This window comes from Lonchura striata, chromosome 8 (assembly GCF_046129695.1).
Source record: "Lonchura striata isolate bLonStr1 chromosome 8, bLonStr1.mat, whole genome shotgun sequence".
Taxonomy (NCBI): Eukaryota; Metazoa; Chordata; class Aves; order Passeriformes; family Estrildidae; genus Lonchura; species Lonchura striata.
In genome coordinates, this window is record NC_134610.1 from 14,235,950 (window position 1) to 14,524,307 (window position 288,358).

The following is a 288,358-nucleotide window of genomic DNA, read 5'->3' on the forward strand; positions in this document are numbered from 1 at the left end:
CAGCTGGGGTTAAAGGCAAAGGCAAGATAAGAAATCTATGAGAATTGGGTAGGGACAAACACAAAGACCTTGGGATAATAAAAGAGGATCTCCTGTCAGATCCACCAGGAATCACCTATATGACATTATGTAAACCTTACAGAGTAAAATTCTGAAATATTAGGTTTATCAAGGTGTGGTCAAAAGGTTGGGGGTTTTTTGGTTTTTTTGTTTGGTTGGTTGGTTGTTTTTTTTTGCCCTTTAGTGCTGTCTCTGTCACACAACAAGCTCATCAAATCATAGGCCCTATATAGGCCTGAGCAGAACCTCTAGCTGGAGTTTTACAGATTAGATTAGAAAATGTGTAAGGGAGGGGGATATCAACCTTTAGGGTTGTCTGCATTGAGCTCATGCAAGCAGACAGCTCTTGGCTGCTGGGAGCTTTATCTTCCATTGAGCTGGCTCATGCTCCTGGGGAGCTGGTCACCCTTTTCCCATTTGTCCTATTTCACAGTCTGATGGCCAGTTTGGTCATTTGGGGAATGTTTCAGCACACTTTCAGGTTCTTCCAGCTGAGATAAAAAGAGACTTCTAGGGGGAAAAAACAGCTCAACAAAAACACTGTCCTCTTTATTATTGTAAACACAAAAGCTTCCCAAACCTTTGATTTGGATTTGCTTTTAGAGGACACTTGCATGTCTGCAAAGCACTGCTGGAACACCAGAGCTGAGCAGAATGGAGCCACATACTGGGCAATTACCCAAGTGCTAATTTGCACAAACAGCCTCTGATCTGGAATGTGCTGGAAGGATGGGAGCTGCCAGCCACTTTGGGCACATGTGGGAGCTTTTTTCCTTTAACTTCAGAGGAGCCATTTTATCTGGGCACCCCAGCAGCGAGCGAGTGGGGCAGCCCTGTCAAATGCAAAATAGAAATGAGCAGTGCCTATAAAAGAGAGATATCATGAGAACGTGCACTTGGGAATAATGAAAGGCTCGGGCAGGTTGTGCTGATTGTGCAACCTACCCGGGGCCTGTCAGCTCTGATAACAATGGCAGCCATCAACCCCTGCAAAAATGGCAACAGCGTGAATTGGAAATTGTGAAGAACCATTTAGGGTCGAAATGAGATTTTCTTCAGAATGCATTTGTCGGCGTGCTCCCACTCACTTGAAAAGCTCTGGACAGAGCAGAACAAACGTGAAGTAGCCAGGGTTGGGAACTTTTTTTTGTTATTATTCCTCCTCGTCCTTACAAAGCAGTTTTAAATGCCAAGAGCTTTCACGAAACAACAGTGGTTTGAAAGCTGCCAAAGGGCAATTTGAAAGTGAAAGGTATTCTCTTCAAATTACCTTGGAAAATGATACATGTTATGAAAGGGGTTTACTTTTTGGAGTGTTAAAGAGATACCAAAAATTCAATTTTATTGTCAGATTATAGAGGCAGGCAGCAGGGGACTGTGTAAAATTGCCAGATCTTCTCTTTAGATTCCACAGATGTCTATTTGCCTTTCACTGGCACCTACAATGAGGTATCAGACAGGCCTGAAAGGGACAAAAGAGTTGTGGTTGTTTGGAAAATCTGTTTTGCTAGAATATTAACAAAAAGAGTCACAGCTTACACAATTGTTACCTATTAATAGTGAGGAAAGCACAGCTTGAGACAATGCTGGTCAAACTCCCTGGAGAGACAGGAGCTACAAGAAATTTTTGTATTGATTAAAGGAAAGTTGAGCCTGAAGAGGAAAATAAGTCTGTGACCTCTTTATCAGCTTTAGATAACAGTATTTAGAATGCAGGTTTTTAATAGGGTTTTCTCCCCACACCCTTTGGTGCATGGAAAGGGTTTTTTTTCCCTTTTCATTTTTCTGAACAGCATGACATCTATTATTCCCCAAGGGAAAGAGCAAACCAAGTCAGCCTCTAAAATGTATGTTTTCTAACTTGTAGAATGGATGGATGGAAAATAACAGCACAGGCCTTTGAAAAGGGAAAATTGAGTCTGAAATCTGAATAGGATGAACATAATCGCTGTGTTCAGTGCAGAGGAGAAGGCAAACTTCAGGATTGAATTTTGCCCCAAGATGAGCAGGGAAATGTAAACCTGAGGATGGGTTCAGTCCTGCTACACAATAGACTACTTTTGCTTGTAAATCCTAGCTCTGTTTTCCTTCTTTCTTATTCTTGAATTGCTTTTTATCCTTTAGAGAAAGACGGATAAGTAAAAAAAGCTACTTTTTGAAAAGCCTACCATACTTATTTTCCAGAGAGTAGATATTCCTTTCTCTGAAATCACAGAAGGTTTCTTTTCTCTTCTCGTCCAGACTGACCAGTGACAGCTTTGTCCCTGTGGGCAGAGATGATGCTCATCGATCCAAACCCAAACATGACAGTAATGGATGATGCCCTCTGACAGTTTCTAGAAGAAAAATTCTAACTCAACTAAGTCAGAACAGTCAAATCCAGCTCCCACTGGAGCCAGGTGTCCCACACTGTGGTTTAAATCCCTCAACAAGCACCTAGCAGTCAGGTGAAGAAGTGAAGACTGATGAGAACAGGGAAGCCTTTTCCATCTCTGTTTCTTGAAAGCAGAAAGCAACAAGATGCTTCCTCTTCCTGGAGAGTCCCTTTTCAGGTGGAACCAAATGTGGTGGACCCTTCCCAGAGGACTTTTCCCCAGCTGTGACCTTTTGCTTGTGCTAAATCACAAGCCCCATTAGGAGCTTTGTAAAGCTGGAGTCTGTGAGTGCACAGAATTTAGGATGCACTAATATTTGCTTTGCATAACAGGCAAGGAGCCACAGCCTGGCTTAGTGCTCGCTCTGAGCCCAGTGGAAGCAGGGGCTGAAAGCACACTTACCTCTAACTTTCTCCTCCAGCTGTGACCCTTGAAGGCACATCTGCAATACAGGAGCAGAGCTGGATTTGTGATTTTGAGCTCCAAGACTTGCCTTTGAGGGAGGAAGATTGCAGTGTGAGCCTGTGTGAAGCACACTGTGTTCATGCAACCCAGGGTACTACAAAGAACCATCAGGAATAGAAACAAACTTCCAACAGCAACTCACTGCATTACTTCTAGCTTGTCCTTTCATTGCCAGCTAAGCTTCTACAAATTCAAGAGTGTTCATTGGAGAATTTCTTTATGAATCAGAAAGGCCAAAAGAGAAAAAAGGGGAAAATTTGCTTCACATTTCCCATTGTTGCTTGCTTTGCTATTGAGGCTTCAAAGCAGGCTTTCAAGCAGGTGGCAGATCTGTGTTTTCTGAGGCTAAAATATACATGGGTGCACACACACTCACAAAATATCAATATCTGTCAGCTGCAATGAGCTCTTTCTGCCTGTGTTTTTCACAGAAGGCTGAAAACCATGTCCCTCAGCCCATGCTGCACTGAGCTGTTATGCAGCTGAGATAACAGAGTCAGATTAAGGGGGATTGAAAGCTTCTGGGGGAAATTTGCAACCTTAGAAAGATTTGTAAAGTTTGCAAAGCCAAACGAAAGCCAAAAATCAGGAGCTAAGTCCTTCTGGAAAACAAGCCCTAATTTGTTTGCAAATAACATCTGTGTATGTATGCATGCACATGGACATCCTCCCACCACCAGAAGCTCTGATTGCACCTGCTCTTTGAAAGCCAAAGTTTGTTGCTTCATAACTGCTTCATGAAGTTTCTAAGAAGAAACTTTTTCTAAGAATTTGCTGCAATAATTTGGCCACTAATGTAAATCATTGTATTCATGATTCACACTAGTGGCCAGATTATTGCAGCTTTAGGGGCTGGGGGCATAGAGGGGCCATTTCCTTGGGTGGAGTGTTGAAAAGCAAGGACAAATGGTTTTGCCACAAAACCATTTGTGGCAAGCATGGTTTACCAGAACCTTACCCAGCCCCAGAGGCTGAGGGCTGGTGTTCCCCCGGCTGGTTCTCAGCCTCCCTGACTCCATGCTGCTCTCCACTAGGAGCTGAAACTGGAGAAAACTTTTTCCATTCCTATTTTATCCTCAGATGCTGGCTTTTCAGTCTTACCATGTGTAGGCAACTGATGCTTTGCTTTCCAGTGAATAACATATTTTGCAGGTAGAGAAGACAGCCTTGGGGAAGAAGTTGCTTTTCCAACCAGAGTCTTTGGGGAGCATTTGTTTGGAGCTGGTTAAAGCCTTGGGTACCCACCTCACAGGAAAAGCCAAAGACACTCAAACTGAAGAGCTGGATCCTGGTGACACCCACAAGTGAGTGGCACTGGGCTGCCAGTGCAGCAGCCATGGCAGGAGCCAGGGTTCCCTGCTTGTGCCTCTCTGGTGGTGCTTGCACACAGCAGTTCCCTTCCAAGACAAGCCTGGGTGTCCTGTGCCATGCTTTGGTTGTCCCCTTCAGATCATGAGTGATGCAAATTCTGCTTCCTCTGCCAGGGCATTTCTATTCATTTTCATCAATATCATAAACCATTTTTCAGTGATTCATTCCTGCTGGGACCAAAAGCTTTAACCCTTCCTCCTGCCCTTGCTTCCCCATCTGTCACCTGTGGTGGCACAGTGATAAAGAATGCATTAGAGCCTGGGAGATGCTCACAAGCTAGCAAGATGCAGGAGAAGGCTGGCACAGCTTATTTTGGCCAGCTGGGAAAGGAAAGCTTTAAAAACAGCTTGGGGCTTAGCATGTGCTTCCAGAACAGCAAGAGCATGTGCTACACTATTCACCCATCTTTGATATTCCACTTCTATCATCATCACAAAGAAGTAATTGATTAAAAATTAATATCCCATCTCTGAGATAGCAGTATTAGTTCCTAATAAGTTTCTTGCCTGCTGCTGCATGGCAGTAAATCTGATATGGCATGGTCATAAAAGAAAACATATAATGTTTCACCTTCTTTTTAAATTTCTAATCAAAAATCATCCTCATGCCTGTAGAAGTTTCCAGGTATAGGGAACCTTGTCCTTCCTTCTTAAGCAATGTAAGGAGCAGTAGGTAACAACAGTTAATTGTAATATTTGTCTTGATGAAGCCTTTTGCAGTATTTGGCAACATCTTCATCATTAGAGACCTCTCTTTTCCCTGCAGTGTTTAAGCATCACCATCTATTCACTGTCCAACAACTATTTTTGTGTCAACTCCTGGCAGTCTTAGAAGGCTAAAGAGTGACAAAGGTCTCATACCTTGAGTTACTAGTACTAGGATCTCCATTCAACTACTTTTCTTTAAAATTTCTTGTCCAGAATATTCATAACCCATAACACAGAATTTTATCCCATTATTTATCCTCTCTAAGGTCTTATTCTTTCCACAACAAAAAGATGATGGGAGCTGATTCATGCCTGCCCCAAATCCTCATGCTGAGAGCTAGAGCAGGGCTATTATCTCCTATTAACCCAATACCTCCCCAAAACTTGCTGCTGCAGTGCTCAGACTGAGTCATATGCCCCACAGACTCAATGCTCAGCATCCTCAGGCCATTTGCTAAATACAAGCAGACTCTGTTCAAAGCAGGGTACTTCTAGGCAGAGAGGGGGTTTAACAATCAAAGGAGGAAACAGCAGCAGTCAAAAGAAAAAATATTGACTTGTCCATTGTGAGCTGAAAAGTCTAATAATAACCAATAAAGTTCCTCTTCTTTCCTCTACTCCCCAGTCTAAAATATGTCTGCTTTTCAGATTAACTCGTTGCTACTCAGACTCCCTGCCTTCATTCCTTTAATGTTTAACACAATATATTAAAGCAGAAAACAATGCCCTCAGCTCCATTTCAGGAAGCACTATGAAGCAAAATATATCATAATCTGCTTCTTTATCTTTTCTCCAAGGGAATCTTTGCTCTCCTTCTCTCATAAACCTTCCTAGTAAACTGGTACTGCCAATTATCTCCTGCTCTCTGTTGGACTGGCTCTGTCATTTGTTTCCATTTAATATGAGGTCTTTTTGCTCTGACCTTTTTGCTCTGAGGTTCAGCCCCCAGAGTCCCAACAACCAATAAAAAAGCACCAGAGCATTTGGGGTTTGGACTGGGCAAACTGTGTGAAGTCTCTGAAGACTTCACTCATCTCCAACTTCTGGACAGAGAATGAGATGTGGAGCCACACATGGGGACAGACCTGTCCCTTGCACAAGTGTGTGCATACATCTGCTGAAATCCTTCATCCAGCAGCTCAGGTTCCTTCGGGTGCTCCTGGCCTCTGCCAGTGTCCAACAGCCCCATGAGAAACTGGATTCTGTTTTACACTGGAAGTGGCAAAGCTGAAAGCAAAGATGAGCAAGGGCAGAGTGAGGATCCAGCCTCCCAAGTGACAGCCAGGCTGCAGCTGAGCAGCACACAGAGCCCAGACCCCCTGTCTCTGAGCCCTCTGCTAAACCACAGGGCTATTAAGCTAATAGGCATTAGTGTATGATTTTTCCCACAGGAGCATTTATTTCCTTGTGTGGTTAACTGCTTTGTCTTGGATTTCTCACTGTCATTGCTGTGTTGGCATTCTGCAAACCTCCTTATTTGCTGTTCTTTGCCCTTCTCTCCTGGTTTTCTGTCTGCACTGGGATAGAGGTAGACTGAGGCGTCTTTCATCTCACCTGCTAAAGTGATGATGTTTGCCATGAGAGAAAGGATTTGATCAGTGAGAAGGAAGGGGAGGATTTAGAAGGAGAAAAACAGTGAGAAGAACATGAAGGAAAACTCAGGCTGAGAGAAGAGATTGAAAATGCTGGTTGATTTGACATCTGATGCTTTAGAGAAATTCTTGGCCATATCTACTAAGCAGCAGCCTTTGTGCTCCCTTTCTAGCAGCAGCAGGAGAAACACAGCAGCAGAGATCTGTGCTGCAGACAGTCAACAGAATATTTCATCCTCCAAAAATGCCACTGCTGTCCCTGTTCTTAAGGATAAAATGCCCTGCCTGGATTTTGTGGGGTTTGTAAATCCTGGAAAAGTTTATTTGGCTCTGTTTTACATATCACTACTTCTCTTTATTTTTTGTGCTTTGCCTTTTGCTAGGTCCAGACAAAGAGTCTCTACAGCCTCAGTAAAACACCCCTGCTGTTTATGCTTAGGGGAAATGAATGCAGGACCAGAAAGCAAGTCTTCTTTCTGATGGAGCTGTTTCCCCTTAGGCAACTCGGGATTTGATTCCACGGAGCCATAGAGATACAGAAACCAGGTCTGGAAAGGAGTGGAGATGTGTCCACCCCTGTGACCTGCCGTGCCCAAGCACCACTGACACTCTGCCGTGCTGTATCAGCACGACCAGCTCATGTATGGCTCAGAGTTATTTCACTGTACAAGGAGCAGATCCAAAGCACAGCACAGGGAAAGGAGCTGGTGAGGGAAGCCTCCAGCTGGATGAGGAGAAGAAATGATGATTCAAAATCTAGCTAGCTGCCCTGGGCAATACCAAACCTCAGGGGAAGCCCTGATGCTGTCTAGAACAAGTAGAGAGGCTTTGATTCCCAAATCACCAAAGCTTCAAGGATATTTCAGGCCTTAAACCTGCCACTTCACCAGGATGGGATGTTACCTGCAAGGCTGGGATAACCATGAGTGATGTATTACAGAGAAGAAGCATGGAGATATACACATGTACTCACCTGTATGCTGTGCCACCCAGCAGGATGCCCGTGACAGGACACCTCCCTGCCAGGGCTCCTGAAACTCTCCCCTGCAAAGCTGATAGAAAGACACTGTGAATAACAGTGGGTGAATTCATGACTCATACACAGACACATAAATGTATTCCTGAGTCTCTTTATACATCATGAGGGCTGCCTTATTTCTGTCTGGGAGCTCCTGGACACATATACATGCTCTTAAGCACATGGGCCACAGTTTCATGTAAAAAGCACAGAGCATCCACACAGCAGATATGTTGTCAGGGAAAAGGTAAGAGTACAGCTTAGGTACCTTATGTCACTGGAAATCCAGGAAAAACAAGCAAAATTCTTAACATCAAACTGAACAATTATTTTTGTCAATAAAATGCCTAGGAGAAAATATAATGTTCCATTGCCTTTATATTTATTTATACAACTGTGTCTAATTAGGTAGGTACGTAAGTTATATGGGATAAATAGATTTGACAGATAATAAATTGTACAAGAAAATAAATTAAATATATCGAGCAGGCAGATTTTACAGCCATTTATCAGCTGCTTGAAGTTACTCAAACCCATGAAATTCTGTCAATCATCCCCAGGAGACAGGTCAGTGCTGAGAGCACAAATGAAACAGCAACCAGCACATCACGAGGCTGTGTCTGTTCCAGACTCATGTGCCACTGCTCCCTCTCAGCCAGATGAAGAGCTGTCACTCAAAGGCAACACTTTCCTTTGGGACTAGACAGTGCTAATGATCAATGGGGTGACATTTTACAGTGCTCCTTTCCAGTAAATTCCTACAGAGGTTACATGCTTTCTACCACTTACAGCAGAAATGTGTGTTGGGTATACGTGGTCACCTGAACTTCAAAAAATAGAGAAAATAGAAATAACCTTCTCTTTCTGCATGGCAGTGATTTAATATTGCCAGATGTGAGCCCAAACTCAGTCTTGCCATAAAGCCACTTGAATTCCAACACAGTGTGACTGAAGAGAGATGTTACAAAACAGAGACTTTTCCAGAGTGCCCTTAACTAACCCAGCATGGCAGGACAGACTTCTGCAGTTTGCATCTGTGGACTATTTTGTATGAAACCCCCGATGGTCCTTCTGGGGATACGATTCCCCGTGTGTCAGCAAGAAAATGGAATGAGCACAGGGAACTGTGCAAATCACAGAGCAACACTGCCACCCTGAGCTGCTCAGCAGCAAGGCAGCAAGTTCAGCTGCCTAAAGGATCTTTGTGTAGCCTGGGTTAGGCAGGAGCCCCCACAGCCTTGAAGAAAGCTCTCAAACTGCTTGTGGCTTCAGCCAGACAAGTTCCCAAAGTGGAATAGATGTATCTCATTCCTAAAGCCCAGTAATATGTTAACCAGGCATGGCATTCATGGCTGTGCTGTGCTGATAAAAGGAACTCAGGTGTCAGCTGTGACACCAATCCATCAGTCCAGGTTCCCTGTGACAGAGCTATAGCTGAGCCTCCCAGTCTTCATCACTGGGAGGAATGCTGCAGCTCAAAAAAACCACATGGAGGGTTTGAAGGGCAGAGACTTTGCTTGGCATCATGATATAAAGTTCCATACCTGGTCACTTATCTGCAAACTGTGGCAGTGTTTCAACCCTGACTGTAGGATCTCTCTCTCTCTCCCCACAGTGAAATTCCTCTTCTGCCAGGACCACCCTTCAAGCATCCTTTCTTGTTCACAACCTGCCTCCTGCAACCTTGCAATGGCTGAGGGGTCCTGCTGCTCCCAGGGGACCTGGCCACCTCACAGGGACTCTTTTGCTTCCTCACAGGAGCTGAGCCACCTTGAAGGAAGAAATGTGCCCTTTGCACAAGCATGTCAGTAACACACAGCAGCTCCCTGAAGTGTTCATGGAGATCCCTGTCTGCAATGCTCTGGCAGCACTCAGCACACTGACTCTTTAACATTAGCTTGAATTTAGGAGAAAAAGGTGTGCTGCTCTTTCTAATGCACAGGCCAGTGCTATAAATCTGGCTGTTATAAGTGCCTGGTGTGATCAGTGCTTTCACAACCTTTCAGTGTGGCTATAACCAGTCCTGTGGCTTTCACTCACCACAGGGTGTTGCAAATGAAGTGCTTTGGTCCAGCAGCCCAGGCACTTTTACATCACCAAAATTTGCTTTGTCGCAGAGTCCATTAAGGAGAAACGATGCTGTGCTGCAAAGCAAGTCCTCTGTACCCTGTGAAATCATATAAATCTACCAGTCTCACTGCTGGGAGTGACTGCAAACAGGCTGAGGGAGTTCTGCAGGGAGCCAGGGCTATTAAGTGCTATTGACTGGACTTTAAAAAACACAGGGAGTTGCTGGTTCTTTTAAAGTTCATGTTAATAACTTTAACATACACACCCCAGTTCCTCATCAGAGAAGTTGGCCTTGTCTTCTTATTTGCTGCTGAAAGATCTGCCCAGCTGCCATTATGCTCTGCCCTTCTCCATCTGATGGCTGGCCCACACTCCTGGTGTGATCCATCCTCAAACAAGAGAACTTTTATCCTCTGAGGAGTGAGTGATACAACTTGCTCCCAATAGTAAGAAAGCAGAAAAGAAATAGCAACTCTGGCAGCTGCAGGCTTTATCCTAATTACAAAACTCTTTTCCCCAGCTGAGATGGGGCCTGTTATCTTTCTTCCATCCCATCCCATGGACCAGTGACACCTGCAATACAATTTCCAGCCACAGCAGGAGACAGGATGCAAGAAGCATGCTAACTGCTGGGGCTCCACAACCTCCATCCCACTCAGATTTTTTCCCCCTAAACTCAGAGCCAGGCTGCAACACCACAGGGCTGAGGTCTTTGTGAGCTATTTCTGCTGAAACAGCAATGCTTTTCCTCAGCAGAAACAGCTGCATGGTGTCAGGATCATGGCAAAAGCCCCAAATGCAGCAAGTCCTACAAGAGCTGTCAAGAAATGGTTTGCAAGCAAGGACTCACCACTGCCAAAGCCAGCTCCTGAGCCAGCCAGGACCCTGGCTGTAGTGGGAAAGAAAGATCTGAATGCCATAAAGAAGAATTGAGTCTGGAAGAAGCTGTAAGAGGAGGGCATTACTTGTTCTCATACCCAACAGCTGGTAGCCCATTGCCATGTAGTATAGAATCTGAAGAAGCAAAGTCATACAGTGCTGTCCCTAGAAACACTGACAGACACTTTGTCCCTTCTGCAATGGCTGTTGTAAGAGAGACATGTTCCATCCAGGCCGTCCCAAAAGGAAAATCAACCCTTAGGAGACATATCATGCTAGCCTACCATGACACTGGACTCTTGTGACAGGTTTCCTGCTGAGAAAACATGAATAATAGTACTTCTGGAGATGAGAAGAAGTCTATCTCGTTCCATAGGAAGCCAAATATGTTAATGATTTCTGACAGAACCTGAACACAGTGGCCATCAAAACCTGTTCAGGAACTAAACAGGATGTGGGGTGAGAGACCTATAAACCAACATCAGCTACCCTGCTCTTAAGAGCCTGGAACTCCATGATCTCCTGTGATTATGTAGCAAATCTGGGGCAGGGAAAGGCCCAAAGCCAACCCTCCTGAAGCCCATTGCAGCTGAGCTTCTTTCCTGACCCACCTACCCTTATTTAGAGATGATCTTTGATGTTCCAGTGGCAATCCTTTATCAATGGCAAGAACACCAAATTGTACATTTATCTTGTTTACTCTGCCTTGGCACTGGGAATTTCTGTAGCTGCCAGCTCTCTGGGACATGTGACTGACATTCTTGAAAATAGGACTTCTCAGAAGTGTCTTGGCACCTCTGAAAGCAAAACACCCATTATTTCAATAGGATGTAGGCATGGAGGCTTCTCAATCAGTCCCCATAAGTATTTATCTGAATCTTCCAGCACCTAAACACTGTAGAAAATCCAGCCCAAACATTACGCTCTAGCCTCCCACTAGGATGTCTGAATAGTTGCATAATTGACATGAAAACCCAGCAGCTTCTGTGCAATTTCCCAGCTGACAGCTGCTTCCACTACAGTGCCTATGTTTGTGAGTATCAAAGGGGGACAGCTTTTGCACATCATCACATTTGGCCAGAAGATAACTAAGCAGCTATCAAAGCTCAGACATGTTACAACACATATAACAGAACAGGGTTTCAAAGTACAACACAAATCACCCTTTTCCCCCTCATTTTCTTTGCTTATTTTTTCCTTTTTCTCCACTCAAGCAGCTGCCTAGTGACTACCTCACTCACACCTGAAGACAGGTGAAGCAGGGGTGCCTTAGGAGTGCTGCTGCTGTGAGACATTCCATGTGTCACAAAGGCTTGGCCTGACTACCTGTCCTGCAGAGAAGGGCCACTGAAACATTGCTCTCTTTGCTCCTGTTGTGCTAATGTGTCCCTTCACCTTTAGCTATGCAAAGTCCAATTTTGTTTTCTGCAGCTCAAGTTCTTTCTGCTCAGCCAGTATGATGGTTGGCACCATCCCCCAGCACAAAACCAACCCCTCAGTTCTAAAAACCAAGCTGGGTCTGGTCCTTTCTGGAAGGCTGTCGTGGGTTGTTGTGGCATCCATGTCCCTAAGATGCAAAAACTGCTTGGGTGAACATCACCGTGCACAGGGAGGGGAGATGCAGGAATGGCTTCAGTGCTGTGCACACACACTCTGTTACACACACACACACACAGAGGCTGCAGCTCAGCTGCTATAGACTCCCCAAAGAATGGTGCAGCCACAACAGCAAACACCTTACGAGGTGAGGTCTTCTTCAAGCTACATTTAATTCCTTCACTTATAAACCTACACATTAATAAAAAGGGAGTATTGGAAGAACCATTCATCTCCCAGTGAAGTGTTTCAAGAGAACATAAATGAGGCCTTGCAGGAGTTAAAGAGCACCAGAACAGCAGAAAGTTCAAGTGGAAATGAAAAAAAAGTCATTACAGATTAAACTGGCTGTGTAAAATCCCAAGCTTAGAATTAAAAGCTTTTAAAAAGCTTTGCATGGACTCACTGACTCATCAAAATTTAAAGGCAGAATTATTCCGAAGGAGATGCTAAAAGACTTTTAACTCGATGGAGAAAGAAGTGGAGCAGGAAAGGATTTTTAAAAATAAAGAAAAAAAATTACTTTAAAGCCTGATAGACTTGAGCTGGTCAAGCTACTGATAGCAGCACTGCTGAGTGGCTGTAAATCCCATCTTCATGGTGGAGCATGAAGCAAATGCACAACTGGGAACTGCACGGGAAGTCGCTGCAGAAGGCTTGAGCCCACTGGATGCCTCACACTGCCTCTCCCAAGCAGCTCACCTCTCAAGGGCTCACAGCCACCATGCCTGAGGCACAGGTCCCAGAAGGTCTTTAATCCAAAGGTGTTCTTGCTGTATCCTGTGCTGTATCCACAGCTGCATCCAGCAGTCACAGCAGCAGGACTGCTGCTGGTGTGACTCTGAACATTGGCTTTCATCAATTGCCCCTGTCCTTTCATGCTCTTTAGCCTAATAGCTGTAAGGAGTGTTGCACTTCTGGCATGGATACATATTTCTTGAGATTCAGAAACAGAGCTCAGAGATTAACAGAGGTACAGAGAGCCCAACTTTAACACCTGAGAAACCCCCATGTCCAATTTTCTTTTAGGCATCTCGATTCCTATTGAAAAGCCTGGGATTCAGCTCATTCTTTTTCTGGATGTGTTAAGAAGATCACAGCAGTTGCACTTTCTTTCCCCTTGAGTTTCTTAACACACACTAAGATCTACAGGATTCCCTCCTGCTGCTGGAGATAAAAATAGTGCAAGCCAAGGGCTCTGCCTGGGAGTGCTCCATATCTAAGCTAAGCAAAGCTGGTCAACAGCTTACACAAAAAAAAAAAAGCTTAATTAACAAAATTGTAAAATATGTAGAATATTTGTAGTAGGAATATTATGTTCTAATGTTTTTATTTTCTACTTTTTGCTTTTGCAATAGCACTGTGTAATTAATATCAGGAAATAGATGTTTATAATAAAAATGGAAAAATTGGAACAGGAAAATACAGAAAATAGGAGTTCTGTGTTTGGCAGACTGGTATTATGAAACTCACTGAAACAGAGTTTTAACTTTTAATCTCAGTTTGCTTTTACGGCAAATTTGAAAGTCTCAGGCTAGCCCAGAAATAGAAAATCAAATTTGTTTTAATTCCAATCCACATTTATTCCTACATCATCTTCATCACCCAGAACTTTCCGTATCAGAACAATGGCAGAGGAAGACTCCATTCCTGGCTGTTGCGCAAATTTCCAGCATTAATAGGCAGTTCTTGAGAAAGCTGCAATTTCTACAATGGGACTTATAAAATACACATAGAGCTCTCCAGTCTGCTGCTATGGCACCTTTGTGTAGTCCAGGTCCTTTGAATTGCACCTAACCCTGCTGCAAAATCCCACAAGAAACCCACATAAGATTATACTGCTTATAAAGAGCTTGAGTATCAAAATTATTCACAAGCAAGCAACAGGCCACAAGAATGACACCTGGAAGGAGGAAGTCAAAAGCATAGTTTAATTTCAGGCAGAGAAGACTTTCCTGGCTGTCTCACACACTCATCAGGAAGCCATTTGTTTATTCATTATTATTGTTATTTATGATAAATGAAGTGTGCTGTAAACCCAAGGCCAGAAGAACCTGTGCAGCTGGAATAAGATGCTCCTCAGATGGCTGCTCTGGGGAGACTGAAATGTTTTTGCAGAGCTAATTGCCTCATAAATTGGTTTTATTCTCCTGGCTGAGGCTAATGTCTTCTTTTAAAGTTAATAAAAAGAATTCAATTTGCTGATTGTTCTGGACTGGTACTAGCAAAAAGAGCTGCTCAGGGACTCTGGAAGGGCCCAGACAATTCCTCAAAGCCATTGCAGCTTGGATGCTAAATGGTGACAAGCAAGGTGTTCCCTGTCTGCTATTTAATCTGCTTTCCAGTGATGCTGTCACAGTGTGTGCCTTGGGTATCCCCAAAAACGTTTGAGGGGGAGAGATTACAACTGACAGCCTCCTGTAGCAGACTCCAGGGCTTGGGGACTGAGAGAGCAGAGCAGGTGTTTGTGCCAAAGAGCGTGTTATTATCAGCAGGCATGATGTCAGCTCAGGTCCCAGCAGTGCTCCAGCGCACAGCAGCCCCGGCAGCCTCGAGCCATGTCCTGGCCTCCTCACCCCCACACCTCCCATGGGCCAGGGCCACCAGCCCACGAACTCCTCACCTCCAAGTGCAGATCCGAGTGTGAGTAGCTCTGCAGAGCTTTGCCAGAGGGTCCTGCAGAGTTCACCTCGAGCTGGTGCACACCGACAAGGCCCGTGCCATGTCCTGCCCCACCGCCCCCGAGCCCAGCGCAGGGGGAACAGCTCTGCATGAACATTTCTGCCCTGGTCAGGTAAGAAATGAGCTATTCCCAGTGCTGGTCCTTACCTACCCCAACAGCCAGAGTGAAGTGTGAGCCTCTCACAACACAGACTCCCTGCCCTCCCAGTCAGGAAGTAAAGGAAACCCCCATGCATGACCATGCCTGCATGCTGCATGCAATCACTGCAGCCATCACACCTATGGGACCTCTTTGATAACCTGAGATAACAGAGATCGTCACAAACCTACAGCTTCTTGCACCAACATGAACTTCTCAGGAGTTAAGTAGGGACTGACTCTGGAAAAATTCAGCTGAAAACTTTAGCAGATATCCAAGGAGGATGCTTAAAACTTGGTGCCCCTTGGCCCCTCACACATTGAAAGGATCAAATCCTCTGCTAGTGCTGAGCACAGGGAATTCAGTTCTGATGCTGAGCTTAATTAAATAGAAATATGAAGTAAGAAAGAAGGGCTAATTAGATAGAAATGCAGAGTTAGAGGATGTGAATGCTGATTAACCTAATAATAGACAATAATGCTGTTAAAGGGAGTTCATTGGATTGCTTAATGGAGGGAATGATCTATAGTACGTATTACAAAAAGTACTTAACAGTAAACATTTAATTACCTCTTCAGTTGCATTTTTCTTTACTGTGTGGAGAAAAAGTGCTTCATAAAAGAGTTATTGGATGGGAGTAATTTACAGTCCTGCAAAAACATCTGTATCGAATGGGAAACGGCAACAATTTGCAGAGCCACAACAGAAAGCCTGGGACACAGAGGGCAATGCTGGGAGCTGCCAAATAGGGCAGAGCAAGGCAAATTAAATACCTGTCCTCCTGGTATGGTGCCTCACTGCCTCTTGTGGGGCAGGAGGCACAGCCTTCCCTGAGGTGCCTCCCCCAGGAAGGAGGGCTTAGCCAGCAGAAGATGGATGTGACACCTCACCTGAGTTTCACTGAGGATTTAGGAAGGTGACCACTTGTCACAGAGGAGCAAAGCCAGCTTCTGCTGTGCCTTATGGGGAAAGTTCTTAGAGGGCTGGAAACATCTCTGGTTAATGTGACCATCAAGCTCAATGCCATGGCCCAGCCACTAAACACTGTGCTCCCAGCACAGGTGAGCTTTTTCAGTTTGAGTTTTTCTCAGATTTCCCCAGAGGAGCCGGCCAGAAGTCTGGCATACAGAAGGTGTTTTTCAGACCTTCAGGATGTTTTGTACTGAGACAGGGAGCTCATGGATGTAACGAGTGCCTCCGTGTGGCCAGCTCACAGCACTTTATGCAAAACCAATAGTCAGGTCTCTCCTGGAGGCCTCTAATAGAGATGTACAGAGGCAACCCTGGACATTAAGAGGGGAAGTCACTCCGGGAGGCTCTCACAGGTCTCTGAGTTGGAGACAGGAGAAATTACAGTCTGTGGCACAGACACATGCTTCACTTCTGCTGTAATAGGCATCATTGTGACTGTCACAGAATGTGCCCTAAAGGGGCACATGATCGTGTCCCTTTGGGACACAGAACAAGGCTTGCACTCCTTACTGGCAGCACAGCAGCAGTCTCAGTCCTAGCACATTCATTTCACACCTTGGGATGTATCCTGTTGCTCAAATGATGAAGATGTGTGCAATTTAATTTATATGCCTTGCACTCCTGCTAGAGCTTTTCTTTCTCCTATCTTATTGCTAAGCAGCTGGGACAATCACTTGCACTTAGTGGAGCTCAGCCGTCTCTCTGGCAGGGTCACTAGTGGAGCAGATTGCTTCCTCATCACTTGGACTTCAAAAAGCAGCCTTGCTTTCATGTCCTTGTTACAGCACGGCTCTGTCATCTCCAGTGCCTGATGCAGCATAGGTGGCACCTGAATTTCTATATATTAATTCATGAGGAAGTGCTGAGACAAGCACAGTACATGTGAAGAAGTCAGCTTCAGTAAGAGGGAGCACAAGCAGGACGTGAGGTAATACCAGTGCTAGGAAAAGGAAAGCTGATATTAGGTTAGGGCTGTGCCAAAGTTGCCTACCTGACTTTGATAACTAACAAGTTCCATTACAGATCTATTTCCCCAGCATCCAAAGAAACAATCTCACCCAAAACCTCTCAGCAGCACATCAGAACAGCCCATCACTCCTGGCAGGGGGCTACACCTCGTCCAGTGGGAATCAGTGCCAGTTCCATTACCTGCACCACAGGGCCAAGGAGAGCAGCCTGGCCATTAACTGCCTGTGATGAGCTAATTAATCATGGGCACTTGCTGAAATCCTGCTCCTACACTGTTATTAATGGCTCTGTGGATTGGGCTGTGCAGCAGAGGCTCCTCCACATGCTGAAGCAGCAGTTCTGCTCTGCAAAGGGCACCAGCTTCACCCAGCCAGGAAACAGGAGAAATTGCTGAGTGCTGCCCCAAACTCCCATCTTCTCCTCCTCACTGTTGTGGACTGACTCCTAGCTGCCCACTGGGGCTCAATCTTCCTGTCATGGGGTCTTCCCTACCGAAGGACAGCCCTGGTACCAACTTGTCCCTTCACGTGGGCATGTCATGGAGTGACTGACACCAGCCACTGCCAGTCCATTGCAGCACAGAATGCCCTGGTTTCCACCTTACCCACTCCCAGACACTCCAGCCTCACCTGGCACCACATGTGTCTCCTCCATCTTAAAGGCTTCCTTCTCCAGCTGTGTTCCCAGAGGGAAGCCCAATCTTCCCTCAGTGTGATGAGATCCACTGAGGTGGGACCATGGCCCCTTGAGCCTGATCCAGATGTGCTGCCAGGACTTATGTGGCCACAGCCTGCACATGGCCAATGACACCAACTGCTGCTTGTTTGGAGCAGCAAAACATCACTGGGAATGAATTATGCAGCTGAGCAGAGATTCTGACAATGAATTCTTCACTGCTTCCACTCGTCCATCTTCTCCCCTCCCATTTCCTTCACATTTCTGGGTGATGGGAATGAAACTGTGTGAGGCAGGACAAGCAGAAGGGCATGCACAGGGTGCCTCTGGGTCTTGCTCCTGCCCTGTGAGCTTCCATCTGCAACAGAGCTGCCCCAGCTCTGCCTCACAGGAGCCACCACAGCAAGGCAGAGCCTGAGTCACCAATTGCAGTGACACTTCCAGGGGCACAGCCTGCCTCTTTCTCTCCCTCTGCCACAAGAAGTGACTCAGGTCCATCCTAATGCCATAGAGGTGAGAGGCTAAAAGGCACTAAACCCTCCAGGTTGTCTGGGAGCAAAGGAATGGTGCAAGCACAGCCTACACAGCTCCCTGAGCTGGCTCCAGGGTTTGTGGAGCTGCATCCTAAAGCAGTGGACTCTGGCAGTCCATCCAAGTGTTAACTGGCACCAATTTACAGATGTGCCAAGCCTGTCTGGAATCAGGCATCCAAGGGAGTGGCCCCAAAACCAGTCAGCTATGAACTGTGAATCCCTCTAAACCTGTCCCTCAATCCCTGTGGCTGACAGGCACAAACACCCCCTTTCTACCTACAAAGGAAATGTCCAATTTAAAGAGCAGAACCCAAAGCCAGCCTAGGAACTGAGCTCACACAGGTGTGGCAGCAGGCCAGAGGGAGCTGAGAAGAGTTTGGCCAGGTGGCACAGAATGCCCTTGCAGTGTCATAATCCCACCCAACAGACTTGCCTTAGAGGATGAAGGTCACATCACTTTGGGGTCAGTAGCTAATAAAAAGGAAAGACCTCAAATCCTTCTTTACCTCAATTTGGCATCACAATCAACTGGAACAGAGATGGCTGCTGCAAGAGCTTATTTAACCTGGTGTAAGCACCAGCATCACCCTCTTCATCCCATGTACTTGTAAGAACTCCCAACATTAATGGTGCCTGGACACCAAACATCTATAAAGCTACTCACCTCTGTTGAGAGAAAAAGTGTGCTGAATTGTTTCAGCTTAATATAAAGGTAGGAAAAATATACAGAGAGAAACTGACACAAGATTTAGGATGACACAAATTATATTTCTGAACATCACCAAGAAACAAGATGGGACAAATTCATCTAGTACTTGTGGAACTGGGTATCACAGCTCTAAATACAATGGGAATTGTTCAGCTTCGATTAAACAAAACAAAAATTAATTAAAAAACCACTCAACCCCCAAACATGTTTCAGGTCATTGTGATTAAACTCAGAGACTGAATTAACAGAAGGAAAAGAGATTGCTAATACACTGCCAAAGTCGTTCCCACTTAATTCAGCTAAAGAGAAGCAATAAGCCCAGGACTGCATCTGGCAAGTTTCAAGTAGGGACCTTCTACATGAAATGCAGACTAGGGTCACAATAGCAGAATAAGCTGCAAAAGGAGGTGAAGGAATTATAGCAATAGGACACATCGAAGTACAAGCTTATACAGACCAGTCTTCATAGCTGTAGTTTCTCCATTTAGTTTCATAAGCAAATTTCCAGAAGAGCCATCTAATCCTTAGCCCCCACGTGCCAACTAGACTCAATGCTTTGTGAGGGCTGGTGACACAATCCAGCTCTGGGCACCACCCAGGACTCCCATCAGGAGTTATGCAAAAGGTGTGAACTAGAGCATGCAAGCAGAGAGGTGTCTGCACCAGTACCAGCTGTGACAATACCTGTGTGGCAAGGAGTAGCTTCCTTTTGGTGGCCCAGAGAAGAAAAGCTGTTGCTTGCTTTGAACAAGCATCCCAGTTCATTGAACTGGCATCCCAGTTCCAGGTAGGATTTGGAGTCCTCACTCCTGCTCCAAGTCCCCTTTGACTTGGGCTGTCTGCCTTGGCCACAGTCTTAGGATAGTAGGACAGGAAAGAGTTCTGCAACAGTGAACAAAGCTTCAAGGACTGTGGCACAATTCACACAAAGCAGTACCAGCTTCAAGTAGCTGGAAATGAACCTGCATGACCCCATTAACTGCCTCACCTCAACAGCCAAGCAAAATAAAGGTGATAAAAGCAGACAGCTGAGGAATTCCCATGGAAAACAACAGAGTATGTGGGAGTCTCACGTGGAACACCATACTCTTCTCTACCCTGGACTTTTCCTTAACTCTAACAGATATATTACCGACTCTGCTAAGATAGAAAAAGGGCTAAGAAACAATGCCTTATTTCTTTCTCATCAGTTGGGTAAATATTAATTCCCACTTCATATTAGGATTAGGCTCAAACTGGAGTATTATCATAAATCTGTAACCAAACTGAAGCCAACAGTGCAAGAATGTATTTTTAAGTTCAGCTACAAAACCAGTCAATGGCATGGGATGAGAGATGCTTTTATTTGTCACCCAGTAGAACAATCAAGTGGAAGATTATTAAATGGGGAAAACAGCAGCTTTGATGGGCCAGATACCAAGTAATCCCTGAAATGTGTCCAGTGTATATGTCAGTGGAGCAGAGCTGGGCTTCTTTGGGTTCTCTTCAGTGGATAATGTATTTGCAAAAAATACAGTTTAGAGTTAACTGAAACGAGTCATTAGATTAAGAAAAAAGGCAAAGGCAAAAGGACTATTAACATTAAAACATTTTCTTTCAGCATTTTCAAAACAGAAGTTTTCATATTTTTGCTTCAAAGCAACTTGTCACAGCCCAAGACATAACATTTGTTAAAATGCAAGCCTAAAAATTAATTTTTCTTTTTGGTATGAAAGGATTTGTTTGTTTCAATTTTTCCCTTTTTCATTCCACTGAGAAAATGGAAAAAAAAAAATTGTCTCAGGTGACCCTTATGCTTTTTCTCAGATTTTTCAGTTCAGCCTGCAAACTGAAAAACCAGATGGGCACAACCTACCTGGGAGTTTACTGTCCCTCTTTCTATTTGAATCAGCTCTAAACCAAAGAAAAGGGGAAGTTCATTTCACCAGGTAATACCAACCAGAATCAAGATATTTAGGAGATGTAAAAACACTGAAAATGGGAGGAGCCATAGCTGTTTACAAGGGGCTGAATGACCCAGGAGACAGATCCCCTGGCTCTAAAGAACACTGCCACCTACGAGTTTCCTGCTATGCCATCCTACTTTCACATAAGGCAATTTATAAACTGTGGGTCTGATCCTGCATTTTCAGAACCTGACTGAGATGTGCTGGCACCACTCATCTGTGAGCAATGCAAGATCCAGGTAACCCACCCTAACCTGATCTAAGCCGTGGGGCTTGGGGGTTTTGGGGTTGGGGGTAGCAAATGGAGATAGACACAACACTCTCCCCACCAGCAACACTGGAGCATCACTCACCTGACCTGAAAACAACATCCCTTTTTTGCAAAGTGCTACCACTTCTGCAGGGACAATACAGTACTGGATAGTTGCTCTGCAAGCTCAATAAAATGAAAAGGCCTTACAAGGATCTTTGTTGGGACAGTCATCTGGTTCAAGCACAGCAGAGGACAACAACAGCAAAAAAAACCCACAATAAATTAGGTATCAGCACAGCTTTCTAAATGGTCTAGAACAGTTACTATAAGACAAAAATCACAGCTCTGGTAACTTAGAATCTTGTCCTTTTTTAAAAAAAGAAACAAAGCTATTATCCACAGGTTTTGCATAAAAATAAACATTTTAAGCTGACAGCATTATGTTAATTGGATCAACCCACTTTTATATATATATATATTTCTATGTATATTTAAATGTATATTTTTATATGAATAATCTTTAAAGGAGTAATGGAAGTCACAAATGCATAAAAATAGATATTTTGAAAAACAAAAAAGAGTAATAATAAAGACAACCCTGATGAAAAAGGAAAAAAAAGTCAAACCAGTCAGTATTCTAAAGCAACAGCTCACCATACTATAATTTGTGGAGTCCAGTCCTTCTGTATTGTGAGCAGCTACTTCTAAATACTATTGGGGTTTCCAACAGTGATGCAAAATAAATTCCTGCACATTTTTTCTTTTAAAAAAGAGAAGAGATTTGGGTATATAGGACAGATTTAATGCCTGTTACATTGCTGTAAATAACTAGCATGGATCATCTCCCAAGCTGAAAGCAGGAGGAACTCCAACAATGTTTGCATCTATAAGAATATATTTTCCAATCAAAATCAGATCTGTTCCTCCAAACTAAGCTGTTGTGGTTTTGCCCTACAATGTTTTTCTGTTGGTCTACAAATAATCTAAACAGACTGGAAAAGGTGAGATTTTCAGTACTCTGTCAGCATTTTGTGCAGCTTTGACAAAAGCCAACTCCTACCAGTTTGGAAGATTATTTCAGAGTGATCCTGAGCATGGTGTAACCTCACTGTTAAAAATCCCTTTAGGATAAAACCATCATGGGGGAGGAGGGGAAGCTGTAAAAAATTAAAATAGCCTGACTTGCTTGCCAGCTGCATCAGTATTCAAGTAAAGTTTATAAAGTACCTTTGTGGGACTTTAGAGTCTTGGAGAGCCAGACTGGCTTATATTAACAAGTGTAATATGCACTTAGAATATGCCTTGTCATCTGCTTGTCTAAACTAAAAAAAAAAAAAAATAATTCAAAAACAAACAGAAGCAAAGGAAAGGTAAAGGAAAGGACTCAGCATCAGTATTAGACTGCAGAGTGTCTTCTTGACACTGACACGTTGATATTATTGCCTTCCTTTCTAATGCATTACAATAGCATGAAGTCACACAGCCATTTTAAACGAGCATTTCAAGAGTCCAGTTTTCATGGAGGTTAACTTGATCATCAGCACAGCACTGGAGAAAGCTGATCTAACAATATTTCACTTACAGAACTCTTCAAAGGAAAATAAGAAATACAATTCCACAAAAAACAATGCCAGTGAAAAGCACAGAAAGTAATTTGTTTCTTATCAGTGTTTTCTCTTTGATATTCTTACAGAAGAAAATAAAAATTCTTCCCTTATCTCTGTCTTTAAAAGCAAATTTTCTAACCAGTAGATTTTAGAGCTATTTTCCATCTATATGAATCTAAGCTTTTCTGAAACTGTCAATAGGTTTTGGGTTTTCCTGGGGGTGTAGGAGATGGGGATATGTGTACTAGAGGATTCCCTCTCCTAAATTTCAGAGACATCCAAATGGCATCTGTTTGTTTTGTCTTGTTTGACCTCTTGTATTTGTCCATTCCCCTTTGGATTTCAAAGGCCAACCTACTGTGAGAATTTAGGTGTCCACTTTGAAAGAACTTTGGACTGAGCACAACTTCACACATTTCACCTTCTTCATGCCCTTTCAATGTAGTTTCTTCTACCTTTACATGTATAAAATCACAGTTTATGTAACATTTTTTTAAAGTAAGAAAATAAAATACACACACACACATACATTGTAGTGGTGAACACTATACACTAATTTTTTAACAGCATAACAGAAAGTTTGGCCTACTGTAGGTTGAAGATGTAGAGAAGGCTGAATTTTTATGGTTGCCATGCAAGCCACCTTCAAGACAAAACAGATTAACCCACCCAAGAGCAAATGCAGCTTCTACTTTCAAGCCATTTGACAAATACTGCCTTTCCAGGAATCAGACTGACATCTGACAATTCAGTCAATGCAGTACTTGGAGAACCTCACTGAGTTGCTTCTGCATCAGTCCTTTGAATACAAATGCTGTTTAAACCAAAGGGGAAGAGGGTATCTGAATTGCCTTATTATTATTATTATTATGTATATATTTCAATAACATTTCAAATTTCAATTAACTTCTGAAACCTTGCCCTTTGAGAAGAACACACCCTTAAAGGTGTGTCAGCTTAAAAGTTGACCTTTTTTTCAGGCTTCTATTCCTTCATAATTCTCTCTTCATTGCCTTTTGTTGTTCTTTTTCAGTTATCTACCAGAAAACTTGCTTTCTTCCAGCAGAAACACAGCTGGTGGGCTTGGACTTTCACTGCACCCGTTCTGTGAAATTCTCAGGGAAAACCCCTCGGCACTGGTCAAGTTCCTTATGCTGGATCCAGTCAGACTCCTTCACACCCATCAGCCATCCTTCGTCCTAGAGGAGAAGACAGAGATCAGATGCTAAAGGACAGATGCGAGCAGGGCTTTTTCTTACACAGTGCAGGCCAAGGAGGTGTCAAGACATTACCAAAGCCATGCTTTTATTTGGCTTGGAGACAAATCAGGAAAAGTATGGGGGAGAAGGAAAAAATGCTTTTGTTTCCTTTTATACAGAGAAAAGGCTACATCCCACCAGAGTTCATACCAAAGCTCCCATCTGACCCATACTGTGAAGACACAGTAAAAAATAAGCAAGTGTAACAAAAACATGTCATAATTTACACCCACTGAAAAAGGAGAAATTCTGCCAAAAGAGACTCCCCAGAGCTACAGGATGGGAACCACCTATCTCACCCTTCACAATGCAAACATGATGGGTCTAGCATTCTCCATAGCCATAAAAGTTTGGCACCTCCAGCGTGTAATTCACCCCATTCATCTTGAGCACAAGTCTTTGGAAAGGATGAATCTGCCCCACGAGGTGCTCATCCCTGCCTCAGTCAGAGCACCCACATGACTGGCATTTTAGAGGTGATACAGGCAAAGTGAGTCTTATTTGCTACACTGAAATCATGATCTGAGGGAACTGAAAGCTGAGGAACCCAACCCATCTTCCCAGAACTCAGCAGTCTGTTTGGTTTGATGCAAGGTGAGGTTAGCAAAATGCCACATATGATTTAGGTCTCTCAATAAGGTCTTCCCTAGCCTCCAACCTATACATCTATCAACACAGATGAATTTTCACTCAGCAAAAGGAACCCTGCTTGTGGAACCTGCTCGTGAGCAGAACCAGACTTCCCTCTGCCTGCAGGCTGTCTGGCATTGAGATTTCTGCTCCATCCTAGGCACATGAGGGAGATATTCAATATATTCAAGGTGGGAGAGCTGCACTGAGCTTGCAGCTCAGGTGTCTAACCATTGTATTTTCTGCGTGCCTTGGAGCTGCCACCATGGAAGCTCCCCTTCCATGCACATACCCCACTCATTTGCAGTGGGGCAGCCTATGGGTTTAGAGTGCAGCATGAGGCAGAAGAGCTGCACAGCTCCCAGAGCCTGCAGGCTCACTTAGCCCTGACTGCTGCCTGAGATTGGAACATTCAGGAGATGTCATGGGAATGACACGAGATGGGAGCCCATCTGCAGCAGCCAGCTGCAGGGACTGTGGAAGGATTGACATGCCATAAATCAGGAAGACAAACAACGAGGCAGAAGACACTGGGCCCAAGTGTCTAGAAGGCAGCTTCCAGCTCACAGCACATCAGGCACAAAAGCTCATCCATTTGCACATAGTGCTGTGCCATAGAGCAGGCATGCATCACTCCCACCACATGAAAAGTCTCCTCAGCTGTAGGGATTAGACACAAGAATCCAGATAGGGCCTTAACACTTTTAAACCACATCACTTGAAGTGCCAGCTTAGAAATGTTGCTGCCTTCAACCCTTTTTTCTATCAAGAGAGATGAATCCTGGCCTGGATGTACCCACAGACTGACACCTAAGCTGCAAGGTAGGGATGGGAATCAATCTAGTATCCTAAGCTCCCTCCACTCACGTGCACAGTTCATGCACATGTTAACAGCCAGCAATTCCTGGCTGGGTATGGTTGAGGTTAGGGAAATGAGCTGTAGCACAGGATACACTGTAGAAGGGTTAGAGGGCTTCAGTGCAGCTACAGAGTCATGTTAGCAACACTCAGAGCTCACCCTCTGCAGCTTGGAGAGTCTCGAGTTCATGGCTGTTGCACCCACATCCAGCTAAAGTGCAAACACAGGGCGTTGAAAAACTGATCCAAAAACGCCATCTGCTCCACAAACGCCATCTCCTACCACAGAAACTGGGGGAGCTGGCACTCATTTCCCATCCAGAAAGCTTTCTGAGAAAGAAATGTTTACAAATGCTTGTGCAGGGCAGTCCCACCCAGTTGGGAGTCTTGTTTCCAGAAGGAATCAGTGCCTATTCTCCAAAAACCTTTCCTCCCCTAGGTGTGTGGGAACTGTTGGCATTTTATGGCTCCACTTCACAAGCATCAGCATGATCTGTCTCCATAATTCACAAAGCCAACAGCTGGGCCACAGAGGATCCACATTTTCTCAATTAGTGAACTGCATCACCTTCCCTTTACCCCTTGTGGAATCCAGATTTTATCTAAACTTGGTCACACCCAAATTGCTGATGACTGCTCAGTCAATATGGAGAATTCTTTCTTTTCCAAACAGAAACCTAGAGATGTTAGCATTAATTTTATAAACTCACCACCTCTCTCAGTCAAGGTAGTAAAACTGCTGCAGATTGTCAGCTGGGTGCCCTCAAACACAAAGTGAGAAGGACTTACTCAAGGCTTCTAGAAATAGCTCAAATTAAAGAAAAACATGACCAAGTAAATTCAGGTTGAAGATTGGCAGCAAGACTTGTTCTCTAGAGCTGAGACCTGTTCTAGTCTTTGATTCTGCTGCCATCTCCTGACCAAACACAGTCATTTGGAAACAGCCACTGCTGTGCTTAAGTGCAAGACATCATCCACCACCACCTGCTTTCTTAGAGCTCCAACATTTCTCAAAAGAGAAGTATATATAAAGTATATATAGTATGATATATAAAGTATGAGCCACTTCTTTCATAGTCTGTACTGTAGTGGTCATAGGGAATGTGCATCAAGCTTAGAGACAGTGAGAAGAAAAAGTATGGGCTCTGCTGGGATCCCTGATCAAGAGAGCCACTGCATTGGCTCAAATGTTTTGACAGGGACAAGAACCCATGGCTACTCCACATGCTTTATGCAGGATAATGTCTCCACTCTCCAGTAACAAGCAGAGTCCTCTCCTCTGTTGCAAGAAGCCAATCTCAAGCTCAAGGCCAACCAGCTCACTTGCCAGCTCCCAGCCACAAACTAAGGGCTCAGGATTCAGCCAGCCAACTGTTAGTGAAGAAGGAAGCAGCTCAGGAAAGCCACTTGGCTCCACCTGGCCCAGGCTCACACCTTGGCTCCCCCACTCACCTGCTCCTCAGGGTTCTCAAATGGAATCACAAGCACCACGTCCCCAGCCTTCAGCTGCAGCTCGTCGGTGTCAGTGGCCGTGTAATCGTGCATGGCCTGGACCTGCAGGGACAGGAGAGGAGCACTTGGAGCACTACAGCCTATAATGCCACCTGAAACCAGACTAAATGTTATGAGCCTCCTGTCATTCTTCAGGGCTTTTCTATTCTTCTTTCAGCAGAACTCACAGAAAAAAATGGGTATGACTAAAGCAGAGAAGTGTTCCTAGAGTAAGATGATGTAAATTCTCACTTTCAAGAGAAAGTGCCTTCTGGCTACCACACTCCCTTAGGCACATTAAATTTGTGGCTTACCCTCACCAAAATCACTCCTTACTCCATGTCTTTGCTGCAAGTGATATTTAGCATATTCAGAATACCCACCCAACTTCCCTGTCTTCCCTGTCTTTTCTCTGTTAATTCTGGCTTTCTAACTTTCCCAAACACAGAGTCCTCTGTTCCTGCTGGTGTTCCCAAATCTTCTCAGTTTGTTACTTGCACCAAAGTTTAACTTGTCCTGTCAGGAGAGCAACATTTTATCCAGTGTCCAGAGTCTGTGACCAACACCACCACACCACCAAGACAGAAACCACTGCAGCAGAGAGAATGGGGTTTGCTGCACAGTATAGCAAGACCTTTAGATGCAGATGCTCTTACATAATCCTTTGAAACATCTGGAACTGCAGGAAGCTGTGTTGCTGGAGAGGAAGGTTTATCTCTCCTTCAATTTCTGTTTTGACTTTCAATGTGGCCTAGCCCATGGCCATGCTGAGTGCAAGCAGTTAATGCCTTTGCAATTAACTGGGAGGGGAGAAAAAAATCCTCACCAGGAATTCAATGCCACACAAGCACACACTCACCTTGAACAGAAATCCTGGGGGCATGTCAGCTCTCTCAGATGAAGCACCTCCTTCCACAGTGCCATTGACAGTTGCAGGGAAAGTTTCCACAACAACAGCAGGCAGAGAGCTCTGATAGGCAGTGCCAGCCAAGGAAGGGAAAAAAAGACATTGAGAAAAGAGAATCCAAAACTGAAGCTCCAAGTCCATCCTGGAGGATCCAGACCCCAACCACCCCTGGCTTCAATGGGTTCTCCCAGCACACCAGTCAGCAACAAGAACACCCCAAGGGACAGCAGAGGAGCATCAAGAAGGATTGGTGACTGCTGCCTCTCTGCCTAAGGCTGCAGGAAGGCAGGGATGGGTTGTAGGTTTCCTGAGACCATAATGCCTGGCATTTCCCAGTTCCTGTGGTCACAATGCAATCTCACAGAGCCCTCCTGGAACAGACAATTCAAATGTGACAGCCTATAGGAACAAAGCTGCCATGACATGGGACCTATCCCTGTCCCCTAAAAGAGCAGTAGCATCATCAAAAAGAGAGGCAGCCTAGATATTCAGAAGACACAGCCAGAGCCCAGAGGATAGAGTAGGTAAAGTAAATGACAAGCTAGGGGGATTCCAACTGACAACACAGCTTAGGACAGCATGGGCTGTGGGCTGACTTCAAACCATGGGTGAAGGGACAATTCTTTTACTGACTTTTCCAGCAGAACTTCTCCCTAAGCATTACACAAATAAAATGCAACAGCTAAGTCTGGTCCCTGAATAAGAGCACTGTAACTCCAGTGGCAGAGATGGTTTTTTCCAAGCAGCTACACATCTCTTTTCCAGTCCAGCCTCCCACATGTGCTGTGTAACAAAGGGATGAAGAAAAGGGATTGCTGTCCCTTGAGCTGTTTACCGATCCAGAGTCAGCTTCAGTTTTAGATGCTTCAGCTCCAGCTGCTGCTTCTGATCCAGCTGCTTCAGCTCCTGCACGGGCTGCTTCTGCAGGCTGCAATACAAAAATCATCCCAATGGAAGTTACTCTCATTCCAGCTACACAAGTGTGCAGCAAAGTGCAGCCCAGCCTGTCCAAGTGCTCTGTGCCACTGCCTGAGCCATCTGCTGAAAAGGTGAGACACTGTAGGGTCTGGCTGCATTTCTGTCTCCCCCTATCTCTGCAACTCATCACAACAAAGTCAGAAACCCTCAACTCCAGCCTTGCAGTAAGCAATAATTCAGAGGAAATTGATGAAATGCCAAAAATTCTGTGTGCCTCTTTCTCTTCACAATCCAAACGGCAGAGCTACTTTACACACACACAGTATCTATTATTACATCTAGATTGCCCACTTGTATGAGAATACAACTTCTCTTGCACTCCAAAGAACAAGGATCTCTGCACAGCCTATTTCCAAGGATCAACAATCACAGAATACATAAGTGCTCACCTACTCCCATAAACAAAAGAGCATGGTAATTATGTGTCCAGATATGGCATTTAGTCCACACCCAGTATGAACATGGCATTAGGACTGAATCAAACAGTATAATTTTCTATGTGCTAACTTTCACTCCCTTCAATTTTGGACAGGCCCAAAGAGTTGTGAATTTAGATTCTGTTGTGAATATTCTATTATTAAGAATTTTCTATGAATATTCCAGATGGGGTGTGTAATGCATTTATGTTGATGGAAAGTTTCTACTGCACAAAAGCTGCCACCACCAAGGAGATTCAGTATCACCCACAAATCACTGTCTGGCAAAGACTATTCTAAAAAACCTGGGGATAGGGGTTCCTGTGCACAACAAAAGAAGAACCAAACTCCTACGACAGATTTACAGCAGTTCAATTTTTTATTCTCCTTTGTCTGGAGTCAGATAAACTCTTTTTAACACAAAATTAAAGATATTCATTTGCCCCTCCCAGAAATTGCAACAATGCAGGAAGTACATTGGCTCTGGTAGCAGCAAGGCTGCAAATCAGCCCCTTGGGAGACTGGCCAGGCAGCATCTGGGAAGATTCCCAAGATTTGTCATTTTTAATACATGGCGATACCCAGCTTCAGCATGCTCACATGCCTCATACATTTGATAAAAATGTGCTGTCCTGCTTCAGCTGGGATAGTTGATTTTCTTCCCAATAGCTGGTACAGGGCTGTTTTGGATTTAGGATGAGAATCATGTTGCCAACACTGATGTAGTTGAGCAGTGCTTACACCAAGTCAAGGACTTTTCAGGTTCTCATGCTGCCCTGCCAGCAAAGAAGCTGGGGGGCACAAGGACAGGACAGCTGTCCCCAACTGACCACAGGGATATCCCAAATGCCATCATGCTCAGTGTATAAACTATGGGAAAAGCTGATCAGATACCACTGCTCAGGAATGAGCTGAGCATGAGTCAGCTGGTGTTGAGCAACTTTTTTTCATTTGCCTCATTTAGGTTTTTTTTGGTTTCATTTATGTCTGTTATTTTCTTTTCCATTACAATTATTATTATTATTTTGTTTGAATTAAGATGAATCCACAAGTTTTATTACTTTTATCCTTCCAACTTTCTTCTCCATCCCACAAATGGGAGGGAAATGGGTGAGTGGTTGTGTGGTGTTTCACTGCCAGTTGGAGTTAAATCAAGACACATACACCCCTGCATACAATCATATTCGAAATAAGGCATTGTCCAGATTCCTTAATTTTGCAGTTCTTATAGTCCCAAACTTACAAAACCCCAGAGTAATCACCATGGAAAACCTTAAATGTACACCCATCTGACTATTAGCCATACACTAGCACAATCCTCCAAGCAGCATTCTAATAACAGCAGCAATAACAAAGAAATAAATCCTTGATTTAATACAAATCCATTACTTTACCTTCAGCTGCTCCAGTGGTGTCATCTAACACATGCTTTCCTCCCCTATCACATCCTTCCTCATGTCTCCCAGTCACCATGTCCACAGGCCTATACTGCCAGAAGATATTATAAAGAGCAGAGCTGTTCCCATCCTACAGAAGATTTCCTCAGCAGCTTTGGTAGACCCAAGGTAAATATATGCATATGAAATGCTACAAAGGATTCTCCTGTTTAATTGGATTCATTCCCAGGTTTTCATCTGGGTTCAGTGAAACTGGAACTGGAACAAATGCCAGGTCAGCTCTATCTGACCAAACATCAGTTTTATATGGACAAGTGAAAAGGAGCTCAGTGTGAGGGTTCAGGGTTTTTTTTAAAGTAGCTAATTTGCAAAAATAATATGGAATAATCAGATAAACTGGATCTAAATTAATCCCTGAATTTCAACAAAGGGCATTTTCATGTAAACTATTAATTTTTCTATTTTATATACCTGTGGGGCATCCTGAGGCCTATAAAATCATTTATAGCAATGGAAAGATAGTACAGGGAAATTAAGGATTGCTCACTGCTGTTACCGGGTTTAAAAGCTTTGCTTATTCCAACAGCAGCATCATGCACACCAATGCACATCTCCCAGTCTGCAGAACTAAGCCAGCTCTGCTGCACTCAACTTTCTACATAGTTGTACACCTCATGGCCTATAGGACTAAGGAACCCCAAAAAAAGTCTTCTCTCATCAACAGCTAAGAACATTTATAACAAAAACACTACAGAAGACTTGAAGAGGAAGATTCCCCATATTTAGGAAGCTCTGCTCTTTGTATATGGTATGCCAAGGTGAGAATTGGTACAGTGAAAACACTTTGACTAGTAGCATTTCCTGGTTGAGCAGGTTATCTTTTGGGTAAAATCAGTTTCCAGGATGAGAGAAGTGGTCCAAAACACTTTTTTTCAGCCAAGACTGTAAGCACAGCTCAATTAGATAGAGTCATACCTTACCCCTGCCCATTCACCTGAAAGGAATGAGATTTTTCCTAGCTAAACCAGTCTCTTCTTCCCTATGACAGATTGACAATACACTAACGCACATACAGGGGAATGACAGATGTTAAACACTGGTGGCTGATAAAACACACAGGGTTGAAACTTTCTTCCTTGATGTTACCCAAGCTCATGTGAAGGAGCAGTGGCCACAGTGAGTCCTTAGGCCAGGGCTAAGTTGTGTCCTTCCAAGTACACTCATTCTAGGGGGTGATCTGGCCCTCGGGAATGGAAGGTTGGCAGGACTCAATTCCTCTGCCATGAGCTTACTTGGTGAATACAGCCAGTTCCAGCAGCAGGCCTGAATACCCAGACCAAGCATTTTCTGTCCACACTGCTGGCTGCCAGACCAGAGGGACTCAAAATTAGTTGTGCTTGAAATCTCTCTCAAGGGGCTAATCTGCAGCAACCTGAGACCTGCCCAGGCCACAAATGTAGAGAGGGCATAAATGAGGGTCAGGTTTTTGTTCAGATGCAGGGCATGTGCAGGGTCTCCCTGTCAGCAAGCTCCAAAGCTGAGGCTGAGGCAGATGCCAGGCAAGTCTTGGGCCTGCAGTTAACTTCCATTGTAGACACAGGGTGAGCAAATTCACACCAGCCTTTCTGACAACGATGGCCGATGAACAGCAACCACAGACAATTCCAGATGTGCACATATCTAATGGCACAGGCAGTAATGATATATTTATGATAGCTGAGATATTTATGCACTGCACACGAGACCAACAGGATGTGGAGAGTTTAGGAAATGCTGTGTTGTGGAGAGTGAGGATGCTGCCACAGTGGTATTAAGTATGAGGTGAAGGTCACAGCTTTACGCCAAAGGAAGGATGAGTGGGTTAGCAGGGAAAGGCAATGGGCATATGCACTGTAGAATCATAAGTCATAGAGTGCCAGACTGACTTGCAAACATGTGGGTGGCCCTGGGGCTTCATACAAAGTGCATAAGTGGGTCCAGCAGCACATAGAGCAACTTTGGTCTGGGGTGTGCAGGAAGGAGAAGCAGAGAAGGAAAGGAGACAGGCATGTGAACAGAGCTGGCACTGGCATGTGAACAGTACATGATGAGAGACAAAAGACATATGAATTTCTTACCTCCCATAAATCCCAAGGTAAAGACTAAGCATGTCAAAGAGCAACAAAAATAAAACATGTTTATACGTGATTATTTCACTGAGTACAAACATTACAGACACTGATCAGACTGAAGCAGACATACACATTCAACAGCACTTATCTCTGAATGTTTTGAAAATATCTGTTAGTACATGAATTTATACATCCCTGGTTATAGAAGATCTTTAAAATCCCTTACAACCCCTTAACATTCTCCGATTCTGTGATGCCTTTGGATCAGTAGTAAAATACCTTAACCACTTTGTCATACTGCCCATCCTATAGGAAATAAATCTGACTGTTTTGATAACTAGGTAGAAATTATTGATTTTTGACTATCTTTTAATGACTTCTGAAGCTAATAATAATTAGCATACAACACTAAATATGCTATTGCTGAGCACTTTTGAAAAACCCACTTAGTGTAATATTTGTTGCTTGCTAGAAGGATAACAATTCCATTTTAAGTCAAATTTATACTTGTATCCTATGTCAGTATAACCAACTATCTGAGTTCTAACTGGTGATTCAGAAGAGAAAAGTAAATTTTTGTTTAATAAAAAGCTTATCCTGATATGGAGTTTGTCCTGAATGCAAGTAGACACAATACCCATGTACCCACATAAAGTTCCAATAAAGGATAGCTTTGCCATATTGATCTCTATCAAATTATGATAATAACTAGTATCTTGCAGATTACAGGATTTTAATTTAGAGGAATCAAATGCCAAATGTTTGATCACCCTGACAAAAGAAGTCTTATTCCTACAAAAATCTGTGCCATACAGACCAACTCACCATGGTGATACTGGAGACAACCCAATTATGTTTATTACAAACTTTAGTGGCATCCACAGGCAAAGAATAGCCAGTTCATACATATAAAATGGAAAATCTCAGTGAGGACAACAACCATATTCAGGATGCACTTCAAAGCCTCCAGTTATGTAGACATGACATGAGGTACAGTCCATCTGCCTCTGACAGAGGACAGAACCAGGTACAGGCCAGAACAGAAATTAGGCATCTTCCTTTTTGATACCACATTGTGACAGGCAGGAAGCTGCTTCTCAACTATGAATGTAGGCTGTGTCATACACAGAAAAAGAAAGGCTTCACATCATTTGAATATCCATTTACAGCCTTATTTATCTTAAGTAACTGCAGATTATCAAAGTGTCTTGTTAATTAAAAATCCACTTGAGAGCACAGAGCTCAGGCTGAATTCCCATCCACAGAGCAACAACTTAAATACATACAGCATACAGAGATGCTGCTCCAGGGAGGGACATACATTAAGTGGATCATCAGAGCAAAGCCCAAGCACCCCACAAACACCTCATGCCTGACTGTGGCCAGGCCAGCAGCCACCTGATCCTTCCTGGACTTGCACATCCAGCAGAGAAGACCAAGGTCCCCATCCTGGGCACCCACATCCAAGGCCCAGCCACCCACAGCTCAGGTCCACGTTATCGTTCAGGTGGGCACAAGTCAGTTATGAAGGGAGAAGGAACGGCGATAAGAACCAACCTGGGAGGCGGGTGTGGGGGTCTTCCCCACAGTGGCATCTGGTTTAATGGGATCAAAATCCAGATCCAACAGGCTGGCTCCCTCCTGGAAGGGCCCAGGGGCATCAAACTTGGCAGCAGTGAGGGAGAAAAGTAGTATGAGCATTAGACAGGCGCGTGTGCACTGTGGAGGGAGGGTGTGTGATATCCCAGAGCTGAGGCTGCAAGCGCAGAAGAAATGGTGGCAGCGCAAACACTGGATGTGAGTCCTGACTGCCTGGTACCCACAGTCACAGGCAGCTCACATGAGGGCCCTGCAAACCAAATCTGAGCCTTTTCCACAGCACTCATTCATCTTCCCACCTGGCCAAATGAGCTGACATGGTGTGAGCACCTGATCTGCTGTGGTCAAAGGGATCCTGGCCACTGATGAGTGAGAAGGGCTGCTCCTCTATTCCCCACAGTTGCCTTTACACTGACAGACCAACTTCCTCACCTACACATTAAAGAGCTCCCATCCATACAACCCATCTCAGGAACAAAAATCCAGGCAGAATTGAATTGATGGAAGGGAAGTCTGAGAGACCTCAGAGCTAATTCCCAAAGCTGCTAATTTCCTCCTGCCTTCTGAGTAAGAAACAAAATATGGCAGCTCATTCTAGCTAAGAGGTTTGAATCTCCCACCCCCCCCCGCTCAAAAATTGTTTTCAATAGTTTTCATTTCTAGGCATCCCATAAACTTACACACATAAGTCTTCTAAAAAGCATACATTTGAGAAGCTTTGCTACTTTATTCAAAGTCATCAGAATAACTCCCTTTGAATGAATAATGCTCTACCTAGAGACAATGACCCCACATTTGCTGATTACCATTAATAAGAAGTCACAAAGGACACAAAGCATTAGCATTTAAGACTGGACTATCACTTTGGTGGTTTAAATTAAATCTAACCACAATGTACTGCTTTCTACTCAGCTTCAGAGGAAACTGCTGTCTCCGGGAAGTTAGGAAGATTTGCCCCTGTTTCCTATGACCTCCCAGCCCCTGTTTACTATGACCTTCCCACCTCCCAGCTGAAGCAGGCCCTAGTGCTTCAACTACCTTTTCAACAGCAAAAAATTAGTTATTCATATAACTCCACAGTTATATGAAAATCCCACAATGGAAAAGCTTCCAGAAAGTAGCAAGCGACACCATTTAAAGTCAGTCCTCTGAATACCACTGACATCAACATCATTTTCACCTCTTCTAATTTTCTCTTACCCTAATTTTCTTACAGATTTTTCTCTGCCTTATGATCATGTCTTTTTGAGACCCACAAGGATGAGGACAAGGAACCAAGCTCTCTCATCTCACAATTATGAGCCCTGACCAGCATGCAAAAACCAACTAGCATTCTAGTAATTCTAGTATGCTCTTCCAGCACATCTAAGCCACCATCAGAGAGGTTACAACACCAATCTTTAGCTTTGTTTAATAGTGAGACTTCAAAGGCTGCAGCCATGGAATAGTTTTACCTATCATTCAAGACTTGAATGCAAGGGCTAACACTCCTTGCCTTTACCTAAATCTCCCACAGACAGCTCACTGGAACTAAGACATCTGACAGGAACAGCCTTGGGCAACACACTGAGTGCCAGGGGCTGCTGGGCCCTTCAGTGAAGATTGTTCTGGAAACCAGAGTCCTCCCTCAGAACTCCCATCTGGTCAAAAATCACAGCAGATCCCATCCTGGCTCAGAGCACTGATCAGGTGCAGAAGAATATGTCTAAGGGCTGGCATTCACATGGAAATACATGTTAGAAACCATGGGGCAGACAGAGCTGTCCATTACAATGAGGAGAAGGAAGCAGAGATGATGATAAAGAGCTGCTCAGCTGCCTGCAGTCCCCGCCTTCCAACACTGACGTCAAACCATCTCTCCACTCTGCAAGTTGTACCTATTGCCATGCCAAATCTAACATGGACTTCCTTCCCTCCCCACTTCATGTCTGCCCCTCAGCAGCTCGGTGGAAGGTGGCAAACCACAGGCAATGAAGCAGTGTGATGCAAGGAGAAATTAGGGAATGAGTCACAGATGAGCACTGATAGAGATATGATTTGTGCTTTAACAAGCATTTAGGGAATATATATATATATATATACATACACATATGTATATATATATTTAAATAAAGTAGATGCAGATATCTCATGATACAGCCAGAAATCTGGTCAGGCTCCTATATACATTAGGACTGCCATTCTCCTAGATCCAACAGAGAACTCCCCACCTGGACAGCTTCTCTGGTAGTGACATAAATCAAATAGAAAGTGAAGAGGAAAATCTATAATTTGAAAACTTGTTTTCCTTTTTCAGGGCTTCAGAAGGTGCCACTTGACAATACTGACAGACTGTGTCAGTAGACTTAACTACAGGCACAGTCCTGCCCATCTAACTGCATCAGCTACTCTTTGCAAAGAGAACTTTGGCAATTCCTTTTTGCCTTTCCTGTGCAGATATGAGCTTTAAACCACAAAGCCTATGGGTGAAGGCACAGAGAGCACAAAACTGTCTTCTCCAAGAACTGGCAAATATGCCAAAGTCAGCAGTTAGGGATGTACATGAGCAGAAAAAAAAAAGTGTCATCCACACTCAGGATCAGTGGGTTTGGAGAAAGCATAGCACATCACAGGATATGAAGAGAGTCATAATCCATGTGACTGCTGCTAAAGAAATGCAGAAATTACTTTCTCGTATCTTGACCAGGTGCATTTCTCCTGTTTCTTCTATGAAGGAAAGCTCTCAAAGGGCAACATGTTACTGAATTTTTGGTATTCTCCCCTTTAAATCTGCACCTAAGTAATCCTTTGGCTTCTGAGGTCCAATGCTGAGCTTGCTTTCCTCCTTCACCTGACCAGGTTTCATGGCTTGACACCCCCAAGAGAAGAATGGTCTGAAGGAAGAGTTCAGAGGCAGAGAAAAATTAGGCAGGGCATAGCAGCTAACCTGTGAAGGGGTTGTCACACTTATCTCGGGGACAAAATTGTCATCAAACAGACTGATGATGTTCTCCTGCTTGATCTCCTTGGAGGGGGTGACTTTTGGAGGCGGAGGCACCGGAGGCCCTTTCCTCAACTGCATGCAAGTGAGCACATGGTCACAGCACAGACGGCGACACCCAAAAAAACCAAAGACAGGAACCAGGTTAGTCACAAAAACTGAAGTTGAGGGAAATCACAACCACTGGCACAGAGCAGGGTCCAATCAACTCCATCTGAAGAGAGAGGGGAAGGGGTGAAGGGTTGAACTGAAACAAAACAAAAATAAATAACCACACGCCTCCAGAGAAGGTTTGGCATCATTAGTTACACTTCAACCGTGGGCAAGTTTCCCTCTGCAGAGGAGAAGCGTAACACAATTAATATGCATTGACAGGACATGCATACATAATTAAAGCATGCGCAACCTTCAAAAGGCCCACTGGGAAGGGAGCAGATCAATTACTGAGAACATGATCCAACAGAACAGGCCAGCACTGCCTCCCTCTGCCATACTTACCGTACCTAAGGGAATGAGAGAACAGACTCCACTTGTTCTACAATGGACAGGTGGCCATGAGGACAGACTGATCTGCCCAGTACTGGCTCCCTGGTGCCCTGATTTTCAGTGTGCTGTAACAAAGTTCTGCAGGAGCTCTTGATGGCATCTTGGCTTTAGGCAAGAACAACTCATACTCCTGAGAAGCCATGACTGCTGTGAGCCCAACTCTGCTCTCAGTTTCACCATTGACAGTAATGAAGACATGTTTCCCAAATGGAGATCCCAGTGAATGCATAAAAGTACCTCACTCTGTAACTCTAACCATTCTATTACCCCTCATCATACTAAAGATTCAGTCTGACACAGCATCCACAACCTCATGGTTTCATGTTTAGCTGTGTACAAGGCTTAAGGATAATTTCTAGATCCAATCTGACTTTAAGGAGCTGCTATTGAAATAAGTTAGCCATACGAGTTCCCAGCACCACAGCAATACTCAGCAATGACAATGCTTTCCATTTACAATGAAGTTTTCCAGCTACTTGATGTTCTTGCTGCATGCAAGGCAGGAGGACCCAGAGACTTGGCAATGTGCACCCAGTGTATCAATGTCAAGCCCAGATCTGAAAAACGAAAATCCATTACTCCTAGGCCTGTGTTCACACTCCTCCAGCACATAACTGAGTTCTACACAGCCTTTATTCAGATTTCTAAGGACAATCCCTGTTTTCTACTGGATTAACCTACTTTAGAGAGAATGATTGTGTATGAAAGCACACTTTTTTTCCCCCTGAATAGTTAGCTGAAGGAAAAACAGAATGGAACCAACTTTTCACTGCTTGCAAAAGGTGGTGTGTCCTTATTCCCCGAGAACAATCCCTTCCTGAAAACCTCCTGCCTGCCAGTTGCTGGCAAGATGGGGCCAGAAATTTCAGGGAAATGCTGTTCTCAGAAACAGAACCACCCTCTGCAGAAATGGAAGGCTCCAATTACTATCTCTCAAGTCAAAAATATCACAACTCTTCTACTATTTATTCCTCTAATATGGATAGTCAGTCTCCTTCACTCCAATGCAATAGTGTCTTGGAAATGGCCACTTCCACACTACCCAGTATTACTTCCAACAGCAAACTAAAACCACATTTCAAAGACAAGATGATTGCATATTGATGTTAGTTTATACCCATAAATTCATCATGCACTAACAATTTGGTTGCCTAGAATAGAACAAATCCTCTAAAATTCTTCTGCTGACTTGGATCTCACAGAGCTTTATCTTCCCAAATTCCACACAGTTGCACTGATTTCAAAAGTCTCATTACAGAGTTTCAGTGGTGTAACTGAGAGCAGAAGTCTGACCTTTTAAGTTTCCCAGATCCCCCTGAAGTCTTGTGTCATCATCAAATTATTCTGCGGAGAGCTGAGTGCATTCACTTCTTCCAAAAGACAGAAATAAACTGTTTTTAAAAATTAATGACAGTAAAAGAGTTTGAGGTTATTTTGGGTTGTATAGGGAACAGTTCAAAATTTAGTTGGCATTTATTTGATCACTCCTGGTCTTGTCTTTCTCTCCACAGCCTTGGCTTACATTCTGTACTGGTATTTGAGACACAAAGAGACCAGAGAATTGTTCTTGCTTGTTGCTTTGTGCTCCATCCTCCCAAAGAGGGTGAGGCCTCTCAGCCTCCTTTGGAGGACCACTGAACAAATCACTTACCCATAGGTCAAAAGTAATGCCACCTGTGAAGATTTCAGTGTTAAAGTCAGGCACTGTTGAGAGAGCAGACACTGTTCCCAGCTGCCTGGCAAGCTGACACACACTTGGTTTCTAGATTTTATCCCTACAGACACCAGGCTCAGCTCTGAGAGTGAAATTCCTGCCTTTGTCTTCCCTGCCTCTGGAGCCAGCTCCAACTCTTAGCAGCTACTGCAAATACGGAGTGGAGCTCTTCTCTCCACGACGCCCGGGGGATGAATTAAACACAGACTGGGAAGGAGCTGCCGGGCGGTGGCAGCATTCACTGCAAAGCTCATTTCAGTCTTGCCTGTGGCCCATCAATGCCAGGGCTCTGCTGGAGTATCCTGCTTGTTTCCCAAGGGGTGCCTCCGGCCCCATTCCTGTGGGCAGGCAGGCAGCAAGTGAAGGAGAAAGCATTTGCAGGCTGGCAAAAACAAGGGTTATGTGTGCTATTTAAAGGAAAGGGAAGAAACCAAACTCAGCAAGATGAGTCCACAGGCAGGGTGGGTGAAGACTGTTGTGAACAGCTTCATAAATCTCTATATGATTTCTCGCTCCAAATTTTAGTCAAGTTCTGGAAATCTCTGGGGGAAAAAAAGAAAAAAAAAAAAAAAAAGAAGAAAAAGAAACCTGCAACAAAAGGGCAATTCTAGATATCCTATCTTCTCTCCCCCATACACACAGTCTACTTCACAGGTCCTAACCAGGTTGGTGGTGAAGCCACAGTTAGGCTCTGCACTGCCGAGATGTTCAGAGACCCTGGAGAAGTCCTGAAAATACACTGTCAGACATCCACACATCTCACAGGGCTGGAAAAGAAATTTTGCCACACATCTCTTCCTGTCCCTCAATAATCATAAAAATCAAATAGTGGAGAGAACAATATAGTGAGAGGCTGTCTAGAAACAGGAGAAAAACTACCCCACAGACTTGGATTTGGAATCACACTGCTATGCATGGGAACACCAAGGGAGTTCTGGGTTGCACCCATCTCTTTCCAGAGGCAGTGGATTTTCTTACCAGTTTGGCCAGAACCCCTCTTAACTTTAATCCTTCCTGGAAGACTTCTCCTAGTGTCCCACTTACTGGGATAAAAGGATTGAAACACAATGTAAATTTGATCTAGTTACTGCTTTTCTCTACTAAGCTTTTTTCCCACTCAGCAACACTGGGACAAGAAGATGAAGTAAATGTTTTATCTTCCCAAAGTAAAACACTTAGATGATATGCTGAGTAGCTGTATCTACTATTTTGAACATGCTGCTGGATATTTCCTATGCCAGAAAAGGCCTAGTGAAGGCCACACAGAAGGTTCAGACTCCATGCAATGGACTATCTTCTTCCTGGAACCCACCTAATTTCTTCCTAGCATAAAAATATAATCTTTTTTTTTTTTTGCATAATATTGCATCTTGATATTAAAGTGAAACATCATCCAATGTACAGATATTCTTCTTATAATATTAAGTTTTTTATTTTAACCTTTCTCAACTACAGAAGTTCTTGAGAAGAAACTGGACCACCAAACTCCACAGGTTAAGTCAAATGTAAAGAACAAACCTCCTCGCCCAGCTACAACTCCATCCTCCCTGCATCTTCTTGGCCATTCTATCAGACAGCAAAAAGTATCACTGGCCTTCCCCCTGTGAAACCATTCAAGGACACTCAGTTCTTATAATAGAAAGATAGCAAATAAGCATCTTGCATTCTTAGGAACTTTCTCAAGAACCAGTGGAAGAGAACAACCATCATGTGATATTCTGTGTGCTCAGAAGCAGGATAAGGTCTAAAAAAACAACTGATGGATGTCTTTAACTCACAGAGCTTGTGCCATCAGCAGAAAAATGGTCAATGTCATGGGGACACTACCTGAGACGGTGACTTTGGGATGCTTGCCCCAGGTGCTTCCAAAGAGGATGGTTCCAGCTCATGGTTGACAGTCTTGGTCTCAGGGCTGCTGATGGGAGTTCCATCTGGTGGAGGCGAGGGGCTTTTATTTGCTTTCGCTGGGGTGCTGTCACTGAAGGAAGTGAAGAGAGAAAGGGGGAGACAGGGGGGGAGAGAGGGGAAGAAAAATAGAGAGAAGTCTGAGCCAGGCCTAGGAGGAGCTGTGCTAAGCAGCACAGATCAGTGGCCTCCATTATCTCTTTTGCTTCACTGCCCAGATAGGCAATGAAGACATTTGGAGCTCCAGAGAAGCATCTTTGCTGAGTCACTTGCAGTCCAACACACTGCAGCAGCATTACTTTGTAGCAGGCTACTCACTAAATGCCTACAGAATTTATATACTTGCCTCAAGCACAGAAAAACAAAAACAAAACAAGCAGGCATCCTTTATTTTGCTAGATTTTCATGAGTGCCTGACATTAAATTAGTCTTTAATACTGGGGAGGCAGATGGGGAAAGGAGTTCAGTGCTGCTCATTTAGTTTTAAACACCACAGATTAGAATTTTTCTGTGTGGTGGTCTAATCACATCTGCATGGGTTATGACTAATAGATTCACAACACCTGAACTAAGGCTGTAATCACAGAATATTTTATTCCTTGCTGTTTTATGAGCTGACTAAGCTAGTAGAGAGGCAAAGTAGCCAGAGGTTTCACAGATCATTCCAGACAGCAAAGGAACAGTGAGGCTCTGCCAACTAATAGAGATTTCTCTATTATGAAAGGTCTCCCTAGTTGGTCTTTATTCTAAGACTGTTTCTGACACACAGTCAAGATGGATTCTTAAGGAAATTAAGATGCAAGAAGTATATGCCAATGGCATTTGTTGTTTCACAGCTTGGACAGATTTGGGCAGATTTTTCAAAGGAATGGCAAGAGGCACATGCCTTTCCCTACAGGCGTGCCCTGGCTGGTTGTCAAGTCTGTGCTTCAAAATACAGAATCATGAGAGATTTAGTAAAAAATTGGTTACCTGAGAATTTCAACAGGGAAAATTCACTGCTGGAGGATACTTTAGCAGAAGTGATTACAGTTTGGCAAAATCATACAGATATGAAAATGTAATATCATAGCATATTGCAAAAGGGCTATACAACCTCATCTACAGGGAGTGATATTTGGCTCCACTTAAAGTCACATTTCCTGTGAAATTCAAGGCCTTGAGAGAAGCTGAAAGAAACAGACCCTTTCCAACAACTTGAGATACTAAATCCTGGCATAGAACCAGCACTAAAGCAAGGCAGATCCGATTCTGCAGGGAGATCAAGTAATTTATTACTTTGCTCTGTCCCAAGAGAGTCCAGAGCCTCAGACATGTACATCCACTCACACTCGGATGCCTGAGTTGTGGTGGTCACTGGCCAACATGCATGATGGTCTCATTCCTAAACATTTGTTTGCAAGTAGGGGATAGCAAGAGGAAGAAAGGATAGCAAGACATTTCAACAAACTCCTTTCACAAGCAAGCATCCTGCTCAGCATTCCAGCTTTCAAGCTCCCCATCCCATTCCCTCTTCATTCACTTTGCCCTCACCCATTCCCCCAACTTTCTCCCCCCATATCCACACCCCACAGACACATTTCCCCACAAAACACTTCTTCTCAGGTCCACATGCAGGTTGAATACTTCTGATGACACTGATGCCAACAGCACACCAACATGATGCAACAAACCCAATGACATTCTCTGCCAGCAGCTCTCAACCAGGAGCACACACACCAAGGGAGAAAGAGGCACATGAAGAAGGAAGAGGGAGGAGGAGAGACTAAAGAACATGTATGCCAACCCCTGCAGCTCTTAAGTCTGATTGAACAGTGTCCTTCCTCAGAAGTTCCAAGAAATCACTTCAATACCTGGAGTCTGTAAAGAAATTTACGAAGTTGTGCTACAGATTAAAAGTAGTAATTGTTGTAGGGTGAAGGTAAAGTCCTGATCTAAACAGGAGTTACCAGGAAACGTCAAAGAACATCCTCTAATGCCAGAGTTGAGGGAAAAACAAGTATATGTTACCTCCCTCGGAGCCGAAATCACTTTGGAGAAAATGGGGGACACAGTGATCTACATCTGGAGTGCCAGGACTTCCCAAATGCCCAGACCACACTGGGAATTCAGGGACTACTGCCTATCAGCTGGCCTACCAAGACAAGGGTTGACTTTTCCTTCTAGGGACTTGAAAAGGATAATTCTCCCAGTAAGAAAAGAGTTCAGGCTTATTTTCTAAAGGCCATGGAACAGTTTTGCAGTGACTTATTTCCAGTGCCTGGCAGTGCCTTAATTTGGAGATATATTGGTAAAAGACTCCCATGTGAGTCAGCCCCTGTAGGAAGAGGGGAAGCATCAGGCTGTGAGGGCCCAACACTAAAGCCTTCATTAAGTCACTACTATTTACAGCTTGTTTGATGTGTTGGCCAGTCCCCCTAGGAAAATGCCACTGCTAATTTTGGCTGAGCCTTTTTCAGCCCCTGAGCAGCACCTTCATTCCTGCACTTGTTGCTTTGCAGCTTTGCCAAATTTAGCCAGTGCAACCAGCATCAAGTGAGATGGTCACCAGGATCCTCTGTCCTTCACGTGTCCCCAGAGAGCACACACTCCCCACACAGAGCAAAGGCTGGTCTCCAGATAAGTGTTTGCTCCAGAAAACACAGGAAAAAGCAAGAGTGCAGGGACTCTACCTACTGACCAAATCTGAGCACCACAGTAAAAGCAAGCCAAAACAACAAGGTCACTGCTCTTTTTCCTTCCCATGAGCAAATGGGAAGTGATGCCAATTCCAGGAATATCAGGCAATAAAAGGAAAGGGGTGTCAACTTTCTTCTGCAAACAGAGCTGGAAAGAGAGCTGGGTCTAATACAGCTGATGGGAAAGCCAAAATCCCCCAGCCTCTTTTAGTGCTGCTGAGCTCCCAGACAATCCATGGTGCTGCCTCATTTGTTCTGGAAGGGCAGAGTAACATCTGCAGACAAGTTTCCCTTGCATGTGTAACAATCCTACAGAGAATAAAACCTACTTTGCTATATAGTAAAAACAGATCAGTCATGTCCTGCCAAGTTCTCAAGTTAAAAAAGAAAAAATGGTTGGCATCTCACTTAAGGCTCACACTTGGCCTTTTAGCCAAAGGTAATTAATTTTTTACCACCAGAGCATGCTGGAGAATTATTTAGAAATAAAAAAAAATAAAAATAAAAGGAGCGGGTAGGAGAAAGAAGGAAAAAAGAACCTACATACCCAAACATATGGTGGCACAAATGTACATTCTTGCTGCAGATCAAAGACTGACCAAGTTCCAGATCCTCCTCCTCTGCACTAGGGATTGCACATTTCTCTGTGACCCCAGCAGCTGCTCTGACAGCAGAAGCCCCCAGCAGAGCCCATCTCAGGTACCTTAACTGCTGGAACAGTTGGACTTTACCAAGGCAGAGCAGGAGCCCATTGTGAGTAGAACTCATCAAGGGGAGATTTACTGGTTCCCTCTGTTGTATAATCCATCCACTCTCAGTGACTGGAAATATTAGACTTCCTGCCTGGTACAGATAAAACATCAGTCCAACCAAGATCAGAGACAGACATCCAGAGAAGTACTCCAGTCAATCCTCCTTTTCCTACAGTAGAAAACCTCAGAATAGTAATAACACAATATAGTGCTTTACTACTTGCACTTGAAGATATAAACATCTAAGTTTGCCCATCAGCTTCCTTGTGAAATTACCACTCTTCACTCTCCAAATTCCCATTTTACAAAGTATGCACAGCAGACACAAAGAGAAGGGCTGCATGACTTGCCCTAGTTAGTGGGAAACCAGATCAGGAAATACAAGGATCCAAATCCACCAGCACTTTCTTTTATTGCTGGCAGGACACCATCTTGATGATTATAATTTTTTTCTCCCTGTAAGGGTCCCATGGAGGAAGCACCAACCAAAAAGTAAGAAAAATGAAAATCAGAGGAATTTTCCATGCCATTATCCAGTAGTTCCCACTTTGCTGCAGAGCATGTTCATGTCAGAGTCCTTGATCTACAGTAACTCCAGGCATTGTAGCAATCCAGCTAATCAATGCCATCACTTTTTTGAAGGCAAGATGCAGACATTAGTCTTTATACAAGCCAAGAGGCTTCCTTTTCCTCCAATCCTGCACAAAATTTGAAATGGACAGAGCAAGATAGTGAGGATCCTCAACAACAGAGCAAATAAGGAGCAAAGCTGGAAGCATCTTTCTTCCACCTCATCATTCTCTGAATTGCAACAGGTAGATAGGACAGGACTTCTGAGTGTGAAAGACCTGCCTACTGGTCCTCCCTGGCTAGGCAGGGGATGAGAATCCAGCATTTCAGACCTGTTCAAAAGGACACACCCACTAGGTAAAACTAGAAGCTGTCAAACACCAGAATTGATTATATTTCCATGGAAAACCCAGCACTGCATTTTCCATCACACAAAACCAACTGGACAGACAATCCCTGAGTTTTCACACTGCCTTCTTAGATAGGAAAAGAAGCAAGGATTCAAACCAGGCACACAAGCAGTTAATGGGATTATCCAGACACAGAGAGATCTCAGCAGGACCCAGCAGGCCACGAACACATCATATCATGCAAAGGACCCCTCTCCCACCACAGGGTTAACACGTGCCAGGCTGTTAGAGTCCAGCAACAGCCTCTCCAGTTTTAGGAACTAAATGAAACATGTATCGAAATGCTGCTCTCCATACCGGTACCTGCTCATCTTTTTCCTCAGCCTGGCGAACAGTTTAGTTTTCTTTCTGTTGAGGATGGCACGCAAATCATTTCAGTTACAGGATGGCACAGTCAAACCAGGGAGGAAAAGTTAAGCTTCCAAGTACCCATTTAGCTGGTGCCACAAAACTCACTGCAATTAAAATGACATGATCTCTTCTCCCTCTCTCTCTCTCTCACACAAACACACACATGAGTACACACATACACACTTCCCTCCTTTACTAGAAAGCTATGGCCTGGTTTGGACAAAGTAGAAGAAGGTTCTTTATGCCTGTCAAAGATATACATATATATCTATATATATATAAGCAAACTAGAAATTTCCCTGCATTTTGGAATATGGGGCCAGGGTGCAAATGGAAAAGAAGAAAAAGGAAACTGTACAGACCACCAGAGTACTGTAAATGTCCTTTCACAGCTCCTCATTCTCCCCTGTGAATATTGCTGCAAAAGAAACAAGCTCCCCATTCTTCTTTTCTTATGTAGTCTGTGCAGTCGTATACATGGAACCAACTCAGCAGCTTTTCTACATCATCTTTTTCCAGTTTGCCCAATCATACCAGGATAATCCCACAGATCTTCTTGGTCTTTTATGCATCAGAGCCCTGAACTCAGAGGCTTCTCAGAGTTCAGACTCTTTCAGAAGCAAATCCCAAACATTCGTCTGAGGTTCCCAGAAATACACCAGCTACTGTGCTACACTGCCAGCTCCAGATACATCAGCCACAGTAGTATTTCTGTAGGGCCTCACATGAATGCCATAATGATGTGCACAGATAACGTCCTCTCTTCTCACACCTCTTCAATCATTTCCTGCCATTGTATCAATCTCCAATCCCCTTCCCAGTAGAAAAGGGTCAGGGAAGCATCTGCTCCTACAGCAGACCACAATAAGCTATCAGATGAGTGAGGGCTATTTCCTCCTGCACACTCCTGCCCCAGCCCTGCACCACAACAAGAGGCCAGATGTGCAGCAGACACAGAAGTGCCTCACAGCATTTCCTGGTCACTGCAGAACTACCCTGGCAAGTCTTTGCTGTATCCTCCTACAACACCATGCTCCACTGTGCTCAGGAGGAAGAGATTCACTCTGGGACAGGTCTGGCACCTCAGCTGAGATGAAGGTGAGATGCAGGTGATGAAGCAGCACTCAGACTGCTGCCCACACAGGGACCCCTGTGCATGCACTCAGCTTTGGGTTTTAGGGCCACGTGGTCTCCTAGCCAGCCAAGGGGCACAGAACTGCAGCTGAGACAATCATTACAGCCCCAGAGGAAGCTAGCAGGTGGGGGGGGGGGGGGGGGAATTGTAAAAACAGGTGATTTGTTCATTGAGAGCTCTTTAAGGCCAGAAACTTTCTGCCACAACAGCAGGAACATCTCTGGGCCAGGTTGCCACTACTGCCTACAATCAGTTTCCCAAGGAACAGAGGAAGGAGGAAAAAGAAGCTGGGCAAAGCAAAAGCTACAGCCTTCATCTGTCCTGTTACCTCATCCTCCTCCAAGGACCCTGAAGGATGCTGCTAACAGAGACAACACAGCCTATGGCAACAAGAGGATGAGCACCACAACCTCCTCACAAGGCTTCAGTCTGGTTGGGTTGTGATACCAACAGACACCACATGGTAACTTGGGAAGAAGACATTATTTTCACAGGTAGCATTCCAACTAGCATCACTCAAATCGGCTGTCAGCAATCCAGAATTCAGGGGCTAAAATTCATCTCAAACCTCCTCTATCTTTAGATGAGTGGCAAACACCACACTGGAAGAATTGCTGGGAGAAGACATGCAAGTCATCTATGCATGACTGCAACAGGTTAAACTGGGAGGAGACACATGGGAGCACAGAGGTCTCAACAGCTGATCTACTCCTTCTAAACCAATGCACTCAGACCACAACTTGCTCTTACTTCATGCTGATTTCACCACGTCCCTCCATCAACACACCAGTTGAGGACCTGGGCTGTGCTCCTGCTCACCCAGCACATGGGATTAGCAGCAGCTGGAAGCCAGAGCCCAACACTATTTCATCACTCGTGCACTTGGATGGGAGCCAGTCAGCCTAATCCAGAGCCCAACCCCTCCCTCCCTTCTCAGTGCTAGGGAATGTGCAGACTTGCACTTACACATACAGGACAGGACCCAGCTGAGGAAAGAAAACTGAAGGCCCAGAGGACACTCACTCCTTGTACACACATGGGTTGGAAGTGCTCTGAGTTCAGGAGGCCTTGTATTAGTGATGCTTCAGCTACTTCCACAACACACAGGAAGGAAAAAACTCAGTGCAGCTGGGTAAACAGGATGGGCTTTGGCAAAATAGTGATTCCAAATTTGGAGGGCCAAAGAAGGGAAAATGGTCTCTTGGTGCTCAAACTGACAAGCTGCAGGTACATGGTGGGAGCTTTTGAGGGAAAGAACAGGACAGGTGCTGGGCAACTGGACTCAGAAAGAAGGGCAGTTCAGTAGCTGGAATTAGATTTTAAAAACAGAGCTGAGAGTCAGTTGCCCAAATATCAGGACCTAGTGAATGTTTAGGCCTCCAGATGCTATCCTAGAAAGGTAAGAGGTATTGGATTACATCATGTCCAAGTGTAATCTTGGGCATGACTCTAGGAAGTCTCAGGAAGGCACTGGCAGGTGGGCAAATCACTTGCAACTGACAGCTTGGAGGTTTCAACACCCCTGGGTAGGTAGAAATATCTCTGTCCCACCTCCCCTGCTGAGGGAAAGACACTACCCACAGTTACTGACCTTGGTTGTGCTTTAACAGGGAAGGCATTGCCTGAGTACTGCTTGTCTAGACCCAGCAGGACATCATGAAGATTTTGGTTCAACTGCAAAATACAAACACAAAAGACAGAAAAAGAATGAGAAAGAAGCTTGGATGCCAGAAGAGAGCCTGGGCTGGCCTGCACAGACTGACTAAACACAAGCTTGTGGTAGGACATGCACAGTTCCTCATCCCAAGAGAGGACAGCTCTAAACCCGTTTCCACTTCTCTGTGAGCTATGCAGTGCTACAGCACTTGAGCTGTCAAAGAGCTGCTGGCATTTCTGGGAATGCTCTGTCTTCCTTACAGATCACCCTCTTTGCTTCCCTATCACCTGGGCCCACCAGCATGCTGCCAGGTACCACTGCAGAAGCAGGCTGATTGTTTACCTAAGATCTGTGTGCTTCAGCTAGAGCTTAACTCAGGATTTGTAGCCAAAAGCTGTTCCTCAGGCCTGCTCACCAAAGCTTGAGACATGGCCATTTCCACTGTGGAGCCAAAGGTTTCAGGTGAACAACCCTTAACTTCACCAGCTGCCTGGGCCATCTAGGCTTGGGCAGGACTGGATGTCTTTGCAGAAATGCAATATTAGGGTTTAAACTCCCCCTGGCACTGAAGGCTGCAACAGACACTCCAGACACTCCTACTCTGAAACTGCAAATCCATGAGCAAGACAAGAGCCGGATTTATCACTGCTAGGAGGAGGGATCCCATGAAATCAAGGTTGGAGGCATCCTGCAGGCAACACCAGCAATTAATTGGATACTGTGGCAGTAATAAGAAACAGATGGTTCCTATGGAACAAAGCAAAAGCCCTGCCCTCATACAAAATTTCTCAAGAAGGAAAATACCCTGACAAGAAAAATCATACAAGAGAATTCCTGTCTAACAAGCATCTTTCCCATGTTTTGTTGAATGTAAATTAGCAGCAACAAACTAGTAATTGTAACAATCCTCCTATTCGTAACACTTAGTTCATCCCTCAGGGGAGAAGAGCAGGCCATTAACTGGAAAAGACCCCATAAAATGTCATCAGGGCTCAAAATTGATGTGTTACACCAAGGCAGAGGGCCCCTGACTGCTGGGAGTTGAAGGACTATAATGTTTCCTGTTGCTTAGTGGCTGTTTTGTTGGCAGGATGACATTAGGGAGCAGAGGGAATATAAGGGTTTTCCAGCTGGGCTCTCAGTCCCGCCCCAAGATTAGTGCAACATTTACATTTTCAAGCAGCATACAGACCTAAGGAATTCAGGATTTCTCTAGCTCTTAACTGAAAGAACAAGATCATATTTGTAAATGACAGTGGCAATGGGGACTTTCCCACAGACTGGTGCTGACGTCTCCTGTGGGGGCTGCCAAACAGCACCAGGATCTGGCTTGCCAACACTGCTTTCTGTTGTGATTCCCAACTCAAGGCACACTGGTAGCCCATACAAGGCCCACACTAAGTACTTAAATGCCTTCTTTTGGGTCACAGGGCAGGAGAGAAACCAGCAAAGAGGTACTGTGGGGGAGAGCCTTTTTGAGAGACTGGAGTGAGGCATGTTTCAGTTTTCAGTCGACTTGCAGGCTCCCTGCTGGTTTTAACCCCACACCTGGGTACAATGAAGGTACACAGCAACTGGCTGCCAGGCAGCAGAGGGGAAGGAAAACATGCTCAGCCTGACCAGGTTATAGGTTACAGATTCACAATGTCGATAAACTAAAAATGGCAGCAAGAGATAGGTCTAAGAGCGGCTTCCCTTTCCTCTGTGGATCTGGAAGTGAGTGCTGTCAAGTGATGTGAACTCTCCACTGCTGCCCATAGCCCTGTGGTCTCTCCCCTGTGCTCCATCCCTTTACATTACTATGTCAGACTGCCTTTGTCCCAGGTGGCTCAGAAAAAAGTGAAGGGTTTGTATTATGCTTCAGCATAGAGACATTGTCTACAGCTGTTTTTTTAGCTTGAGGTTTGGGGGTTTTTAGTGGTTGGGGTTTTTTTTGTCTGTTTTTTCTTTGGTTTTGTTTTTCTTTTATTAACAGTGAAGAGACAGTAAGTAGGATAAGCTGTTGGTTGCCTTACCTTGCTCATTTCTTTATGGAAGTTCTCTTCTAGGCCAGCTATACTCTGGAATGTGTTGACATAGAAACCAACACGACTGCCAAATGAAAAACAGGACAGAAGAACTTAATGGACACAATGCTCTCTCAAAATCTTCTAATCCTGCCCTTTCTGTTACCTCCCACCCACCATTCCCATGCAAACTCAACTCTGTCAGATATGGTACATGTGAGAAGAGAGGATGGCAAGGAAATGGATCAATGAGCAAAGGCCGACAAGTCCAGGGAAAAGAAAAGACCAAGTAAGACAGGAACTGAATTTATGCTGGGTAAAGGGAGAGAGGGGTATAGGGTGGGGAGGAAAAAAGCAATAAAAAGCACCAGCAGTAGGAAGATGAAAAAAAAGAAGGATAGAGGCTGTGATGCAGAGAGTGCTGGAAGAATTAGCAGGGGGACATATTAATTCATCCAGAAGTCCCTTACCATCAGGGAATCAAAAACAAGCATGAACTGTTTGCTTCATGGGCAGAAAGAGTAAGAAAGCAAAGGATAGCACAGAGAGCAACAGGGAAGCAGAAGGATCAGCTGGAAAGCTGGAGCCTGTGAAAAACCTGTGGCACTTGAAAATGCCAGCAGCTGCCCAGCCTGCCAGCTGCCAACAGAGAGTGCTCTACCAGCACCCAGCCGAAGGGGCAACAGCAGGAGGGAGAGGCTGTCCAGGGCCAGCAGCACCAGGGCTCTGCACAGGGAACCCCCAGATGGCTCTGTCCCCCCAGCTCCTTCCCAGCCAGGCCTGCAGGCTGCTGGGAGCAAGGAGTCCCGACTCAGGCTGGTGCAAAGGGGAGTGAAGGCAGAACTCAGCACTTTGCTTTCCCACCCTGCTGCTGCCCAGTTTCTCAATCAACCCCCACAGACCTGGACATGACCACCGCATTTAAAAATAAGAAACTGGGACACTGCTAAGAAGACTTTGCCAGTTTTCCACTGTGTTGTCCCCATAAATCAGCTTCTGCTGCCCTACAGTTCATCCTCCAAGCTAAATATTGGTCTTTGTTTCACCTCCCTTTTCATCACCACAATATCTGGGTCTCTCAAGTCTTCCAAGAAAGTTGAGCAGAGTTGGTAGGGCAAAGGGATTAAGCAGACAAAGCAGAGAAATACAGTTTCTCTTTATGGTAAAATCTTGTTTCTCAGAAAAACCATTAAGTAATGCACAAGAGTGAACCTGTGGCTGGGGGGAATCCTAGGGCAGACATAAATGGTAAAAAAAAAAAAAAAAAAGCAGACACCCAGTCTAGACTAAGATGAATTGTGATCCAATTGTGATCTAGCACTCACCTATTCCATAGTGAAGGCAGTTCCTCCTGCAGATCAACATTCATCTCTTCAAACACCTTCTGAGCCTTTACTAACTCCTCTTCAGCCTTAGCAACAGAGAAGGGAGATTGTCAGCTCCAGCACAGACAAGTACCCTGCAGGGCTGGAACAACTGTGACTCTTTTCATTGCTTTGGGAGACCAGGCAAAATTCTGGCATGGAGTAACCAGCATCCCAAATGAGTCTCCCAGGAACCAGGGTTGCACCACAGGTGATCTTTTAGGTTGAATGTGTTCCTCTCAGGTTCTCTCAATGGATTTCCCCATTTATACATTCAGCAAGTAATTCAAACAACCACTAATGTGTTTCAAGTTCTTTAAATTTCCCTGACTTCAAAAACTGAATGGAGTTGGTCAGGCAGTTCAGCCTCCAACTTGGATACAGATGAAGGTAACAGGGGCCTCGGTCCCTTGACAGATATCAGAAAGAGTTCCAATCCATCCCAGATGGCATTAGAGAAGAATCCTCCCTCTTGGGGACTTTGTGCTGAGGTAAGGTCATGCCAAAGCCCTGTCTCCTATGAGGAAGAAAGGAGTTCTGCATCCTTGGCTGTTACAGCTCTCCCACAAAGCTGACTGGAGAAGCAAGGAAGGGTATGCAAAGCATGAGCTGTGCCAGAGGGAGGCCAGGCTGCAGGGCTTCTGCAGCACATCTTGGTTTCTGTGGTCTCACACAAGCGCAATCCCTGGCTGGCTGCCAGCCTCAACTCCAGAACAGATCTCCTTCTCCCAGATGAGAGTTTAAATTTGATCTGTTCATTGGACCTAGACACTGAGAGATCCCAACACTGATGGACAATTCTGTCAGGTTTCAGTGATGAAAAGGATGCCCTTGGTTTCTGTTGCTGACAGCAGAAACCAGCAACAAGCACATGCCCTTTGCTACACATGCCCTAGGTCACCTCCTCAGTGCCCTGATTTAAAGTTTTGTAATTAAAATGTTTCTATCCTGTAATCTACAGCAGCACAGTATTCTGCCATGCAGTGGGATGTAGAATGGAAAAAAAACCTGCATGAGCAATTTGGAAGGTCAGCACAAGTGTCTGTATTTGTAACAACAGCAGGAATTTCACAATACCACAGGCCTCTGTAAAGAGACCACAAACTATGGATGCTGAATCTCCCTACCAGCCTATAGTCATATTCCTACACCTTCTATGAAATCAAAATTTATCTTCTTTGTGTCAGCTTAAAGAAATCCAGTTTATTGCTCCCTAGTGACAGTTATATAGTGACAGGAATGATGGGAGAAAAGGCTTAAAATATTTTGCAGTTCTGAATCCTGGAATCACTCTCCATTATATAGGGTAGCATCCTTTCACTCTCCATTTCTCTCCTGACTCAAGAGCAAACCACAGTAGGAGCTCCTACTTTCCAGCTAGCTTCACCTGTCAAAGGGTTGCTCATTGCTGCCAGAGGCAAGGCTAAGGCTCTGTACTCAAGACCAGGGGAAAAAGATTCCTCTGTAAAAAGACACATCTGGGAGGTATTCAGAAATTAAGAAGACCTGGTGAGGAACAGGCAAGGGGAGAAGGGGTCATGATGCTTCCACCCAGAAATCCCTGTTTCGCTGCTACACTCACTGAAAAACTCAACATTTCAAGAGGGTTTGCACAAAACAGAAAAAAAGTCTTTTAAACAGACACACAGTTTATGCTGAATAAAAGACAATGATCATAAAGACTCATTCTGCCTTAAAACACCTTTATGAATGTTTCTAATGCAACCATTTTAAAGGGAATAAAAGAAAAAAAAAAAAAAAAAACAACAATAAGTCCACCCTCTGGCTTTATCTTATTCTAACTTCCAAACTATACTGGAACCAGAAACAACCCAGGAAATGTGAAAGCTGGGAGATGATGCATCATTGAATGCTGTTAGTTTTTCAGATGTGCTGAATATCATTAACATTTTTTCCCTCTCTCATTTACTTGTTTATAAGGTCAAAGAACCTAGAAAGCAGTGCATGAATATTGTGACATCCGAAGGCAAAGGCAAAGCCAGTAACAGGCAACGTTCACTCTAAAGTAGTTGTAAGAATCAGGGATGCATCCAGCAGGGCCTGTGGCTCAGCTAGTGCTCTCATCCCCAGGTAGAGCATTGAAATATTCTTCAGTCCTTAGTCTGCCCAGGGATCTCCTCACCAGTGGGATTTATGTTGCTTGGAAGGCAACTTCTGGCACTTGATAGCCCTGACTGCTGCCAGCCAGAGCCAAAGCCAGACATCAGCCTGGTCACAAGCCCTTCTAGAGAAAAAGCCAGCTCAGAGAGTGAGGTGGGACAGGCAGAGACAGGTTCCAGGGCAGAGCCCACTGCCACATCTGTGCACTTTCTGTTTCAGCTGTCGTCCTTGCCACTCTGAGGGGAAACCAAGGCAGAAGGACTTAATGCCCACTCCCATGAAATAGGATCTCAGAAAATCTTTCTCTCCTCTCCCTGCCTGAAAGGGGGAAGGTTTGAGCAGGAGATGAACAACAAATACTTCCCTGACCTTCCACCTAGCCAAAGCTGAGAGTGCCAAGCACAACCAGTTCAGTTGTGGCAGGGGACAATTTGTTCACTCTGTTTCTGCTACTACCACACATCCCAGCCCTCCTGAGTGTCTGCTTATGTCCAGCCTGGTGCTTTCAGGCAGTCTGGTGACCATTTCACTTAAAAGACTGTGTTGTGAACTGTGGTAATTAGGCACTGCTCTGTAAATAGTTTAGATATCCAAGAGGCAGGGATAAGGAAGAGAGCAGGAAGACTCTCTCCAGGCCCAAGCCCCACCAGTCCCAATCAGACCGGACTCTCAGAAGGACTCAACTTGCTGACTTTTTCCTACAGAGATCTTGTTCTGTTATCACTGCAACACCAAGGATGTTGCTTTTTAGTCTGCATTAAACATGTCAGCAGAGCTTAGTCAAAAGGCAAGAATTTGCTGTTCTAAGCCATTTTCCTCTTTGTTTCAAAAAGCACAGCCACTGACATTTCTAACTGGGAGTATGCAATAGCAACTCCCACAGTAGACTTCACAAAAAATTCCCACTGTGTTGTATTTGTTTTTATCTGCTAAGGGCCTAAAGAGCCAGAAAGTTTGCACACTGGAGAGAAGGACTTTGCTTTACCATAGAAACACCAGATCTCACTGACCCCTTTTTTGCATGGAGGCTGTAAAAGTATCAGGAAAGAGGAAACAGCAACACAGCTACTGGTAAAAGGAGACTTTTTTTTAATCTTAACATTCCGACACCTCTCAATAAATCCAGCTTCATCAGCTCTTCCAGTTTTATCAAGAGGTTAATGAGATTTAGTGCTGTCATTAACACCTTCAGTCTTGAAATCACACAATTGTAAAAACTGAAACTTTTTTTTTGCCTACCTACTAATCTTTGTGAAGGCAAGCTGGAAAACCGACAGGTTCAGAATACAAGTAATGTTCTTTGTTAGGATTTTTTTTTTATAGTCTCCAACCAAAAGTAAAATTAAAATAAAGAAAAAAGCAAAGAAAAAAACCCCAAATAGAACTTACACAAATAGAAACAAAACCAACACAAATAGAAACAAAAAGTTAGGGTTGGCAATAGCATTACTTAGTGGAGGAATAAAAGGGAGTGTTTTGAAAATATCTGTGGTCACCGAATATATTAATGCCATGTACTGGGAGATTAACACCCCCGCACCACAGTGGGTGGAAAGATTACACAGCCCCTTGCACATGCTGCTGTAGGGCAAAGTGACCCAGTACAGTGAAATTATGGAGTGACTCTTGGTATCCTGCCCAAGATCCACAGGCAGTGAATGAGGGGGCACTCATAGGCACTGCCTCTCTGGGCAGTCTGTGCATACTGCTATTATAGCAGTCACCACGGCCAAGTCTGAGGAGAGGAAAAATGCCCAAGAGCAGATAGATTTATATATTTATTTGGGACTTGAGAAACTTCCCATACCTGTTTTCTAGTCCTCCAGAAAAAACACCAGTCAAACAGACCAGCCAAGAACCACAACTGTGCAGGTAGTTCCCAGCTGGGACAGCAGAGGTACAGGAAAAGCCCCTGGCAACCTGCCATGTGTCCTTCTCCCTTCAATCAAGACTGAATACGTATTTCCTTCCTTTGCTCTGCATCTTAAGCAGGGCTGCTAACAGCTGTTCTTTCCCCAAGCTTTACTGATGTGGTGGTAATGGAGTCTCTTCCCAGATCCAAAGTCATAAAGTGACTGGAAAAAACCCAGGGCCTTCATAAGGTGAGAGGCGTTTCTGAACTGCAATTCATTCCTTGACAAGGAATGCGAAGACATAGGAGCATTGGAATGAGAACAAATGAGCTCACCAGAAACTTGTGAGCAGGTAACTGGTGCTTTCCCAGTCTGGGTAAGGATTTATTATCCCTTGCTCATTGAAAGCATTTTCTTCTCACTGACTGTCTTCTGAAAACTCCCTCTTATCCCTTAAGGTGTAACAGAAATACTGATCAAGATTTCATCAAAAAGTCACACTTTATGCAAGTAAGATTGAAGTTTTTATTCCCTCAAGTTCCTCTGAGCTGCTCATGTCTCTCAATATGCTATAACCCATGTTCTGTCAGATGACACCACCTTGATCTCAGCCTGTTCAAATATGTCATAGAGGATACAAATTGCCTGATCTGGGCCCATCTCTTCTCCTGTGCAGATTGAAATTGTATCTAAAAATGGCTCTTTTAAACCACAACAGCCAGGACAGTGGTCATTTGGGAATACCACAGGAGAATGTTGCATTCTAACTCAGCCGCCACAGAAATCACAATGGCTTTTTTTTTTTTTTTGGCTTTACTCAATGACATGAATCCATAGGCCAATTTTTCAGCATTTCCTTTTTTTCTTTTTTTTGAAACAGCAACAATAAAAACAGACTGCTTCTCTTAGAGCAAAATGGAAGAAGTAATTGGAAGAACTGTGTACTACATCACCCTCTGCCTCCAAATTATTTCACAGCCTTTCTTCATCCCATTTCAGGAGGAGAAAACAACCATCCAGTATTAACACACCTGACTAGAAATCAATTGGGCATGCACAGATTCATTCACTGGCCAGCAACTTCCATGTGCTCACTGTGGCTAAGGAGCATCAAGGACACACTTATCAGAGAGGACTAGAGTGAACGTTGCCTAGAGATTACTTGCATGGTACAATCTAGAGCCCAAAATAGCGCATGCAGGGTTAGAGCCAGGTAGATCAGCAGTCACCTGATTTCGGAGCAGATTAGTTTGTGCAACGAGGTGAGCTTGTAGCTTCCCTTGACACCACTGAGGCGCAGCTTTCTCAAGCAGCGAAACAGGCTGGGGGAGGGAGCATGTTTGAGTGGGAAAAAAAAGAAAAAAAATAAACAGAGAACAAGAGAGACACAAACATATACCTTTTAGGATTAAAAAATTAAAATCACAACAGAGAGTGTATTTAGAGGCTGGGCCAAACCAGTATCACCAAGGCGAGAGAAAAAAACAAACATCCCAGGACTGATCAGTTATGAATCCTTTGAAGCATGCCAAGTTTAGCAGTAATTAATGTTCCCGTGTGGGCTGGATACTGCAGACCAGCCAGGCAGCTGTAAGAGCAACAGATACAGTTGTTAGTGACCTAGCACATAGACAACCTTACTCCAAGGCATGGCTGTGAAGTCGGAGCTCCTTAAAGAGAGGTCAGGATTAATTAACCACCATAATTATTTGCATGCAACAGCTGAAAGTCCTCAGTGATTTATTTTAATAGCAGGGTGTAAGTTTAGCAATAAGTGGCAGGGGTCCTGGGTGGGAAAAGAACATCCATATATTAGAGAAGAACAAAAGAGACCACACAGTGCCAAAAAGTATTTGCACTGTTGTTTCTTCTGTTACTATACCATTAAACCTTTATCGAGTCAGTTCCCACTTGTATCCTGTGTCAGAAACATGATTTCTCTTTCCTAGGGGTCTGTCATCACGTTCCAAAGTAATTTACACTGGAACAACCCTACTTCAAAGGTCACAGGAGCGAAACTCCAGGCACAGAAACAGAGAGGTGAACTACCTCCAGCAGCTGAGTGCACACTGAGCCCTGGCTGCTGCCCACAGCCCTGCGTGACTGCAAATGCCAGATGCCAGGCTGGGCAGTGAGAACTGCCCACTTGGGAAGGCCATACATACACATCCCTGGGACTTGCTGCTCCCATCTTTGCAGGATCAGGACAGTGCAATGTCACATATGTGACATATGTGTGTAAGCTTATGGCCTAAACTACAGAGGGTGGAAAGATATGACCCAGTGCACACTTTGGCTAAAAAGAACAGTTTGATCAGGCACTGAGAGACCCTTTCACAGGCTAAATCATGACTAGAGCACCAACTCATAACTTTCAATATTTCACCCTTCAAACTGCATTTTTTCCATACCTGTTGTATCATCTTAGCTGAACATTTGGGGCAACAGTGAGTGCAGCAGTGATAAAGGCAGCCAACCTCTGCTGCAGAGCATCAGGTACCAACCTGAGTAGATAAATTCCTACAAAAACCATTTCCACTGCAGCAAAGATCCCACTGGCATGCACCAATAAAATAACATGCCCCAGGGTAATTCTGCTCCTACCCCAAACACAATGAATTACTGCTTTGAACTGAAGGCACAACCAGCTGGGCCTCATGCCTTGCATACAGAATCAAGACTTGCTTTGCGCCACATAAATGATGCAATGACACTTGGCCCATCAATCTCTCTCCCCTTTTGTCTGCCAAGGTTAATCACAGTGCACACAGTGCACTGTAGATGACTGATGACTTGTAGCTTAACAACAGAAGTATGTGGTCACTAAACACACATCTTTCACTCGGGGTAGAAATGCATCTTCATTTTTTTCTATTCAGGAAAAACACCAGCATCTCTTACATAGCTCATATTCCCCCCTACCAGAAATAACCCTAAGCAAAGATTACAACTCTTATCAGCCTGCTTAAAAGATACATATCCAAGGTCTTTCTTTCCTGTACTTCTTCTACCCTGAAAAGTCACAATTTACCATGAAAAGAATAAAAGATGTCTCCCCAGCCCTGGACTATTCTGTTGTATCTAGAAGAGTCCTGTGAAGGGAAGCATATGGGTTCAAAAACACTTAGGGTACAAGAGGAATTCATAGCTCATTTTAGGGACAGTATTCATCCATGCACCTACTCTAGGACAAAATTACTATTACCTTTCTTCTGCTACATTAAAAAATGTAAACTTCATTTTTAATTAAAATAAATATCATTAAAAATAAAATCCTTCACTTGAATATTGGGCAAGCTATTCAGAGGCAGGAAAGAAACCTGACATGAAAAAACCCTTATTTTTACACTTTCAGTCATATTTATGATCCAGCAATTGCAACCAACAGATAATAGAATACATTCATCAAGTGTACATAGAGTGCATTTCCATCTGTATACTTGTAATTCACACTCCTAAGGGTCTCTGTCCTAGGATATCAGAGGTCTTCACAAACACAACCAACTTCAAGTTGGTTGAAACAAAACAACATTCTTACCACTGCTCTAGAGTGCGGACAGAGTCCCAAAGAAGCAGACAAACTGTAACATTTTTCTGAAGCACTGCAGGATTTTGCTTCCCCAAGGGGCACACAGGCTTTTCTCCCAGAGGTTACTGGTCCTGTTCATGTAATGAAACCCATGCCCAAGCATGTGGCCACCAAGACATGCAGACTGATGATGGTGGGTCTGAACCAACCTAACAGACTCATCCTGCCTTCCAGGAAAACTAAACAAATGAGCAGGAAATACCTAGCAAAACCTGACCAGTTTAAAACACCTCAATGATCTTAAAGGTCCTTTCCAATATGAATGAATTCTATGAAAACACAAGAGATACAGATGAACTTAAAGCTGCTCAGCTGGCAAATGCAGACCTCCCAAAAAGAAAGGAATGCTGCATGTCCTCCTGATTGCTTTACCTTTGCGATTTTGGTTTCATCCTTCTTCTTCGCAGTTTGCAGAGCTTCAAAGTGGTGTCTGGCACTGTCGTAATCCACAAGCTTCCTTCCTCGCTTTGCGATACGAGACTAGAGAGACAGAGAAAAGAGTCACACCAATCTTCCCCAGCAGCCAAAACTGCAAAACCTCCCAGGAAAAAAACCCTCCCAACCTCCAGAACACCCCACACTGTTCATACAGCATGCCCAGAGAGGAGGCCCTGGGAGCCACCTGTGGCAAGCACCATTTCGGAGGGAGCACCTCAGAAAGCACCTCATGTGCTTTCAGAACTTTAGCTTCACTGCTTCCTAAGCCCCACAATGTGCCTGCATCCTATATCCTTCATTATTTTCAGGGCTTCCTGAGGGCTGCAGCCAGTCTCTAACTAACCAGCTCACTAGTTTGTGTGGAAGCCTGAGAGATTTAAGTTCAACAAAAGAAGGCATTTCTGCTGCCAGCACAGCAAAATCACTCATCCACATGCTCAGGATATGCCATGGACAGCCTTTTGGACCCCGTGACAGAAGCTGCAGGCAGTAATGACTGCAGCCACAGGCAGTAGTGACTGCAGCCACAGGCAGAGGTCTGCTGTCACCAGCATTAAAGCAAGTGAAGTGCAAGGGAAAACCAGCAGCACTGGGTCACCAACACACAACTGAATCCAAAACAAATACAAGAAGGGAGCTGTGTAGCATATGCAGATTCAGGAATGGAGTCCTGACAAATCCATGGCTGAGAATCCAGGACAGTCATGCCTGTGTTAGCCTTCTTGAACTGAGGAGCCTAACACTCTCCCTTTCAGCAGAATTGCACTTCATTGAGGCTCTGGCCTACTGGGTTTCCCCATTTTAGGAACTATCCATCCCCTCAAACCCCTGCCTCCCACACTGTCTGCAAACACCTCAGACTATCTGGGTTGGAGCACACACCTTCCCAGCCTTACCATAACACTTCCCCCCTAGATCAGAGAACCTGGACCAGCATCAGTAATCAGCAGTCCAGTGACAGGCTAGATAAGAGAGAAAAGGCGTGGCAAAGAGCCAGGAGGATTTCTAATTAACCACAAAACCCAGGGACATTGTGCAGAATGAGGAATCAGTGCTGGGATTTACTCACAAAAGCAGAATCCCCTTCTCTCCTGCCTTGGCAGGGAGCTGTGGTTTCCTCTCGCCAGGCTCCTGCAGATACGCTGCAAAACCACGCTCAGGGCTGATCCCTGCCAGAGCAGCTGGAGCAGCTCACACATCTCCCACAGGCTCCTCTGCTCTTCCAGCAAATGCTGCTGCAGCTCCAGGAGAGGCACAGCAGATCTGCAGGACCTCAGCCATGTGCACACCCAAACTCTCCTCTGAATGCTCAGCTCACTCATAAAGAAGCTGAGCCACCCCACAGTCAAGGGCACTAGAAGACACCTCCCAAACACCACACTGCCTGCCAGGAGACAAGGTATTGGAGGGGGCTGCACAGCAATCTGAGATGCAAGTTAATGCATCTTACAAACACACCAGAGGAAACACGGCCCCATCTGGGATTTAAGAGATACCATTTTGCCCCCACGTCAGCCTGGGAGAGACAGCCATTTCAGGTGTTTGTGCTACCCCACCAGGGAGTTTGATTCAATGTCACCCATCTTTCAAACAAAGTCACTCCTCCATGTTTATGCAGCTCCCAAACTTCTATGTTTTCCCAGCCCCATGTTTCCACTGGAGTACACAGAAATGCTGCAAGGTACAGATACACAGGGTGTGAACCCTCCTGGAGTAACCACTGAGCACACGACTGCCCGTGATGGCACTAGTAGGATTTAGTCCAGTCCTGAAAGGCTCAGGGCTCCCTTGTATGACTCCAGAACAGCTGCAAGTACCCAATGTCACCCAAATACAACAGCTGAACTCCAGCAGACTTTACTACTTTGCAACAAATCCATCTTAATTTGAGCCTCCTTAAAATAAACAAACAAACCAACCCAAGCCATCACAAAAAACTTTTGCCCTCCACACTCTTCTTTACATATGTTTGGTGTTACAGCTAGTAGAGCACCAGTTTTAATGCAAAACAGAAAATCCCCAATTCCACAGCTATTCAGAACTTGGGCTGTACTTTATCTTCTCTGGCCTCACTGCAGAGACCTGTACTATTACTGCACATTGTGCAAAACCAACCAAAAACTCACTCATAAATATTATGCAAGAAGAGTCCTACTCCAAGAAGTACAGACACTGACCTATAAAGTTTAAAGTACTTTTTGCATTCCCATTTTTCAAGTTAGAGAAGATGGAGAGGCCTTGTTCAAGGGTGAATATCCAATTATTTTCTTTAACACACAAAAATTCCTTACTAAAGGCATGCTCTGTTTTCACATTCCTGCTGTGGATCCCTTTTCAAGTCCAAAAAATCCAATGGAATTTTTACAGCCTCTCAAGTAAAGACACACTGAGAACATGTTAGACTGTAACAAAAAAATAATGTGTGCATGATCTAACTCATCACGCATTCTAATTACTGGGCCATTAATAAAAACAGGTCTTTTTACAACAGAATTAAAATCCTCTTCTCTCCAGTAATCAATTTATTTTACCAGAGTAAGGCCAGAAGTCCAGGAGAATCTGAAAATTTCGTTTTGTGGGAAACAACAGCCAGAAAACAAATAACTCAACAACAAAAACCAACTCAAATATTCTGTAAGTGACATAAGATTGGAGCTTTTTTGGCCTGCAAATCCCAAGAACTCTATTCCTTATGTGAGGCCTAGCTATACTTCTGTACAGACATGGCAATGTTCAATAACTGGTAAAATGTGAGTTGGACCAAAGCAGTGCCAAAGTCTAAATCTACAGCAAGCCCAAAGTAAGCCATCCTGCTGAAGAAGCAGCACAGGTTGCATTTCTGACTGAGGCACATGGCATCACACCCCAGAGAGATCAGCCCTACAGCCTTCAGTGGGTGGAAAGCCACAGCCCTTCCCCAGTCCAGACTTCCAGGGGCAGAAGAGGCTGGAAAATGAAGCAAAAACAGGGAGTCCCAGGGGACAAGGTCACTGCTGTTCAGGGCTCATTTCACAAGCCTGTGACCTGCCCCCATGTGATACAGCACAATCCTCCTGAAGCAATAAATATTGACAAACATTTTAAGAGACGTTTTGGGGAAAGGGCTGCTTTCACTGGGAAGTGGCCAGGCTAATACTTCCCATATGCTGAGATCATTACCAGTGCTTCCATAAGGTGAAGACATTTCCTGAATAACCTTGAAACAAATAGAGAGGAGATAACTGTGGGGGAAGGGAAGGTCACAGGCCTGCATTCAAATCCAGGCCCCTGGATACAATCTCTTCCAAAAAGACACTAATCCAGTATTCTCCCTTCCCTGAAAAAAGCTGATTCCACACATAGCAGGACCTCAAGGATTCACAGAAATCTGCCTTCCATACCAGCTTCTATTCATAAAGTACATTTGCCACTAACTGCTTTGTCAATGTTCTCTACTTACAAGGAAGTTATAAGACAAAAGGACCAAAAAGAGAGATTGAGACCTTCTGAGCTGCTGCTGCACCCCTGCACTCTGATGCAATAGGGAATTTAATTAATCCATCCATTTCACACTTATATTTTCTCTTCAACATCTTTCCCCTGGATTCTTCACTCTTACTTTAGGCCCAAAAATAGAACAAGACATTTTCAATTAACCCAGAGCTGCAGAGATCTTGGCTGCTTTCAAATAAGACCTTGGAGAAGCACAGCACACATTCTCCTAAAGCAGATGGGGATATAAGAAATTGATCTTCAGAGCTTTTATCTGCTGTGACTCTCTAAATCAATCAGTTCAAAGAGAATCTTACTTTAATATCTGGAAATTGGCCAAGGTATGTATCCATGGTCAGAAGTGCTTGATCCACCAGCTTCTGATGGAAATCCGTCCATAGGAGATCATTGTTCTGGAAAAGCAAAGTAATGAGTTAACTATTAAGAACACAGGGCTCCACATTTCTCTTTTTCTCTGTGAGTGTTACAGCAAACAATCTTGGGCATTCAGAGCTCTTAAGAAACAGTAAATTCTTTGGAAAACTAATGATAACAGAGATGTTGGCAGAAATGAGGAAGCCTGATGCTGCTAATTCAGGTGACCTCTCTAAGGACAAAATGCCTTTTAACCCCTATCTCTCCCCTGCAATGTTAAGCTCAAGTCTGTACAATGGAATGTGATTGTCAGGCTGGTTTTGCCTCCTTCTCCCAGCAGCTACAAAAAGGAACACCTGACATCACAAGGCACCATTTTCTGTTTTTTATTACAATACAGCTTTCTGGACAATCACGAACAACAGAAAGCTACACTGGCAGTCTTCAGCCCTCATACCTCCACAGCCCAATGAAGGACAAGGCTTGCGCCCTGAGTTGTGCCCACTTTATCCTTGACCTTATCTCAGGCACCGTAATTTCCTATCAACACCTTGGATTAGGTGAAAATTACCCCTCTCCTTTTTTTCCACTTAACAAAGGGTTTTAGCTGAAACATTCAGGAAAAATTCCCACTTCATGCTTTCTATTTGGCAGGAATAACTCATCTCTCTCATCTATCTTTTCACAAGCAAAATATAAACAAGGAATTAAAGGGGAAGGTGTAAAGCTGGAAATATTCCTGCAGACCCAAAGGGTGTTACAGTTAACTCTCAGGATTCATGTCCCCTTTGATCTCTCTGGCTCAAATTCTCTGAAGGGTCAATCTCTCAGGAGGCATCACAGTGGCCCAGGAAAAAACAAGGCCAACAGAGACTATGAAGTCAAACCAACTGAAATGCAACTCCATTATTTACTGCAACAGCACTTCCTAATGCAAAGTTTCCATGTTAATGAAAAAAATTGACCTGGAAACTTCAGATTTTGTTTGAATTATCTGCTTTGAAGTCATTCTTTCCTGGGCAAGATACAGATGATATTTCAGGTGAGATTTTCTCCAGGGGAAAGAGGGAGAAGGAAAGAATCTTCCTCCTGTTCTCCTGTCTACTCCTTCACCACTTCTCCTGCAGCCTCATGGCAAATGAATCCACAGAGCTGAACTGGCACAGCTGCTGCTCAGCAGAACAGCTGAGACAGAGAGCAGAGGGTGCTGCCTCCAGCTGGACCCACCCCAGGCACAGGCCAAGGGGATCCAGGCTGCCAAAAGACAGGCTGTGCCCTGAGCTCCACAGAAAACGCCTGGGCACACTGCACAGGCATCACCTCGCCAAGGGATGAGAGCAGCAGCAGTTTGGGTGACACATGGCTCAGCCAAACAAGGGAGCAACTCAAACAAGGCAGCTGGTGGTACTGCCATTACTACACAATTGGCTGCTCTGACTGTTTTAGCCATAGTTTTATCTGCCCTTTTTTCTTGCACAGAGCATAAGCAGTACACCCAAGCTGGCCCTACTGAGTCTCTTTTGGAATCCTCTGTCCCCATTTAGCCACTCTGGGGGGAACAAACAGCTTCTGGGCATAAGTGTATGGTTCTGTGCAATGTACAAGCATCTGGCAACAATTTCCTACAAAAATACAGGCCACATCCTTTCAGCCTTCCTTTCTTCACAGTGTTGAGTTAATCTCCAATTCTTCTGCAAAGTCATATGCCTGAAGAAATGTGGTGCCCAGACATAGCTTCCAAAGCTCATCTCTGCTGACAGAGCAAGTCTGGACATCCCCACATCCAGGACAAAGTCTTACCTCTGCTATTTTATTTGTGTCATCTCTCCCAGGCCAATCTGGTTCATAAACTTCCTGCAAACACTCTGTCAGCTTCTTGGAGGCCTCGTGCATAGCTAGGAAAGAAGAGGGAACTGTTCAGACAAAGAAGAAAATATGTGTTCCTCACAGTTTAACCCTTACCCAGAGGAATGGAAGCACAGGAGCATTACAATAGATGCTGAGCTCTTCCTTACTAAATGTCTGACCCTTGATGACACAGAGATCAAAGGTAAGCAGAGGGAGAAAGGAACCAAGGGTGCAGTTGCATCAAGCCCTTTGTGTTCCTTCTTCCCTTGAAGAACATGTGAAGGTCCATCTGCTAAGATAGCACCACGTGTTTGGCATCAAAGCACAACCCCATTCCCAGCTGGTCCCAAAGGATTCTGAAAGATTTCCCCCTTGACAGAGCTGACCTGTCCTGCAACTCATGCCTGGGGAAACACCAGGGAGGGGAAGGCTGCAGAAACCCCACTGTGGAGATAAGCACTAGAGGGGAACAGACCTCTGTTCGTGCAGACCTTACCTTTGACAGAAGCCAAGTAAGTCCGGAGGTCCTTCTGCAGCCTCGTGCCTTCAGACTGTGAACGTAAGGGGATCAGCAGTTATTCTCCCAGCTAAAGAGAAGGTAAGAAGCACTCAAGCATTTCCAATTAAAGAAAATTGGTCTTGCAGACAGGCTACACACCAGTCCTATGATCACATGAAGCTTCAAGCTATCATGTTTTTTGTATTTTTTTGCTGTGCGTTTTAGGAACTTGTAGGACTTTTGCAGCAAATGTAATCATAACTCACTTCCTCTTGTACTCTCTTTGGGTCAGCTCCCAATGCTTCCCCAGACTAAGAGACTTTGTTTGTAAAACTGGCCAGCTTTTTCCAATCTCTCATTTCCTTTGCTGATAGCTGTAGGAAAAGAACAAATGTGAACTCATCCAGAACTTTCGAGGCATGGAAAACAATTTGGGCCATGCTGCTGGAAGCAGATGGATTTCTCACAAAGCTGTACTATCACTGCCACCTCAACAGCTGGGCAGATTTAGCCTCTGCTTAGAGAGAACAGCTGCACTGGGAGCACAAAGGATCTCGGCATGAGCTCAGTTGAGACAAGAGGTGCCTGAGTGGTGGGGAGAGCTGATTGGAAACATCTGCTTTTGAAGTCAGTAGCTCTTAGGCAGCTGTTGAAGATGTTCTGTAAGCTCCCTGTCTCTGGAATTGGCTTCAGCTGTCAAAATTTATTATGCTGTGGTGCCCCCTCAATGGGGCACAAACTGGGAAGGAGAAAAAATGACAGCAGGCTGTGAGGTGCACTGGTCTCTTTTCTGCATTCTTGTTTAGCAAAAGATATGCAAAGTCCCGCCAGTGGATACATTATCATCTGCAGCTCTACCATTTTTAAGAATAACTGAATCTGAACTCATAATTTGGAGGCTATCAAAAACTGTCAGCAGGGAAGGTCCTCGGCAGAATATGCCCACTACACACTTGGGCACTGCAATGTCTGGAGCAGTAACATTCAAAACTGTAGCATTAAAATCAGAAGCCACTTCTAATATTGTGTCCATGACTGCCCTAATCCTGCCACATCAGCAAATGACACAATCCAAACTCAGAACTCTTCAATTCTCAATACCCAGTTCCAAAGCCATGGAGAAAAAAGCATCCTCCAAGCAGAAAACTGGTATCACAATTGAATGTCTAACCAATACTTTTTAGATAGATCACCTGAAAAACCTGCAAGTCACGGCTGAAAACTGGAGCGTGCAATTGCAGCAATGCAGAACCAGCCTTCTGTGCTCTCCAGGCATCCCCACCAGTATGTGGTTCTGCCTCCTGCGGCTGAGTGGTCTCAGCCACCTCTTGCTGATGTTTAAACTCAGCTGATCTCTGTCATTATGGAGTTACCCAAGTCTGTTAAAAATACTGAGCCTGACAGAGAGACTGAACAGACTTTACAGCCTGTAAGATCTGCAAGCAGAAAGTTTTTCAATGAGAGACCTGTGTTCAGTCTTGTCCTGAATCCTGTTTTCCCAGGGGAGCTGGGTACCTGTGGTTCCTGTCCAGTTCCCTCTCTGGCATTTCTGTGGACGTTTTCTTTTCTACCAGTAAAGCAGCTCCCTTGCCACAAAGGCTTTTTAAAAATTATTTTAAGCATTAATGCTTTTAAAACTTTGGGGTAACTTAAAGATCATTGCTTTCTCTCTATGCATGCAGCACCTGCTTTCTTCATGTGGCCTACAGTGAGCCGTCAGGTACTGCCATAATTCTGCACAAATCAGAGAATCATTACAGCTGGAAAAGACTTCCAAGATCTCCAAGGCCAAACTTTAACTAAATATCACCATGCCCACTAAACCAGTGCCACTTCTATGTGTTTTCCCAATACTTCCAGGGATGGCTTCTCTGGGGAGCCTGTTCCATGCTCTCTCCAAAACACCTCTCACAATGCTATACAAATGCTATACTCTCACAAAGTACTATACAAAACAGAAAATTTCAACATTCTTGAGTGCATATTTAAAAGATGCTTCTTAAAACAAATGGTAAAAAAGGTAGGGAAAAGAGTCATACTTGAATTAGAAAGAGGAATCCACTTCCCAGTTATCAAAGAGTTGAAGGGTGTACAGAGGGAAGTTACAGAGGTATGGCTCAATATGAAGAAGTTTAAACACACAAGTGTCATCTTGTTTGAGCAGATACTGCCACACTTGCAACCACAGTGTAATTCAAACCCATGAGCCTATAACACAACACATGAAGGACAGATGGATATTTAAAAATAAAAGTGCTATGCTTGGAAGGCTGGAAGACCTCTCTCTCTTCCCAAAGACTTAATGAACCACCTATTACTTACAGCTCTGTAAAAAAAGAAAAAAAATAGCTTGATTCATTTCTGTGCTTTCTTATCTTAAAACCAAGCCCTAGCTAAGTATGTGATTTTCTGTAGAGATGCTTCTTGGTAGTAGATAGGTTTCTTAAAACCCTTTTCCCCCATTCTTAAAATAATTATTTCATCCTAATATTAGACTGCAATCCCTTTACATAACCTCTCTGATTTTGCAGATCTAGTGGGAAGGATTTTATTATCATCAGGGATGTTTGACATCTGAGGGGGCAGGAGGTAATGTCCTGTTTCCAGATTAAATAAGTGTAGGGCTGGAAGAGCAGACTGCATAATTACAGGGAGGGGAAACACCGAAACAACAGCTCCAGGTAAGCCCCCACTCAGCAAAACTTTAGAACTGTTAAGAGCGTGAACAACTGGTGGGAAGCTCCACCCTGGGGTACTACAGCGATGCTGTTAAGCTTGTTTTGCCACATAGGGCTGAAATGGGAACTGCTGGGTGTGAAGGGTTCTTGCCAGGAAAGAAACCCTCTCTGAGGTACTAACTGTAATGGGAACCTACTCTGCAAGAGCCAAGGTGCAGTCCCCACTGCCTGCCCTGCAGCAGGGGCTGTGCCCAGCACAGTGTGCTGCAGGCAGAGGTGGATGCAGCCTGTGCCAGCAGCAGCTTCCCTCTCACGTGCTTGGTGTGGAAGGCTGTAAACCAGCCCAGAGCTTCCACACAAGTGGCAGCTCATGAAGGGTATCAAAACCCAGCTGCTCTGCCAGGCAGAGGCACACACAGTGCCAGGTGTAAGAGCTGCCGCCAGCCTCACACTGTCCCTCCAGGGAGTACTTCAGCACAGGGCAAGAGTTGCACCTTTACAGGAGGACTCTTGCTCCCAGGTCAGCAAGGACAGTATCTGGGAAAGATCCTTGTGCCAGTGACCGAACACAAGTGACACTGGGAAAGGGAATGGCCAATTGGGAAGGTTAATAGCCAAAAATCTCCATGAGGGAGTAATGAGGGGCAGTTCTGCTGCTTGTCAAGCCTTCAGGAGACACAGGCAAGCCCTGCACCTGTACGGCTGTGTCCAGCTCTTTTGCCACAAAGCAAATCTGAGTTAGAAAGTTAATAACACTCAGGGACCTCAGAGTGGTGCTCTTATATGAACCTGATGGACAGAGAGTTAGGAAGTGTAATGCCCTCCCTTATGTACACTCAACCATTATTTGAAAGAATCATAAATACTTTGGTTGAAAATGATTGATTTTTAGACCTGCACTCCATTCCTCAACAGACCACAATGGAATCATGTCAAAGTGGTCCAACACAGTCATTAGAGTTAGAGGAGCCTCTAATCAGCCAGTGAAAAAGGTCACTGCCTGCTCACACCCTAGCCAGTTCCACAAGAGAGCAGCGCTGGTTTGTCACCAAGCCTGAAGCAAAAGGTCAGCTTTCCTCCAGACTTCAATTCCCCACTGGAGCAGACTTTATAATGAAAGGTCATAGAAATCTCAAAGATAACTATACTACACACACCTTATACATACAAAAATATAAAGAAGTGTGTATATATAATCAATTTTTTTATTCCCTTAGCCCTCAGCTCTGGATATCCTAAGAATCCAGCTAACTCACACTCATGGTTTGCCTCATAAAACAAGCATTGTCTACATTTATTTTAGTAATAGGGAAACAGAAGGCCTAAGCAAAATCAGCAGACCACAAGCAACAAATGCAGAATGGCCTCCAGCTTCTCTGATTAATTATTTGGGGAATTTAGTTCATGGTCTGCTCCACAAAACAGGAAAAAAAAATCAGATGTAAGGGATACAAGACGCAGTGCTTCTTTAACAGGCTCCTCACTGCACCACTGGAACTCATGGCTTTGGAAATAGAAAAAGCCATCCCAGAGAGTCACATCTAGAAATCTGTATTTGAGGGGTTTTGTAGTTATAATTTAAAAAGGTTAGTTCTTAATTGCTTACAAATTATACCAAAAAAAAGTCACATCTGGTAATGTCATGTTGTCAGAAAGCAGTTAAAATATATTCTGTTGTGTGCAAGAGAAGATCATTGCTGGACATGCTACAGACTTGCTGCATGAACTTCTGGAGCAATAGCTACTATTGCTGCCAAGAGAACGAGCATTAGTGTCCAGGAATCTGCAGTCAGCTCTGGTTACACATAAGTCAAAGCCAGACTGAAGGATTTTCATTACATTCAGCTGTGGCAAATCCCTATTCAGCTGGTTTTGTGACACATAACCACATCTGCTGGGTCTCAACAGACATGATGCAGCTGCCAGTAACAGCTCTAGAAAAAGGTCCTAAACATATCAGGCCACAAAAGGATAACAGATTTCTTCAGTACCACCTGAGCTATGCTGTGACACACATTTCCTGCCACAAAACAGAAGCAATGCTTCCCCTAACAAAAAGCACCAGCAAAATCCACAAGGTAAGTGGTGTTTTCCCTTCTGGGAGGCTGAAGGCTCTAGATAAAAAGTAAAACAAAACACACCCGGTTGAAGATGGAAACCTACTGCTGTGGAAGTAGGAGGGTGGGGAAAAATTGCTACACTGTTAAAATATTTCTGTGCGCTAAAATATTGGGGATGAGGCAGACACGCAGAAGAATAATAACTCAGGCCTGACACAGTGATTGTGCAAGTATGGGGAGGGAGTCAGATTTAGGTCTTAGCCATGGAAGGATGTTCCCTTTTCACCATTTGCTTCCTTTGTCTCTTCTGCCCTACACTATGCTTAGGAAACTGAAACTTCCTTGTTCCATTTTATTTTCCTATTTCTAATCTGTTTCCCAACCTATCCCTCATTCAGGGACACAACGTTGCTCTTATATCTCCACTTCCAGCAGAGCAGCAAAAATTACATTACAAAGCAGCTGCTAACTGAATAAAGTGCTCTGCTTGAGCTATTTCTTTTTCTAAAATCGGGTCTAGAACAAGAATTATTTTTACTGATCTCTTCACTCTCATGACCAGTGACAGGACTGAGGAATAAAGCTGAGGCAGGGGACATTTAGGTTGGGTATCAAAAAAAGGTTTTTCACCCTAAGAGAATCTGGGCACTGGGACAGGCTCCCCAGGGAAGTGTTCACAGCACCAAGCCTGACAGAGTTCAGGAAGCATTTGGACAATGTTCTGGGGCACATGGTGTGATTCCTGGGGTGTCCTGCACAGGGTCAGGACTTAGGATCCTGATGGGCCCCTTCCAATTCAGCATGCTCTATGACTGTCTCATTGACTCCATGAAAGGGACCCTGGAAGTCACAATGTCATTTCTTGTAAGTGAGAAGTTATGAGTTATGGGTCACTTCAATAGTCTTATGCCATTGTTTAAATTAATGGCCTTTAATTACATTGCAGCAGATGACTGGAAGCTAATACTGAAACCCAGAGTGAAATTACATGTTGACAATTATCTTACCAGCTGTTTGTTGAAGTTTTGCACACACTGTTCAAACTGCTCATCTTTTGTTTCATCTGCTTTACCAAGCTTCTGAAGGACCTGCAGAGAGAGAGAAAAAAGGAGACTTCAAACACAGATACAGCAAAGCAGAGGAAAAAAAACAGTTGCACGTTTTTGGTCCTGAAGCCTAAGTTAAAAAGTCACCCTTATTCTTGTGCTCAAGATTTTCAGAATATTTTTACACACAGTCATAGCTTGAAAACAGATTTACAGATGAGTCAGGAAGAACTCGGACCTCTTATGTTCTGCTGTACTGAAGAGCATGACTGAGGCTTCTCTTTCACTGATCTAATGTTTTTTGCAGACAAGGCAATAGCAATCCAGTTATCTCCTGAACCAGCAAGACACAAACCACATCCCTAATATGCCTTGTGTTGTGCAGTTACACTTTTCCTGATTTAATGCTGATGTCTAGTCCAGACAGGGTGGGGTTCTGCAGCCAGAACAGCTGGATGGTCCTCAGACACAGAGAGCTGTGCAGAGATTTCAAGGAGCAGGGGGTGGCTGAAGCAGTGAAAGTCCCACCTTCTTTCAATCTTTTCTCACTATGCACACGCTTGGCAAGAGCTGGCTGCTGAGAGCCACTGGGGACCTTACACCATTAATCTGTGTGACATTCAATCCAAGTGTCTCTGAGAGTGTCAGCAGCCACCTCCATGCACAGCACAGCTCCCCACAGCCTGTAAAAAATTCCTTATCAAACCACTTCTCTTATCACCCTTCTCTCTTAGTTCACTCTCCGTGCAGCTAAGTGGATTGCTCCCAGGCTCAGAAGAAAACAGCATTTCATTTCTGGGCTGGCAGGTACATTCATCACAAGAAGTCTGGGCAAACTGTGGAGGAGGGCAGCAGCTATTTGCCATACCCCAAGCAACTCCAGCTGCAGGGAGAATGAGATATACTCTGTAATTGGTTAAGGCTGATTATATCATCTCTCTGAACGCAAAATCTAACAATGCCAAAAAAAAAAAAAAAAAAAAAAAACACGCAAAAACAAGCCTTGTCTCACAGGGACAGTGAGACCAGAGAAAAGCTCATCCAGCCCTCAGCCACAAGAGGTTTTGGTGAGCCAGAGGTGAGTTAGAAAGGGTGCTGAGGAAGCACCTCAACAAGTGAGGCAGCCCTCTCTGGAAAGGGCACTCCAATTTGAAGTGACCTACAACAATAATTTAGTCCTGCTGGCCCACTCTCATGTGGTTTTTTACTGTTTTTTATATTTTACACTGTTGAGGTGGAGAACACTTGTTATGCCTATTTGGCTAATCTCAGTTTCTCTCTCCCCCATACATGAATGGATAATCCAAGCTCACCCCTGACCACAGTAACTGATTGTAGTGGAAGATGTGATAAATCACTGCAGTTATTCAGCATCCAGCTCCTAAACCTCCTTATTTCAGCTGGGATTAAATGTCTAGGAGGGAATCACTGTTTTTCATTCTCCCTCTGTTCAACAGCTTGTCTTCACCTCCAGAAATTGCTGATGTATTCCAGTGTCAGCAAAAGGAGGGAAAAGGACACACAGACAAAGAGTATCCTCTTTGTCACCAAGAGCTGAATCAAGAACCACCAGAATTTTAAGTACAGCTTTCTACAGCTCAAATACCAGCAACAAACACTGCAGCCACAAATGCCTAATGTTCTTGGTAAATCTGTCTACGCAGCAGGACACAGACAGCATGAATATTCCCTTCTTCTTCACAAACCCTTGGCACATAAGAGCTTGTTGGAGAGAGAAGAGGCAATGTTGTTTGTACTGGCAGAGTCCTGTACGCCAGACACTGGTGTTTCCTGTGCCCATCCACTCTAGCAAAGGGGAGCACATCCCATTGCAACACTGCTGCTGAGGTCACACATTCCTCTGCCATGCCAGCAGGAGACAAGCATTCAGTATGGCCTCATCTTTCTCATCAAGAGGTATCTCCTCCAGATATTGTTCAGCTGCACTCCCCTAGGCTGTCAGATCTATGGAGCAGGGTTTTCTCACATGCTGGGTGACTTTCTAGGTGTCCAAAGAGCAGGCACACCAATAGCATCCATCACTGATAACAATAAAGTATGCAAGCTGTAAATTCCAAAGAATTACATTCTCACTCAATGTGCAGATCAGTAGAATTACTGGAGATACAAAGGAGACTTTTACAGGGCTATGCATCTGTCTGGCTATTCAAAAGATGTGATGCTTTCAGGCCTGGAGGGGAGGGAAGGAGAGCATTTAACTGGGAGGAATCTGGAGTATGTCACCAGGGTCAAATATTTAGAAGAGCCTCAGTGCTTCCTGGTGTAAAACACTGAGCAGCACTCACAGACTATTCATTATGGAGCCACATGCCTGCTTTCATCATATCCAAGGAGTTAATTTCCAGTTCTACTGCCCCTTGGGAGACATGCACACTTAGTCTGAGATCATCTGGCCAGCTGGGAAAATCTTGTTCCACTGTGCTAAGGTTCTCTGCACAATTCCTGTAAAACACTGGGCACTGCAAAGGGCTCTAACTCCCAGCCTTTCTCTAAGGAAAAAGCTCCTGCTGTAACAGGAAAACTCAGGTGAGGAACAGCTCTGAAAGAGGAGGGAGGAAGTAAGAAGAAACCCTGTGTGATTCAGCTGTGGTGACAAGGGATGAGTGAAACAGATGACTTGGGGATGCCTGCAGAAATTAAGCAAGGAAAACAAGGTACAAGAGAGAGCCTGGCTACACAAAAAAAAAAAAAAAAAACCGAAACCAACCCTGCTCTTGCTTCCTACACTACTCCCCGTGTGGTAGATGAAGGCTTGTGCCCAGTGTCTGCTGGCACTATGGGCAAGCCCCAACTCTCAAATGATCCCTTTTTTTACCTGCTATGATGCAGCAGAGAAACAACAGCCCTGGGCTGCAGCAGGACAGTGCTTATCTCCTCATAATGCTCTCCCTCATTGCAGATCTGCTCCACATGAACAGCCCAGAGGTCAAAGCCCAAGTCATCTGAGCAGCACAGAGGATGGCGCCTCAATGCTGGCCCTCAAGCCTTCTCCCAGCTCCCCCATCAAAGAGCTGTGCTGGCAAGTCGCACTAACAAATCCCTCTGGACTCCCTGAACCAGGGAGGATGGAGCAGCTGGCCCCGGGTGTGCTGCTGACTGCAGCCATGTCTGTGCTCACTGCCAATAACCCGTGAGCTCACAGGACAGCTCCCCTCCCCAGGCTGGCAGTGCCGTCATAGGTCAGGCTATTCCGGGCGAGCCCGGCTGCTCCCTCCCTCCCCTGCGGCCGGTTTTAATCCTCCAGCTCACTGCAAAGCCAGATAAAGTTCGGATGGAAACTTCAGGCTCTTTGATAGCTATTAATGGAGCAGATTTCCCAGGGCAGGAGACAGGACTCCACCGCAGCTCCCAGATCTCGGGGTGGATCAGAGCTGGTGTGATGTGTCAGCTGCCGTCTGGCGGCAAACCACACCAGAAGCGGGCATGGATCTGGCATTTAAAAGATTAATCAGCAGCCATGGCTAGGCTCCTTGGTCTGCCCCTGACCTCAGGAGTCCTGGCCCCGCAGAAGGATAGGGACCATTTCAAGATGGTGTAAGATAGGGTGAAGGAGGGAATGCTTTGTATGAATCCCACAGAACACCTTGTGAAAGATTTCAAAGGAGGCTCTAGTGTTGCTGTGGGTTTCACTCTTGATTTACCATGGCAGTAGTAAATTGGTTTACTATGATTTATTGACTTGCAGTCTTGATTTACTATGATGGGGTGGGGCTGTCATCGCAGCCAGTGTTTTTGGCCTCAGGCACCAGCTATCTTTCCCACTGTTTCTCAGAAACCAGGTCTCTTCTAATAATTATAGCTAGACCAGCAAATGCCCTGCATACGTTAAGACCAACAGTCACACACCAGCTACTGTAGCATCTCCAAAGAGAGCCAAATTCCACCCATGGTGCTTTAGTATTTCCTGCATTTGAATAAAAGCAACAAACAAACAAAACAAGGAGACACGGAGCTCAACTGAAGTCTCAAAAGCATTTTAAGAACCTAAAAGGCAAGATGCTATTAAGAAATCAGTAAATAATCACATTCCTTTCATATCACAGATGTGTTTGTAATCTGTTGTTGTGGGCAGAACCATCTGCATTAAACTTGGAATTGCTACACTTCAAGAAGGAACACAGAAGAAGTAAAAGGGAAATATGAAAACCCTCATACCAGAGATGTGACATTTGCTAGCAATGGTCAGAGAAGTCAAGGCATAAAACAAGCCTTTAAAAACAGCAGCTATTCCTAGCAAATTTGAAAATTTGCTTTGAGCTATCCAAGTTGCAGGTTCTCCCCAAAGACCATTAGATTCACACAATGTCTGATCATTACCTAAATATCACAACTTTGTAAAACTTCAGAGAAATCATCTTATCTGGCTGCAGTTTACCCTTTTTTTCCCAGGTTTGTATAGGTGGAAACACTGCTGAAGGGCAAGCCCCGAACAGTGATTAGCACAGGGTCTCCAGTGCTCTGCTTCAAGCACTGGGCAGGAAGGGAATGGAGATCTGGGCATCAGCCCTACGACCACCAAATTCTGATACAGAGCAGCAATCCCCAATAAGGACAGACACGTGCAGGCAGTGCAGCAGCTGTCAGCATCAAGCAGCAGTATCAGACCAACTGAAATGCAGTTTTGCCTTGTTCACAAAAGCAACTGCAACCACATTTATGCTTTCTAATAAAGAAATATATTCCAGCTGCTCAATGCAGCCACAGTTCTCAGTCAGCACCTTCCCTTGCTCACTTTTGAAATATCAATGCCACAACACAACAAAAGCCTTGAAACCCCAAATATTCTCCACAAACCCCATGTAGACTCATTATGTGAGCCAATAACCAAGTAAAAGTCTACTTTCCATGGCATATGGGTCACCCAGGCCAAATACTAGTTTAGGGAATGCAAGTGATGAGCAGGAAGGCAATAAAATAAATGCATTTATCTTGTGGCTCTCAAACAAAGCTAAATCTGGCTCTGAAACATCTGAATTTAGAGTGGTCCAGCCCTGATGAAGGGGAAGTCATTAAGCCCACAGACAAGGAACTTCAGCCCTACAAGTCCACATCTCACCCCCCCCACAGCATCAGAGAGGGGCTGCACTTAGATCTTACTGACATGGGCCCACTGCCCCTAAATCACTCCATCCCCTGACCTCTCCACCCCTTACCAACAACACCTCTGACTGCTCCTGTGTCTGCCAACTCCAGTGCATAACCTCCAAGTACCAAATGGGCACTGAGCCAGTAACTACTGTGACTAATTTTGAATTGCAATAAATTGGCATGTATCAATGGGTCAATTAGCAACACAACAAACAGACCTTTGATCTCAGGCTGCTGCCTGTTATTCCATGGAAGACATTCTACTCAGAAGAGGAAGGGAAGAAAATAGTGCCCAAGTCAGATGGAAAGTACAAAGCCACGTAACTGAATTAGGTACAAACAACGGAAGTTTCATAAGCTTTTTTAAGCCTCATTTCTTCTGTGCCCAGATGCAATGTGACTTGTTCACTTAAGTAGATTTGTGCTCATGGAATACTTTGGTTATTGCATTCAGATTTGGGGAGAAAAGCATGAGCAGCATTGGGAATCTACTCCCGCTCCAGCCCTCTCCAGGAGAAGGGCATGTCCTCCTGCCCTCCATGCCTGGTTTAGGCTGGTTTTGGGGACAGCCTGGCTTTCCTCAAGCAAGCCTGACACAATTAAGTCTTTCTTTCAAATAACTGGACAAAGGAAGATGGGGGTGGAGAGGAAGAAACTCCAAACATATTAATGCTTAATTTTAAATTGAGGAAATTATTCCCATAGCTGAGCAATCACCAAGGCCCTTGGATCACCGGAAGATAGGAAAGGGCAATGTCAAACTTGGCACAGACAGAGCAGTTCTTGTTTGCTTCTTACTTGCTAACAAGGTCCAATAGATCCCGCAAAGACAGGACATTGCCTCTGGTACAGAGCTAAGTGTTGGGAAATGAGGGTCTAATACTGCATTTTGTTAGCAATTTCCTGAATGACCTGGAAAAGCCATGTCTAATGTCACATCCATCCAGCTCTAAGGAGGATAGTTTGGTCAGCATGTAAGACTCACCAAATTTATCTCTAGCATTTCCAGCTGGCAAATGGGAAAAAGAACAGAGAGATGAGATGACCAGTTTTCAATGTCCAGTGCAAGTTTGATTTTCACAGGTGTCCCTATAGTTTAACTATGTGAGAATTTGCATGCTTAGAGCCATATTCTAAAACACAAATTACTAAAAAGACAATTTTCTGTACACATCCCCTAAAAATATGTTACCAGTGAGGAATTTTAATCATTAGGATAGATTGCATTAATGTCCTTTGCTAATGAAAGACTTTAAGACAAGCATCTCAATTGTGATTTAAGCCAGATTCATCTCATTATAAAAAGGGATCAGACCTTGTAAGGCCCTTCCAAAGCAACTCTTTCCCAAAAACAGAAGATGACAACTTCAATGAAGGTAAATCACTTCATCTCCAAACAAATATCCTAGTCAAAAGGATCTCATTCCTTCTTTCATACAACATGAAGTGTAACATAAACCCAAGTGTGACTAGATACGAACAACATAACATGTGACTAGATACTAACAGCATGCACGTATGTGTCAAAGAGCCATCATCTCCCCTAAACAGCACTATATTAAAAAATTTCTGTAGGAGCCAGTCATGCTGCATTGCCTTGAAGGCTTATCTCAAGCATTTGCCTCTAACAGCTGTTAAACAGCAGCCACACCATGACCTGCACTTTCAGGACACACCTCTCAAGTTTAACATGACTCAGTGTGGTCATATTGCAGTGTCTTTCATGCTTTATCCTCCTCTCTCACACTGTAGTCAATATAGGAAAAAATCAAGTTCCAGTTTTCTCACTCAGAATTGTTTCCTGGAAAACCTGCTTCCTCATAACAGGCTCAAGAGAAAGTTCATGGCAACAAGTTTCACCAGGCTGAAGTCAGAATCTTAAAATACACAGGACATCAAGTGTGCTAAGACCATAGATGACCACAATGAGAAGAACCAGGCCTTACCCCAGTTTTTGGGCATTCCTCCCACAACTACCTCCATGGGTTTAGTGGATCTCAGGCTGTTCCTGCACCTGCAGCTCAAGACACCACCCTCCATGCTCTTGCTGGAGAACTTCTGACCAGCCTGGCTGGTCAAAATTGCTATACCCATAGGTAGAACCCTGTGCCCAAGATAAAAAGCCCTCTTGAGGCCAGAAGCCCAGTTACTCTTCTACCCTAGGAAAAAGTCCAGGATGATTTTCATTTCCCTGGTTACCTCTTCTCCTCTTTCTACTGCTCTCAGAACCAGTTTCTCCCCAGGCCATTCCCACTCTACTGACAATACTCAGTTTTTCCCAAAGCAGGTTCCAAACAGTTTCAACCTCCATGCTGTGATCAAATCACTTACCTAAAATGGGCTTTGACATTTCCCTGCCTTAATGCCGCCCCCACACTGGGAAGCCTTCACTATCTGCTAACACTATCTCTAACTGTGCAACACTTTAGAAAAATGTTCGTGGTCCTTTACATTATTGCAAGGCTCACTGCTACTTCCCACAGAACTGGCTACAGTATCTAAGTGGGATGGGCTGATCCTTGGCTTCCCAGAACACAGCCGTGGGACTTGTGCAGGTCAAACCTCTAAACCAAAAGGCACAGTAAGTTCTGTACAGCTTATCTGTGCTGATTCTAGTCTCATACCGACTCATTAAGGAAAAATATAAAGATGACATTCAAGTGTACACAAAGCTCAGGGGCTCAGTCAATTTTTTGCAGCATCAGCTTTGGCAAAAAGCCTATAAATAACCAGCCCTTTGTTCAAGAGCCTTGTTTCTTTGAAGAAATGGGCAAGCTCTATATGCACTCCCTTGCTTTTACTTCAGACGAGCACTTTCAGTGGGGGAAAAAAATGTTCATATTTCTTTTGAATGGCTCCAGTTCAGTTCTAAAGGAAAAAAAAAAACCTTAAAACCAAATGCTCAAACTCAAGAGCTCCCCAATATCACCGAGATATATTTAAAAGCTCCACCCCAAGCTCGTTATTCCATCTAAAGTGTTAATTGAAGTAATTTTTTAAAAAAGAAAATTAAAAAGCCACAAATGGAACTGCTCCCTTAATAGTAGTATGTCCTGCATTTGTTATTTGGCTGTCCTAGGAAAAGCTTAAAATTTGCTTGCAAGGATTTTTAGAGCTGATAGTGTGGGAGCCTTCTTTTATTCAAGACCCTAAAGTAACACTGTCTCAGTGGTCAATAATGAAAAGACATTTCTGAACAAATTAGCAAGTTTTTTAAGTCATATGACCAGTCCCCAGATGTTCTTCCATCTAAGAAAAGGTTGCCAAGCACAAGCTCTCTCCTTCCAGCAACAGCTCCTGTGAACACATCTGCAACAAGCAGATTAGCTCTGTTAGATACCAACAAGATGGACACTGAAATTGGAGCTCTTTAGAAGGAAGATACCCTGAAGAGACTAAGTCAAGACCACCTGGTTGGCCTGGCAGCAAATGCTTTCATCTTGGCAAAGAGCAGACCCAGAATGCTTCACTGTTTTCTCCCAAACACACAAATCAAGGTGAAGGACATTCACCACACCTGTATCAAGTACAATACAAATGACATTTCTTGCTTGCACCGTTTGGGGAGAAGAGGGCCCTTCCACATTTCACTGCCTACATCAGGTATGGATTTCCCAGCAGCGTGAAAGGAGATGCTGTCACCATGCTACCAGTCACGTATGTTCCCACAGCAGGAATGACATGAGTTCAGCTGGCCCCTCTTCCTAAAGGATCACAACTATGTCCTCAACACAGAGCTGTGCAGACTTCTCAAGTGTCTTTCTTTCATGGAAGAAGATACCATGAGCTGATGAGAGATCCCAGCTCAGCTGACATTAACACAGGGCAGGCAAGGGTGCTGTGCTGAGGTTCCGTCACACCTGCACCAGACAGTGGGGACTGCCGAGTGTCTGCATCTTGTGAGTTTGGCAAATGAAGCCAGAATGGGAGAGGCACCTCAGGGTGCTTTTGCTTTTTTTGTTTTGCTGTTTTTTAAAGAGTGGGCTCCTTCATATGCTAAAGCAGCAGCAATTGTTTGCTAAAGCCTTAAACGTGGCTTGGTACATGGCAAAGCACACTGTGCCCCAAGTTATCAACTCAGTCACTTCTGTCCTTCACAGTTTCCAGTTCTCAGATATCCAGATATGGTTCAAGCTCAGCAGCTTTTATTTTTGACAGCAGTTTCAGAGCTCAGTTACCAGCCTTGGACAAGATGGCTCTGCTCAGCTTCATGCTGGAAGGGTGTCGACAGATGCTGAATATATTATGAACAAGTGGACGTGAGCTGTCACTCCCTAAGAAGAAAAAGGCACACTGAGGAAATTTGGTCACTATAAATCAGTTGGAGGGGGGTTGGTTAAAAGATCCTCAGATTGTTTGTATTCCTGTTGTGCACCATACATTCATCAACATTAAAACAGGTTCATGAAACAACATGGGAACAACAAGTTAAAGCTGCTGCAAAGTACTTCAAGGAGAGCATTGCACAGCTAGAAATGGCTCAAAACACCTCTTTATTTGATGAAATGTGGTGGAAAGAAAAGGTAATTCCTCTTTTTTTTTTTTTGTCCAAGAAAGGCAATATCCATCATAAATATCTTTATAGATAGATAGATAGATATTGTAGATATCTGTATCTATAGATGTAGATATCTTTTCACTCGTATCTTTATTGATGTCACATAGAATGCCTAGGAATTTTGGTACTATCCCATACACAGCTACTGAAATAAAATTCATTAACCAGCAGAACTCAGTATCTTTCAGTCACAGGAGTGTTGATGAACCAACTCTTCTCTCTCACCCTGGTACTCCATGCCCCCAAAAATCCCAAATCCAGGCAAACAGGATTGCCGATTACAGCATCAGCACAGCTGCAAAAGCTTGGTCTGCTTAGTATCATCATTCATCGTACACAACCTCAAGGCAGAAGTCCTTTCTTGTTCCAGATTTGTTTATAGCGGGATCCTGACCCTAGAGCTTTACTCTTCAGGAGTGCTGCAGTACTAAGGCACTAGCACACTAACAAGAATGAAACTGGACCATGTGTCCAGCTTAGCAAAGGGCAGAAGGGCTGCAAAGTATACATAACTAAAAATCCTCAAGTCTCCTACAGACAAAAGATGCAGTTCACTCTACAAATATCAAGTGACAATGGATAACACTGCTAGCACTGCTTACATGTTGTTTTGCAAACTTGAAGAACAAAGACTGAAAGAAGTGGAAACAGAGGGGGAAAGGAACTATAACAAATCCTTTCCAGCAAGTTTTTCGCACATGTCATAAGCATCCAATTGTTTCTGACCATGAACACAGAAGTGAGGTAAGGTAGATACAAAAACATATGGACTGCTAACATGACAGGGCAGTTCTGAGGCAGTTGATGCAACCCAGTCCCTCTACCCTGATTGTACATTTGCACCTTCATTTTAGACAAAAAGGAGCCAAACCCAGGAGCTTTCCTGTCTTATAAAGAATGGACAAAATCACTTCTCTAAATGCTGGTGTTCTCAGTTTGTGTGGTTTATGCATATGGCTTGTCTGGACACCACTCAAAACCACACCCTTCTGCCCAAGTAACTGCCAGCACTATCTGAAGTGACAGGTCAACTCTCCAGAAACACAAGGCCAGTAAGTTTTTCATGATGTTCACAAAGGGTTAAGGAGTTCCACCAGCTTTTATAATACATTTTTCACCATAATGTCAGGGGAACATTGGTGCAAATCCTTCATGCCTCTAGTGGAGGTTATGGAGTATCAGGGCCTAGTTGAAGAGACAGATATTTTTTATTTGGGTTAAACATCTGCTGCCAGACCAGGCCTTGGAGAAGACAGCATCAGAACAAAGTCATGTTCCTGAAAGAATGAAAGCTTACCAAAGGTAAGGAAGGAAGACAAAACCTTTCCTCTTTGGGTTATTCACCTGAAACAGCCTTCTAAGCAATAGTGACCAAAAGCTGCTCTCACCCAAGCATCATTTAATGATGTCAAGCTATGCATTAGCTCAGGACAATTCTGGCTCAGCCATCACTGGACAAGGATCTGCTCCTCTCTCCCTGTGCTACACTTGAAGATTCAAGCAGACCAGGCTTCCCCTAAATAGTCCTCATCCTTCAAGGCCACCTCTGTTCTGTGGGAGGCAGGAGAATTTTTGTCTGGCAGTAAGGTTCCTTAACAGGAGACTCTTCTGAAAGAGTAACAGGGATGCAGCAAGGCAAGAAATGAAATCTCAGCAGTCAGCTAAGACCACATGCTATTTCCAGATGGCTTATGAACATACACCCACAAAACACATCATTAGCTGTGCACAGGTGGGGCCACGGCTACCAGCCAACTCTAAGTTCAGCTTACCCAGAAAACCCAAAACCACACAGTCATACAGACAGCGTCAGAGTTATGAATATGGACTACACACTTCAGGAGAGCAAACTCCAAGTGCCAAAATAGGTAATAATCTTTCAACACTTCAATATCTTAAATGAGAATCTACAGCAACTAGTCTATGAAAATCCATGAAGGTTTAACACCTCCCTCTTTCACATTCACCCATGGTTTGAAATTCCTGTTACATTTGCATTTGCAGAAGGCCTCGCCTGTTTTTGTATCTTATTAAGCACACACACACAGACAAACACAAAATCACCACCTAAACTTAGACCAGAAAAGTTAACTCTGCTGTAAATGTCACTGAGTTTAAGCCATGGCTGGGAGGAGAACAAGTTTGTGTTACTGTCAATCAAAAGCCAGGCAGAGACATATTGCTGTATCAAACACCATTGTCAGCTGTCTACCCCAACGCAAACACAGGGTCTATTCTCAGACTCTGAGAGCCCTTGCTGTGGCCATTAATAACCAGGGAACTGTCAACAACCCACAGCTCTCCCAAAGCCCAGCCTCACATGCCTCACTTGATGTTACAACCTCACTTGGAAAGGCCTGAAATTTCAAGTGGATTCACAGAAAACAAGAACATTTCATATATGAACCAGTGCAGCTGCTCCTGGTTTACAGAGCAGCACACCTGAGTGGACTGAGCCAAGCACAGGCTCAGTTCACCTGCATCATCACTCAGGGGTGTCACAAAGAACCAGCATTTGCTTTGCACCACCCCAGTCACGTCCTATTACAGAGAGACACCAAGGCAGCCCAGAACTCCAGTCTCTCACCTCTCCAAAAGGGCTCACTGAGAATCCAAGATTTTCTAGGAAACTGGTGGATCCTCAGAAACCTGGGAGCAAACCACCTTGCTTTTATTTGATTCTAGCTTTATGACAGTGCTTGTGGACAAAACGAGGCCCACTCATTTTGTTTTGCATCTAGGATGAGCGCAAAGAAGGGGATGTCTTGTTATACACGATAGATTTTAAATTTCCAATACAGACCTTTTAAAGCAGAGCAGACACAGTACCTATAGAAAAAGTAGAGTAACCAGAAGGAAGATATGATTTGTGGCATTTTGCATGGAGCAAAGCTGGGCAATATATAAAGGAGGGGAGTAACATCTCTCACCTTGGACCCAGGGCATGTATACAGCCTGGGACTGCAGCCACCAGTGCCTGAGCACCCCCTGCCCACCACATTACTTATCTTCCTGTTTATCCACTAAAAAGAACCTCCATGTCTACAAACATGATCACCATTCCTTCAATCCTCTGTCATAATTAAAGTGATAAATATCAGTCAGAATCATAATGGTTCCAAGACACCCACATGCCCAGTGATGCCCCACTGCTACGCGGCCCTGGCCTCCCTCTTGCTTGTGTTCTTCTGTTCAGCATCTTCACATGCTTTTTGTATACATCTGGCACCACAGCTCTAAGTTGTACTAACTCCCGCAAGAGGAGTCAAGCACACAGTCCTCAGCCCTCCTGCACAGCTGACTTTGCCCTCAGCACACTTTCAAAAGGTGTTTAAGGGGCATCTTGAAAATTCAGGGGTCAGTCTGGGGTTCTTTGTTTACTCCCACAAAAAAGGTGCAAATGAAAGCCCTCTGCAAACCTCTTGGGCTGTTACAATGAAAAGCCATGAAGTTACTGTGCCCAGATAATAAGCAAAAGGGGAAAGATGTAAAGTCACAAGGAGGGCAAGTTACTTTGCCAGAAATTATTAACTCCAATTGCATTTTCATTATCAACCCAGGATCTCAGCTCTTAAAATACAACTCACACCACAGTATCTGACAAGCAAAAGGCACCCAGTATTTACAGAGGTGTTTCTCATTTTAAAAAGATGGGATTAGCTTCATTTCAACATAAGGAAAACTCCAGAACAGTTTCAACATGACATATAAACTGATATTTTCAGGGTGGTTCTGATTTATTCCTTTGACTTTGTCAATTCTGTTGTTGATGGGAAGCTTGAAATGGAGACAAAATAAAGATATTCTAGTCTGGATCCAAGCTCACTCCTGCATGGAACAAACTGCTGTGCCCTGTGATCTTGCAGCATAAAGGTCAGCCACAATCACAGGAACAGCTAATACAAAAGGGAATATCTTGGTTGTTAAAGCATAAACTTTAGTTAGCATAGACTTCATTTATTATGAAGATTCACCTAATTTTTAATTCTACGAACATTACATCATGCTAGAGCAATCACTAGGAGCTTGCAATCTATGGGTACACAAGTGAAAGCATCCCAGCAATCAGAAAGGAACCTGCACTCCAGAAGGAAATCTCATCACTTGTAGCTTCAGCTGTGATATCCACTGCCCTCTCAGTCAGCAAGTTCAGCACCACCCCTGGATTCACCACAGAGATTCCTCTTCCACCAAAAATTTTAAGAACTTCATGGGCCCCCTGTGGGAATTTTCATCTTTCAAAAAAAAAAAAAAAAAAAAAACCATACCCACAACAAAACAAAGACAATCACAGAAATAGAAATAAAAAAAAATAAACCAAAAAAACACTTGTCACTGAAGACCTGATTTTGTCAAAGTTTTCAGCCACAACATTTGTCATGGCAATGAAAATGTCTTTATACCAACCTAGATACAGAAGATTAAAGACCACCTGGCTTTTTCTGTGAGTCATTTGGTGCTAATCTTGTTATACTGGCTAACAATAAAATCATAATGTCTGTCTGGAGCCCGAAGGCCTTGCTGACCTTCTGTGGTTAAAGCACACTTATTCCATTGCTAGCAGCACTCACAAAAGGAAAGCTGGAAGTGCATCTAGTTGCTTTTATCTCCTCTTGCCCAAGTGTTTACCCCCTGGTAAAGGATTACCAGGAGCCAGAAAGCGCAGATACAACTCAAGTTGTCTCTGGATCACAGCAAGCCTATTTACCCACACCACTCCTGTTCAGATCTCATGCACATTTATAGCTGCTCACCTTTGGTTATGCCACCAACTGCACAGCTTTGTAAAGTCCCCTCTAACAGTCAACATGGCCTGCAAGAACACCATCAGACTTTAGACATCTTTATGTCTAAAGTCACTAAATCTTCTATGCCTTTCTGTATTTTCTTTCTTTATTTATTTATTTTCTTTCTGTATTTCACAAACTTTTTCTGGATTGTCTTTGAAGCACCAAGAGTCAGTCCCTTGAAACCCCACCTTACACACTTTAAGCCACACATACTGAACAAAGAAGCCCCTGCCAGTATCTAAGAGCATTTACACTCTCTTACATTACATTTCATATTCAACTTGTTGAACTGATGTGCAGTAGACACCCTTGCACTATGCTGGATGACCAGGAAGGATCTGAGTGCACAATCTACTTAGAAGTTGGACCAAAGAACCTCCTAACACATCTCCAGTCCTGAACTCTGCAGCAGTACAGACACTGAGCATGTCCCAGCCTTGCAGCAACTCTGCCCTCAAAGTGACCAGACTCCTTTTCTGTTCAGTGCTGGCTGTGCAACACTGCTGCAAGACTCGATGGCACTGTAAAAAAGGCAAAAAGCTGGCTGCACACACTGGAACAAGAGCAAACTCGTTATAGTATACTTTATAGCTCATACATTGATTCATTACAGCCTGGCCAGTAACCAGTCAGGCTGTGACCTGAGTTACTGTCAGTACAGGTCACCACCACAGTGACAAAAGCACCAAGCTGTGACCTTCAGGTAGATTCATCACTGTAGGAACACTTGGGTGACAGCATTCCATTCCACTCATTCTGCTGCACAAAAATTACCATGAAAGCCAAATAAAAGGAAGGGACCAAACAAGATTTTGTGCTTCTCTCCCACGGGATACATTTAAATGCTTTGTTACAACAATCAGGACAAGTTATCTGTTCTAAACCTGCCTCATTTAAACATTAACTGTCTCCAGACAGTCATGTACAACTTTGTATAATGATCAGTCTCTCAAACGAAAAGCTTGTCTCTGGAACACAGCCAAGTTTAAATCTTTACTATAAAGTCAACATCTAAAACATTTTTATTCCAGATAATTACATGCAAGTGATTTTGCCCTTCTTAATCCCACACACAAAATACAACAGAAGCCTTTTCTATTTGCCTAGTCCTTTGCAGTAGATTTTTTCCATAGGTAACATAAGATAAACTTTTGTTTTGACACAGACCCCCTTTATCCAGGTGGTTCCCAAGCCTGTTTCTGTTCTTGCTGCTGCTGAAGTCAGGGAAGAGCAAGAACCAGCAAAAGGGAACTCAAGATTTCAGTGACTAAAGTGATTCAAGGTTTTGTTCACCTACCCAGAAAATGAAATTCTCAGAGAACAAACCCTGCAGAGGAGAGTCTAGACCTTGCTCAAGTGGAATAGGAAGGGCAAGAGCTCAATACATGAAGTAAGGCAGAAACCACAACAGATGACCTGGCACTGTAGGAAGCATCAGAAAGCAGCCACACAGGAGTTGCTGCAGAAGTTACTCCTTCTCCGATTATCCATGAAAGCAACTGTCAGTCAGGACATGAGATGAAAAGCCAGGCAAACACAGGCATCAGCCAAACAACCTCTACCATCTATTACCAAAAATCATCTTTCTCAGAAGAGACAAGGGGATAAACGAAGGAGGCACTCAGTGAAAAGCCATCTCACCACTCTGGGAGTCAGATCTCAGCAGGCAGTTTTGCTTTGCTCATGTTTGGATGGGAGTGTCCACATATATCACCAACATACTGTGCTTCCAGTGGTTCAACACAGCATGGGTAAGGGTTGTCAGGGTTTATTTAAGAAGCTCCCCAAGAATACAAAGGACACATGAAAGGTCCACTGTCATTCATCCAGCTTCTCCAGAACAGCGAGAAAACCCCACTGAGATTTCAGACCATTGCCACAAACAAATCTGTTACATCAGCACAGGATTCCAGATACAGGAGACCATGTTAGGAATAAAATATCTGAGCTCACTCTGCAGCAGTCATGCTAGATTGTGGGATGGTGGTTCTTTTTTTTTTTCCCAAGTGTAAACAGCACAGGGAGTTAGACAGCAAGGCCAGAAGATACTGGATTGAAATTACAGATCTGGCAATAAACACAAAAGAATGTCGCGTGCTTTTCAGCATGTGGTCTGCAGACTTCAAGGCCAATGAAGAACAACTATGGAAAGCAAGCTGTATATTTGGCATTTGCAGAGAAGGCCAAATCCCTGGAAAAGAAAATTAAGGCCCCATGACTCAAGAAAAGGCTTGAGGCCCTGCTCTATTTCATCTAGAACATGGATGAGACTTTCTTCATGAGGTATATTCCTGTTCATGGTATTAAGGGAACCTCCTTCAATATCACTGACACATTCACATACAACTCAGCAATGGGAATGGAAAAAACCTCCTCCACCTTAGAGACAATTCACAGTCTTCCAGGTCTAACCCCTCCAACAGGAGCCAGTACCTGCTGTGTCTGAGAAAAGAACAAACGCCTCATTAAGACTAACACAACACAATCTGCTCCAATTACCAATAAAGACTTAAACCTGAGTGAGTGCAGTATGAAACAAAATAACCATAGTGATAAGATTTCTTGCTAAAAACCTTATAAAGGCTTCTCAGTTTTCTGTAATTCCCAAGCAGAAGAATAAGGGGAACTAAGTAATGTCTCTGTTGGTCTTTAAAAACAGAGCCATACCAGGTCTGCCAGTACAGCTGTCCTAAGACAGGAATCCAGTAAGGCTCCTGCTTCAGCCACATCCAGCCACACCAGTGTCACAGCTGTGGTCACGGCACCTCAGCCCTGGGTGCTGCAGGCACCAGCATGAGCTGGCTCACATGGGTGTCCTTCCAGCACAGTCACACCAGCCTCCTGGGCAGCTCCTACATACTAATTTTGGCTCAGCGTGGTTTTAATAAAAATGAGTCATGACAGCAATCAGCAAGCATCCCATGGCTGCAGCTATCCACACTGGTAGCTCAGGAAAACAAAAATGGGATGTGCACACATCTCTGTGCCTTCCTTCCCACAAGGCAAGTGCCATCACCTAAATACTTCTGCTGCCACCTGCAAGAATGAGGGTAGGCATTGAGGCTGCTGGAGCAGCTGCTCCATTCCCCACCACACTGGACGATGCTCCAGATATCTGATGGGCACGGGACATTGTTACAAAACCTCCCTGCTGGATCCTATCCTGCCACAGGTTTCACTTCCCGCTCCTTAAACAGCTCTGTGTGACAACCGCCAAGCACGGACAGGAACTGGATGGCTTCCATGAGGGGAAGAGAAACCTGAGAAGGGAGGAGAATTTCTCTTAACAGGTGGGTGTTCCCCAGCTCGTTCTAAGTCCCAACCTGATCCTCCAACACCTCTCCCCACCAACCACCGCACTTTGGTTTCAATGATGTGCAGCCTGCAGCGTGTCAATGGTGTTAAATGCTACTACTGAACAAAGAGTTTAGGAGAAAAAAAATCCCAAAACAAACACACAACTGAGATTAGCAGCATAAAGTACATTTAAGAGTGAAGGTAGAAGAGAACAGGGAATGTCTGTTTGTCACTGTCCCTTCACTGTTTGTTACCTGCCCATGGCCACAAAGGGTCACATTCACCCAATATTTAGCTTCCTCCTGTGTAAACCTCAACCTCACTCATGCTTTTCTCTTCTCCCAGAATATGATAATAGGAAACATCTCTGGTCAGTGTGGTGACTCCAAGCCAAGACACACATGCATCCCAGGAGGCTCCAAGATCCCACTGGAATCACTGCAAGATGCCCCTGTGAGAGGCAAGTGCTGAGAAGCACGTCCATGCCCCGGGCTGCAGCTCCCAACAAAAGGAGCCTTTGTCCCCTGGTGGCTTCGACTGTGCCAGAATCAACAGGGATCGATTTCAGCAGCACTAGGAAACAGGATAGAGCAGGAAAAAATAGTCTGGGCTGTTCCTACCTTCTGCTCACCTCTGACTTGCACTGGTGGGGGGAGCTGCATATCAAAAGGTACTTGGCTTTTAAGAAGAGTACCATCCTAAAAGCCTTCAGGCACTTGATATGAGACAGAGGCTCCATCTTCTGTGGACAGCTTAAATACACAAATCGTTCAAAAGTACTGCTCCTAATCACTTCCAAGCAAGACACCTGATGGTAAGTTTCCACAGTCAAAGTCCTGCTTTAATTCATCTCCTGCAAGAAACAATAGGACCTTCTTTTGAAGCACATTCTCCAGCACAGATGGATACAGCATCCCCTCCACCCTCATTTCCAGAATGGAACTATCCTGTTCAGGGGATAGAGAGAAAATTTGCTTTGGACTGGGGAAATTCCCAAAACACAGAGGAGTATTTAGGCCATAGTTTCATGAATACTTAAAAGCTTTCCTGAGAAGGCCACTGAAAAAGCCTCATTTCCCACTCTCTCTCCTGCCTCTGTATCACCATCCCTCCTTGTGCTTCCCCAAGAATGCAAGGGCTAAATGCTGAAACAGGGTTGACAAGCAAACCTCAACTCAAAAGAGCAATATAGGTTGGGTTGAAAGTAACCAGTGGCTTCTGATGCCTCAGCCTGGCTCACAAGGGCTGGACTTGATTTTCCACATAGCACTGCAGCACTTATGCCCTCTTGTATATTTTTGGGCCATTGTTTTGTTTAAGTCACACCAGTGAGGGTGGATTTTGGGCTAAAGGACTATAAAGGCTCTTTTAGTAGAATGTCCCCTGTTTCTATAATTCTGGAAAACACCAAGCTTTAGACTTGCTAAACTTGTATTTCAACACTAAAAATTTCCCACCCATTCCTAAAGAGGGAGAATCACTGCCAAGCCTTTTTCTTTTTCAAGATAAGATGTTCAATTCCGGTCTCAGCACTTCAAATTTTTTTAAACTCTTAATTATACAAGGGAGATGCAGATAAGTCAGCCACAATTTGAGACAAACCCATTCAAATTCAGTGGTTTAGGAACTAGTTTATTGACTGAAAACTTGGGCTTTGCTCACCCAGAGTAATTTCCAAACCTCAATATTTACATACCTTCTATAACACTTGAAGTTCTCACTGAGATTCAAGTGTTTAAAAGAAAAAAATAGTGTGAATCTACTGTTCTAAGCAATACAGATATGACCCAACAGGAGATAAAACCATAATGATAAAGCTCCAAACCAACTTTACCACATATTTTCACAGTTCATGTAACTTCTGGGGTAGGTTTTGCTGTCCAGTTAGGACAAATCTCCCAAGAAACTGAGTGCTGGGTTTCTGAGACTTCATTACTATTAGATCTTTAAAGAGATACCATGCAAACTACTACAAAATTATTTTTATAACTAAACTGATTTTAAAATCATGTAGCTTTATGAGACATTTTTCTCTGGCTGATGAGGTCGCTCTGTAATTGTGGTAGCTACTCTCAGGATGAACTTTGGAAAGCAGTTAAGAGGTTAAAATGACTGTATATTACCCAAATCACTAATTAAACTTCTGAATGAAAGAAGAGCCAATGCACCCTGTAATGTTATTTCTTCAGTAAGAACCAGAGCCCTGTTATTAAATGCAGGTTAGGATCAAAGAGGCAGCCCCATCTAGATTCTGGTCAGATTGCACAGCTGCCACAGGCAAAGGTTAAAGATGACGGGAAGAGAGAAAAAAACAGAACAAGGAGCATCCAGATCAACAAGTAAATAGATGTTACTGTGGAACACCACAGCTCCCGAGACAGAAGGGTTAATTTGGAAGAAGAAGGGACACCTGTGTTTTGGCTGGGCTATGATTAGAGGACAGAAAGCTCCAAGGAGTTGTTTGCTATGAGAGCCTCAGGTCTGCCAAGAGCAGGAAACACAGTCAAAGCAGAAGCACTCCTTCTGACACCAAAAAGGAGCTGGGAGCACAGACAGGCTCCCAGGCTTCCCTTGGAGCTCTCTGGGGAAAGCCCTTCTCAGGAGCTGAGGAGGGTATCCCAGCCCTAAGCACTTGGCTGTCTGCCACCTATGGAGATGGCTGGGGATTACCTTGTGGGATTGAAAGGAGGGTGGGATTGGAAGTAGGAACTTTAACCATGCACAGCTGATGCTGCCATCTAGGCTTTAGGTGCTTTGCTAAGCAGATGAAAAGAAGAAATAAATGCAGAATCAGAGCTGATCACCAGTTTCTTGTGAAGGGAAGATCCAGCTGCAGCTATTTTTTCCACATGCACCTGCAGGCGAGTGTAAAATGCTTGGACATCTTCCTCTGAAGCAAACACAGAATCTTCTTCTGTATCAAAAGAAGAAAGCACATCCCACAACAGCACTGGTACTGCCCCAGAGCAAGCACAAAATACCTTCTTTCTCATCTCTGACTTCAGAGCAGGGACACAAATAAACCAAAGATGCTCGCTGAAAGCAGGCAGTCTGTCTCTGCCAATCTTCACCAGCACAGACAACACAAACCCAGCACAGACAACACAAATCCATAACCCTTCTGCTGCAGAGAGCAGGGCAGTCTCACCCCCACCACAGCAGCACTGCCAGGAGGAGAGCAGGCTACGTGCAGAGGCTTAGTACACACGTGTGCTCAGAGACGCTTTTTTCACCCCAACACAGAACCACTTCCTCCCCATTATTTGAAGATGTCAGAATGAGACCCCTAGAGAACAAGTAACTTGGCCATAGCTGTACAAGGAGTACACAACAGTGCTACTAAATAAACCTGAATTACATGTAGGTCAATAACAGTAACATTTACTACAGAAGGAATGGAGAAACTGTCACGGTTCCCTTCAAACCCAAGAAAATCTGCACTGAAAAACTACCTCTGTCACAGATGCATTGTTTAGTTTTGTACAAACCATGATGCCCTTCCACATAATTACTTTTTCTTTCTGTCACAGGCAGGCCAGTATTCTCACACAGCCTCTGAGAAAGCATGACATACAAAAAAACAAACAAAACAGGTGCTTAATTTAAGAATTCCAAGCATTTTCCCTTACCACTGGTAGAGCCATTGTGTATGGTAGCACTAAGCTCATGCAAGATAAGATTTCTATCAGGTAGACAAGTCCAGCTGGCTTCTTCAGCTATTGCTGAAGAAGATAAAGATATTGATTGTTCCTGGCTCTCTTCAGCCTTCCGGGTTTTAAACACTGGGTAATGGTGAGAGCAGAACAAAAAGATGTTTACTTCTGCAACCCTGAGTCAGCTTTGCATAGGCTACACCTCAGCCACACAGGGGTTTTTCCTTCTAAAAAGCAAGGATATCCAGTAAAAAAAAAAAAAAAAAAGTGAAAACTGGTCTAAAGGATTCAAAAGAACATTCCCAAGTGGTCATTCTCAAAGTGAGATTTCCTGCTTGGGCAAGACAGGATTGAAGCATCCAGGATGTATAGATATTAGTCCCAAGATATACTAACACAGGTAAATAAACACAGCTATACGAACCCTTCTCTTTTTTACCTGCACCCACATGTTACTAGCAAGAACTAGTTCTGGAGCCCAAAGAAATGAGTTGCACTGGTGCAACATGCCCCAGGGACAAAGCACAGGGACAGGGGAACTGAGTGACCTCACATCATCTCCTCCTCTTCTCACCCCTGCAAGACCCTCCCAGAGAAGTCACAGTTGATTGAACAAAGGGTATCCTGACTTGTACCTTTCTTTTCTTTACAAAAGTGGCAAAATCAATCCAAGCATGACTGATGACTAGAAGGAACACTAGAGAGAATGACAGCAATGAACAGAAAGCAGATCAATGGGTTTTAGTAAGGAAGCTGTAGAGCCAGGCAGCAAAGGCTGCAGAAAGCACTACACATGAATTTTCATCTCTCAGCCTGTCACCACGAAGCAGATTCTGTTTTCATACATTTTCTTCATGTTTCCAACCACTTGTTAACATCCCTGCTTATCCTGGCCACAGTTTCAGGATAACACACAAAAAATCTGTCTGGGTTGGTACAGGCACATGGGGTTAGAGTAGCAGGGCTATCATCACTACTGGAGACAAGATCCTGTGAATAAAAATATCATCAGAAGGTTACTATAGTCAGAAAACTAAGGAAGGCAGCAGCAGAAGGAGCAAATTAAAGAAGAGTTTGTTGTCTCAACACACAGCCTCTTTTCCACATTTTAATCTCCCATCATCCAGAGACTCCTTACAGGTGAGTGCTTCAAGCATTGCACAGGAGTCCGCACATCTTTCAGACCCCAGGTTTCTTCTTTTTGCATCTTCCCCAATAGCTTCATCACAGAAAAAATATTAGGGATGGGAGGAAGGAACAGGGTGAGGGGGGGAACAGGAAGGACTTAAGACTTATGAACAACCCAACACCAACAACAAACCCTACAGTAACAGAGCAGAGCAAATTAACAATGCCCTTTGCTTGAACAGCCTTCCCTCCAACTCCAACCCTACTGTTTTTAAAAAAGAAAGGGACATTACTCAAGTCTTGTGATTTTCCATGTGGGAGAGAGCTGATTTTTACATTACAAAGTCATGTCTTAGTGCCACAGATCCACCAACAGCTCAAGGAAAAGCAAAAGAGGAAGCTCTGAAGGCAGCAGGTTCCAAACATGACAACTTCACCTCCAAAAATAAGTACCTGTTGCACCTGATGAAAAAGGCTTTTTTTTCCTGTTCTCCATTCCATGAAACAAGGAATTAGTCATCCCTTAAAAGAAGCACCTGGTTCCTCAGCACCATGAGAAAAAAACCACAGGAATAACTCTTATTTTTTCTGGACCCTTCAACCCTTTCCACTACTCATTCTGGCTAAAAATATCCATCAAGGCTTTTGATACCCTTCCATACCTAGAGCATGACTGGCTTCGGGCCCACGCCATCCCCGGCTCAAGAATGTGCTGCAGGGTTCCTCCCTCAGCACAGCTCAGCTGTCCCTTTCCTTCCCATCACTGAGCCTGGCAGGCAGACACTGCAGGCTCTCAAGGAGGGCTTTATTTCCAAGGTCTGCCACTCCACTGTCCCATCCTGGTTTTCATTAACAGCTCCATTCATGATGGTGAAACCTTAACTCACCCAGGACACCAAGCTGTGCTGCTGCTCCTTGCTGCCTGGGGCCCAGGATCGGTGGCTGCAGGGCTCTGAGGGCAGGCACGGGGCACAGGCAGCCTCTGCTAAGGGCAGCAGTGGGGTCAAGAACCTGTTCAAGAGCAGGACTCAGCCCCCACCAGCACCTGCTGCAGAAAAGCAAGGCAGATCATCACACTCGAGGGGATTTCTTTGGCAATCCTTTTCTTGCCTGTCCTTCTGAAAGTAGCGCTTTTTTATAAAAGAGCTGGCACTAGTGCCATTTCCCCTAAAGCAAAAAGCCTCATTCCCTCCCCTGGAAGCCCCATTCCAGCCCTCACTCTCTCCTGGTCTTCCTTACCCCTGGTGTAGCTGGACCACTGTTTTTTATTCAGCTCCCTAAAACACATTTGTTCCTTTTACACAATCAGATCTCCTGTGACAAGGGGAACATTTCCATTCCCTACCCCAGCAGCCTGTGCAACTTCCAAGCCAGTGTGCTGCTCTCAGACACTGAGCACAAAAGGTTTCTGATGGCCAGGCCACTCCTTCACCCCCTCCTGCCCACCACAGACACGGCAGCTCCTCACCCAGCCTGCCCACCCCTGGATGGCAGAGCAACCAGCTCCTCCCATTGGAGATCCTGGTGTCCCACCAGGTGGGACTCTGCTCCTGACACCATGGGAAAGGGCTGGAGCTAGGAAACAGAGGTGTTAGAGCAATTCCAGTATAGTTTCCAAGATTTGGCAGGGCAGAAGGAGCTTTTCTTTTTCTCCTGTTTTATTCCAGAAGACTTCACTGGGTGCCTCAAACACAACCACAACTCACTGGTGACAGTTTTCATGACACAACTTCCCACACATGCACCTTCCTATCTGTCTGCTCAAGTTCTTCAGGGCAGAGCAGTTCCCCAGAGCTGCTTCTTTGGTTGACTTTTTCCCAAGCAGAACTGCACTGTTTTGCTAACAAGTCTGCCAGCTCAAATTCACCTCCTGAGCCCTTCTTTCCTTCCTCAAGTATCCATTAACTCCCATTAATCCACCCTCCTGGATAATCAGAGTAATGCTCTTTAAACACGTAACACAGGGCAAAGCCACTCTCTGTCTGCAAGTTGTGTTAGAGGGCATGGTGACCCTGCAGGTAATGTGATTGGGAATATGCTCCAGAGCCTCCCAAAAATCCATTTATGGAGAGGGGCCCCCAGAACAGGACATGACTACTGCAGAAAAAGCACTTTTGCTGAGTCTCCTGGCATACTCAATACACCTGGCTAAACAGCAACTTACTGCAGTCTTAAAACAAAGTGTTCCCTCCCCTCCTCTAACCACCCTGGACAACATCTCGCCTAATTTAAGAGTGACATTGGATGAATCATTTCTGTCTGTGTGAAAGAAAATCATTTTGAGAAGAGCTGGCAGCACGATTTCCCCCCCTTCCCTGGTAAATTGTCCAGGCCATTAGCAGCCACACTATACAGCAGTTGTCAAAAAGTCAGTGCATTGGAACACCAAAGGAGAAGACACTGGGATTCTTCACCATCACAACAATCTGCTTTTCTGACTCTCTGACCTTGCAGCAGGAGCTGAAAGGAGGCGGCTTTGGCGCCCATTGCAGGAGAAGCCAAACTGGTGCACCATGAACCAGCAGAAATGGAAAGCTGCTGTTAGCACCTATCAAATACCTTGGAACTGTAACTTCATTTAATTCACTCTTTTGTTCCAGGAAGAGAGCCAGTCAGATTTCCTCGGTCAGGGCAGTTGTATCCTCAGCCCTCATTCCCCACTCTGTGCAGTAAGTCACAGTCAGCTCACCACACTCAGGAACCTTGAAGAGGGGCTGGTTTCTCACCCATTCCTGCCAGCCTGAGAAGCTCAGACTCAGTGAATTCAACAATCAAGGATAAAGACAAAGCTCTTCATCCAACAGTAAAAATTGATTTTTTGCTGTCACTTAACATCAAAAACAAACCAAAACAAATTAGGTTATGACATTAACATTAAGGATGTGGCTTCTTATATAAAAAACCCTCAAGTGACTTTCAGAAATGACTGAGCACTAACCTCTGAAACTGCTCCACCAGCAACAAAAAGGCCAGTGCAAGTGGGAGACTGGCCCAACAGCACTGCAACAAAAAGCCAGCCTTGGAAATAGGTGAACAGTAGTTATTTGACCTAAACTGAAATCTGAGTAGAAGCAAAGATCTATCTTAAAAGCCTGTCATAATAGAAAATTAATGCATCTTCTATATGTCTAATATCAGCCTTTATAAGGATACTTTTTTTCTAGAAAACAGCCATACTGACAGTTTAGGAAAACACAAGAACAGATCTCCAGGATGCAAGAGTTATTTTCCTCAAAGCAATCTACATCATGTTTACAGAAAGATACAAATAAACCCCGGTTCTCCGGATGTTTTGCAAGCACTCTTTGCACATGGCCAAACAGTTAAGATGAAAGGTTCTTTTACCTCCATAACCACAGGCTCAAACCAAGCATCTCCTCTCCCACAGACGACACAGAAACAAGACAAGCAAGAGATGGTGAACTAGCTGGTGTGCATCTAGTACTGACAAATCCTGACATTCCAGGACTTTTCTTACATGAAGTTTTTTGTCCTTTCACTATGTTCAACATTTTAGGTTGTTTCTCTCTCCCTCTTCATCCACAGTTTTTGCATTTTAGCTCCTACCATCGGTCAAGTCTAAATTAAGTGATGCTACAACAGGAGTGGGGCTGTGACAGACAGCATGGAAAAGCAATTCTCTGTCTCCCTGGAAGGATGCTGGGGCTCTGCAGTCACTGTGCCACACTCACACACTTGCAATGCAGTTCAGTGTCTGCCTACCCCGAGGCCTCTCAAGCACCTTCAAAAGCAGGTTCCTTTTCAAGGCTCCTCCTACATTAGTTGATTTATCTTGTTACTCCTCTCTCTCATTTCTTTAGGTCATTTTGCATTATGCCTGCCCTGCAGCTACAGCCCAAGGACTGTGTTTGTACTCTAGCAGGAATTCAAGGGCTGGTTCTCAGTCATAACCAACATTATATAACAAAATGAAACTATTATTTATTCTTTTTTTTCTTTCTTAAATATACCTATGTTCCCAGCCCCACATCCATCCCCAAATATTCAACTGATAGGTCATGTTCCCTCCAGGTCTAAATGACTGTGTTATTTAGTGGACTTTTTTCTCCCTTCTATAAATACATGAGCTTGCCTTGCTAAATAAAAGCTTATTATGAAAACCTCTTCTATCCTTTAGTCTTCACACTCCCCTGCCCCCCATTTATCTTTAAGGACATGAAAATAGCCTGCTTTTTCACCACCCAGGCTTTTGAGAATAAAAACTAAATCCTGGTAAATGCGATTTAAACTTCACTTCCAATTTTTTCTTCATCTATTTTATAGCCTTCAGTCAGGTGTTTCAGAGAGTCAAAAATAAGCTAAAGAAAACATAAAATTAAGAAGTTGGGTGCTAGCTACAGGCCTGGTTGAGCTGAACTGGGACAGCTTGGGCACTATCCCACTGCCCTGTGGACTTTCAGTCTTTTCCCTGTCCCAACACTTTTTGCTCTAGTCCCCATCCAGAACTTGCAATCAAATTTACCCCATGAGAGGAGAGATTTAAAAGAAAAACAGGTAAAGCAGCACAGCCAGAGGGTTGACAATGGAGCAGCAGAATGCAGAGTAGAGGAGGAAAAGGTGCAGCTAGAAAGGACACATCTCAGTGGCAGAGGTGGTTTGAGTGATGTGAAACAGCTGCCCCAGCAGGAGTAGCTGACTCGGTTTAAGCTTCACTCTGTAAAGGCAAGACTTTAAGGCAGACAGATGGAGACACAAAGAAAGTGCTCCAGCAACAGAAGACAGGGCAGCAATATAACTTTCAGAAGTGTTCACTTCTCCCACCAGAACACACCCACTGCCAGAAGCAAGGACCTGCCTCAAGAAGTGTGGAAGATTAAGAATCTTAAGAGCTTACACCAGAGTTTTCAGGCTTTGAATGTTTTAATCCTGACACCTTAAGCAGATGGCCCAGTTCCTGAGGTGCTGAAAACACAGCTCCACCAGGAGCCACAGACTCTGTGAGGGTCAGCCTCAGTCTGTCAAGTCTGTGTGCACAAACTGCCCACAGGTACCACTCTACCATCACTGCTACATCACTGCCCCAGAGACAGACCCCTGACCCCTCAGCTCTCAGGTGTGCTGGTGACACCTGGCCAGCTGAACCATATGCAGTTGTATGCCTAATTCATAACTTTGGGGGCATTTTTTTCTACTTGGTTTGCCCTTATTCAAAGCAAAACCACTGCATTCCTGAGTTCATGCTATTCAACAAAGCAAAAACTGGACAGAATATCTATCAACACCCTGAAAATAAATAAGGAAATTTCAGTCTCAACAAAGCAAGTAAATTTCCACCCTCCCTTCAGTCTGCCCCAGCCTTAAGCAGACACCAAACAGACCAAAAAAATTGTCACAACTGTGGAGCTAAAGAGTCACTACATCATAGCTCTGTAGTTAATAAAGTCAAATGGCATCATTTAATTCAGCTGGCATCAGTGTGACATTCCAGGCAACAGAACTTCAACAACATCAATGTCTATTATTTGGGTAGGCATTTAACATAGCTTAATTAAACCCTATCTATAGCCAACAGTAACATTAGCAAGAGGAGTAGATAGTATAAATAGTGTTGTTTGCACAAATTCCCCTTCTCAATTCCTCTGCCTCCTCCTCTGCAGCACTCACTTTAAATGCTGATACTTTTGCAAGAAGTATTTTTATTTTTACACAGGCCCTGATGCAAAATGAAGCAACCAAATCAGGAAAAAACATAAAAGGCATTTGAGGCCATGACTGAGCTGGAGAAAGAGATAAAGCAGCAGGTGCAGGCTAGGAGGGAGGGGGCCAAAGAGCTCTCACAAGGCAAAACAAGGTTAGAGGGGGACTCCGGAAGAGTCAGGCTGGCTGCAGAGCCCTTAAGAGGCCAGTAAAGTTCCTTCACATGTTCACAACCACCTTGCTGAACAACAACGAGTTTCTCAAGTGAGGACAGATTTGGAACATGTGGCATGCACAGTGGGGCACAGGAAAGACACAGGCATCTGGATCAGCTTTTGCAATTCTCTGAGCTGGAAGGTGATAGCTGCAAGGGATCAGCCATGGGGGATTCAGGAACAGTGCCCTCCAGGGCCAGGCTGAGTGACAGAATGTGGTTTGTCCCATCAAAGCGTGATCAGCTCTTGGCTCTTTCCTAGCAGCTTTTGCACAGCTCTTCTCCTTTTCACCCAACAGGATTGTTTTTCCTTCAGCAGAGCTGAATGGCAAGGAACAGCAAATGAGAGAACCACACTTGATAGGGCAGGTCCTCTGGCTGTGAATGAGTGTTAAGTCCATCAGCTACTTTGCCAGAGCACTTGTTGAGAATCTGGACCACCACACTGGTTTTGGAGAGGAAAATCACCACAAAGTACTCACCAAAGAGCCTCCTCAAAAATGAAGGCCTCAGCTGGAGACCTGGGACTGTCAGCTCAGGAGACATTCCAGCTGAAACACCCCAGCTCCAAGCCACCTTCATCCAGCATGACAAAGCAGCTCTTTTAACCTACTACATCCACAGCCTCACAGTAAGGGCATCCAGCCCTGATAACGCACACTTCCTCCCTGAATTATTTATGGCCACCAAAGGTCATGGAATAAGGAGAGCAAAAGCCTCCAGCTTGGCAAAAAGTTCTGGTCTGGCAAGTGACTCTGATATCCATTCACAGAGAAGTCCCAGACCATGAGCAATTGGGTGCAGCACACCATTCCAGAGCTCAGTGACTGATGGATCACGTCACCCCTCTGACTTTCTGACTCCCACCACAGTCAGGTGTCAAAACCCTGCTGTCCCAGCCCTGCTCATCAACTGCTCTTCCTCTCCAAAGAAAGACAAGCTCTTTCTCCACTTTCTTCCGCTATTTTCACAAGAATTTTACTGCTCAAAAGCAGTCTGAACCTTTGCCTACAAGACAATTCATATCAAACTTCTGCAAAAATATTTGAAAACCCTTTTAAGTCTTTTGGAATACACTTATACTGAAACAAACCAGAATCATCTTTATTAACTGTGACTGTCCAATATTTATATTGGAATTGTTTCATAATAGGGAATGGCCTTTTTTGGCCAAACATAATGCAGTCACACTGCAGATACTAACAAATAATCATGCTGACTGCATGCATGATGTAGGAAACACTATCAGAGTGAGTACATCCTTTTAATAGCTCAAGTTTATTAACACACAATTAAGCTTGGCCTTTTACAATGGTTGTCCAGTCTAAACAGACTTTCTTTTTTTTAAAGAAAATCACTAGTATTCTTCTACTGCAGAGGTCAGTTCAATACCCTGAAGAATGGCTATTTCACTGCTCTGCTGAGGAAACTGCACCTTAAGGAGTGTTTCAGTCAGAATCCAAGTGCATTTCCTGTCTGAATGATTTTACACTCTCCTTGAGCACTTTTCCTCTTATGGAAGCTGCCATCTTTCTCAACAGAAGTTTTCCAAAAACATATTTTCAAGCAACTTTTGAAATATGCTGTCCCTCAGTCCAATACTCAAACCCCTTTTGTGCCTCATGACACAGACTCAACACTTGGACCAAGGGGTCATGTTGCACCCACTGTGGGGACAGACAGCAGCTCTCCAAGACAACACTTTACTGCCTGAGAATTGAAAATTAATAAGCTGAATGTTCAAATTCCAAGACAGGAATTTCCTGCGTTTTTTAAAGCATACTCTTTTTTTTTTCCCCCTCAAGGTTTTCCCCATTTTTTCCCCACAATGACTGTAGAAGCAGGAATAAGGAAATAAGGTTGGTCCTTCCACACTCAAGACTCACAGAGCTGGCAGTATCAAGACTTAAGTAGTTGTAACAACTTACAGGAATTGTTTACTTCACTTACAAGGGTACTGGAGAGCTATAAGACCAGCATATCTGTTAAATAAAGAGATGCAGAGATCTACATTTTCTTTAAATGTCTGTCTTTATACCTCCTTAGTATAAGTTTGCATCTGTTGTTGGCACCATTCCAAGTAAATCCAATGGGAAGAATTGCTATTTCACTCTGCAAATACCATCCAGCTCAGTTCTGAGTTGGTTAAGTCACACATTATTGTTCCTGGCCTGATAAAATGTGCAATCAAGCCAAGTAGTACAAAGAAGGAAAAAAAAAAAGTGTAAACACTTTTAGCTGTGTTTTCAAATACAGTAGTTTCTGTACCAGTGAAGTTCCTTTTCCACCCCTGCTGGCAAACAAGCATTCAGCTCTGTCTAATACAGTTCCAAAGCAGAGTATTAGCAATTGCCAAGTGAAAAATGTTTGCACTTCAGCTGTATCAACTCCTAATCTCCCTCCTGAAGAGCTAACTTTGAAAAGGACTGAGAAACTAATGTGGCTCTTAAACCAAGTTTAACAAAAACTTCTAAACTTATTGAAAGTAAACAAACCAAATACGATGATTGCAGAATTACCAAAAAATAAAGAATTTCAGAACAGGTTAGCAGCTTTCTGAATATGCCCATCAAATCCTTACAGAGAGGGCAGCACTTCCACATATCAAGAGATTAAATACAGCCCATGGTTTTCACAGAGGGATTAGTTGCTGTTAAGCACTGCTTTCTCTTTATTGATGAAGTTTACACTCTCCATCCTGCCTGGCAGCCTATATTAAGAACACAGAGCCACCCAGACTTCTTCTTTCTTGTAAAGAATGGGACAGAAAGAAAGGCAACACTGTCTGGCTTTCAAGACTCTCCAACAGCACTTCTGTGGAAATGCTGACTTTCAGAAACTTCAACCTCCCAGACACAGGTCTGAGTAAAGCTCACTCCAACCCAGCCTAAACAGTAGAAAATTCTATGCTGCACATATGTGCTAGCAGAGATCTGAGCAAACACAGTACCTATTTCTCATTTCATAAAGCTGCTTCACAGTGATTCTGTGAGACCTCTGTCCAGGTCTGTGAATGCCCCAAGTTCTGGGTTCCAAGTTTGACACAAAATTCAACTCCCTGCTCTGGCAAACCCTTCCTGAATGCAAGCTCCCAACATAATAAAGGGGAAACCCAGAGGAAGAAAAAAAAAAAAAAAAAAAAAAAGAGAGAGAGAAAATAAATTAAACAACTGGTACAAGTTCAGCAGGTTGAAGAATTTCTATTCCCTTCTGCTTCTTCAGATCACAAATCTAAAGAGAACTACAAATCTACAGAGAGGTACTTTCTGAGTAGCAGCTAAGAAACAAAATTATGTAAGCAAGTTGGCATGATGAAAATATAATAAAAAAAAAATAAAACAAAACAACAAAACAAAAAAAAACCACCTCATCAATCTTATTTCTGCTAACAAATACACTAAAAGTTTTTCTCCAGGAATGCAGGGCAGAACCTACCCTGCAGTACTTGCCAGCTTTGTGAAGATTAAACAGCTTCAGAGGCTAGAAAAGTGCCCAGGAGAACCTGAAAAGTCTGAGGTCCACCAGCACCTGCTGAAAAGGCACCTGACAAGATTTATTCATCCCTTGTACCACTGCCAATAGCTCAGGCAAATTTGCAGAGGTTCCTCTCTCCTGTTCTGACAGTATTAAGTACCCAACTATTACCATATTTAAAATTGATTTAGACTAGCGAGAAAATGGAAATTACTTTCTTCTCTCCCCCAACCCCTTCCTGTGAGAGATGTCCCCTTTTAGCTCAGCAGTAGGGACGCCAGCATGGTACAGGTTTGCTGGCACTCATGCATTCAATATTGCAGTTGCTGGAGAAACCCAAATATAGCCCTCAAGAGAAGGCTAAAACACAGCCTGAAGTCAGAATGGACCTTTTTGAACAATTCTACTTGCCAGCAGTGCTCCAAGGAAGCTTTATTCACATTTATATGTTCGTTCCCATCTATTGCTCTGGGGTAGAGAATGCACAGTCTCCTGGTCAACATTAATACAGTCTTACCCCTGTAATAAGCTGCTGGTTGGCACACCCTGAATGTGTCACTTAGGGGGCTGAGGTGTGGCCAGTTCAGGGTGACAGACCTGCCTGCTCTGCTTGGCAAATTGAGTCTGGCTTTGTGATCATGTCAGGTTGCCAGCACAGAACTTCTGGGAAGACAGGCTGACCCCTCTGTGTGCAGGTAGGCAGCCAGGACTGCAAGATGATCCTTGCAAAGTTGCAGAACTTGCACCACAGGCAGCTCAGGTGTCTGGTCACCATCGTAACAGCAGAAAAAAACAGCCACTCTAATACCTGTTAACCTAAGGGACCCTCTTGTCATTCCATTCTGGTTTCTAGAAGCAGAGCTTTATTATACATTTGATCCCAAGCAATAGGGTCTTGTGTCTCTGTCTCAAGAGTCACGAACCAAGGAAAACTTGTTATTCCCAAAGGCTCCAGTCCAGTTAGATGCTGAACATCTCAGGCTGCGCCCAGCCTTCCCCAATGGCTTGGCTACATTTGCTAACCACATGTGAAGAGCAATCATGATGCTGGAAAAAAACCAAACATCTGTGCCTAGAAATACAAACCTTGCCTAAGAGCATGCAGGATGGAGGGAGAGGCCAGACAAGCTTTGATGTCACCCCCTGAGAGATGAGGCCGTAATACCCTGCATGGCCTAGAGCGTCTTTAAAAGTCCACAGAGAGAAGAGATCTTCCAGATCCTGCTTTATAGACCTGATCTCACAAGAACTGCACTCAAGAGGACTGCTTGCAAGACAAGAACTTCCAGGGAATATAAAGTGACAAGGAATAGGGTTGGGCCTTTTCCAATCAGAAAATTCATCCATCCAGCCATGAGATTCTGCTTCATATAAGAAATCTGTTGCCAATAGCCAGACAGAAGGGCACCTTCAGCACAGCACTGTAAGTGCCCTGCCAATCAAACCATTCCATGGGCACAGAGACATGTGGAGCCTGGTTTCCTATTTCACCTCCTCCCTGTACCATGCAGATTATCTGATACCAGTAATACACTCTGAGCTCATACTGGAATCATCTGAACATCAGGGGCATTAATTCAGCTCTTCCTGCTGTATCCAGTGCCTGTTTTCCAGTAACCTTTAGTCATGAAGAACCTTTGAGACTCTAGCCATTCCCTAAACCCTGCATTCTTAAACCAAGCTAACAGACAAAGTAAAATGCCCTGTCTTTGTCATCTGAGGAGTACTCCAGGGAAAAAAAAAAAAAGTAAATTTTCCTGCCAGATCAGTAGGCAAACAATACTCGTAGCTCTTCAGGCTGTTTATTCTTCACTGGTACAACAAGGCAGAATGCCACCACACCATCCTACCCTATGCAAAGGCATGAAAAACCATGGAAGCTTTGCAGAGACAGAAGGATCCTGAAGGAAAACCAATAAGGAACTTCTCTCAAGTAGGTAGATGTGTTACTTCTCAATAAGAGAGTTTTCTGCATCTACCATTTTTATAAAAGGACTCCCTCCCTACTGGCAGAGTTTCTACAGAACTGGGAGCCTCTGCCAGGTGAATCCTGATAACAGCTGTATTTAAATTTGCTTTAAGGTCTTTGGGTACTGCTCATTAATATGGACTCTCACCTGCTTCAACAAGGCTGAAATTTTATTCTTGGTCTTTTCTCCTGCAATGCTCCACCTATTGGAGCTTGACTTAGAAGGAGGAAAATTGTTTTATCAGGGCAAACTCAAAATGCAAACCATGCCTCCTGCAAACCCAGTTCCACCCAAACCCCCATCTGTGAGACCAAGACTACAGCCCAGCCTCCTTGGACTGTGCAGCCAGAGGAGAGCAGAACTTTGCTCTGACAGATGGTTTAACCAGGAAAACTGCAAATACATGTGGGTAAACATCGGTGGAATTAACAAAGCCACAAACAGAAAACAGAAGTGACATTTCATGGCAACAAGGCAAGCCAGAGTCTATGACTACAGACAGCAGTCTATGCCCTAAATGTGACCCCCTAACACAAGGGAGCTTGGATTCCCAAACTAAACTTTGCCAGGTCCCACGTGGAAAACAAAGCCTTCCCCTTTGGTTAGGGGGTGCCTTGGTTTGTTGGTACATCAGAAGAAAGCCATGACAAAATACAACAGTGTTCACATCACAGAACACAGACTCCTCATTCTGCCCAGCTTTGTAACAAAAAGAGAGTGAGAGACCACCACTACTATAGGATAAGAACTTCCTACACTCAAAGTAAAAATAAGTTCATTTTTACACCTCTCAACACAAAAATGTTCCCAAGGGAAAAAAAAAAACTTTCTTTCTGATGTCAACTTTACAGTTCATCTCCTCAGACAAAGTTATCAATCTGTATGCAACTTAAATGAACAGTTGGTGCCCATGCAGCCAATAACATCTTTACATGCTGAACCTCTGCCCAACAGGCAGAAAGAAAGTAAAGAGCCCGATCCTGTGACAAGGACCCTCACTGCCAGCCAAGCTGCTAAACCTCAAGTCATTTGCTCCCCAAGCTCAGCTCCCTGCTGGAACCTCACAGAGGAGTCACCCTCACCCCAGGACAGCACCAAGTCACCAAGATGCTGTTGGAATTTGTTCAAAGCAGAAACATGCAGGTAGACACATGCAGAAACAGGACACTATTAGAAGAAAACAGAAGATTTTTAAAATTTTAAATGGTGTTAAGATAAAACACAAACTTTAACCAAAATAATGGATTACAGACAAAGAAAAAAATTTCATAGCCTCACTGGAAAAGTTTAAAAGAGCTGCAAACACTAGGTTCCCTCTAAGACACCATGACATAGGGGGAATTATATTTTTACTCATATTTAAGAGGTTTAGAATTATGAAAAGTCCAGACCTCAACATTTCAGTCTGAAAATCCTTCAGCTAAATTTAGGAGGAATAGATCAGGATTTCCAATCAAAACATCCTTATTAGTTGAAAAAGATGATATGGGTTAGAAACAGTTGCACGAGTTCCTTCTGCAAGGCGTGTGTTCCTCTGGATAGCAGCATCAACTTATTTGATACATTACTGTACAACTGGCAAGTTATTGACAAGTATTGTAATTAAGGCTACCTCTGAGTAGAGATGGAGGTTAAATGGGTGTAAAAAGCATCCCACTTGTAAAAAGCACAGACAACATCGTTTATTTCCTGTGGAATTGCTCAAGTGTCTTCCAAAAATAGCCAACAGTTTTGCTGAAAGGCTCAAACCAAATAGTACTTCTGAAGGAATATCTTACATAGTTTACATAATAGGCATCTCAGAAAGCGGGGAAAAAAGGATGTGTACAGTATTTCAGTGTGAATTCTGCACTGAACAAAAAGACATCGTTCTTTGCTTAGCACAAGGCTGAAATTCACCACGAAGAAAACTGCTGAGGTCAAAGCCTCAGGGCTCGAGCCGAGAGGGAGATATTCTCAAGGGAAGAACTTTTTTATCCTTGATCCGGATCAAAATACGACATGGAAAAGGAACATTCAGCTTGTTTAAGCCTCAAAAAGGAGAAGCTCAACCCTAGCCAAAATATATTCACAAAAATCTAACCCATTTTTAAGTTGTTATCAGATCCACCTCTGCACACTTTTGCTTACCTTTTATTATTTAACACCTCATCCTTATCTCCTGACCCTTCCTGCTAAACAGTGTCTCAGTTTATAACTAAATTCCACAAGTGTAGAGTGCCATAACCACTGGTGCTTCAACATCACTTCATATTCAGCTGTATCTCCTCACAACCTGAAAGTTAACACTAACTTATATTCCTCAGTGAAAGTCTCTCCTTTATGGGTAAAATACTGAATGCTTCACAAAAGAAGAATTGTTGCAAACAATCGTGTAGCTGTATGAAGAGGTATGTCAGATGACAAAGCAAGCAATGCCTTTTTTTTTCTTTTTCTGAGAGCCCAGAGATTTTTTGCATCAGGGTAACAACAGCTGAAGGGTCTAAAATTTGCATTAGCAAGTGCTTTGGGGTTGTTTTCCTTTCCTCCTTAGAGGAACCAAGCTGTGCTTTTCTCTTCCCAAAGAGACAACCGTTTTCAGATCGTGCAAATTTCTTTTTCCCAAAAAAATCTTTTTTTCCCAAAAAAACAACTGTTTTCAGACCGTGCAAAACTCCTGCCATACACAGCTAACTCTCGATTATTATTGTCATTCCCATGTTCCTGAGCACCACCAGGGCGTGAGCAAGGAAGTGAACTAGATCAACAGTTGACAGAAATTTGTGGAAAATCCTTCCTAGGAAAAGAACCTGTGTATATTCGATAAGAGATAGGGCAGGGCTTGGCAGGACACACTTGGTTCCAAGCTGCTAAATACAATAACTCCATCAGCAGCCCCAGGAGCTCAGGCTCTACTACCTGCCCCAATATTAACTACAAATATGGTTGCCATCTGGTGGCTAACACAGAATGAAGTTTAGCATCTGTGATGAGTTCAAGTGGACCAGACTCCCTGGCCTGTCCCCTCTGGAAGAACAGTGGGATAAAGAAAACCACAGATGTGGCCATGCTCACTCTTGTGTACAGAGTGAAGCCAGGACCTTGCTGCTGAGCTCCATACTGGATCTGGTATGATCCATACTGGATCACTGGGGTTTTTTACAAGCAGTCGGACGTGTTCAAGGGATGCTCCTAGTCTCAGCAAATGAGCTAAAAGTAGTGGATGCAGCATAGGCAACATCAAATCCAAGTGGTTTGTGCTGCCATTCTGACCCAGCAGCGTTTTTGAGCAGTGTCAGAGATCGGTACAAGGCTCAGGCTAGCACCGCATTTAATCCCAACTCTCCTAGATTAAATCTAGCTGCTAAAGATAACTCGCAGGGAACACGAGCAGCAGTGGGCAGATCTGCTCGTCCGCCCTCCCTCAAAGATGCACCAGTCCTTATTCAGTCAATGTCATCTCACAGCAAACCGCTGAAAACCAAGACGAGCGTGCCTGCATTAAAAGCAGCTGATCAATGTCCCTGCGTAAAACGCCCGATAATCCCTACACAGAGCTGGCATCTGGCATCAGATGCAGCATGCCAGAGAGATGAACAGGAAAAGTATCCATTGCATGTTCCTGGCACCTTCTGCTGGCACACGGGTGGGCGGAGAGCAGCGAAAGGGCTCCCGGGATTCAAAAATCCCCCCCTCTCAGCGGATCGGCACAATCTTTAAAGGCCGTATGGCTTCGGCGGAGCCACCATTCCAAAATGAGGAGTTCAAGGTCAGTACAGCAAGTAGCGACTATCGCGCGATGCTGCTGGAAGATAAGGGGCAAGGATCCATCTCCTTTCCCTCACCATCTTTGAGGTTACGCATTTAGCGCTATGGCAAAAATACAGAACCGCTCTCGAAAACGCTGCATAAAGCACAACCTAAAAGCCACAAGGAAAGGTCTCCTCCTGTTGAAACAATAAGCATCCGCGGATCCAACAGGAGCGTGCGGCGCTCCGCGCTCCCCGGCGCTCCCGGCCAGCCGATGCCATGTTTCCGCAGGCGGACGGGGAACCCGCGCCGCTCCGACAGGGATCCTCGGCATGCTCAGGATGCAGAGGGGCCCCAGTTCCGCAGGCAGGGAAGGCGGCTGCCACCCCCCGCAAGCGCCCACTGCCAGACGCATCCCTGCTCCGGGCAGGGCTGTCATCCCCGGTACCCGCGTCCCCCGCTCCCAGCCCCGCATCCCGGGGATGCCCCCCTTCTCCCCTACCTTCTCCTGCGCCCGGGTCAGCTTCTTCTGGACGTTGCTGGCGATTTTCCCGGCTGTGACCCCCTTGCTGCCCAGCTCGGCCATCTTGCCTCCTCTTTTTAACGGGCTGCGAGCGACGGAGCGGCAGGAAGGGGGGGAAAACCCGGCGGGCAGGCGATGGCCCCGGCCGTCACCGCCGCCGCCGCCCGCCGCCTTTTAAAGGGATAGCGCTGCCTTAAAGGGACAGGGATGGGGGCCGGTTCTGGACGGATCTCCCCCACCCTGCCTCCTGCAGGTCCCGGCCGCCGCCTGTCCCAGAGGAGGCCAACAGGGTGGGAAAGTCTGGGAAGCATCGCAAGGGATTAAGCTAAGGTGTTGGAATGAGTTTGCTGCCGCCTTTCATCCCGCAGCAAAGAGACGCTCTTGTTTTAAGAGATACGTACCACTAGTTGTTATCGCTGATTGTTCAAATCCATAGGACAAAGGTACCTCTCAAATTACTCCTGGATCTTCACAAGCGCAACATTACTCCTAGATCTTCACAAGTTTAATTCCTTAAGGAAGGGCATCTAGAAGTGAATAAACCCCTGATTGTAAAAGGTGAAATGAAAATTCAGAGTCCAAACTTTAATCATGGAATTATTAAGGTTGGAAAAGCCCTCTCATATAATTAAGTCCAACCATTACCTCAGCATCATTGTGTTCACCACTAAACCATAGCCCCAAATGTCACATTCCCCCACTGAACACTTCTAGAGATGGTGATTTCACCATATCCCTGGGAAGCATATTCTAATGCCTGACCACCCTTTCAGTGAAGAAATTTTCCCCAATATCCAATCTAAACCTCCTACAGCACATCCTGAAGCCATTTTTGCTAGTTCTGTCAATTGTTACCTGGGAAAAGAGAACGACCTCCACCTTGCTACAATCTTTTTTCAGGTGAATACAGAGAATGACAACCTTGCAGTTGTGACAACCACAATACACAGAGTATCACCATACCATTTCAGAAGGCTTGAACCCATACAGAGTAATACCTTACCTCATCAAAAGACTTCAAGTATCTTCCCTTCTTGTTCTTTAGTCCAACGTTTTATATTCTTCATCTTACATGCAGTGCCCCTGTGTGCCCTCTGCTCCCGTTGGTGGTTGCTCAGTGCTCCTGGGCACTCCCTGGCTCATTGCTGTCAGTGCTGCTCACCTGCTGCTCACAGCTGAGCCCACTGGGGATGAGGCTGGGCCACAGCCCCACCCCGATTACCACAAACCGTGTGCCTACATTATGAGGTCTCCCCTGACACTCCTTTCCTCCAGGCTGAATCCTTCCGGCTCTCTCAGCTGTTCCTCATGGAACTTGTACTCCAGACCTTTCACTAACTTTATTCCTCTTCTGTGGACCCACTTCAGCACTTCAATGTCTTTCCTGAATTGTGTGCCCACAAAACTGAACACAGGATTTGGGGTGTGGCCTCCCCAGTGCCAGGTACAGGGAGATGATCACTGCCTGGGTGCTGGTGGCCACACTGATTCCATTTGTGATGCCATTGGCCTTCTGGGCCACCTGGCTTTGGTTTTGCTTTGCTAAATCTACTGGGCAAATACCTTTTGTGAAACTTTATTCCTTTACACGTCAGGACAGAGTTCTGTTTCCTGGAATACAGGAAGCCACCTCAGTGCTGTTATTCACATCCTAATACTCAGCGCCCAGCCCTCCCTCAGTACCACACACCAGCGCCTGGGAGAGTGGTGGGGAAGCTTCCTTCCTTCCTTCCTTCCTATCCTGCTTCTGCACACTCATCCCAGTTCTTTGTGGGAGCTTGGGACTCTGTGCCCTCAATACCCAGTGCAGTACCAACCAATCCAGTGCTCTGCAGGATATTCAGACATATAACAGTGACCAATACATTTACCTGTATTTAAGATGGAAACATCTATTTTAATTCAATGATGGGACCGAAACCTCCATGTGCCCCCAGACCATTTTACACAGTCATTATTTTTCCAGATGAAGATTGTTATCTTCAGTTTCACACACACAGGAACAGTGTAGCACACACTACTGCAATGCAAAGCAACAGATAAATGTTGAAGGTGATAACTTAAGAGAGCTAGGCCAGGTCTTCCAACATATATGTCATTTATTGTTTCCCATTTCTGCTTCAGTACTATTTCTGTTCATTCAGAACAGAAAATAAAAATAAAAACAATTGTCTTGCCAGACCCCTTAGAAACTGTGAACAGAGAAGCTAACACCTCTTTGTAAGGCTTCATGAAACAGTGCCTCTGTGTTTCTTGCCTGTTTTGACAATGGCTTTTTTTAATGACAAAACCTTCATTCAGAATCTAGTTTAAATCCCTAGTATACTTCAATTATGTTAGTAGACATCCTATTCCCATTTAATAAAATACTAGGGCACATGTTCCAGTTGTGTGTAAGAAAACTGCAGTGATACTAGATGTACTCAGTGTTTGACTGCCCATGATGCTAATCTGTACTGCAAACTGCAAATTTATTCAATTCCTTCCTGGTTTTACATTTAGTATTCATCTATCGGTATGATTAGAATTTACTATTAATTTAGTATTCAATTACTGTAGTATTTATCCTAAATGCATCTATTTTTTTTCCATAATTTCAGCCTTACTAGTTCTTTTCATATTAATTTTCTTCTTGGGTATCATCTGTAATTTTTCTCTCACCCCCACCTCCTCCGCCTTAGCTGAGCTTTTAAGGTTGAAGGATGCACATGTGGTTAAGCATTTGTAAGATCACGTTTAAAAGAGCAGATGTTTCAGGGTCAGAACACATTCCTCTCCACCCTACCTCATATATTTTCTTCTCCTTCTTAGGTCTTTTCTTCAGTGGAACTGGTTTTGAGGGGATTTTTGTCTGATTACGTCCTCTCAAGTGAAAAGCAAATTAGCTGAGAAGAGATTCCACGGCAAACATCAGACAACTGTGAAACAAAAGCAGCCAGGCATGAATGTTCACCACAATGAAAAATGATGACAAACTGTGTACACTTTAAAAGCTGGGATTAACAGCAAGTATCCACCTCTCAGCATGAGTCATTTCCCAGTTATTTCTGTACTTGATTGGATCAGCACCAAAGCTGCAAAGCATTTGCTGGGCTCCAGGTGTGTTGCAAAAGGTACTCCCCCACATATTATGAGTGGCCATGCAACTGAATGACCAGGTAAGCCATTTCAGCCAGGTAATACATGCAGGAGGTTGTTGCTTTGTGAACAAGAAAGGCTTCAGTCTCATATCTATCCACCATTGTTCTGCTCTCAAGCTTACTGTGCTTTACAAGCTTATAAATGTAAGCAATTTCAGTTGGATTACAGTGCAATTATGTAGTAAGAAACATACAGGCTAGTAACTTTATGTTTTTATATTTGTTTATGTTTTGTGTCATCACATGACAGAGATGTCAAGGCTTTTGGAAGCTATTAGTGACAGATTCTGCACAACTGGAGTTAAAAGAAATCAAACAATGCTTACAAGTATTGCCTGCAATGACATTAAGTCCAATATGTTCATAGCTGTCTAATCTATTCTAACAATGGACCCCAGAGCACTTCATTTTGCCAGACTGTAACCAGCTAAACATATTTAATTTCAGCTGAGTCACCTTGGCTGCTTTTATAGCCAAAAGATAGAAATCCATATCTCCAAAGGTGAGGAAAGGTAAACCAGAAAGAAAAAACCTTCTCCCTGAGCTCCAGAGGGAGATTAGCTGGATAGCTTAAATAGCTGAAGTTAAGAAAACCAGATGGGCTATGAAACCCACCTGTAGTCCATCTCCCTGGTGACAGGATGATTCATTGCCACAGTTCAGAGGGAAGAAGCAAAAATCTGTCAAGCACTCCAGCACAAACAGGCATATTTAACAGGCATATACCCACCAATGCTTTTTTATGGCTCTCTTAATTGATTAATGCTCTAGTCAATAATAACTATGTTAGGCCTCAGCCCCATAAGTGCATTTCACTTCTCAATTGTCTCATTAAAGGGAGATGAACTGTTCACCTGCTTACAATTAAACATATGTTTAAATGCCCACTGGCTTGGAGTCTCTTGTTTTGTAGCTTAGGTACAATTTATTCCCTTCATTGCACAAATTGTTGTTCCAGCTCTTTTTTTCATTATTATTAGTATTCCTGTTTTGCCAGTTTTGTCCATCTGGGAGCAGGATGTTTTCTTCATGATTAGAGGAGTGATTGCAAAGAGTGATTTCAGCAAGGTATCCATTCACTTTTTTTTTTTTTTTTTTTCTGTCTTTAACCTTTTAATTTTAGTTTGTGTGTTTAAAACTACAAGCAGTGATAATCAAAATCTTCCCTGCTACTGATGGCAAAATCATTCATAATACAATTAGTTTAAATAAAACTATTGTAAAATTACTGCAGTAGTGGTTTCTACTATTCATGGAACTAGAAGTATGTATTCTCTGTACCAGTTACAAAGAAGATTAAAAGCAGTTAAATTGATTTTTGTTTCTTTTCCACAAGGACTTCTGATTTTAAGTGTATAATTACAGTTTTTAGAAAATATTTAGTAGAGTTCAGCTAATTAAATGTTTATGGAAAATAGAAAAATATCATTATTGAATTCTTCAAATTATTATATTTATACTAAATAATATTTGCAGTAAACTATTTTAAGAACTCTAAAGCCCTTTACCCCAATACTCATATGATGCAAAATGGGTCTATTTCAATCACCGTTTCTTGTAGCTTTCCAAGCTGAAGTTCAGATATTGAACAGCCTGGTTGTTTGGATCTGTAGTTTTGTTCTAACTCTGGCTGTAGCACTGCAGGTCAGTTGGCCTCACTCCCTGCCAGCTCCACTCTCTGCCTTTAGTGATGTCAGTGGAAGGACTGACTTGAGGCAGTAAATCCAACATCTTGAAAACAACAAAATGCACTAAATATATTATGTAACAAAATCTAATCAAGTTCTAACTCTAACCTTGCCCACCTTTTTCTTTCCATTGCAGATCATGCATTCTTCTGGGACAGCATTCCAGAAGAGCTTGCAAAGGTGACTCCTGTCTTTTCTTTTAACCTGATAACATTGTCAGGGATAATTTGGTTATCAATTTCACCATTATCTAGTTTGCCTTAGGATTCATTTCTGACTGACTATATTCTCTTGCAAACTCTCCTTTTGTTCTCCAACAGAAAGGTGCAGGAAGTTTCTGCCATAAAAATAATAGATAAGAACTTGCTGATTACATGTTCTATCCTTTAAAACAAGAGCAACATGAAAGCTCTTTGATTTTAAAATAGTGTCAGAAGGTGTTCTCTCCCACACCTCTCAGACATTCAATTCCTGTTGAATCTTTTTATGAGAAACAGAAGATGATGCCAAACTTACTCTTCTCATGCTCTAAAGCACACAAAAAAAACCCACCAAAAAAAACTAATACTATAGCACTGAGAAGGTGCCAAAACTGAGAGCTTTGCCTGTCTAGTCCAGACTCACCTGTTCAGAAATAGATGGAGGCAGGAAATAAAATGGCATTAAAACTTTGTCTCATGTCTCACTGAAGACTGTCCTGTGATTGCAAGCTTGCTTGAATTCTAGGGAATTATGTGGTGCTTATGATGTGCCTTAATGGGACCTCCAAACTTTGGCAGATTTTTCACAATTTCAAAATTCAGTGTATTTCTTTTCCATCCACATACCTGTTTGGTTACTTCATACACATGCATGAAGCCATTTTTTTTCTCTGCCTGAGTGGATTTAGCTATTACAAAGTGATCTTTGGCCCTCAATTTGTGACAGATTAGCTACCCTTCACTATTAAATGAAGTGAGTAAAGAATGGCAATGGTCTGTAAGCTTTGTACAAATATATTTCCAAGAAGCTTATCAAAATTTCCTATAGTGCAGGAAAAGAAGGGATTTAGCAAATATGAAATAATTTTAATTTTACTTTTTCATTATCATCAGTCAGCAAGGAACAGGCAAATGTATCATGTGCTTCCTATGGAAAATATTCTGCAAATTCTGGAAGCCTTCAACTATTTATTAAATTATCTAAAAATCAGAAATAATTACATACTCAAATGGACAGGCCAGTTTATACCCATCTGTAGCTACAGTAGGACACATGGGCCAGCTGGTGGAATCACACAAAGGATATTATATCACCAGGATACCACATCAACAGTACAAACTGTCATGAAATGCAGGAGGTATTTGATATTTTCTATCAAACACACATCCACAAGGTTCCACACTTGTGATAACCATGCCAGGTGGATTATGTAATGGTAACAGTTGTCCCAGTTGCAATGTGTTCCTCCTCGCTTCCCTTTATCAAGAGCCTCATTTTATTTCCTTGGCAACGAAATAGAATGACTTATTCACTGCACATTACTTACAAGAGCCATCTCTCCTTCAATTACTGCAAGCTTGCTATCAATTCAAATCTTTGCAGTTTTTAGAATTATTCAACTCTTTACTTTTGAGGTTTGGGATTTGATTTTTCAGAAAATAAGGATGGTAACTTTCCAGCCTGGGCAAATCCTGTTTTCTGCACATATCTAATAAAACAGTGGATACTATTTATTAATGCAATCTATTCTATTTAATAATTACTGACATTTATAATAATGTTTTTCTAGACCTCAATCAGAAGAAAATACAACACAAAAAAAAGTAAAAAAAAAATTATTCTTACCTGTAACAATTCAGCCATTTCCAGAGCTCTATCAACTCTGTAAAATGGCTTTCATAAAAATTCAGCAAAAAAACAGTGAAGGCCTCAGATAGTTAGAATTAGTTAAAATTGGTTTATTTCTCTTCCCAAATTATGTGATATTTTAATGTATCATTCAATGTTCTGACATCTTCAAGTTTACCTGCCAAATTTAACAGAGAACATTCACAGTCTTCTCTACAGTTTAATGAGTCAAAGCCATGTGTATACAGATACCAGGGTCATCAGCATATAGAAGAATAAACATAAATTTCAAGCTAAATTTCTGCTTTGTTTCCAAACTATATTTTGAAATAAGGCAACACTGCCAGATAAATGAACCAAATGTAGTAAATCGTGAAGAATTTTCTTAACATGTCACTCACTGCACAAGTGATGGAAATACATGTTATTTCTACTACTGTACTCTGAAAGCCAAAGCACAAGTCTGGAAATGTTGCAGCCTTTGAGCATCTTTACTAGGAATTTTTCAATACAGGATATTCCCTCAAAACCCCAACTTTTAGAGTCACATGAATAAGTGTCCAGACAGGAAAAAAAAGTCAAGATCTGAATCATAAAACCTGAAAACCAAAGAAGGGCGGGGGGGATAAAGCTATCACTTCTACATTTTCAATTATTTTAAGGAATTCACAGCCTTGAGTCACAAGCAAAGGAAAGATAAAATGTGACACTTGGACATGGAGGTAAAGATAAATTTATTATATATATATATTAGAAATGTGCTGCTTGTAAAACAAGCTTCCAGAAACTGGTAGCAAAAAAAAACTCAAAAGACAACTATTAACAGAGAGCAGCATTTTTGGTCTTTGTAACAGCAGTGAGTTACATCACAGCAAAACAAAGCAAACTGCCTGGATAGGAATAATCTTGCACAGCATTATCCTCTGGCTGTATGTGTGCTGTCAGATCTTCTGAGATCCTAGATTTAAAACAACCAACCAAACAAACAAAAATATCCCTTCCTCGCATGCCAACATCATCCAGATTTACCAAGACTTATACAGTAAGCATTCAGAAAGGCAAGCAACCCTACATTCCCTAGACAGAGCAACAAATAGGTACATCCCACTTGCAGATCCTACCAACACTACACCAACTCACAGCCTCATAAGGGTGTGGTAATCCTAGAAACCACACAGTTCTTTCCTGCTGAAATTACACATTTCCATTATTTTCAGAAAGCTTTTCTCTATGGGGAAGAACAAGAAGATTGCCATTAACGAAATGATTCCTTGATAATTTAATTAATTATCCTATCCTATCCTATCCATTATCACAGCAAATAAGTCTTCATCTTCTTACATAAATATCAGAATATATAAATGAAAATACATACAATTTGTACTTTATACTGTATAGGATGGGAACGTGCCACATACAGGTTTAGATAAAGCTAATCAGATCAGTTATGATCTTTTTATAAAAAATATTTTACAGATTACTCTTTGTTTATATGTAATATTAGAGGCAGTTCTTCAATACTAGTCCTACATTATCTTGCAATTAGAGGTTGCTGTTCATCCCACAGGAACGTCCAGCTGATCGCAAAGACTTTATTGACTCACTGCTGTCTTTGATGTATTTCTCTTGGCCCCTTGCTTACAATCAGTAGCATTAAAAACACCAATCACAATCACAAAAAACAACCAAAGAATGTATCTGCTAGCTAGCAGTTCTTAACCTTTTATGAGTTGCCATCCCTTTAAAAAATACTTCAAAAAAACATTAAAGCATGACAAGCCTTCTTTGTTTTAGTGCTTCTTTACAGATCCTGGAGAAATAATGGATTCTCATTGCTCCCTGGTGCTAACACTAAACATCCCTCTTACCAGTCAAATTGTTCAACATTAAACTTCCAAACTTTAGATGTCAAGTGCATGATGATAACCAATAAACAGAATGTTTCCATTTGTTGCCTAAAGTCATCTAAAAATAATGAGCTCTTCTCTCGTTTTTCTTATCACTGTGCAGATACATAATAGTCATAGAAGTAAAGCAAAGGCCTAGGAAGATTTTTCTCCTCTGAGAAGTAGCCAATTCAGTGGAAAAGCCTGAGGACTTTGATCTAACCCAGCATCTGGGAAATGTAAGGTTATTCCCCATCCACTATATGTTTTTCTGTAATTCAATTAATTTTACTTTACATGAATTGCACAATTGATATTTCATCACTTCTCATGGCAGACTCGTTAGTAGCCCACTCTTTTCTGTTCCAGTAGTAAAAGGACAATGTGCTATTTGTAATTATTTCCTAACCAAACAATAACATAAATTTTGTTTGGTCTTGCCTATAGTATTGTGTGGTGAAATGCCAACATCAAAAATAATAATGAAAGCATTTAATACAAATTATGCATCAACACAATTGCTGTAATTACAAGCAGTACTCCTGCATTCCAATGTGACCCAGAATCATGACAGATTAAAACATTAAACAGACCTACATTTGCCAAAGAAGCTTTGTCACTCAAGATGACCCAGTCCCAGAAGATGCAGAAAGAGGAATTCAACACAATGAAACTGTTCAGTGTGGGCCTAAAATTTACAGCCTTGAAAATATACAAACATTATAGAAATCTGTTCTGATGGAGCAGCATGGCTGTATTAGATCTTTCCTGCCCTCGATTTAACCTGACATAACCAGTGGATGGATAACCCTGCAGAGGTGATGATTGATCTCTGAATCACAGGGTGAGTTAGAAAGCTTTGCCAGCTGAGATTTGTCTCAGAAATCTGCAAAGTTGGGATGTTTTGCAACCATTTAAAAAATACAATGTAGGATAGAGGTGAGACAAATGGCTGCCCGCACTTTCTGGAGCTGATATCTGTTTATATTGCAAAACTATGCAGACTAGCAACCAGTGAATGATTGTTCCTTGGATGAATTTGGTGCCTTCATTCTTTGTGAAAAGAAATGCATGTTATTTCATACAACTTCATCTGAAAATAACAGGTGTTTGATAAAGTTATCACTATTACTATGTATTTATTATTTATGAATTTGTGACCATAAAAGAAGCATCTATAAATGTGATAGGGAAATACTGATTGCCTTTTCAGTGGTATCTTCTTAGATGAAGATTTTTTTGCCAAGTCTCTCCAGATATGTGTCACTGATTCCCTGCATACCTTTCTGATTCTCTAATCCACTACTTAATGCTTCTTTTTTGCATCTGGGATGAGACTGTCGCTGCATTATTTAATCTTCAAGCAAATTCAAGTGTTCACCCCTGTCTGCATAAAGGAGACAAAGAGCTTCATGAGTTGAGCTGCTGAAACTAAGAAAGGCTTGTCTAAATGTTTCTTATCCCATACTTAACTGTAGTGGCAAACATCCTCTTGCAGTCATTTATCCCTTAGACATTTCTTTCCAAATCCCTGACTTCGGCCTTCCTTTTGTCTGAGTAAAGTGGGCTGCTTCAGTGAGTTTACAATTCAATGGAGTTGTTTCCCAACTAGATAAACATTTGACAGCAAACACTGTTTCAAACATTGCCAAGATGGGTACAACACTCTCTAAATGGTGTCAGATGATCTCCTGTTTATGCAATGTTTACTGCAATAGTGTCTGAAACACACAAATATCCCACTCAATTATTTTCTGTCTCCTTTACTCTTATCTCACCTAGACTGTGATCTCTTCAGAGTAAGAACTGGCTTTATTTTGAATTTTGCATGATAACAGGTAGGCTGCCAAAGCTCAATGATTAACAAACTGTTAAAGACAAATCTCAGCAGGAGCCATACAGGACTGCAAAGGCTGGATTTTCTCTAACAAAACTTTTCCCATACATATGAAACTTTGGACATACTCTACTTTTTTCCACATGCAAATTCCCATTTTGAGCAAGGATATGCAAAAGATGAACAGAAATTGAGAATGTTTTCATGTACAGGGGCTAAGAGACTTTGTCAAACAAGTGAAACTAAACTTCTCTATCTTTAAGAAGCCATAATAAGTGCATTGCTCTTAGCTATATATTTTTTTCCCATAGGTACATAATCCCAGACTTTCACTAAGGAATACTATAAAGGCAGCACCACCTAGTGGTACCAAAACCATAGTGTAGTATTTTCAGTGGTTTCCTGAAAATCCTTTTGGAAGCACAGGGGAAACTCAGCTGAAATTATTTTTTAAATACCCGCATGACATTTACATGTTTTGGTCTTTTTTTTTTTTTTCCAGCAAGAACATGAATAAATATTTTCAAGCTCTTAGCATATATATATATATATACATATATATATATATATATATGTATGTATGTATATATGTATGTATATATGTATGTATATATGTATGTATATATATGTATGTATATATGAATGTATATGTATATACTTGTTTTGTGGTTTAAGTACCTTTGAAAAGGAAAAAGGGAAGTGAACACATGCATTAATCACAGCGGACAAAATATTTTTCTTTTTATTTTACATATAGATATGTATGTATATATATATATATACGCATACATATATATATATACATACATATATACATATATACATATGTATATATATGTGTATATATATATATATATAATGATTTTAAAAGATCAGGTACCAAAATAATTACTACTCACAGCTTTCCATCCAATTTTATTGTGTAAGGTTTAGATGAAAACCTTACACAGGAATAAGAAATACCTGGCAACTTTGGACCGCTTCCCAAATATTTTCCAGCACACATTTCAGGGAACTGTAGTTTATCTTGCTTCAATAAACAGAGTCCATGACAGAGGTGCTCACTTCTAAAAATCAGAAGGGTCCAATGTGTAAGACCAGGTGTCCTCCCCAAAGATGGTATTGGCACAAGTATTTCCATCTGTGCTCAGTAGCTGTACAGTGCTGGGACTACCACTTGGTAGCACTTTAGATCATCCTACCATCAGCTTTTCACTTGCCCCTGTAAATCCTCTATTGACACTTCTATGACATTTCAGGAGGTGAGAAACCTTCAGATGCATCTGCATCCATGCGAGCCTGCCAGCATAAACAACCATTGTCCTGAACACTGAGAATCCGTGGTTTGTTGCAGCCCTTCCGAGTCTTTCTCTGGGCATGCACTGGCAAAGTTTGGCATTACCAAAGATATAAATCTCTAGTAATTCTGTGAAATTATATGGTACCATGTTTTAAAGTTACAAACATTCTGTGACAACACAGCAGAGGAAGGAAAAACCTCAGTGATCAAAACCAGTAGTGGCCTTTTTGTTTTATACAGTACAAACAGTACACATCAGGCACCCAAATGACTCCTGCCTCATCCCTTTTCTCTCAGCCTGCCCCATCCTCCCTGCAGTCCACACCCCTCCACTCCCTGAAGAGGCACCCAGGGTGGTATTTGGTACAGCCACAAAGCCTCCACTCAGTGTGGCTTCCCCACTCCTCCCTTCCCAGTGCCGAGTACCAGCACAGCTCTTCCGTTCCTAGCTCCAAACACACCCCAGTGCTTCTCTCCTCTTCACAGCTGCCAGGCATCCTACTCTCCCTCTTCACAGCCACCTCGCAGCTGGGGTATTTAAGCTCCTAAATTTCATTCACCACTGGCATACAATGTTGCTGGTGTTGTGACTATTTCACCACTGACCTCATAGATTCCTTCCTTGCCTACAAGAGAGCATGGAAAAACAGAAAACAAACTGACTGAATAGAGTAATTCTAGTTAAACACTTCTAAAAATTATTTTTATCATGGTTGGGGATATTTTTTCCAGTCTTCCCCATGTCTCACAATGACTTTATGCTAAACTCTTATTATCCCTGATAGTTTGAAACCTTCCACACCAGTTTATTTATTCATTGTTACTGGTGATACTTGTTTTGAACAGGCATTGTCCTTAACTTTGAGGAGTAAAGAGGTTAACCTGAAAGTACGTGAAGAGAAGAGTTATGTCCTCTTAAAATATTCACTTTTCTAGACTAATTACTTGAACTTTTTGAGGATAAGTTTAGTCTCTTGCAGACACCCATGTTTCCACTACCTGTTATCTAATCCATGTGGAAAGAGCAAAATCAATTCAGCATTTTTGTGTCCAACAAAACAAGTTCTCCTAAGCCCATGGTTACACAGCTTCCAGATGTGCCAGTGCTTGATCTGCCAGCAAACCACAGGGAGGCAGAGCAAAAACCTACTACTAACCTCATATTCTTAGTGTATCCTCATCTGTCCAAATCAAACTCCACCTCTCTTGAACACTTAAGCACACTTGTCATACTTGACAAGATGTCTGATAGAAGTTGGGGAAGAATAGGTCAGATTGCACCTCATATATTGTAGGCTGTATTTCTCATTATTCCCACATACTTGCACTTTGTAGTCACCTGTGATTATCTAGGCCTTCCTCCACATATTACATTTTCAAGTGGTGAGCGCCTCAAATAAATTATTTTTATTTCCTACATACATATATTTTATTATTAAATTCCAGCCCATTTCTATTACATTCTGGATTGTTTTTGTTGTTGGTTTGGTTTGATTTTCACACTTTATGTCTTTTTTCTTTGTATCTTTAATACTCTTCTGTGTATTAAGCAATTAATCAAAACATTAACATTAGAGTCAATCCTTGGGTATTTCTTGGATAACTTTGCCAGTACCTTTCCTCTACAATGACAGTACTCTTAACATAATGTTATCTCCCCTTTTGCCAAATCATTATACACCTTAAATTCTTGTATGAATCCCCCTCTTTTCTAGTTGAACGATTAATTTTCCACAGAGTAGTGAATCTTTCAGATCAATGCAACAAGTTAAAGACTTTAGGCTGCTAAAGAAAAATGCAAATATAAATAATAATTAAAATAAGAACAAAGACTTGTAAATTCTATATAAATATTTTATTATGTATAAAAGACAACTTACATGGATAGGTGCTCTATTAGAACAAATACTGGCTGTTTTCATTAAAAGATTCAAATGCTATAAAAAGCATTTTAGAATGTCTCTTCCATCTTCTGCACTGACATTTTACTTAAGGACCCATACCAAGCAGCAAATGTACTGCAACATAGCAGTGACTGGTGTTTCTAATGATGCTATGACAGAGCAAAAGGAAGGCATCATATGGCATCCAAATTTGGATTCAAGGCAGGAGCTCCTTGTCTCCAAGTCAACAAAACCAGGCAGAGATATGGAGTAAAATAGTCAATAGACTTTTAAACAGATTTTGCAAAACATCTCCTTTGGGATGTCAGCTGGTTCTGGAAAATACAAATTTCTTCATTGAAAATAACAATGGGAAAGAAAAAAAACCAACAAAAACAAGAAAGATGGAATAATTGAAAGCCCTGGAAAAATCAGAAGGCAGGCTTGTTCAAGGAAAATACTCCCAATAGAATACCTGGTTTTCTTACAGTACACATATATGGTCAACACAAGAATAACATTTTAAAGTCCTTATGTAAGCATTTAATCCTCCCGTAGGTCAGATTCATTTTGTTTAGTGTTATTATTTTGTATAGGAGATCCATGCAAAGGAGATTTTGGTTCTCTTTGGTCTAAACCTTGAAAAGGCACCACAAAAAGGAATCAAAATACTATAACAGTTTGACTGTAGTAGCTAGGTAGCAATGTGAAATTTCATGTACACCATTAAAACTACAATGTTATTTAATTTCTAACCTGTCTTTGTCTTCCAAAGGCTAGACAATCAAAGAAAAATTTTGTCATTTTAAAAAACAAATTGCAAAAGTTTCACTAAGTTTATTTAGCTGAAACATTTATGATTGTCAGTATGTAAACTACCTCCCAAAAAACAGTCAGAGCCTGACATGTAAACAGTTAACTATATATAATATGTATCATATTAGGATAGCAGGTTTGAACATTGTTCAAGACATAACGTGGACACACGTTTCTCTCAAAAATGGGAATGTAAGGTTAGTGCAGTAATACTAAAATTATCCAAAGTATCGTGCAAGGGAGAGTTTTCTGTTGGCTGTCATAGGAAAAGTAATAATAATTAAAAAAAACAACCAAACAAACAAAACAACCCCCAAAAGACCAAACCCAAACTCCAGGGTGTCCACTTTTTCTGTTAGGCACTAGACAGCAAAATAACTTCTCTGAATACTTCAGTAGTCACATTTCCATCCTACAGAACTCTGTATTTGCCTATGGGTTCAGCAAGTTAAAATGGGAAGTTTCCAGTTCTTACTGCTGAAGAACAATAAAACTTACTGTTTCCAGTTCTTACTGTTGAAGAACAGAGTAAAGATAAAAGTAGTATTTTAATTAAATGATAAAAATGTAACAACGACTTTCTTTTAATATTTACATTTGGGTTTGGCATATTAGCTAGAACAATGAAAGTGGCTTGTGCTTTGGTGATGAGAACAATGCCTGGCTTCAAGCTTTCCAATGTGACATTTAAACTTTCATTTTTAAGACTTTCCATTTTTTAAACTATATAGAAATATTTTATGGGGATTATGTTTAGCTAAATTTGTATATGTTCTGTATTTCAAGTTTAAACAACGTGATTTAAGTTGTATTTTTTCTATGCTTACTTTTCATATTACTGGATTTTTTTTTTTTTAATACATGCAGAGTAAATGTTTTCACATATTAAAAAAATTATCTCACGATTTCATTGTTACATGGAAACTTTTAAAAAACACTGGAGGACAAGAAACAGGAAAATACAAACTTACACATGCAGCCAATTTTGACATATTACATAATAATCCCCTTGCTCTTAAATACACTCACTTAGTAGCAGCGTAACAAAACAATTGAATGATACTGACATGTCTGAATTGACTTTTGGTTGGCTTTTTTCAATGCATGTGTTGTTGCTACAAGGAATTCTCCCAGATAAAAGGAGATTCCCAGTGCAAGAAGGAATCTTTTTGGTACATATTTTCATATGTGTAATTAACTGTTACAGGAGAGGTAATTACTCTTATGTACTGCTAGAACTAAGGCAGCACATAATACTTTGTGATATTGTTAAATACCTGCAAACCAGAGAACAAGCATATTTTAAACTTCCACAAAATCCAAACCTGTTTCCATGAAAATTGTATAAGGACTTCCAAAACATTTGAGTTTCACTTCCTGTCAGAAAATCTGACATTGATAGAATTTCCAGGAGTCAAAAGTCCATGAGTTTTGGCATGAACTGGTTCAGTTTTGGGAGAAATTTTGATTTCAAAATTCTGAAGTAGCTGTGAACATAAACAGGACAAGTATTAGAAAAACTTCAAAATTATCAAGAGTATGTATTATCAAGAGTATTATGAAGAGTAGCCTTTAAACCAGAGAACATAACAGAGTGTCACAAGCAAAATTTCTGTTGCCAGCTTGGCAGAGTTTAAGTGCTATGATTCCCATCCAGGAAAAAAAAAAAAAAAAAAGGTGTTAGAAGATAAAAATCATAGTTCAAAATCTTCCTCCTCTGATGGAGGGAGGATTGAGCAAGTCCTTTCTGAAGAAATTCCACAGAACTAGATTAAACAGTCTGAACTATCAAAGAAACTAAGGTCTCTTCCAAACTCTGTGAGGTTCCCCTTTATGTGTTTTGTATTTCACTTCAATATCAATCAATATGTGAAATTATTGAGAAAGCTATAGGAATCCAAATCCCATCAGACTCATATTTCTGAATGAAGAATAACTCAGCGATCTACTTTTACACTTTCAAGAGGCAAATACTGCAACATCCTAAACTTTTCCTAATAATAAATCTCAAACAGTTTTTTTCTATAAATTAAGTAATTTTCTCTTATTCTTTCTCTAGTATGACTGATAACCAATGCATTATTTTCTATACATAACTACATTTTTCAGTGTCAGATGTCTGCTAAGCTTTTATGTAATTTTTCTCTTTGTAAAATCCCTCTTGTTATTATCTTTGTCTTCCAAATTTCCTTGAATTTGGCTATGTTGTTCTTAAAATGCAATGCATGGGCACGGCTGTTTACTGTTGCTTAGTGAGGATTCATCAGTGTTTAGCAAGACTGAGTAATTTAGCTCCTCTTTCTGACATACAAAATGCTTGCTAATGCTGCTAATATTATCTAGAATTACATTGCCTTTTCAGAATTGACTGATTTTTTACTATATCATTCCAGTCTGTTCCTATGGTACTAATACTACCCAGACAGTTGTTCATAAATTTGTATTTATGCATTTATTTCTTCTCAAGAGCACTAACTTGCAACTGTCATCAGTGAATAATTTTGTGTTGCCTTTGGAACATTTCTCCTTTTTTTTCAAAATTTTGTATTCAGATCCCCTGATTTTAAATTAACTCATATCAGCTTGGTATCCCATGCAAACTGTAAAAGTATTCTCTAATCCATCCCTTACACTGTTAATGAAAATAACAGCCTAAATCAAATGCAGGACAGACTTCTACAGAATTTTAATTTAATGCTTTCCCAGTTCAACAACAATTATTCAATAGCTACTGCCTCCAGCTATTTCCTTTTTCCAACCAGCTGTGAATGCATTTTATGGGCACTTCCATATGGAACAAATTTTATTCATTTAATTGAGAGAAAAACATACAGAACATGTGAAACTACTTCCTGAAATCAGACTACATGACTTACTTTATACCCCTACATGAAGTAAGTGATCAAGTCAAAGAAAGAAATCAGACTGGTCTGAAACAATTTCTCTTTGATGAGCTCCATGTGTTTCTAATTTTAACTCACTCTGTGTTTGTAAATAGGTTGTGTGCTGTTTTGCTCTAGTTTCGTTCCAGAAAACAAAGCAGGTTCTCCATTGCTTCCTTGAGCCTCCTTTCAAAAAAGATTGTGTTTGTATTACCAAGCTCCCTGGGAGCTCTCTCACTCCAAAAGACAGGCACTAATTGTTCAGAGATTGCTCTCAAAGTTCACTCAAGGAAATTCAAAGACAAATTCAATCAAGTTTTCCTTTGAATACATAAAATGGATCTAAATATTTTTATAGTTAAGTAACTATAAATAGTTACCAAATCTTCACTATTTGATTGCACGATCTGTACTCACTGAGCTATAGGCTGTCTTGTAAATTACAAAAAATGTAGCAGCTGTTGGGAACATTTCATTTATTATATGAACCAATCAAAAACAATATATCTCAATATATACTATTCATATAACTATAAATTATCTATATCTAAACTGATAATGAGTAAGAAGAAAGAACAAGAAGAGACAGAAAAGCCCAGAACATAGAAAAATTCTACTGTTTGTCATCACACTGTGATTAGTATAAGGATATAAAATCCATTTTCCATCTTTGTAAGTTCTGAATTCTTCTAACTAAAACACAGAAATTGAGCACATAACCATTCTAATATACATTAACAAAGATTTCTGATTTGCTTACAAAAGCCTCCTGTACCAAATCTATGTATTTCCTTACCAAACTTACCTTTAGTTTTACATCATGTGTACCATACCATCTGCAATGTAGTTTAGGTACTATGCTACATTTCAAGCATGACTATTTTCAATTTTTTAAGTCTTTGCATCTTGAGTACATTAGAAAACACTCCAAAACAAAGGTTTTGAGCACTGTAGGATACCCAGAAATGGCATACATTAAAAAAAAATAAAAAATTCACTTTCTTCTTGTAATTCTGTCACATAGTTCTAACCTGAATCAGTGCAAGATGGATTTCCAGCTCTGCAATTCTTTTTCCTATACAACTTCTAATGCCATAACCAAAGGGGATGGAGCCAAAGTTGTCTACTCTGTCCAAATTATCTTTCCTCAGCCAGCGCTCTGGTCGGAACTCATTTGCTGCTGAGAAATTTTCTTCACTGTATGAAGTAGCATAATGACAAAGTGCCAGCTGGGTCTGAGGAGATAAATGGTATTTATATTTAGCTAGCTCCAACACCCATAACAAAATTTAAAAGCATTTGCAATTACTGTAATTTCTGCAATAAGAGGTGATAAAAATTAAGCAACTGCAACTCTGAGTAATTCTAAAGACAAAAGGATACTCAAATATCAAATCCCTTTCTCAATTGATCAAAGGAAATATTCTTCAAATTGTTTTCAATTTTGCTGCATATATTAGAGAAGATGCAATGGGGAAGGAGGTGGGAACAAGTCACAAGTATTGGGAATTTTTTCATGAAGTTGCTATGACAAAAAGGGAGAAACTTTCCACAAAGGGAATTAACAGACATAGAATTAGAAAACTGGGAGAGTAATGAAATTCATACTTTTTAAATTTAATTGTACCATTACACAGATATGTTATTAATAGACTCCACCATCAAGAATATTAAGAAGAAGTCATGATGATAAATTTCATTTGCACGTGTGGACCCAAATAAAAAAATATCAAAACAGCAGCAACGAGTCAATCATAAAATCTATGTGTGGCATATAAATGGGTATTACTAAAATACTTTCCTCTTAATGTTCTAGCTTGGTGAAATCTTTTAAAATCAATGAAGTGTATATGTGTTGGAGCAGATCATATTTCATTTGCAAAAATTCAACTGTTCTCTGCAGAGGACTGCAACAGAACCTACCCCTTTAGGTATCAAGTATCCTCCAATGATCAAGTCTTTTTGGGTCACTCTTCCATTTCCTGGCAATACTGGATATAACCTAGTGAGAAATATTTATCTGAAGTTCAACAGTAGTAACTAAAACCATTAAAAAAATGTTTAGATTCCAATTTGCATTCACAAATATGCAGGATGAATGCCATATTCATTCACACTAAAAATGTTTTTCAGGAGTACAGAACACCGTGGAGCTTCAAAGACCTGGAATCATCTGTGAGAGAATCATCATCTGAGAAAAGTTATTTATTTGTAATGAAGGTTGAGCTATTTGGTCTATGCATTTATTTGCTTTATACATGTACAAGCATGAAGGTAGGTGGTCAAGCTGGAGACATTTCAGCACTACTGCTAAAGCTGAAAAAGCCTTATTGATGCCTTCTCTAAAATCCTCTTACTCCCTTCACCTCATGGTTATCATTTAGTATAAACACATTTTAAAAAAGTATGTCACATGCCTTTAATTTAAATCAAAGAGCTTAAAATTATTGAAGTGGGTCTGCAAAGTACCAGTGTGGGGGAGGAGGTTGTTACATTTTGTCATACAGACTAAAGGGAAAAATCAAGCTTTCAATTCCTTACCTTAACAGACAAGTCCTACATATGTAATACCACTTCTACCAAACTAAGAAACACTAAACATTATATAATCTATCTTATTCATTGCTTGAGCATCCTTGGACACAATACTACTGAAATAAATAAAAGTAGAAGTAGCAAACTGCAGTAGCAACAAATGCTAAAATTGACTCAAAAAATTCATTAGAATAACATGGAATTAAATCTTTTAGTTGTCTGCTACTTACCTCAAGGTTTCTTTCAGAACAGCTCTAATCAAAGGCAATTTTGGGACATCATGAGCCACTGGAACTTGATCTTTTCTCAGCTTATTGACTATTTCCTCATAAACACGTTGCTGCACCTCTGGGTGCTTTGCCAACAAGTATATGGCCCAGGACAAAGTGAAAGAAGTCTAAAGAAAAACCACAATCATCAAGCCCAACAGGATTACATGAATAATAATTTCAAACCAAGGAAAAACAATCAGCTTTCAACTGTGTTTTATATGTTTAAAGTTATGAAACAGGCTGGCAGTGATTCACATCTGGATTCAATGGGAGGTTGCCAGATGTTGCCATCCCCTCCTTCATCCCTTTTCCATCTAGAAGTCCACCACATATCAAAACAATCCCTGCTGATATTTTCCCAGTGAAATATAAAAAGCAGCAGACAAACCAAATGCAAACCCAACTATGTAAACCATATTGAAACATAAATACTCTGAAGAGCAATGAATTAAATTAGCCCTTAGTTTTCAATATGCATTTTACCTTTCCTTCCAACAAAAATACTTCACAGGAAACAAGGTAAGAAAATTCTTCTCAGAACACATCCAACCCCTTTTAGGCATATGGTGGTCCCATCATGGCATCCACATGACAGAATTGATATCATCACTGCTAAGATTATACTTTATCCTTTTGGTAAGCAATGCTACACCACTATAATTTAAAAATGTTTTGTGTGAAGAAACAGAACATGAGGCAGGACACAGTTCAACTTGGAGCACAAGGGGATTTAAAGAAACCCATCATCTAATCTTTTTTCACCACAGCTGGAAAAAAAATAAGCTTTTGGAAATGTCTTATTTTGGCCTTAAGTTTAAGATCAATTTAGAATGCAAATGTATCATGATGGTGACCTTTTATGTCTTGTCTTCAAACTGGGGTAGGATGCTTGAAGTACCTTTCTCATAAGCTTTTCTTGATTTTCTTGCAATATTGAATGGCTGTGCCTTCTACAATGCAATCCAGTTCTATTCCACTCAGAGGAGCTGGCAATTGTGCCAGCTGTGTACAAATCTTCTCTGATATAAACAATGTTCCTCCCTAGGTTCCCAGTTTCTTCATAACTTCTTAAAAATTAGGACTGTTCCAGCAACAGACAAAATGCTTGTAGCCAACAACTGCCTCACAATTCTGTTGAAAGCTTTTATAATCCTCTAAATCCCTTTCAGTTTCTATGATAAAATGAGATCTGAATTGACAGCAGTAGGAAAAAAAAGATTCCTTCAATTTTTCTTTTGTACTTGAAAATGAGGAAGTCAGAAGTATAGTGCTCTCAGAAAAAGACTGTTGCTAGCTGAGAAAGCTGAGTCAAATGGAAAGGGAAATTCTTGTTGGCATGAACATTGTCCTTTTATTTTAATGAAAAATGTCACACACTAAAAATGGAAAATTAATGGTCTGAAAGATTAGAAAATGAAGGGGATTAATAACTGTGTTTTACTTAAGAACCAACATCAAAAAGCTCTGCAACCTCATAAGCCCTTGGGACATTTAACCAATGGAGTAATATTCAGCACATAAAGAAGTTTTACATATGCTCCTTATTTTGGAATACAAAAGTGATTGCTGTTGGGGTTTCTTTTGTTTTCTTTAGAAACCTTACAAACTTTCTTAAGCCAAAAAAAATCTGAATTCAATTATCCAGAGAATTTTCCTTTTCTTTAAGACCATTTTACTTTTTTACTTATTTTAAACTTTTCTACTAGGTAAGACTATTTAAGTCCTACCTAGCACTTCTTTATCAAATTAGTATCATTTATTTTAAAAATTTGTTCAGTAACAATCATTTATAGTAGCAGTGTTTATTGATATTCTAAACAACTCTGTATACATTGTACATACAATAACTCATCTTTTTTTTTCCTTATTCTTCCAATGATCATGCTGCAATCAGTACTGAGCTACACTGATTCCATATGCTGGGAATGAGAGGGGAAGATATACACACAACAATAATGTTTCTTCAAAGGCATGGCAAATCAGAAGAATAAAGAATGAGAGACACTTGAAAGACTTGAATATGTTCCTAGGTGTAAACATATTGGATACAGCAGCCCCATTAATCCTGAGTCTTTAGCACAGCTCTCTGCCTCAGCCTGACCCTAGGTTGCCAGCACAAGCATGGGTAGAATGAACTTATACCTTATCCCCATCATTGCTGGCCTAACATCCCCCCTCAATGGATTCCAGCAGAAAGCAGGTATCTGATCCATAATGTATGTCCCACTTGATTTAATTAGCCATACATGAAAATCCTTTATCAAACTCTACACATAAGTTTAATGGTCAATTTTTTTCACACTAACTTTCAGCTAACCTTTCTATTGTGGTCTAACTAAAGCAGCACAAACACCAACCTGAAAAGCCAACTAGTAAAAGAAAATGTATGCAATACAAGCTGAATGTAAAGACAATTGCTATTTTATCTGTTTAATAAACTGTGGAACAGACTCCCAAGTGATGGATTCCTATAAACCACAGCTAGATCAGAACACTAATTTCATTCCAGTACAGGAAGTATTTTGTATCACTTTAAAGGTCTCATGGCTTAAATGTGTTAAAATTACATCCTTATGAGCAACATAACCCCCCTGAAGAGAGCTGCCAGTGACACTGGTGTCCAAAAACAAATAAGCACAAGAAAAATGGTAACAAGCTTACTGTGTCCACTCCTGCCAGAAGCATTTCAGTCATGTTGGCATAGATCTCTTCCAAAGTAAGTTCCTTACTCACTAGGAGGTGTGTAAGTAGCCCACCATTCACTACTTCTCCTTGGTCCAGCTGAGACTGAATAGCCTTCAATTTGTTGTCAACATGGATTTGACCTTTGGGATTCAAAAAAATTGTTAAGCCTCCATTTTTATTTTTCTGCTGGTTCCATTCAGTAACCAAATTTCTTATTTACACTACACTGCACATCCAGGAGAAAAAAAAATCTGTTTTCTTAAGGAAAAGTCCTCGTAGAGTGATGGTGGAGGTCCTTGGGTACTCATGGCACAGAAAGATTGAGCTGGCAGGAACCGTGGTAGCTCAAACATGAGAATGCTGAGCACAAAGAGACTTCAGTTCCCTTCCCTGAGGGAAACCCGAGCTAAAGTTTTTATGTCCACCTGGCTCGTCACCTGGTGACTCTGCAAGAAGTGCAGCTGCAACTCAGCACAGAGAGGCTGCTACAAGATGCTAGCAGCAACCAGAAGGTCAAAGCCACAGAACTCAACTGCTTTGAAGAGAAAGATGAGGACCATCAAGTAATAACAAAAATACAAATGACATGCTGAGCAATTTCACCTACAGCTTCATGTATGCTCTAGTGACTGTAAACAGCATCTCTGGTCAAGCAAGGGATTCAAGAAGAGAAAAATCTCATCCAAAAGTTAATGGCTCACAGAATGAGCTTATAAAAAATGAAAATACATGCAGCTTTCTAATATTTGAGAAAGAAAAAGGGTTTAAGTTTTTTTAACACTCAAGAACATTAAAAAAATAAAACTGCAAAGACAACTCCATCTTCCTACTTACATGAAAATTGGTTCATAAAGTAGTCTGGAATGTTTCATTTACCAAAAAAAATCCATATTGTAGTACATCACTGTACTCCAATGTCAACTTATACACTTCTGTATATATATATAAAAATAAATTTTACAAAGTTTTTAATTAATTGCCAGAGTCTAGTTTATTAACTTTCTAGTCAGTTTTAGTGGTGAATATGTCAGGATGCTTAATTAAAATTTTGCTGAAGTCAACAAAACTACCCTCATTAAAATTGAAGTGGCTTAAGATAAACCTTGGCAAAATCACTTGGACCTGGAATGACAAGTGGGTGCTGAAACAGATGAAGGTAAAGAAAGAGCATTATAAAATATGGGAGTTTTGAAATGTTCTGGTAAAGTTTGTTTTAAGTAGACTATTTTTTAAAACAGTTCCCCTGGCCTGTCTGCATTTAACATGAAACTTACTTCTGCCACAATGTCTTCTTATAATTTTAGAAGAGAAATGCAGCTTGTCCCGTTCAAACACACACAGAACCTGCAGAAATAGAGCTGAACTTTTCTATTACTAAATCTTACTAAATTTGAAGAGTCCATCCCAGGATCTGCAGAACTCTCTCCAGGGTTTTGGAATAAGTGGACGAAGCCATTTGGGAATAGCACCTGCATACATAGTAGTCTTAAACATGCTAAACATCAATTCCAGAGCCTCAATATATTCAACAGTCTGCTGTGGGATGTTGTCTTCCAGGCAGCCCAGCCGGCATTCGTACAGAACAGTCGCCACCCCTACACATAAAAAAATGAAATAATTGTCTATACACATGCATGAACACATATAAATAATTTAAGGAATTAAATAACATAAAATGGAACTACTTTACAAGAAATTTATTATTATTACTATTACTACTTCAGTTGGGGAACAGATAAAACAGAAATTCAAAACACAGTAAAATAGCCCAGCTAAACATTGCAGCAAGAGAGTAGTTGCTATGTCAGTAATGCTCAGATGAGAAGACAGCCAGGAATTCCACCAGAAGTAGAGCAGCCTCCAGCCTGTTTACTGTGTTTTGCACTGCACTGTTAACCCTGAGCCTGCCCTGTTGGCCTCTGAGCACCTAGGGGAGTCCAAAGACATTTCTGATAACTGGTGACAATGGAGGAGTTTCTACCACTGGCTGTGTCTGTCATCAGCTGGTAACAAATTAATTCTGAGTCTGTATAAATGGATAAAAAGCTTGCACTCCAGTCAGTGCTTTTACTGCACACACCATTCTCCACCCGGCCCTAAAAACCAGCAAGTGTGACACTGTTGCAAGTGACAATGTTGACTGTCTCTTGTTCTGACTTGCTGTAATTTTCATAGATCTTTTTCTGCAGTTCTTCAGGCATCCCCACTAGACATTATCTTTACTGACAAAAATAATTTTAAAAGTTGGTTATTTTTAACTCACTCTTCCTTTCCTAATTTTCCTCCCTGGGAATAAATTTTTCTTGTCTTTCTTTTGTGCCTCTTTCAGAAACTGCTAGTTCTTATGCATCCTCTTGCTGCTTACATGGTCCCTTCAAAGAAATCTTATGTATTGGTTCTCTAAACAGTTACAGTGCAAGTTAAATAAACAGCAAGTAATATAGAAAATAATTGTGTGCCAGGCACAAGTTATAAATTAAAAACAAAAATAATGTGAAGAATTTAAACTAACCATCAGTTACAGTGAATCTGTAAGCTCACAGTTTGAAATTCTGTAAACTGGTAGTAAAATGCCATTTTTAGACACTATAAATGTGAAACAGACCAAGCAGGCAGCCAGCAATTTGACACAAAGTGAGCAATCTGGATATTCTTCAAATCCCAAACTACTCAGCTGCCTGTCAGCAAAGAGTACCAATGTTTTTAAAAGGCATTACATATAACAAGATGGGGTTGTTTGCAGTTAGTTAAAGAAATACATGAAAAATGTAGCACCATGAGATTTCTGTAAGAACATAGGAAATGCCATACAGGCTTAGGCCAGGGTTTCATTCAGCATTCCCTCACTAATGGTAGCCAGTGGCAGATGATCTTAAGGCAATCATAGCAATCCCATACTTGGTATGTGTAGGCAGGGAAAAGCAGTATTTTTTCCCACATTAAGCTATCAACTGAATTAAGATACATCACATGGGGATTCAATTGGAATTTGGCTGGTATATTATGAAATTAACATGTCTTAGAAGTCCCTTATTAGAAGGTCAGCACCCTTATTCTTGAGAAAATAATACAAAAAAACAGAGCACTGAGACTATTCAACACCTTGATTGAACATTTTACCTGTACACCAGCATTTCCATGGGAATTGCTCCTTAATACAAGGACTCTACAAAGGAATTCTACTGATACTCACTGCACTAACTAGGAAGACACATAAATGCAGAATATCAAACTTCTTTTTTCAGATTAATCACATCAGGGTACAGTCATTTCACAACCACACTGCTTTGCATCCATTTTATTTACAGATCCAGCCTGGGCTTACCTTCCATTGAATACTTGAAGAAAAGGTTGTTAACATTGGTCACTGTTTCCCCATCTTCCTCTTGACTTCTGAGGGTATGGATTCTTTTAATCAAGTCTGTGATAACTTCATTGACTCCTTCAGAGTAAACAGCCACATCTTTGGGTTTCAGAATTTTTTGCCTCAGAACACTTCTCATTTTTAGCCACTGCTCCCCCTCCCTAGAAGAAATTATGAATAATGTCAATGTATGGTTTTCCTTAACAATCATCAGCTGGGTAAGAGCTCTGCATCCAAACTGCAATTTTTATGTCAAATGGTAAAATGAAAATTATGATAATGTATATTTTGTATTATGCTCCTACAATTTTATTCTGTATTTATTGCATGTCCTCATTAAATTTCAGTCCTGCAACACGTATCCTAAGGTGTAAGTCAACCTCTGGGTTGAGTGACAAAACTTGCACATTCAGTGATCTGAATTTGATGAGTGTCCCTATGTGAGTTTGTTAGTAGTAGATAATGCAAGAAATTAGTAAAATATTCTATTAAAATTACTTTTATTTAAAGTAATAAATTAAAGTAATTTATTTAAACATTCAAATGGGTAGTCTGCAAAACTGCTTTTCCAGAGAACCAGTACTTAATTACCAAATAAAGGCCTCACATTCACATCTGACAAACTAACAATTTGAGCTGGTACCATACATAACTTTCAGCTATCCCAGTTCTAAACTTACAAAGCAATAAAAGAGCAGAGCTATCTGTAAAGAAATAACTTACAGCTACACATTCTGCTTTAGCTGAGCTATGCATGGAAACCTCAATGCTGAAGACTAAAAATCTGAATTGTCTCATCTACATGCTCTGTATGAGCAGAGAATATGGGAACAGTGCTTCCAGGGATGCCTTTCAATTCCTTATGAACATGAGCAATTATAAATACGTGTTTATTTTATAAATAGATAAATGAAACAAACATTAATGAATTAAACAAGATGTGTTTATTTAAATAAATTAAATAAAAACATTTTATATTTTATGTGTTACTTTTTTTACCTGGAGCAATGCCATTGCAAGGCACAGAAATTTATCATCCAGCAGAAGAATTTGATCTCTTTAACAGGTATTTCCTGAGTCTCCTGAGTTAAGATCTCTTCTCACTAAATATCAAGGAATTGTTAGTTTGAATCTCAACTGCAGCTTAAGATTTAAGTCTGAAGTGCAGTACATGGAGCCTTTTGCTACCATGAAAAAACAGACTGTCCATGACTCAGGAAATTAATTTCCCTCTAAATAAACATCCTATGTCAGTGGGGACCGTGAGTAGTTCCCAGTGGCAATTAACCACACCCACATGCGCTGCCAGGTTATGCAAGCTGTACAGACAGACAGCTCCTCTGGAATCAGCCAGATTCAAAAATATCTGTGTGAGGATGCACTGCAGTGTGAACTGACCATTCCTTACATTAGTCTACTGAGGGGGCACTTCAGTGAACAATAACGCTAAAACCAATCTGAGCCAACAATTCCACACAGCACACTGCCTGCTAGAGAGAACAGTCTAGAACGGATGCAATAAACCCTCATTCATGCAGTGCAGTGCCAAAGCTAGTGAGCTCTGTTCTGTAAAACTGCTTGCAGGTAAGTGAGCCAGCTCAGACAGCTCCTGTTGATCCACACTCCCAAAAAATGTCTTCATGCAAAGTAGCTCACTGCACATTCAACTCCACATCATTACCATCCCTTTGAAACTTCACAGCAGAACAAATTCACAGCATTCACCACAAATACCTACTCCCTTTTCCCACTAGACACACAAATTTCCGCACACAGAAAAGCCTGATTTCCCAGATGACCTGTACAGTCCTTCAGAAAATCACTAAATTTACACGAGAAAAGCAGGAAAGTGAAGGACTGACAACACTTACGCAGAAATGAGCCCCGTGGCTCTGCCCCGTAAATCTCTGTACTCCTGCCAGGAGTCCATGTTGGCTCTTTGTGGTGCTCTGCCTTCTGCTCGGAGCACTTGAGCAACCATGTCTCGATCTGCAATGGATACAACAAACTGGGGACCAAAGTGAGACTTGAAGATCTTTCCGTATTCCTGAGTGTGTTTTTGCTACAGCATCACCAACAAAGAGAAACAGAAGTCAAGTATTACTAAGGAAAACGATCACAAAAGGAAACTGACAATTTGTCATACACAAACTCTCACATCAAGAATTTGATCCCCAGCCTTCCAGTCAAGGAACAGTTTGAAATGTCGGGAGAAGCATCTAAGCATTACTGTGAAATATTCACAAGGAAAACAGAGAGGTCACACAGTTCAGGACCCTGACTGAAAAGACCCAAAGCTCTAAGGCACAGAGTGTGAGTGAAACCAAACACTGAGAAGATGAAAGGACTTCAAAACATGTCCCTTCAGATCAAACAGGTTAGAATGTCTGCAAAAATGAAAAACATGGAAGCATATAGGGTTAAATTACCAGCATAATACAAAGACATAATTTAATATCATTGTGAATAACTGCTTACTTTACCATTTAATTGCTTATAAAGAAGCTGTGTATAAGTTTCTCACACCTAACCAAGAATAATGACAGCACAACAGCCTAGTGAAAAACTGCATTTTGGAACAGATTTGTCAGCAGTGAACTTGAGAGAGACATAAGCTAATTCTGCAAAAGAAAGGAAAAGGTGGGATCTTATCCTTGCAGTGGGGTTTATTGAGTAGTTGATCCACAAATCATGTGATTCAGGCTGGAGGCAAATGAGAGGATTGGAAAAAATTAAGCTGTGTATAAAAACAAACAAAAGCAACCCAAAACGTTTTCCAGTAAGGTTGCACTATCACTGTCCCATGAAATCTTACTGATTATTTCAAATAAATTTCACTCTGACATGGTCATGAAGTGAAACTCTCAACTCTTACAAATTCACTTGGAGTTGAGGTACGTCCTCATTTCAGAGGGGGAAAATCCCACCAGAACTGCAAAGCAGTTATTAAAAAGATATTATTAAGACTTTGAAAATCAATTTTAAAGCCTTTATTTCTGGTTCAAGTGTTAAGACAAGTTAAACTGACCAAAGTTTAACTTTGACACATTACCTACATTCTAATCCAAAGACATCTGCACACAGAGTTATGCTGATTATAAACCAAAGATGCTTGACACCAATTGCACTTGTGAAAGTCTAGTATTGACCCAAAATTAACTTAGGTGAAATACATTTTATTCAATCTTAGTTACAGAAATGAATTGTTTAATTGCCAACAATAAGTTTAAGACACATGAATCACTCTTCAGAATATGATACCAAGTACACTTAAAAAAATGTAATTCTTTCTGTCTAGTGTCCAAATAAAACATGACTTGTGCAATTGTGGTCTCTGCCAGTCACCTCTTAACTACTTTTGGAACACAATGGCCAACTTCAGTCAAAGTTCTATAGGTCTCCCACAGCAATATTCTTACCACTTTCAAAAATCAGCATCTGGATTCATATGAGACACATGTATTAGTCATCCTGATGAGGGAAATGCTACAGCAGGAACTCAGTTGTCATTTCTGCATGGTCTGCTCCTAACCAACACCACAGACAGAGCAGTGTATGAACAAGCACTCCCCAAACCCAAAGGATCTCTTGCCTTTGAAATACTTTAGGGATACTGAATTTGGAGATAATGACTTTGAGAGTGTCTTGAAAGGAAAGCATGAACTGGGAAAGAAGTATGGCAAGAAAAAATCAGTGGAGTGAGGGGAATACACACACCAGTCACAGAAAAACAGGTTCAACAGATTTTGGTATTTATGGGGCAGTTTATTTTATCAATGATGGTGAGACTTACATGGGACAACAAACTTCAACAGAAAGTAAATCAAGTGACAAGCTATCCAATCAAATAAATTGAATACTAGTTTTAAACCAGAAATGGACAGGGACAAAGTATTTGGACATCCCTTTCTTTCAATAGACTGAACACCATTCTATCAACTTCATGCATTAAAAAAATGCCCAGGATTTCTATTTCCATATTTTCTATCACAACATGTTTTTTTTCTTTCCCTTATTCCAAACCTTGAAAATGTTCCACTCTAATGCCTCACATACCACCCTCACACCATTCTTTCACACATCATAAATTCAAAATGCCAGCATCCAAATCCCTCCTTCTTCACCTTTATTTTCTTTATCCTTGCATAGCACTGATGAGACAAAAGAGATCCAACCCCATCAAATTACAAATACTTTCCCTTTGTCATGATTGCTGTAGGCATTACTACTTTGGCCAGGACTAACTGGAATCGTGTTACTGAGAACAGAACTTCCTTTGTGAAAAAGCGCTCAGCTTCCCCACCCCTTCTGCATATAGCACACAAATATTTGTGTGCACCAAAGGACATCGTTTAAGTAGCTGTGCTGGTTACCAAAGGGTTTGGGATTAATTCATTCCTGGTGTTCACTGTATTGTTAAATTTATCAGACTGTTAAATTTAATGCCTACTTGCATTTGACGTGTAGGCAAACAGGGCATCCTGTGATTCTTGAGACTCTAAGCAGAATAAAAACTAGTATTATATTGCAACTTCTCCTTATCCTTCCTCACACTTTTCTTTCTAGGAATAGTATTCACTAAAGAAGAAAATACCCATATCAGCTAGTGGTAGCAAGAAGAATATACTATTTAGGATGTAATATATTCTTTTTAATATTTTGTTTAATAATTTCTTTTGACAGCAAAATAACTTGAAACCAATGGTAGCATCTTTTTTAGTGTTATGAAACTAAGAGGAAAAAAAGAAACAGAATGAAACAAAGAGCTTCAGTTGTCTTCAACTTTCATGTGCATGTCTTAGTTAGCAAGCAATCAAGCTGAGCAATTCATCATTAGCAATCTAGTTTGGCTGACATGGAATACAGCATACATCCTAACATTTCTTCTTAAAAATCTAAACGGCAAATATATAAGAAAGCTGGACAAAAATAAGAAACTTATGTGATTCTTTTTTTTTTTTTTTATGTCTTCTGCCTCTTTCTGCTGTTTTTAGGCCCTTTGTAAACCTTAGCTTTCAAGTTTTTATTCTAATACTATTTAAAGTTCGATTTTCTTTAGCTTCCCTTTTCTATTTTTATTTCCCTTTCTCTGTCTTATTTTTTCCTGAAATTTCGGTAATTTTCAGGCAGAAAACCTCTTGGGGCTGACTGTGAATTTCTTCTTAGAGATTTGGGAGAGGTCACTAAGAAAAGCAAAATAATAAATGCCCCATTTGAGGTATTCCCAGTGAGATACGTACTGTGGAAATCTTATGGATGCACAGCTGCAAAAGAGTGAAAGACGCAGCTTTACTCCCTTATGTACAAAGCGCTTCCTTCAGAATCGCTTGGACTACACGGGGAAAGGGCCTCAGGAGATGCGCTGTGACTTTTTAGGAATGAAACCCACATGTTTGGCCAAGCAACCAAAACAATTCATCTCTGGATAGCGACAGCCTTACGGTAAGAGTGCTGCCCGTGCCAGCATCCCCGAGGCGCTGCAGAGCTCCCCGCTGCCCCGCTCCCGCAGGGATAACGCGCCTCACACCCTCACCAGGTGCGCCCGACGGAGCGGCCCCGCCGCTGGGGAGAGGGGCCCAGGCCCCACCCGGGCTCTGGTTCGCCTGACCGCCAGGTGACAGGAGCCGCTCTCGGCCCGTCCTCGCTCCTTCCCTTCGCTCCCCTCACGCCGCCATCCGGCCCCGCTTCCCGCCACCCGCTCCCCTCCCCCGCGCCCATGTGGCGGCCGGGCCGGCAGCGCCATGGCCGCAGGCGGGGCCGGGCCGAGCCCCCGGCGCGTTCGCACCGCCCGCCTCCCGCCGAGGGGACGGGGGCGGGCATCGCCGCTCCCGCAGGGCACCGGGATAGGCAGGCTGTATTTATGTAAGGGGAGGCCGGCGTAGCAGACAAAATGGTCTCTGAGCGCGGGGAGCAGCGCCGGGCCGGGCTGAGGGAAGGGCAGCGGCGGAGGTGCCTCGGCCGCCGGCACAGCCTCACCGCACGGGTGGGCGCTGCGGGCTAAGAGTCGAAGCCCACGTTTGCCCGCCCTGCCCGCCAAAAATGAGGCTTGTGAAACAGCTCAGTTTGAAAAGAAAAAATCAAAAGAAAAGGTGTTCTTTTCCTTCTTTCAGCTTGAGGCACCTCCCCAGCGGCTCAAAACGCGCACAAAGATGCGCGGGGAGCGCTCGCGGGCGCCGGGGCACGGGGAGCCGGGATCGTGGGATCCCCCGCGAAACAAAACTGCCGGAGCCTCCGGTGCTGCGGGAGCTGGAGCGGGGATCCCCTGAAACCCGGCTCTCCCCAGCGGGAAGGCGGCGCGGCGATGCCCAGCTGCGGTGCTGCTAGCCCGGCGATTCACCAGCGCTTTAGCAGGGGAGGAAAGGAAAGGTTTAAGTAATGCTGGCGTGATTAAAGCATTAAGTACCCGAGGGAACTGTACCTGGATTTCATGAATGCGGCCGAAGCCGTCCTTCCAAAAGAACTCGTAGAGGTTGTAGAGGGTGTTGGGGCCGGGCATTTCGTGCAGGCTCTTCACCCTGCCCAGGCGGCGCGGGGGGGGCCGCAGCAGCTCCGCTCCGCGCCCCTCGCCTTTGTTCCCCGCCGCTGCCCGCGGGCTGCTCCGCACCTCCAGCGACTGGCTGCTGCACGGCCGCGGCTGCCCGGGAAACCTGCTGCTGGCCAGAAGCGCCTGGTAAAAGTAAGTCCTCTCACATTCAAGTGTCTGCTTGCATTTCATCGTCAAAACTCTGGTGAAGAAAGACATGCCTTTTAATTTCAGAAGGGTCCACTTTGCTCCTGCAGCTGCTTTTTATTTGGTTGCGCTTTCTTCAGTGCCTGCTTTAACTTGTACAAGCAGCACTTCTCCAAACTCTTACTGCATGAGCATCAGTTTACACAGACCATTATTTAACGCTCCCTCCCCTAGGGCTGGAAAAGGGGGGTGGGTCTGGGATGAGACTTGAATAGAACGAACCTATTATTTTGTATAATTCAAATCAGATATTTACCCATTATACGTGCAAAGTCCAGTTTTTGCCTCTTTCACCCATTAGTTTAGTGAAAAGCTCACCCCATCTTTCTCCTGTTTAAAAAAAACCCAACAAAAACAGGATTGAGCCTATTTTTTGGTGTGTGGCATTAATTCATTCCCCTGTGTTAGAAAATAGTGTATTTTCTGCAAGAAGTTATCTCAGAATCGTTGATTATCCTGTAAGGTATATGAAAAACATTTGTGCATCCATATATAAGTAGCACTGGTCTTACATAGTAACCTTACCTTACACAAAAATTAATGTAAATTACAATATTCAGAGATGTTATTTGTATTGCAGAATGATTTATCTTTTGGACAGGATATACTGCATAAGCAGTTTGTGTCAACTTTTGTAGAAATCTGCACAGTATAAAAAGTATTTGTGTTATTTTCGTATGTATTTCTATGTAATTCCAAAAGTGTTAGTGATTATCTGTAAAAAGTTGATTCATTTCTGAAATGACGTGGAAGACACTATCTTTTAAGTGAGTCAGACAGATAAAAGTTGAGGACAGAGGAAAGTCTCAAGGAAGATCAACATTTCTAGAACAGAATTATAAATAAACTGCTGGAAAAGCAAATCTAGTAAGTGTGAAAATTATTAGCTTTTGTTTTCCTTATTTATCTTCACTAAGATTTTTTGAGGCTCTATTCTGATTAAGCTCAGTGTGCATGCTTACTTTGGGCACTGATAACTCCACTGAAACAAATAACTGAAGTTAGACAGGCACATCAGTCTTTATAGATACAGCAGTAAATATTATAGGAATAAAATTTGTTAGAGTACATGCTGGTTTAAGCTAAAATCATGTCTTTGAAATGGACTTTGTCATACTTGAATGGGTCCAGAGAAGACCAACAGGAAAAAGAAATGAGAAGATTTTTAAAAACTATGTTAGAAGGCTGAGACTTATTTCATCTGGGAAAGATGACTATTACAACCATGACAGCAGCCTACAGATGTGTACATCTTTTGTTTAAAAAAAGGTGCATGTCAGAGAAGAAAGAAAATGATAGGCTTAGTTTGCAGCTACAGATTTCTTGATTACTTTTTCAGGTAGCCTCGGTACCTCACAAGGCAGGACATTACATCCTTGCTACCACTGAGCTTTGCAAGAACAGGTTTGAGAACCTCATCAGGGAACATCTGAAGTTCTCCTTCCTACACTTCTGTGTAGTGTAGCTACATTATTTCTTTCATATATATCTAAGGATGCTTGGAGAGAGACAGTTACACAGATTTTTAAATTATATTAACATTGTAATTTCTAGATTGCTGGAGGGGAATTTGTGCACCCTTCCTAGAAACTTCTGCTCACAGCTATCAGTATGGTTGATTTTTTTTTTTTTTTTAAGTTTGAAATCATACATGATTAAGGTAAAGCATCTACTGTTATTAATATGCTAGTGAGATAAACTTAGATATATTATGCTGTAAAGATTACAGTTTTGCAACTGGTAGTAGCTTTCTCTGAGTGTACCTTTTTCCAGTTTCCATATATGGAATTCTCCATTATTTTCCCCTGTTACCCTTTTTCCATGAAAATCATTGTAGGACATATTTTTTCTAGCCACTTGAAAAAGCTTCAGAAGCTTTATCCTTTAAATACTTCACCAGAAGAGTACCTGCTTTCCTTCTCAGGAGTTTTTGGAGGTGGCAGTAGTCCCAACATAGCAACTAAGTGCTGTATAACCCCACCTACACTCAGTTTCTTCTCAGAAAATTTCTTCTTGAAGAAGAAACTTTCTTCTTCAAACAGAGTTCTGCTTGTTTGCAATAAAATGGTCTAAAACACAGACACTATTTTAAAAACATGTAAACACTCAGAGAAATTTCAGTGAAACAGGGAGCTCACCTGGTGCAGCCCATAAAATAGCTGCAGACCTTCAGATCTCATTACTGGCAAACCTCAGCAAAATTTTTAATACCAGTCAAACATTCTGTGATTACTGGCTATCAAGTTTATATGTGCAGCTTATACAATTAAATAAGAGCCAAATTCATTAAAAGATGCTAGCAATCCATTGTGTTACAGCTCCTGATGAACTGGATGGATTCTCTGCTGTCTGTACAGACTGTTGTTGAGTTTTAATATGACACTCAGCAGTGTGAGGTCTGAACACTTTATTTCATAAGTTATGTACAGATGTTTATTTTTAAAAAATCACCAAATATTACAGAAAACCTAAAATAAAAATCCCAAACTCCCACCAAAAAACAACCCCAACATATAAAATTAATTTTGAATAGGATTTTATATTTGCTCTAGTTTTAAAGAAAGAGTGGAACATGCCATTTGAGAAGAGTCCTGACCCAGGAGTATCTGAGACACCTCCATTACTGCTTTCCATCTTGTAATTTTACTACAAGGAGACATCAGTGTTCAATAAGCAAAGCCAAAACCACACCATCCTGAACAATTTCCAGAGTAGATTATAGGCAATGGCAGAGTGTAACAAAGAAATAAATTAAGAAAACATGAAGTGGCAATGCATTAATGATGAAAATTGCAGAATTTCTTTGATATAACAGAAGGATTTAAAGGGGTATAAAGATGCCATTATGCAAACCTGAATAGAGCACCTTCTTTGCACAAAAGGAGATTAATAGATTCACATCCACAGAAATTGATTTTTTGTAGTGCAGGTGGTGCTCAGAGGTAAGTCTGATGACCAGTGGGCCAAAAATATTTACAAGTAATAGATATTTCTAGGCAGTTTGCCAGAGGAAGTAAAAATTCAGAGCCACTGACAGAGGCAGTTCTGGTGCACTATTAAAACCTTGCTCTACAATAATCATCAGTAATACCATAGCAACCCATCAGTGCAGCTACTAGTGTCTTTTTCTATGTAAACTGTAAAAAATGAATACTCCAGACAACAAAAGCCAAATTGTAAGGTGGTTCAATAGCTGAATACAGGAAGGGAATGTTTATGAATGTGAGAGAATACATGTGGGCTACCACAACATGGAATGTGTAATTAAACCATTCACTTCTCTTTGCTGTGCCAGATCATAATTTTGTGGTTCTGTTTGACTTTCAAATTAAGAGTTTTAATGTACATATGTGCCACTAATGTTCCTGCTTTACTGACACACTTCACATCCTTACTACTGCAGAATCCGAGCTGGAGGTCAAACTTGCAAACTGCAGGATGTTCAGTAGCCAACATTATGAGGAAACACCAAAATTCATGTGACAAGAGACAAATGAAACAGAAATAAGTTTCCTGGAATATACTTGAAAAAGAGAAAGGAAGAGTAAAGGAAAGGAACCAACAAACACTTCAAAAAGCAGCAGAGGGTTAAAGGTTTAGAGGGCAACTTAAAGTGATGGGGGGTTGGCATTGTGTGGTCCCATTTTCCTCCCAAATATGAACACAGACTTGTTTCAGGTAACAGAAAGAGTAGTGCCACAATTCCCAGGAATAATGGTGAGTATAGTAGCCATTATACAAAACCTCCTTCCAATTCCACATAAGCCACCAAACCATAAAGGGAGGAGTTATACCATCAACATAAACCAACCAAAACACATTTATGTGACTTAAAAGATAAGTATTTTCTCCTACTTGTACAACCTACCATTATATATATTTATCAGACATCTTAACACTGACTCAGAAACACACTCAGAGTTCTTTAAATTTAAACAATGACGTTTGTCCTAGCCTGTTGGTCCTCGGAGCCTGAAAATGTGTTTTATGTAACAAGTCAGTTGGGACTTTTGTTATTTCAAACAAGTTGGAGCACATGCCCCCTCACAGCAGACATGTTTCAGTTTTAGTTAACTTTTGCTATGTAACAGGATCACAGTATAAACTAAACTTGGCTTATTGATAATTTAGATTATGTATTATTTTTGGATAATTTGTCTTCAAACCCACAGTCCTGCTGTTCTCTCTGTCTAGACCCCCCAATGGTCTAATTAATTGTACTTTGTTACCGTCATTTAGTTATTCCTAAATCCAATTTAAACTTGCCCTCTCTTTGCACAAACTCTGACCAAGTTCAGTCAAAGCTCTTTGTGTCAATAGCACTGGTATTCAGAGTCAGTGGTTACATTATCATCTTACCAGGAATTCTGTTTTCTTAGAATTATTCTCACCTTTTAACAGTCTTGGCTATATCTGGTTTGTAATTATTTGAACATAATTTTATGATAGCCAGTATAATAAATACTGTGTATTTTACATAATTGTTGAAATAGCTACAAATATAAATAATTTATAAGTATAATTTATGGACATAAAAGGAAGCATTTAACTTTGCTCAAATAACACTTTCAGCTAAGACTGCACAGATAGGCTCTTCTGTACATTTGCAAAGAAAAGCTGAAAAAGGGCTGCAATGTCAGAAATGTAAGCAAAAAATTTCAGTGTCGTTTAAAACCTTTTAACTGAAAAAAACATACAGTTAACCATAATTTTTTGCCTTTTCTGACTGTCCTCAAACCCATCATCTGAAAGATTCTTTCAAGTTGTGAAGTATAAATACTTTCTCAAGCATGTTTGAATTTTAAATGCTTTCTAAATTCCTGTTTTTTCCTGAAAATGGGATAAATTTGAACTTCAGCAGGCTAAATAATAATAGAAGATTGTTCAAAAAGAAGGTATTTAAATCAGAACAAGAAGCCAATGCTGCTGTGACTTACTATTCAGCCCTTGATAAAAAAACCCCGGAATCAACTGTAAAGAATCCAGTTCTACAGACTTCTTACAGATTTAGATCCTTGCCCTGTGCCTCCTAGGGCATATGGTGCTAAGTTATACTGAGAACCACTTGCCTTGAAGTCCAGTGCTTTCAAACACATAAAGGAAAGTATGGTATTACAAAAAATGACCATCAGGAGGGCATAAGGAGACATAGAAACTGGCTGCAGCTTGGTGCTCTGGTGAGCTGTAAAGCTGTGAAATTGCCACCCCATCAGCACTGCACTTTTAGTCTAGAATGCCATTTTAATGAGTAACAGCAGCACCCTTTGAGCATTAACAGCTTCATATGGACATTTGCTGGTTTGCCACAAGAAGGAAGGGCACATAAACACAAGCTTCAGTATTGAAGCCTATCAGAAACACAAATATTAAAAAAAGACAATTTGGAATTCAAACCAAGGTGGGGGCCAGGGAGCAGGGGCCAGCAAAGAAACCTGAATGACAGCCAAGAAAATCACACCTCCTCTATCCAGAGACTTCCAAGAAATAATTTACTTACCCCTGAGTTCACCTGCTTCTGGCATCAGTCATAATCTGAATCACACTTCTGCCACACTGTCTGTTCTTTAGTGGACAATTTAGTTTCCTAGAGGGCTGGGATTACAGATCTGGAGCTGTCTACTGTGAACCTCGGGTGCATTGCCAAAGTGCAGGGGTAGTGAGGGGCCAGCAGGACAGATGCCCCAGGAGCCAGCAGCTCCTCAGTGACTGACCTGCCCAGCCCCATTCTGGTCCAGGTGCTGCCACGTGCAGCAGCAGCTCAGCTGAAGTGAGTAAATGCACCAGTCTGCCACTTGCTGCCACAGCCTGGAGTAACAGCAGGCAGTAATTACTGCACTTAATCTTATCAACATAATGAATTCTAAAGTTTGAATACCAAGATGCTATCACTGATGCATGGAGTCATTCATGCCTTGTAAACTCATTCTGCTTTACTTGATGCTGAATGTATTGCATCCCACACAGACATTACTTAAAGGAGTGAGATCATTAGTCATGATTTACTACACATGAACTACAGCAATTCTAAACCCAGCTACTACTAGTGATTCCACAATTACAGGAACCAGTATTGAGCCATTTGCATTTAGTAGGTTGTTGTGAGTTTTTTCAAGTTTATGAAGGGTGGAGAGTAGTTTTAAAGCAATTCATAAGCTTTTAAAAAGAGAATTATGCAGAGGAACACTGCCTGACTTGCTCAACTAAACCTCTGTCACAGGCCCCTCCCATTATACTAAATTACCATTTTGCTACTAACTGTAGCAATTAGAGCTGTTCCAAACTACTATCAGAAGTAAACAGTGCTTTAAACTGGGGAGGGAAATCACCACCAGAATCCCTTGCACAACTATCTCTTCTGTATATGCCACTCCAGCACTGCCACGGCTGGTTCCAGGTTGTACAGCAGAAGACTCAGCACAAGAGAAAGAATCAAGTGTTACAGGGTAGGGCTCAGAGCCTAAACAAAGTTTAAACTGAGGCAGATCAGTTCCCTTTTTAAAAATTACCTGATTCTGATACAGAGACAAAAACCAAGCACCATCTGTTCTCAATTATTAGATTTTTAAATGCTTCCAATATTTCTACATTCTCAATTTGTGAATTCATGCTAACAAGAAACAGAATTCAATATTCTTCTGAAGCGTATTTGTCATACAACCAGAATAGCTGTACCATGTATGCTCCTTCCAGTATGGTAAACCTTTATATCAACCTATTTTCAACCAACAGAGGCTGTTCCTAAAGCTCTACAAACAACCAGCAAAATAACACCTCTAAATAGAACACCAAGTAGTGTTATCAAGTAGGTGCTACTTAAAAAACATTCTTCTGCCACAAACCACCGGCATTTCCCTATTGTTTTCTAGAATTATAACAGTCTTAATTAAAAAAAGGAAACTCGATAATCTTTCTTTCACACATTCTTCCAACTCACCTTGTGAGAAGTCGAAATGCTTTTTGATTCAATAATAACCTCTGTGGTGACAGTGCACTGTTTAGCAGTTACGAAGGTTTTATTGCATGGTTAATAAATAGAATATAAATAAAAGAGAAACAGCTTTTATTTGAGCAACTTCTCAACAGTAGCAAGAAAAATTAGGAAAACAAGCACAGAATTCATTTGTATTAACTTCTAATGCTTTCCTTGAATTTACTTTGGAGACAGAGTCCCTTTTTCTTCTTGTCTTCAAACTCTGAAGTATTTCTGACCTATCTGCTAGAATTTTAATACAGGTAAAGTCACAAGTATAAATTAGCTCTTAGTTTAAAAATATAATGTAAAGTGCTCCTCTCAGGATTTGTTCAGCTCACTAAATGATTTTATTTAAGCATTTTGAAAAACAGTATATTGTTGAGCAGACACAAGAATCAGATAAATAATATCTCGAACATCAGTACAAACTTCATTTACAAAACCTTTTCAGGACTCTTCCGAAAAAGGATCTTCAGCTGATAAAAATAAAATCTATTAATTACCCTGAAAACCAGACAAGTACTTCCCTTGAATGAAGTGGCCCACATGCTTCTGCCCTCTGGCCATGAGGAAATGAGGGCATAAGACAAGGAGCACAGTGCCACACAAAAAAAAAATATATGCCATGACATATTTGTATCTTAAAGTTTCTAAAAATATATTCATGGTAAGATTTAGTTCCTTCTTTGCTTTCCCATTCACCTATGAGAGCACATACATTGGTAAGTAAACACGTGGCTGTACAGATGCATATAAAAGAGTCTTTTAAAGGACCTGCCATAAATTTCAACTCCACCTTTCCAGTAACAGGAACAAGTAGAGGGGTGACGTTTCAAGGAGGCGCCGGTGTGAAGGACGTCACTTGCGGAAGCGTTTGAACAGGGGGTGGATGTGCTTGTTTGCGGACGCCTTGCTCCGTGAGGAGTGGTACTCCATGTAAACAGTGTCATCTGCTCCCGACATGGAGCTCATGGTGCCTGCGCGGCGCGACACCTGCAAGGACAAGGAGCACAGGCACCTGCTCAGTGTGGGATCAGAGGCTTCAAATATTTTCACTGCATGTGACCTAAAAGATTTACTTCAAAATCTGTAACAATAGATCTGTTACCTTCTCCTTCAAATATGATGGAGAAGGACATGAATTCCATGCTGAATTTTTTCTCAGTGCCCAATTACTGCAATAACTTAAGGCTAATACAGATTAAAAAGCCAAATCTGTTCTCTAATGTTTCACAAAGATACCAGGCCATCAATGACAACATCACATTTAGAATTGGATGGAAATAAATTGGACCAGTTCTGTCCCACCTGTGTTCATTCTTTTCAAAGAATTCTTCGTTACCTGAGCTGACTTTGAACCATATTCCCCAGCAACTACTTCCTCCTCAGCATCCAGGTCAGATGCTTGCAGGACTTTCTGGAGAAGCTGCTGCTGCTCTTCTTTGGTTGAAAATGAAAGCTCTTCTTCTTCCATGCCTGCCAATTTTGTGATTACCTAAGAAACAAAGCACACTACAAGGTGAGGGCTCTTCCTCCTCACTGATAGCTATTCAAAACCAGGACAAGAATTTCTGATTCCATATCCTGTTGGAACTGCCTTCAACTTTTATTAATGGTTGGAACAACCTCACACTACAGATAGCACAAATACATATAAAATCTTTCTAAGTGATTCACAGCTCTTATTATATTCTGGCTGGAAATGCAAAAGACGAATCTTTGGAGGGAAAAAAAAGGAAAAGAAGAAAGAAAAGCTCTGGGCAGAGCATGTCAGCTAAACATCGTTTATACCAGCTTGATCAAGAGCCTGACCAAAGCACATATAACTCAGACATGTATTCAACTTACTACAGGGTTGGTGTCATGATGTAGGCTCTAGATTTATCTAGTTTAAGAACCAGTATTTTATATTTAATAAAAATAATCCACAAGCTCCGCAGACACTTAGAATTTTAGCAAGAAGCATTCAGGACAATGGGAAAAAACCCCTAACAAATTGAGATATACAGCTGTTGTGAGACAGTGCAGCAACCTGCAACAGAGCATTAGTCACAGAGCAAACTCTTCCAGCCTTTGAGTACTTAAAACACTGGGTAACTTCAGTTAAGTTTGTTCTCCTTGGAATTTTCAGTAACTCAACTAGTAACTGAGGGTGCAGGGCACTTGTGACCTACTGGCAATGCAGTGCCATGGGCTCCATCAGCTGACAAACCTCCTCTTCTGAATAACTGACAGATCTCAAGGTTCTATTATATTCTGTTATAAAGATTTGCAACAGGCAGCTTACTTTCTTAACCAGAAGTATTTTGAAAATTTCACAAGAATTCTCCCTGTAGTTAAATGCTTTTTGTAAGTATATGTTTATACATAACAATCAGTTTTCCCACTGCTCCCAATTTGACATGGTTTTGAGAAAGACATTCTAATTCAACCACTGATTATGTAGAGTTTTCTGTTGTCTTTTCTGCTTACCTTTTGAGTCAATACAATTAGAACTAATTACCTCAGCAGCCTGAGTTGGAGCAGATCACAAAAACACTGTAAATAAAGTTTAAGGTAGAAGATATCCATATTAGCTGCCAAGTACTGCTGTTTAAAAATTGAGTAGGGAAACACTGGAATGAATAATAAGTGCTGTGGGCTGTTATTTGTGGGAATGTCTAGTCTGAAAAAGGATGTTTTCATGAGAAAACATCCGAGCCTGAAGAATCCATTCATGGAAGGAATCAGTCCTACACGGCTAAAGGAACGCTACCGTACTCCTTGTTTATTTAGGAGGATATGTGCTATGGTCATCTCAAAAGTAAAGAGAAAGGAGTCATAAAAATCCATTTTAAATAGTTTTTGCCCATTTCCAGCTCTGGTTGCAAGACAGTGGTAGCATGATTCATAGAATGGAAAGAATTCCCACTGCATCATATTTTAAGCTGTCCAACTGATGCTCTGTTTAAAAGTTATCTCCAATTATTTAATATACAGAGTTCTTCTGCTACTAGTTTAAAATTTAGTATATCCTACATTTGATCTCTAAATAAAAATAAAATACAGTAGCAAAGGCAACTGGTTAGCTGACAAGAAAAAAACCAGCTAGCAGTACACCCCAAGCAGTAAACTGTAATAAGGTTGATATTTAAGAAGCAAAGACAAGATATGTGGATTTAGCAAAAACATCCAGTTCTCTTTTTGATGAAAGGCAGAGAATGAAGCAATTGAGAGATGGCAAGAAAAAACTAAATCCTCAACAAAAAGTGAAAACTGTTACCCTTTTAAACTAGTAATGAATTTTTAGTTATTTAGGAACACAAATTCTGAAGGACAGGACATTAGCAGTGAAACAATTATCTAAAGAAGAGGCAGAGTCTCCATATTTGGAATACTAAGAAGGCAGACATCTATTGGGAATGGCACACTCATCCTTGCTTGGAATTAAGAAACACAAGAGATGTTTTTTGGATGTTTCTTTCAGCCCTATTATTCTTTGGTGCCAGCATGGCAAAGTTTGGCAAACAGAAGAAAATAGATATTCTAATGTTTTGTTTCTAATCTGCAAATATAGAACATTCCAGTACTGGTCAGCAAAACTGTTGCTCCAGATACTCAGCTGGCCACTTGTGCTGCTTTTTTTACACTACACCAAAGCTCCTAGGACTAAGAGCTCCTTCCTTGCAAAATTAAATCCCTCTATTTTAACCTCCTTAGTTCTAGAATCCAGGGCATTCAAATATAAGTAAAGGGATTGCTCTAATCTTCATGGGTATAGCCACACAGATGCATTTGCTGTAATTAGTTGCAGCTTAGTACTGATCTGCAACTTTGTTGGAATGTATTCACTACAAATGGAAACAAAGTTTTCACTTATAAAGACCATGACAGGTCTGTCTCTAAAGAGCTCTTTAATGGACTGCTCTTTCCAGAGCAGTGATTTGCTCCAGCCCAGCAGTTCAGGGGGATGTCCCGTACTGGTGCCTCACCCAGACAAGCTCTTGAGCAGCCAGATGTGGGAGTCTTATTTCTCATTCTCCTCAGCACTGCTTCTCATTGGCAAAGCTTCTAATCAGAGCAGTAAGCTTCAGTTTTTCAAAGGAATAACCTACCTAAACCCAAGCGCTATCATGACACTCTGCTGCCTTCACAGCCTAACAGATGAGCATACAGGGCAATCCATGCAGTAAAAGAAAAATAAGTGAGATACACCATGAAATCTATATTATAGAGGAGTTTTAGCTATGTTTGGAAGATGACATAGTGAAATACTGGTCTGAGACTTGAACTCTTTGGAAATTGTCACTTCCTAAGTTTTGCAAGTTGTCTAAATTGGTGCTGCCCTCTCTGACAACACCCAATACTGGTTTATACAGCATCAGTGTGATAGTGGATAATGGGAGACCTGCACAGATAAACAAGTGAACAGCACAAACAAACCAACCACCAAGGAACATGCACTGCACTCTGCAGGGTGCCTGCTTTCCAGCTACGACATTCACCTTTCTAGAAGCTGTACAAAGCTACTTCTGCCTGCCCTCACATTAATATAGATAATTAAACAATACCAGAGCAGTTCTCGCTTGCAAGAAAAACATTCATTAATGCATTCCACAACCAGAATTCTCAAGTACTGGACATAATACTAACACTAAGCAATATGAAAATTACATTCTTAGGCCTCAAGCATAATAAATAGAAGGAACGAGTTACCTTGAAGCTATAACCTTGATCTACGAGAAACCGTTGTCGTTTTGTTGAGTATGCCATTTCCTGAGTGTCTTGGGATACAAGGGAATAAAAAAAGGCATTGTATTCCTCTGCAACCATGCCTAGAAGACAAAATCAACTCAGTGATTAGTTTCATTTGGAACACTGCAATAAAGAACAACCAAGGAATAAATACTGAAAACAGGTACTTAAGTAATTTGTCCCAAAAAAAACTATTTGCCTTGTCTAGCTGCACCCAGACCTTGCATAAACTGATTGACACAGCATGGAAACTACTACTTTTGGTCTTAATAACTTGAGGATAGGTGAATAGACAAAAACAGAAAAGGAAATGTAGTCTAACACAATCACACAAGTGCTCTAAGAAGAATCTGCTGCTTTATTCTGCTAGGCAAGGTGAAAGATAAAATTGTTTTTAAGCCTATCATGTCAAGAAGTGAAAAGTCAAGAGCAAGGACTGCAGCACATGTCAAAAAAAGTCTAACAGAAAAAGACGAAGGAAAGGTTTTATCCATGGGAACTAGAGTTTGCAGTGTTTTTGAATTTAAAAAGTGAAGCAAAGATATTTAGCTAAGAATTCATAGCACTATCTGGAAGACCAGCATATACCAGGCTGTGTATAAACTTTTTTTTACATTTACAGTACTTAAGGTCTGTTACCTTGGTGATAGGGTTCTCTTTTAAAACCCAGGGTTTCACTAAGACTTTGTCAATTCACTAACATGGGTTTTATTAACATTTTCAAACAAAGCCTTACCTGTAACAAGCAGAAACTGCACATAAAATCAGTGTGTGCAGAGCTTAAGTCTGAGTACAAATTATTTTAAGTATTTAATTGTTTTAATAAAAAAAAAATTCCTTTGGCCATATTTTACAAAAACACACTAGTCAAAAACCAAATCCAATTTTTAAAAGTAATCTACAGTGTCAAGAATGTGATTTCTAAAGGCTTGCTTCTCAGACTAATACTATGATCTTACACAAACAATTTCATGTTGAAGAAAATATCAAGGAGAGAGAATTACCATAGAAAGTCAGTCTTCTTTCAGCTTTTTTTTAGAAGTTTTCTCATCACTAAGTTTACTGACCGAGAAGTTGCTTCATTTTCATTCACTGGTATATAAGTATACTCTCTTTGACTAAAACATAAGGACAGTATAAAGAAACCTCATGAAAATTCAGTTTTTCCTGCTCTAGGTTGCTATGATCCAAGGCCCAGAGCCCAAGCACCACCTCCTTTACCTTTTTTGGCTCTCAGCACTCGTCCCAGCCTTTGAGCCTCCTGCCTTCGTGACCCACCATGGGATGAAATCTGAATGAGAACATTGGCTTCTGGCAGATCGAAGGATGTGTCCCCTACCTGCAACAGAGCAGCACCCTCTGAGCAGTCTCTTATTTCCACATCTCCCCAGCCAACACTAAATAAAAAGCACAGCTTTCTTTGTGAGCTGTGATATAAAGATGTCAAATGCACACCATGCATGTGCAGCTGTCTCTTAAAGCTGACTCCAAAGACAGGTACAAGGACAGTGAATGTACTCCCTCACCTTGGAAATGAAAATAGTGTTGATTTTTGGATTGTGCTTGAAGTTTTGTAGAATTTGCATTCTTTCCCCTTGTGCAGTAGGACCATAGATATAAGGTCTGAAAAGAACACAACATATACAAATGAAATAAATACAAGATTTCTCAGTAATTTCTTATGAGGCACCATGGCAAGGAGTGCAGGACACCTTTGAGCAGATATGAAAACAAACCAGATTTTGGTACAGATATCAGTTTACTTTTAGCTTGTTTTACTCTTCATGGCAGCTGCCCAGGGGTTTGTGGAACCCTCTGCAGCAACACAGTCAGCCAGAAAGAAATTCTGACAGTTACAAATGTTTTGCAATTACATGCACCAATGAAGCTGTATATCAACAGACTGAATACATTTGTTAAGCCTACATGAAAGACTGAAGGCAGCTGTTAAAGACATTTTTTTCCTCAAATGTACTGAGTTAGCACATTTACAGCTGCAAGCTTTGCTTCCTATTTAAACACTTGAAAATACAGGCTTCTCTATCAAGGATATGCTGGGTGTCACAAACGGGCTGCTGGGTGTTGTTCTGGGAAAATTATTTTTGCTTTTCAAGCTAACCTCTTGCCCCTGCTAATACCTTCTGGGCTTACTGAAATCATGCAAAGGCCTCAAACATTTCATTAGCAGGTCACAGTGGCATTTCACCCATGGTTTCTAATGTCTGACAATGAATTACATGGAACATTTAATGTCTCAATCCCAAAGGCTCACACAAACTCTCAGTCACTCACAGACTTCATGAGTAACTTGGATTGCTATGAATTTTCCAGTGCCTGGCTGTTTTATTTCTGCCTAAGCAAAGTTAAAAAACCAAAAAACTAAAAAAAGCAAAGCCCATACAAAAACAGTGAGCTGCATGCAGGATAGCACTGCACTGCTTGTCATCTGTTGCACTACTTTTCCAAATGAAGGCTACCAAGCATCTCCAAACAATAGGAGTCAAATTTTCCAACTACCATTTTGCTCAGAGTTCCATAAATTATTTCTAACACAAGGAACCAAGCTCAAATTTTCCATTTAGTATTGCACATACATGATGGCTGAACATAAACATGGCAGTGCATAGGACTAAGGTTTTCTATTCTTATCAACTAATCCCTGTGCCCTGGCTCCTCTTGCTTTCTTTACTAAAAACTTTATTCTAGGGTTTTTTACCAAATAAGCCTAGTAATCTCTAATCTAATTCTTCTATTTAGTGAATTTAAGCAGACTTCTAGAAAAAAACAGCTAAAAAAATGAGCTAACACTGAAAAAATACCTTCATTATTCATTTTGTAGCATTCAGTAATATATTAAGCCTTATTTTAAATTTCACATAGTGTTTAAATTGTGAAGTTAAATGGCAGATTTAAGCTGAAACTAAAGTATTTTTGAGCCTTCCTTTTCTTTAGGCAACCAAGAAGGCACTCAAACACATTTTGTATTAAGAACAGAATAATCCTGAACTGCTGGCTATCAATCTTTCATTTTAACTTGCCCAGATCCTACTTGACAGTGATTCACTGGCATTCCTGAGTACTTTTCTGAATCTAGAACAGTAAGTGCTAAATGGATTATTTTTTAAATTACTCATTTTCCTCACTGTGAAAAGACATTTGAGGGATTTGCAAAGATCGACCCCTCTCCCATTAACTGACATAACTGACAAAACCACAGAGGCACAGTCCATCAGAAACAGTGATTTAAACATATTCCTAACACCAGTGAAATCAGTCAGTACATGAGCTATGCTATACTGGATGACAGAATCATGACAGAGGGAAAGCTGGCCAAGCAAATTTGCATTCTCAGGCCCCAAAATTTGCAGTAATTCCTGTCATGTGCATGGTCTTTCCCTGATGGTCCCCCACTACCAAGAGCAAGCGGGTTAAGGGAGGAGTCAGCAGAGGCAGTCAGACTTTGGCCACCTCTCCCCCCATGGGGGAGCCCACCCAGCCCCATCAGGCCATGAGAAGGGCAGTGGGAGCTGTGCTCCTGCTGGGCACACAGCCACAGCACTCCCGCTGTACCCACTGGGCTGCTCTCTCCTCCACACACGGAATTCCTGCCCTGCATAAACTAACAGTTCCCTTTGGTTTAGCTCGCTCACAGCAAAAAACCTCTGGTTAAAACAAAGCTCACCGTTGTCCAGCACAGCAAGCCTCCTTTCTTTCTGAGATAACCTGGAGCTCCATAACTCATGTGAGAAACATTAAATTAACTCCAGAATATAAAAAGGGGCCACCTTTTTCTTCAGCTGGTTTTCCTGCCACACTTCCACAGCATCTACCCCACTTACAACTGCTGTGCTCTGTAGCATCCCCCACCTCCCAGCATTGGCTGTGCTAAAGGCTTTGTCTGTGGTACACTGAACACTGCTAGAGACATTCCAGAGGCATCATTACAGCTAATCTCTGTCCAGACAGATTAAAAAAATGATGAAAGAGACCACGGGTGTTGGAATTCATCCAGCACCATTAGCTCTGCTTGCTATTTGATGTCACAGCATGTCAGCACCACACGGCCCCTTAAACTGCAATCAGAAATGATCACGAATTTCGGAAAGCGTAAGGCTTGTCTGTGGTTTTGCTAAGGAGCACTGCTGAAATTCCTATACATGAAATCATGCACCATCAAAATATCCCACAGCTTCCAACAAGCAAGGCATTATTTGGGCTTGTCAAAGAAAGGATGAGGACATCTTATAACATTATGTTTCCCAATAATCGCTCTATGCTCAATCCTGACAAACCCTCCCTGATTATCCCTCCTCAAACCCTACCAACAGACTGATGCTGACCCCTCATTAAACCCTGTCGGCACCATCTCCAGTAACTGCACTCATGTTATAGTCATTTAAGGTAATCAAGGAGCTCTAGGGAGAAATGTCCTTTAGTTTATTAAACAATTACTGCACTTCTAGGCAGTGCACTAGCACAGCACAGATACCAAAAAACCTTGTCTTACAAGGGTAAGACCTTTTGAGAACCTGAAGAAAGCCCTGGGTCTCAAAACATCCTGAAAGATCCAGAGTATATATTTGAAAACCTTTGTCTCAAAGAGACAGGGGAAGCTACCATCCATTAAAGAAACAGTCCTAGTGATATTTCCAAAAGCCCCTCATTTTTCCATTGGCTTTAACTAATTAAAATAAACTTTTCTGAAACAAATGCTAAACAGAGACTCTTCAAACACTGAAGTCATGTTGCAGTGCCAGTGAGGTCCATCCAAAAATACCCTCCTGAACTTTTTATGCAGGAGGACTGGAGTTACAGCATTACAAAAAATATTAAAGAATACTGAAAGCTGTGAGATTGCAATGAAATTGTCATGGAAGGAAGAAAACAACAGTGCCATCACTGGTTGTGAACACTTACTTCCCAAGTCTGACTGCATATTCCTTCAGTGCAAACACATTATCAGCAAAGACGATGATTTTATCATTCCGTCGCTCATGAAACTTAATCAGGAACTGACAGGCTCTGAATTTATTTGGGTTCATGGTGTAGAGCAGTATCCTTTTTTTTGTTTTAATAGCTACATATTCTCTGTAAAATTCAGGTGACATCGGGCACCAGACCTACAATTAGAAAACACACACACACACAAAGTAGCATTTAATTATTTACTTATTTAATCACTGTGGGAATTGAAAAAGTACTGGGAGATGGTAATGCATTAGGACTTTCTGCATAGGGCAGGTCACTTTTTTAACACAGTCATTTCTGTACCAAAATGAAAGTTACCAGTCAGTATGTTTTTCCAAAATGCTTTGGCATTGAGATCCATGACAGAAATGGGCAGTGAGACTGGAATAAATTACTTCATGTTGACACTTAAATAATTTACTCAATGCCACTACTTCTTATAAAACAGTAGTTAAGGGAATGAACTGTGTAGTCTCCCCCTCACAGCAGTCAAAGCTTTTTCCCATAAAGATTAATTTTCATCCATATGATGAAAGCTGAGACACATTTTGTCTTCATTACAGAACAAATTCACCCATCTTTCTTCAAATAAAGGAGTGACCTTTATTTTAACAGCTATTGAGTCTAAAACTTCCAAAATACTAGGACTGATTAGAAGTTTTCAACAGACAATAACATCATCCCAGCATATCTAAGCAAATCTTCTATTATGTAAATAACAACCATAGTACTTCAGTAAGTCTAGGATTATTTTTTTCTACTGCAGCATGAGAAAAGAAGAAATTATCAAGTTTAAGCCAATGAATTGACACTATTGATAACATTTGACACTATCAATAGGGCATATAATTTAGGAAACATTCACTCTGCTGTACATGAGTTATTCCCTCATACCCACTGGACAATAGAAATTAACAAACTACCACAGAGAAAAGCCTCTTTCATCACCACCATTCAGCTAAGGAAGTTAACGAAAATTTACAGTTTATTTAAACAACGTGATTTGTTCTGTACTGATAAGAACTAATTTTTTGTTTCAAAATATTTTTCCAGTGACTTAAATGCCAGATGATGCTTTTACTATCCTTTGACTACACTAAAAATAAATTAATGCACTGAACAGGCTCTGTTGTTATTGTGTGCTGTCTACATGAAAGGCTTAAAACTCTTGAACCAGAAGAGAATTACATCAAAGTGACAATATGATGCAAATACTGAATAGTTGACTGTGGTAAAAGCATTTCATCTATTGATCAATGCCTCTGACTACAGGGCAAACATATGTATTTTGTATTTGCATTCTTTTCTGGATTAGGAAATGGGTAAGATCTACTTCTTTCCTGAATCATATTTTCATTTTACATTTTGCAAGACAGTCAAAGACTTAGTATAGCTGCCCAGAAACAGATTATTTGTAAATCACAAAACTCTGAAAAAACAGGTAAAGAACAGGTTTATTGTCTTTTTTTAAATTTTGTGTAACTTTTAAAACTGTGCTGCTCATTCTCTTTTAGAGCAGTGAAAGAGCAACACCTGCAACAACCACGACTGCCCATCAGCACTGCCCTCTCCGGCCACCTGGGAAGAACTGCACTTAAAAGAGTGAGCCAAACGCCTTTCCTGGCTGAGGGGAATAAACCAAGTTGATTAACGTGGTTTACTCCTCAAGGAAATCCAAACAAATATGCAAAGCAGCTGTGCACATATTGGAGGCAACACTGTGCTTTTTTATTCTTTGCTTTTGGCAGAGTCATCAAATGTTAGTTCGAAACACTGGCCTAAGGAATATAAACTTGCAGAATTTTCTCATCATTCAGAACAAAAGGTAGCCCATGCTTCATTTTTCAATGACTAAAGGGCAGTTCAGGTACTCAGAATTTTGCTTGCACAGCAAAACTAACCAAAGTGCCTAAATGCAAACCTGAATTTGAGGACTGGTTACTCTCCCTTCAACAGTTATTTTCTAGGTGCTTATCACTTGCATTCTATGAGTTCAAAACAGTGGGTTTTTTTCCTTCTACAACTTCCAGTTTGTATAGTATTCAAAAGGAGAACAGCTGACCTGCATTTTTATCTTTTATTCCAGTACCAGAGCTAGGGAGAATTACATGAAATTAGCAAGACAGGCTTAAAATAAACCACCACAACACTTAACAACAACAAAAAGACACAAAAACCCACCTAAACTCTACCATAACACATTGCAGCTCCTAAAGCTTTACTTCCATTCAACAGGAGACCAGAAAAGTTAATGAAAAAGCAATCCCCTAATGCTTACATGGAAACCCTGTAAATAACAGAGAGCTTTGAGAAAGTAATACTCTTCCCTAAGTATCTTTCATGGCAATTATCAGAGATAATACATTGAATTAGGCTTTCCAGAAAGATTACTTTAACATTCTAATGTGCCTGTGTGAAAGATTTTCACTTCTTCTGATACCAGATTTATGCTGGAAAGAACAGAGGTCACACCTTTATACTGGAAAGAATGGTGAGATCCAGGGCTATGTTTTCAAGTTTCACTCTCATATGTTCAGACTTGAAACAAGCAGGTATTTTCTTATGTTTTAAAATTTCTACTATTGTTCTTTTTTGTAAAGAGCTGCAAATTTTTTTCTCAACTTTGTAAGCATACTAAATAAACACTAATTATTAGTACTGAAAAGCAGAACATCACCTCAGCACACTGGACTTTAGCAATGTAGCCACTGTTCTGCAGCTCCATCCAGTTGGCTTCATAGAGCTTTGGTCCAATCAGGAAGTTCAGGTCAACAATTTTATCATCTTCTCTGACCAGGGTAGCAGTCAGCCCCAGCTTACAGTGAGCTTGGACGATAGTGAGCACACGTCTGAACATTTTTGCTAAGAAATCCAAGACAAATCTTTTGTTAACTTTCCTGAATGGTTTTAGAAGCTAAATACTACAACTTTTAAAAGACATTTTCATCAACTCCTGAGCATAAGGCAAGCACAGCATTGGGAAATTGTACCCCACTGCACACATGCTCCTAACAAATCTGTGTTACAGCAAAACTTCACAGTGATTGCAGCTTTACTTTGCATTGTCAAGTGTACTCGGAAAATGCCAGTAAACCTTCTGGCATCTTTATTATTTCCCATTCCCCAAGACAAAGTGAATATATTCAAAGGTTACATGGCTTGGCTTGGGTCTCTACTATTTCCTAGCAAGAACTATGACACAAGGACTCCTGGCTGACTGCCACATTCAGAACTTACAGGATAGGGCAGAATTACTCATGTTTAGTATTGCTAGAAATCACAGAGCAGTTGCTATACCTTCATTTCTATGAAACCAAGCAAGAACAAAAGTGACAGAACAGTGCCAGCACTGTGCTATTTTGATAAAATGGCAATTAATTACCAAGGTCTGCTTCTGAAATCCTCTCTGTAGACACCAAAATATATTCAAGTAAGAATAAGGAAGAACAGCTAACAAAATCTTGGGTGGTTTTTTAGCCAGGATTATTTCACAGATACTTTAATAGTACATTATTGCTTTCCAGTAGTACAGATCTCAATTACACGGCAATTTCAAAGACAAGTTATTTCTGGATGCTAATCACTATGATTACTCATAGATATTAAAAGCTGGCCTGCAGTGCCACTGCATCTAAGAGAAGAAGGCAGATGAATTTCTCTCATGCTCAAATATGTTTACAGCAAAATCATGCAAAGGTAACTTGGGCATTTTAAGAGCACTTCATCAACGTACATGGAAGAACTTGTACTTTACACTGCTACTATAGAAAACACTGTGTCTAATTTGAAGGGTCCAGAAAACTAGTGGTCAGTTAAACTATGTAGTATCAGGGGAAAAAAAGAAAAAAAAAAGTACAACAAGGCAGTTTACTTATTCCAAAACCCTAAGCCATGGGTTTACTCACTACATTAATCATGAGAAGAACAGCAAAAAAACACCACTTCTACAAGAACGAAAGGACATTAACAATGTGTGCAACATGGAAGGTTTGCACACCTTTTCCTTACCAGGAATGGTATGGACTTCATCCAGTATCATAAGGCCCCATTCTTGACTTTTAAGCCACTCCATTACTCTTTCTGCTTCCCAAGACCTTTTTGTTGTGTGCCCCAACATGGAGTATGTGCTGATGGCAACAGAACAGCCAATGGGCTTGTCTTTGGCATCAGACGTGAAGCGACAGATCTGGCTGTCATCGATGGTGGACCACATCTTGAACTGGGCCTTCCACTGCTCCACAGACACGGCAGAGTTGCCGAGCACCAGGCACCGCTTGCGCACAGTGCACGCGGCTGTCACTCCCACCAGGGACTTGCCAGCACCTGAGGGGAAGGAGGAGTGACACTCATTAGCCATCTCTCAGACACCACTGGAGCAGGAGGAAAACAAAAGAGCCAAGGAAAACCATGAGAGGATATGAAATCATGCAAAGGGAAATTTATTTGTTGTTTCTTTGCTACAATAGTCGTAAAGAGATCAAGTATTCACTTCTTAAAAATACAGCTGTATTTCCTCAAGAAAAAAAATGTAAACAATGGCTTTGATAATTAGAAGCAATCATTTTAATGCTTTTTAAAATTTCAAAAGAATGTTAAATTACAGGTGGCTACAGAAAGCTTCCCTAAGAGTGCTCTATTCCTCTGTCTCCGCCAGTTATACACCCCCCCACAAAGCAAGTCCTTAAATCTTCCCATCCTTCACACTTCTTCCAGCATCCCTTACACGCTCTCAGGCCATCATCACAGTTCCCATGTGCCTCCTTTTCCCCCAATACTGAGAGCACTGGCACACAGCTTCCAGCTTCCTCCATTTACCCCCTGTTTTCTGTAGTCTGTCTCAGTCAGTATGTCTCTCATTTCTTATTCAAACTCCCCTGGCCCAGCAGGTGTGCACACAAGCGCTTTCCTTCCTTGGACCCCCCTTTATACCGCCTTTGTATTCCCAGCTCCCCTCAGTTTCCCTATTCCCAACCAAGGAATTAATTCCAGTGCCAACAGCTTTACATTCCATGGAGATGAGCAGAGGTGGCAGAGGGCACAGAGGAAGCAGTACTGGCACTGTGAAGGTACCAGAGCTGCTCCCCAGCCCCTGCCAGGACACCAACAATTCTGTGACCCAGCTCTCCCTCAGCACAGCTTCACCACCAGCTCAGTAAAAACCAGGATTCTGCACACTGGAACCAGAACAGTCCCTGATGCTGTCTGAAATTCAGGCAGTTGTCATCTTTGGAATTTTCTTTACTACAGGCAAATAAAGAACAAATTGTCTAAGTACCAACACAGAAACTTACCACATGGCAAGACAATAACACCAGACCTGGCTCGTCCATTCCCAAACATCTTCCTCAGGCTTTTCTCTTGATAGGGCCTGAGGACTGCAGTAGGTTTCAGATCTATATTGATATCAGGATTCACAGAATCATTTCTGAAGTCATATTCTGCCAGCAAGGGGTACTCCAAATGGATACAACGCTTCTGAAGTTCTTCAATCATCTCCTAAAGAGGAAACAAAGCTTTAGTTGATAAATTCTCCACATTTGAATTAATTTCTTTTTCCCTAAAAACAACTAGGTTACATAGTACCAAGTGAAGTTACATTTATTTTTTATGCTTATGAAGTCTGCAAGAGCCAAGGCTTATTCTGAAAACTTTACTTGTGATTACCCTACCCCCCTGCAAATTTTGAAAAAGTTAATGTTAGAGAGGTGGGCTCTTTAGGCAGATGGAAGAACATGACACATTCAGCTCAGATTGCTGCTTACCTGGCAATGACTAAACTACACCCTGAGGTCCTGCAACGAAGAGTTTAGCAACAGACATTAAAGGTTCTCTATGTTACAGAAATCTGTTATGCTGAAAGCCTCCATACCTGTATGGAACTTATTCCAAGACAATGACAGGTTGAATCAGCCACCAAGAGCTGGTTGGTTTGGGTTGGCTTTTTTCAAATAAATAAAACAGCTACTAAGTTTTACTTTTAAAAATTCCTTTTCCCCCCACTAAGGCATCATTAGAATCACCACATCCAAAAATAACTTGAGAAGTTCTATAGAAGCTCAAGCAAAGACTGTGCTCCAACCTTCAGCTCCCCTTCTCAAGTGATGAAATTGGAACCATCAAGAAAGAGTTCCTTCTGCAACCATGAAAAGGGAAAAAAAAATCTCACTGAAAACATCCCTCAACTGAATTCTCATCTTGAACTAAGTAATCTGAACGAATGTGACAGGAACCTCCCTGAGTCCCTGGAGCCTCTCTGGCCTGTAAGCACTGCACTCTGCAGGCAGGGGAGGAACAACACCCACACTGCCACCCTCTAAGAGTCTAAGCTTTGGAAGGTAAAAGGAAAGAAATGTTAATGATTTCCAGTGATCTCCTCTACCAAAGAGCCACAGTACTTGCTAGTAAATTCTCATGCTTATGTGCTTCTGTGCAATATTCATACCTGCTTGACTTCAAAAGACACTGTCTGCGTTTCCTCCTCCTCCTCCTCATCTTTGTCCATCTGTTCATAAAACTCAAATAAGTCAGCAGGGACATCTGGCTTATTCTGAGCATCTGTTCCCTGTGAAGTTGATGGACCACCTTCACTAGATTTGGAAATCTGAAATAGAGGAACATGAATTTCACCAAAAGTTTCACCAAAGACACACACTGGCTCCCCTCTTCCCCTCAACTTTGGGCTCATTAAAGAGGCAGTCTCTTACTGGCAGAACGAAGCTGATAAAACACAAAACAAGAGCAACTCCAAAGTACTCAAGAGTTTACCTGCAGTCACTGCAGTAATTTTAGAATATGGCTGGACATACCGCTGATTTACTTGTGAATGTCTCTGTAATCAGCTCTGTCTCTTCACCTTCAGCATTTCTCAGGCGACATTCTTTAATTACATGGTCTTGCAGAAGCTGCTGAATGACATCAGGGTGGGTACTTTCCACAAAATACCTAAAATGAAAGAATAAAAGAAAGTATTTTTATGAACTCATCAACTGAATAACTCACAGGAAATGTGGCATAGATGCATAGCTAGATGCACTCTCAAGCATAAAACCTTGGGGTGCTAATTTAAAAATAAAGACATTATGGCAACCAAAACTTTTAAAAGATGCCTCACACCAAAAGCATAATATACTGTGCAGTCATCCCTCCATCTTACTCACATGCTCTCTAACCTAAGTGTCAAACTCCAGCAGAAATGCCAACACAGATCTCTCACATGCATGTCTTATTTGTGACACACATATGAAGTAAATTGTTTAGACTGAACTGAGGTGAGTTCGTGAAAATGCCAGATGTGGTGTTTTCAAGTTCCTGTCCACAGCACCAGAAAAGCCCCAGACTTCCAAAACACAGACCACCTAAAAATTTAAAACTAATGCATCTTGGAGATGCCTTAATGACGATGCTGGTTGGAGATCACAGTTACAATATGCGCTTACTTCTCCAGGCCACTTCTAGCATTATCCTCTAGCTTTAAAACAAACCAGATTCAATACACACACAAGCACCCACCTCTTCCCACTGGATCTGGATATCTTTCCCCAAGTCCAAGCAATAAAGAAACAAGCTACAATATCAAATTTGTAACCTACTTTTAAAAACGTGATGACAACCAGTGCTAGCTCAGGACAGCCAAACAGAATACATCAGCTAACGTACTGAATACTTCCAAAAGCTGTAAAAATAATACCTGAGAGCTGTTACACTCAGCTGGCAGCTGTGAGACTCCAGAGCTCCTCAGAGCACTCACACACAGCTGGGCATGGGAGGGTTTCCTGCCACAAGAGCTGAAGAAGAAGCCATTTACCTGTTATGTTTCAGAACCAGCTTCACCTTCCCATAGCTGACCGTGCACAGCTACAAAGAGAGCAATCATTAGGAACATACAAAAGACAGATTCCACGTTTAGGACCAAACACTGCAAAGGTTTTAAGTCTTTGTGGGGAAGCACCTTACCACAAAACATTTACTTGTTATGCTCATAGAGCAAACCTGAAAAGGTATTTTCAGAAGATGCTCACATCATCTGATGAGGGACAACAGGCACAGATACTCAATTTTTTATATCTAACGTCAAAGTGTTTCCAAGACTGTGAGGACACACTTGCAGGATAAGGCAGGCTGTCTCACAGTGCCCCACTGTTACAGGCTGCTTCCCACATTCTGTTTTCTTTCAAAGCAAATCTGAGGAAACTTTCCCCATGTACGATTGTACTGGCTGAAATTATCTACACAGACACTTACATGTACTTTTTATAAATCCCACAAAGGCTATATTATGAAAATAGTATGTGTGCAGCAATATTATATGCAAAAAGACAGAAAAAGAATAATGCTCTCTTGAAACAATGACAGAAAAATAAAACATTTAAAATGATTATTAAAAAATAATAAATCAATTAGGCAGAGGCAGCAGGAAAGGAATTCCTTAGTAGAAAGAGATATATTTCCAATGCAATGTCAGTAAAATAGCCTTACCTTGATAAACTGAATGATTCCATCTGGGACACCAGTCTTGCTCAGTTTCTGCAAATACTCAGTGATATCACTTGTCTGCAAGCCCACACTCACAGCAGCATACAGGGAGTAAGCAGTCAGCTTGTACTCATGAATGTGGGTGGGTCTGCACACAGGCTCAGCAATAGCAACCAGAAAGTCCTGTGCATATTTGTAAACTGGAGAAAAGGCTTCCAAAAATATATGGCCATCAGGAGCCTACAGAAATAAACAAATGCTGAAGGCACAACAGTGTTAGCTGAACTGAATCTCATAATGAATTTACAAGAAAATGAATAAACATGTAACTTTTGTCTTCTGAAAATGGTCCAGGAATTGATTTGTCCATGTTCCTTCCATGGGACTATGAATAAACCACACCCAAATCAATAAAGTTTTTCCAGACTGACATGCTGGAGTATTCCTTCTTTTTTAATGCTGAAGAAATTGCTTGAGTAGAGGCAAGCTTCCAGCCCCATTTCCCTGGAACAACAAAACTCCTAGTTCATTCTATGTGGAAGGAATGAATGAATGAATGAATGAATGAATGAATGAATGAATGAATGAATGAATGAATGAATGAATGAATGAAAGGCAGCACTTGGGTGTCCCAGCCCTAGGTGCTGTACAGCACTTGGTGACAGGCACCGTTCAGACACTGGCTGGGAAACCACCTCTTCACACCATGCTGCACCACTTGCTAGACCTCGGGCAAGTTTACTGACGTCCCTTTCAAAGGGCAGAGAAAACAAATGGCACCAGTTACAGAAACTGAGGCCAGCCTGTCTTAAAGCCGTTTCACCCAACATACAAACACTGTGTCACTGCAGTGATAGATCCCTCTCGTGTCATCAGCCAGCGCGCTGTTTTACAGCCCACCCCGACAATCCGGCCGAGCTGCTGCCTGCCCTGCCCGGTCCGCAGCACGCCCGGGACAGCGGGGACCCGCCTGGAGGCTGCTGAGGCTGGAGCAACTCCCTGGGCACCGCCGTGGCTCCCGTCCGGCTGTCCCCGCACGGCCCCGAACCGCATCAAACGCCGCTCCCAGGCGCGCCCGAGGCTCTCCACCCGCCCTGCGCCCCCCCCGCAGCAGGCCCGGCCTCCCCCCGGGAGAACGGCCCCGGCCTCCCCCGGGAGAACGGCCCCGGCTTCCCCCCGGGAGAACGGCCCCGGCCTCCCCCGGGAGAACGGCCCCGGCCCCTCCCCGGGAGAACGGCCCCGGCTTCCCCCCGGGAGAACGGCCCCGGCTTCCCCCGGGAGAACGGCCCCGGCTTCCCCCCGGGAGAACGGCCCCGGCCCCTCCCCGGGAGAACGGCCCCGGCTTCCCCCCGGGAGAACGGCCCCGGCTTCCCCACGGGAGAACGGCCCCGGCTTCCCCCCGGGAGAACGGCCCCGGCCCCTCCCCGGGAGAACGGCCCCGGCTTCCCCCGGGAGAACGGCCCCGGCCCCTCCCCGGGAGAACGGCCCCGGCTTCCCCCCGGGAGAACGGCCCCGGCCCCTCCCCGGGAGAACGGCCCCGGCTTCCCCACGGGAGAACGGCCCCGGCCCGGCCCCGGCCCCTCCCCGGGAGAACGGCCCCGGCCCCTCCCCGGGAGAACGGCCCCGGCTTCCCCCCGGGAGAACGGCCCCGGCTTCCCCACGGGAGAACGGCCCCGGCCCCTCCCCGGGAGAACGGCCCCGGCTTCCCACCCGGGAGAACGGCCCCGGCCCCTCCCCGGGAGAACGGCCCCCCGGGCCGGCCGTGCCCCGCACGCACCACCCAGAGCGGCCGCGAGCTGTGGTCGGCCTTCAGGGGCATCTGCAGCCGGTAGTCCTTGGCGCCGTACTCGTCCACCTTGGTGCCGCTCTCCTCCACCTGCTTCCCCGCCGCCGACGGCACCGCCTCCTGCGGCTCCTTCCCGGCACCTTCGTCCTCATCGTCTTCGTCGTCATCGTAATGGCGCTTCTTGGACTTCTTCTTATCTGGGAGCAGAGCGGGAGCTGTGACGAGCGCCCCAGGTGCCCCCGCCCGGCCCGGCCCGCGCCGCTCCCCGGCCCCGCGCACCGCGCTCCTTCCTGCCCATGGCCGCCGCGCCGCGCCGCGCCCGCCCGCGCGTCACTTCCGCGGGGCGGCGCCGCCAGGGGAGGAGACACCACCGTCCCTCCGTTCGGGCCGCCCCCGCCGCGGGGAGGCGTGCGGGCGGGCGCGGGGCGGGGCCTCGGACACGGGGGGCAGCCACACCCCGGGGCAGAGGGAAATGAGGAAAAAGAATTTAAAATTAACAAAATAAATTGAACTTCCGGAAAGCGCACCGTAAATAACAATAAAAAAGCCAACTCGGAATTGAAATACGAGAGTGACATTGCGCAGCGTTCTGAAGTACAGAATTCTTAAAAGAGAAATCACACTGTTGTCCCTACAGAGTGTTTTAATATATTTCTAAGTACAATTCGTGTCTGATTTTGGAAATACAAATACATTTCGAATGGTTAAAAACAAAAATTAAAAAAATATTTTGAACATCAGCCAGCTGAAAATATATTTATCTAGTAAATCATCTCTCAAAGCTTTTATATATTTAATTATTCTAACTAAACATAGTACCCTTAAAAAACAAGTTCATAAAAATGTAGAAATGAAATTGTGGAATAAGATTACTGGGATATATACACACACATTCAATGCATACACAGAATTACAAGGTGGGGTTGGTTGGTTGTTTTTAAGTTTGGAAGGCTGTTAGACAGTGGAACCAGCAAGCAATGCCCAACTCCTGAGTTCCTCAACCATCAGCTAATTTTTAAATTGTTTTTATCTTTTTTTATACATAAGATATTCCATGTAAAGCAGCAACAGCAGTGCAGTTACTGGCAGCAACATCTCAAAAGTAATAAAAAACCCCATACATCCAGACAGTAGTACATTGCACACACACGTGATTCTCATACATCCATCGACAATTGGTCAGAGTATTAAATCAGTGTACAAATTAAATATTTCCAAAAATGTGCAAAAAAGTCAATGTTGATAGAAAAAAACACCTTTGTGTACATACATTACAAACAGTGCCCAGCATTCAACTGAGAGTAAAAACATTTACAGTGAGAAACTGATAGATTAAATAGAGAATTTAATGGCTACATAAAAATGTACATTAGATAAAGAGTAAATTTACAAATTTTTATTCATAGCCTCATGAAAACTAAAATCCTACGTTCCAATTAATCTAAGTCTCCTCCACATATTTACATTATACAACTCCTGTGAGGTCTGAGATGACAGACACTATGCTTTAACAAACCATTCCAATTTTAGGGTGACACCACCTTTTTTTACTGGTATTAACAAGAAACAAGCACTAGGGAACTGACAATCTAATGGCTGTTCAGAAAAGAAAATGCAATCCTTGTTTTTATATCCACATTATATAAACCTCTGGGGAAAAAAGATAATCTATTTTTGAATAAAAAGCACAAAAAAACTCTGATGTATTTCCTATGACTATCCACTCACAAGCTGGAATATCCTTTTTCTTATTTCTCAGCAGAAGACCCTGACCTCCTGACCTGTGGACTCAGCATGAGGGCTGAACTATGAGATACAATTTTTATGCCATTTAATCCAGGTCCTCTCCCTTTAAAATAAGTTTCTGACATCTAAGTCCTAGCCAAGGTGTGACTGCTCTGAAACATGAGAAATATAATTTCCTCCATCCTATTTACCTCTCAACTCCGTACACATATATATTGCTAGAGGAAACCCAAATATTGAACCAGCAAAATGGGAGCTGCAGCATCCTGGGTTCAAGTGATGGGCTCCCTGGTCTAAAGCTGGACACACACCTTACTCAGGAGCTATCATGGGCCACCACCTATGCAGGACTTAAGCTTTGCCAACTAGAAGGAAAAAGAAATGGTGCGGGCCACGTGGGGGGATATAAAATGAGAAAAGAGCTCCTTTGTTCATTATCACAGATTTTGATTCAAAAACCTTGGCTTGATAGCAAACCTGTCTGACCCCTCAGTGCACATTAGTGGCTCCTCCTGAAGGCAGCACTCACACCCAAGTAACTGTGGGTGACATCTTGCTGTCACATGAAGAGGACTGGCCGCTTCCCACACCTTTGGAACATTGTCACTATGGTGGCACAAAACAGATCAGGTCACAATTTTATCTTCATGGTGCTCCTGAAATGTCCCAAGGCTCAAACCCAGCTACAAAAGCTACCAGGTTTTAGTCATCAAGCTTATGCAGTAATTTTAGAATGACAACAGTAAGATTAAATTAGAAAGAGCTTTTAAAAAGAAGACTCTTCATTTTAATACAAGCATGAGTTTTGCATTTCAAACAGCAACTATAAACACCCACATGTCTGAAATATGGGCAGTGTCTATCACTTTTTACTAGTACCTGCTTTACTCAGTCAGCAACAGCTTACTGGTAGATACACACTATAAGAGACATGAAACATCACTTTTGGCTATATGTATATGGAATAGAAAAGCTTTGGTAATTGTATGTGATTCTACACTGCAGACTTGTCATTGCCACAAGACAGCAAATTACCAGCAAGAAGAAATTACACTGGCGGCAATACTTTTGCTTTTCCAGAAACACCATAGGGATTTACATTCAAGCACATACATTATACTTTTCTATATGTGTGACACAGTCTTTCAAGATTAAAAAAGTAAGAAATTGGTTATAAATAACTGTAGATCTGACCAATTTGCTCAAGTCTCTGAAGCTGCAGTTAGACATTGTTCTATGCTGTCCAAAAGAATGGCTTGCTGTACTGCACTGTACCTATAGGTGCTCCAAGGCTTTCAGTCAAGACAACAGCAGGATTAGGATTATCCAAAAGGCACAGGAAAGAAATCTGTTGGTTTGCTTGACAGATCATATTCCTGTGCACTGAAAGTAAACAGCTTTTAATACAGTACCACACTTACAAAAGTACCAACTTTGCTTTCAAGCCCAGTAAGAAACTCTGCTGCAGAGTCTGATACCCAGAGCCAGGAAGCCAAATTCTGACAATCCAGTTACTTAGGTGCATGCAGACAAATCATCTTTCTGGCATGTACGTTGGTGTACAATATCCAGAATGCAAATACAAAACGTGGATTAGCACAGGAAGCCAAAACTCACTTTTAAATTCTGAATTTGAATGACTGCTACAGATTATAACTCCTGCACACTTTTCAATGCAGTTAGGCAAGCTCTGCTTTGAGCACTTTGAAAAAACCCATTCTCTAAGGCAGCTTTGCTGACATGAAATTGTATGACATATTTCAATATGGTGTTCCAACATGAACAAAATTAAGGCATACAGAGAAAAAGGCACTAGCTAAAAAAACCCCAAACTTTTCATTTTATTTTACTGAAACGACTATTTAGCTACAAATTGAATTGGGAATCAAGTTAGAAGGTTTAATACTATATTTAAACTGTCAAGAAAAGAAGTCTGTAGATTTAACCATGCAATTATTACATCCATACCCTTTTGGGTTCTTCAATGGATATTTCTATCACCCAAGTAAAAAATAAGCAACTTTCACCAACACAACACAAGTCAAACCTTGAGTCATGCTCTAACAGGGTGGTTAGTTACACCATTAAAACCGTACCACAGAAGTAGCTTTTGTCACTTATTATGTGCAACAGACAGAATACTAAAAATCATTAGATAAGTAAGACTTTTGAAAATATACATACTCACCGTGAATTTGAACCCTTATTTCTTGAGAGTACAGCTTCATTGTGGCATTTACAGAAAAGCAAACCAGCCCTGCAGCAGTAGTGCTTTCACTGGCATTTTTTAATAACTGGATTCAACAATTAAGACCAATTTTTGGTCTAAAATGCTGGTGGCTTTTTAAGTGAGATACAATAAGTTGTGAGTAGGGATCTTGGCTCTGCAATCCTCCTCCAATGGAGTTTAAAGCATGAAGTTCCATGCAACCTCACAAATTCTAGAATGAGGGGTCATTCACCATCACTCCAGGAATCCCTGTAAGTGTTTAACAAACCCTGTATACAGCTTGTTTTACTACATTACCCCACTGGGGGTAATAGCCAACCTCTTCGTAAAAGTCTGATTTAGCTACATAATTATTTCTAGCTCAAATTATTTCTAGCTCAAAAAATTTATTCTAAGTTATTTAAGTCAGTAGAGAAATTCTCCTTAGGATGAAAAACTAGCTCAAGCCTAGCCTTGGTTATATTTGTAAAATTTTACTAGAATCACTCAAACTGGAAAATGTCAACTTCATTTAAGAAGTACAGTCTTTACATTGGCAGCTTTCTGACATGTCAAAGACATGATGAAAAATGTATTCTGAAAGTCACTTTCTTCCTGGCTCCAAAATGCTGACCGTTGTCATGACTGAATGCCATTGTTTTTTAGAAAAGGCACAAAAGCAGCAAACTTGATTGTTCAGTAATTAAAAATCACAACTAGGAAGTGATATTGCAATATACATGATCCAGCACTGTCTCACAGAAAGATCACATTATAAGAAAACTAGATTCTAAAAATTTTCAAGCTTCAGAGAGTGCAGTTTCTCTTTAGAATAGTATATTTAAATGTTATGAATGCTACAGATAAACCTGGTTACATTTTCCCTTTAATGTCCTTTTTTGGTAATGTTAAATTTCCTTACCTTTTCAGTAATCACTGACCACTACAGGGTTTTATATACATTTTCACCTTGGTTTTGGTACCTTCTTAGTCTGAAATCATAATTTCATTACATGATCTTGAAAATTGCCTACATAAACTATTAGGTTCTACATGAAACTTCCCATTCCTACTGTCACTATATTTTTCTTATAAAGCAAACGTCTCTTACAGCAGAGTAGATACCAATTCTTTTTAAAGGCCGCTTCGTAGCTTTTATCTAGTGACAGAGAAACAAAAAAAAGTCAGCACAAGCTGCCTTTCCTTTCAGCCTTTTACACTTTTCCTGGTCTGACTAGTTCTTCCTGTGCTAAGAAAACCTTGCACAGTTGTGGACCCTGACTGAGAAAATTATAAGATGGGTAAAATGCTCACAGAAGCTGAAGAAGTCACAACTCTCAGTCTCTGGAGAGATGGCCAAAAAAAAGTCATTCTTACTCCATTACAGGTAAAGTGATTAGGATAGATCCATACTCCTGCTTATGCTCTGGTAAAACAAATGGAATTCAGCAGAATAAATTCAGAAATCTCATATGTGAGTGACTGTGGGAATGGGAAAGCTTATTGTTCTGTCTCCATGATTTTCATAGTCCTGATACTCCTCTAAAGATGCAGAACAGGTAGAGCCTTGTCAGACTAGACAGGGGTCACAGTACCAGCCTGCTCTGTCTTTAACAAACAATAAAAGCAAGCAATGAATTACCCAAAACAGTAAACATAATTTCAATTCTGTCATCCAATAGTTTATTTCCAAATGCCCCTTTAAATTATCTAAGTTCTGTTCTTCTACAAAAATATGAGAGTCTGATTTTTCTGTTGTGAAAGGACAGTTATTCACTACACCTGATCAGTACCTGGGCTTCTCAACTGAGAAGCAATATTTCAGATTTTTACTTCTTTTATTATGCTCTTTCAGAAATATAAAAAGTAATTAATGTACACTTTATGACAGTTGGAAATCTGACAAACACCACTCTGGATTATCAGGCTGGAATAATCACACTCCTGTTATTTAATTGCTGGCTCTCTCTGCACTTTTGGCCTGTTCTTTGTACAGTTTTCTGTGCTGTGCCTCCTTCTTCATAGGATACATCAGTGCAACTTTATTAAAAATATAACTGGAATCTTAGCTTTCTCAGTTACTCATTCCTGATTTTACGAGATGTCTGACTTTATTTCAGGAATTCGCAACACATCCTAGATGACTGACCTGCATTACTAAACTAAGTTTTTTTAGTGCAGAATGGGAAGAATTCTATTATTCAGGCACTTGATGTTGACATACATTCCATCCTAGCGCCTCTCAACAGCTTTGCAAATATTTCTTATAGCTCATTCTGAATCCAGTAACTCATATACTGCACAAGGATTAGTCATTCCCTTTCCCCTGCAGCCATTCATGAGACTGTGGAGGAGAACTGACCCTCAACATCAGTATTTTTTTATCAGCTAAGATAACTGTCTCCCTCGAAGCTTATGCAACAGAGGTTCTCTTTGGCAGGTAGAGCAGGAGTCATTCTCCTAACTATTTACATCCAATAGCTGACTTTTGTCTAGCATGGGAAATTTCTCCTTTGCAGTATAGTAGTTTCTAGGAGTCTGGGCCCATAATCTGTTTACCTGTAATTATTTTCATATTAAGATAATACAGTAATTCTACACCAAAACCTCTAACTAGTACATCAGTTCTGAGTCATTTTTGTTATTTTCTTTTGGTCACATAGAAGTACCAGCTAGACATGCTGCTATACAAAGAGTTCCAAGTTCTTCCAGCTTCATCAATTAACTCTCAGAACCACATGTTCCTGCTTAAACTGTACATTCCAGAAACTGATTAAATGCTAAAATATAGTAAGAACTTAGAACTCTCTGCTGCAAGTACCTACAATATATATAAGAATCACATAGAAGTAACCTTCATGTCCTTTAGCTGCATGTCTATTTTTCCCTGCACCCTGAGTCAGTCAGCGGTGGCAGAAAAAGTCACACAGTTCCTGACTGTCCAAGCATTTGTAATTTTTTTCCTCTTTAAATAAGGAACAAATATGTACTAAAGTGCTTTATCTACATCAACCACATCAGTACATTATAGAAACAAAAAGTTCTAGTCCTGGTGGGAGCAGGGGAGAGAAGATTCTCATTTTAGATACAAATTTTAGATTGTTTACATAAGTGAAACAAAGATTCAAGAGAATATTCTCTCTCTTGTCTTTTTTCTCCTTTTTCTTTGTAAAAAATAAAAAATAAAAGTGCAGTCAAATAGAAAATAAATGCAGTAGATGCAAGCTGAGTTGAGGCAGGTGTTAGTGATAGTGTGCAAATGTGTGTCTTAGCAGTTCATCTGCAAACGGTCGCAGCTTGGCCTCGATAAAAATCCGTTTCAAGAAATCCCGAGCGTGGTCGGAGATGTGAGGAGGGAGCTGGGGGTTGGTTGGCTGAGTGGCAATTTTAAAGATGGCAGCCATGGCTTCAAACTCTGCCCATGGGGGCTTCTCAGTGAGCATTTCTACCACTGTGCAACCTACACTCCTGAAACAGAGGCAGAAGTGAAACAGCAGGTTACAACAGAGTCATGCCCTTCCAGGAAAACAAGAAATAGCAGAGAGAGACCAAAATATCACAAACAAGCAGGATCCACGTAACACTAGAGAGTAACTTCAGCATGAAACAAGCATTGGAAAAAAACAGCACGTACTGCTGTACCTTTATCTCAGAGTTACACAAATCACTACCTATGTCTCTACTTCACTACTTCCCTGGGCTGAAAGCCACTACCTCAGTGAGGGGATAATTACTTATTTATCCAGGCAATACCAACTCTGGTAGAGCACTGCCAGCATTAGTGGTCAGCAGGCCACGCACTCAGCACTGCACTTGGAAGCTTTCCTGTTCCTTGAGGCTGAACAGAAATGCAAAGCATCAGGAAAGCTCTGTGCATGCCATGTGTGTTGCCAGCTCATTAGAAATGCACAAGTGAATGCACAATTCACCAGTGAATCGTATGCAAACATAATATGGTAGCTGAACAAAAGAACAAAAGCCCTACTTCAAGGTACCTTCTCTCTTAGTAAAGGATACTAAAAATATACTTAGATTGACAAACAAAATTTTAAGATCCTAAACAAAGATTGTTTAAAGAATTTAGGAAGGCAGCAGGGCATACATATGGCCAGAAAAACTTTGTTCTGGAAGTCCTTAAAGATCAGCATCTTCCAATAACAAGTGAACAATACTGCAAAATGGATAGGGCTAGATTAATTTCCCAATTCTTAGAAAGTTTCAGTGTTTTTCAAGATACTTGCAAGAAGTTTTGTGCTTAAACAGATATACATTGCTTTACACAATAAGGATTTACTGACTGACAGCTGTCTAACTTCAGTATTTTTTCTTAAGTTTCCACCAAAAAACACACCTTTTTTTCTTCAAATTTGAACAAGTCAGCTTCTTGATATAAAGTTGACCTATTTTTCATGTATTACTAAATAATCTGAAGTAGCCAAATTAATTTCCCAGAGGGTAAAAGTATTGCCACTGCTTGGATACAACGTAGTTCCTTTTTAAACACACGGTGTTACTACTCCAGCCCATCTGCTGCTGCCTGCCCATTACTGCAGATTCACAGGTCAGCTGCAGTGCAAAGAATCTCATTGCCAAAGTCATCTGTCCACTGGGCTGGAGCCATGTCAGACTGTTGCATATATGATTCACTAAACTTCATGTTTGCAAATTACCTTTCCCTCCTAGTTCTATGTATTTAATAACAACTTAAATCAAATTGTTTTTTGATACTCCCTTTTAAATGTAGCAAATTCACTCTTAAGTGTTCAACTTTTAGAGGAGCAGCATTTTATTTTCTGCCTTGCATCAACGGTATTTTGGTGTTGAAGTTTCATTACAACACACTGACTGAACTGAGGTTTCAAAGCTTCACATATTGCTTTCAGTCAGTACCTCTTCAGAACTTACAAAGAGTTTGATAATCTTAACTTCATGCAAGGTCAGTTGAAAGGATTCTCTCATGATCTCTAAAATGATGGGCTGAGAAATTGCCATGTGAAAAATTAAATTTCAGTGTAAAGGCTCTCCAAATATGACTGTCAGTGTTAACATTTGTCACCTTTTCCAGCTTAAATCCCAGGATGAAACACAGCAGCTTCAGATAACAAACACCTATTCTCTGTTGAAAATGAAATGACACTTTTCAGTAGAGAAGGGGTTTTTAACATACCAGATGTCTGCTTTTCTGCCGTACCCTTCTCCACTAATAACTTCGGGACTCATCCAGTAGGGAGTTCCTGTGACAGACTTCATTCCCGTACCAGACAGACAGATAGTCTGCAGTCTTTTGCTGGCACCAAAGTCACCAAGCTTCACATTGCCTGCTGAATCCCTCAGGATATTTGCTCCTGGAAGGAAGGGAACACAGCATTACCTTCATGAAAGACTCAAGGCTTTGGCATGGGAAACAGTAACAGAAGTTTGGATTCAGTGATATAATTCAACATCAACCTAGGATTTCAAGCCAGAGAATTTACTTTCTCTGCTCATTCCTACTAGTCTATTCTGGAGTTCAGAAAATAATGAATTGCACACATTGGTTTGCATCCTAGGCCTCTTCCATGAAGGGGCAGTCCCTTTGTAAAGCCCTCCTGACAAAACCAGGAATGTGCCATACCTGGGAAATTAAAATAAATGGGAAAGGAATTTCCACACAACTGAAAATGTCTCCATGCTATTTTAAAGCAACACCTCAAACTGTGTTACAGACTTATTCAAAACTTATCTGCACAACATATACAAATTGACTGTGGTATCTCAACCTGCTTTGGAACAAAACACTTTTGATACAAAGTAACAGAAAAATATTAGGGACTACAACAGCATTGTGTTCAACGCACCTATTCTGCACATTGCCATCTTCCTACATATTCACACCTTGCTTATGCAACACTTGCAAATCACCTGCACCTATCTACAGAAAGGAAATGTTGCACCAGGCTTCCAAGCAGTAAAATGGAAGAAGTCTGATCAGGCAAGTCACTTCTGCCAGTCACTTCTTGTACCAGTGAAGTGCTGGGTAATTTCTACATAAACAGTGAAACAAAAGTCGGTGAATCTAAACTTTAGTCACAGTGCTTTGTTCTGCACATTCTATTTCTAAAGCTATTAATAGTGAAGTAAAATCAAAGGAATTTATCCTGCTTGTTTTACAGATGAAGACTAAACAAATATTGCCAGAACTCTGCTAGAACATCACAAAGTTGCTTATTTTTCCCTCCCCCACTTACAACAGTGACAAGACTAAAAAATGGAAAGCAATCACACTGATTTTAAGTCAGTATTTTGGTATTTCAAACTTAATTGCATTTCAGTGCTTCACATAAGATTAGAAAAGGATCAGTAACAAAGAGCACTATGCACAGAACTCTCATTACCTTTAATATCTCGATGGACAATCATATTACTGTGCAAATAGTGAACTCCTTCCAAAATCTGCCGTGTGTATTTACGAGTCACATTCTCTGTGAGTGCTCCATATGATTTCAATTGATCTTTGATGGAACCCTATGACAAAGAAGCATAAAACACTAACACTTCTAGAATTCAACTGAAATTCAATTAAATTTGTGCCTGAAACATAGACATTTAAAATTACAATTCTTTTTGATTTAACCTTAAAACTTGCAAGCAGCTGAATAGTTCCAGTCCAGTGTAAAGAAACACAGCACCCCCAAACTTTTTAATGGGTAAGTGGTGACATTCAGGATGGACATAACACATGCTCTTTGTGTTAGCTTGTACTCAGAAATAAACATTGTCAAGTAAAAAACCACCATGTACTACAGGATGGTGCTTTAGGTAAAAATTAGAGGTAAGAAAATTTTAGCTTAAAATAAGATTAAATCAAAACTTCTTCAAAAATAGTTTTGCAACTATTTTTGTATGACTTGTCTTTGTCACATGGAGTTACAAACTGCTAAGATTACTTCTGTCACTTCTCCAAATCTCAGAAGAATTCAAGATGTCCCACAAAACAAGACCCAGAACTCAAAAAAAAAGGAAGCAAACAAAAAACACACCACCACCAAGAAAACAATGCCCAGACACTGCTTTTCCCCTCTGGAGTCCCATAGTAAGTAGACTGCTGTAACTACTCAGAAATACAGAGCCTCTGTTTTTACAGGAGCACATTTTGTTTAGCTCTGCTGACCCCACTAGGTGAGAAAATGAAAACCTACAGTTTTCTGACCTTATAATATTTCCTAGCAAAGACGAAGAACAGCAGTTCAGCATGTCCTAGGCGCCACACAAGAAGTAAACACCAAGATTATTTTCTGTATGCTCTTACTCCCATCCCTATATTTCAGCTACTTTTTATTTTCCAGAAATACTTGAAGCATGGCAAAACAAAACAGTAAGAGTCAGGGAGATTTAAGAGTTTACTAATATACTAATATTATCTTTTCAAAGACATTGCCAAGCACCACTTAAGCCAAAACCAAACACAAAGAGCTTTCATATGAACCACTGTAATTCTGAAAACTCAAGCAACCAATGGAAAAGACAGGAGGTTGCAAGCAGTTGTCAGTACCCATCTTTGATTGTTTTAATTTGGACAGTTTAAAATATCTTTTATGCAAAGCTGAATGCTTGGGTGCTCATAACCCTGCACACAATCAATGGCTAAAGTGGATGAGCTCTCTTGCTTACCCCAGGCATGTACTCCATGAATATTGAGAGTGTCCTTTCAGGTGGGTCTCTCAAGAAGCCATAATACTGAACAATTCGTTCATGCAGCAGATTTTTCAGCAACTGAATCTCACACTCAAGTGCATTTACTTCCTGAAAGGACAAAACAGGACAGATTTACATGCTTGATGTAGTAAAACTAAGATTTTGGATTTGAATGTTTTCAAGCAGAGCAGTGCATACATATTAAAGTATTATGCAAACTAAGTAACAAAATACTCCTACAGTTAAATGTAAAGTTTTTGCATTTTATAGCAAAAAAATATCAATGTTAAATTGAGGTAATTAAAACCAACCAAAACTATGTCTTTTCTATACATTATCTTTAGGATGATTTTGCTGCTTTTCCATTGTTTCTCTTTTCTTGAAGTTACGTTTATTTCAGAGCACAGCAGATATCAATATGTTCATGAGGTCAGTGATCCTTATGCAACATGTCATAAGCCTCCAGTTGGGTAAAAAAACAACTAACAAAACACAGAAAACCACCCCACATTTTAATCTTTGTGGTGGAATAATTAGCAAAGGTTAATTCTTAACTTTTCCAGGATGATAGACTATACTTTAAAAATGCCTTTGTGTACCACTTAATATTGTAATAATGAAATGCAACAAAGGACAACAGTAACAGCTGGTGTTTTCTCTAGAGCCATCTAAAATACTACAAATTTTGCAAACGTGAAGTAAGATATTTTGAAATGAACTGTACAATTAGATGTTGGAAAAATACTAATCCACAAATTGAAACTTGACTAGATTCCAAATTTCACCTACAAGTTTTTTATCAAGACCTGAATTTTTATCTGTCGTAGCCTTGTTATGGATACCCTCCTACTTCCAAGATTAGAAAGAAAAATAGATTTTTTTTTTACACACAGAGGCACATAGTACTACAAAATGCTATGATAAATGAGTTCACAAAACTGTTGCTTCTGGAGAGATACCACCATATTTTAACATTTCCAAAACATAGTGAGTTGTTCTGTTACACATTTTAAAGAAGTAGCAACAACTATACTAGGAATCTACAGCACAAATGATTATTGACTTTTTCTTTGATCCTATACCACTAATAGCAGCAACTATAACTGGCAGCCACTCAATTCTGCAATCACGCTTACACCCATTGTTTCCCTGACCTTGCTCCCCACAGTGCAGAATGCAGTCATAATGTAAGGAAAGTAACAATTCTCTTCCTGTCCCGTAAAAAGTAGCAAGTAGGGTTTGGGAAAAAAGAAATAACATATTGGTGCTACATTTAAATTGTTTATCTCCTTCAGCATTTAAAGACAGACAAGTTTAATTTTACAGAGAGAATAAACTAACAAGGAAACTTGTGCTCTTTAGGGAGAAACACAGTGTATAACAGCAGCTAGTCTTGATGCACAACGTCTAAAAGAAACAAACCCCCTGCCCCCCACACACACATAGAAATACCTCCAAAAAAAGATGAAAAAATACTTAAGAATCTCAAACTGTCTTAATAGCCAAAACAAATTTCTTTACGACAATTTATTTTCAGGAACACTTATATTAATACAGCTATTTCTGCCTAAAAATGTAATTTCTTCCAATTTCTGTTAGCATAACTAATTATCTATTTCAGAGCACACACTTTGTAATAGATTGTTTGATTTTAGAGACTGAGACAGCACCAAATCAAATTATGCATCTTCACAGCATAAGGATCTGTCTGAAAATTAAAAAATGTGATGTAATATTAAAATCAGGTAAGCAGACTAATTATCTATGGTACAAACAAAATGGAATTCCTAACAAGGACATGGTTTCCTAACACCACATGGTTTAAAACATGTTCATCCTGTTCAAGGAAAGGAACGTGAATCTGGTCTAGAACACACCAGCAGAAGCCTTTTCCAAGGTCTCTCTTTGGTATCTCTTACCTTGCTGGTTTCTGGACTATCGGGATCAAACTGAACTTGTTTAACAGCCAGCTCTCTTCCAGTGTCAGCATCGTAACACAGATATACTCTGCCAAATGCACCTTGACCCAGTAGTTTACCAAGTCTCCAGTTAGTTGGAGCTCGTGGTGCTGAAAATATAAGTATGTTTTGGTTTTCAAATGAGCTTGTTATTCAGCTGATCGAGAAAAACTGGAATACACAGAAAATAATTTTTTAAAATTCTACTTTTTCAACAATAGAGACTGTGCGTCCTAAATCTCACCATATAAATTACAGAGATCAATAAAACTCCCTGTAAGATGGAAAACATTAGCTACTTAAATTTATTAATGAAATAACTTGTGGTAGAACTAGATATACTTAAAACAACTAGCAATAGTTAATCTGAAAAATAGAAAAATAATGTTAAGCAAACAACTTTCTTTTTAAAAAAAATAGAGGCATAATTACAAGGTATGATCTACTGAAGTCAACACAAAGTATATTTGCTCCTGAAACTGTAACACAAGTATGAAGCAGTACCACTAAAAATGTACAGTTTAACTGAAAACATGACCAACATCTGCAAAAGTAAATAGTAAATGCAACCTACAAAATCCATCTCAGGTCCTAAAGAGTCTAAGAAATCACTTTTACAGCGTTTTGTTACCACAGATGTAAATTCCAATTGAAAGTCTACGTGAAGCTTGGCAATGTAAGCAATGTAAATACTGATGAGCATAGTCCTGACCTTTGCCTATTAGAGATAAAAACATGTTATTTAATGCCACATGTTTGGATGGCATGCTAGGTTTTGACATGATATACTTGAAAAGTAAGAGTTTCACAGTGGGGTTCACAAAATGCCAGAACTTACAGCGGCTGGGTGGGCTGATGTCCATGACTGACAAGGTAGGATTGTCTATGTCACTGCCCCTCCTCCTCATTCGGTTATCTTCGTATTCCGGCGTAAAGACGCTGCTCCCACTGCTGGTGCTCAGCGAGTGATCAGTGGGACTGAAGCTAACCGGAGATCGGAAGTTGTTGCCCTGAGTCCTTCTGGCTCTTGGAAAAGTTTTACGACCTTCAATGATATACACAGAACACAAAAGTTACAGTACAAAAAGATGCTGCAATACAACATGTGCATGCAAATACTCTATGAGTTCTGTATCCTCTCATTCAGATCTGCCACAGCAGAGGATAGGATACAATCATCATGAAGTTTACTGGTTTAACTTTCCACCTAGAAGTAAACAAACATTCATCAAAGATGTATATAAGGACTAGAGAGAATCAAAATCTATTGTTTAAAAAATAAAAACTGGGACCAGATTCTGGATTTTTTCTGAAATGTAGGCTTGAAAAACATGGAGACCTGTAAGAGGAGAAAAATAATGCCGTGCCTCTGCTTTTATTGCTCTATTAAATGTGCAAATACCGTATTTCTGATATTTAGGAGAACAAAACACATGTTTACAATCTTGTAGTGCCCAAGCCAGCCTCTTCCTTCTGTAAACTAGAAAGAATTTAATTCAGAGAAAGACTGACACATGGAATCAACAGGAAGGCCACAAAAGTACTTTAAAAATCAAAACATAAGTAATACAAAATTTGGAGAATCAGAATAGAAAAAACAGAGCACTGATCTTCCACACGTTAATTACAACCAGATAGGACTAATACTCTTTATGTTAATCTATCTAGATAACACAACTATTTTTAGGATAGCATCTCTTGATTAATTTTCATCCTACAGAACTCAACAATAACTGAAGGAGTCTCTGATTCATTAGGTACTATACTGGAGGAGAAGTTCCCAGACAACTAAAGAAAGCAGATAAAATACTTTTGAAATAGTAGACTCAGACTTATATACTAGCCTGGACAATTTAAATTCCAAGAAAGAGATGCAAACAAGCTAGTAAGCAGTTTTATTGACATTGAAAAAATAAAAATGTAATAAACCACTCATAATTGGTTTGTCTCATGTAGCTAATCCAATTTTCCCTTTTCAATGGGACATTCTCACAAGCCAACTCATAAAGTGTTGCAGACCATCTTACTATGTAGATTATACTCAAGAAAGATTCAGAGCAGTTACCAGTAATTTCTCATCAAAGGGGAAGTGGACATCCCCAGCAATTTATGTTCAGTCAACTTCCATGCACTATTTTAATTTATAATGTACATATGATGGAATATGATGGAACTTAACACACTGAAATATTGCAGATGACATCATCTTAAGTGTAGCTGAAAGTCCATTTAAAGATAAAAATAAAAAATGAAAAAAATTATATAGGAAAATGTAACCAAAGACTGAAGAGAAAGTCAGAATGGTGACCAGAAGGTAGGGTCATTTTGCAATATATTAATGTATTGCTACATACCAAGTTCTGCTTATATCCTGTGTTATACATAAAACGGCCATGAGAAAAGCCTCAGCTGGGGCAGAAGAAGAAAACTAAGGCAAGAAACCAGGTATGTGTGTGATGCTATATAAGGGCAATGACCAATTCTTCACTGTGTTAAAACAGAGTAACTTGTTAATATTTTCATTTGGAGGAAAAATGTCTTGGGAGAGAGAAAGTTAAGTTATAAGATAAGCTATCCTAGAAGCTGGTAGCATAAAGGAATTGAGTATGTCTTCTGTTGAAGTCAATTTAGAGTTTACTTGAAATTCAGTGCAACAAATCACTGCCTCTTTAAATCTTGCCTTAGAGCAAGGGACTAGACTTTGCAGCGCCTCAGGTTGATATTTCTGTGAGTCCTGTAACATAATTCCATTTATTGCTCTTTACATTCCACACTGCAAGTAAAGCCATCTCGTCTTGGGACACATTTCTTTGTAACTCTTCTTAACTAGTGTTTGACACACCCTGAAGTATGAAAATTATTCAGCTGCTCCTCTCTACTTCCTTTAGAAATTTAACACATTTTAAATTGATATCAATTACTGTCCAAACCAGTTTTGTGGACACATTAGCAGGTGCTGCCTTGCATTCCAAAAATTTATTTCACCAACTAATTCTCAGTTTACATCACTTCTCTTAAATTTTATTTACTCTTTTAATCCAAGAAACTGTCTTAAAGTAAAGCAAGACATTACAAACAGACATACCTACTTCAGCTAGAAAAGGGTTACAAAGGTCAGAAACTTATACTGTATGGCTTGTGTGTGGCCAAAGATAGCAAATATTTCCACAGTTGTACATATGAGTCAGGAATTCAGTAATCTGTAACTTTACCAGAGATAAAACTGCTTAGAGGTTTTATCAATCATTAGAAGCTTAGCAAGTGAGTTTGGGGAAAGAATTTAAGCTTTCAATTTTGTCAATGTTTTCACTTAATTTCATTAAGGTCTTACAACTTTATTCATGTTTCCTGATGAGAAAAATAGATTAATAAAACTGTTGCAGTTCTTACCATCATTGTAGTCTTGTTGATGAAATGAAATATGATATCTTCTGGGATAAGTCCCCCCCTTTCCAAATTTCTCAAATATTGGGATATCATACTCTACTAGAAAATAAAATGATTCATTTCAAAATTTAAAATATGACAAAAGCATGCTGAACTAAACACTTTGGTAATATAAACTTACAATGGACAAACGTATATGAAGGGTTGAAGCAACAGAGGAAAAAGATTTATAGAACAAAATCACACAACTCACAAGAACTAAAAGGACTTCAGTCAAAAGTCCCAAAGAATCAAGAATTCAACAGCTTGAGTGGTTTGTAACCTCTTGCTTAAAAGAATGTTGGAGAATGGCCGAATGCCTGATTAATCCAGTTTTAAAAATACTTTATAGAGGAGAAACTATTCCAAAGAATATAATTTAAAGTTGTATAAATATGAAAAACAGGTGAATGAGTCAACACAGCTTGAATTACTAAAACACATTCAAAAGATCCTCTTTTAAAAGTTATGAGAGAAAAGTGTAAGATAAGGGATCAAATCCCTCATGCATATGTAATTGGTTAGAAGATAAGTACATAAGGGAGGAAACAGTCAACAGTCCACAGGAATCTGGGCTAAAACTCATGCAGTTTAATTATCCATGAATTCTCTGTACAGAACAGGGAACAGGGAGGTGACAAAAATCACTTTTGAGAAATAAAACCAAGAGAATCATTAGAGAAAGCCCTTAAGAGGCAACGTGACTGGACAATAAAGTTGTAGGTTAAATTCAGTGTAGGCTTCTGTAAAGGTTTGTGATAGAGACTTCTAAAAAAGCAGCAGCTGAACTCTGCATTAGCTGAGAAGAAAATTAAATGCTGTAAGATACACTGAACAAAGTTTTGGTGTACTCAATTTCAAAGAATTCAGAAAAACTGGAAATTATTCAGAAGCACAGAGATGATCAAAGATCCCAATTGCTCCTCCTTAAGGAATGTAGGCCTCTATATACAAAAAAAGCAACAGCTCAAAGGGAGCAAAGAGGTCCATAAAAAAACCAAACCAAACAAAAAAATCCACTGGAAAAACAGGAACAGAAAAAAAAAAAAAGCCTTAAAAAAGTTACAAAGCACATACTTCTTCATAAAACACAGTAAATTGCACAACCTTCTGTTGCAACCTACAGCTCATGCTGAGAGTTTATACAAGTTGAAATAGGGACAAGAAAAATTTGTGGAAGGAAAAAATTCTATCAAATCACAAAGAACATCTTGCACTTACAGAACCCTTGAGCAATACAGGACTAGGAATATATTTTGAGACAGGAACATTGCACACCCCTCTGTATAAGCCCAGTACTGGTGGTGGCAGAAGGAAAGACTAGGTCAGATGGACATTTTTTTATGCTTCTGTTACTTTTCAAATCATGAAAATAAATATTGAATATGGAATTAATGATTGCTGCCAATCCCACTGTTAACATACCAGAACACGGAATGGGAAAAAAACCCAACAAATCCCAATAAAAAATACTGCAAGATGATCTTACTAGAAAAGTAACTTTTATGAACACACATAAACTAGATTAGGATTATACAAAAGGCAAAGTAATTTCTGACATTTCCAACTCTTTTGGTACTTGTCTCTGCCACCTAAATGCTACTTACATACAGTTTTAGTTTAATTTTATTTAAAAGTGGTGCAATCTATTGAGCACTCTAGAATTCTAAAAAGAAAAAACTCACCATCACAGACTTACCTGGATAAAGCTTCAAAATCAAAATAAAAAGAAGCTTCAAAATATGTAACAGACTGAAGAAACACAAGGCCCTTTTGATTTATTGGAAACTAATTATCATTCAACAGCAAAGTTTTGTAGTGAGCCATGACTGTGAGAAGACACTTCAGAACACTTTCAAGGTTACCCACTGCACTTTGCATCCTGAGCCCTGCACAACAACTTAGATTCGAGCCAGAGTATTGTATGAAGAAACATTAGTGGTGATGATTAACTTAGAGGCACAGCTCTCCATCCTTTTGCTCTGCAGTGCTTTCAAATACAGAAGTCATGAGCACTTCAAAGTGATACTTATTTCACTTATTTCTCCAATGTGAACATGCCTTCTAAGCCCTATTATTTGCAAGAGGAGCAGTTCTGGAAAGCTAGTGTGTCTTCAGAGATTTTTGCCTACCTGAGAATTCTTGATGATTATCTGGATAGCTCTGTGCTCTTGGCATCCGAGACTTGGGATAGTTGTCCCTGGAAGAGTAAAAATACACAGAATCTAAAAACTGCTGTTAATCCAGACTTAAGCTTACTGTCATCTTATTGATGAAAAGCCACTGCTATACAGATTGCTGCACCAGTTTACAAACATGGAACTCAATTCTGAAACTCAATTCTAGTAGGTAACTGTAACAATTAAGGATCAGCAACAATGGAAAAGCTTGCTTATTGAGCTGAATGTAGGTAAGAAAGCAACAGACTCTGTTAATGAGCAATGATATTAGTAAAAACACAAATTATCACAAGTACAGCCACAAAGGAACATTGTTATGCTTAACACCTTTATGGCTGAACACAAAGGTTTATAGACTGGCAAAATCAGTTATACAGACTACAAAAACTCTTGAGGAAATTTAACCAAAGAAATGGAGAACCTTTTAATGAGGAAAAACATTTCCTCTTCTCTCCATGAAAGTCATAGGATTAAGAGAGTGATTTTATTGAGTTACAGAATGATGAAGAATTTTTTGGTTCTTACATGATCACATTGTTTCTTACCTACAGTTGGTATGTAACTCCCAGCCACCAAAAGGAATGGATGGGATTGCCAGTCAGAGCAATCGATAACAGTTTATTTCCATAAACATACCAAAACAGTGTCCTCCTTTTTCTGGTAAGAATTTCTCTAATGGGTAACAGAAGCTAAATGGAGACAGAAAACCTACATCTTTGTAGGAAATATTTAAATGGAAAAAAAAAAAAAAAAAAAAGGAAAACAAACTAAGTAGAAGTGACAAATTAAGTAAATAAAAACAACCAAAAAAAAGTTTTGAAGAAGAAATATGAATTGCATTAAGTTTGCTTTGTTTCCCCTTCTTCCACTCACTCCTACCCCACAAAAACCCTAAATTTGGCAAATAGATAAAATTTATTTTCAATGGAGCTACATTAAATACTGTGTACGTATAACTTACTACACTAAAACCACAAAGTACTTTTCATGTTTATTGTCTTCTTGCTTGTGAAATGCAGACTTATTAAACTCAAAACTGTATTTGTTAGACCAAATCTATTTGTATCCTCAAACCACATCTTCTCAAATGAAATAGTACTACCGAATAGTACAGCTCTGATTAATTGCCACAGGCAGTGACCTCCAACTCTTCACCTTTCTACCAGTTAAATATTTTATTAGCAGTTTTATTAGTTTCACAGTTTGAAATAAACAAAGAGGAATCTGCACATTAAACCCAAGGTTATTTGCCTGACCATCATAAACCAAACAGGAGTATGTTCTACTTGACTTGGCTGGCGGACAGTGACCCCCTCAAAACACAGGGGCCTCCTCAGAGGTCAAACCAAAAGACCCCCCACAGCACATACTGTCTCTCTTGCTGACTGGCGGGCTTGAACAAAAAAAAATCAGTTGAAAGTTTGCAACAGGAACAAGGGGAGGTAATTGCAAAATAAAGAAAGGGATTGCCTGTTGAAGCCACTAAATTATTCTACCCTCCTTCTTGAATTTGGTACCCCATACTCTGGCAAAGGAAAGCCTACTTCATATGGCAGTGCCTAAGAACTCTAAATTTAATGGAGTGGCTCACTGCCAGGGTATATACAACACCCATGTGAAAGACCTAGCAACATATAGTAAAAACCTTCAGTACATTTTTCTAGGACCTTAAATCTAAATTCTTGTGGTTTAAATACAAATTACTGGAAAAAAAAAAGCGCTAGAGTATTTTCCATGTATTAGTAAGCAATTAAGTTTCAATAAGCTTTTATAAACATTCTATAACTTACAAAGGAATTTCTGGAAGAAGTACTGCCACTTGAGAGGAGTTGCATTTTACAACTGAGACATTATGCAATCTAATAAAGATAAATAATTAAATAATGAATGTAAATAATTTTTACCCATCTAATGGGCTGTCAAGCGAGGGACAGCTTCCCGAGCCAGAGTTTTCAGGACTGCTCAAAGACAATGGATCCAGCATCTAATAAATAATAAACAGAGGAACATCAACAACTTCAAGGTTTTTTTTTTTTTTCATTTTTTTTTTCTAAATAGTTAAGGGATTTGCTATGAAACAGCTAATAATAAACAAATCCAAATCAGATATAAACTGGTAAAAAATAGAGTGGAAAGCTCATATGTTACCTTAAAATGAGCTCCTTGAGGAGGAGAGGAGAACTTACCCCTCCAATTTTTATGGTCTATGTTGTATCTTAAAGGTCCTGAGCCCCTACTTGGCCATACATCCATCAAAGACTTACTAAAGAAACAGTGTCCTGAAAGTGAGTTTGCACTCCACAAACTCAAACACTTAAATGAACTCTGTATTGGGGAGGACAACATCTACCACAGGTTCAGCATTTTTATTCCTCTTGTCTCGTGCTGAACAATATTGATTACCTTTCTAAGCCAGTGCTCTATGGACCAGCTGGCACCCCATGGGTTTTATCCAACCCCTCATCTCTTACAGAAAGTGTGGGGTCTGCAGTCAGAGTGCCAATAGCTGTGGTCAGGCAGATCAACAGCAGAGCAGAGCAAAACCCTGCACTCCCAAATTCCCTTCTTGTCTTTGTTGTGCAGGCTGTGACAGATAAAGGCAGCATGGCCAACATTTGCCAAGGTGATGTGGCAAGGTGAGGAGCAAACAGAATTTATGAGCCCACCACCCCAAACTGGCCCTTGAGGTTGCTTAGACTGAACAAACATGGCTTCTTAAGAAAGTAAAATTCATTAATTTAAACCTGCTGACAGCTCACACAGCAATGCATACATGACAGGTTATATATTTCTGGAATACTTAAGAGTGAATGGAGATCCCATGCTTCAGGGATCATCTGTCTGTCTGACCAGTCAGAGACCAGAAATTACTTTGCCCAAAAGTAACTATTTCACTGGAATGAATCCAGACCTGGCCTGGATCTGACCACATGGCTATGATAATGAATAGCCCTGCTCTGCAAAGTAGGATATTCAGTCCCTATTCTCAGCTCAGTCATTAAAATTGTGCAACAAATTGCACTATCCCCTTGCCTTTATTTTATCATCTGTCTCTCATTTAGTCAGCTCATAAAAACTGTTGCCTCTTGCCATTTGTACATACACTGCCAATGTCAACAACATTGAACTGATTTGTGTATGCAGCATTATTTTTCTTTCCTCCTTGAAACATCTCTTTCTCCATTGCCAATTCTGCAAGTAGTTACATTTCTGCTCCTTTTCCTGCTGTTTTGAAGGGCAATTTTTATATTCAGAGAGCAGGATTTTTATCTTGCTAAGTGTGCTGACATCCTACATTAATGCAGGTGAGTAAGAAGAAATAACATACATACATTTCACATCACAAAATAACATCACATTTATGACCTTTACCCACCAAAAAAGTGAATTTGAGAAGTCTTTCAGAGCTTATTTATACCAAGCCTACTGTCATCCCCTTGCCTCTACTTCAACACAGTACCTACCACCCAGAATCACAGAATATTCTGAGTTGGAAAGAACCCACAAGGATCATTGAATCCAACTCTCAAGTATCAACTGAGTCCAAATAATTCTGACAGATCCAAACTCTTTCTTAAAATCTCCTTTTAATTACCTGGAAAAGTTGTAAAGCTTGTCCTGCTTATATATCACTCTCAGTAAAATAAAGGGGCTTGTGTTTTCTAATGCTTTCCCATGGCATCTCTGCTGTTATTTGTATCTATCACTATCTCACTCAACTATCATGGCAATTAAGAATATTATCTTTCTCCTTGTAACACATATTTTAAAACTTGAAGAGAGAGTAAAAAAAAAATAACCAGATTCTGCAAGATTGAGCAGCACAATTATTTCAACCTTTATCAAGGTTGAAACCAATCAAGTTTTATAGAGTTATCATAATTTTTTTTGTTGTTCTTTCTAATAATTCCATATCCTTCTTGAACAGCAGTATTTAATAAATAAACTTAACAAAAACTTTAATTTCAATAATCACAGACGTACCTGATCCATACTTTCTGGAATGAATTCACCCTCACTGTTGATACTGGTGAAGGATCCATTTCGAGCCACCTGATGCAGCTCATCTGGAATGTACCCAGGGGGAGGTGAACTCCTATCACGAGTATTAGAACCTTAGGAAAAAAAAGGGCAGGTCAGAGTTTCTCCACTAACCCAGAATTCAAGGCTTTCTTCAAGTGCTTCACAGGCACTGAGCCTGCCTGGATCACTTCTTGCTTTGGGAATCCCCTAAATGCCTGTGCAATACAAGACTTAAGTATAGCATTTAAAATCTACAATCCAGAAATTAGGAAAAATCTGGGGCAGAGTTGCCTCAATGACATTAAAGAGAATTTTCATTATACAGGAATAGAAATATTATTTGTTCACACATCTAGCTGAGTAAATTCCTTCTATTGAACAAGATCAAAATTTGATCTACCTATGTCAACTAATCTTTTTCATCCCTTGAGAATTTCAGTTTTTCTTTGTTGAATATTAAGTCTGTAAGAACACAAATACATATATTCATAATAAATGCATAATAATTTATTAAATTGTCTGGAAAATTATTCATTAAGCTCTCTAGCTTCATAATTAAATTTGGAAGTTAACATCACCCAACTTTAAAACATGATTAAGGTTACAAAAATCCCAAAATCAGTATGTTAAGCAAATGATCACACAGCAAAAAAATATGGGGGTCCTAAACTGAGCAAGGAAACACATTGTCATATAAGCAGATTTTTCAGTAGCTCATTCCTGTATTGGAAAATAAAGGGGAGTACTAACATCAATTTTTTAGGTTACCTCAAAATAACTCTACATACAACTATTTATTTGTGGGGGGGTTTTGATAATTTTCTGTATTATATATATTTAAAACATTAAAACTTTTGTCTTAACATTCAAAATCCACTCCCCCAAATGCAAATTCTATAGCAGTCATTGATGAGTAGAAGAGACAGTCTGTGCTGACAGCAAAATTGTTATGAAGAGAAAATGACAAAAGACACTTCTACAATTAAAGCTATTGAAATGTGTGGCTTACCTATTACTGACAGTCGCCTTTTTCTCTCTGTCACAGCAAACACTGTATTATCTAAATCTTCCAGTGAGGGCACGGGTTCCACGTTATTTACACTTGGTGACTGAAAATTCGTAAGTATTACAACATGCAGTTACTACTTTACATTCCTGACAATGAAAATACTTTGTCAGCTTTATAGGCTTTGTGCAGTACATTCTGTTTTTTAAGCAGTCGAAAAGTAGCTTGGCAATTTACATCACAATTCATCTATTTTAGCAGCTCATTTGTAGTCTTTAAAATTAATTTTCAATATGCACAAATTCTATGAATATCAATGGCATGATTTGTTAGATAATACCAAAATATCTCAGCATTTCTGTAGACCACTAGTCTTTGCTACAACAAATATTGACCTTCCTACATATGACTTAAAGATCAGTTTCAAATAACTACCATTACATAAATTCTGCATTCTTTTTTTGTATCATTCTACTAAGGTTCACTTTTCTACCACTGTAGGGTAGGCAAACAAAAAGACAGGAACAGGATCTAGGAAAGACTTAAAAATGAATCACTACAAAATGCTAATGGATGCTTAAAGTGAAATGTAGAAGCAATCAGTATTATATTCAAAAGGGAAAATGCTATCTTTAAGAAAAGATACAAATTATATTTCATTTTGAAAACTGAGGAAAAAGGCATTCAGCATGTCTGCTCATACCTGTGTATTTCCATGTATTACAAGCAGTATCTTGAGACTCTTCATATGTACACTGCGATCAAGTAGTTCAACAGCTTTGTCCAGGTCATCCTGTGTGGTTAATGGAATTACAAGCTACAAAAAAAGGGGCAGAGTCTTAAAAGTCTTAAACAGGACAGAAGAAAGAAATGAGGAATTCAAGTGCAGAGAAACAAGAACAATCTTTCCTTTCATAGCAAACAGCTTGAAAATAAACCTTATTAAATGATGCCTTAGGTATCAAAAAGTCTGAAGTTCAACCTTAACTCTTCCTTTAGATTTCTCTACTAAGCAGAACAAGTCTTCACAAGAAGCAACCATTGTGTATATATAGAACTTAAATATCCAAAAGTTTTGTCAAAATGGGTACAATTGGGTCAATGCCTAAATTAACACAAATCTGTAAGACAAACAAAAGTCCAATTTTATAGAGTATAAAGCAGATTTTTGTATATCAAATGTTACAAATACACTTGTTTCAAGTTAATCACAAAAGTTAACAGAATTTCTCCACTGAAAACCAGTATTTGTTAAGGAAGATGTGATCCACGTGTAACAACTCAAGTCCTCACTAGAATCTTACTTGGATCTAATTAACTAGAATTAACTTGGCATACGTGTGTATCTTTAGAACTGAAAATTATGCCACTAACGGGCAGTTGAAATCTGAATTCCATAACAATGAAAATGGGGCACCTGTTTCAGGAGTGTAAATTACAGCTTCTGCTTGTAATAAAGGAAGAACAGAAATACATATTTTAAAATTTATTCTACTTGTAAACAGCCTCAGTCAATGATGCTTAAATACAGTGTTTTTATAAAAAAAGAGGTAGCATTGAGGAGGAAGATCTTGATAAAATGAAGAGTATGCTTATTTGTTACACTGAACTTTTAATACTAGTGACACATTATTACCATTGCATTTCTGAAGGGTGATGGATGATTTGCCAACTAGTGCAGAAGGTAAGAAGCAGAAAACCTTTCAAATGCCTAAAAATCTACCAGTGGAAAGAGCTGAGGCTAATGCATTATGAAGGGTCATTTCACCTGACCTTCCTAACATCTAAAAGCTTTCTGTTGAAATTCTTAATTTTGAGGATCAGTTTCACAGAAGTGTCTGACAATGTAATGAGTAACCAACAAACAGCCATCACTGGCATATTCTTCTGCAAAAATCCAGGGTAGATGCAGCAGTTACATTGTGCTTAACCAAGCACATGAATAAACCTTCATGCACTTTGCTGACTCAAGGTAAAAGCCAGATGTAATCTCTAAGAATGAATCCTGCATCTGTAAATACATTTGCTATTAATAATTCTATCCCTACTTCTAAAGGAAGTCAGAAGTAATATTGATCAGGCATAAGTGGCTTGACAGTGCTGGCCCTCTTACCAAGAAATCTTTGGCAACCAAACACTTTAGAGGAGCAACAGTTAAGCCTGGTTCTAGAATCTACACATTTTCTAAATACAGCATTGTAGCAATTACCTAACAAGATTAATCCTTAAAAGAAAATTACCTACAAGAAAGGATAAAAACTATTTCAAATTTAAAAAAATGACAAATCTCAAAGAGGTAAAGAATTTCCCAAGGTCATTATGGAAGCATCATTATGACATAACACTACTCATTAAACATTTCATGCACTTCCTGCCTATCCTAATTCAGACAAGATATACATGTTTGAGAAAACACACATACAGACATTAGAAATCTAGGGTTTTTGTCACAGGAGCAAATTGGGTCACAGAAGTGGCTCCCACTTCTTACAAGAGCAAATTTTAGCCTTAAAATGATCAATGGCCAAGGCAAGAATTTTGAGGACACAGAATATTACCTCATTATTGCTGTAATGTAAATCCATAGTCTGTCCAAAAGCAACTTTAGCTTTAGCTGCAAGATCTTCAAGTTTAACAGGCCTCGGTAATTGCAGGATCCTGAAACACAATTTAAGTTATAAAGAATTTATGTCCATTACTTACAAAAATCTGGCAACTCATTACTTAAGAACTATCTCAGAAGTAAATTTACTACTAAACAGACTAAGTGGCTATACTATATTCCCTGTCCTCCTTATTTTGAGACTTCCAAAAAAGAAAGGCAGTAAAAAATCTAAAAGGGATAATCATACAGAATTACATGCCATTGTAGCTATTTTACTTGCTTAATGCTTTGCAAACCTCCATTTCTGATGGAAATTCTTAGAAACATCTACATTTTTCCACTTTAGAAAACTAACACAATGGAGTACCATAGGCTGACAAGCATAAGATTCAGAAGGGAATTACTCCTGCAGTCCCCATATTTTGGAAATCTGAAAGACTATCTTACCTGAGGAAGTTAACTAAATGTCACCATCTTTACCATAATAAACTACACATTCAAACTGCCCAGCCCATCACTAATTGTACTTCAAGTGTGCTCCTGTAAGAATGGTGCAGTTGTAGGCCAACAACTTAGATTTTCTTTTAACTCAATGTCCCATCAAACCAATTAGCTCAAACTGTGTATAACTAACCTTTTACTATAGAAAACCATTTCATTTTTGAGATACAACACCATTAAACAAAAAAGAGGTTTTAATAGGGACTAAGCTATCAAGGTACATTCAATTCGCATTCAAAAAGAAAGAGCACTCAAATTCTGTGAAGTAGAAGAGTTAGCAAAGGGTACCTGCTCCTGTCATCAGTAGCTCAGTTAGTAGTATAGCAGTTTGGGGGACATTTTTTCTCACTGAAATGAGGCTAAAAACCAGGCCACTTCCACTTAAAAATTATTTTTTTAAAATAAAATCTTTTAAAAAATACCCTAAAAAACCAAACAAACCAACCCCCTCCGAATCCAACAAACACCAATTCTCACTTGTAGTTAAAAATTGGGGCAGCAAGCCTGCAACTCTACTATCACACTACATGCTCCTTGGAACAAATTGCCATATTCACCACTGAAAGCAAGTCTGAAATCACTTCTCTTTTTCACTTCCCTTCTTAAAAATTAGCAAGAAAGCCATTGCATAATTTTTTTTCCTGCATGATTTCTTCCCTTAATCACTAGAGCTACACGCTCAGGCAAACCAAAATACTGTAACTCATGCTGAGCAATGAGCCTAGGCTGCTCAGTACCCTTGGGCAAGCAGGCTGAAGTCACTTGGGACAGTTCATCACAGGCCTAAGCTCATGAGTATGAAAACTTGGCAAAGGTATCTTTCCATGCACTTACTTTATGCTTGTATTAATATTGAACTGGCTAACTTAGTCCACTGTGAAAGTAAAATATGATGAACTGCAAAATGCACCATCTGTGCAGACTGGCAGCACGTAAACATTCCTCCATTTTTAAATTCATGCTTCCTCTTACTTCACTAGAAATTGTTAGGTAGATGAGACCATAATTCTCAAAACCATCAAAAAAAACATATTCCCTCTAAATTATATAGAGAACTCAACCATTACTGATGCACTTTTTAATGTGGTGTTCAGAGAGCAATACTAAGGGCTGCCCAGAACTAGTATAGATTTTATTGAAGATAATTTTTTAAAAAGAATTTAATATTTCTCTTGAGAAATAGCATGCCCAGGATATTACTTTGGGTTTTTTTTAAAGTATTTTCAAAGATCATATTCTATCATAATTTCTCTGTAAGTAGAATGAAATTTGATACTTCCAGAAAGAGGCAGGCAAAATGAATATAAACAAACCAGTTCTGCATGGAATTATACATCCAATTCTGTAAAAGCTTTTGAGCAGCCACCAGAGAAGAGATTATACAGAGACAGATGTTTGTATACTTTAAACAGGTGCATCATTCACCTCTCATAAACAAAATTTAAATAAATTTTAACTGATTAAATGAAAACAACCTGAGTCTAATAAATTTTCCAGTTACAGTTGTCAGACTGTAAGTACAATCCAAACTCCTCCTCTAGGTATTACAGTAACAATAAATTATCACACATTTATTACACACACAATGAAGGACAAAAATGTATTTTCTGGTCTATTCAAACTTGAGATCTATTTTAATGACTTAAGTAATTATTCAAAGCTACAAACATCTATCTGAAGAATAACCAAATGAAGGATACTACATTGGACAGTATGATATTTAGGTGTTTATGCATCCTTAGACCCACATTTTAAACAGTTAATTCTCTTAAAATTGTGTTCATAAAAAATTAAATTTAAGCTCAAACAAAAAAAACTTAGAGATCTGAAACACTTCAAACTGTATGACAGGAGCGTAACAAAACTATAAACAAGAATACTGTTTCTTTACCTTTTTTCACCTCGATGTTCAAATTTGACTCTAACATCATTCTGTAAGAAGACAGATAAAGGAAACACTATTAGTAGGTTATTACCTCTTTTGATGAAGTCCATGGACTCCTATTCAATACTCCTGCACTAGAACTAAATTCCATATTAATCTTCTGCCCTTTCCGATAGATCAAGTATTTTAATAAGCTACTTCTGCTGAGGTATGTGATAGAGGCTTAAAGAGTTCAAGACCAAAAAGTGTTAAAAATAACTTGAAGTGTTAGAATACAAAAATATATTCTGAAGTGCAATGAATGCTTCTGTAAATAAACACATTGTTTTCCATCAATACATGTTAATATTATAACAGATTTATGACTTCAAATTTAATGTGGGGCTGGTTACCACATAATTCTCTATCCTGAACAGGCAGATGGATTTCGTTACCAATAACGTGTTTGTAAGTACACTCTGCAGCTGAGCATTCCAGGCCTAAGAAACATCTCCTGTTTCATAAGCATTACCATAGAAACCCACGCATACAATTAAGCCAGCAGTCATGCAATACACCTCCAATAACCATCTCTGTATATACTTGTAGTTACTTGGAAATAATATTGCTTTGCAAAATCATAATTTTAAGAATCAAATTGCATTAACAACTATTGCAGGAAAAACAACAATACATTCATCTTCCAAAAGAACTGATTTTCAAATGATTACTTTCAAAATCCACAAACTGAAACAGTGATAAACATGTATTCTAACTTTCTAAACATGGATTATACTCAAATCATTTTGGATCATATGTGCATGTCACCACAATATCTAAAGTCACAACTCAGACATGAGTTTCATGACAGTAGCAAAGCACCACTGTGTTGCACACTGAATTCTTACAACTTTTGAAGCAGATTGAAAATTATGTAGACATTTGGTTTTGACAGCTTAAGAGCCAAATATATCTGAATATTTTGATTTTTAAAAGGTTAAAATAAGCACAAAGTGAAGTTTATTGAACTGTAAATTAAGAATCACATCAAATAAACATACAGTTAATTTAGGTAGAAGTTTACATCCTCTCCAAATCTCTCCATATAGTAGTTCAAACCGATCAACTAAGCATTTACTAATTTTCTATTTGTGTTCAGTATCTACTGAACTAAAAAGTTACTAAATATCCAATATGAAAGATGCAGCTGGAAAGAACTCTTATTTCTGGCTGCATGAACAAGAAATTGAGGCGAAAGATGCAGTGAAAGAGTTTAAGCATATTTCAGCTGCTGTAAGACATTCTTTCTTGGTATGATATAGGTGACAATTGAGTAATCTACTAAATCTATAAAATTATTCCTTAGTATTTTAAAATAGTATAGTTCCAATATAATAATAACAACAAATATAAAATCATTTTACATATGGTGTAAATACCACTATAATCTTCAATTTATTTATTTAAGCACACACTATGATCACTCTGAAATGCCACCATTTCATTTTGCTGTTAATATAAGAATATGAACAAAGAAAATGTCAGTACACGTGGGAGACTAATAGCTCATTCTGGTATTCGCACTGGTCTGGCAAGAAAAATAATTACAGAAGTCAGAGCAGGACGTTCCATGTTCAATACATTAGTGAGGATATTGAAGATTACCTGTTTTTTAGGGGAAGATGACTTTGGTTTTCCTGTTTCTTGCTGGGGCAATACAGGACGACTGGCCTTATGAAGCACAGCCAAATCCTGCATGATTGAATTCAAAGCTTGCTGCTCATCTGCTCAGAGAAAAAGACCAGAGAGGAGTAAAAAACTGGTACTTTTCAAGGGCATTACTGTCTCATTTCACAGTTAGGCAGGCATTAGTCTAAAATCCAAGAGTCTGTATTACATTTCAGTACATAACTGCCAAATTTTAAAAAATTGTTTCCACATTGTAAATATTTTTATTTTATTTATCATTAACAGTGCTTAAGGAAATAAGACAGCTTAATCAGTAATCCCAATTCAATAACAGGTTTAAAAAAGCTGAAGTCATAGCAAAGATTAAACTTTACACAACTGCAGGCTGTATTAATAAGAGAAAGAGGATGCAGGGGAAAGCCTTGTCTACTCCGATTCAAACACTATCGATAGATGAGACGTTTACTTCCTGCTCCCTTCCCTAAAATAATAAAAAGCAAGTTATTTTGAACTATTTCTCCTTTGTCCTGAACAGGTATGATCATGCCCATGAGAGGCATACAGAAACTCCCACATGAACACCTCAACTGCCTGAGCATCTCCTGATAGCCCATGGAGCATTATAAAAACCCAAAACAAAAAACCAATAAACAAATCAAAAATAAAACACCACAGAACTTTTCCAGGACTGAAAATACAGAGGACTTTAGGGCTTAAAGGAAGAATTCACATGGAGAATCAGAAGCTTTGAACCCAGGGGACAATTTAGGGGCAGGAATGCTACATAAATTAGGTTTCAAGTTGACAAAAATTCCCAAATCTTGGCAATCTACTACTTATGTCATGATAGACAAAATCTGCCTAGAACTGGGATGCTCCTTTAGACAGGAAAGCATTTAGGGGGTCAAAAGCCTGTACATCCATCACTAAGAGTAATTTATTTCTAACATTTTATATCAATTCCTTGCTACATCAATAGTACTGCACACAGCAGTATCTAGAACACTGGATAACAAAATTTATCTCCAAAGGTGTTGACTGCGTGCCTTCATGCTCCTTCACACTGGATATGCTTTTGAAGAATTCATTGCTAAGTGCAGTGATTTAGAAAGAACCATATTTCTCAAATATGGACCTAAGAAAAGCTCAGCATTAAAAGCAGCAAACATCCCATGTATTCTACAACAATGAGAATTCCTCATTCTACTAAAATGTAACAAAACATATTTATCATATAAGGAAATTTAGGTGTTCTAATTTAATAGATTGCTTATAGAACAGAAAGCTGGTCTGAAAATGAGTAACTTCAATCATCACTCATGCTGTCATTATTCATAACTCTACTAAGATATGCAAATCTAGAAAAGAAAGTTTTATCAGCAATATTTAATAGCAGAACTAAAGGCGTTCTTGCAGCTCAGTTATTAATTTGTCACACTAAAACACACTTCTAAATTTGTCATAATTAAAACAGTTGAACTATTTTATTGTGTTATGGCCTATTCTAGTGCATTGCTCTAGCAATGCAATAAATAAAATAATGCTTTAGTAGTTGCTTGGCGTTTCCAGTGGTTACTAGCTTGAATAGTTTATACAAAAGAAACCAAAATACTGTGGCATAGCATCTAAAGCTACTAAATATCCAATATGACTCAACAATAATTTCTCTTGCACACAATGTCGGAGAATATCAGAAATCTGAAGAGTGCTGTATTACTAGATTGAGCAACTTGAATATTAAGCATAAGGTTAGAAAAATTAGCAAAACAAAATATAAACAAAATCAATACAAAAATTTGTGTGGTGTGGTTGGTCAGTTGGGATTTTTTGGAGAGGGAACACTGAGAAACCATTACAATAACAACACAGCGAACTCACTAAAAACATACAACTTGAAAAATTGGCATACAATTTAAAGTAATACAAATGTGCCACATAAGTAAAACAAGTCTAACCATCTGCACAGAAGAGGCTTTGCACTGTAATGACACAAGGCAGTAAGATAAAACTCTTATATGTAGATTTTGTGTTTTGAGTTTGATTCTAACACTCATCACCACTCAGAGCCCAGTATTACTCAGTACCCTAATACCATGAATCTCAATTTCACAAATTTAATCTGTAAGTATAGCTGAAGACAAACACCTTGTTTCACATACAAGAACTGTGAACATGGAGCTGCATCTGATGTCATGTTTATGTCTTTTTGTTTTGTTTGCCCTCAGCAATGCAGTTTTATAATAAAAAAATAATGAGGGAAAAGTACTACATTATAAGGAAGGGGAAAAAACAACCAAGCAACCAAAAAAAAAAAACAAACCCAAAAGGAATATTTTCAATACTAATGAAGCTGCTGAACGCTACCTTTCATATATAGATGTTACATTTGTATTAAACAACCAAAGCACGTTTCCCAGGAATTGTAGTAAAATTTAAGTTACACAGAAGACTTACCCATTATGGCAGCGAGTCTGAAAACTCAAGCTTCAGGGAAATGGTTGCTTCATTAGTATTATTTTATTTCCTAAAACACAAAACCAAAAACCTCATAATTACTAAAGTTGTCAAAGCCATGTAAAACAGTCAACTTTTCATTGTTTATGGGCAGTTTTTCAAAGATTCTACATAGCAAACACACATATAAACTACAAATAAGCTTGCAGAAGACACACATATGATATGTGGAGAAAACAGGTATTGCCCCCAAAGCCTCTGAGTAACATATAATCTCTGAAGACACCAAGCGTGAACTAAATATTCTTCTAGACCAAAGCTGATTTTTATCTTTACCTATACCCCCAAATGATGATTAGTAGTTTAACAGTAACACTGTACTACATGGGCTGCCCACAACTCCAGATTATTAAGAACCAATTCTTTTTCTACAGGTCCCTGTATCTGGTGTTCAAAGTTCTGTGTTCAGAACTACATACATATAGTTCATATCTATAAATATGTATGAAACAGCACAAATCAAGAGTCATCAATACCTACTGATTGCATAAATTATAAAACTTCTACGTTTTACCTATATATCAGTCACCTACTACCATCTATTACAAGCTCCAGAATAACCAAGAAGAGCTTAACAAGACCAAGAGTTCCCACTACATAATCAGAAACCAGTTCAGCTAAAGAACACACAAAAAGCACATGAGAACTAAAAGAAAGATATAAACATAACCGACGGTGTATTCTGAGTTACATACTCCCAAGTCTATGGACAGCCTCCCAGCAGTACCCAAAACAGCTTCCAAGTGTTGGGGGAAAGAAACTCCAACTTAATGCTTTGTAAAGTATAAAACTTGTAAAAGTACAAAAAGTAAACCTGGCCTGCCTGGGCTGCTGACAGCCTCAAGGCACAACCCCAACTTTTACTACTAATGGAGTCTTCAGCCTCCTGATATCAACCACAGCAGGAAACAGGAAAATCTTTTTCCAAAAATCCCACCCAAAATAAAACCAACCAACCAAATGAAATGGTTCTGCTGCTCTGTAACAGGAAAGGAAACCCATGAGGACAAACAAGCAGGGGATTTACATTGATCCTCAGAGAGGAAAATGGGCTGAATTTTCACTTATTTGCTGAATGATAGTGGCCAATTGCACTCAAAATAAGGACTGTATCTTTGAACCTTGCTCTCATACAAGATGCCAGGAAATCTGATTTACTTATTGAACAGGGATTACCTTTATGGCCTAAAATATGGGAACTAACATTGCTTCCCCATGAGCAATTTTTGCAGCTTTTGCATCCCTGAGAGTCCAAAAAACCAGAACATATATTAAATGATTTCCTATGCTATGTTTTTTGTATCAGCAGTTGCCTTGGAGAATCTTCCAAAAAATTATTCACTAAAGTGCTTATTAAACATTTTTAACTCTGTATTTGAGCCAACTGTCTTAAAATGAGAGCTAATATAATTTTCAGAAAAATGTCTGTTTTAATTAGCTGTCTTAATACATTAAACATAATGTATTTCATTATTTTAGATTAAGTACTTCTGTAATATTTCTTGTAAGCATTTCAAAGAAATGAAGTAGCTCTGTGAGGCATTTTAAATCTTCTACCACACCTGAAGAAAACAAAACCAATTTATATCTCCAAACAAAAACACTCCAGATGTTCTTCCTCAACCTAGCTGGAAAAAACCAAACTTGGAAGCTGAAGATATTTGTGCTTAAGGGCTCACATAGGGCTGCAGAAAAAAACATCTCCTCCAAGTTCCTCCAGCTACAACAACTAATTCTTTAGTATTAATCTGTGATATGTCTTACTAGAACATAAGCTAATAAGTGAGCTTATTTCCCCTCTACTTCCTTCTTATTCATTAAAAGAAAAAAAAACCCAACTTAAGAAAATTAAATTTCTCTGAATAACTTATGTTTCTTATTTTATTGCCCCTTTTAACCAAAATTCTCTGTTCAAATATGAAGTATAATTAATCACCTTAACAACCTTTGTGTTACTTTAAAAATAAGCTAACAACATTAAAATTTCAATTAAAAATAAGACTCAGACCCAATTTTATTAAGACCTTTATGAATTCGCCTTGTGAAATGAAAAAAAGACTTCTGTGTTTAACTGATCATTTTAACAATGGGTTATAACAACAGGGTGGTTGTGGAGAGTGAGTAAAAATAAGATAACAAAAATCAACATGTTTCAAACAATTATATATAAATTCAGTAAAAAGATAAAAAAGCATACCCTAATCCCTGGCCACAAAGTAGCATTAGTATGACACACACACAAGAGTAGATTACAATCCAAGATAAAAAAAAATGGAAGCAAAACAAAAAACTGAAACTCAGAGAGAGAAGCAAAGGCTGAAAACACAAAGAACAGAAGCAAAGGTAGAATAAAATTATGTCAAGGTCTTGCAGAGAGACACAAGCAGCCTGAATTTGAATGTAATTAAAGAAGGGATGACAGAGTGAATTTCAAAAAGGTTTGCTACACTCTTATCACATCATCAAAGAAGAATATCCTAGCAACAGCATTTTGTATATAAGGGTGGAGAGATGCCGATTCATATTCATGATTCACTTCCCACCAGCCACCTTCCAGAGTCTGGAAGTCTTTCAGAATCTGAGAAAGCTAAAAACAGTTTCCAATAATCATCTGGATATTTTCTTTCTCCAGTGGCTTTGTCAATGCAAATGTAACAAAGCCTGAGGACAAGTAAGCTATGCAGATGATGCAGCTGTTTCAGACACCCTGAGCTAATTGCCCACTCTCACACATTTCTATAATAACCAGGGTGCCTCTCAGTTACTAAATCAAGAACAAAAAACACCCCAGTGAAGCAAGCAATCTAGCTTAGCCTGATTTAGTGAGGAATTCAGACTTGCATAGGAAGACTTTACCTACATAGAAAGGTGACAAATCCATAGAAAAGTCCAAACCTGTTGCAATAGTGGGGGCAAGAATCTCAAGGATACCAATTACCCCCACTAAATTTTCACTAAAATACATGAGTACAAAGATAAATGGTTTCCAACTCTTACAGCAAAGCAAAACAACATAATGTGAACTCAAGGCAGATGCAGTGTAATTATTTCAATCATGGGTAAAGATTAAATCTGACTTACAGTGTATTAGACATGAGCAAGTTAAACCAAGACAATACAAAACTACTATCTGCTTGCATTGCTATTCAGAGACACTCTTGTCTATAATACGTGAAGCAAAAAGAGCCAAGTAAAAATGAAGAGTGAGCATTCACAGGCGATTTTTCAGACTGTAGAATGGACAATCAGAATATCAAGTAAGACTACAAAATTTTATTTCATAGCAAGAAGAATGAGCGAGATAAAACCGTTTTACTCTAAAAATGTTATTCTTAAACAATCAAATGCTTGCTCTCACACAACCAACATCATATAAATCACAGCAAGCAAGGCTGACAAAATCTCAAGCGATCCCCTAGTCAACTATACCTACTTAACCTTTCACCAAAATAATGTGCAGCACTGCCCATTAAGGTTTTTATTAAAAAAAAAATAAGCACAGTATCTGTGAACAAGACAAAGAGTAATACCTAAATCTGAACTTCTGTAGCATTTTTCATAACTCAAAGTGACTGTTGGCAAAAATAACGATGACACTACATAGTGTGATGAGCATAGAAGCCAGTATTGTTAGAAGACATTAGAAGATACCTAAAAGAAGGTAACTCCATAGAAATGAACATAAAGAAGAGGATTGTATATGGACATACACACAAATGAACACTGGACAAAAAGCCAGCCTTTTCAAAGAATATGAAAGCAGCAGCAGTAGGACAAAATCATGAATTACAGAAAAAAAGGGCACTGAAGAACAGTAATGAGAAAAAGCTGAACAGTAACACATCAGATGTGAGACCAGCTTTAGAAAAACTTGGATCTTTAACATATTGTAATAATACATTAAAAAGGTATTCACAGGGAAAGCAGATAATGGAGAAAAAGATTCAACTAATCCAAACCAAAAGCCAATGATACATTGCTAAATTAAGGTAACATTTGGAAAACAAAACCATAGCAATAAATGCAAAACATAGTAAATGCCTCGATTTCAAGGTCTATTGCCAAGCAGAATATATCTTCTTGAAACAATTACAGATTAGTTAACAGAACTAACTGCAGCAATCACCCTATTTAGTTTTTTTCAATATATTTGACTAAATATCACATGATATTCAAGTTATTTCCTTTAAAACCTCAATTACATGAAACCCAGCTGATGGACTAAAATAAAAGAAATCTATAACTCTACTTAGCAGAAAACACCAATGAACATGATTCTTACTGAAGGCCCCTGGAGACCAACAGTGATGAGGCAGGCACAATAAGATAGAAAAGTTATGGCCTAAGGAAACTACCTGAATCATGTCTGAAAATAGTTGCAGTCCAGCAAAATGTATTTTAATACCATTAAGTGCTTTAAATACATATAATAATTTACTGTGGTCACTCTCTATTTATTATTAATTAAAAATAATACTAAACACTTTAAAACTGAGATGAACTGCATTTATGGTACTAAATAGGACTGCTTTCAGAACTCCTATACTCCCTGCAACCAGGAGGGCGTCACCCACAATTAGAAGCTGTATTTCATGCAAGTCTAAATACTGTGGTTTATTACATTTGCTCAGTAATGTTTCTGCATTGAATGCATTTTGACATACAATCATTCAGACAATTGGAAAAAAAGTTGCAGCCACAAGACTGGACAGTATTAAGAAATAATTGAGAATTGTTAAATCACAGTGTAATTATCTAACATAGGTGCAATACACATTAAAGAGGCATAGTGAAATCCTTGTGTGTATAAAAATGCAGTGAATGCAGAAGCCATCTTGCTTCTGTACACAACCTGCAGGCACAGTGCTCTATGCAGACTGCACGTGTGGGATGGCTGAAGCATCAGAATCTTTGTGGCTGGTACAGAGTTATCAGGTATCTCTACAATAGGCAGACTTGTGATTTCTTACACTGAAGACGTTTAAAATCTTCCTGGCAAGCAAAAAAAAAAAAAGAAAAAAAAAATGAATTTATGGCTCACTGAGCCCACAGGAACATGCAGACTTACCTCGTCTATACAGCTACAGATATGATTTGGTATTTGTTTATTTTATGAAAAGAATGGTTACTAGCTGTACTTCTTTTCAAGTTCTCTTTAATGCACAGACAAACAAAAAAAGTAACAAAAATCTCCAAACCAATAAAACAGACCAGACTTGCATAAAAATCAGTATCTATGGATGGTGCCCTCCCAGTTCCAGGAAGAATAAAACCTCCAAAATCAGTGCTGTCAGTTCTAGCACCTAACATGCTGCTCTCACTCTAATTACCTCAGGAACCAGATTGCAGAATTAACTGAAGCATCCAACATGCCCAGTGACAATAGCAAAATTTCATTCAGATTAAATCTTTAGTTTCTGCTGTTTAATAAACTGTAATTTGACAGAGTCATGTAACATCAGCTTGATGAACTATGATCTATCTTGAAAAACTTACAATGTGCTGGAAGGTATGAGAATATAAGGACAGTTTTTAAAGACTTCCCATAAAAATGGAAAGCAGCAGTTCAAGATCAGTTTATACCAAAATTAGGCTTTTCAGACAAATATCTTAACACTTACAGCAATATTCACAAAGAATAACCATAGTCTACAAAAGCTAATCTCTCTACACTTCCTTTACAGCTGACAGGGAGAGATAAGCATATTTAGAGTTTCAAGACACTTAAATGCAAGTTTCCTGCTTTGAATGAACCTCTTCTTTCCAAGTAGTATCAAGAGTCTCTATTAGCTAACCCTTGGTAGGCCTACTCCATTTCAAGTACACCAAAAAGATAAGACTGTAATTGGCCTCAAATAGAAAAACATCTACTTTCCTCAACAAAATCTCTTTCCTCACCTAATTTGAGTTTTACAGAAGTTCTATATTTCCTGTATCTGTCATTGCCTCGGCAGCAGCCAAAGCACTTGACAGCTTACTTCTCAACCTAACTGAGAAATTACTTTGCTGATACATCAAGCAAATCTTTCTTTCAAGTCATGATGCTTTCTTAAGATCTGTTCATGATTTTTAAATTTAAAAATGTTAAATTGAGGAAGGGTCACAGCAGCTGAAACTTGCAGACAGGCACCACAGTGACACCTTGCAAAATATGTTAGTGCTGCCAATTTTGCAACAGAACATAATGGCTGCAAATTGGCTGCTCATCCTCCTCTCTTATCCAGGACCAGATTTTCTCACAAACATATGTCAAAAAGCAACAGACACGATTCACTGGGCTACACATAACTGCATCACTGCCTCTAGAACATTCTGGCATCTTGGAAAGTTATCACTACCATCATGGCAGAAAGTCCCAGCACCACAGCACAAACGTTCCTTACCATTAGCTGGGCTAGATGCTAAACAAACTGCTTAGTGCTACTCACATCATCAAAATGTTTAAGGCTAACTCAATATATGAAGATAACATTGGAGTGTTAACAAACACACACACAATAAAACACTTCTGTGATGTTTGTAACTTTACCTAGTTTACTATCTTACATTAACTGAGTAGCTGCCTGCATAGAAGGTGTCTCCAGCAAAATAGATGTATGAAATTTTCAGACTCTAGAATCCCATGAAACATGCACTACAGTGAGTATCATAATGAGATTTAGGCGCTTCTGTGTCTCCTTCCAAAAATCTCAAGTGATGCTCTTGGCTCAGAACTTGTTGCTGCCATTTGGAGCCCTTATGCTGAAGCTGTTATGAGGGGCACCAATTTTTCTCCAAACTTAAGACTAACAAGTCAAAATACTTGTGAAGAAGGGCTAAAGGTGTTACAAGAAAACCATTCCTCACTCCAAATGTAACTGCTTGTGCTCTATCCAAGGTCCTACAGGATGATAACTTGTTTGGAGGGGGTTTTGTTCAACAGATAGTTCACAGCACACACCCTAAAAGAATGAAGTTTAGCTCTCATCCGTGTGACAGGATTCAAGATCACCAGTTCAGCCAAAGAACTAACTGTACACAGTACAAACTTAATCCTACCAGTACTGATTCCTGCAACCATTACTACTCTAAGAATGGAAGACCATGTTACAACCAGCAACAAATATATGGATTTTAAGACTAACCACTCACTAGAAGAGTAAACCTAGCACAAACCACTTGCATCAGCAGTATTCTATGAACATAAAGAAAGTTATGTTAGAAAAAAATGCAGTCTTCCAGCAGTTACTGAATAGTGCAAACAACTGCAGCATTTCAATTAACGTACCAGAGTGATTATACAAATCATCAGTCCAGTACAGCTTTTGAGGACATAAAGAAGAAAGCACCTCCTTAAACTTCAGTAACTAGTTCTAGACTTTTCATTTAACCTTCCAGTTTTGTGACTGTGATGGGTTGAAATACAAGCATTTTGGGAAATAAGCCAGACAAATAAACCCACTCTCAATTTCTATACCTAGTCTTAATATCTACCTTCAGGTACTGAAACTGCAAAGCTTTTTCTTCAGTCTAACAGTCATATTTGACAGAATCTTCCATTCAGAGCAAAAACTATTTCAAATTTGCAGCAGTGAAGAGTTTAAATTATGGCTGCAAATCACATCACCATTTCAAATCAAGTACCAAAAAAGATTAACACAAGGATACATATCAGCCTTTTTGATTAATATGATCAACCTGGCACTTTGCTGTGACGCCAGTAAGAGCAGAGTCTAAGTCTCCAAGGACATTTCTGTATCTCCATAATGAAGACAGCCAAGTCTCAATTATTCTCCATCTTCCAAATTTTTCAAGACACAAAGGAGACATTGTCCTCGGTGAAGTCTCTGTTATATACTATCTTACTCATTCTTCAAAGCACAGTTGTTCCTCAAAGCACAGTTCTTCCTGCATAATACTCAAGACAGCGATACACTGAAGAAATCCAGAGTATAGTAATACAACTATCATTTTTCTCATCTTCTGCTGCCTTGCTGTAATGTTTTCCCACTCCGATGACACACCAGCACCTGGAGCTTCTGCCTAAAATGCATTTCCTGGCTCATACTCAATTCTTCCTCATTAAGTAACCCACGTGCTCTTCTCATCATAATTCAAATTAGCTTAGTACATTCAGACAGTTCCTTCATTTTTTCTATCCTCAAAACAAATACAAAATGCAAAAAAAACCCCCTCCTAATGCGCTAACATGGAATATTTAAGTAGATAAGACATTGATGAGCCATACAGATTTCTAACACAGAATAGAAAAAACACCCCTGAATCCATCTCAAATTCAAGAATAAAACATGCAACAACAAATAGCAATGTACTGAACCCGGGTGCCCCAAGTATGGACAGACTCAGACCTCTCACACTTGGAACTGTACAGTGAGCTCAATACCAACAAGAAGACAGGTAAATGTGTAATTAATATACACTGATGGAAACTGAGAAAACCATGTGTACATGCAGAGGTAACACACAGTATGTAAAATCCAAATATTTACATATTTACACAATTGTGCAGCATTTTTGTACCAAGCAGGTCTCACTGCACAGGTCTAAATGGAGAAATTTGTAAGTTTTTACCCATATGCAGAAAGCACTGTGTTTTAAACTGGATGAATCACAGAGGCTAAAACACTAAGACATTGCTAAGCTATCAAGTGCACAAACTCTTCATCACTCTATACTTTGGTAATAATCTTTAGCTCCCTGTGAATCAAAAAAAAAAAAAAAAAATCATAATTCAACCCAAACCCTCATAATAACATTTCAACCAAAATGTAAAAATAGAAACCTAGGTTTGTCAGAACAGTCCAGAATTAAATGCAAAGACACAAAGACAACATATTGTCATAATATTTCCTTCTCACACCTGCACTAGCACAGCCCTTAGCAGTAGGTACCAAATTATGAGGACATCTATGATGCTTCATTATTGTACTTTTCCCTCAAGTGTTGAAAATGTAAGAACCCTCATAAATACAGCTAATAAGGAAAACTAACTACAGTTCCAGAGAAAGGACTGCTGTCTGTGTCCACTTCTATCAACTTTAAGAAAACTGTTCCACTGCTAAGACTGCATTTGTGTCTGCTTGTCTTCACTAACTGCTGCTGTCCAGCTGAACCTTAATGACAGGCAGGAGATCTGGATCCAACAGATGATACAGCTGAAAAGATTTTACATTCTAATTAATAATCAGCCTATCAGTTTCACATTCTACGGTATCAATGCCAATACAAGAAAAGAGCAAGAACTCGTGCTGGAATCAACCCTCTTGGCCACCACACAGACCTGGATCTTTTGAAAAAGACAACATGGATAATGCAGGGATTTCAGGAAATTACACAATATAAAGTGTGACATATAACAAACTGTAAATAATGGATATGTGCATAATTGTGATAGACAGGGAAGAGAAGATCCAAAAAGAGAACCTCACTTGCAAATCTTGGTGCACTCTGTGTATGTGTATAAAGAACTGACCTCCCTCAGTATCACGGTCTACTTGGATTTATGGTGCTGGAGAAGTCTTGTCAAAGGCCTTCCTGCAGTCACAGCATAAGAAAGAAGATCTACCCTTGCATGAATAAATTAGTTAAAATATAGAGGACATAGGACAGACATAGTTGTTTTCAAAAGGAAGGATAACAGTGGGCCTCCACAACAGTGCGTGTTGTTCAATATATTCTAGATTACCCAAGAACCAGGAGCTTTCTGAAACTCCTATTATTTGGGAGAGCAAGGAGAGGACTGACGACAGTAGAGGTGGTCATCATTATCAGAGAGAGGACTGAGCAATAAGCAGGTAATTAATTAGCAGCACTGATGAATAAAAGTGCAAGTTGAGGAAGGGAGGAAGGAGAGCAATAGTTCCAACTTTGCACATAGGAACCAATGGGCTTTGCACTGAATACTGACAGAACTCAGAAATAAAGCCAATGTTATGAACAAGAAGTGTGAAACAGACCACTGCCTTCACATCTTGAACTCCATTAGCATTCCTGGGACCTTCAGATCCAGAAGAGGATGCAGCAAAAAGGTACAGAATGTAGGAAAAGGTACAATCAAAGGCATAGAAGGGGTTCTACAGGGGAAAAAAAAAAGGCAAACTAGGATTCTCGTTTCAGTAACATTTGGGTGTGGAGAGAAAATTATAAAGGGCTACCAAATTGTACAAGGAACAGAGAGATGTATTGTTATAACACACAGAGAATGTCCACTCTCCTCCAAAAAAAAGATGGCACCAAAGGAATTCAGTAAAAATTTTTAAGAAGTTAAAAAAAGAGTAGCTTTTACTAGAACCATTCACATACCTATAGAATTTCTTGCAAAAGGATATTTGGATGCCAGACATTTATTTAGCTGCATGCAAAAAAAGTCTGAGAAAAAAATCCAAACATTACTACCTACCCAAAAGCTATTCCAGATTTAGAATCAACCTTTACTAAAAATAATTTGGGATTGAAAGAATATTCAAGCTAAGAATGATTACACTGTTCCCACTCTTCCATAAGCATTCATTCATGCTCATCACTGAGGGATGGATACTGGATTTTCTTTTGTTTGATTCTATCACGGGTTAAGATTTTACCTAAAACTTGCCAGACAGTTCACCAATAACACATAAATTTGCTTTTGAAAGTCTCATTCAGTATTCATAATAGTGCCAGTATCACAAACACAGAAGCATAACAGATATTCCATGAAGGAACTTGCTAGAGCAAGGCATTCATTAAGTCATTAAGAAGTCATTATATTATCCACCTCATCCCTGCCTGAAGTTACTGTGCTCACTGCTACCAGCAGCGCAAAAAATGCTTTTCTCAACCCAACTTTACACCAAGACAATTATCATCGAGCCATTATGGGAGAAAACCCCACAATTCCCATGGAGATTTGCCATTCAATTTGATTTTTATTTTTAAAACAAAGTCTTACACTGGAGTTACAAAACTTGTGGCATTGCTAAAATCACACATAGTGTGACAAAACAACAATTATATACAAGTTGAACTTTACCAGTTTTCAGTTGCTGCATTAATAAAATATTTAGGGTGACAAATCTCATGCTCTTCAATAGAATGTTGTAATTTTTTTTAGATTTTATTTTGAGGTTTAATATCTGCTTGTGTCAGTATTTTAGCTCTCTGTTCTCTTTTTATTATTATGAATTCAAACAGCTTGATCCAGATTTTTCCAGTTTTCAAATGTTTGTTCGAAGATGAGACTATAGTTACTTTTAGTAATATGGCATTTAAACTAGCATTTACAGACCTCTTATCTACATTATTTTAAAATAATTTTAGGGACAGCTGTGATGTAATCTACACTGACTGCTTGAATACTTCTTCCTGCAAGAAACTAAAAAGGGACTTCACAAGTAATCATTACTGGTCTCCCAAATTAATTTTTTATGAAGAACATACTGTTGAAAGAATTGCAAAATTTGATCCATCTGTGATCTAGCCTCAAAAATTATGGATAAAATCATTTACATAAGTCTGATAAAATGGAGTAAAACCAGGGAACATGCTAAACACATCTGTTCCATAGCTGACTCTGCAATTCTTCCAATCAAGCACGCCTACAGGATTAAAATTTCTTCTGCTACGTCAGTGGACCATGTGACATCTCAAAATGGCAAAAGGCTCGTTCAGGTACAGTTACACTAACAGATGTTACCTCAGCAATATAATTTACTTCAAAAGACAGCACATGTATAAAATAGACCAGTAAGGACACACTTGTGCCAACAGAAACTGCATCTAACCGTAGGAGAACTTGTCCTCAATCAAATTTCCTGTTGTAGATCAGGCTTTTGTTCAAAAGCCACAGGGACTGCATGTGCTGGCAAAGAGATGTGGAAGAGCAGCAAGTGCATATTCTAGTAATCTAAAAAAGCTTAATAGAAGAAAACGAACCCAAAATAAAGATTGAATTCAATACAGTATAAGGTTATATTCCTTGGAAAGGTAACTCCAATTCATATGTATGAAGGGATACAACAAACACGAGTATGAGCTCCTGTGCTAGCAAATGCAGGAGACAGGAACCTGATGCTGCTGGCAAGAAAAGAAAAAAGCCCCAACAACAAAACAAAAACAAAACCCAGCCATACCTGCATGCACACACCCTAGAATGGTATTTTAATAAGGCCATCATGTTACTTCTGCTACTTGCAGAGTAACTTAATTACTCTGTTGCTCAAAAACTGTCTGTAGAACTTTGAAAAAGATACAGACAAATCAGTGCCCAGTGAGACTGAACAACAAAAATCCTGTTCGGACAGTTTAGTAAAGCAAAGTCTAAAATAAAAGGAGACAGTGGAAGAGTCTTCACGTATGAGGACTTGGTGAAAAGAGCACGGCAACCATTATCCTGCATGAGCAGTAAGAGTTGGATGAGACTTAAATGGCTTAACTAGCACCAAGACAGAGTTAAATGTTAAGAAAAGCCTCCTAACAACAGTAATAGTCATATGTACCAGCTATAAATAGATCAGTGAAGAGGTGTGGTATTCCCCTCTTCTGAGCTTTTTAAAAGAAGACCAGACAAATGTCTGTCACACATGATTTCAGCGTATTTCCTTCTGCCTCTGGTGGGGATGACCTCATGAAATCCCTTCCCTTCTTACACAGCCATAATTTCTTTCTCCATCCAAATGAAAAATATTAATCAGTGTTATCATATCTCAGCTTCAAAAGTACAGTCTTCCCAATACAAACATCAGAAGGATATGAATTTTATTGCATTGCTGTTTTCAGATTGTTCCTGTGCTTGGCACAAATCATCTCAGGAAAACAAAAAGCAGCATGCTTTACTGCTGATGATAACCCAAAGAAATGGACAAATGATGATTTGAAATACAGGAAGAGAAGCAAATGAAAAAAATATTGTGAAGGATTAAAAGAAAAAAATGGCTGAAAACAAAGTCACAGCAAAGAAAAAATACTTCAGCCTAAAGAAAACTATCTTCCTCTCACATGAAAAACTGAGCTACAGTTTGCTGGTATATCTTTAAAAATATGCAATAATTTGAGATACAGGAGTACACATAAAACTTCACAAACAGATGAGAAAAAGCTAATTCCCAACTGCCAGTTTTTAAAGGAAAATGGAGATACCTCTGCTTTGGTCCTGCTCAAGTAAGTCCAACTTCAAATAATCTCATCAATATGGGCTCTAAACTATGCCACATGTGTATTTGTGGGTCAAGTATCTCTAGAGCAGTGGTTCCCATTTCCCAGGGGAATCCCTGCAACATCACAATACAGAATTTCATCTTTCCTGTTCTCATCATCACCAATCTTCCTCCTGCTTCTAAAAAATTACATTTAAGTTGAATATACTAAACATTCCAGAAAACTCTGCAAATAAGCATGCTTAATCTAAGAAACTGGGTTTACACAGAGCCATAAACTTCATTTGTCATATTATTAAATCAAGATGTCATGTCAAGATCCAGAATTGAGAAGTGAATCACAAATAACATGCTCAATTCTGAACACATTCCCATGTTTCCAATGTTATTCTACAAGCTATGTGCAATTATAGCATGCATGATCTATTTTGACCTTAGCACTACAAAATACAAAACATTAAAATAGCAAAAGAAGCTTTTCTTCTTAAAAAGATTTTTCTTTCTTTTCACAAAAAAATCTTTAACTGATTTTTTTCTTTTTTTTTAGTTTAATACTGTGTCAGTTTTACTTGAGAATTTTAAAAGCTTGCATTTAGAAATTAATCTTTCAGGACAGCAAATCTAATAGTTTGCCTAATTAGACAAACCTAGAGTCACTAGGCAATACACATATTTACATTAGCTTGTCACGCATATGAAAACACATTACATTTTCTGCAAATGTATTTAAGATGTACTTAACTACATCAGTCACATTTTCATCATTCATTTATTTTTCTCCAAGTCTAAACAAAAGATACTGTTAGTAGTACAGAATATCTAAGAAGATATTATTATAAAATATGTTCATTACTCCAAACTAAATGGGGATCTATGGATACTTCTCCACAGATCAGAACACCATTGGCTGTGTGTTGTGGAAGAGGGGGAACAAATGAAGGAAATCAATCTAAGTTCAGAGGATGACCAGTTAGACAGCCACCAAACAACTTGTCACGAAAACAGATTACTCATGACTTTTGACTTAGTTTGCTGAGGCAAAAAGTTAGCCTACAGTTATAATATGAAAGAAAAAAATATAAAACTGCAGATTGCCAAGATTTCAAAGCCTTTTTCTTCATAGTCCTTCACAAATACTTCTCATTAATGACAAGGTTTTAAAAACCAGTAATTCTGATTTGTATCTAAATATTAATAACTTATAGGAAATGATCAGGAAAAAATGTGATGTAAAAACTGTAACTGTGGACTAAAACTTCTGCTTCACCAACTTGCTTGCTTCCTCCAGAGAAAACTATAATAAAACAATCTCTCCTGCATTTAGAGTCACTAGGCTTTAAATTCCACAAGCATGTGGACTGACTGGCTTTCCCAATATTCATAGCAAATAACCCCTGATACATCTATGACCAAAATTGAAAGGTTATTCATTTTTTACCATAAATTAGTATTATCAACATAAAAACAAAACAAAAAAGCTTGCTTACTGATATTAAACAATAACATAATGCTCATTTCACTACATGAATAAATTCTGTCACAGCTCTCTATTTAATAACATTTACTATAAAACTCCTAAGATTACCAAGCTATTTTGGAAAAAAAGATTCCTCTGACAGTTTAGAAATCTCAGCAAGCCAAGGCAAGCAATGCAAAAATTTCTATTTTCTTCATCTTGCTCTTCTATTAGTGCCAGGTAAACCACCTGTTCAAATACCAACACAGAGTTCATCAAGGCAAACTCTACACAGATTTTTCTTCTCAAGCAATGAGTCAATCTGACAAATGTTATCTTCCTGTTCTGCTTTATCAACACACACTAAAACCTCGGGGTGGGGGGGGGGAGGATCAAATTAATTATACACAGCTTTGCTACCTGAATCAAATCTGGGGTCAATACGTATTGGTGGCAGTCATTACAGAAAACAGTGTAAAGGAAACAGGAATTATAGCAAGTTCTGACTTTTAAATAGATTTCTGAGGAAATCAGTTATTTACAAAGTCACGGTAAGGAAAGGTATGGGTGAAAGCAGGAAAAGATAGTGACGAAAAAGAATTATTCTAAGGTTTTTCAGTGTGGTACAAATACTAGCTCATCAATGTCCTTTCCCTTAGAATTATCCCTAGGGAATTCCACAGGAAAGAATACTTTCTCGGGTATCTCCTTAGTAAGTGCTTCGCCACAAGAGAACCCAAGGTATTGTGCAAGACAAGCCTGTGGCCATTCACTCTGGTAATACGTCTCTGCCATACACACAGCAATACAATTCTGGAGGCCTCCAACGCTCTGCAACGTGCTGCATTGTTTAAAGAAAAGAAACGCTGTAGTTGAGAGACGTTTTCTGCGCGGACTAGAAATCCCCCTTGTTTTAAGGCAGGCTTCTATTATCTTTTACCACCCTCTTAAAGGACAGTGCATGATACAATACAGCTTAGAAGCTCCCAGCTAATTTAGCGCTTTGATCTTCAGTAATGCCACAGCCAAAAACTAAGAAGAGATTTACGAAGCAAGAGAAACCAAGGGGGGAAAAAAAAGGCAGAAAAACCTCCCAACCTCGTGGGTGCTGCAATGCACTTCAAAAGCAACACGGGAATAAATAATCAAACATTCACTTTTTCCCCTGACAAAAACATCTCGCAGAATCTGACCTACATACCCAATTCACAGCACTACCACTGCAGAGCAATTCCAAGACGAGAAACCACAGCATCAGCGAGCAAACACAGGAAGGTTCAGGGTGACACAGAAATACTCGGCAGGCACGTAAAAACACTTCAGGTAATGCAGCGGTAATGTAAGGGAGCAACATTAGCGCGTGTCTCCCGGCACCGCAAACAACTACGGTGCCGCGCAGCTCCACCCGCACCGGGCCGGGTTCGTGCTGCCCCCGGCCCCGGCACCTCCGGGACCGGCCCGGGGCCCGCAAGGCGCCGGGGCAAAGCCGCCCCGCGGTTCGCACGCGCTCGGGCCGCCGCGCCCGCCCCTCCCCGCACACCCACCTATGTCACGGCGGAGGCCGGGCGGCCGCCGGGGACCCCCCGCGCTTCCCGGCGGCGGCGGGAGCAGCCCCGGCTGGGCGGGCGGCGCGGAGGGAGCGGCCAGGATTCCGGAGCGGAGCCCACCCCCCCGGGGGAGGGGGGGAAAGGGCCCGGGGCCTGCCCGCGCCGGAGCACGGCGGGGACGGTGACAGGCGGCGCCGCGGCCGGCGCGGAAGGAGCGGTGCGGCTCGGCGGGCGGAGAGGAGCGGGCAGGTGCCCGGGGGCGCTGCGGCCGCGGCGGGGCCGGGCCGGGCCGGGCCGGGGGTCCCGTCGGGCGTGAAGCGCCGCGGCCGCCGCTGCTGCCGCCCGCGAGCTCCGCCCCGCGCGCGCCGGGCCCCGTGACGGGAGGAGCGCGAGGCGTCACCGCGCGGCGGCGTCACGGACGGGGGGCGGCGCGCGCCCGGCGGCTGCGGGGGCGCGTGCGCGCCGGGACGCGCCCGGGGTTCGAGTCCCGCCGGGGACGCCCCGCGGCACCCCCGGGCCGAGGGCACCGGGGCCGTGTGGCTCCGCCGCAGCGCCGCCGGACAGGCCGGTGGGTCAGCTCACCGCTCCCGGACAGCCGAGTGTAAGAGAAGCCCGGGCTGGTGCCGTTCCGCGGGATCGGCGCCGTGCGAGGGCAGGATGGGAAGGGGCAGCGCGGTCCCACCACTGCCATCGCTCACTGTATAAATCCCGGCCCCGCCGCAGCCCGGCGCAGGACGCGCCGCCCTGACCTGCCTCTTATGGGGGCTGTGCGCGCTTTTAGGACGATTTGTTTAGAACGGCGCTCTGCCGCCTTCGGGACGCCCATTTCTGCCGGCACAGACTGACCGCTCCGCAGGAGGCACCTGCTTCCCGCAGGAAGTCAATGCATGCAAGGAAGAAGGATGCTACCCTCAGTTAATCAGCGAGGAAGCAGTCCCTGGTACGTAGCAGGCCAGCTATTACAGCTACCCTTGCGGTCTTAAGTAGCCGATGACGGTGAATAATAGCATGGCACTGTAATTAGTTTTGTACAGATTTACCAGTAACCTTACAGGCATGACTACTGTGTGCGAGATGCACAAATGACCTGTGCATGTTTAGTGGATGCCCTTTGAGACACTGCCAGGCCCGGTGTGTTCACACAGAGCTGTACAGAGACAGCAGCGACCTTTGCTGGGGCACCTGACTCCACTGCTGCTCACATGCTGCTTTCTGGGCATGTGCTAAGAGGTATTTAACATGTAAGACAGCAAGAGGTTTGCAAATCCTGAACAAGCACTCAAAATCTACCCAAAACAAGGGTTGGGGGCTACATTGGTCACCCTTAACAAACATGTGAAATAATACTTGAACAGAAGTTTAAGATTTACATATCAATTTGCAGTGGGAACCACATATAAAACTAAGTAATTGCCCGCAAAGTCCATAACCTGATTGAGATCTTCTACCAAAATAGACTTCAAAGAATTATAAAAGAAAATACCATCATAGTCTTTAAAAGGCACTGAAGAAGCCAGTGCTAAAGAGCATCTGATGCAGCACATCCAAGGCACAAGGCACCAACTCACTGATCCCAGAGCCATCATGCAGGGGACATTGTCATCTCAAAGCTAAGACACTGCTTCAGACTTGCGAAAATTGTGTCAGTGGTGTTCACAAGACATTTGTCATGATTAAGGGTCTTTAATTGGGAAGTTAAAAAGGTGACCTTTACTGCCAAACAATAGGGAAACAGCCAAGAAAATGCTGATGTGTGATGCTCCTGCACCATCAAGCAAAATCAATGAGCCACAGCTGCTTACACAGCTTTGAATACACATCCAGTGTTTCCCTTGCCTTAATGTTCCATTTCATTGCCATTTGTCAGCTTTAGTGTTTTGTATCTGGATTTAACTGATGCAGGAGGGCTTAGCAAATGGAAGGTTTTGAAGTCAAAGTTCTTTCACTACAGAAGAAGCCAGGAAGGATTGTGGAAGATCATCCCACAGTTCTCTGCCCATGTGAGCTCTGTATTGCTGCACAAAGCCTGCCCAGCACAGAGCAGCATCCCGAGACTGCCATGCAGAGGTGATGTACATCCTGACAGGCATCAGTGTGATCATGACATAATCCTGAAAGCAGAGCATCTTCAGTATCAGGAACAGGATAAACAACTAAATATTGACTTTGAGATAGAAAATACCTATCAACATCAAGGATCAGCACCTATGATACTGTCTCACACTGAGCTCAGCCCAAACCCAGGGGCATGGCTCTGGGATCATCTATCATCCTACCAGAGTAAAATAAATCTTACAGGCACAGTGTAATTGCTGATTTGGAAAATAACAGTAAAAAATAGCTGACAGGAGTTGAAATAAAGTATATCAGTTATTTATCCATTCAGTTCAAACCCTGTACAGGTGACAGAAGCTGGGAGGTGTGGGGGTGGAAATTACAGAGTAAGCACATCTCAGGATAGTGTACTCAAGCAATTGACTGAAATCTGGCAGAATGGCTCTCCCTGAATTCCAGAATCAATACCTCATTGCAATGAGAGGTTCTTACCTCCTACATGTATTGCTTGAGGCTATACATGTGCCTGTGTTAGTTGACACTAGATCCACAGCTTCTAAACTCTAAAAAGGAACAAACCAGCCCCTCTTCAGAGCCATGCCATCATTCTCCTTTTTCTCCCAAGTTTCTTTGCCTCCCCACCACTCCTTCCTATAGATGGCACCGTATTACCACGTTTTGAATGATATCCAGAAAAGGGTAAGTTAGTGATTAATTTAATAAATATTTAATCAAAGGAGGGGTTAACTGACAGAGGAACAAGCTGCTGGAGACAGAGCAGATAACAGAAGTCAAAATGCCTTCTTCTGGGAACTGCAGTAGGGTAAAGCTTGAGATGCCAGCATGTTATAACATAATCCAGTCTTTCTTCACCAGAAGGAGGGCCAACAGTCTGTTTATAAACTTAAATCCAGCTCCCATGCATTGAGGAAACAGCAGTATTAGTTCAAACCTTCACTAGTCACGTGTGCTATGCTCCTCTGCCTTCCCATGAGAGAAGGAAACAAGTGCCTTCATCTCAGTACTTTCACCCAATCCAAATGCACCATCACTGTAAGGCTAATGGGGAAAAAAAAAAAAAAAAAAAAAAAAAAAAAAAAAAAAGAAGAGCAAACATCTTGGGGAGGACAGTCCTAAACCACTGCTGGAAGATTTATAAAAATGTAATATCACTAAGTGATCTCGAGCAACAGTATTTATGAAGCAACTCATTTACCTTTAGGACTCAGCCATTTTCAGTAACCCAGAATAGAGACACTGTTGACTTTACTAATAAGGCAATTCCCCTAACATCTGCAGCACTCAGCCATTTAACACAAGGCTGCTATTTGAGATGGCAAGGGGAAACTGGGAGATACTGATTAGAAGTATATTAAATTACACTATTTTGCAAAGAGCACACTTTCTTAAAGATTATAGGGGATATTCTGTGTGCCTGTTCAGAAGACTAAACACAGACATAAAAAGCTTGTAACAAGCAATGGTTGCCTCATATTTGTTCATTTACATCTTAAAGCAGACAAGGGACCTTACTGCAGAATGACATTGCACAGGCTATTCTCCCTTCAGCAAACACAATTGTTAGTCTTTAAAGAATGAAGATTTTTTACAACCTAGACTTCATTTTACACTAAGCAAGCCCAGAGAATAATCAGACTTCACTTTATCCTAAATAAATACCCTGAATGAGCAATATTCTGCTTAAGAGTACAGATACAAAGAGTTTCTGTATCTTATGTAAAACATAAGGCAAGTGCAGTTGACAGAAATTGACAGAAGTTCCCCTTCAGTGAATTACATTGCTGTCACAAATGTAAAGTTCTATGACACATATTCAGATATAACACCAGATAGTGGTGTATTGTAGCAGTTGGTAAGCACCTATTCATCCATCAAATGAATATCTGATAAGAGATAGGCAGAATACGCAGAGGTTTGGCCAGAGGTAAATACTAAAGCCACCAAAAAGAGATTTCTAACAGAATGGTAAATGTAACTGTCATTCCAACATTCTTCTCTTTGCTTATTAGAATTATACAGTGCAGTAAATGTTTACATTTCAGTGCTTGGTCAGTTAATCTTGATTCTTCCTGAGGTTCCTTAGCCCTTTTCTCAGTTGCTTTCACCTCCCTTGTACAATAAATTCAATAAAGTCCTGTTCTCTGAACTCCAGATACCCCAATCTTAAGGTCAAGGATGTTTTTGCTACCACACCCATTTCTTTTAACCTCTCAATGCCCTTTGATCAAGGGCTGTTGGCATAGGAAGAGCGTTGCTACAGTTGATATTATCTGCAGCACTACAGCAGAAACATGAAACATTCTTGCTGCCAGCTGACACAATTGTGGGTTTATGCAAGGTGCTGTAAAACTTTTAAAATAATTTTAATCTACATAAAAATGGACCAAAGAGGCAAAACCAAAATAAAACCTCTGTTCTGAGAATTAAACACTTCATGTAATCCATGATGCAAGACAAAAACCACAAAAACAAAGTAAAACCCCCCAAAAATACAAATAAAAACAAAAACAAAAAAAAAACCCAAAGGAAATAAAGGAAAGGCTGTGATTACTGCAAAACTATTACAGCAAGGGAGTTACTATCCTAATATCTAAACAATTGTGATAAAAATGTTAGTATTATGCACAGTAAGCCTCAGCTTATGAGGGAACCTTGATATTATTACTGGGGAAAAAAAGAAAAAGCAGAGAAAAGCAGACAACACTGATGTGTCCCCTTCTCCTTCTGAGGATGTATTTTCTGTATTTTTAAAACAGATTTATCTGTAGAGTATTCTGAGTATATTATCCTATTGCACTAAGCTGAGCATATTACGGCTCCACAAATGCTGCCTATTTCAACTTCCTGCCAGTTAAAAAGAAAAAGCACACACAGCCTCTTCTAAAGAATTAACTGACATCTTCTTTATACAGCCATTGCTTTGCTGGAAGTTGAAGAAGGCAAGGTCAAATTGTATTCAGCACAAGCAAGGTTTGTTATAGTTTTACTTGTGAAGGAATTTATTAACTGCAGACTGAAACTATCTCCCACACAGAAGAATGCTCACCTTTCTGATGGTCTCATGATTTCCTGGGGTGAATGATTAATTTCACCATCATTACATATAAACTTCCCCTCTTTATAAATATACACACTATAGCATAGTTAAAGAGGAAATTTGCAAGATTAAAAATTGATGATTTCCAAGTTTGTACTCAAATATTTCAGTGAACATTTCTGGGATATAATAAAAGTAATCAATTCACTTCATTTCACTTTAAAGCCAAAGTACCTGGCTCAGAAATGTACCATAGAAACTCACAGTCAAACATAAAGAGAAAGTAAGTTCCACAAGTCTCAAGCTCATTCATGTTTAACCTTCTTTCCCAGAAAGATGTCAAGGATGTCAAAACAATGTGTTAATAAACTAAATAATTTCATTTGAATGCAATGGGCTAGACTTCTAGAGTTATTTATCTAACAAATGCATTTGCTTCCAGGAATCCTCTTGCTGAGTACCCTGAACTAATATTTGCAATAAACAAAATATACCTTGCACAAGAGGTTTGAAAAAAGTTGGCTTTATCTCTGTACCAATTTCTCACAGTCACATAAATGACTGTTCAGTTACTACAGAAAGAGGATAAAGCAGAAAGAACACACATGATGGCTCAAACTACCCTCCCCCCAAAAAACTGTCATTCATTTCATTTTCATGATAAAGCAATCTACATGTACCTATATAAGAACACATTTTACTGAAAGACACAAAAGTCAAACATCTTTGCAGAGAAAAAACAACCATCAAACTTTTACATTCAGTCCAAAATGAAGTACTAAAAGTTCCCTTCTATAGCAGCAACTTGAATCCAGGAATTTCAGTTTTTACAGCAAACAAACACAGTCATTAAGTATTTTTTATATTTTCACTAACGTGAGCAGACATGGGAACATTTGCCTTAAAGTGAACAAAAAATTTACAAATATAGCCTCTTCAAGTGATGTATTACAACACTTATATTTTTAAATGGCATCTCTGCATTGTTCACAAAAACCACACCTAAAGAAAGTGATGAAAAAAATTCTGCTAACATTGTAAGACAACAAGTATGGATAAAAGGTGTTTCAGCTGGCAAATGAAGAATTCCAAATTTCTCTTTTACAGTGTAGCATACTGCAGAGAGCACTGCAATATACACCATGGATATGGCATGTTAAATTGTTGAATATATATTGTTTTCCATCACTGTATTTATTATCAGTTTATTCTGTTATCAAAATTAAGTTGCAGCCACCTTAAATCCATTATGTCATTATATCTGCAAACAATTAAAAACATTCAAAATATGATATGCCATATTAGTTTGAAACATTAATAACAGTATTCCATCTTATTTTTATTTATTTTCAGAGATACACATACCCTACTTGGTCTTTAAAACCATTGTTGAACAATCAGTATGTGGCTGAACAGAAATAGTGTAGAGCTAATACTGACCCAAGGGTTACTAAAGCAACTAATAGTAAAAGATTTAAATTACCTTCTGCATAAATTCATCGAGGACAGTAGGATTCCTAAACATTCCCTCTTGGTTACCTTCACTGCAAAACAAGTATTCTTTGTGTTCCCTTCTTGCTGGGATTCTTCATTACTTAATGTCTGTGCAAATGGATAGTCTTTTATATCTTTTCCCTCCCCAAAAGACTGAAAGTTTTCAGAGTGAGATTTTCAAAGAAGACACATACAATGTAAAGCATTTCAAAAGTTTTAAATATAAATCAACAAAAATCAAGGCACTTAATGTAGTTACATATGAGCAAAAAGACATTATTACTAAGAATAATATGGTCAAATCACAAAGTGAGATTATCAGCAAGGGTAAAATCTCTTTCTTTTACAGTTTTGGTTTGAACTTGCCAGAAACAAGCTCTTTCAGCATTTCAGAATTTTTTCCTTCTGGTAGTGAGGGCCATTTGTCATGATCTGAGGAAAACAAATAAAAGAATTTACTTAGCTGATTGAGAAATTAGACATTTTACTTTGGTCTCCTCCCACTGTACAACTTCATGCCTTGAAAGGCATTGTTTTGGAGCCCATTTCTTACCGGGTATTTCTAGGCTATGGCCATACAAACTCTGGCCACCATCCACGACCATGGTTATCCCAGTTATGAATGATGCAGCTGGAGACAGCAGGAAACATACAGCAGGAGAGATCTAGCAAAAGAATGACATTTTAAAATCTTAAATTTAAAATCTCAAATTTTAATATTTCTTAAACAGCTGGGAATTGTTCATGTCAAAGAAGCTTGTGAAAACTTTGACAGGCAAGATCTAGTAAGATTTTCTACTTAGTAATGAAAACTGTAACAGCCTTAAAGCCATCCTTCCAGCCACAAGCATTTAACAGAGGAAAAACAGAAAACTGTCACAGAGCAGCATCAGATACCAAAAAAAACCAAAAAAAGGTTGATCAGTTTATCAAAGATGCACATTCTTGGTGGAAGAGAGCTAAGTGCATTTAAGATACACTTTTTTTCCTTAATATTCATTCTTTCAGTCCTTTCTGCTGAAATCAACTTCTTCAAGAAATAATGTCTACTAATCAAACACTTCAGCTGTAAGAAGCAGCTGAATGAAATTTTCTGTGTAACAATGACTACTGGTTAAGTCTCGCACTTGGCACAACCACACATTGCTACAAGCTTTCTTCTTCTTAAATATTCCATCACAATGCAAAAGTAAATCTTTTTTGTTCTCCATATAATGAAGTGGCTTCAAAATAGAGAGACAGAAGTAGGCATATCAGAAGCATTCTGAAATACATTACCTCCTCAGGGACAGCTGACCTCTTGGCAGGAACCTTTGGTATGCTCTTTAACCACATCATTACACCTTGTTCTCCATAGTTTGCAACAGCAGTTTCCGAAAATACCAGTCCCTATTTAAAAACAGCACAGTGAGACTTAGTTCTCTTGCATACATTTAAACTAATCATTCTAAAATTGTGAAGTTGTCAGTACTGATTTTCTGTGGGACTGAACTATCTAAAGAGCACTTGAATACCAGTTTCTGAATGTAATGGCATAGTATAATTTATACAAGAAGGTAATTTGGCTGCTAGCCACATCTCTGTTCAAGCACAATAATTCTGATTATTCCAATTCTCTGCTGTCACTTCAATAACACAAAAGTGGAGTATAAAAAAGCTCAGATGCTGCTTTGAAATTTCAAGCATTTAATGTTAAATTACAGTAGGAAACTACAAAGCCTCAAGAATAAATTCTCAAAAGTTTCTTGTCATCTGTAGAAGCACTAGACCGATTTATTGTGAATTACAGAAGTGGACAGATTTCAGTCAGAATTCTGACTCTCCCTACTTAGCTGATTCAGAAGCAGAAAAAGATGACTGTGTTTGCTCTGGTGACCACACAGTCACCAGAGTGACTAGTGAGAAGGAAGTTTTGAGAAGGAAGATGGCAAAGTGAACACAGAATTACATCCACCAGTTAGGACAGAACTTTTGGGACTCAAGTATAAGTAAAATAGCAAAATTTGAATTCACCCATGGCACATATACTAAGATTTTTAAGATACCTCTATAATGTATGTGAAACTCCTTCTTTCAGAATGCTCACTTCCCTCTCTATGTATCCATTTCCTACAGGTTCCTCTCCTCCCATAAAGCAGTAACAATTTTGTATTGTTTGTATTGTTACCTGATAAGTCCACAAAGGTGACAGAAGTCTTATTGTAACTACAACATGGACTTTTGTTACCAGCACAGTAACAAAGCTAGCAAATACTTCTGAAAGAGCCAAAGCCCTGAAGTGTTTGCATGTCAAAAACGTCTTCTGACATGTGCTATAATATCTAATCAGCATGAGTCATTAGGTAATTAGCATGCCTGAAAAGTATATTCACATAATAATGCTGTCTTAATTACTTACTTCCCCAAGACTTGATAAATCAGAAAAAACAGATAAACAGGAAATACAAGTCAGTACATCTTAATATTTAACATGTCTCCAGATGAACTGGGTCTCACAAAGGTTACATAAAAGCCTTTACCTGAATGATTAACACACATCTGCCATTAAGCATTCTATGCTATGCCAAACAAAGCAAGCCAGATGTTTTAGGACAAGAGGCATAACAGAATACACAGACATTCTACAAAAATAGTAGCAAGATCTTCCTAGGGATCACTTAAACAAACATGACACTTATGACACTCACTGTGAGATAAGCTAAATTCTGACTGTAGAAGTAGCTGGACAAAATTTATGTTTCCTCTTTAATTTCAAGGGAGTAAATGTGCAAAATAAATTGTGGATAAGAGAAAATTACAACAGATCACACATTCTCAAATGTCAAGGCTAGAGCTTCTATACAACTTTTGTATCTGCAGCACTACAAAATCTGCTTTCTATACAGTTATTTAAAACAACTCTACCTGCTGTCTACTTCCTCAGAAATGTGGCAGGCATATTTTAGCTGACTTGTATAGTGGCTTCCTGTCTGCATGAATTTTTTATGAAAAAAAATCAAACCACACATTTTTATACATGATTTCTCTGAGAGAAAGCTACACTCCAACTACAATCTCTTTATATGCCTAAAGCTAAACTAACTTAACATGTAGGAGACAAAGTAAAAGGCATTATACGAAACATTCAGAGATTTTCAAAATAAGTTTGTACACATAGGTAGAAACCATCAGCATACCTGAACCTCAAACAGAAAAGGTTTCCTGAATTCAGAAGTAAAGTATCCATTACTGAAACACAGAGCAATCAGTAATTTTATATCAAGGCTTTGTAAGACAGGTCACCAACTCCTACCAGTATTATTTCATTTAGCTATAAATAAACTAAAAACCAAGCGTGCCAAGTCAAGGCAGAAAGCAGAAGCAATTTTATCCCACATCCTCTGACTCATCATCCAAAAGTACGAAACACTGTCAAATGGTCCAAAGAACACAGTAAGGGAATTATAAATAAACAAATATATAAATAATCCACAAACAGTTACTGGTAATAAATTTAAAAACCTGTTTTGGTCCAAAAGCTCTAACTATGTGTAATAGCTGATTTTAATCAGATCATTTGCCATTACTTACGGGAGCAACGCTGTTGATTCTCACTCCATTGTGAGCCCATTCTAAAGCTAAAGTCTTGGTTAGGTTATCCACTGCAGCTCTTGCAGCTCCTGTGTGCCTATGGAGAAAAGAAAGCCAAGGAAGCATCTGTTCCCTTAGCTAGGTGTGTCCAGTGTTAATTCTACTGCAGCCTCATTAGGGTATTCAGAGTGGTTTTCTGTCGCTGGACCAAGCATCTGCAAGAGAGAGACTCTCTAGTTGCCAAGTTTGACCATAGCTTCACTGTTTAAACAAGCCATGCTGTGATTTCCTGTCATTGCTAGAAATACTTAAAATCTCTCTTCCAATGCAACATGGAGTCAGCTACACTCTACTGCAGGAGGAGGCTTATAAAAAGAGAAACAACTGAAGTTCAAACTGTGTAAAACTACCTGTAGCTTGCACAGGTAAAGCAAAACTTGGAAGAACAGTGGTCTGGAAGATAGTTTGAATCATCTGACAAACATGATTAAAGTAAATCACTATTCAGAAAATATTGTAGGTAGATGGAGATAGAGACATGAGACTCAGAGTGAACTCCTACGCCTTGCTGCTGTAGTAACCAGTCTGAAATTATTACAAGCTTGAACAAATGCAAACAAAATTACTGCAGTAATGAATTGTAGACAGTTGCAGTCAGAGAAAATGAATAAATTTAGCTGCTTTAGCCTAGCAAAATAGACTAAGAGGAGACAGATACAATAGCTTTTCAAATACAGGGAAAGAATACGAAAAACTTAAGAAAAACTTAAGATAAGTTATTAATATGTTTAGGCCAGAAATAGATAACTTCCAGACACACTCTGAGGAGACATGACAACTTCTATGTTCAAAATTAATACTTATAAAAACTCCTATCAGGTGACTTTTGGCATGAGTGGTAGCTGGACTTGTAAAGGCATATCTTTTTCAACAGTACATTTCTGCAAGAATTTCCAACTCAATTTAATTTGGAAGTAGTTTCGACTAGCCGTCTACATACAGTGGTTACTTAGGAGAATTTTTCCACCATTATTCAGAATGAGCTTGTTTTTCCTCTTAATTCACTCAAATTGAAACATCTTCAGCCTATTTGCCATGACAGTTGAAACAGATACCACAATGGAGATACTCAAATAACTGTAGCTTCAGCACCACCATGTGGATCTCTGTATTTATTCTCTACTGTGAAGAACAAGCTAGTGAGAAAAAAGTGTTTCCTTAAAAGTGTTGGTTTTGAAGCCATTCAACCCTGAATGAGGATGAAGAGAGATAATGCAACACTTGTTAAAAATATATTTTTATATTTCTTCAACAGAAATTCAATTTCCAAGTTAAAAAAAACAAACACACAAACAAGAAAAACAGAAAAAGGAGCCAATTCCAATTAAAGCTTCACTGGCAAGTCTTGCTTCATAGTTTCTTACAAACAAATGGAGAGAGACCAGAGATGCCATCTACTGGAGGCATTAAGAGATCCCCACATACAGCCAAGTGATACTCCTGCTCTCTCTTGACCTAACCTCTGTATTTCTACACTCTCCTGCTGCCCAGTACACACCTTTCTGAGGTGTTTAGGAACAATTAGTACTTCTGGGGTGAAAATATAGGAAAGTATAAAAAGAAAATATATATTACGACATTCCAGGAAAGCCATTTCTCACGGCAGCAGTAATGTTGACAATGGCTCCTCCATGTTCTTGCATCCAGGCATTGTACACTGTATGAAGGAGGAAGATAACCTATAAATATCAGAAGAAATGCATACAAATGAACTCACCAACTGAAAACCAAATTTGGAGTCTTAACTGCAATCACACTACACATTTGTCATACTGGTTTGGAGAAACAATTGCTGTTTGTACCACAGCCCTGACAGCCCTGCCAATCCAGAGGTGAGGCCATGAGGAAACAGGCACAGTCCAGGTAAGGCTTAAGGATTGTAAAAAAGCACTTGGTGGAAATCAAGATTTCATGTTTCCATGTAACTTACTTTAATTTCCACATTCCAAATGCTATCTGAGAATGACATACCATACTTAAATTTAAGACTAAATTTATATCCCTGAAGAAACTATTTTCCTATGTTACACAGAGAATACAGGCCATGAAAGTTAAGTGGTTTTCTTATAGTCTTTTAAATGAGTATCCAAGTCAACTGACTTCCCAAACCTGGCCTTAACCAGAAGATCATGCTTGCCTAAATACATTTCTGTATTTATGAACAAATGTAATATACCATTTAATGCAAAGCTTTGGATGAGATTCAGGAAAACAAATATCCAGTCAGATAAGTGCATGAAAAGAATTCAACTCACAGAATCACTAGGTTGGAAGAGACCATCAAGATCATCAAGTCAAACCCATGCCTTAACACATCAACTAAACCACGGCAATGAGTGCCATACCCAGTCTTTTTTTAAACACATCCAGGGATGGTGACTCCACCATGCCATTCCAGAACTTTATCACTCTTTCTGTGAAAAACTTTTTCCTAATAACCAACCTGTATTTCCCTTGACACTGCTTGAGACTAGGGAGACTTGACATTTCTTATCTTCTGGTATTTCTGTAAAACACAAAACCAAATAAACACAAAAAGCTCAATGCTCAGACCTTACCTGCTTTGCAGCAATAGAAGGTCCCTGTCAGATTTGTGTCTATCACAGCATTCCAGCCTTTTGCACGGATGGCTTCAGAAGGACTTGCAAACTGGCCCCCTCCATTATTCACCAGGAAGTCAATCTTCCCATGCAGACTCAGTGTAGACTTCACCAAAGCTTCTACCTGAAACAGTATTTGTTAGTGTGGTATGCTGATCAAGGACTACACCCAATTTTGTTCTCAGACAGTATTTTCTCCCTCATGCCCTTTTCACGCCGTGAAAAAGAGGAGGTCTAGCCTTCAGAGAGGCTGTAAATTGGTATGACAGGTTTAGGCAGTCAAGAAGGACTGGGCTGTATCCATGTTTACTCAGGAAATTTTGCTGGTATAATGCAGGTACTGCATAGAATACCAGCACCCAGAGAAGAGGGGATTTAAGCTGCCAAAGATTTGTAAAATCAGACACAAAAGCCCACTACATATGACCTACTAAGAATCTCCTGATGCTTCTCAGAAGAGTGGGGTTGTTCACATGAGATCTGCAAAAAGTTCCATATAATAGCTACTGTTATTTTTATCTGACCATATACTTGACCATTTTAAATAGAAATCCTAACTCATCTTGTCGAGTTTTATCATCCTTACCTAGAAGTTTAGTATATTCACTACAGCTCTGACATATGAGTTAGCAATAGCTGGTCTTCTTACACAGAGTAAGAAGGTTAATTGCCCTAAAAAACATGAAGTCTAAAAAATGCGGGAAATATAAGTTGTTTTGTTCAGCAAAAATATTATTGCAAGATAGTAGTAAGAACTCCATAGCAACAACTTAATAATTTAATATTTATCTCAAGAAACAGGAAATGGGACAACATGACTGTTTCCTGCTTACATCATCAATCATAACTAGATACCATGCATCAGTTATTCCTACTCAAGCATATATAAAAAGATAACCTAGCATCTGTGGTCAAAGAAAAACACAATAAAAAGCCAACAGGTGGAACAATGCTGCCACTCAAACAGATTGGGCTAGGGGAAGATATCAATCAGCCTTTCTCTGTATTGAGTTAGCAATAGAACACCAGAAATAAAAAAACGTGCAAGCAATGCATTATCTGTATATCACAATGAGTGTCACCAACCCAGTCTCACAAAGGCTGCCTTACTATTTACTTACTAATCTTTTATTTCTAACAGCACAGAATGCTTTAACAGGACAATATGTATCCTGTAAGGATGCACCTCTTGAAAGAAAAAAAACCCTAAACAAACACATAATGACATAAAAACTAGTGCCTGCTGAGAAAAAAAAAAATAAACTCCCATCTTCAAATTCTGAATGTCATCTTATTCCTCACTTATTAGTCACTGCAGGTAGTGGGATGTGAGGAAAAAACACAGAAAACTAAAACATCTGTGGCAGCAGTCCCAAACTCACAGCTTGTGAGAACAGCCACACCACAAGGACATTCCAGCATTTACTTTTCTCTTTTTGTGAGCAAAGGAAAGTTATGTCTGGCTAGGCAGCAAAAGTTATGCTTTGCTCAGCAATATCAAACTCTTCTCCCTGTCAGTCTGAGAATGTTGCTTTGAATATTATTCTCTGTAAGTCACTGAAATATGGGCTCATTTATAGAACAGAAATAGTTTCAGTACAAAGAAGATTTGAACAAATAAAGGCTATTCAGACTGTGGAAAGATGAGAGAGAAGGAAAAACACTAAGAATGATAAAGAAAAGACTGAAAACAAATTAACAAGAACAATCCACTGAGAAGAGACATTAAAGCAACTTTTCAACAGCTGGACAAAATGTATGTTTTTTATGCTATAGCATATCAATTCAAAATGGTTCATATGTTGCACTTAAGGAACTGTTGTTGTTCCTACGTGTGGCACCATATTCTCATGAAAAACAAATTAAAAACCCAACAACAACAAATGCATATCAGTTCTGCTTTCTGAAAGTCAGGAAAGGCCAAAAGGCTCTCCAGTGACACCTCAGAAGGCTCCAACTGTAGCAATCTTCACAAAGTCTTCTGTGCTGTAGAAAAGCATCACTGCAGTGCTTCTCTCAGTTAAAGTAAGCATGGTGACAGCAGCCAGCAGCACAGGGAGAAGGAGGGTCTGGTAGAACATATTTAAATCACAGTCACTACTAAAGAAGATTCTTTTCTATTGCTATAATTAAAATATCCACTTGGAAAGAACTTCTAAGAAAAACTATTAAAGACTCTCTTTGGAAGCAAAGGAAAGCTGCATGAAGTAGAGCTACTAGTTTAGGACGTTTTCTTCTGAAAAAGAAAAAAGAACAAAATCAGGCACTTCAGACATAAGCAGAAGACTGGAACTCTGAAATAAGGAACTTTTGTGTGTTACTGCAACTTAGATGTATTATGCAGCAGCACTTTCAGACAACTGAGATGACAGCAGTCACTGACTCAGGGAAAAGGGACTAATGTCCACATGCATTCACAGGTCACCTTGTGTGAGCAAAACACACAGGCAAACACTGCAGAGTGTTAGAGATTTGTGATTTGGTGGCTAGAGCTAATAGGCATTCTGGCACAGTGGTAACAGGTATTTTTACTGTGTTACTGCTGTGTTATTTAAAAGTACAACAACAGGAATCTCTTATCCACAGCTCCCCACCAAGCCAGTCTTTCACTACACGCTTCACACAGATAGACATTAAGTATTTATAAACCAACTGAGCCTATGCTAAGCTATAAAGTTTATTGGAAAAGCTACTAGTGAGCTCAGACACAAGGTATGTGCTAAGCAGCACCGTATTGAGTCTGTCTGAAGTTGTCTTGATGCCCAGCTGACAGATTTTACCCTCGGGGTCTGATCCAGCAGCAGGTTCTGTTGCTGGAGTTCAAGTATGAAAAGGAGACACCATGAATAGAATTCTGAATTTCTGACTTCAAGAACACCTGTGGCCTACCAGAAGTACAAGGATTTATCTTCCACTTACCTAGATATGTAAGCTTCTACTTATCTAGGTGCCAGTTAAAGAAATGTTTGTCTACAGAGTATTGCAAAAAGGCTTTAAAAGTGTAAGGATTTAAAGAGTACTGCTGCCTGTCTCAAAACACTGTCAAGGCCACAGAAGGAACTTAACCCTAAGATAAGCCACCAAAGCAGGAACTTGAGAAAAGCATAGAATGGAGGAATTTGCAACAGGAAAGCATTAATTCCAGGCCTAGCAGAGGTAAGATCAGGTTAGAACATCTTGGTTAATGCATCCAGACAAAAATGCCCACTGTGGCAAACTGTGGGAAAGGAAGCAACTGCTCATACACATCACCCCAAGTTAGGGGAATGGCACCTGTGACCACCCCATGGGTAATTGAAACTTGGCCAGTGTGAAGGTGGTGCCTCCAGAAGACTGACATTACACTGCTGCATCCACAGCTTGTGACTATCATCTGGTTGGTTTCTGTCTCTCTCAGTCTCTCTCCCTCCCTTCCTCCCCTTAATTCAGGCATTAATTCTTCATGTCTTGTCCCTGTCAACAGATTTTGCTGTAGCTCAAAATTTAAGACACAAAAAGAGACAAATAAAGATACACATGCACACAGAACTGGCCAGTTTGCATCTCAGCAAAAGAGAAAAAAAAAAAAAAAAACAAGACTGATCTGCTCTCAACACATTATGAGGCCAGGAAATATGCAAACAATGAAAATCACTTCAGCTTTCTAATCACTAAGAAGCAACATCTATCACTATATACATGCCAAACCACAGGAAAAGGGAACAGGTGAACAGTTGCTGCTCCAGGATAAGGGCCTATGACAGAATATAGAAATACATTCTGATGACAACATAGAGAAATCTTAGGTTCTCTTATCCTCTACTCTGCCATTTTTAAAAGTAAACCAGACTTTTTATCCTTTACAGAACACTCAATGCAAAACTAGTCAAAAGCAGCAGCAAACTCATGACAAAAATAAGCCTGACAGCTTATGCAGTGGTTGAAAATCCTCCATCAAGCAGGATTATTTCTTGCACATTAAACAAAAAGTAAGCTTTGCTAGAAAGCAGAAGGACTTCTGAGAATGAAGATTTAGAGACTTAAAAATATGAATTCATTAAGCTATTCCCATGCTATTTGCCATCAAGTTTCTGCAGTAATTAATTCACTGCACCTTCTTTGCCTCTTCCTAGGCTAGAAAGAGCTCCAACAAACATCCTGGACTACATGATGAGGGATGAACCTTCTAATGTTTGAATTTCACAGATCCAAACTAGAGGCATGAACCGTGTCATCTTCAAAGCAGGTCAGTTACTTTAAGATTTGCAATAGGAGGCAAAAAATAATCTTCTGGCAATTTGAAAGCACCTTCATCTTCTTAAATTTTCCCTATTCGATGTCCCTCCCTCCAGTTTATAAAATTCAAACCAGGACAAAATTTATAGAGGCCTTTAGAGAAATGCAGAACAACTAATGGAGAAAGAGGGCTTAAAAAAATGGCATTCTGTAATATGAAGAAATGGCTTGTTCCTACAGGTGATCAGGGTGGATTCCTTTGAAACAAAGATTTACTCTTAGAAAGACTTCTGAGGTGTCAGAGTAAATTATATATTAAATTAATTATGTAGTTCTTCAGGAAACTTCCTGGGCTTTGAAGCTTGTGATAAATCACTTCTGACATCTAAGGGAGTTTGAACTCCTATTTTTTTTTTTCCTGTTGAAACATTTATAATGTTTTTCTCCTGCACATGTTCTTTGGTACCTAGTATAAGAACTAATAAGGATATAGTGACTCACATAGAATTCTTGCAGAGGCTGTTCTTCTCTACCCAACAATGTGCTCCTGTGATTTCTGAGGTAAATACTCTTCACTCATACTAAGCTGAAAGCAAACAATGAGTTGTAATGTTACTAAAGAGTACCACAGAGCTAACACAGTTGTAACTAGTCTCATTTCTTTCATGATGGAAACCAGAAGTTGACATGCCCTCCCGTCCCCTCTTCCACTGTAAGAAGTTGTTCCTGTATTTATGAAAAAGTGAAGCGAGTTATATTACTGTGTTACTTCTACTCACTATTTGCCTCCTAGGCTAGAAAAATCCTTACCATCTTTTACTGATTCCTGTTCCTATAACTCCAAGTCCCAGGCACTAAATTTTAAGTTAAGAATGGAGTAGGTTTTGAAAGTGGATGTATAATACTCTTTGAATCAAAGTAAAAGCCCAAAGGTACTTTTCCTCCAGTTTCCACAAGGCAAGCAAGTGCAAATTAGGAAAAAAGTAGTTTTCACCATTGTTGCTCTAGGAAACATAATAAATAAGCAATAGTAAACAGTGGGATGTGGAAAACCTGCCATATACTTCAGTTTTGACAGTTCTTAGCAGTGTAAGTTAACAATTGTTAATTTGAGTTTATCTAGTTTACACTTACAAACCAAAGTACCTTAGTGTAAGAAAGCACTATCCTCACTTCAAATTTGAGAGCTGAAAACACAAATTTCTGGTCAAACAGTAAATGTAGAAATTAAGTAACACATGGTCAGGATTTAGCAATCTTTGAGAATCTCAGCATTAAGAAGAGAACAGAGCTAGAGAGGCACAAGCTAAAGAACAAAAATTACAGGATGTCTCTAACCAACAAAATACATGGTCTTGGAGATGGGCATCTGGAATGGAGAAATATCTACCAGGTACACAAGTTCTTATGTTAATATGCAACAGAAATTGCATTTGCTATTCAGATTGTCAGCAAAAGGCCCATGAAATTTTCATACTAATTTTTTTTATAAGTAGGACTTTAACAGAAATAAATAACAGCAGTTGCAGAATTGATGTGAGTCAAACTATAAGACTAAATCAATAACGGAAAAGTTCAAGACTAGAGTTTCATTTGCCTTTTCCCTCTGAAGTCTCTCTACTGATAGGAGACATCCAATAGAAGCTTCACTAATATCATATGAAAAGTTCTAGGAAAGTTCTGGTGTGCCTGTAAATGGGTAGAGTTTAAATTTGAAACATGACAATTCTAGCAAAGACAGAAGTTTCTTCAAGTATCAGTATGGCTACCCATTACACAGAATAATGCCTAAACTCTTTACACAGCATTATAAAGAAGGCTTGAAAATCACCTTCGAAAATTTCCAAAGCCACTTAAGCCTGTTTTGTCAAATAGGTGTTTAGCCACAATTAAGAAGGAAACAAAGAAGGAACAGCAGTTTAGTGGAGATTATCCCATTTCACCACTCAAGCAAATCCCAAACCTCCCAGAAGGCTGTAGTTCCTACTAATCAATTTCCCACTGATACAGAAATAAGATTCACCTGCAGAAGATTATTAAGCATGCCAGAGTACTTTCTACAAGAAACAGACCTGAAAAAAGGCCTAAACCTTTTTCCTCTTTACTGCTCCTCTTTCCTGTAGCTTTAATCATGCAAGTTGCCCTCTGACATCTGCCATAACCTATTATGTTGCACTGCTGATGCCAGTAAATACACACCTAAAATTCAATTGCTAGGTGAAGTGACATACTGCAGAGCCCCAGGGTTCATCTCCTTCAGGAGAGAAAGTCTGAGTAGATCATTATAAATATTTTATGGTACGAACTGCTCCACAAGGGAAGAATTTTAATTTTTATTTGTTTTATGTCTATATCTTAGGATATTTCCAGAATCCTTATAACTACTGAAGGTCATTAATGTCTAGGTTAAGGGAGACCTTGAATGGTTTAGAAAAATGAAGCAGTGATTATTGGAAAATTTTCTAGCTGTCTTCAAAAAATCAAAAATCCAACCTGAAGTTGGACTTTTAAATATTTAACTACAGAGATAAAAAGAATTAGGAGGTGCATGCAGACTTCTGAAGAACCTGGATTACGTACTTTTGTTCTTGATCTTCCATTTTCTGTAATATGAAGAAAAAATTTAAAAATCAACTTGAACAGTAACAGAGCTTGCAATGAGGCACACCTCAAACTGTAACCAAAATTTCTGACACAGCCAAAATATTATATACCTGTGGGGTTTTTTGGCTCTACTACAAACCAAACTGACAATGCAGGGCAATTGTGTCAAGTCACAAGCATTCGGATTCCATGTTATGCCTTCTTGTTTGAAGGAACTATTCTGAGGTCTCCATCTTCACAAGTTTACACCCCCTCACTTCTGTCACAGCAATGTGACAAAGAATCATACTAAGTGGGCTCTGTCTTGCTGTAGAACATGCCAGTTCCAAGGCCTGCATCTCCCAGAAATACCTGAAATATGTAAGCATGGTCAGAAAAATATTTGCAAATATTTACAAATACTTTTTTGCTTAGGTGGCTAACAAATGTCTTCCCTTGGGAAGTACACCTAACCAGATCAATTTAACTGATCTTTGTTCCACCTTTCTCCTGATCTAAGCTACTTTTGAGAAGGCCAGAAATCTTTAGAGATCTGACAATTTATATACAATATGCTTTCAATATGTTAAGCCCCAGAACAAGGTCACTCATCTTTACCTCTTCTTCTTTGCGGATATTGCACTCTATGGGGGTCACTTGGGCAGGACTCATGGAAGCAAATCTGGCATTCAGCTCTTCTGCAGCAGCTTTTAATCGGTCAAATTTACGAGAGGCAATAACAACACTGCAACCTGTAAAGATAAAATGAAACATCATTCAGCTATCAAAATTATGCCATTTTTTAGTAACATCATGGCGATATCTTGTAGGATGTGCATTTATTAGTCACTGACTAGAAAATACAGTCTTGAAGTTCTTGCAAAAGAGAGAAATGACTGATGTCAGATGCTTCTTAGCAACAAGATCCCTCTGTGGCAGGAAAAGAGCAATTAAAAAAAAAATGTCCACAAGATTTCCTCTCCTTCCTGCAGAAGAGAAGATAGCCTGTGAGTTGCAGAGTCAGCAAAGCAGATTTCAGACATCACTTCTGCTGCTTCTGCTCACAGCTGCCTCATTTATCAATTAAGTGATTTAAAGATGCTTCAGCAGATCTTGATTATAAAAAATGCTTGCTCTTAGAACCACAAAAATAGTCTTCTTGTACAACTGGCAGTAATTTTGACTAGCAGTGAGTAAACGCAATGGTCTGGTTTTTAACTCTACAATGACTGAAGGAAAGGATAATAGCCTCACAAGATTAATCCCTATCTGCAGTCTACAGACAGTGAGAACAGAGCCCTCACTGTGGCACTGCAGAATCCTAGCTGAAGAAAGGATAGAAAAAAAAATAAGGCAGGAGCTCAAGTACTTTTTTTCCCAGCATTTGGAGGCAGAAGAATTCATTCTACAGAGAAAAAACAAAGTAGGTGCCAACTTTAAGTCAAGCACTCACACTAAAACCAGTCTAATTTCTTCTGTCACACCAGTGGATTCAGGACAGCTTTAAGGCTTCAGTAATTGTTACTACACAGACTAAACCAAAGGACACCAAATTAATTCCTAGTGCAAATACAGCAGGCATGCAATATCATGCAATGGATTAGCAAATTATTAGCCAAGCAGACAAGGAGGTCTTGCTCCTTCCATCATTTTAGCAATTCAGCAGAAGTAATCTCTCCTTCATATCATGTCTGCTTCTCATCTGCTTTAATATAAATCATTCTCAACCAGCCAAAAAAACCAAAGGGAAAAGTTAATATCTTGCCAGGTGTGGGGGTTCCCCCCACTCTGTTGCAGAGTGGAATTTGGCCTCTCATATGATCAAGCAAACACCAGAATCAACTCAAAATAACTAGGGGGAGGAAAGAGCAGCAAGCTGTTCATTTGACTCAGGCTGTTTTGTGAAACTATATGTTAAAAAAATATTAAAATTAGAGGAGTTTAATTCTTCCAGGGGAAGCTTTACAACTACATATCCATAGGAATAGAAGCTTCACCTTTAATTAGTGGCCATCTTAAAACAACACATATAAAGACAGTAGTCTCTGAGGTCTGATTTTTTTTTTAATTAAGAATTCCAGTCACTTGTACAACCACCTAACTAAAGCAAAGTTCATAACATGTCACACACAATTACCAATTAACACAAAATACTGAATCACAGTAGCCCAGTTGTATTTACCAACTTAAGTGCTTATAAATACACACATTGATATAGAATAAGGTCCAGTAAGAAACTATATTTTTGCTAAGTGCACTGACTGGGAGAGGGAGAGATTCTAATCACTGAAGAACATTTGGTACATACTGTGCAAGCTGATAATGTCACTTAATTTTCTTCACAAAGAATGAGCAGACCATTTACTGATAGTGTCAGGGATAAGGGCACAAGTTTCCAGATAAGAGGTTTAAATTTGCCCAGAAGGCCTCAAAGGAGACTGATTACATAAACAATGAATATCATGACCAACATTATGAAAGGAGACAAGTTATATAAACAGTGTATATAATGACTAGCCTTATGTGTCTGCTCCTATGCCTGTAAGTGCCAGTCTCCTTAGCTGAAGTGCAGGACATGTATGGAAATAATTGCTAATCATCATCTTGTCAGTAGTAACCAGCAAGCCTACAGATAAGGAAGGTTACTCAGTCAGTTTTAGGCCCTGTATAGCCCTTTCTTAATTTTTCATTTTCTTTCTTAATTTCTTCATGTGCTTTGTATAGATTTGTTTTCTATTCTGTTCTATTTAAGCTGTTACGGACACACTTTTGTTATTGTATTTTGCTTGAGGAAAACAGCAAAGATCAAATTAAGCACAGTTTTAAGATAACTGGGTAACATCAGCAACCAACAGTGTGATGATGCTTAAAAAGTACCTCTTTAAAGCAGCATGTAAGGACATCTGAAAAAAAAAAAATACTCAGTTCCCCAGTAATACAAAGGTAGCAGAACTAATCCTCCATTCAGCTCTACAAAGCAAGCGTAAAGCTGCGGCACAAAGGCCAGGAGAGACAGAGATGTCTCCCAGCACAGCCTTAACAAAGAAAGCCCTTTACAATGCAGTGCAGTGGTGCACATTCCAGCAATGCAAACCACGGGAGTGTGACAACTAGAGCTGTAACACTAGCGGTGGTATTCTGAAGACGCTGAATCTAATCATGACAATAAACTATCCAAACCCAGTCTGATGCTGATGATCCCTAGCACTGATGTTGAAATCTCCAGGAAAGGTGTTGCAAAGTGGATGTAGGAGTCATTTCTACCTCTCCTGGTCTCATACCAGAAAGTCAGGAGACTGCCTTTCAGTCTAGGTTTTACTACTTCTCTATATTCAGCGTAGAAAGAAAAGCTACGCCGTGCCTCATGAAGATGTTCTTCAATTTCAGGACGTTCCTGAAATCGCAGACACTGTGAGAAGCACCACGTCTCTAAGATGTAACTGTGCGGGAGCAGTTTAAGGAAACTGCTGTCTAAGAGTCAAGGTTCAAGAACCTCGTAAATCCTCCAGTTGAAACAAGACGAGACCTCACTGAAGGGAGAGTCTGAGAGAAAGGGTCCTGGTTTAACATAACCTCACTGACCTCTGTGTTTAGAACAGCGAGCGTTTTGCGGGCCAAAAGGCACAGTCGCACATCAGCCTCACCTCGCACCCCTTGCTGCCCCTGTCACAATGTCCCACCCACGGGCTCCTTGCACCGACAGCCCCCAGCAGGCAGCACAGCCCGCGGGCACTTCCAGCCGGCCCCTCAAACTCCACCCGCCCGCCCCGCGGCCCCACCGCGGCTTCCTGCGGAGCCCGCCCCGCTCCCACCTAGCGCCAGCAGGTCGGCGGCGATGGCCTTGCCGATGCCGGTGCCGCCGCCGGTGACAATGGCGACCCGCCCGCGGAACAGCCCCGCCGCCAGCAGCCCGCGCCCCGCCGCCGCCATCTTCTCTCCCTCCCTCGCTCGCTCCCGCCGCCCGGGCCGCGCCCGCCCCGCCTGTGACGCGCGGCCCCGCCCGCCCGGGGCTCGGCGCCGGGCACGGCGGAGCGGCGCGGCCGTGGCGGCGGTGCCGGGCTCCTGTGGCGCGGCACGGCGCGGCACCGCGGGCGGCAGGTAAGGCAAGGGGGGCGGCTGTCCGCTGTCGGTGTCGCCCGGGTCACGCCTCGCGGGGCAGACGCCGCTCGGCGCCCGGGAGGGGTCGGTGCCGCCGGCGGTGCCGCGGAGTCGGTGCTGCAGCCCCGCAGTGAGCGCCCACCTGCCCGCAGCCGCGGGCTCTGCTGGCGAGGGACGGGTCGCCTTGGTTTTCTGTTCCAATTCGGGTCGCTGTCCCCGTGGGCGCGGGCAGGCAGGCGGAGGAGCAGCGGGAGCGGAGCCCCGGTGGGAAGCCCGGGGGCTGCCACGGACAGAAGGTGCTGGTGTGCGCCTGCCACGGACCCGCGGGCGGGCGGTCCTCTCTCCGGGCATGGGCTTTGTAGGAAAGAGGCCGTGAAGGCTGAGGTGACAGCGTTTACCGTGTCCCCAGTAGAGTCATTTTGGGCTCAAATGCCTCTGCCGGTGCTGGTGGTGTCCGTTTCCCCTCTCCCGGCCCCCTTAAAATGGCCCTAACTAAACTCAGTATTAACTGCTCAGCTGACTCAGAGGACCGGCAGCTTTATTTTCTTTTCTATCCCACAGTGAAGTGACAGAGCATCTTTGTCCGTTTCAGGTGATTTTAACCGGCGCCGATGTGCCTAGCAGCCTGTGTATGCATGTTCAGTGTCTGTCCAGGCATCTCCTCTGTCCTTTTCAATAGAAGAGATGTTTGAAAGTATGTCTCAATTTTGTCTTGTTACTTTTACCTTAGGAGACTTGGCTAATGTGAGAAGAGAGTGTTTTGTTTTTTTGGGTTTTTTTTAAGACGTATAAGTAAAGTGGGAGAATCATAGAGTCTGTTTTGGGATACTTACTTGTGAAACAAATTTATTTACTTTTCCAAAAGTATGTTTTAAGGTTTAATAGTTTAAATCGGGGACAATTTTAAGGTAATGTCTTTATCCTGTAGTTCAGTGTGTTTCAATGGAAGCTGTATACCCTCCTTTTAAGTGTATGGGAGGGGAGGCATGGAGAAGCTAAGAGTGTGCCCAGATTCATTCACCAAAGGGTGACAAGATAGGTGCATTTCTGCATGATGACTTAGGCCAGTAAGGCAACTGTTAGACAAAATTCCCCTTTTGGGGTGGGTCAATGTTTGCAGAATACATCGCTTTTGCAATGTTGAAAGCATTCTATTTTCTGGGGGCAAAATGTGAAGCACTGTGAAGTGACACTGCAAAAATTTTTTTCTTCCTCCCTTTAATTATCTTTCACAATCTGAGACTTCATAGATTCCCATTAACTGTCTCTGGCTGCCCCACATATCTGAGGCAGGCTTATCAGAGCAATCATTAATTAATCCCAGGGAGAAGTACTCATCTGTGCTGGTGAATTAGATCTACATATTCCAGCCTGCCTGCTATCCCAACTGAGCTGCATGGCTCCAAGGAAAATCCAGTGGGCCTTTCTACTCATGTGACCTCCTTGACTTTAGTGTTTTTCCTGGAGAGCACTATCAAAGATTTTTTTCTTCCCTATCAGGATATATTGCTTGGTTTCTGGAATTTCCCAGTAGCCACAGAAATGCCATTAATAAGGGGCTGAACACATGAGTTAGGGTTCTGTGAATGGTGGGTGGGAAGAGAAAGGGGAAAGACATCAAGACTGTAGAGGAAGGAGGAGGGGAAAGAAGACATCCATTCTTTGGTGTTCAGTGGAGGGTAGCCCCTTCTGGTACAAAATGTGTTCACAAAAAATACAGCTGGGATAACTGATGCTCACAGACATTTTCAGCAAAGCAGTGGCTTCTATTCACTATTGTGTGCCTTTGAACCAAGGATTCAAACTATACCCATGTGTGAATTGATTTTACCCCAGTCGTTGAAATTCAAAATTATTTAAGCTGAAATGAAGAAAATCTTATTAACTAAAATAAATTTTAATCTCCTCATATGTTTTACTTTCTAAATCACAAAGGAATGTTACTTTTCTTTTATTGATAACATTAAAACACATTGATCTGTCACTCAACGCAAACAGTGGTAAATTCAGTAAGCCTAAGGCTTTTACATATTGATGTTACTCTATAAAGTTAATGCTAAGATTCTGACTTTTTATGTGTTAGAAAATAGTGTCTGATTAGACAACTTATTTTTTATTTATTTTTTCAGTATATGTCAGATTGAATTTGGAAGAAAATAAATCTGCATTTAAAACCTTGGAGTGTTGATTTTTGGTTTTTGAAGTTAATCATCTGACTTTTTTTACCTTGGTATAACTATCACTTAAAACATCAAGCTTTCAAAAGTCAAAATGACAAAAAAATAATTCAGTAGGTTTTTTTTTCAGTTGTCAGCTTATTTGGAGTTGTAGGATTAGCATATGTCATTCTTGAACATCTACTTTTTTATTTACATATTGAAGAAAAAAAAATAGATTTCCTGTTTTTACGGCTCCCAGATTGTGTCTTGGCTTTGAATGAAGCAGTTCAATTTATTGAGATAAATGGGAAACTGCGTTTTCAGAAAAGGCTACTTTTGTCCAAAGCTGTGCTATGCCAGCCTATGGCTCAGTTATTCAGCTGGTGACACCTGCCACTCCATTATGCTGCTATGCTTTAAAAATCCTGGCACTGACATGGACTGCCTTGAGAATTCCTTATGGCATGCTATTCTTCAGGGTGTCTATGCCCACCTATAGCTCAGAATCCATATTGGCAAGGGGAAAGGTCTCAAGAGTAGTTAAGTACCACCGTGATGTGAGAGAAGAGGTGGCTCCAGACAGGAGAGAAACCTCTGCAGGATCCATACCCTGTGAGATGTATGCCTGGGGTCAGCAGTCTCACAAGGAGGTGAGGGCAGAGGAGGTTTAATGAAAAGCATCTTAGTGCCAGAAATAAAATTTTAAGGCCAGAGACAGCTTCTCATAGAGCATTTCTGCTAGTTAGCCTTCAGAAAAGTGCAGGCTTGCACTCCAGTAGCCTTTGCTTTCCCAGACCCCTTATGGGTATTCCAGGCTCATATTTTTCTTCTCCTGGGACAACAAAAACCACACAAAGTGTAACAATAATTTCTTCTCTCCCATTACAACAAACGCTTGGATTGAGCCTAAACCAAATGAAAGCTGGTGTGAGTTTGTGCCCTTACTTCTCTAGACCTTTCCATGGGATTATGGAATAGGCTTCTTTGAAATCCCTGCTACTTTCTCCTCCTGTCTGTCCATTCTTTCCTGAGGCTGCTTTTCCTTTCATCATCTCTTAACAGCAGGTGAGAGCCTTTCTGTTTTGTGGCTTCTGGTTTCCATGTCAGAAGAGCCTCCTGATCAGCCCCAGCTGATGTTCAGGCTTTCTGGTCGATTCGTCTTTTTAGGGACTTCCTCTCTGGAAAGAGACTTTACTCTCAGCTATGTCTTGGGGGATTTCAGTCTAATTAGAAGATAATCAGAATTTTACAATCTTTTATCATTATTCCTAGCAATTTCATTCCAGTGATTAAAAAAAAAAAAAAAAAAAAAAAGGAAATACCAAGACAGACATCCCACTCAAAGCAGAATTTGCAGTGGTGCAAGATATTGAATATCAGCATCAAACAATTTGAAACAGGTTGGTAGAAATATTTTCTAAACAATTACACACCCTACTAATACCATACTAATGATACTGAACCATTTGCTTGTCTGCAATTCAAAGTGCTGCATTTTTAATATCCTGGCATCACAGGTCTCTATCTGCACTTATATCCAATCACAACTCCCCTGAGCCAAGTAATTCCTGCTGCTGGAGATACTGTCTAAATATCCTAGATTGTATTTACTGTGCAATGCATTAAACAATCCTGAATCACTCCCAGGGGAATATTCTAGTTCACTCCCTGTGCAGTTGTGCTCTCCAGCAACTCTTGGGCTGCAGCCAGGTGTTACTCAGAAAAAGTTCTGATGTGAAGCCCCCAAATATCTTGCCTAAAGAAGAACCACAGGATGTATGTAGCTTGTTGGTATTTTTCAGATAATGCTTTCCAGGCTGGATTTACAGCTGACTGTATTTTCCATTAGGCTGTATGGCTGCAACTGCTTCTTCTCTTATTGCAGGTATTTCAGTGTGTGGTTTCTCCTCATTTTGTCAGAGTGGGGTGCACTAACTGGAGTGCTTGATCTTGCACAGAGCAGGGCAGGAAAGGGGGCTGAGAATGAGATGATCAGGGATCTTCTGAGTAGGAAGGAGGGAAAAAGAACCTGAGTTGTTAACCAGGGTCCTTGCATCTAGTTATTGTAAAGGTCAGAAAAGAGTCCAGCATGCATTAAAACATTTTCTTGAGAGCACTGTGTGATGGAGGTCTCGTAGCTCTTCATTGGCATCCCCTGCAGTCAGGTCTGTAGCAGAATTCCTGAGTTAGCACAGGTGCTTCACACCCACCACCCACCAGTGTTTCATGGCTTTGGAGCAACTCCCAGTGCTTCTTACTTCCACATGTGTGTGTATATGCTGTGTAGGTGTTTTCTCTGCCCTCTGGTGTGGGAGGTGAGGAGCTCAAAGCTCTGTTTTCATGTACTACTTACTTGCTTTTTACTGTTTTCTAGGCATCTACTTGGATGCCTGGAGGGGAAGAGACACAACTCTGGTTTGTGTATGCAGCATGTTCCCCCTGCATCTTCCAATCCCAACCAAGGACAAGTTGGGTCCTATACCAATAAAAATAGATGCTACACTTGATCTCAGCCTAAAGGCACTGCTCTGGAGGCAGGATGTTTGACTAAAGTTGGTGGGATTGACTTTGTTCAGATGTTCCTATGGTACAGTGCAATCCAGCAGTGACCTGGGGGATGGCGTAGGGATTGCAATGAGCACCTGCTGTTTTGAGGTGCCTGTTTTGGCAAATCCAGAAGTGAGGGGTAGAGCAGGGGAACAGAGAAAGCATGCCTCTACAGTTGAAATCTAATTTTTCTTACAAAATTTAGAGACTTTGGTTGAGTTTATTCAAGACTCCTATCTAAATGCTTGGTTTGCTTGGAATATTTCAAACCTTCCATTTCCAAATCAGACTCCTTTTAAAACCTTGGTTCTCTTGAAAGGCTAATGTGCCCATGCCATTCCTTGACATTTTTAGCGTAGTATAATAAACATAAAGAAATAGATATCATCCATGTGGAGGCAGTGGAAAACTTTGTGTCTTTTATCTCAATTTCTCTTTCTTCTAGCAGTCTGTTCAAATAAGTGGGAAGAAAGGGCAAGATAGCATTTCAGGCTTTTGCTCCAAAAAAGGTAGACTAGTACAGTTGGGGGATTTTTTTAAAGTTGGTATGCAAGAAAATTGATTGGGCATTCGTTAAATATAAAATAAAAAAGCTCAGCTATTCCTGTATGCTGTCTTCCAGTCTTCAGTAATAAATGATCTGCACAGCAGTTATTGTTCTGTGACATTTGGAAAAGTTATGGAACAGCAAAGGAAAATAAAAATAACTGATTCATAAAGCAGATACTCTGCAAAATATCCTTGACTTTTAAAAATACCCTTGGAAAATGTCATTCAGAAACAATATAATTCAGAAACAATAGTGAAACTATGGAATGTATCTCTCCACTACTTTTTTTGGGTGCTTTGTCTGTATCTTTAGAATGCCATCAGCGAGCATTTGGTGTCTCGTGGAAGAATGGAAGGGAGAGCAAAGGTCCTGAGGCATCCAGCATGGCCCTGGGAGCCAGGATGCCCTTAATCCACACCCAAGCAAGTCCAGTCTTGCTGCAGCTCCTGTGATGGTCAACAGCTGAGCCGAGCACTGCAGCTTTGGCTCATGGTGTGGTACAGGACTGGCACTGATGGCACCTGCCAACAGGCAGGAACTGTGTGCCTGTGATAAACTGGAGGGACTGGGCAAACTTGAATCTGCCAATGCTTGCCCATGCCTCCCTTTGCTTTTAGCTTGAGCTTTTAGCACCCTCTGCTCCTGAGGGGAAGGGATGGAACGTGGGGGGCTCCACTAGCAAACACCTGTAAAGTTTCTGGTGACTTGGGTCATCTTACTGTGTTACCCTCTGCTCAGGTGCTCAGTGCCATCCTCTGCTTGTGGCAGTCCAGCTTAAAGTCTGCTCCTGCTTGGAAGCATGCCCACAGTATGGTCATTTTTCTTGTTTCTCTTTCCAAGAAATGAAAGTGTTTGGAAGTCTGTGGATTAAGCAGGGAGAGAGAGATGGGTGTGATCTTTGAACTTTGGTGTTTGCTTTCTTTTACCTTGCTGGGGTGGCAGAGGTAGATGTCTTCATTTGTATTTCTTGCTGTTGTTATACAGACACTTAATACAGTCTGAAATCAGCCACTGCCAGGATGGGTAGTTTTTTCCTCCTTCCTTAGAATTTCCTTCCTGTAGAAGGAGCTGTTTGGTGAAGAATATGGCTAAAAATAACACTTTATTATTTTCAGTGAGATAAATCCCCCTGTCAAGCTCACCACAAGGTGCACAGACCCTGGTACTGATATGGAGGAACTGTTCTTGCCTCACTGTCTAATATGTCATTCATCAAAGCCTTGAGTATTTGCTAGTTTCAAGTAACTGTGCTATCTAGTTTGATCTATTTCACTATAAAAATAAAAAGGAAACACACATGCTGTGTTTTAGCAGGTGAGGATGCATATGTAAAAGATACTGTGGAGTAATTTAGGTATTTAAAACATGTGGAGGGAGCCCTACGATTTGGCCCTTTTCCTACATAATGTATTAATTAAATGTGCTTTCTTATATAGGTCTTGTCACATGTTTTTCTAGGGCCTGGGGGCTGCATGTTCTGCATTAGACCAATGCATTTCATCATAACACAATTTGTTGGTGGCAGACAGATCTGTCCTGAACAGCAGGATACATCTAATATCACCTAATTTCATGTATACAGTTTGCCCCTGCAGTTACAGCAGATAACACCTTTAAAAATAGTAGGAATTGGAAAAGATCCCTTGAGTAACGTGTGCTCAAGTGGAGATGGGATTGGGGATGCAGAAGTTAGGGAGTAAAAGCAGTAAGCAAAGGAAGATCTGTGGCTGGGAAGCTCTCTCAGGGTGTGTATCTGGGGTAAATTTCCCTTCATCTCTTCCCCATCCTGCATAAATCACAGTCTTCTAAAGCACAGGTTGTTTTTTTGTTTCTGCAGACAACCTCTGCATGATGTGAGTGAAGATGCTGTGCCAGTTCTTCTTATGTGTTGTACATTTTATGTGACTATAAATATAAAAATTTATGCTCCTTGCTGCTTACCATCTACATTTTTTCCTCTCATGTCTGCTCTGAGCAGTCATAAAAAGGTTACTTGTGCTGTAGCTGGGATTTAAGATCAAGGATTTTATTAGCTTGCAGGAAGGCTCTTCCTCCTCTTCTGCATTCAAACCAGATAATTTCTCTTCTGTTAGAAGCAGGATCAAACCCTGAAAACCAATGGAAGAAGCTTCCTTTGACCTAAATGGTGCAAGGCCAAGCTTTTAGGCTCCTGTTTTGTGTGTCAAAGACTATTACTGTCACAGGAAGCATAAGCAGCCGTAGCTTTCCTGCATAGTAACAGAAGACTGTGCTTCTAAAAATTACTCTACAAAGTCCTTTTGCAGAGCAGCCTCCCCAGGGTTCTCCATCTGTTTTCATATGGAGATTAATAACAAATTGTTTGGCTAATAAACTGCTCCTTGCTATCTCTGAAATATGACCATTTCTTTTCCTTCCCTCCCATGGACATTATTAGATTCCCGTCTGCCCCTGTGCACCCACGTGGGAAGCATCACTAGTATGAGATACACAGCAGTTGTTAATGTTTCAGCTCCATAGCAAGGCTTTTAAAGGGTGAAGATTTTGGTGTGTGGCTGAAGGAAATGGTGCTGTGGACAGCTGTGTAGTGCTGAGGGCTGGCCTTATTCTTAGAAATAGTAAAGAAAAGGAAGAGAGGAAAATTAAGCTCTTTGTACACTACTGTCATTTCTGCAGGAGCTCATTTCTTGTTTGCAATTACAGAGAAAATATTTCCAGGAAAAATGTGGCTGAGGCTTGAACCTGTTCAACTCAGCAGCACTGCTGTGGGATGTAGGGCTGACGGTGGTAATTTGAAGTGCTGTGTTCAAAAGTTCTGGACCAGCTGGCAGGGGATATTCTAGCTGCTTCATCGGGAAACTGATGAGAGAAAAATAAACATGTACTGTGAGAATACATATAAGATCAGGAGGGATCTTTGTGATCTTCAGTCTGGCTGCTCCCTAATGCAAACCAGAGGACTTTCCCTCTTCTGGTCAAGTACATGTGACCAAAATTCTGCCAAGACAGCCAGTCCAGATTTGGAAGTTTCCTGACAGTTAATCACCCAGTGATATATACCAAGGGACACCTACCCACTTTGTTAAAACACCTACTTAACGTCTGCCCTGTATTTGCATCTTTCGGCTTTTTATCGTGCTGCATCCTCCTCTGCTGTGTCATAAGGATCTCCTACATGCTTTTGGTTTTGATGTAGGCAGACTGACATCAGATTTTACCTTCTTGTGCCTTAAACAGAATAATCTGAGCTCCTTTGCTTCCTTATCCAAGGGCTTTGACTCAGCCACAGCAGCAGTGCTTCTCCCCATTGCTCTCCTTTTAAATCAGCAGGAGGAGAAACGGAGCTGCCACTCTGAGATTACCCTGCTGTGGAGGTGTTTCTAGTCCTGGTGGTAACTCACAGAGGCGGTGGCTGCTATAGTGGGGTAGGAACATCAGACATAGCAAAATAACTTGGGGATGACAGACATCTTCTGGTCATTAATCAGCATTCTGCCTGCATGGTGAGCACAAGAGCAGGACACAGATTGCCAGTGCCTGTCTATGAGAGATTCAGAAGGGACAAGGGATCAAGGCTGACATAGTTCTTTGGGCTTTGGCATCACACTGAGAACTGACATTAGCTTATCATCCAGTCTGAGTTTAAGCAAGGCCACAGCTGGATCAACTTTAAGAAAAAGGCCCAACTTCAAATATTTGCCTGTAGCTTTGTGTTATTTTCATATGTTACTTGTAAGTCATCCCCTTCTCAAGTCAGTAGGGCCTGAACATGGAACTACAGCCAGGAATTTTGGGAATCTAATCAACTTCTGTGTCTCCAGACTTCTAGTAGATTATTCCAAAAGTGATGCTTTTGGTTTTCTGTTTCCAGGCCTGTTTTTCTGAATTTGGAAGCAGAATCTCACTGTTGTCTCAGGGGCTCATTAGGCTCAATCATGTAATTTCAAGGTTTTATAGATGCAATACATTAAGTTTTACAGCTGATTTTCAGAGAAAAATGTTGGAGTCTATTGTACTTCTTGAATGAATTTACTACAAAGAGTGAGTTTATTCCATTGCATAAATTAATTCCATTTACCCTTGAAGGCATTAAAACAAACAAACAAACAAACAAAAATCCAACAAACGAAAGCTTACGTGAATTTCTGTTTTCCAGTGTGTCTGCTAATTTAGACATACATATTTTATGGCAGGTGTGATGGCAATCTAAACAGACTCTTTCCAGCCATGCTGCAGAGCTAAAAATATTGCCTGCCCAGTAATTTAGAAGTGGGCTGGCTTCTGAGGTATACTGAATCTTGAGGGGTTTTTAAGTCCATTTTATGTGTCTTCTGATCACCAGAAAAGATTTATTTTCTATAATGCACAAAAATAATCTGAAATGTTGAATTCTTCAAGGATCCATAGAGCCAAATGGGCACAGTCTTAGGTGTTAAAGTGATACAATTACAAGTTTTATGTGGGTGTGCTGTGTTTACGTGTGAGCATACCAGGCATAAATAGTTGATCTAAAGTTCTGCACAAAATTTCAAAACAGGCCAGCAAAATCTTAGATCTGTGGGAAGACCAGGACTGTATTGCCAAATTTAAAAATGCTTAACTTTTTTCTGTCATCCATTCAAGTAAAACTATTTCCCCAGCATACATAATGCTAAAAACTATGATACTTGTGTTTCTTAGGTTCCTGTTACAGGAAAGACTCAGTTACTAGGTAGAAGCTTGATTATTGGTCAGTTGCATTCTTTTAAATACAAATGTTCATGTAAATGTTCAACAGAGCTCTTCAGGGTTGTTAAAATGTTATTCATTGTATTCAGATTTGTACCTAAATGCTTCATGAATACTTGGCAGAGGCAGTTTCCTTAAATGTTATGAAATCTGAGAACCATTAATCCTTTTGCCATATTCATGGAGCAGGATTTGTCTGCCTGTTTAATTATGGGGTTTTGACTTAGGCAGCTTCCCGTGGATTACAGTTTCACTTGATATTGCTGTTAACTTTGCTTGAATGAGGAGCAAAAATTGATTTTTGCTAAAAAGATTTGTGAACACTTGTGTTGTTTTCTCTGCACAATCAGGAGAATTTGCTGTGGTTCTCAATTCCCTCTCCAGCAAAGTCATCTTAATAATAATTTTTCTTTAAATCCACTGTATATTCTGTATTTTTAAAGTATGGCAACACTACATATAGCTAAATTGTTAAAGTTTGAAATATCAATCATTTTGACAAAATTTTAATTAATTTTGGTAATGCCCTTGCAGAGTGGATTAAATCATTAGATGCTCAAAATGAGAAAGGCTGGTACCAGAATAGCTGTTGTAATGCTGGACAAGCACAGTGTTCCTGATGCAGTTGTCTCTAGGCCAGTCCCTTAAATCAGTCAACTTCTTTTTCATCTGTGGTTTCAATCCTTTATTCTGATGCCCTTGGGCCAAAATTATTGCCTTCTGTTTGTTTCCAGCATTGCAGAGGAATGTTAAATTCATCCATGGCTATGTTTAATCCCTCCTTATGAATGTTAATACTCTTTCCCGGAGCTTTAGTTTGTTATAGTGAAAACTGCACCCTAAGAATCAAGATAGATCAGATACCACAAAACATGTAGCCATGTAAGAGAACTGATTTTCAGGACAGCAACAGAGATCTTCAGATGACATTTAAACCAATTTGAAGTAACTCTTCTGAGGAAAATTCTGCAAATCTTTTCTATTTGGTAAGACAAAGACACTTTTTCAGCCTTCTCTCTCATTTTAGGCTGGAATGGAGTTCATAGTTTGGATACCAGCAGTGGGACATCTTACCAGAACAAAGCATCCATGGAACCATTGTTAATCAATGACTTCTAAGTGCAGGCTTGGTACTGTTGGATTGCAAACAGGTGCTTCAAGATGCCAGGTGAGATGACTGAAAGCAGCAGTGGGATGGAGGAGACTGTGCAAAAAGACAGCAAATCTGGAGGCCAGAGCCCTCGCTGTGGCACAATGAGAAGGGCTGTGGCAACCACTGTCACCTTTGATGGGGAAGCCACTATGGACCGCAGGAAAAGGAAGAAGAAAGAGTCCCGCCCTGAGTCAATAATAGTGTATCGGTCCGAGAGCGACAATAAGGTGGAAGAAGAACAGGCAGATGAAGAAGGAGGAGAGAGGAGCTCTGAGGAAGGCTCCAAGTTCCTGGGTCAGTCTATGACAGATGGTATGTAGTTCTGAGAACTCTCATTTCACATAAGCTTTTTTGATGCCATCATGCTCTAAGGTCAAATGGAAATGGAGGTGGGACCAACCCTCTCCAAGACTGCAGGCAAGGAGAGCTTGAGTTCATACACAAAAATGCTCTGAAAAGGAAAGCATTACAAGCTGATTTGGGTTGTCTCCTGCAGTTCTTTGCAAAGTTTGGTTATTGCTACAGTCTTAGTTTTAAATGTATGCTAGTTGTGGTTGATGTGCTGGTTGCAATGCTATGCCTGCATTAAGCCAATTATGTCATTCTAAGCTGTGATCAAGCCACTGTCCATGCCCAAACAAATGCCTGCTAAGTGAAAGGATGGAAGCAGATGGAGTTAGTGCTCTACCTTTGACAGGGAATTTAAATCATTATCTAGGATTTGCTGTGGCCTTCTGTTTGCATACACTCAGCATGGCTCCCTCATGAAGGGTGATTATTTGGCAATGTCATCATGGGGCATCTTCAAGTCACTTTCACTCTGCTATCAGTCCTTGGTACCCTTGCAGGGAAGAAGTGTGGAAGGCAGGTCCTGTGGCTAAATACTCCTGTGAGTCAACAGTGCAGGCTGAGAGGGGCTTAAATGCTCCTGGTCTACCAGATGCCCCCATGATCTCAGACCCTATCATTCCTTGCCTGCTGCCTTCTTACTTTTGTGGAGCGCTTCAAGATGCTCAGCCTCTTTTGAAGATTTTCTGAAGACCTTCCAAGCTAGTCAGAATTAAGACCAGGAGGAAATATACTGCAGGTCCAAAGAGGAGTTTATGGCCAGTACCACTGCATGGCCCATCTTATAACAATGTCACTTGAAAGCTAAAGCAGTCCCTTTGTAACTTTAACACATATACCAGCACTGTCCAGTTTGGTGCCTCTACTGATCTCTTAAAATGCAAATATAATTTTATGACAGTTTGTTAAGTTTTTCTAAACTTCAAAAATTAATTTGGATTGAGATGCAATGCAAATATAAAGTAAAATATTAGCTATTCAGATACAATTCCATGTGTGGATGTGCTTATTCTAAAACAAGAGTCTCAGTGATATTTATCTAATTAATCCCATGTGTCCATGCTGTTCAGGAATAAATTCATGAAGTAAACAGAGAAAACAGGTATACCATTTCCAATTGAGTTACTATGCCTCATTCTCCTATACTCTTCCAGAACTTTCCCTTCATGTATGGTCCCTAGTGGAGATACTGGAGTTTTCTCCCTTGTGATTTCTATCCTCTGGAATTCCTTTCTTTTTCCTCATTAGCTCTTCTTCCATTTTCTTCTGTGGTAATTTTCTTCATACTGCATTGATTCTTATCTTCCATCTTTTAAAATTTGATTTGAAATGTAACTCCATATTCACTATCTAATTGTCTTTGGGGTCTTTGAAGATTTACACAAAATACTTTGTACAGAAAATAAATCTGATGTAGATGAGTTTATCTGTGTTGTAGGTGTCTGGAACATGCCTTTAGACAGCCGATATGTCACCTTGACTGGAACAATCACCAGGGGAAAGAAGAAGGGTCAGATGGTGGACATCCATGTCACCCTAACGGATAAAGAGCTGCAGGAACTGGCTAAGTCAAAGGAACCTCCTAAAGAAGATGTTACTGAGCAGAAGAAGAAATGTGATGTTGGGTTAGACAGAGGACCTCACGTCGTCCTCTGGACCATCATCTGCCTCCCCATAATTTTTGTAGTGTCCTTCGTGGTTTCATTCTACTATGGAACCATTACATGGTACAACATCTTCTTGGTGTACAATGAAGAGAGGACCTTCTGGCACAAAATCACCTTTTGTCCCTTTTTGATTATCTCCTACCCAATTATAATTATGGTTGTTTCTTTCTCCCTAGGCCTGTATTCAGCTGTAGCCCAGGTAGCATGGTCCTTTGGGTACTGGTGGCACGCTGTCAGGGATATGGAGAAAGGATTCTGTGGCTGGCTCTGCAGCAAGCTGGGCTTGGAAGATTGTTCTCCGTACAGCATTGTCGAGCTGCTTGATTCTGACAATATCTCAGGTAGTCTCTCTGGCAAGAGCTCTGCACAGGGGGTTGAGACCTCAGCAGTCTGAGCCTTTGTCCTAGATGACTATTTTGGTCATACGTCAGTGTTCTCACCAAGAAAATAACACACTGATTTTTTAAAAAAATATACATATATATTTAAACACAAACATAATGAATAAAATATTGGGCTGAGGGTCCTCTTTAAATGTCACAGAATGCAAGAATGCTAGCTTCACATGCTCTGGGTGGGGAGGTGCATGGCTTTCCAAGGATTTGTCATGTGTTGTAGCTAATTACAGCTTCTGGGAGTTGTATGAAAATCCAGACCTGCAGGGCTCTGTCTGTTTGTGGAGTAGCAGAGACATATTATGAAAAGTCCACTTCTGTCAAGGTAGACTTTACTTTTCAGCAATAGGACATAGTAGACCTATGACAGAGTGAAAAGAAGTCTCTGCTTGGGAGATGAACTTCAAGAGATAGGAACCTATTTAGAGATGAAGGCTGAATTGCAAAATATGGGATATTCCTGCAGTTTTCTTAGAAAGGGTCCTTTCCCAGTCCTTCCAACAAGAGCAGCTAATTTGGGCAGGCTGACTGCTTAGACACTGTCAGAGTCCAGTGTCACAGACCACTGGAATAGTGGGAGAGGACAGCATAGCTGCCAACAAAGGTGAGTGAGTTCTACACTGACCTGAAACAGCCCCAATGCATGATGGAAGAGCAGGGCTTGCCTTGTAATGTGGTGTGTGGAGACCTGATGGGTCTGTCACCTAGAATCCTCAAGTGGCTGCAGGTGCTCAGGTAGGTGCTTGGAACACATCTGCAGTGGATCTCTTGATATGTGCACTGCCAGGAAGGAATAATCTACAGGAGTCATACACAGTGTGCCGTGCAAACAGTTGTATTATAGGGAGGAAACATCTGCTCTAAGGAGGTGCCTGCCCCTAAAGAAGGTAATCCATTTACATCTCACTGCAATGCAGGTCTGGACTTGCAGCACCTGGATTTAGGGAGGTGGAGTTGAAGGTGCTTGGGATGTGAAGGGCTCTGAAACAAGTTATTCTGGTTTTCAAGTTGCTCTTATAGAAGAGCTGTTGGACCCCCCCCCTTTCAGAATGGGGGAGTCCAGAAATTCATGTCTGTGTGTACCTCAGCTCTGGAAATCTGTGTTGCCTTCCCCACCTCATCCTGCTTCCTATTTAATTATACGGTAGAGCAATGGATCATACATCCTCCTCCCCACATGTCTCATTTTCATAATGGGTTTCCCTCCTTTTTGGATTTTTCATGGCATCATAGTGGGCTCTCTGAGCAGGCTGAGGTGACCAACATAGGCTGGAGAAATTTTAATTGTCTCTTAAAAAAAACAACTAGCGGAAAAAGTCTTTATTCTTGATCATCTATTGGGGTTTTGGCCTAAGAAGGAGAGGAGCAAAATAAAAGAGAGGTGCAGCAGATTCTAATGGGGGCTGAGTAACACATCTGAGAGAGTTAATTTTCTCAGTGCTCCAGCTGGTGCTGCTGGAAAGTCTGTGAGCCCCACGCCAGAGGAGCGTGTCGGTAGGTAAGTGTGGCGTGCAATCTGTCAGCTGCACAGTCACTCCTGTCTCTGTAGTTTTCTCCCTATCAGAGGGCACTGCTCTAGTTTTAGGATGGTAAAAAGAAGCATTCAGAAGCTGGATTTCACAGAAACTAATGCTTTGTGTTGCATTTTAAGATTGAGTTCAAGACTACACTGACTGTCCTGGTTAGAACATCTGGGAACTGGTGATGTATAAACAAGTCCATCTGATCCTCTAGTCCTGACACTCAGAAATAAGTAGTTCCTGCTTCATCCTGGGTCCCTGGGAGGTCAAAGGAGCCTCTTAACATTGGCTGAAGGCTCAACAGTAACTAATGCACAAGCCAAATATCAAGAGCAGTCTTGGCCTCACACTTAACTGGGAAAGCAGTGGTGCTCCCTGGGCACAGGTAGAGCCAGGCTGTGTTTGTTGCTTCCTACTGTCATTTTTTACTGGTGAAGTATTTCAAAGCAATTACCAACTTCCAGAAAAAAAAATAAAATAAAATAGACCCCAATCTGTGAGAAAACATCAGGTAGTTTAGTGGGATTCAAAGAGGCTGACATACAGCTGGGACTGGTTCAAGCAGTGGAATGCCTTTCACAGGCCTGTTCCAATCAGGCAGGCCGATACGCCTCTGAATTAATGGAGATGCTGAGGATAAGACATGCCAGTACTGGCAGTCTGTAGCAACCCAGTGCAGCCACTCTGTTTAATACTGCTCCACATGGAAATTGCAGGCTCCCACATGGCTGGAGAGGGGGAATAAGTGATGCTAACAAGCATTAAGGAAAAAGAAGGTCCACTGGCAAGTGTTCTCACGCTTTGCCTAAAGGGACACTGGCTGGCATGAAAGGGGTGGATTGTGTATCTTGGCCCCAACATGCAGCAGACAAGTTTGGGGAAAGGATGGCTGGCAAGTGTGCATTGCTGCAGAGGGAGAAAACCCAATTCAGCTGTCACTGCCAAACAGCAGCTGTTAAAGGCTAGACGAAAGGCTGGGGTCAGTAGCACAAAGAGCCTTCGGCTTACAGAGGGCTTGGATGATAAATACCAGCTCATTACAGAATACATCCATGTGAAATGTCTGCTGAGCTTCAGAAATTGCTTTTAGCATTGCTAACAGCCCTCTGGAGTGGAGACAAAACCAAATCTGTGCCTCTTACTGCTACATAGACACAAAGGAGCATCAGAGGAGTCATAGTACCCTCCCACTGCAGTGACAGCTGTACTTCTGGGTTTGAAGGTCACATTTTGGGGGATATGCTGGGACAATCCATCATGTGTTTTCTACTTCTTTACACTTAACTAAGCTTTCTTTGGCTCCTGCTAAATTCAAGGCATTCTGTCATTGATTTTGGTGGGGGGCTATTTTAAGCTTGGGGTTAGTTCTGGTGCTTGGGGCTAGTTTTGGTGCTATTTGTAAAAGTTTAATTCAGACTTTTCTCTAAGTAACTGAATAGCTTTCTCTCTTTCCACTATCCTCTGTAGCAGTTTGCCTGTTGCAAAATATATAATAATTATCAATTGTTGTTATAGAAAAAAGCACAAGTTTTTGTCTTGTTCTACCCTGCTTTCAGAAACTCACAAATAATTTCTGCTTTTGTGCCACTGTCAGACTGCAGGGTTATTCTGATTGTTGAGTGTGTTTCTGGCTGCTCTAGTCTGGATGTTTTTTAAGTAAAGATACTGTTTGCTGATTGTTATTTTTAATTGCATTCCCTTTTTCCATCCTTGCTGGCCTGGGTGGAGAATAAAGATGTGTGTGGCTTTACAGGAGTGTTGCTCTCATGATTCTGTTTTACTTTGTGTTAAAATCAGTGCTGTGGGATGGACACAGTCATTCTATGCTGATAATAGATTAGAATTCCTTGTTTTTGAAGATCCACTTTAATGGGTTGAAATGGGTTGAAGTTCTACCCCTTGTTAAACAGTGCCTATCTAAATTGTCATATATCTCTGGAGCCTGGGTTCTTTGTTTTTATTTCCTAGCTCACAAATGAAAGCTTTTGATTTAATTTTACTCATTGGGTGTCTATTTAGCTTTAGGCACAAGGATCTATAGTGGGGGACACACTTCCATACCAAAACAGGAAGTACTTTTAACTCTTCAAACATGGTTTGTGTGTCTGTGACTTGGAGCTGCTATTTACAGCTGTGCTGTAAAGATTTCTTACAACCCTTAGGTACTTCAGGCATGACTGTGATAAGTCAAAGGAGAAGCCAACAGTACAGTTCTTCAAGGTGTATAAATATTAAATGACACCTTTGGATCTTTCCCACATGGTCTTATTACAGCTTTACCCTCCTGCTGGCACAGGGAAAAAACTTATTTAAAATCTCCTTCTAAGAAGGAGAGATGGATCTTCAGAAAACCCAAACAAAATTCTTAGATGAGGGCTAGCACAGCTTCAGTAAAACAGCTCTTTGAGTCAAAAAGCTACCTGTAGGTAATTCCCTCAAACTGGAAGTGCAACAGCTGGAAATAGTAAGAAGGGGCTTTTGGTTTGATGCCTGCTGCAAACACGGCCAAGGGAACAGAATTCCTTATGTGGCAGATGTTGAGGACTCCCCACCTCTTCACCCAATGAAGAACACAACAAAGGACACTCAGCTTCCTGTGAGATGGAGGTAGTGGGCCCAGAGAATTAGCTCATTAGCCTTTGCAGTTCTCACTTCTGAGGTGCAGTGTAATCATTTTATGAGCTAATGGTTATCAGTGAGAGACTCCTATTGAAGATCTTTGCATCAGGCAAAGCACACCTGTGTGACTGCACCATGTACCTCACCAGGGAAAGAGGAGGTGCTAATTCTGCCTGCTGACTTACTCCATTCAGTTTCTTTGAGGACTGAAACAATAACAGCATGGATGTGCTTTTATCTACAGCTAGTCCCTCAAATTCACCCTTCTAGTTCCTCCAGCCTGTGCTTTAAATCCTAAGGCCAGGATCCTGCAATTCCTTGCTGAGATTATCAGCAGAGACTGCACAATGGATCCTCATAACCACCCCCCACAGGTACCTTTTAGAAGCTGCAATCACTAGCTAAGAAAAGCCACTCCAATGTGCTCTTGAACACTGAAGCATGCAATTACACAGCATTACAGAGAGAAAATAAGGATGCACAGACCACAGTTCTGCACTGTGATAGACACAATTTGGCTCAGCATTTATGCAACCCCTTTTTGTCCCAGGCAGTGAATTATCTATGGGATCAGTGCCCTCCCTGCTTCTTTCCAAGCATTTGGCAATGTAGAGGCAGTTGTATTAATGTGTTTTCATCCCTAGATTAGTCCATGGACATTTATTCCCTGAATGGAAAAGGAAACTCAAAAAAAAAAAAAAAGGCAAAAAAAGCGGTCGAATCAAATTTAGGAGGGGCTAATCCACTTGGAAACACAACTTTTCAATTATTTTGGTGAATTAGAATAGACATTGTGTTTGCTTGTCTAACTACTAAAGCATGATTTCTCTTCCAACAGGCAGACACTTAATGATGAGAGAGGGTTTGTCGTTGTGTGTTAGGTCCAGGTAAATTACCAGGGGGTTCAGAAAGCCCCTAAGCATCCTTCCACATAACAGGTGAAGTGTGATTGCATGCAAACAAGCAGTCCAGAGAAACGAGCCTGGAGGGCCTGTCATGTATCCCCCCTGGTTACCCAGTTCCATTAACTTCCAGTTCTCCTAATTTCATGTCATTACACGGTAGCTGAAGTCTGTCAGAATGCATTAAAATACAGAGAATGCCTGAGTCAGGCCAACAATGCATTTTTCCCTGTGTCAAAAAACTGCCCTTGCTTTTAGTGTGCTAAAACAGAAAACCTTACTCCTATAGTACAGCAGCTAAAATCCATTGTAGTTTGTATGCATTGAAATTAGATATGCCGTGGATGAATTTGACCTGGAGCCCCTTAAGATACAATCTTTGATATGATCTCCTTGTTTTAGGGCTCCTCTTCCCAGCCATTTCTTCCAGGTGCAAACTTAGCTTTACAAGATAAAGAAGGATAACTACTGATTTCGATAGTATGTTCTGCCTGCAAATAGGATAAACCCCCCACCTCCCAGGCAACATGTTCCCCCAGAGCATGGTTTATTACAAGCTCCTCCAGCAGTAATGTATATTAAGATAAATATATTTGAAGGTACCTTAGACTATCTTTATATATATGCCAAATTCTTTCTGCTCCTACAGCGATAAGGTAAGAGAATAAGAGAATCAATTATTTCTACTACAAAATACCAGCAAACTGGCTCATTAGGATATAACACAAATATAGCTTAATTTAGTCTAGCCTGATTATCTGAATAACCTGTAGTTGTGATCTGAACACCCCAAATAATAAATCACAAATACAAAAACCCAAATCATAAATACACCGAATGGCTGTTATAGTGTCAGTGCTGGGCATGAATCCAACAGCTCCTGGGTTAGTCAGCCTAAGGAGAGCATTCATTTTATTCAGTCTTTCTTTCTAAAATACATTCTTGTCCTGAAGTATGGAAATATCAGTTTCTAATGATGTAATTAAATGTATCTGTAGTGAGATGCACTTATAATTACAGGCAATTACTAGAATATCCTTCCATGATAACGGAGATTTTCCTTAACACTTTATCCATGGAAAAATTGCATGCAGAATTAACAAACAGAAGCAATTTTAACCTTCAATAATTTATTCAAATGAGCTCCTCTGTGACCTAAGAAAGGAGCAGAAATAATTCGTTGTACCTGCATGTAGTAAAGAAAAAAGGGAAATATTTAATATAATGAGCAGTATCATCCCAGGCACACATAGTGTCATTGCTAAATGGTACCTCAGTTCTCCCCAAATATGTGTTGCTGGAGCTGCCTTCAGTGACTCACAGTGATTATAGCACTGGCCTGTCTCTAATGTGATTAAACACCGCTGGAGCAATGGACTCTAATATCGAAACAGGCTCCAAGGCAAAAGTTTTATGTCATGGTGGTGACTTCAGCCAGCCCCACAATTACAGCAGGATTGCTCTGAAGCTCCAGTTCCACCCTAAAACCAAGTCTGTTTTGATGGCTAAATTTGCCATTTATTTAAATAGAAAGTTATAAAAAATTAAATGTCTGTCTTGAATGTCTAGTACAAAAGAACCGGCAGAAATAATTGTCATCTTAATGACTTCCTTCCAAGGAATTTCTGCGAAACAATAAAATAACTGACAGGGAAAACTTGAAATTATTCTTCCCCTGGCTCTACATCTGACACTGTCACATATCTGCTAGTGTAATGAGTTAGCATCAATTCACACAAATAGAAACCAAACCTAATCCTTTCTTTCCTCTCAAATATAAACTCTCTCCATCACGTTGCGGCTTTGTCCCCCTAAGCTGTACAGACTGGAAACTCACAAGAATAAAAACATGACATCCCCTTCTAAATGCTGCAATGCTCCATTTCGTAAGTGCAATTAAAGCAAATATTTTTCAAAAGATCCGAAATTTCATCCTTTCACTCTGATTTAATCTGCTTCCAGGTGCAGGCAAACAGATAGAAATTTAAAATGGGATCCTCTCAGCTCAGAAAGAGCCTAGTTTGGCAGCTGAAGACTCCTCATCCCTTCCCACAGTTGAATGGATAAGGAACAAAATCCTGTGCTGTGAGGATTAAATTAAATTATTAGCCAGCCCGTGTGTGTGTGCACGCAAACATGCACGATGCTGGTGAGGGCAGGATGAAACTAAAGGGGAGGATACTAAAGGCTTATCCTTGTGCATCTGCTAAGCAAATCCTTCATGAGGTGCGTTATCCCAGCTAGCTTGTCCTGAACAATCCGCTGCATGAAAGCGCTTTCAGAGCCCCTGCAAACACAGCTGCATTGCTAAATGGCTGCCGGCAAAGGCACTGCACAGGCAGCGGTGTGGTACAGACTGCGAAACAAAGGGCACGTGGAGAGCAAGATGGATGAGATTCTGCTTCTGCAGCAACCCCCTCTGAAACAGCAGCAACCACTTGCTACTTAATACCTCTTAATAAAACACTGGCTTTCACTTCTTCCAAACGCTATTTGCTACTCTTTTGCTAGGCTGCTGCTTTCCCCAAAGCAAATATACCTGACATGATCTCTCTGGTCTTCTCCAGGAACCCAGGTGCTCTAGAGCTCTGTTGAGCCCAACTATTTATATTTGGTTGAAAGAAAATCAGACCCTAAATGGCAGATAGTCCTATAAAACGTAATAAACAAATAATTTGTTGTAATAGATTTAATAACTAATCCAGAAAAATATGCCAGAGTTGTTTCCACTGCAGACATATGTCTGGGGCTTTTCAGTTACTTAACAGTTGGAAATATTTTGCCTCTCGTGATATCAGGCTGAGTGGCCCTTGCATCACTCCCTGCAGAAATCCTTTGGCTAATCCACAGATTTAGAACTTGTGAAGCAATCCTTAACAGAAGCACTGATTTTAGATGTAGGAAGAAATTTTTAAATCTACTTCCCCAAAAGGTAAAATGTAAGAGCATATGGGTTTTTTGCTGCTGTTATTGCCTAATTTCTGCCAGACTCATGTGCAGAAATTCCTCTGCAGTTCGCCAGAGCTTGCTGGGTGACGCTCCCTACTCCTGCGGGCTGCAGAGCTGCCTCTCCTGGTGTCTGGGATCACGTTGCCCTCCAGTGGCTGAACTGAAAAACGGGAATAAAAGGCCACTGCAGCACTTCTCTCTGCTTTAGGAATGCTTCCAGAGTGATCTACACGCCATGAAACTGCAATGGAAATACTAAGAATTTATGTAATGCTATTTTTAAAATATGAATATAAAACTAATCCTTCCCTCCCTTCCTGTTCCTTTTAGGTATGCAATCTGGAACAATCTTCATCCTCAGGACTTTATGCTGATCTTTCTCTGGTTTGCCAGGCTTATACAGTGGGCCATGGGAGAATGTTTAATGAGAAACAAATAGAGCATTTTGATTTGTCCTTATATTTGAGAGTGTGGTCAAACTCCATTTTTACAGATTGTGCAAAGAAATCTCTCAATAATACATGCTACTCTAATATATGCATTCTTCTCAAAAATACTTTTGGGTTTTTTTTCCCAATAATATGTGACACAAATGCTGATAAACTAACATGTGGAAACAAAGGCACAATATTTTAAAAGATACAGAAGTCTAAAAAGGCTCAGTGCCCCTCTGAGCTAGCCCTTGCAGATGATTTTTTTAAACATTTAACATAATGAGGCATTTTCTCTTTTGAAAGTGATGCCCGTGAGCATTCAACATTTATGCAGATCTGACATATGTCAAACTGAGCACAAAGAAAATGTGATACACACAACCAGTGCTTACTGGTAAGAGACTTGGTTCAAGTGTTACATAAATCAGATTACAGGCAATCTGCTGAACAAAACCAGAGTTTAATTCTTAAAGTGCCATTTAGTTACCATAATCATAAGAATTTCCTCTTTCACTCTCTGTCTCCCAATTTTTGTAACAAATGAAGCAAGCAACTCACGACTCCTTGAGTGCACAGCCCTAACTTTATCCCAATATGTATTGAAATAGGCTATGACATTGTCAGACAAAAAGTACCTGGTCCTGTAGTCGAATCTGTATCACAGTGTAAAGAAATACTTGGTTAAGATTGGAAAAGAAACTTCAATGTCAGAAATTCCTGTTATTTTGGAGCTGGGCTCTTTCAACTTTAATGTTCTCTTTACTTCTTACAGAAAAACAAATAAATAAAGAAAATGAAATTACATTAAATAGTCTCCTCCTAACAGTTACATGAGATTCAGCTGGGATGAAACCTTTGGACCCACAGCATATGCTTCTGCCTTTTGAGCTAATTAAATAATTGACAGCTGTGGAAGACTGTCCATTTACAAAGGTCATCTGCAATCAGGCAGCAACACAATTAAAATCAGCAGCAAAAAGTGATTAGAGATAAAACAGGAAATGTCAGAACTTTGCAGTGGAGATGTTTTTAAATCAGCTGAGCCATGTGAATTCCATCCAAGGCAAATATAAAACTGGCCAAAGCAAGCTTTAATGATTTACCTTGAAAATCATGTGTGAGATTACAAATATAGTGTCTCCTTTGAAAAGGGATGAGAGAGGGCAAGGATGTTAGGGAGTCAGAGAATCTCTGTGTTCTAGAGAGTGGAATGTAGTGTAGCAAATAATTAAGCTTTTAGTAGATACTCAGAACACAATAAGTAAAAGGAAAACTGGGGGGTGGTGTTTAAGGATAAATGTTGTTAAGTCATCTACCCACCTTCTTTATTTTTGTTTTTTTCCTTTATTAAATTGCATTCTCCAGAGCAGGCTGGGAAGCGTTGTGCATTTTAGTGTGTGACAAAATAGGTGTAAAAGTGGGTAGGGTGATATATCTTAAGATGTGTCTAGTGGTCATTCCTAGCACTGGCTACCTTGTGCTGTGCAGTGTCCTTTCATGATCTAATAACAAAGCTGAAGACAAAATAGTTCTTATGAAATCTGGAAATGTCATCAGAACAAGGGGGATTGCAAGGACCATGGCTGAGAAGATTAGAGCTAAAAAAAATTTATTGCTGCAATTTCAGAAAAGGATTGAAAGAGGAAAGAAACCAGGATTCAACAGATATACATGCTATTCAGTTCATTGGAAATAAAAACCAGCAGGTGGAAAAACTACAGGATGGGCAGCAATTCTGCAGGACAGTACATGCAGGCTTCAGAAGAGTGTGATTCTCAAGTGTGATTCCATGGCAGTGTGGAAAAGGTAAGAAACCACATGGGGGAAAATGGGCTGTAACCACTGTTGGCCTGTGACTTCATGCTTTCCCTCTCAGTGGCACTTGATAAGGCCTCTGCTGGTGTACAACAGCCAGTGGAAAGGGGGTTTTATCTGCCTGAGAAACATGTAATCACTGCATAATCTGGGGATGGGAAAGAGGAAGCTGTAAATTCAGCAGCTGGGGTGGGGAGCAGTGACAAGGAAAAGCAACAGTGAGACCCCTGTGGGAGAGGAACTGCAAACATGGAACCTCTGTTTTTCAGCTTCACGCTGAAGGATTTGAAGAGCTATTTATCCTCTGCAGTGCTATGGGTTTAGGAGTTCTGAGTGTGTTTATCAGCTGTGATCCACCCATTTGCCACTATTCAGGAGCCCCTGAACTGGAATGTGTCTGGCAAGACACAACCCCAGTCAATATATTCTCCTTACCTCTCCTTCCTATGTGTTTCTTTTGTGTTTTCAGGCAAGGTTGGATGGTGTGGTGTAATCTTTCCTATTTTGCTAATTTTCCTACTGCAATAATGTGTTTCCTAAGAGGCTCATTTCTTTGCATTGCATGAACTAAACTGAAAATGGACAAAACAGGTAGACCAACAGATGAAAACTGCTAAATCCCTCAAAGGATTTTTTAGAAGTTATTTTCCAGTTTATTAAAGGCACAGTTTTTTAATGTGCCAAAGGTTGTTGAGTCACAAGCTCTGTGGACTTAGAGCTGAACCTCAAAGCCAAAGACCAGTTTTGCTTTAGAGAGTGAATCTCTGCAATCTTTTCCCTGAGGGTGTATTCTGTATAAGCAACTAAGCAAACACTGTAAGTTAGGCTTATATCCCTTGGGAAGGGCCATCAGAAATCACTAAACAGCCATAATAAATACTAGTGTTATTCTGCACCACAGTTTTGGCATGTTCTTTCAAGCAGGTGTTTGGAAAGTCCTCTTGAGAGAAGATAACTACACACCTCACAAAGCCCAATGTAGGAGGATGCTAACACATGTGCTTCCAAGCTCTGCTTTGTTTTGGGTGCCAATTTCCCATCTACTTTGTCTTCCAGCCTGTTGCCACGCTTGTACTGATGGAAATACAAAGCTGATTGGTGTCACAGCGTGTTTGCCCTGCTTTTGTTTGTATGTAGAAATTTCAGTTCATAATTCCTCAGTTTACAGTTAGTGCTCACTTTTATGTATCATCCCAGGCAAAGAATAGGAAATTATTGCAAAGTTAATTCTATTTTTCTGTAAAAAACTCTGCTTTATGTATCCATTTCAATAAAGCTGTTGGGCTAGATCCCAGATGGCAATGGTATTCATCTTTCCACCAGGCATTTATCCAAAGTTTTACCCTGTGGGTAAAGAGGGAGAAAGGCCAAGTAATCTTGCTACTTTTACATGTAAACCATTTACATTTGCTCAGAGATGCCATAAGCAGCTGCGTCTCAGCTATAACTCTCTGGGTAATACAGTCCTTCTCGTAAAAAACCAGGGAAGACATTTTCCTTGCTGCCTTGTAAAGGCATTGAGTGGAGTAAAGCACAAAGCAGACCATTCATTGCTGCTTCCCAAGAGTGTGCTTACTTAATCCAGGCTTAGTTTGGGGGGAGAATTAACCAAAGAAGGAATGAGCAGAGCAATGAGCGAGACCATCACTGACACTGAGGTGGCACACATTTTGGTGTGAATGAGATTACAGCTGATCACCCCACAGCCTGAGTCCTCTGAGATGTCATATATTTATTATTTATACCCAGAGACAGGCATTCTATACAATAGAAATGGACAGTTAGTCACAGACTTTTTTTTACAAGCAAAGATGCTCAAATCTTTATCCAGGCTAGCAAAGCCCCAGTGCCCCAGATGGAGTTGATTAGTCAGGTTTGATTATTACCAATAAGGGAGCTCTGTTTAGACTTGCAAAGGAGAAAGGAAATGTGGATTAAGGTTTGTTTCAGGAATGATTAGCCAGTTTTCTGATGAATGGTGGAAACAGCTCTGAAGAAATCTGGCATCCTGAAGGTGTGAAGTGGAAATGTTTGGGTTTATTGTTTATTTTGCCAGAGAACTAAAAGCCCCTATTTATGTCAGACTGAGAGCTAAAGGACAGGAATATCACAGATGGAGTTTCATGGTTATAGGTGTCTTTAGTTTTACTTAGACTTTGTAAGGAAATAGGATACTGGTACCTGGGCTGGGCATACAAACTTCCTGCAATCAGAGGTTCCCAGTTCTGGCCCAAATTGGGTTTCCCTGAGTAATGTTTGCCATTACAGCTCTAGCAGCAAGAGCTTGGACCAAAGTCTGGGATTGAGCTTTCATGTCAAATCTAGGATTCTGAGAGAAGGGGTTTATGTCAATATTCTGTTCCAGCAGTCAGGGCTGGGGTTTTACTTTCCAACCCCAGCAAAAAAATAAAATGTTCATTGATCATGATGTCTTGCAAAATGCTTTTCTGCTGGTGTGTGAAAAGCTATTACTGATGAAATTGATGAGTTCTTGTTTCTCTGTTCTTCCCATATGTGTGTACACATCTCCTGTCTTGTGCCTAGAATTCAAGCTATGCTAGAAATCAGCTGGAGTGGGATTTGCCTGGTCATGAGCCCAAGGGAGGGCTTTTGGACTAAGATAACATCAGGAATAATAATAATGATAGTAAGTAGCCTGATTTCTTTGGCTGATTAATCTGAAATCTCCTTAGAGACATTCAGGAAGACAATGCAAGATTTTCTCTGGCAGTAGCTGGCTGGGGTTTTTTGTCTACCGGTTTCCCCTAAAATGTTTGTCACATTGCCAAGCTGCTCTGTTCCTTTGATATGCAAAGTGCTTTGAAGAGAGAATCCCTCAATTCCCAAAGCATGCCAATGTAGTAAGGAGGGAAAGGGGATTTTTTTTTTTTCTTCAGACATCACTCAGAATAAAAAGGAAACACTTGTGTTTGTAGGGTCATCTTCTGGTACAAGATTTTTGAAGTGTTCAAATGAAATTTACTCTTTTGTAGCTATACTAGTACCCCCACTTTGAGCTCTGTTTTAAGAATAATTATAGATAATATGTAGGTTTTGAGATATACCTAGAAGTGAAAGACACTAGTAATGATACCCTCAAAGGATACAGGGAAGGTAATGAAGAACAACAGGTACAAAATACATGTGATTAAATACTTGCCATTGTCATATATCTCTAATGATTTAATAGCCAATGGGCACCAAGATATTCCTGATATAGCATCTATTTTACTAGGATTTAAAATCAGTGGGTTTGATCAAACAGCCTGGATGTAGTGTGGTTCTGAAATTCTTTCTTTTGTTAATGGTGGGAGAAAGCTAGTGTTGTGCCAGTGTTTAATGAAACAATCCTGACCCACTGGTGATTCACGGGCAGAATGCAACTTTTGGGATGCTTCAGACAGCTGAAATCATGTCCTAGTGGTGAAGGGGAATGGCTGCTCCCCATCAGGCTGTGTCCTGTGGGACTCTGGGGTGCCACAAAGAGGAGGCTGGAGAGCCCTGGGGACAGCTCCTCTGAGTTTGGCTGGGATAGAGTTAATTTTCTTCACAGCAGTTGGTATGGGGATGTGTTTTGGGTTTGTGCTGAGCAGGGGGTTGATGATAATTGTTAATGTTATTGATATATTAATATTATAATATATATAATATAAACTATACATTATATAATATTATATATCCTATATTATAATATATATTATTAATATTATTTGTAACTATTATTGATAATAGTTTTTATTATTGCTGAGCAGAGCTTACAGAGCCAAGGCCACGTTGGCAAGAGAGTTGGGGGTGACACAGTTGGGACAGGTGACCCCAGCTGACCAAAGGGGTATTCCAGACCATATAACATCATAGTATATAAAGGGGAGAGGAGGAGGAGGAAGAGGGGCTATTTGGAGTGATGGAATGTGCATATTGGAGTCTTCCCATCACCATTACATGTGATGGAGCCCGGCTCTCCTGGAGATGGCGGAACACCTGCCTGCCCTGGGGAAGCACTGAATTAATGCCTTGCTTTGCTTGCGTGCAGGACTCTTGCTTGCCTTACTATGCTGTCGTTAGCTCAACCCACGAGTTTTCCAGCTTTAACCCTCCCGATTTCTCGCCATGCTGCTGGTGAGGGGTGAGTGAGTGCCTGTGGGGCTGGGCTGGCAGCGGGGTCACATCACCGTGGGTGAGGGACGGGGGAACGGGAGGTGCTCCAGGACAGAAGAACTTCTGCCACCGCCTCTCCTCAGGGACCCCAGCCCGCCCACCGCGGGCTTGTCCTCGGCTACGCTCCGCTCGACCTACGGCCAAAATGACAGGCACGCCCGCGAGATGTGGCGATTGGAGGGAGGGCTGCGGGGAGCCCCGAGGAGAAAGATGCGGGAGGCAGCCGCCATCTCCCCTCCCTCCTCCACAGCCTGCCCGGGCTGACTCAGTTTCCCCCTCAGCCCGTCCCGAGCCGCTAGGCGGCGCTGCCCCCGGCGCGGCCGCCGCGTTCCCGGCGGGCGGAGCGCGGCGCGGCGGGCGGAGCGCAGCGCGTCCCGCCCGGCAGCAGCGCCATGGCGCCCGGCGGCAAGGTGAGGGCGGGGGTCCGCGCTCCCGCAGGCACCTTCCCTGCCACCCATCCCTGCCACCCATCCCTGCCACCCATCCCTGCCACCCGGCGGCTCCTCCCGTGCTGGCCGCCGAGCCGCTGCCCGTGCAAAGCTGGCTAGCTCAGAGGGAATCTGTTCCTGCTTCAGAGCACGGTGCAGCTCCCGCAGCAGTGACTGCCATTGCTGGAGTAACGCCGGAACTGGTTTTGCTCTGTTGAAAACGCAGTTTGTGTGTGTGGCGCGTTTAAGGGAACTTATTGGTGAATGCCGTGTTGAGGTCTCTCGTGTTACGGGGCAGTTTGTTATCTGTTAAACACAGCTTTATCGGTGCTGCTGTAGCCATCTCTCTCTTTGCTTTATTATAGCTTCTTCAGCACCGAGAGGCCAGAGATAAAGGCGGTTTGTTCCATCTCGCCCTTAGCAGTACCTGGCAGAGCGGGTTGGTCCTACGGTCACACGTGCCGAGCTGGGGGCAGGTGTCGCTTAGGACCCCGCAGCTGAGAGCAGCACCGGGGGCTCGGGTGGGATGGGCAGAGGTTAACAACAGCGGGAGAGACACAGAGCAGGGTTACCGCCAGAGCTCTCCTCTTCCTGCAGGAAGATTCCACATACCTGAACGGGCACCCAGCTTGGGTTTGCTGCCTTCCAGAAGAGCATGTTGGCACTTGACACTTGGTCGTGTGTTTTGTAAGCAAAACGGCAGCTCTGCAGTCCTGCATTTCTTTGGTTCCTCTGCTGTTATCCTGCCATCTTTGAAGGGAGTTTTACCCCTTTTGGACAACAGGATGGATTTGGCTGCCAGCCATTGTGTGTTTTTAGGGAGCACAGCACCAAGCTGAGGAGGGTCAGCAGCTTCTGCTGTGGTAGATACATACAGTGATTCCTCAGGCTGGAGGTGGGCACTGCCAAGTCTCTTGTGAGAACGCAGTGCAGCCTCTGTAACTGCCTCTGCTCCACTCTGAGCTTCTGCAGACCTGGCTGACTCTGGCACTTTTCCCCAGCTCCCGGGCAAGCCACTGGTGAAGGCAGGGTGAGGAGTAGAGTGCTCAGACCTGCTGGGCAGCTTGTGGAGCTCTGTAGCTCAGCAGGTACTTGGAGTTGCTTGCAAGGCCATATGCAGAGCTTAGACCAACAGCTTTTCTCACTGTTCAACCATTTTGCTTTGAAGAAGCAGACTCTACATCTTGTGCCACTTGGCAGATTTACGATTATTGTCCACATTTTGTCAGCTTAATTTCTTCTGGAATTGGATATATTTTGTATTTTAAAACAAGTCACCTGCCTCCAGCCGAGGTAATATCTGACTTTCCTGTGTTCTGGCAAACATTGTTTTTCAGGCAGTGTACTTTAGTCTATTGGCAGCCCAAAACGTAAGGTCTTGATGTATATTTAGGGTACTTTGGTTTAATCCATGAGAATAAATTTGAGCTGGCTTTGGACATGCAGAGCTTCATTTTGCTGAATTCCTCTTTCAACTACATTTATCTAGATGATTAATCAAGATACGGGGAGTCTGAAAGAACTTGAGAGGAACTTAGAGTCAAGTGAGAAATGGCAAGAAACTATTTTATTTAATTCTAGTGTATAAATCAATTCATGGGCAGACTTGAGCAGTGTTTTGTATAGATCAGTTAAAGAGGTGATTAGAAATACAAAAACATAGACTAATGTGAGGGATTTAAGCTCCTAAATTGAGAATTGAATTAATCATTCCAATTGTCAACTAAAATATCTGATTAATTTCCTGATGCAGAAAAGCCCTTAGATCCCGAATATGTTCATGGGACTGTATAGAAATTACATGACCTTTACAGGTCATTGTGTAACATAGGATTTTTTTGTATTTTCCACTGAAACGTCTGGAACATGGTACAGGATGAAATTATTTTCTTTTCAGTGCAGTTATACCAGTTCTGTCTTCCACCATTGTCTCTTATTAACAGTTAGTGTAAAAGTAACCTCTTGTAAAGTTGTTTGATTTTTAAGTTTTGCATGAACCTTTTTAACCTTTTCAGTAATTATGCTTGTATTTTATTTTTTACTCTCACTCATGCTTTTCAGGTGGCAATAGTGCTGTGCCTGGATGTAGGCCTTACAATGAGTTCTTCCCCTGGTGAAGAGTCTTCTCTTGACCAAGCCAAGAAGATTATGACAAAGTTTCTGCAGAGACAGGTGTGTGTGACTTCATAAGTGTTAATAACATCTGTGAAACATTTTTCTCGTTTACTAATAATTGAAATAAATGAGGAATGAGTGAGAATTAGTCTCTATATATGCAGGAGTGACAGTGCTCTTTGTTTCAGCAGTGTTTTTTGTGCATGAGATGTGATAGGTTGGTTACCCTTTTTCTTCAGGGCAGTAGAAACTTTTAGGGAAAAGAATTGCTTTTCTCTTTCTCTAAAATATTTCAACACTTATTAGTTACCACACTGAAGATTCACTTTGAGGACTGGATCACCCAACTTTATTTGTTTTATCCCAGATAAAACAAATAGCCTCTTGCAAATTTATTAGTTTAGCCTCTTGTAAATTTATTAGTTTAATTATATCTAACTTTGTGATCTCAGTCTAAGTTTACATTTTGAGAGGATAGCACCAAATAAGTAAAAACCAGTAAATACATTGTAATTGATGTTTCAAAATTAGTTAGATTTGCCTAACATAGTTGTGTATGAATCTACCTGGTTTTTATATCTATTTTGTGTTCTGTATCTGCAGGTTTTTGCTGAGAGTAAAGATGAAGTCGCTGTAGTTTTGTTTGGCACTAATGGCACTAGAAATGACCTTGCCAGTGAAGATCAATACCAAAACATTACTGTACATAGATCACTAATGCTGCCAGATTTTGATCTGCTGGAAGACATTCAAAATGTGATTAAAGCAGGTTCTGCACAAGCAGACTGTATCCTTTTGCTGCAGAGCACTTCTTGAACTGATTCAGCTACATAGGAGACAGGAAGTCAGTGTTGCAAAATTGGGCTCAGCCTCCCAAGTTTTAACTACTATCAGAGTTGAGCTAATTTGTGGTTGTAAGTTTGTCCAAAAGCAGACTTAGCTGCTTTTTGACGTTCTTTTAGGCTAACAGATGTAGCCTTGGCCTTAAAAAGAATCATTGCTTTTATGAAGTGTTCTGTTAATTAAAGAGAACAAAGATAGTAATATAATTTTAGGCTTCAGATAAGGCATGTATTTTTAAAATAGCATTACAGAACTTGGCTTATGCTTTTTAATAAAAATTTTGTTTATTAAATAAGTCAGCGGAAGTTCTAGAAACCAGACAGTCATGGTTTCAGCCCAGCTGGAAACTCAGCCCCATACAACTACTTGCTCATTCTGCCACCAGTTGGATGGGGAGAGAACTGAAAGACTAAAAGGGAGAAAACTCATGGGTTATGATAAAGGCAAGTTAATAGGGAAGTTAAAAGCTGTGCACACAAGCAGAACAAAATCAGGAATTATTCACTGCTTCCCCAGGGCAGGTAGGTATTCAGTCATCTCTAGGAGAGCAGGGCTCCATCAGACTTAACAGTTACCTAGGAAGACCAACACCAGAACTCTGAATAGCCCCCCTTCCTCCTTCCTGCCAGCTTTATGTGTTGAGTGTGATGCCAGGTGGTGTGGGGTATCCCATTGGTCAGTTGGGACCAGCTGTCCCTGCTGTGTCTCCTCCCAACTTCTTGTGCCCCTGTAGCCACCTCGCTGACAAGGTGGTACAAGGACCAGAAAAGACCTTGGCTCTGTGCAAGCACTCCTCACCAACAACTACAACATCCCTATATTATCATCACTGTTTCCAGCACAATTTCAAGACACAGCCCCATGCCAGCCCCTGTGAAGAAAACTATCTCTACCTCAGAGAAAGGAGAATAGAGGTTTATCAGACTGATTTATTCATAAAGTATTTCTAACTTTGCCAAGTATTACTCCCTGGTTTGAATGCTGTTCATGTTTGACTGTCTTATGCTCTTAGTTATATGTAACTAAGGTGAAGAGTTTTAAAGGGTGATCTGATCTGTATGATGTTCCTTCATTTGTTTCATTTACATTCAGTTCAATTTCCTGTGTTGTCTCTCTCTGTCCATAAAACGATTGCTGTGAGCTCTATCCAGGCAGTCAGAGCTGTTTCAGATAAGTGTGCAGACACTCAGATGGCTGACACATTCCCAGTGGACATTGTGATGAGGCAGAAACTAAGAGATTGTCAGATGCAGGTGGTTCAAAAAAACTTGCATGAGGCAATGATATATATTGAAATTTTGTTGGTGGATTCAGAGTAACGTTCTAAAGGTTAGATTGCCTCTTCATGGACTTCAGCCTCATTGACAGTTGAGAATCTGAAGGAGTCTTTTTAGTGTTCCATTGGGTAGATGGGGTAGAGACAAGATCACAATACACAAGTTATATAGGGACCCCTTGCAAATCAGTTATTTGAAAAGTATTTATCTCAAAAGAGTATTTCTTAACTAAAATGCATGTGTCAGTCTTTGAGAGGGAGTGAAAATGTAAAATTGTTTTATATTAAAGCCACTTATCATTTCTTGATTCATATTCTGAGATTTTTCTTAATTTTGCCTAGTTTTGGATGCTATTATTGTATGTATGGACTTGCTTCAGAAGCAAACAATGTGAGTATGTAACTCGAGGTCTTACACAGAAGTCTGACTTTGTACTGTTTTCTTGTCAGTCTTATATTTACTATATGTATAAACATGGGAAGTGCTTTCTTAAAAAAAAAAAAGAAAAGAAAACCCAAAACATTAAAGATAAACAGCACACTACAGAAATTAGTCTCCAAAGAATCCTTGTGATACATCTGATTTGTCCAGGCAATTGGAGAGCTTTCTGAGGCAACTGGCAACCTCTAGTAGAGCCATGAGAGTATTAATACCATTAAAGAAGGCACAAAGCCTTCCCTTTGTGTCCTGCTTTTAAAAATGGATGTTAAAATGCTTAGAAAAGGGTTATTGAATTTAAATGTGATGGCACATTTTAGAAAACTAAAAAGAAAACAAAACTAGAAAAGTGAATTTGTTCAGCCTAGAAATTTAAAGAATGTTGGAGATGAAGTGGCTGCTTGTAAATACGCAGGCTGTGGGAAGTAAAGGTGCGGTAGGAAAAGACACTCTTTAAGCTGAGAAAAAATGTTGACGTCAGTGTTACAAAGTTATCAGTGCATGTACTTAGGCTGGCAAGGTGTTTCTAACACTCTGAAATAGTGGTGCAAGGAAAGGAAGGTAACTGCACTTCCTCTCAAACCAGAGCTTGATCATGTTTCTGAAAACATTATATGATCTAATTGTGAGTGCAGAAGACTGCACTTGGTGATGCAATTTATAATTTTATTAATAAAGTCTAATCAGTGTGGAAAGCTGTATCCATTTAATGGTTAAAACTGAGTTGTGAAGGAAAATTACTGTATTTATGGCATTATAGACTTGAATAGCTATGAAACACTGGGTTTTCTTGTAGCCTGTATACACCAACCCCTTTGATATGGAGATTGTATTAATCTGAGAAAATACTATAGGATAAAAATTCAAGAAAATCACTCTTGTTTGATTATCCAGATCAAAACTGTACCAATTCAACTGCATTTTATTCTGTCATTGGCCAGCCTTCCTGATCTGTACTGTTACTACTTCTTAGAATATTAAGTAGTATTGAAAGCCCATCTTCTCTAATGACTCTCCTGAATTAGATTACTAAAATGGAACCCCACCAGCAGCAGTAATTTAAAATACATTTTCACAAGAACAGACTTACAGCTGCAAAGGAAATAACCAGTGTAATTCATAAACAGACTAACATATTTTATTAGCATTTTATCCACATTGATGAAAATTGGCAGAATTCCATTCATTTAGATGTAGTTACTGTCTACAGTCACAGGGCTAGAATCCTCAGTTTTAGGGTAGGAGAGAGAAAGGGGAAGCATATAAAGATAAACACAGAGAAAGGGGAAGCGTATAAACACTTAGGATGAATAGTATAACCTATGATAGAACAACTTCTACCAAATAGGTTTATTTGCTTTCTTTCATTTTACAAGTATATTTCTTTGGTAAAAGTAATTGAAAATATATTAACTTTGTTATTATTTTGTAAGGAAATAATTTAAAAATAGCCTTATAATGTTTTCAATATATGTAAATGTTTTTCTCTATTTCAAGAGGAAAGAAATATGAGAAGAGGCACATTGAACTGTTTACAGACCTTAGTAGTCCTGTCAGTGAGGATCAGCTGGGAATTATCATTGCTAACTTGAAAAAAACAGAAATTTCACTTCAGTTTTTGTAAGTATTAAAATGGCTGTAATGTACTATGCCATCTTTTAAAGGGAAATTATTCTTTCTTAATAATTATATTGAAATAGCTGGTGATCTGCTGGATATGGTCTCTTCAGGGGTGTACCAGTAAGGAATATGATTATTGTAAGTACTTCTCTCAGTTATATGTACTTTGAATTCCACTTATGAGTCAAATCCCCTTGGTCAAATAATGTGCAAATAAATGTTAAGATGATGGCTTTTTCTCCACTTAAGCTTATAGCTTAGAGCCAAAGTGTAAAATGGGAGACAAAAGAAAAATATAAGCAGAACATTAGGAAACAATAAACCAAAAATAAACCAAGAAACAGTGTTTTTGTCACAGCAACAAAAGGTAAGGGCATTACTGGGAAGAAATAATGAGGTAGTGTTCCAGATGTTAATAGCTTGATTCTGGTGTCAGTAGAGGAGCAGGTCTGGAGAGAAGGGTTATATTCACAATGATGAGCTTGGAAAATGGAAGCAATGTCTTATGTGTTAGAACAGGAATCCCTTGATTGTCATGCTGTAGATACAGGCATTGATCCAGATAATCAATAGTGCTGTTAATGTCTATATTAGCTGTTGCATGTGATGGCAACTGGAAGCTGTGAGCCTTCTAGAGGAGTTTATTTAAAAGCAAAACTTTATGTGGCTGTTTATAATAAATACTTTCACAGGAGAAAGTTAAAGCCCTAGATTTACTTCTGACCATGTACTTTAGCCTAGATTTAGCATTCTGTAAGGAACAATGTTATGAACTTAATAACGGATTCATTTATACCATTTGCCAACCCATCTGGAAGATTAGAGGGGTTAGATAGGAAAATGTGACTGAAAGTCATGGTCTGATCCACAAAACATCTTTGCCTTTGCTTAGGGGAGGCTGGATGCAAAGATACCAGGTTCCGTCTACACCAGAAAAGCAGTTAGGCTTCCAGTGTGACACACTCTTCCTGGCTTATTTGAGCTGTTGTTGACACTGGAGGGAGTAGAGGTGCAACATCATGAATCTGAGTACCTGTGCAGTCAGAGTACATCTTTTGGAGTCCTGGTGTTCAGCTACTGCTCCCTTGTCTATGAAGCAGAAAAGAAATGTTGCTGTTACAGCAATGACTTCAGGTTTGCAACCTGTCTCCCAGCCACAGGAACAAAGGATTATTTGATTGTTACTTGTACAAATATAAAATGCTTATTAAAAAAAAAAAATCTTGCTAAACATTTTGTTATAACCTATGCTTCCATCTCTTATGCCCTGATCATAGACTAACTAGGCTGTAATTTGGAGCAGAGAGTTAGTTTTTCTCCCTGTTTCCAGGTGCCAAGCACATGCTGAGCACTGTGTAGTGTTGGGTATTACGTACTTCTCATCACAGTAGTCTCTGGGTATTGTATAGTGAATGTAGCCTAACTTTTACCTTTCAGAGGTTTGAAGCTTTTTGATGTTGCCCTATCAGCTTAAAAATACAGTTTCTATATTTTGTCAGTGGAATCTGATTCCTAAAAAGGTACCAAACACTTTGCCGGAGCTTGATCTTTAATTTTGCTGTATGTGACACTGTTGTGTATAATGTTAACTCTGCTTATTATTGGTTGCTTCGTGGATAAGTTTAGTGAGGACTAATGAGGTGAACGTATGGTAGAGATGTGTAGGTTGCTTTTTAAAAACATAATACAATGCTAAAGTTATTTCACTTTGTAGAAATGTGGTAAAAGGTATCATGTGGTTCATTCAGAATTGGATCAGATGAAAGACCTGAAAAATCTGCAGGTGTTTTCAGAGGCACAGAGTTGAAGATCTTAAAATCTTTCTCTCCTGTGTTTGTTGTACTTAGTTAATACTCTTCTGTATTTGAAGAGCTGCACAATCATTTTATCTATAACCCCTGGCTAAATTTTAAAATCTGATTCATGAAGTGCAGGAAAAATGTGCCATCTTCAGTCAGAAATTCATCCAGTGTTGTAAGCTATTAAAATCGGAAAGAATAACATTTGTTCCAGAAATACCTAATAGCTCCACTGCAGAGAATATCCTGCTTGCTGGCATTTGGAGCTGATACAGAGACACAGGCCTGGAATGGCCTTTAACAAGTCATCTGGAGCAATCCTCTGCTTCAGACTGGGTCAGGTGTATGTCTGTCATTGCTGAGCAGTGTTTGTCTAACCTTCTGATAAAGATTAGCAGTGATGGAGACTCTTCTCTCTCCTCAGGCAGTTGGTTTTAGAGATTATGCTTTGAAATGCCTTTATCAGGTTTTTGACTATCTGACCTGACTGCATGATGTGATTGGAGTGCAGGCAGAATACAAAGAACTGATTGTTTCCTTCCTCTCTGCAACAGCTTTTTGTATTTAAGGCTGTCTTGCCTTCTAATTCCCTTCTTTATTGGCTTTATTTTGTTCAATCTTTTTTAATGGATCTTACTTTCTAATCAGCATTGATTTTACTGTCTAATCTATTACTGTATGTAGATGTCTTTATTGATGCACAATACCCAGAACTGGTGCATTGCTCTGGTCAAGATGTTACCAGTGTAGGCTTGAAATACTCCTTAATTTGTTTTGCAAGTCCTGTGGGTCTTTACACATCTGTCTGCAGCTAGATAGAAGTCATTGATCCTAAGAACATTTTTGTTTTGATTTGCTTGGTTATTTTAATAAGGAAGAATGTCAAACTAATTGGTTCTTCTTTTGTTCTTAGTCTACCATTTCCAGTGAGTGTTGAAGGAACTGAAGATACAAGTGCCAGTGTACATGCTCATATGCACAAAAACTCTTTTCCAATAAAGGGTTTAACTGAACAACAAAAGCAAGGTATTGATGTGGTGAGGAAACTCATGTATACTTTGGATGAAGAAGGAGGTCTGGAAGAAATTTATACTTTCAGGTAAATTTGGCTAATACTGGTTATTGTACTATAGATATACTTCCTGATTTCTTCAAAAGATGAAGTTAAGTAATCAGTTGAAGTTAGTGAATTTTATCACTTACTGTACCCTCAGTCCCCTTCATACAGCTTCTTCAGTGGCTTTAGTATAAGTAGAAGAGCGTAGGGATTTCAGGGGAAAATTAATTTTCTGTATCTATATTTAAATGTAAAAATCAGTTTCCTTCCATCTTTAGTGTTGGAGGATTTTGGAGGGGAACATTTCTGTAAATGTCATTTCAAAGACATGTTTTAGAAAGAGATGGAATTTGTGGCATAGTTCACCTCGAACATCTGCATTTAGTGGTATTCTTTGTTCCTTGGTTGCAGACTACTTTTATCTCACTAGTTTGATAAACTCCCACAAATTCTCTGAGTAAATGTTGTTTGTTGAATCCTGCTCTTTAATCACAGTATGCTGTGCCACTGTGACAAACAATATACTTTTTTATTTTTCATTTTTCTTGCATTAGGAATGCAGGAATTGAAAGATGATTTTTCACTTCTTGTTTTCCCAATGAAAGAATAAAAGTTTGTGTATCTCTGAAAAACTGTAGCTAATGATATATCCAAGACTTTTCTACATAGGTGTTGTCTCAGTTGGGAAACGCACCTATCATAGTCTGATGTTACTGTCTCAGTAGTTCTGCTCTACAATTATGAAAAGTGGTCTTTTAGGCAATGTGATTTTCAGGAAGTTTAGCAGACCACAGCTGTAATGTTGTTATCAAAGGTAATTTTTAGATGAATGTTGTCCCTGTAGGTTTGTATGCTGTAATTCATCAGTTTATTTGTGGGATTTCCTTCCCTCCCCCATCTCAGCTGGTCAGCTTTGCATCTCAGCAGACAGAGAAGCTTCTCCTTGAGCTTTGCTGTGCATTAGTGAAGAGACACGTGTCACTGTGTCTGTGTTCTGTACATGTCAACAGAGCAGTCTGAGTCTCTAGAAAAAACAAGCTTTGTCACTGCTTCAAAGACTGCACAGAAAAGCAGAATCTTTCCTGACCCATTTATCCTTTGCAATAATCCATATGCATGAACCTACCATGTGGCTTGGCCTCTTTATACTTTATCACAGACTCTTACTACTTTACAAGCTGTCTTTGTGCCATACTTTCAGGGGAAATCCAAAATCTCTGGATAAATAGGCATTTGGCTAGTAGATTAAAGCTTTAGTTGGAAAAGTTGTTTAAGAGTATGTGAGGTTTTAGATGCAATTAAGTTGCTTATCAAGCTTTAAGAAGTCAGCTTTGCAAATCTGTCATGATAATTGGCCAACGCAGATACGCTCTCCATTTTCCGAGATTAATTATTCCTGCTGGTAAAAATATTTCAACTCTTGTAAAAATAAATTAGCCATGCCAGGAAAGTGAGTGAGGAGTTTTTGTTGTGATTTTTTGTTATGATACTCAGCCTATTAGACAGGATGTAATTCTGCTGCCTCTGGGTTTTGAGGGAAGGGATTGCAGAGCAGAAGAGAAAGGTTGTGTTCATTAAATACAAGCTGAAATGTATGTTTGCAAGGTTTTATTGACTGGGTCATCTTTAATTACAGGCAGCATTTTTCTTCTGCAAATATAAGAAATTAAAGGATAGAATTAATGAATTGAATTATATTACATTTTTAGGCATTTGGCACTTGTGTACTTGATTTTTGTACTCATGCCTGACTGTATGTATTGCAGTACTCCTAATGATATAATACCATGTTCTTTTTTAAAATCCTGTGTTGATGTCTTCATTGCTAGGAAAAAAAAAATCTTCCTTTCCATAAGAAAAAAAACCCCCAAAACTAGAAAGGAAATTCAGTGTTTATCTCGTATAAAAAACCCAGTGTGTTTTGCCATTCATTGTGCTTTTAGAATTTAAAAAAAACAACTGTTCATACTAGGAAACCTGAAAAGTAGAATGCCTAGTTGAATTCTCTACTGGTCATTTTAGGAGTTTATTTGATTTCTGCCAGACAAGAGCTTTAATCAAGACAGTGGTGGATTCCAGGTTTTATCATAATGTGAAAAAGAGTAGTTCAGCTTTCTTTTATCTTTGCTTTATCATGCAATAAAAGAAAAAAAATTGAGAGCTTTCTCTTTGTTAGAATTTTACAGCCAAATCGGCAATACAGTTTGTATTAGCTGAAAGCTGTTCTTTGGGGCAAGCCTATTTGAATTCACAGTGATATATTATAAATTACTGTGTGTTGTTAATTTTGGACTCCATTGCTAAAAGTTGTGCAATTAAGTTAACACTCTTTAGTATAAATTCATTACAGTTCATTTTTTTTGTGTTTTTTCAACTTCTATATCTGCTGTTTAGGCTAGAAATAGTTGAAATAACTTACTTCATTATGACAGAATGCCCTTAAATTAATGAGTTCACTAGTACTGTATAAAAAAGTGCCAGAAGTTAATTTCTACATAAACAAAATCCTCTTAATTGAAACTGGATTCTTTATTTCTTCAGCTTCACTATAGAAAGCATTTTACCACTTAGAGAGCTTTTTCTAATTTTTGTTGTTCAGCTTGCTACATGGCCTAATTGGATGAGCACAGAAAAATGTAAAATGCTTAAGAAGCAATTGTGTGGTTTTATCACTAGATTTAACACAGTGCCTTTAAGCCCTAGTGTCACACCATCATAAAAGCTCAAGATGGGGATAATCTACTGTACCACCTCTTTTTTTTGTTCTCTTTTCTGACAATGGGTAATGGTAAGATTATTGATACAGTTTATTTGCTTTATGCAATCAAAGCTGAAACAGTTTGGACTCCTGCATTTCCTTAAGGAGAGTGTATTGTCTATAATACTTTATTATAGTTCACCAGAGTTCATTGCTGTTTTCCTGATTCCTTCATTTAGAGAGAGCCTGGAACGCCTTTCAATGTTTAAGAAAATGGAAAGAAAGCCTATGCCTTGGCCCTGCCAGCTCACTATTGGTCCTAATTTGTCTATAAGGATTGTGGCCTACAAATCAGTAAGTGTGTAAGATCATATGTTCCAGTGTAATTTGGCAGCAAGTTAGGTGCAACTACATGTTTTTTGTTTGTTTGTTTTTTTTTTCCTTAAAGCTAAGAAAACAAGGATGAAACAACATCCGGATAATTATATTAGAGATTTTTGTTTGATTGGAAGCCAATACATCTAAAATTGTGGTTCCCACAGCAACTTTAACTTCACCATACACATTAAATAACTAAAATTCATAAGGTACAGAAATGGGAGTGATTACTGTCTGCTCTAGCACTTAGTAGTATTGAAGCTGATGACCCTGATTAAGAATGCTGTGATTGAAGATTTACATTCAGCATCAGTGGTATGTGAGACTTTATATACATATTTCTTAAGCCCTAGGCATGAGAAGAATTTTGGACATGTGTGCATAAAATGATGGGTGTAAATGTTTTACCAGCCATTGTTTCAAATCACATCTGTTGTTATTTCAGACTTGGAATAAAAAGTCTGTTTTTTCAGCTTGTTTGTACTGTTTGGCAGAGCTTGGACCCAGTCTGTTTCTTACGGTTTATATGGTTCCTTTAATCAGTGCTAGGAAAAAATAAGTGTATTTAAAGGCAGCAAATGTGCAAATTTCTTGTTACTGAATATTTAATAGGTGACTGTGTAGTGTGGCAGTATTGATGGATCTGGTGAGATGGAGTTTGTTTTGTTATTTCAACACGAGACTTAGCCTGATATTATGAAGATGAAATATATCTGAAGTCTGAGAGCTAAGTATACTAGCCTTGAAAGACATGAACTTTCTATTTATAGTTATTAATTTTTTTTATTAGGCTATTGTGCCAGACCAGTGCAAATAGACAGAAAGAGTCCCGTCCCAAAGATGTTTACGCAAAAAATAGTTAAGTTTGGGAGAATAAGCAACATGAACTGAGTGACTAGCCTGAGGTCATACAGCAGTCATACTGCCATAATGTATTCTGTATTTACTGATTTCTGCTCATTTCTACATTTTTATTCTCATATGCTAGCTATGTCATCAATTTCACTTAAGCAGAGAAAAAAGAAAGCAGTTTTATTTCCCTGTAGTTGGGAAACTTTCACTTATTGTAAATACTTATTCCTTCTTTCCTTCCCAAGTCCATAATGCAACTGGGATCTTTTTGCCTTTTGGGGAAGCTGCAGTAATATAAGGTATTTTTATCCTGTAGTGTAGTAAGCCTGATGGAAAACTTGGCCAAGCAAACTGAGTGAACATTGAGTCTTACTGTATCTTTAACATATTTCTTAATGCTTTGTCAAAAGTATTGATACAGTTGGAGGTACTAAATTGCATAGCAAGCAATTTACATGGTATCCTATGACTCAAAGACTTCCACAAATGGCTTAACCTACAGGTTTAATGAAAAACCAGGACAAGTTTGCTGTCAGTATGCTACAGTTTATGTGTTAGGTCTCATACCGATGAAGCAGTGCTGAAAGCACTTTGGTGACAGCCAGAGATGCATTATTTGACAGACTTTATTAGTTCTTTATTGGCAAAACAATGCAGCACTCAGGCTGAGGATTTTTTGTGTGTTCTGTTATGTACTCTGGATCCCATTGAAATGTTAAACATTCATTTTCTTTGAATTCTGATATCAAGGTCACAGAAGAGAATGTGAAAAAAGTTTGGGCAATTGTGGATGCTAAAACCCTCAGAAAAGAGGACGTGCAAAAAGAAACTGTTTACTGCTTGAATGATGATGATGAGACAGAGGTTCAGAAAGATGATACCATTCAAGGTATGACATCTTTATGTGCACCCTGAAGACAAAGGGAAGATAATGGCTTGGACTGTTGGGTCACCTCAGGGCCTCTTAGTTTTATAACTTGAAGCCTAACTGTGGTCTTAGAATGCGAGCCCTGTAGGCTGGTGGAACACAGAGATTGTTGCACATGTTTTCACATGTTTTAAAAAAAATCTTTATCTTGCCAGTAGTAGGAATAATAATAATAGAAATAATAGTAATAGGACTAACAACAACAATAATAGTAATAACAACAGATGGAACTTAGAAGGCACTAAGTTCCTTTCAGAAGCTTTCTGAACTACACACTGTAGAAGGCCATACCTCAGTTCTGTAGTGAGTAGTTCTGCTACCACTATTCTGTTTTTAGATCTTCAGTTATACCGATAACATGAATGCTTTCATAGTGCTGCTTTTTTTGTAGATGAGCAAGTGCTCTAGTTATTCTGCACTTGGAAAGATGAAGCCATCAAAGGAGGGTTTAGTGTTCAGGAGTACTAGCTTTGCTGTACTATAACAGGATCAATCTGAAGAAGTGGTACGCAACATACTTTTTATGACCTGCAGCTTCTTTCTGAGCAGATTAATTTCCTTAGAAGACTACAGGCCCAGAAACAGCAGGAAATAGTGTACTTACTTTTAAAAATTGAGTTAAGCAAATCTGTTTAATTTTTTGTGATTGTATAGATACATTTTGTTACTAGTTTTTTTCCATTCCTTTGCTATTTCAATCCCACACAAGTAGGGCAAGTATATTAACTATAAAGAGCAGGACTATTCAGATAACAGCATAGAGAGTGCTGTCAGATGAATAACATAAATTGAAAATTAGAATAAGCTGTATTTTTTAATATAATCTATTTGAACTGTAGCATTCATAGGCGTTTCAGAGCAGTATCAGATAAAGTCCCAATGACAATGTGACCTTCTTTAAGCAGAAATGATGGTTCAAAGATGGTCTAGTTATGTTCTACAACTTCAAAACTGTGTAAAGAAATTCCAGTTCTTACAGAGAATGCATTTTGAGGGATTTATGACTGTTCTCAGCTAATCTTCTGACTGCTTAAGTTAGTAAGTAGTTGTGGGATACTAGTAAAAAGAAGTGGTGAGCAGAGATAAAGAGATATCCCTGTCAGTGGTGTGGTATTTCTAATGCTAAAAGAGCTACTGATGCCTCCTGGACTTTTGTGAAGCTTTTGAGAAATGTCACAATTAGACAACATTTTGTATTTGCAGCACCTGTACTTAAATTTTTTTTCATTCTGTGTGTTTGCTTTTCAGTTTGTAGGAAAGTGTATCTTACAGGTTTTTCATCCAGGGATTTATCTCTGTTCCTTCTGCTTTCTTCACACCTGAGGATATCATCCTTAATCTGTGGCAACATAATAATGTGATGACATTACAGGGAGGATAGTGGAAGCTGAGATAGGAGAATAAGCATTTGGAGCAGATGATACCTCTGAGAAATTACAGCCTCCTATTTTATGGACAAATACCTGTAATATATAGCATGGGAAGTAAAATACAGAAATATATAAAAAGACCAGTTCTGCATACAAGAGTGTTTTGGTTTTCCATTGTGTACCTTGCTTCTACTGTTATCACATTCTATTCTCTGAATCTCTTCTGGTGTCACCTAGTGTGGTATGATTTATTGTATGTTTGAGGTTGCTTGTGTTATGTTTGCAGAGAATGTTGCAATCTGTTTGCTGAAATCTATTCTGATTTGCTTAAGTCTATTCTGTGAGTGTAACTTTGTAAGGCAAGATGTTTCCTTATTTTCTTTCCTGCTCTCTGAGAGTACTTGCATTACATAAAATTATGTACAAGGAGTGCAACTGCTGTTCGTGAAGTACAAAAATGTGTCTATGGGTGTTTGGTTTTTTTTTGATAACAGGGAAAGTAATTTGATGAGCATGTGTGGAACGTAGCTGTGGGGCATGAATGCATTGTTAAAATATTCAGAGAGCTAATTTCAGCGTTAAAATTGTAGGCCCATATGCTTACCAGATGCTCTTCTCTCGTTCTCCAGGTTTTCGGTATGGGAGTGATATAGTTCCTTTTTCCAAGGAAGATGAAGAGCAAATGAAATACAAAACAGAAGCTAAGTGTTTTTCTGTTTTGGGATTTACTAGATCCTCTCAGGTGTGATACTAAATGTCTTCCTATTCAGCTTCCTGGGTTGTTCAAGGCAATTGATCTTGGTTTGAATTCAGTAAAGTCATAGTGTTGTTTTGAGTTTCAATATTGGGAATGGGGCATCTCCACTCAGGTATGCAGAGGTGACTTATTTGCTGATTCTAGTACATGTAAGCAATATGTGGTCTTGTGAAGGAGAGAAGCTCATAAATGTGGCCATTGGTCAAGTGAAGCGAGAGCCACTGAGTTCAGATCTCTGCAAAGAGGAGACAGAGGTATTTTTGTCTAATTTCATCTTACAGACTTTAATAGTCTGTCTTCTGTTCAGCTCAGGCAGCAGTCTTTCTAGGCTTTGTCCAGCCAAGAGTGTGGCTACTTCTTAACAAAAGTTTTTCCCTCAAGTAATGTTAAAGCAAGCCTGAAGCTGTCTCCATTCATTCT

General features: G+C 40.8%; 7 protein-coding genes and 2 long non-coding RNA genes across 30 annotated transcripts in view; 4 read left to right on the forward strand and 5 right to left on the reverse strand.

Annotated features, from left to right (window-relative positions):
* Positions 1 to 20,136: 20,136 nt before the first annotated feature.
* On the reverse strand, positions 20,137 to 110,578 carry BIN1 (bridging integrator 1). Of its 15 annotated transcripts, XM_021526153.3 has the most exons (19): positions 110,393 to 110,577; positions 72,272 to 72,352; positions 66,524 to 66,578; positions 65,980 to 66,074; positions 64,122 to 64,217; positions 60,268 to 60,375; positions 57,536 to 57,628; positions 52,294 to 52,379; positions 50,978 to 51,053; positions 48,897 to 48,979; positions 46,123 to 46,167; positions 41,332 to 41,482; positions 37,191 to 37,319; positions 34,223 to 34,330; positions 32,672 to 32,695; positions 28,599 to 28,691; positions 27,716 to 27,826; positions 26,818 to 26,919; positions 20,137 to 23,817 (listed from the first exon to the last, which is right to left on the reverse strand). In XM_021526153.3, the coding sequence occupies exons 1-19, from the start codon at positions 110,474 to 110,476 to the stop codon at positions 23,710 to 23,712; spliced, it is 1,728 nt and encodes a 575-aa protein (XP_021381828.2). In that variant the 5' UTR covers positions 110,477 to 110,577; the 3' UTR covers positions 20,137 to 23,709. The 15 variants fall into 15 exon arrangements, with proteins under 15 accessions (XP_021381828.2, XP_021381831.2, XP_021381829.2 ...); XM_021526156.3 differs by lacking the exon at positions 57,536 to 57,628 and having other exon boundaries at positions 110,393 to 110,578; XM_021526154.3 differs by lacking the exon at positions 32,672 to 32,695 and having other exon boundaries at positions 110,393 to 110,578.
* LOC110468323 (uncharacterized) lies at positions 109,551 to 133,965 on the forward strand. Its single transcript, XR_002465065.3, has 5 exons — positions 109,551 to 109,909; positions 113,225 to 113,571; positions 115,378 to 115,421; positions 129,809 to 129,949; positions 132,377 to 133,965. It is a non-coding gene; the product is annotated as an uncharacterized LOC110468323 (long non-coding RNA).
* Positions 125,998 to 143,273, reverse strand: CYP27C1 (cytochrome P450 family 27 subfamily C member 1). Its single transcript, XM_021526167.3, has 9 exons — positions 142,950 to 143,273; positions 138,403 to 138,593; positions 136,493 to 136,692; positions 134,553 to 134,762; positions 133,144 to 133,307; positions 130,441 to 130,607; positions 129,599 to 129,677; positions 128,707 to 128,910; positions 125,998 to 126,280 (listed from the first exon to the last, which is right to left on the reverse strand). The coding sequence occupies exons 1-9, from the start codon at positions 143,271 to 143,273 to the stop codon at positions 126,164 to 126,166; spliced, it is 1,656 nt and encodes a 551-aa protein (XP_021381842.3). The 3' UTR covers positions 125,998 to 126,163.
* A 6,980-nt stretch (positions 143,274 to 150,253) lies between these two features.
* Positions 150,254 to 170,565, reverse strand: ERCC3 (ERCC excision repair 3, TFIIH core complex helicase subunit). Its single transcript, XM_021526168.3, has 15 exons — positions 170,474 to 170,565; positions 170,186 to 170,391; positions 168,412 to 168,648; positions 167,741 to 167,790; positions 166,743 to 166,878; positions 166,379 to 166,537; positions 165,228 to 165,432; positions 163,945 to 164,259; positions 162,614 to 162,798; positions 159,886 to 160,088; positions 156,495 to 156,591; positions 156,190 to 156,307; positions 154,930 to 155,048; positions 151,577 to 151,729; positions 150,254 to 151,227 (listed from the first exon to the last, which is right to left on the reverse strand). Exons 1-15 carry the CDS (start codon positions 170,490 to 170,492, stop codon positions 151,093 to 151,095), a joined length of 2,337 nt encoding a protein of 778 aa, XP_021381843.1. The 5' UTR covers positions 170,493 to 170,565; the 3' UTR covers positions 150,254 to 151,092.
* A 187-nt stretch (positions 170,566 to 170,752) lies between these two features.
* On the reverse strand, positions 170,753 to 219,820 carry MAP3K2 (mitogen-activated protein kinase kinase kinase 2). 2 transcript variants are annotated; one of them, XM_021526172.2, is made up of 17 exons: positions 219,720 to 219,820; positions 203,530 to 203,599; positions 201,052 to 201,170; positions 199,414 to 199,454; positions 196,975 to 197,074; positions 195,120 to 195,233; positions 194,420 to 194,519; positions 193,372 to 193,502; positions 191,292 to 191,371; positions 189,340 to 189,407; positions 187,172 to 187,264; positions 184,620 to 184,826; positions 183,743 to 183,891; positions 181,800 to 181,931; positions 180,524 to 180,653; positions 179,317 to 179,494; positions 170,753 to 177,617 (listed from the first exon to the last, which is right to left on the reverse strand). In XM_021526172.2, exons 2-17 carry the CDS (start codon positions 203,531 to 203,533, stop codon positions 177,392 to 177,394), a joined length of 1,872 nt encoding a protein of 623 aa, XP_021381847.1. In that variant the 5' UTR covers positions 203,534 to 203,599; positions 219,720 to 219,820; the 3' UTR covers positions 170,753 to 177,391. The 2 variants fall into 2 exon arrangements, with proteins under 2 accessions (XP_021381847.1, XP_021381846.1); XM_021526171.2 differs by having other exon boundaries at positions 187,172 to 187,267.
* Positions 219,413 to 231,732, forward strand: LOC144246694 (uncharacterized). The gene is made up of 3 exons (XR_013340361.1): positions 219,413 to 219,498; positions 220,504 to 220,662; positions 231,607 to 231,732. It is a non-coding gene; the product is annotated as an uncharacterized LOC144246694 (long non-coding RNA).
* On the reverse strand, positions 224,780 to 243,299 carry PECR (peroxisomal trans-2-enoyl-CoA reductase). Its single transcript, XM_021526181.2, has 8 exons — positions 243,170 to 243,299; positions 239,976 to 240,109; positions 232,518 to 232,683; positions 231,535 to 231,616; positions 229,900 to 229,996; positions 227,608 to 227,718; positions 226,883 to 226,994; positions 224,780 to 226,761 (listed from the first exon to the last, which is right to left on the reverse strand). Exons 1-8 carry the CDS (start codon positions 243,285 to 243,287, stop codon positions 226,673 to 226,675), a joined length of 909 nt encoding a protein of 302 aa, XP_021381856.2. The 5' UTR covers positions 243,288 to 243,299; the 3' UTR covers positions 224,780 to 226,672.
* Positions 243,300 to 243,352: 53 nt separating this feature from the next.
* TMEM169 (transmembrane protein 169) lies at positions 243,353 to 267,058 on the forward strand. 5 transcript variants are annotated; one of them, XM_021526179.3, is made up of 5 exons: positions 243,353 to 243,455; positions 254,446 to 254,883; positions 256,358 to 256,646; positions 256,763 to 256,927; positions 258,633 to 260,256. In XM_021526179.3, exons 2-4 carry the CDS (start codon positions 254,580 to 254,582, stop codon positions 256,908 to 256,910), a joined length of 741 nt encoding a protein of 246 aa, XP_021381854.2. In that variant the 5' UTR covers positions 243,353 to 243,455; positions 254,446 to 254,579; the 3' UTR covers positions 256,911 to 256,927; positions 258,633 to 260,256. The 5 variants fall into 5 exon arrangements, with proteins under 5 accessions (XP_021381854.2, XP_077641081.1, XP_031361301.2 ...); XM_077784955.1 differs by lacking the exon at positions 258,633 to 260,256 and adding an exon at positions 267,033 to 267,058 and having other exon boundaries at positions 256,358 to 256,927; XM_031505441.2 differs by having other exon boundaries at positions 256,358 to 256,927.
* Positions 267,059 to 267,116: 58 nt separating this feature from the next.
* Positions 267,117 to 288,358, forward strand: part of XRCC5 (X-ray repair cross complementing 5) — a 56,928-nt gene continuing 35,686 nt past the window's right edge. For 2 of the 3 annotated variants that reach the window (XM_021526169.2, XM_077784954.1), the window contains exons 1-9: positions 271,729 to 271,788; positions 273,868 to 273,978; positions 274,525 to 274,708; positions 276,383 to 276,431; positions 277,977 to 278,099; positions 280,812 to 280,997; positions 283,893 to 284,007; positions 285,634 to 285,772; positions 287,811 to 287,923. In XM_021526169.2, coding sequence (XP_021381844.2) covers positions 271,771 to 271,788; positions 273,868 to 273,978; positions 274,525 to 274,708; positions 276,383 to 276,431; positions 277,977 to 278,099; positions 280,812 to 280,997; positions 283,893 to 284,007; positions 285,634 to 285,772; positions 287,811 to 287,923 — 1,038 coding nt within the window. In that variant the 5' untranslated portion in view covers positions 271,729 to 271,770. Of the gene's footprint in view, positions 267,212 to 269,764; positions 269,868 to 271,253; positions 271,347 to 271,728; positions 271,789 to 273,867; positions 273,979 to 274,524; positions 274,709 to 276,382; positions 276,432 to 277,976; positions 278,100 to 280,811; positions 280,998 to 283,892; positions 284,008 to 285,633; positions 285,773 to 287,810; positions 287,924 to 288,358 lie in introns of those variants that run through there. The other variant, XM_021526170.3, reaches the window with a different exon arrangement.

Excerpts from the sequence above, each read along its gene's own strand:
- BIN1 (XM_021526153.3), bottom strand. The coding sequence starts at position 110,476 with ATGGCCGAGCTGGGCAGCAAGGGGGTCACAGCCGGGAAAATCGCCAGC. Across the intron at positions 66,579-72,271 it reads AAAACTTCAACAAACAGCTG|TCTGAAGGCACGAGGCTGCA; the intron begins GTAAGATAATTG and ends TTACGTTCACAG. Across the intron at positions 41,483-46,122 it reads CTGAGGAAAAAGATGAGCAG|TGACAGCACCCCAGCGAAAG; the intron begins GTACCGGTATGG and ends CACTTCCTTCAG.
- CYP27C1 (XM_021526167.3), bottom strand. The coding sequence starts at position 143,273 with ATGTCTTTCTTCACCAGAGTTTTGACGATGAAATGCAAGCAGACACTT. Across the intron at positions 138,594-142,949 it reads GCCGCATTCATGAAATCCAG|CAAAAACACACTCAGGAATA; the intron begins GTACAGTTCCCT and ends GTGATGCTGTAG. Across the intron at positions 133,308-134,552 it reads GGATGGACTCTTCAAATTTA|GTCAAATCCATGTTGACAAC; the intron begins GTAAGATTTAGT and ends TGAATCCCAAAG.
- ERCC3 (XM_021526168.3), bottom strand. Across the intron at positions 166,879-167,740 it reads CTGGTTCTGAAACATAACAG|GTATTTTGTGGAAAGTACCC; the intron begins GTAAATGGCTTC and ends CTTTCATTTTAG. Across the intron at positions 160,089-162,613 it reads CTAAAGTCCAGTGTGCTGAG|GTCTGGTGCCCGATGTCACC; the intron begins GTGATGTTCTGC and ends TTCTAATTGTAG.
- MAP3K2 (XM_021526171.2), bottom strand. Across the intron at positions 195,234-196,974 it reads TACATTACAGCAATAATGAG|CTTGTAATTCCATTAACCAC; the intron begins GTAATATTCTGT and ends CTTTTTTTGTAG. Across the intron at positions 194,520-195,119 it reads TAATACATGGAAATACACAG|TCACCAAGTGTAAATAACGT; the intron begins GTATGAGCAGAC and ends ACGAATTTTCAG.
- PECR (XM_021526181.2), bottom strand. The coding sequence starts at position 243,287 with ATGGCGGCGGCGGGGCGCGGGCTGCTGGCGGCGGGGCTGTTCCGCGGG. Across the intron at positions 226,995-227,607 it reads GGTCAGCTGTCCCTGAGGAG|ATCTCTCCTGCTGTATGTTT; the intron begins GTAATGTATTTC and ends TTCTTTTGCTAG. Across the intron at positions 226,762-226,882 it reads CCATAGCCTAGAAATACCCG|ATCATGACAAATGGCCCTCA; the intron begins GTAAGAAATGGG and ends TGTTTTCCTCAG.
- TMEM169 (XM_021526174.3), top strand. The coding sequence starts at position 254,580 with ATGCCAGGTGAGATGACTGAAAGCAGCAGTGGGATGGAGGAGACTGTG. Across the intron at positions 254,884-256,357 it reads GGGTCAGTCTATGACAGATG|GTGTCTGGAACATGCCTTTA; the intron begins GTATGTAGTTCT and ends TCTGTGTTGTAG.